The 253,745-nt window shown below is 52.0% G+C and overlaps 1 protein-coding gene across 3 annotated transcripts; it reads right to left on the reverse strand.

Annotated features, from left to right (window-relative positions):
- Positions 1-37,517: 37,517 nt before the first annotated feature.
- On the reverse strand, positions 37,518-219,418 carry tbrg1 (transforming growth factor beta regulator 1). 3 transcript variants are annotated; one of them, XM_072491873.1, is made up of 18 exons: positions 219,241-219,374; positions 218,069-218,206; positions 213,226-213,392; positions 200,367-200,424; positions 188,592-188,674; positions 155,457-155,493; positions 126,682-126,744; positions 113,277-113,516; positions 111,083-111,153; positions 109,228-109,466; positions 95,160-95,299; positions 81,776-81,922; positions 54,305-54,402; positions 52,248-52,358; positions 50,465-50,607; positions 46,378-46,506; positions 40,074-40,178; positions 37,518-37,785 (listed from the first exon to the last, which is right to left on the reverse strand). In XM_072491873.1, exons 3-18 carry the CDS (start codon positions 213,342-213,344, stop codon positions 37,634-37,636), a joined length of 1,935 nt encoding a protein of 644 aa, XP_072347974.1. In that variant the 5' UTR covers positions 213,345-213,392; positions 218,069-218,206; positions 219,241-219,374; the 3' UTR covers positions 37,518-37,633. The 3 variants fall into 3 exon arrangements, with proteins under 3 accessions (XP_072347974.1, XP_072347973.1, XP_072347975.1); XM_072491872.1 differs by lacking the exon at positions 218,069-218,206 and having other exon boundaries at positions 219,241-219,418; XM_072491874.1 differs by lacking the exons at positions 113,277-113,516; positions 218,069-218,206 and having other exon boundaries at positions 219,241-219,418.
- Between the last annotated feature and the right edge of the window lie 34,327 nt (positions 219,419-253,745).

Below are 253,745 nucleotides of genomic sequence, written 5' to 3' on the forward strand. Positions count from 1 at the left end.
GGCCTTTATTGGTAGAGGGATTGAGTTCCGGAGTCAGGAGGTCATGTTGCAGCTGTACAGAACTCTGGTACGGCCGCATTTGGAGTATTGCGTACAGTTCTGGTCACCGCATTATAGGAAGGACGTGGAGGCTTTGGAACGGGTGCAGAGGAGATTTACCAGGATGTTGCCTGGTATGGAGGGAAAATCTTATGAGGAAAGGCTGATGGACTTGAGGTTGTTTTCGTTAGAGAGAAGAAGGTTAAGAGGAGACTAAATAGAGGCATACAAAATGATCAGAGGGTTAGATAGGGTGGACAGTGAGAGCCTTCTCCCGCGGATGGAAATGGCTAGCACGAGGGGACACAGCCTTAAACTGAGGGGTAATAGATATAGGACAGAGGTCAGGGGGAGGTTCTTTACGCAATGAGTAGTGAGGCCGTGGAATGCCCTACCTGCTACAGTAGTGAACTCGCCAACATTAAGGGCATTTAAAAGTTTATTGGATAAACATATGGATGATAATGGTATAGTGTAGGTTAGATGGCTTTTGTTTCGGTGCAACATCGTGGGCCGAAGGGCCTGTACTGCGCTGTATTGTTCTATGTTCTATGTTCTATGTGCAGTGGGTGCTATCGGGAATCTCTCTCTGTGCGCTGGGTGCTATCGGGAATCTCTCTCTGTGCAGTGGGTGCTATCGGGAATCTCTCTCTCTGTGCAGTCGGTGCCATCCGGAATCTCTCTCTGTGCAGTGGCTGCTATCGGGAATCTCTCTCTCTGTGCAGTGGGTGCTATCAGGAATCTCTCTCGGTGCAGTGGGTGCTATCGGGAATCTCTCTCTCTGTGCAGTGGGTGCTATCAGGAATCTCTCTCTGTGCAGTGGGTGCTATCGGGAATCTCTCTCTGTGCAGTGGGTGCTATCGGGAATCTCTCTCTGTGCAGTGGGTGCTATCGGGAATCTCTCTCTGTGCAGTGGGTGCAGTCGGGAATCTCTCTCTGTGCAGTGGGTGCTATCGGGAATCACTCTCTGTGCGGTGGGTGCTATCGGGAATCTCTCTCTGTGCAGTGGGTGCTATCGGGATTCTCTCTCTCGGTGCAGTGGGTGCTATCGGAATCTCTCTCTGTGCAGTGGGTGCTATCGGAATCTCTCTCTCTGTGCAGTGGGTGCTATCGGGAATCTCTCTCTCCGTGCAGTGGGTGCGATCGGAATATCTCTCTGTGCAGTGGGTGCTATCGGGAATCTCTCTCTCTCTGTGCAGTGGGAGCTATCGGGAATCTCTCTCTCTGTGCAGTGGGTGCTGTCGGGAATCTCTCTCTCTGTTCAATGGGAGCTATCGGGAATCTGCCTCTCTGTGCAGTGGGTGCTGTCGGGAATCTCTCTATCTGTGCAGTGGGTGCTATCGGGAATCTCTCTCTGTGCAGTGGGTGCTATCGGGAATCTCTCCCTGTGCAGTTGGTGCTGTCGGGAATCACTCTCTGTGTGCAGTGGTTGCTATCGGGAATCTCTCTCTCTGTGCAATGGGTGCTGTCGGGAATCTATCTGTGCAGTGGGTGCTATCGGGAATCTCTCTCTGTTCAGTGGGTACTGTCGGGAATCTCTCTCTGTGCAGTGGGTGCTATCGTGAATCTCTCTATCTGTGCAGTGGGTGCTATCGGGAATCTCTCTCTCTGTGCAGTGGGTGCTGTCCGGAATCTCTCTCTCTGTGCAGTGGGTGCTATCGGGAATCTCTCTTTCTGTGCAGTGGGTGCTGTCCGGAATCTCTCTCTGTGCAGTGGGTGCTATCGGGAATCTCTCTCTCTGTGCAGTGGGTGCTATCGGAATCTCTCTCTGTGCAGTGGGTGCTATCGTGAATCTTTCTCTCTGTGCAGTGGGTTCTATCGGGAATCTCTCTCTCTGTGCAGTGGGTGCTATCGGAAATTTCTCTCACTGTGCAGTGAGTGCTATCGGGAATCTCTCTCTGTGCAGTGGGTGCTATCGGGAATCTCTCTCTGTGCAGTGGGTGCTATCGGGAATCTCTCTCTCTGTGCAGTGGGTGCTATCAGGAATCTCTCTCTCTGTGCAGTGGGTGCTATCGGGAATCTCTCTCTGTGCAGTGGGTGCTATCGGAATCTCTCTCTCCGTGCAGTGGGTGCTATCGGAATCTCTCTCTGTGCAGTGGGTGCTCTCGGGAATCTCTCTCTCTGTGCAGTGGGTGCTATCGGAATCTCTCTCTCCGTGCAGTGGGTGCTATCGGAATCTCTCTCTGTGCAGTGGGTGCTATCGGGAATCTCTCTCTTTGTGCAGTGGGTGCTATCGTGAATCTCTCTCTGTGCAGTGGGTGCTATCGGGAATCTCTCTCACTGTGCAGTGGGTGCTATCGGGAATCTCTCTCTGTGTAGTGGGTGCTATCGGCGTCTCTCTCCGTGCAGTGGGTGCTATCGGAATCTCTCTCTGTGCAGTGGGTGCTATCGGGAATCTCTCTCTCTGTGCAGTGGGTGCTAACGGGAATCTCTCTCTCTGTGCAGTGGGTGCTATCGGGAATCTCTCTCTGTGCAGTGGGTGCTGTCGGGAATCTCTCTCTGTGCGGTGGGTGCTATCGGGAATCTCTCTCTGTGCAGTGGGTGCTATCGGTAATCTCTCTCTGTGCAGTGGGTGCAGTCGGGAATCTCTCTCTGTGCAGTGGGGGCTATCGGGAATCACTCTCTGTGCGGTGGGTGCTATCGGGAATCTCTCTCTGTGCAGTGGGTGCTATCGTGAATCTCTCTATCTGTGCAGTGGGTGCTATTGGGAATCTCTCTCTCTGTGCAGTGGGTGCTATCGGGAATCTCTCTCTCTGTGCAGTGGGTGCTGTCCGGAATCTCTCTCTGTGCAGTGGGTGCTATCGGGAATCTCTCTCTCTGTGCAGTGGGTGCTATCGGAATCTCTCTCTGTGCAGTGGGTGCTATCGTGAATCTTTCTCTCTGTGCAGTGGGTTCTATCGGGAATCTCTCTCTCTGTGCAGTGGGTGCTATCGGAAATTTCTCTCACTGTGCAGTGAGTGCTATCGGGAATCTCTCTCTGTGCAGTGGGTGCTATCGGGAATCTCTCTCTGTGCAGTGGGTGCTATCGGGAATCTCTCTCTCTGTGCAGTGGGTGCTATCAGGAATCTCTCTCTCTGTGCAGTGGGTGCTATAGGGAATCTCTCTCTGTGCAGTGGGTGCTATCGGAATCTCTCTCTCCGTGCAGTGGGTGCTATCGGAATCTCTCTCTGTGCAGTGGGTGCTCTCGGGAATCTCTCTCTCTGTGCAGTGGGTGCTATCGGAATCTCTCTCTCCGTGCAGTGGGTGCTATCGGAATCTCTCTCTGTGCAGTGGGTGCTATCGGGAATCTCTCTCTTTGTGCAGTAGGTGCTATCGTGAATCTCTCTCTGTGCAGTGGGTGCTATCGGGAATCTCTCTCACTGTGCAGTGGGTGCTATCGGGAATCTCTCTCTGTGTAGTGGGTGCTATCGGCGTCTCTCTCCGTGCAGTGGGTGCTATCGGAATCTCTCTCTGTGCAGTGGGTGCTATCGGGAATCTCTCTCTCTGTGCAGTGGGTGCTAACGGGAATCTCTCTCTCTGTGCAGTGGGTGCTATCGGGAATCTCTCTCTGTGCAGTGGGTGCTGTCGGGAATCTCTCTCTGTGCAGTGGGTGCTATCGGGAATCTCTACCTGTGCAGTGGGTGCTATCGGGAATCTCTCTCTGTGCGGTGGGTGCTATCGGGAATCTCTCTCTGTGCAGTGGGTGCTCTCGGTAATCTCTCTCTGTGCAGTGGGTGCAGTCGGGAATCTCTCTCTGTGCAGTGGGGGCTATCGGGAATCACTCTCTGTGCGGTGGGTGCTATCGGGAATCTCTCTCTGTGCAGTGGGTGCTATCGGGAATCTCTCTCTCGGTGCAGTGGGTACTATCGGAATCTCTCTCTGTGCAGTGGGTGCTATCGGAATCTCTCTCCCTGTGCAGTTGGTGCTATCGGGAATCTCTCTCTCCGTGCAGTGGGTGCTATCGGAATCTCTCCCTGTGCAGTGGGTGCTATCAGGAATCTCTCTCTCTGTGCAGTGGGTGCTATCGGGAATCTCTCTCTCTGTGCAGTGGGTGCTGTCGGGAATCTCTCTCTCTGTTCAATGGGAGCTATCGGGAATCTCCCTCTCTGTGCAGTGGGTGCTGTCGGGAATCTCTCTATCTGTGCAGTGGGTGCTATCGGGAATCTCTCTCTCTGTGCAGTGGGTGCTATCGGGAATCTCTCTCTGTGCAGTGGGTGCTGTCGGGAATCACTCTCTGTGTGCAGTGGGTGCTATTGGGAATCTCTCTCTCTGTGCAGTGGGTGCTATCGGAAATTTCTCTCACTGTGCAGTGAGTGCTATCGGGAATCTCTCTCTGTGCAGTGGGTGCTATCGGGAATCTCTCTCTGTGCAGTGGGTGCTATCGGGAATCTCTCTCTCTGTGCAGTGGGTGCTATCAGTAATCTCTCTCTCTGTGCAGTGGGTGCTATAGGGAATCTCTCTCTGTGCAGTGGGTGCTATCGGAATCTCTCTCTCCGTGCAGTGGGTGCTATCGGAATCTCTCTCTGTGCAGTGGGTGCTCTCGGGAATCTCTCTCTCTGTGCAGTGGGTGCTATCGGAATCTCTCTCTCCGTGCAGTGGGTGCTATCGGAATCTCTCTCTGTGCAGTGGGTGCTATCGGGAATCTCTCTCTTTGTGCAGTGGGTGCTATCGTGAATCTCTCTCTGTGCAGTGGGTGCGATCGGGAATCTCTCTCACTATGCAGTGGGTGCTATCGGGAATCTCTCTCTGTGTAGTGGGTGCTATCGGCGTCTCTCTCCGTGCAGTGGGTGCTATCGGAATCTCTCTCTGTGCAGTGGGTGCTATCGGGAATCTCTCTCTCTGTGCAGTGGGTGCTAACGGGAATCTCTCTCTCTGTGCAGTGGGTGCTATCGGGAATCTCTCTCTGTGCAGTGGGTGCTGTCGGGAATCTCTCTCTGTGCAGTGGGTGCTATCGGGAATCTCTACCTGTGCAGTGGGTGCTATCGGGAATCTCTCTCTGTGCGGTGGGTGCTATCGGGAATCTCTCTCTGTGCAGTGGGTGCTATCGGTAATCTCTCTCTGTGCAGTGGGTGCAGTCGGGAATCTCTCTCTGTGCAGTGGGGGCTATCGGGAATCACTCTCTGTGCGGTGGGTGCTATCGGGAATCTCTCTCTGTGCAGTGGGTGCTATCGGGAATCTCTCTCTCGGTGCAGTGGGTACTATCGGAATCTCTCTCTGTGCAGTGGGTGCTATCGGAATCTCTCTCCCTGTGCAGTTGGTGCTATCGGGAATCTCTCTCTCCGTGCAGTGGGTGCTATCGGAATCTCTCCCTGTGCAGTGGGTGCTATCAGGAATCTCTCTCTCTGTGCAGTGGGTGCTATCGGGAATCTCTCTCTCTGTGCAGTGGGTGCTGTCGGGAATCTCTCTCTCTGTTCAATGGGAGCTATCGGGAATATCCCTCTCTGTGCAGTGGGTGCTGTCGGGAATCTCTCTATCTGTGCAGTGGGTGCTATCGGGAATCTCTCTCTCTGTGCAGTGGGTGCTATCGGGAATCTCTCTCTGTGCAGTGGGTGCTGTCGGGAATCACTCTCTGTGTGCAGTGGGTGCTATTGGGAATCTCTCTCTCTGTGCAGTGGGTGCTATCGGGAATCTCTCTCTGTGCAGTGGGTGCAGTCGGAAATCTCTCTCTGGGCAGTGGGTGCTATCGGGAATCACTCTCTGTGCGGTGGGTGCTATCGGGAATCTCTCTCTGTGCAGTGGGTGCTATCGGGATTCTCTCTCTCGGTGCAGTGGGTGCTATCGGAATCTCTCTCTGTGCAGTGGGTGCTATCGGAATCTCTCTCTCTGTGCAGTGGGTGCTATCGGGAATCTCTCTCTCCGTGCAGTGGGTGCGATCGGAATATCTCTCTGTGCAGTGGGTGCTATCGGGAATCTCTCTCTCTCTGTGCAGTGGGAGCTATCGGGAATCTCTCTCTCTGTGCAGTGGGTGCTGTCGGGAATCTCTCTCTCTGTTCAATGGGAGCTATCGGGAATCTGCCTCTCTGTGCAGTGGGTACTGTCGGGAATCTCTCTATCTGTGCAGTGGGTGCTATCGGGAATCTCTCTCTGTGCAGTGGGTGCTATCGGGAATCTCTCCCTGTGCAGTTGGTGCTGTCGGGAATCACTCTCTGTGTGCAGTGGTTGCTATCGGGAATCTCTCTCTCTGTGCAATGGGTGCTGTCGGGAATCTATCTGTGCAGTGGGTGCTATCGGGAATCTCTCTCTGTTCAGTGGGTACTGTCGGGAATCTCTCTCTGTGCAGTGGGTGCTATCGTGAATCTCTCTATCTGTGCAGTGGGTGCTATTGGGAATCTCTCTCTGTGCAGTGGGTGCTATCGGGAATCTCTCTCTCTGTGCAGTGGGTGCTGTCCGGAATCTCTCTCTGTGCAGTGGGTGCTATCGGGAATCACTCTCTCTGTGCAGTGGGTGCTATCGGAATCTCTCTCTGTGCAGTGGGTGCTATCGTGAATCTTTCTCTCTGTGCAGTGGGTTCTATCGGGAATCTCTCTCTCTGTGCAGTGGGTGCTATCGGAAATTTCTCTCACTGTGCAGTGAGTGCTATCGGGAATCTCTCTCTGTGCAGTGGGTGCTATCGGGAATCTCTCTCTGTGCAGTGGGTGCTATCGGGAATCTCTCTCTCTGTGCAGTGGGTGCTATCAGGAATCTCTCTCTCTGTGCAGTGGGTGCTATCGGGAATCTCTCTCTGTGCAGTGGGTGCTATCGGAATCTCTCTCTCCGTGCAGTGGGTGCTATCGGAATCTCTCTCTGTGCAGTGGGTGCTCTCGGGAATCTCTCTCTCTGTGCAGTGGGTGCTATCGGAATCTCTCTCTCCGTGCAGTGGGTGCTATCGGAATCTCTCTCTGTGCAGTGGGTGCTATCGGGAATCTCTCTTTGTGCAGTGGGTGCTATCGTGAATCTCTCTCTGTGCAGTGGGTGCTATCGGGAATCTCTCTCACTGTGCAGTGGGTGCTATCGGGAATCTCTCTCTGTGTAGTGGGTGCTATCGGCATCTCTCTCCGTGCAGTGGGTGCTATCGGAATCTCTCTCTGTGCAGTGGGTGCTATCGGGAATCTCTCTCTCTGTGCAGTGGGTGCTAACGGGAATCTCTCTCTCTGTGCAGTGGGTGCTATCGGGAATCTCTCTCTGTGCAGTGGGTGCTGTCGGGAATCTCTCTCTGTGCGGTGGGTGCTATCGGGAATCTCTCTCTGTGCAGTGGGTGCTATCGGTAATCTCTCTCTGTGCAGTGGGTGCAGTCGGGAATCTCTCTCTGTGCAGTGGGGGCTATCGGGAATCACTCTCTGTGCGGTGGGTGCTATCGGGAATCTCTCTCTGTGCAGTGGGTGCTATCGTGAATCTCTCTATCTGTGCAGTGGGTGCTATTGGGAATCTCTCTCTCTGTGCAGTGGGTGCTATCGGGAATCTCTCTCTCTGTGCAGTGGGTGCTGTCCGGAATCTCTCTCTGTGCAGTGGGTGCTATCGGGAATCTCTCTCTGTGCAGTGGGTGCTATCGGAATCTCTCTCTGTGCAGTGGGTGCTATCGTGAATCTTTCTCTCTGTGCAGTGGGTTCTATCGGGAATCTCTCTCTCTGTGCAGTGGGTGCTATCGGAAATTTCTCTCACTGTGCAGTGAGTGCTATCGGGAATCTCTCTCTGTGCAGTGGGTGCTATCGGGAATCTCTCTCTGTGCAGTGGGTGCTATCGGGAATCTCTCTCTCTGTGCAGTGGGTGCTATCAGGAATCTCTCTCTCTGTGCAGTGGGTGCTATAGGGAATCTCTCTCTGTGCAGTGGGTGCTATCGGAATCTCTCTCTCCGTGCAGTGGGTGCTATCGGAATCTCTCTCTGTGCAGTGGGTGCTCTCGGGAATCTCTCTCTCTGTGCAGTGGGTGCTATCGGAATCTCTCTCTCCGTGCAGTGGGTGCTATCGGAATCTCTCTCTGTGCAGTGGGTGCTATCGGGAATCTCTCTCTTTGTGCAGTGGGTGCTATCGTGAATCTCTCTCTGTGCAGTGGGTGCTATCGGGAATCTCTCTCACTGTGCAGTGGGTGCTATCGGGAATCTCTCTCTGTGTAGTGGGTGCTATCGGCGTCTCTCTCCGTGCAGTGGGTGCTATCGGAATCTCTCTCTGTGCAGTGGGTGCTATCGGGAATCTCTCTCTCTGTGCAGTGGGTGCTAACGGGAATCTCTCTCTCTGTGCAGTGGGTGCTATCGGGAATCTCTCTCTGTGCAGTGGGTGCTGTCGGGAATCTCTCTCTGTGCAGTGGGTGCTATCGGGAATCTCTACCTGTGCAGTGGGTGCTATCGGGAATCTCTCTCTGTGCGGTGGGTGCTATCGGGAATCTCTCTCTGTGCAGTGGGTGCTATCGGTAATCTCTCTCTGTGCAGTGGGTGCAGTCGGGAATCTCTCTCTGTGCAGTGGGGGCTATCGGGAATCACTCTCTGTGCGGTGGGTGCTATCGGGAATCTCTCTCTGTGCAGTGGGTGCTATCGGGAATCTCTCTCTCGGTGCAGTGGGTACTATCGGAATCTCTCTCTGTGCAGTGGGTGCTATCGGAATCTCTCTCCCTGTGCAGTTGGTGCTATCGGGAATCTCTCTCTCCGTGCAGTGGGTGCTATCGGAATCTCTCCCTGTGCAGTGGGTGCTATCAGGAATCTCTCTCTCTGTGCAGTGGGTGCTATCGGGAATCTCTCTCTCTGTGCAGTGGGTGCTGTCGGGAATCTCTCTCTCTGTTCAATGGGAGCTATCGGGAATCTCCCTCTCTGTGCAGTGGGTGCTGTCGGGAATCTCTCTATCTGTGCAGTGGGTGCTATCGGGAATCTCTCTCTCTGTGCAGTGGGTGCTATCGGGAATCTCTCTCTGTGCAGTGGGTGCTGTCGGGAATCACTCTCTGTGTGCAGTTGTTGCTATCGGGAATCTCTCTCTCTGTGCAATGGGTGCTGTCGGGAAACTATCTGTGCAGTGGGTGCTATCGGGAATCTCACTCTGTGCAGTGGGTGCTATTGGGAATCTCTCTCTCTGTGCAGTGTGTGCTATCGGGAATCTCTCTCTCTGTGCAGTGGGTGCTGTCCGGAATCTCTCTCTGTGCACTGGGTGCTATCGGGAATCTCTCTCTCTGTGCAGTGGGTGCTATCGGAAACTCTCTCTGTGCAGTGTGTGCTATCGTGAATCTTTCTCTCTGTGCAGTGGGTGCTATCGGGAATCTCTCTCTGTGCAGTGGGTGCTATCGGGAATCTCTCTCTCCGTGCAGTGGGTGCTATCGGAATCTCTCTCTGTGCAGTGGGTGCTATCGGGAATCTCTCTCTGTGCAGTGGGTGCTATCGTGAATCTCTCTCTGTGCAGTGGGTGCTATCGGGAATCTCTCTCACTATGCAGTGGGTGCTATCGGGAATCTCTCTCTGTGTAGTGGGTGCTATCGGAGACTCTCTCTCCATCCAGTGGGTGCTATCGGAATCTCTCTCTGTGCAGTGGGTGCTATCGGGAATCTCTCTCTCTGCAGTGGGTGCTATCGGGAATCTCTATCTCTGTGCAGTGGGTGCTATCGGGAATCTCTCTCTGTGCAGTGGGTGCTGTCGGGAATCTCTCTCTGTGCAGTGGGTGCTATCGGGAATCTCTCCCTGTGCAGTGGGTGCTATCGGGAATCTCTCTCTGTGCGGTGGGTGCTATCGGGAATCTCTCTCTGTGCAGTGGGTGCTATCGGGAATCTCTCTCTCTGTGCAGTGTGTGCCATCCGGAATCTCTCTCTGTGCAGTGGGTGCTATCGGGAATCTTTCTCTCTGTGCAGTGGGTGCTATCAGGAATCTCTCTCGGTGCAGTGGGTGCTATCGGGAATCTCTCTCTCTGTGCAGTAGGTGCTATCAGGAATCTCTCTCTGTGCAGTGGGTGCTATCGGGAATCTCTCTCTGTGCAGTGAGTGCTATCGGGAATCTCTCTCTGTGCAGTGGGTGCTGTCCGGAATCTCTCTCTGTGCAGTGGGTGCAGTCGGGAATCTCTCTCTGTGCAGTGGGTGCTATCGGGAATCACTCTCTGTGCGGTGGGTGCTATCGGGAATCTCTCTCTGTGCAGTGGGTGCTATCGGGAATCTCTCTCTCTGTGCAGTAGGTGCCATCTGGAATCTCTCTCTGTGCAGTGGGTGCTATCGGGAATCTCTCTCTCTGTGCAGTGGGTGCAATCCGGAATCTCTCTCTGTGCAGTGGGTGCTATCGGGAATATCTCTCTCTGTGCAGTGGGTGCTATCAGGAATCTCTCTCGGTGCAGTGGGTGCTATCGGGAATCTCTCTCTCTGTGCAGTGGGTGCTATCAGGAATCTCTCTCTGTGCAGTGGGTGCTATCGGGAATCTCTCTCTCTGTGCAGTGGGTGCTATCGGGAATTTCTCTCACTGTGCAGTGGGTGCTGTCGGGAATCTCTCTATGTGCAGTGGGTGCTATCGGGAATCTCTCTCTCTGTGCAGTGGGTGCTATCGGGAATTTCTCTCACTGTGCAGTGGGTGCTGTCGGGAATCTCTCTATGTGCAGTGGGTGCTATCGGAATCTCTCTCTCCGTGCAGTGGGTGCTATCGGAATCTCTCTGTGCAGTGGGTGCTGTCGGGAATCTCTCACTGTGCAGTGGGTGCTATCGTGAATCTCTCTCTGTGCAGTGGGTGCTATCGGGAATCTCTCTCACTGTGCAGTGGGTTCTATCGGGAATCTCTCTCTGTGTAGTGGGTGCTATCGGAGTCTCTCTCTCCGTGCAGTGGGTGCTATCGGAATCTCTCCCTGTGCAGTGGGTGCTATCGGGAATCTCTCTCTCTCTGCAGTGGGTGCTATCGGGAATCTCTATCTCTGTGCAGTGGGTGCTATCGGGAATGTCTCTCTGTGCAGTGGGTGCTGTCGGGAATCTCTCTCTGTGCAGTGGGTGCTATCGGGAATCTCTCCCTGTGCAGTGGGTGCTATCGGGAATCTCTCTCTGTGCGGTGGGTGCTATCGGGAATCTCTCTCTGTGCAGTGGGTGCTATCGGGAATCTCTCTCTGTGCAGTGGGTGCCATCCGGAATCTCTCTCTGTGCAGTGGGTGCTATCGGGAATCTTTCTCTCTGTGCAGTGGGTGCTATCAGGAATCTCTCTCGGTGCAGTGGGTGCTATCGGGAATCTCTCTCTCTGTGCAGTGGGTGCTATCAGGAATCTCTCTCTGTGCAGTGGGTGCTATCGGGAATCTCTCTCTGTGCAGTGGGTGCTATCGGGAATCTCTCTCTGTGCAGTGGGTGCTATCCGGAATCTCTCTCTGTGCAGTGGGTGCAGTCGGGAATCTCTCTCTGTGCAGTGGGTGCTATCGGGAATCACTCTCTGTGCGGTGGGTGCTATCGGGAATCTCTCTCTGTGCAGTGGGTGCTATCGGGAATCTCTCTCTCTGTGCAGTAGGTGCCATCTGGAATCTCTCTCTGTGCAGTGGGTGCTATCGGGAATCTCTCTCTCTGTGCAGTGGGTGCCATCCGGAATCTCTCTCTGTGCAGTGGGTGCTATCGGGAATATCTCTCTCTGTGCAGTGGGTGCTATCAGGAATCTCTCTCGGTGCAGTGGGTGCTATCGGGAATCTCTCTCTCTGTGCAGTGGGTGCTATCAGGAATCTCTCTCTGTGCAGTGGGTGCTATCGGGAATCTCTCGCTCTGTGCAGTGGGTGCTATCGGGAATTTCTCTCACTGTGCAGTGGGTTCTGTCGGGAATCTCTCTATGTGCAGTGGGTGCTATCGGAATCTCTCTCTCCGTGCAGTGGGTGCTATCGGAATCTCTCTGTGCAGTGGGTGCTGTCGGGAATCTCTCTCTGTGCAGTGGGTGCGAACGGGAATCTCTCTCTGTGCAGTGGTGCTATCGGGAATCTCTCTGTGCCGTGGGTGCTATCGGGAATCTCTCTCTCTGTGCAGTGGGTGCTGTCCGGAATCTCTCTCTCTGTGCAGTGGGTGCTATCGTGAATCTCGCTCTGTGCAGTGGGTGCGATCGGGAATCGCTCTCTCTGTGCTGTGGGTGCTATCCGGAATCTCTCTCTCCGTGCAGTGGGTGCTGTCCGGGATCTCTCTGTGCAGTGGGTGCTATAGGGAATCTCTCTCAGTGCATTGGGCGCTATCGGGAATCACTCTCTCTGTGCAGTGGGTGCTATCGGGAATCACACTCTCTGTGCAGTGGGTGCTATCGGGAATCTCTCTCTCTGTGCAGTGGGTGCTATCGGAATCTCTCTCTGTGCAGTGGGTGCTATCGGGAATCTCTCTCTCTGTGCAGTGGGTGCTATCGGGAATCTCTCTCTGTGCAGCGGGTGCTATCGTCAATCTTTCTCTCTGTGCAGTGGGTGCTGTCGGGAATCTCTCTCCTTACAGTGGGTGCTTTCGGGAATCTCTCTCTCTGTGTAGTGGGTGCTATCGGGAATCACTCTGTGCACTGGGTGCTATCGTGAATCTTTCTCTCTGTGCAGTGGATGCTATCGGGAATCACTCTGTGCACTGGGTGCTATCGTGAATCTTTCTCTCTGTGCAGTGGGTGCTGTCGGGAATCTGTCTCTGTGCAGTGGGTGCTAACGGGAATCTCTCTCTCTGTGCAGTGGGTGCTATCGGGAATCTCTCTCTGTGCAGTGGGTGCTATCGGGAATCTCTCTCTGTGCAGTGGGTGCTATCGGGAATCTCTACCTGTGCAGTGGGTGCTATCGGGAATCTCTCTCTGTGCGGTGGGTGCTATCGGGAATCTCTCTCTGTGCAGTGGGTGCTATCGGGAATCTCTCTCTCTGTGCAGTGGGTGCCATCCGGAATCTCTCTCTGTGCAGTGGGTGCTATCAGGAATCTCTCTCTGTGCAGTGGGTGCTATCGGGAATCTCTCTCTGTGCATGGGGGTGCTATCGGGAATCTCTCTCTGTGCAGTGGGTGCTATCGGGAATCTCTCTCTGTGCAGTGTGTGCAGTCGGGAATCTCTCCCTGTGCAGTGGGTGCTATCGAGAATCACTCTCTGTGCGGTGGGTGCTATCGGGAATGTCTCTCTGTGCAGTGGGTGCTATCGGGAATCTCTCTCTCGGTGCAGTGGGTGCTATCGGAATCTCTCTCTGTGCAGTGGGTGCTATCGGAATCTCTCTCTCTTTGCAGTGGGTGCTATCGGGAATCTCTCTCTCCGTGCAGTGGGTGCTATCGGAATCTCTCTCTGTGCAGTGGGTGCTATCGGGAATCTCTCTCTCTGTGCAGTGGGTGCTATCGGGAATCTCTCTCTCTGTGCAGTGGGTGCTATCGGGAATCTCTCTCTCTGTGCAGTGGGTGCTGTCGGGAATCTCTCTCTCTGTTGAATGGGAGCTATCGGGAATCTCCCTCTCTGTGCAATGGGTGCTGTCGGGAATCTCTCTACCTGTGCAGTGGGTGCTATCGGAATCTCTCTCTCTGTGCAGTGGGTGCTATCGGGAATCTCTCTCTGTGCAGTGGGTGCTATCGGGAATCTCTCCCTGTGCAGTGGGTGCTGTCGGGAATCACTCTCTGTGTGCAGTGGTTGCTATCGGGAATCTCTCTCTCTGTGCAATGGGTGCTGTCGGGAATCTATCTGTGCAGTGGGTGCTATCGGGAATCTCTCTCTGTTCAGTGGGTACTGTCGGGAATCTCTCTCTGTGCAGTGGGTGCTATCGTGAATCTCTCTATCTGTGCAGTGGGTGCTATTGGGAATCTCTCTCTCTGTGCAGTGGGTGCTATCGGGAATCTCTCTCTCTGTGCAGTGGGTGCTGTCCGGAATCTCTCTCTGTGCAGTGGGTGCTATCGGGAATCTCTCTCTCTGTGCAGTGGGTGCGATCGGAAACTCTCTCTGTGCAGTGGGTGCTATCGTGAATCTTTCTCTCTGTGCAGTGGGTGCTATCGTGAATCTCGCTCTGTGCAGTGGGTGCGATCGGGAATCGCTCTCTCTGTGCTGTGGGTGCTATCGGGAATCTCTCTCTCCGTGCAGTGGGTGCTGTCCGGGATCTCTCTGTGCAGTGGGTGCTATAGGGAATCTCTCTCAGTGCATTGGGCGCTATCGGGAATCACTCTCTCTGTGCAGTGGGTGCTATCGGGAATCACACTCTCTGTGCAGTGGGTGCTATCGGGAATCTCTCTCTCTGTGCAGTTGGTGCTATCGGGAATCTCTCACTGTGCAGTGGGTGCTATCGGGAATCTCTCTCTCTGTGCAGTGGGTGCTATCGGGAATCTCTCTCTGTGCAGCGGGTGCTATCGTCAATCTTTCTCTCTGTGCAGTGGGTGCTGTCGGAAATCTCTCTCTGTGTAGTGGGTGCTGGCCGGAATCTCTCTCTGTGCAGTGGGTGCTATCGGGAATCTCTCTCTCTGTGCAGTGGATGCTATCGGGAATCACTCTGTGCACTGGGTGCTATCGTGAATCTTTCTCTCTGTGCAGTGGGTGCTGTCGGGAATCTGTCTCTGTGCAGTGGGTGCTAACGGGAATCTCTCTCTCTGTGCAGTGGGTGCTATCGGGAATCTCTCTCTGTGCGGTGGGTGCTATCGGGAATCTCTCTCTGTGCAGTGGGTGCTATCGGGAATCTCTCTCTCTGTGCAGTGGGTGCCATCCGGAATCTCTCTCTGTGCAGTGGGTGCTATCAGGAATCTCTCTCTGTGCAGTGGGTGCTATCGGGAATCTCTCTCTGTGCAGTGGGTGCTATCGGGAATCTCTCTCTGTGCAGTGGGTGCTATCGGGAATCTCTCTCTGTGCAGTGGGTGCTATCGGGAATCTCTCACTGTGCAGTGGGTGCAGTCGGGAATCTCTCTCTGTGCAGTGGGTGCTATCGGGAATCACTCTCTGTGCGGTGGGTGCTATCGGGAATCTCTCTCTGTGCAGTGGGTGCTATCGGGAATCTCTCTCTCAGTGCAGTGGGTGCTATCGGGAATCTCTCTCTCCGTGCAGTGGGTGCTATCGGAATCTCTCTCTGTGCAGTGGGTGCTATCGGGAATCTCTCTCTCTGTGCAGTGGGTGCTATCGGGAATCTCTCTCTCTGTGCAGTGGGTGCTATCGGGAATCTCTCTCTCTGTGCAGTGGGTGCTGTCGGGAATCTCTCTCACTGTTGAATGGGAGCTATCGGGAATCTCCCTCTCTGTGCAGTGGGTGCTGTCGGGTATCTCTCTATCTGTGCAGTGGGTGCTATCGGGAATCTCTCTCTCTGTGCAGTGGGTGCTATCGGGAATCTCTCTCTGTGCAGTGGGTGCTATCGGGAATCTCTCCCTGTGCAGTGGGTGCTGTCGGGAATCACTCTCTGTGTGCAGTGGTTGCTATCGGGAATCTCTCTCTCTGTGCAATGGGTGCTGTCGGGAATCTATCTGTGCAATGGGTGCTATCGGGAATCTCTCTCTGTTCAGTGGGTACTGTCGGGAATCTCTCTCTGTGCAGTGGGTGCTATCGTGAATCTCTCTATCTGTGCAGTGGGTGCTATTGGGAATCTCTCTCTCTGTGCAGTGGGGGCTATCGGGAATCTCTCTCTCTGTGCAGTGGGTGCTGTCCGGAATCTCTCTCTGTGCAGTGGGTGCTATCGGGAATCTCTCTCTCTGTGCAGTGGGTGCGATCGGAAACTCTCTCTGTGCAGTGGGTGCTATCGTGAATCTTTCTCTCTGTGCAGTGGGTGCTATCGGGAATCTCTCTCTCTGTGCAGTGGGTGCTATCGGGAATCTCTCTCTGTGCAGTGGGTGCTATCGGGAATCTCTCTCTGTGCAGTGGGTGCTATCGGGAATCTCTACCTGTGCAGTGGGTGCTATCGGGAATCTCTCTCTGTGCGGTGGGTGCTATCGGGAATCTCTCTCTGTGCAGTGGGTGCTATCGGGAATCTCTCTCTCTGTGCAGTGGGTGCCATCCGGAATCTCTCTCTGTGCAGTGGGTGCTATCAGGAATCTCTCTCTGTGCAGTGGGTGCTATCGGGAATCTCTCTCTGTGCATGGGGGTGCTATCGGGAATCTCTCTCTGTGCAGTGGGTGCTATCGGGAATCTCTCTCTGTGCAGTGGGTGCAGTCGGGAATCTCTCCCTGTGCAGTGGGTGCTATCGAGAATCACTCTCTGTGCGGTGGGTGCTATCGGGAATGTCTCTCTGTGCAGTGGGTGCTATCGGGAATCTCTCTCTCGGTGCAGTGGGTGCTATCGGAATCTCTCTCTGTGCAGTGGGTGCTATCGGAATCTCTCTCTCTTTGCAGTGGGTGCTATCGGGAATCTCTCTCTCCGTGCAGTGGGTGCTATCGGAATCTCTCTCTGTGCAGTGGGTGCTATCGGGAATCTCTCTCTCTGTGCAGTGGGTGCTATCGGGAATCTCTCTCTCTGTGCAGTGGGTGCTATCGGGAATCTCTCTCTCTGTGCAGTGGGTGCTGTCGGGAATCTCTCTCTCTGTTGAATGGGAGCTATCGGGAATCTCCCTCTCTGTGCAATGGGTGCTGTCGGGAATCTCTCTACCTGTGCAGTGGGTGCTATCGGAATCTCTCTCTCTGTGCAGTGGGTGCTATCGGGAATCTCTCTCTGTGCAGTGGGTGCTATCGGGAATCTCTCCCTGTGCAGTGGGTGCTGTCGGGAATCACTCTCTGTGTGCAGTGGTTGCTATCGGGAATCTCTCTCTCTGTGCAATGGGTGCTGTCGGGAATCTATCTGTGCAGTGGGTGCTATCGGGAATCTCTCTCTGTTCAGTGGGTACTGTCGGGAATCTCTCTCTGTGCAGTGGGTGCTATCGTGAATCTCTCTATCAGTGCAGTGGGTGCTATTGGGAATCTCTCTCTCTGTGCAGTGGGTGCTATCGGGAATCTCTCTCTCTGTGCAGTGGGTGCTGTCCGGAATCTCTCTCTGTGCAGTGGGTGCTATCGGGAATCTCTCTCTCTGTGCAGTGGGTGCGATCGGAAACTCTCTCTGTGCAGTGGGTGCTATCGTGAATCTTTCTCTCTGTGCAGTGGGTGCTATCGTGAATCTCGCTCTGTGCAGTGGGTGCGATCGGGAATCGCTCTCTCTGTGCTGTGGGTGCTATCGGGAATCTCTCTCTCCGTGCAGTGGGTGCTGTCCGGGATCTCTCTGTGCAGTGGGTGCTATAGGGAATCTCTCTCAGTGCATTGGGCGCTATCGGGAATCACTCTCTCTGTGCAGTGGGTGCTATCGGGAATCACACTCTCTGTGCAGTGGGTGCTATCGGGAATCTCTCTCTCTGTGCAGTTGGTGCTATCGGGAATCTCTCACTGTGCAGTGGGTGCTATCGGGAATCTCTCTCTCTGTGCAGTGGGTGCTATCGGGAATCTCTCTCTGTGCAGCGGGTGCTATCGTCAATCTTTCTCTCTGTGCAGTGGGTGCTGTCGGAAATCTCTCTCTGTGTAGTGGGTGCTGGCCGGAATCTCTCTCTGTGCAGTGGGTGCTATCGGGAATCTCTCTCTCTGTGCAGTGGATGCTATCGGGAATCACTCTGTGCACTGGGTGCTATCGTGAATCTTTCTCTCTGTGCAGTGGGTGCTGTCGGGAATCTGTCTCTGTGCAGTGGGTGCTAACGGGAATCTCTCTCTCTGTGCAGTGGGTGCTATCGGGAATCTCTCTCTGTGCCGTGGGTGCTATCGGGAATCTCTCTCTGTGCAGTGGGTGCTATCGGGAATCTCTCTCTCTGTGCAGTGGGTGCCATCCGGAATCTCTCTCTGTGCAGTGGGTGCTATCAGGAATCTCTCTCTGTGCAGTGGGTGCTATCGGGAATCTCTCTCTGTGCAGTGGGTGCTATCGGGAATCTCTCTCTGTGCAGTGGGTGCTATCGGGAATCTCTCTCTGTGCAGTGGGTGCTATCGGGAATCTCTCACTGTGCAGTGGGTGCAGTCGGGAATCTCTCTCTGTGCAGTGGGTGCTATCGGGAATCACTCTCTGTGCGGTGGGTGCTATCGGGAATCTCTCTCTGTGCAGTGGGTGCTATCGGGAATCTCTCTCTCGGTGCAGTGGGTGCTATCGGGAATCTCTCTCTCCGTGCAGTGGGTGCTATCGGAATCTCTCTCTGTGCAGTGGGTGCTATCGGGAATCTCTCTCTCTGTGCAGTGGGTGCTATCGGGAATCTCTCTCTCTGTGCAGTGGGTGCTATCGGGAATCTCTCTCTCTGTGCAGTGGGTGCTGTCGGGAATCTCTCTCACTGTTGAATGGGAGCTATCGGGAATCTCCCTCTCTGTGCAGTGGGTGCTGTCGGGTATCTCTCTATCTGTGCAGTGGGTGCTATCGGGAATCTCTCTCTCTGTGCAGTGGGTGCTATCGGGAATCTCTCTCTGTGCAGTGGGTGCTATCGGGAATCTCTCCCTGTGCAGTGGGTGCTGTCGGGAATCACTCTCTGTGTGCAGTGGTTGCTATCGGGAATCTCTCTCTCTGTGCAATGGGTGCTGTCGGGAATCTATCTGTGCAATGGGTGCTATCGGGAATCTCTCTCTGTTCAGTGGGTACTGTCGGGAATCTCTCTCTGTGCATTGGGTGCTATCGTGAATCTCTCTATCTGTGCAGTGGGTGCTATTGGGAATCTCTCTCTCTGTGCAGTGGGGGCTATCGGGAATCTCTCTCTCTGTGCAGTGGGTGCTGTCCGGAATCTCTCTCTGTGCAGTGGGTGCTATCGGGAATCTCTCTCTCTGTGCAGTGGGTGCTATCGGGAATTTCTCTCACTGTGCAGTGAGTGCTATCGGGAATCTTTCTCTGTGCAATGGGTGCTATCGGGAATCTCTCTCTGTGCAGTGGGTGCTATCGGGAATCTCTCTCTCTGTGCAGTGGGTGCTATCGGGAATCACTCTGTGCACTGGGTGCTATCGTGAATCTTTCTCTCTGTGCAGTGGATGCTATCGGGAATCACTCTGTGCACTGGGTGCTATCGTGAATCTTTCTCTCTGTGCAGTGGGTGCTGTCGGGAATCTGTCTCTGTGCAGTGGGTGCTAACGGGAATCTCTCTCTCTGTGCAGTGGGTGCTATCGGGAATCTCTCTCTGTGCAGTGGGTGCTATCGGGAATCTCTGTGCAGTGGGTGCTATCGGGAATCTCTACCTGTGCAGTGGGTGCTATCGGGAATCTCTCTCTGTGCGGTGGGTGCTATCGGGAATCTCTCTCTGTGCAGTGGGTGCTATCGGGAATCTCTCTCTCTGTGCAGTGGGTGCCATCCGGAATCTCTCTCTGTGCAGTGGGTGCTATCAGGAATCTCTCTCTGTGCAGTGGGTGCTATCGGGAATCTCTCTCTGTGCAGTGGGTGCTATCGGGAATCTCTCTCTGTGCAGTGGGTGCTATCGGGAATCTCTCTCTGTGCAGTGGGTGCAGTCGGGAATCTCTCTCTGTGCAGTGGGTGCTATCGAGAATCACTCTCTGTGCGGTGGGTGCTATCGGGAATGTCTCTCTGTGCAGTGGGTGCTATCGGGAATCTCTCTCTCGGTGCAGTGGGTGCTATCGGAATCTCTCTCTGTGCAGTGGGTGCTATCGGAATCTCTCTCTCTGTGCAGTGGGTGCTATCGGGAATCTCTCTCTCCGTGCAGTGGGTGCTATCGGAATCTCTCTCTGTGCAGTGGGTGCTATCGGGAATCTCTCTCTCTGTGCAGTGGGTGCTATCGGGAATCTCTCTCTCTGTGCAGTGGGTGCTATCGGGAATCTCTCTCTCTGTGCAGTGGGTGCTGTCGGGAATCTCTCTCTCTGTTGAATGGGAGCTATCGGGAATCTCCCTCTCTGTGCAGTGGGTGCTGTCGGGAATCTCTCTACCTGTGCAGTGGGTGCTATCGGGAATCTCTCTCTCTGTGCAGTGGGTGCTATCGGGAATCTCTCCCTGTGCAGTGGGTGCTGTCGGGAATCACTCTCTGTGTGCAGTGGTTGCTATCGGGAATCTCTCTCTCTGTGCAATGGGTGCTGTCGGGAATCTATCTGTGCAGTGGGTGCTATCGGGAATCTCTCTCTGTTCAGTGGGTACTGTCGGGAATCTCTCTCTGTGCAGTGGGTGCTATCGTGAATCTCTCTATCTGTGCAGTGGGTGCTATTGGGAATCTCTCTCTCTGTGCAGTGGGTGCTATCGGGAATCTCTCTCTCTGTGCAGTGGGTGCTGTCCGGAATCTCTCTCTGTGCAGTGGGTGCTATCGGGAATCTCTCTCTCTGTGCAGTGGGTGCGATCGGAAACTCTCTCTGTGCAGTGGGTGCTATCGTGAATCTTTCTCTCTGTGCAGTGGGTGCTATCGTGAATCTCGCTCTGTGCAGTGGGTGCGATCGGGAATCGCTCTCTCTGTGCTGTGGGTGCTATTGGGAATCTCTCTCTCCGTGCAGTGGGTGCTGTCCGGGATCTCTCTGTGCAGTGGGTGCTATTGGGAATCTCTCTCAGTGCATTGGGCGCTATCGGGAATCACTCTCTCTGTGCAGTGGGTGCTATCGGGAATCACACTCTCTGTGCTGTGGGTGCTATCGGGAATCTCTCTCTCTGTGCAGTTGGTGCTATCGGGAATCTCTCACTGTGCAGTGGGTGCTATCGGGAATCTCTCTCTCTGTGCAGTGGGTGCTATCGGGAATCTCTCTCTGTGCAGCGGGTGCTATCGTCAATCTTTCTCTCTGTGCAGTGGGTGCTGTCGGAAATCTCTCTCTGTGTAGTGGGTGCTGGCCGGAATCTCTCTCTGTGCAGTGGGTGCTATCGGGAATCTCTCTCTGTGCAGTGGATGCTATCGGGAATCACTCTGTGCACTGGGTGCTATCGTGAATCTTTCTCTCTGTGCAGTGGGTGCTGTCGGGAATCTGTCTCTGTGCAGTGGGTGCTAACGGGAATCTCTCTCTCTGTGCAGTGGGTGCTATCGGGAATCACTCTCTGTGCGGTGGGTGCTATCGGGAATCTCTCTCTGTGCAGTGGGTGCTATCGGGAATCTCTCTCTCTGTGCAGTGGGTGCCATCCGGAATCTCTCTCTGTGCAGTGGGTGCTATCAGGAATCTCTCTCTGTGCAGTGGGTGCTATCGGGAATCTCTCTCTGTGCAGTGGGTGCTATCGGGAATCTCTCTCTGTGCAGTGGGTGCTATCGGGAATCTCTCTCTGTGCAGTGGGTGCTATCGGGAATCTCTCTCTGTGCAGTGGGTGCAGTCGGGAATCTCTCTCTGTGCAGTGGGTGCTATCGGGAATCACTCTCTGTGCGGTGGGTGCTATCGGGAATCTCTCTCTGTGCAGTGGGTGCTATCGGGAATCTCTCTCTCGGTGCAGTGGGTGCTATCGGAATCTCTCTCTGTGCAGTGGGTGCTATCGGAATCTCTCTCTCTGTGCAGTGGGTGCTATCGGGAATCTCTCTCTCCGTGCAGTGGGTGCTATCGGAATCTCTCTCTGTGCAGTGGGTGCTATCGGGAATCTCTCTCTCTGTGCAGTGGGTGCTATCGGGAATCTCTCTCTCTGTGCAGTGGGTGCTATCGGGAATCTCTCTCTCTGTGCAGTGGGTGCTGTCGGGAATCTCTCTCACTGTTGAATGGGAGCTATCGGGAATCTCCCTCTCTGTGCAGTGGGTGCTGTCGGGTATCTCTCTATCTGTGCAGTGGGTGCTATCGGGAATCTCTCTCTCTGTGCAGTGGGTGCTATCGGGAATCTCTCTCTGTGCAGTGGGTGCTATAGGGAATCTCTCCCTGTGCAGTGGGTGCTGTCGGGAATCACTCTCTGTGTGCAGTGGTTGCTATCGGGAATCTCTCTCTCTGTGCAATGGGTGCTGTCGGGAATCTATCTGTGCAATGGGTGCTATCGGGAATCTCTCTCTGTTCAGTGGGTACTGTCGGGAATCTCTCTCTGTGCAGTGGGTGCTATCGTGAATCTCTCTATCTGTGCAGTGGGTGCTATTGGGAATCTCTCTCTCTGTGCAGTGGGTGCTATCGGGAATCTCTCTCTCTGTGCAGTGGGTGCTGTCCGGAATCTCTCTCTGTGCAGTGGGTGCTATCGGGAATCTCTCTCTCTGTGCAGTGGGTGCGATCGGAAACTCTCTCTGTGCAGTGGGTGCTATCGTGAATCTTTCTCTCTGTGCAGTGGGTGCTATCGGGAATCTCTCTCTCTGTGCAGTGGGTGCTATCGGGAATTTCTCTCACTGTGCAGTGAGTGCTATCGGGAATCTTTCTCTGTGCAATGGGTGCTATCGGGAATCTCTCTCTGTGCAGTGGGTGCTATCGGGAATCTCTCTCTCTGTGCAGTGGGTGCTATCAGGAATCTCTCTCTCTGTGCAGTGGGTGCTATCGGGAATCTCTCTCTGTGCAGTGGGTGCTATTGGAATCTCTCTCTCCGTGCAGTGGGTGCTATCGGAATCTCACTCTGTGCAGTGGGTGCTATCGGGAAACTCTCTCTCTGTGCAGTGGGTGCTATCGGAATCTCACTCTGTGCAGTGGGTGCTATCGGGAATCTCTCTCTCTGTGCAGTGGGTGCTATCGTGAATCTCTCTCTGTGCAGTGGGTGCTATCGGGAATCTCTCTCACTGTGCAGTGGGTGCTGTCGGGAATCTCTCTCTGTGTAGTGGGTGCTATCGGAGTCTCTCTCTCCGTGCAGTGGGTGCTATCGGAATCTCTCTCTGTGCAGTGGGTGCTATCGGGAATCTCTCTCTCTCTGCAGTGGGTGCTATCGGGAATCTCTCTCTCTGTGCAGTGGGTGCTATCGGGAATCTCTCTCTGTGCAGTGGGTGCTGTCGGGAATCTCTCTCTGTGCAGTGGGTGCTATCGGGAATCTCTCCCTGTGCAGTGGGTGCTATCGGGAATCTCTCTCTGTGCGGTGGGTGCTATCGGGAATCTCTCTCTGTGCAGTGGGTGCTATCGGGAATCTCTCTCTCTGTGCAGTGGGTGCCATCCGGAATCTCTCTCTGTGCAGTGGGTGCTATCGGGAATCTTTCTCTCTGTGCAGTGGGTGCTATCAGGAATCTCTCTCGGTGCAGTGGGTGCTATCGGGAATCTCTCTCTCTGTGCAGTGGGTGCTATCAGGAATCTCTCTCTGTGCAGTGGGTGCTATTGGGAATCTCTCTCTGTGCAGTGGGTGCTATCGGGAATCTCTCTCTGTGCAGTGGGTGCTATCCGGAATCTCTCTCTGTGCAGTGGGTGCAGTCGGGATTCTCTCTCTGTGCAGTGGGTGCTATCGGGAATCACTCTCTGTGCGGTGGGTGCTATCGGGAATCTCTCTCTGTGCAGTGGGTGCTATCGGGAATCTCTCTCTCTGTGCAGTAGGTGCCATCTGGAATCTCTCTCTGTGCAGTGGGTGCTATCGGGAATCTCTCTCTCTGTGCAGTGGGTGCCATCCGGAATCTCTCTCTGTGCAGTGAGTGCTATCGGGAATATCTCTCTCTGTGCAGTGGGTGCTATCAGGAATCTCTCTCGGTGCAGTGGGTGCTATCGGGAATCTCTCTCTCTGTGCAGTGGGTGCTATCAGGAATCTCTCTCTGTGCAGTGGGTGCTATCGGGAATCTCTCTCTCTGTGCAGTGGGTGCTATCGGGAATCTCTCTCTCTGTGCAGTGGGTGCTGTCCGGAATCTCTCTCTGTGCAGTGGGTGCTATCGGGAATCTCTCTCTCTGTGCAGTGGGTGCTATCGGAAACTCTCTCTGTGCAGTGGGTGCTATCGTGAATCTTTCTCTCTGTGCAGTGGGTGCTATCGGGAATCTCTCTCTCTGTGCAGTGGGTGCTATCGGGAATTTCTCTCACTGTGCAGTGAGTGCTATCGGGAATCTTTCTCTGTGCAATGGGTGCTATCGGGAATCTCTCTCTGTGCAGTGGGTGCTATCGGGAATCTCTATCTCTGTGCAGTGGGTGCTATCAGGAATCTCTCTCTCTGTGCAGTGGGTGCTATCGGGAATCTCTCTCTGTGCAGTGGGTGCTATCGGAATCTCTCTCTCCATGCAGTGGGTGCTATCGGAATCTCACTCTGTGCAGTGGGTGCTATCGGGAATCTCTCTCTCTGTGCACTGGGTGCTATCGTGAATCTCTCTCTGTGCAGTGGGTGCTATCGGGAATCTCTCTCACTGTGCAGTGGGTGCTATCGGGAATCTCTCTCTGTGTAGTGGGTGCTATCGGAGTCTCTCTCTCCGTGCAGTGGGTGCTATCGGAATCTCTCTCTGTGCAGTGGGTGCTATCGGGAATCTCTCTCTCTCTGCAGTGGGTGCTATCGGGAATCTCTCTCTCTGTGCAGTGGGTGCTATCGGGAATCTCTCTCTGTGCAGTGGGTGCTGTCGGGAATCTCTCTCTGTGCAGTGGGTGCTATCGGGAATCTCTCCCTGTGCAGTGGGTGCTATCGGGAATCTCTCTCTGTGCGGTGGGTGCTATCGGGAATCTCTCTCTGTGCAGTGGGTGCTATCGGGAATCTCTCTCTCTGTGCAGTGGGTGCCATCCGGAATCTCTCTCTGTGCAGTGGGTGCTATCGGGAATCTTTCTCTCTGTGCAGTGGGTGCTATCAGGAATCTCTCTCGGTGCAGTGGGTGCTATCGGGAATCTCTCTCTCTGTGCAGTGGGTGCTATCAGGAATCTCTCTCTGTGCAGTGGGTGCTATCGGGAATCTCTGTGCAGTGGGTGCTATCGGGAATCTCTCTCTGTGCAGTGGGTGCTATCCGGAATCTCTCTCTGTGCAGTGGGTGCAGTCGGGATTCTTTCTCTGTGCAGTGGGTGCTATCGGGAATCTCTCTCTCAGTGCAGTGGGTGCTGTCCGGAATCTCTCTCCTTACAGTGGGTGCTATCGGGAATCTCTCTCTCTGTGCAGTGAGTGCTATCGTGAATCTCGCTCTGTGCAGTGGGTGCGATCGGGAATCGCTCTCTCTGTGCAGTGGGTGCTATCGGGAATCTCTCTCTCCGTGCAGTGGGTGCTGTCCGGGATCTCTCTGTGCAGTGGGTGCTATAGGGAATCTCTCTCTGTGCAGTGCGTGCTATCGGGAATCTCTCTCTCTGTGCAGTGGGTGCTGTCCGGAATCTCTCTCCTTACAGTGGGTGCTATCGGGAATCTCTCTCTCTGTGCAGTGGGTGCTATCGTGAATCTCGCTCTGTGCAGTGGGTGCGATCGGGAATCGCTCTCTCTGTGCAGTGGGTGCTATCGGGAATCTCTCTCTCCGTGCAGTGGGTGCTGTCCGGGATCTCTCTGTGCAGTGGGTGCTATAGGGAATCTCTCTCTGTGCAGTGGGTGCTATCGGGAATCACTCTCTCTGTGCAGTGGGTGCTATCGGGAATCACACTCTCTGTGCAGTGGGTGCTATCGGGAATCTCTCTCTGTGCAGTTGGTGCTATCGGGAATCTCTCTCTGTGCAGTGGGTGCTATCGGGAATCTCTCTCTCTGTGCAGTGGGTGCTATCGGGAATCTTTCTCTCTGTGCAGTGGGTGCTGTCGGGAATCTCTCTCTGTGCAGTCGGTGCTATCGGGAATCTCTCTCTCTGTGCAGTGGGTGCTGTCCGGAAACTCTCTCTGTGCAGTGGGTGCTATCGGGAATCTCTCTCTCTGTGCACTGGGTGTCATCCGGAATCTCGCTCTGTGCAGTGGGTGCTATTGGGAATCTCTCTCTGTGCAGTGGGTGCTATCGGGAATCTCTCTCTCTGTGCAGTGGGTGCTATCGGGAATCTCTCTCTGTGCAGTGGGTGCTATCGGGAATCTCTCTCTCTGTGCAGTGGGTGCCATCCGGAATCTCTCTCTGTGCAGTGGGTGCTATCGGGAATCTTTCTCTCTGTGCAGTGGGTGCTATCAGGAATCTCTCTCGGTGCAGTGGGTGCTATCGGGAATCTCTCTCTCAGTGCAGTGGGTGCTGTCCGGAATCTCTCTCTGTGCAGTGGGTGCTATCGGGAATCTCTCTCTGTGCAGTGGGTGCTATCGGGAATCTCTCTCTGTGCAGTGGGTGCTATCCGGAATCTCTCTCTGTGCAGTGGGTGCAGTCGGGATTCTTTCTCTGTGCAGTGGGTGCTATCGGGAATCTCTCTCTCAGTGCAGTGGGTGCTGTCCGGAATCTCTCTCCTTACAGTGGGTGCTATCGGGAATCTCTCTCTCTGTGCAGTGGGTGCTATCGTGAATCTCGCTCTGTGCAGTGGGTGCGATCGGGAATCGCTCTCTCTGTGCAGTGGGTGCTATCGGGAATCTCTCTCTCCGTGCAGTGGGTGCTGTCCGGGATCTCTCTGTGCAGTGGGTGCTATAGGGAATCTCTCTCTGTGCAGTGCGTGCTATCGGGAATCTCTCTCTCTGTGCAGTGGGTGCTGTCCGGAATCTCTCTCCTTACAGTGGGTGCTATCGGGAATCTCTCTCTCTGTGCAGTGGGTGCTATCGTGAATCTCGCTCTGTGCAGTGGGTGCGATCGGGAATCGCTCTCTCTGTGCAGTGGGTGCTATCGGGAATCTCTCTCTCCGTGCAGTGGGTGCTGTCCGGGATCTCTCTGTGCAGTGGGTGCTATAGGGAATCTCTCTCTGTGCAGTGGGTGCTATCGGGAATCACTCTCTCTGTGCAGTGGGTGCTATCGGGAATCACACTCTCTGTGCAGTGGGTGCTATCGGGAATCTCTCTCTCTGTGCAGTTGGTGCTATCGGGAATCTCTCTCTGTGCAGTGGGTGCTATCGGGAATCTCTCTCTCTGTGCAGTGGGTGCTATCGGGAATCTTTCTCTCTGTGCAGTGGGTGCTGTCGGGAATCTCTCTCTGTGCAGTCGGTGCTATCGGGAATCTCTCTCTCTGTGCAGTGGGTGCTGTCCGGAAACTCTCTCTGTGCAGTGGGTGCTATCGGGAATCTCTCTCTCTGTGCACTGGGTGTCATCCGGAATCTCGCTCTGTGCAGTGGGTGCTATCGGGAATCTCTCTCTGTGCAGTGGGTGCTATCGGGAATCTCTCTCTGTAAGGTAAGAGGGGATGGAGGCTAGGCCAGTTACATGCTCCTCCTGTAGGATGTGGGTGGTGAGGGATACCACCGGTGTCCCCACTGACTATACCTGTGGGAAGTGCACCCAACTCCAGCTCCTCAAAGACCGTGTTAGGGAACTGGAGCTGAAGCTGGATGAACTTCGGATCATCCGGGAGGCAGAGGGGGTGATTGAGAAGAGTTACAGGGAGGTAACCACACCCAAGGTACAGGACAAGAATAGCTGGGTTACAGTCAGGGGGAAAAAAACAAACAGGCAGACAGTGCAGGGATCCCTCGTGGCCGTTCCCCTTCAAAACAAGTATACCGTTTTGGATGCTGTTGGGGGGGATGACCTACCGGGGGAAGGCCCTAGCGGCCAGGTCTCTGGCACTGAGTCTGGCTCTGGGGCTCAGAAGGGAAGGGGGGAGAATAGAAAAGCAATAGTAATAGGAGATTCAATGGTTAGGGGAATAGATAGGAGATTCTGTGGTCGCGAGCGAGACTCCCGGAAGGTATGTTGCCTCCCGGGTGCCAGGGCCAGGGATGTCTCGGATCGTGTCTTCAGGATCCTTAAGGGGGAGGGGGAGCAGCCAGAAGTCGTGGTGCACATTGGTACCAACGACATAGGTAGGAAAAGGGGTGTGGAGGTAATAAACAAGTTTAGGGAGTTAGGCTGGAAGTTGAAAGCCAGGACAGACAGAGTTGTCATCTCTGGTTTGTTGCCGGTGCCACGTGATAGCGAGGCTAGGAATAGGGAGAGAGTGCAGTTGAACACGTGGCTGCAGGAATGGTGTAGGAGGGAGGGCTTCAGGTATTTGGATAATTGGAGCGCATTCTGGGGAAGGTGGGACCTGTACAAGCAGGACGGGTTGCATCTGAACCAGAGGGGCACCAATATCCTGGGAGGGAGGTTTGCTAGTACTCTTCGGGAGGGTTTAAACTAATTTGGCTGGGGAATGGGAACCGGATTTGTAGTCCAGCAACTAAGGTAGCCGATATTCAGGACGCCAAAGCATGTAATGAGGCAGTGGGGAAGGGAACACTGACAAAGGAGAGTATTTGCAGGCACGGAGATGGGTTGAAGTGTGTATACTTCAACGCAAGAAGCATCAGGAATAAGGTGGGTGAACTTAAGGCATGGATCGGTACTTGGGACTACGATGTGGTGGCCATCACGGAAACTTGGATAGAAGAGGGGCAGAAATGGTTGTTGGAGGTCCCTGGTTATAAATGTTTCAATAAGATTAGGGAGGGTGGTAAAAGAGGTGGGGGGGTGGCATTATTAATTAGAGATAGTATAACAGCTGCAGAAAGGCAGTTCGAGGAGTATCAGCCTATTGAGGTAGTATGGGTTGAAGTCAGAAATAGGAAAGGAGCAGTCACCTTGTTAGGAGTTTTCTATAGGCCCCCCAATAGTAGCAGAGATGTGGAGGAACAGATTGGGAAACAGATTTTGGAAAGGTGCAGAAGTCATAGGGTAGTAGTCATGGGCGACTTTAACTTCCCAAATATTGAGTGGAAACTCTTTAGATCAAATAGTTTGGATGGGGTGGTGTTTGTGCAGTGTGTCCAGGAAGCTTTTCTAACACAGTATGTAGATTGTCCAACCAGAGGAGGGGCAATATTGGATTTAGTACTGGGTAATGAACCAGGGCAAGTGATAGATTTGTTAGTGGGGGAGCATTTTGGAGATAGTGACCACAATTCTGTGACTTTCACTTTAGTAATGGAGAGGGATAGGTACGTGCAACAGGGCAAGGTTTACAATTGGGGGAAGGGTAAATACGATGTTGTCAGACAAGAATTGAAGTGCATAAGTTGGGAACATAGGCTGGCAGGGAAGGACACAAGTGAAATGTGGAACTTGTTCAAGGAACAGGTGCTACGTGTCCTTGATATGTATGTCCCTGTCAGGCAGGGAAGAGATGGTCGAGTGAGGGAACCATGGTTGACAAGAGAGGTTGAATGTCTTGTTAAGAGGAAAAAGGTGACTTATGTAAGGCTGAGGAAACAAGGTTCAGACAGGGCATTGGAGGGATACAAGATAGCCAGGAGGGAACTGAAGAAAGGGATTAGGAGAGCTAAGAGAGGGCATGAACAATCTTTGGCGGGTAGGATCAAGGAAAACCCCAAGGCCTTTTACACATATGTGAGAAATATGAGAATGACTAGAGCGAGGGTAGGTCCGATCAAGGACAGTAGCGGGAGATTGTGTATTGAGTCTGAAGAGATAGGCGAGGTCTTGAATGAGTACTTTTCTTCTGTATTTACAAATGAGAGGGGCGATATTGTTGGAGAGGACAGTGTGAAACAGATTGGTAAGCTCGAGGAAATACTTGTTAGGAAGGAAGATGTGTTGGGCATTTTGAAAAACTTGAGGATAGACAAGTCCCCCGGGCCTGACGGGATATATCCAAGGATTCTATGGGAAGCAAGAGATGAAATTGCAGAGCCGTTGGCAATTATCTTTTCGTCCTCACTGTCAACAGGGGTGGTACCAGGGGATTGGAGAGTGGCGAATGTCGTGCCCCTGTTCAAAAAAGGAACTAGGGATAACCCTGGGAATTACAGGCCAGTTAGTCTTACTTCGGTGGTAGGCAAAGTAATGGAAAGGGTACTGAAGGATAGGATTTCTGAGCATCTGGAAAGACACTGCTTGATTAGGGATAGTCAGCACGGATTTGTGAGGGGTAGGTCTTGCCTTACAAATCTTATTGAATTCTTTGAGGAGGTGACCAAGCATGTGGATGAAGGTAAAGCAGTGGATGTAGTGTACATGGATTTTAGTAAGGCATTTGATAAAGTTCCCCATGGTAGGCTTCTGCACAAAGTAAGGAGGCATGGGATAGTGGGAAATTTGGCCAGTTGGATAACGAACTGGCTAACCGATAGAAGTCAGAGAGTGGTGGTGGATGGCAAATATTCAGCCTGGATCCCAGTTACCAGTGGTGTACCACAGGGATCAGTTCTGGGTCCTCTGCTGTTGGTGATTTTCATTAATGACTTGGATGAGGGAGTTGAAGGGTGGGTCAGTAAATTTGCAGACGATACGAAGATTGGTGGAGTTGTGGATAGTAAGGAGGGCTGTTGTCGGCTGCAAAGAGACATAGATAGGATGCAGAGCTGGGCTGAGAAGTGGCAGATGGAGTTTAACCCTGAAAAGTGTGAGGTTGTCCATTTTGGAAGGACAAATATGAATGCGGAATACAGGGTTAACGGTAGAGTTCTTGGCATTGTGGAGGAGCAGAGAGACCTTGGGGTCTATGTTCATACATCTTTGAAAGTTGCCACTCAAGTGGATAGAGCTGTGAAGAAGGCCTATGGTGTGCTCGCGTTCATTAACAGAGGGATTGAATTTAAGAGCCGTGAGGTGATGATGCAGCTGTACAAAACTTTGGTAAGGCCACATTTGGAGTACTGTGTACAGTTCTGGTCGCCTCATTTTAGGAAGGATGTGGAAGCTCTGGAAAAGGTGCAAAGAAGATTTACCAGGATGTTGCCTGGAATGGAGAGTAGGTCTTACGAGGAAAGGTTGAGGGTGCTAGGCCTTTTCTCATTAGAGCGGAGAAGGATGAGGGGCGACTTGATAGAGGTTTATAAGATGATCAGGGGAATAGATAGAGTAGACAGTCAGAGACTTTTTCCCCAGGTGGAACACACCATTACAAGGGGACATAAATTTAAGGTGAAAGGTGGAAGATATAGGAGGGATATGAGGTAGGTTCTTTACCCAGAGAGTAGTGGGGGCATGGAATGCACTGCCTGTGGAAGTAGTTGAGTCGGAAACATTAGTGACCTTCAAGCAGCTGTTGGATAGGTACATGGATTACGGGAAAATGATATAGTGTAGATTTATTTGTTCTTAAGGGCAGCACGGTAGCATTGTGGATAGCACAATTGCTTCACAGATCCATGGTCCCAGGTTCGATTTCGGCCTGGGTCATTGTCTGTGCGGAGTCTGCACGTTCTCCCCGTGTCTGCGTGGGTTTCCTCCGGGTGCTCCGGTTTCCTCCCACAGTCCAAAGATGTGCGGGTTAGGTGAATTGGCCAATGATAAATTGCCCTTAATGTCCAAATTGCCCTTGGTGTTGGGTGGAGGTGTTGAGTTTGGGTAGGGTGCTCTTTCCAAGAGCTGGTGCAGACTCAGGGGGCCGAATGGCCTCCTTCTGCACTGTAGATTCAATGATAATCTATGATTAATCTAGGACAAAGGTTCGGCACAACATCGTGGGCCGAAGGGCCTGTTCTGTGCTGTATTTTCTATGTTCTATGTTCTCTCTCTGTGCAGTGGGTGCTATCGGGAATCTCTCTCTGTGCAGTGGGTGCTATCGGGAATCTCTCTCTCTGTGCAGTGGGTGCTGTCCGGAATCTCTCTCTGTGCAGTGGGTGCTATCGGGAATCTCTCTCTGTGCAGTGGGTGCCATCCGGAATCTCTCTCTGTGCAGTGGGTGCTATCGGGAATCTCTCTCTCTGTGCAGTGGGTGCCATCCGGAATCTCTCTCTGTGCAGTGGGTGCTATCGGGAATCTCTCTCGGTGCAGTGGGTGCTATCGGGAATCTCTCTCTCTGTGCAGTGGGTGCTATCAGGAATCTCTCTCTGTGCAGTGGGTGCTATCGGGAATCTCTCTCTCTGTGCAGTGGGTGCTATCGGGAATTTCTCTCACTGTGCAGTGGGTGCTGTCGGGAATCTCTCTATGTGCAGTGGGTGCTATCGGAATCTCTCTCTCCGTGCAGTGGGTGCTATCGGAATCTCTCTGTGCAGTGGGTGCTGTCGGGAATCTCTCTCTGTGCAGTGGGTGCTATCGAGAATCTCTCTGTGCAGTAGGTGCTATCGGGAATCTCTCTCTCTGTGCAGTGGGTGCTGTCCGGAATCTCTCTCCTTACAGTGGGTGCTGTCGGGAATCTCTCTCTCTGTGCAGTGGGTGCTATCGTGAATCTCGCTCTGTGCAGTGGGTGCGATCGGGAATCGCTCTCTCTCTGTGCAGTGGGTGCTATCGGGAATCTCTCTCTCCGTGCAGTGGGTGCTGTCCGGGATCTCTCTGTGCAGTGGGTGCTATAGGGAATCTCTCTCTGTGCAGTGGGCGCTATCGGGAATCACTCTCTCTGTGCAGTGGGTGCTATCGGGAATCACACTCTCGGTGCAGTGGGTGCTATCGGGAATCACTCTGTGCAGTGGGTGCTATCGGGAATCTCTCTCTCTGTGCAGTGGATGCTATCGGGAATCCCTCTGTGCAGTGGGTGCTATCGTGAATCTTTCTCTCTGTGCAGTGGGTGCTGTCGGGAATCTGTCTCTGTGCAGTGGGTGCTATCGGGAATCTCTCTCTCTGTGCAGTGGGTGCTGTCCGGAATCTCTCTCTGTGCAGTGGGTGCTATCGGGAATCTCTCTCTCTGTGCACTGGGTGTCATCCGGAATCTCGCTCTGTGCAGTGGGTGCTATCGGGAATCTCTCTCTCTGTGCAGTGGGTGCTATCCGGAATCTCGCTCTGTGCAGTGGGTGCTGTCGGGAATCTCTCTATGTGCAGTGGGTACTATCGGAATCTCTCTCTCCGTGCAGTGGGTGCTATCGGAATCTCTCTGTGCAGTGGGTGCTGTCGAGAATCTCTCTCTGTGCAGTGGGTGCGAGCGGGAATCTCTCTCTGTGCAGTGGGTGCTATCGGGAATCGCTCTGTGCAGTGGGTGCTATCGGGAATCTCTCTCTCAGTGCAGTGGGTGCTGTCCGGAATCTCTCTCCTTACAGTGGGTGCTATCGGGAATCTCTCTCTCTGTGCAGTGGGTGCTATCGTGAATCTCGCTCTGTGCAGTGGGTGCGATCGGGAATCGCTCTCTCTGTGCAGTGGGTGCTATCGGGAATCTCTCTCTCCGTGCAGTGGGTGCTGTCCGGGATCTCTCTGTGCAGTGGGTGCTATAGGGAATCTCTCTCTGTGCAGTGGGTGCTATCGGGAATCTCTCTCTCTCTGTGCAGTGGGTGCTGTCCGGAATCTCTCTCCTTACAGTGGGTGCTATCGGGAATCTCTCTCTCTGTGCAGTGGGTGCTATCGTGAATCTCGCTCTGTGCAGTGGGTGCGATCGGGAATCGCTCTCTCTGTGCAGTGGGTGCTATCGGGAATCTCTCTCTCCGTGCAGTGGGTGCTGTCCGGGATCTCTCTGTGCAGTGGGTGCTATCGGGAATCTCTCTCTCTGTGCAGTGGGTGCTGTCCGGAATCTCTCTCTGTGCAGTGGGTGCTATCGGGAATCTCTCTCTGTGCAGTGGGTGCCATCCGGAATCTCTCTCTGTGCAGTGGGTGCTATCGGGAATCTCTCTCTCTGTGCAGTGGGTGCCATCCGGAATCTCTCTCTGTGCAGTGGGTGCTATCGGGAATCTCTCTCGGTGCAGTGGGTGCTATCGGGAATCTCTCTCTCTGTGCAGTGGGTGCTATCAGGAATCTCTCTCTGTGCAGTGGGTGCTATCGGGAATCTCTCTCTCTGTGCAGTGGGTGCTATCGGGAATTTCTCTCACTGTGCAGTGGGTGCTGTCGGGAATCTCTCTATGTGCAGTGGGTGCTATCGGAATCTCTCTCTCCGTGCAGTGGGTGCTATCGGAATCTCTCTGTGCAGTGGGTGCTGTCGGGAATCTCTCTCTGTGCAGTGGGTGCTATCGAGAATCTCTCTGTGCAGTAGGTGCTATCGGGAATCTCTCTCTCTGTGCAGTGGGTGCTGTCCGGAATCTCTCTCCTTACAGTGGGTGCTGTCGGGAATCTCTCTCTCTGTGCAGTGGGTGCTATCGTGAATCTCGCTCTGTGCAGTGGGTGCGATCGGGAATCGCTCTCTCTCTGTGCAGTGGGTGCTATCGGGAATCTCTCTCTCCGTGCAGTGGGTGCTGTCCGGGATCTCTCTGTGCAGTGGGTGCTATAGGGAATCTCTCTCTGTGCAGTGGGCGCTATCGGGAATCACTCTCTCTGTGCAGTGGGTGCTATCGGGAATCACACTCTCGGTGCAGTGGGTGCTATCGGGAATCACTCTGTGCAGTGGGTGCTATCGGGAATCTCTCTCTCTGTGCAGTGGATGCTATCGGGAATCCCTCTGTGCAGTGGGTGCTATCGTGAATCTTTCTCTCTGTGCAGTGGGTGCTGTCGGGAATCTGTCTCTGTGCAGTGGGTGCTATCGGGAATCTCTCTCTCTGTGCAGTGGGTGCTGTCCGGAATCTCTCTCTGTGCAGTGGGTGCTATCGGGAATCTCTCTCTCTGTGCACTGGGTGTCATCCGGAATCTCGCTCTGTGCAGTGGGTGCTATCGGGAATCTCTCTCTCTGTGCAGTGGGTGCTATCCGGAATCTCGCTCTGTGCAGTGGGTACTATCGGAATCTCTCTCTCCGTGCAGTGGGTGCTATCGGAATCTCTCTGTGCAGTGGGTGCTGTCGAGAATCTCTCTCTGTGCAGTGGGTGCGAGCGGGAATCTCTCTCTGTGCAGTGGGTGCTATCGGGAATCGCTCTGTGCAGTGGGTGCTATCGGGAATCTCTCTCTCAGTGCAGTGGGTGCTGTCCGGAATCTCTCTCCTTACAGTGGGTGCTATCGGGAATCTCTCTCTCTGTGCAGTGGGTGCTATCGTGAATCTCGCTCTGTGCAGTGGGTGCGATCGGGAATCGCTCTCTCTGTGCAGTGGGTGCTATCGGGAATCTCTCTCTCCGTGCAGTGGGTGCTGTCCGGGATCTCTCTGTGCAGTGGGTGCTATAGGGAATCTCTCTCTGTGCAGTGGGTGCTATCGGGAATCTCTCTCTCTCTGTGCAGTGGGTGCTGTCCGGAATCTCTCTCCTTACAGTGGGTGCTATCGGGAATCTCTCTCTCTGTGCAGTGGGTGCTATCGTGAATCTCGCTCTGTGCAGTGGGTGCGATCGGGAATCGCTCTCTCTGTGCAGTGGGTGCTATCGGGAATCTCTCTCTCCGTGCAGTGGGTGCTGTCCGGGATCTCTCTGTGCAGTGGGTGCTATAGGGAATCTCTCTCTGTGCAGTGGGTGCTATCGGGAATCACTCTCTCTGTGCAGTGGGTGCTATCGGGAATCACACTCTCTGTGCAGTGGGTGCTATCGGGAATCTCTCTGTGCAGTTGGTGCTATCGGGAACCTCTCTCTGTGCAGTGGGTGCTATCGGGAATCTCTCTCTCTGTGCAGTGGGTGCTATCGGGAATCTTTCTCTCTGTGCAGTGGGTGCTGTCGGGAATCTCTCTCTGTGCAGTGGGTGCTATCGGGAATCTCTCTCTCTGTGCAGTGGGTGCTGTCCGGAAACTCTCTCTGTGCAGTGGGTGCTATCGGGAATCTCTCTCTCTGTGCACTGGGTGTCATCCGGAATCTCGCTCTGTGCAGTGGGTGCTATCGGGAATCTCTCTCTGTGCAGTGGGTGCTATCGGGAATCTCTCTCTCTGTGCAGTGGGTGCTATCGGGAATCTCTCTGTGCAGTGGGTGCTATCGGGAATCTCTCTGTGCAGTGGGTGCTGTCCGGAATCTCTCTCTGTGCAGTGGGTGCTATCGGGAATCTCTCTCTGTGCAGTGGGTGCCATCCGGAATCTCTCTCTGTGCAGTGGGTGCTATCGGAATCCTTCTCTGTGCAGTGGGTGCTGTCGGGAATCTCTCTCTGTGCAGTGGGTGCTATCGTGAATCTTTCTCTCTGTGCAGTGGGTGCTTTCAGGAATCTCTCTCTGTGCAGTGGGTGCTATCGTGAATCTTTCTCTCTGTGCAGTGGGTGCTTTCAGGAATCTCTCTCTGTGCAGTGGGTGCTATCGGGAATCTCTGTGCAGTGGGTGCTATCGGAATCCTTCGCTGTGCAGTGGGTGCTGTCGGGAATCTCTCTCTGTGCAGTGGGTGCTGTCCGGAATCTCTCTCCTTACAGTGGGTGCTATCGGGAATCTCTCTCTGTGCAGTGGGTGCTGTCGGGAATCTCTCGCTGTGCAGTGGGTGCTATCGGGAATCACTCTCTCTGTGCAGTGGGTGCTATAGGGAATCTCTCTCTGTGCAGTGGGTGCTATCGGGAATCACTCTCTCGGTGCAGTGGGTCCTATCGAGAATCACTCTCTCTGTGCAGCGTGTGCTATCGGGAATCTCTCTCTCTGTGCAGTGGGTGCTGTCGGGAATCTCTCTCTGTGCAGTGGGTGCTATCGGGAATCACTCTCTCTGTGCAGTGGGTGCTATCGGGAATCACTCTCTCTGTGCAGTAGGTGCTATCGGGAATCTCTCTCTCTGTGCAGTGGGTGCTATCGGAATCTCTCTCTCCGTGCAGTGGGTGCTATCGGGAATCTCTCTCTGTGCAGTGGGTGCTATCGGGAATCTCTCTCTCTGTGCAGTGGGTGCTATCGGGAATCTCTCTCTCTGTGCAGTGGGTGCTGTCCGGAATCTCTCTCCTTACAGTGGGTGCTATCGGGAATCTCTCTTTCTGTGCAGTGGGTGCTATCGGGAATCTCTCTCTCTGTGCAGTGGGTTCTATCGGGAATCTCTCTCTCTGTGCAGGGGGTGCTATCGGAATCTCTCTCTGTGCAGTGGGTGTTATCGGAATCTCTCTCTGTGCAGTGGGTGCAATTGCAATCTCTCTCTGTGCGGTGGGTGCTATTGGGAATCTCTGTCTCAGTGCAGTGGGTGCTATCCGGAATCTCTCTCTGTGCAGCGGGTGCCATCCGGAATCTCTCTCTGTGCAGTGGGTGCTATCGGGAATCTCTCTCTCTGTGTTGTGGGTGCTGTCCGGAATCTCTCTCTCTGTGCTGTGGGTGCAATTGCAATCTATCTCTGTGCGGTGGGTGCTATCCGGAATCTCTCTCTGTGCAGTGGGTGCCATCCGGAATCTCTCTCTGTGCAGTGGGTGCTATCGGGAATCTCTCTCTGTGCAGTGGGTGCTATCGGGAATCTCTCTCAGTGCAGTGGGTGCTATAGGAATCTCACTGTGCAGTGGGTGCTATCGGGAATCTCTCTCTCTGTGCAGTGGGTGCTATCGGGTATCACTCTCTCTGTGCAGTAGGTGCTATCGGGAATCTCTCTCTCTGTGCAGTGGGTGCTGTCCGGGATCTCTCTCCTTACAGTGGGTGCTATCGGGAATCTCTCTCTCTCTGCAGTGGGTGCTGTCCGGGATCTCTCTCACTGTGCAGTGGGTGCTATCGAGAATCACTCTCTCTGTGCAGTGGGTGCTGTCGGTAATCTCTCTCTGTGCAGTGGGTGCTATCGGGAATCTCTCTCTCTGTCCTGTGGGTGCTGTCCGGAATCTCTCTCCTTCCAGTGGGTGCTATCGGGAATCTCTCTCTCTGTGCAATGGGTGCTATCGGAATCTCTCTCTCTGTGCAGTGGGTGCTATCGGGAATCTCTCTCTGTGCAGTGGGTGCTATCGGGAATCTCTCTCTCTGTCCTGTGGGTGCTGTCCGGAATCTCTCTCCTTCCAGTGGGTGCTATCGGAATCTCTCTCTCTGTGCAGTGGGTGCTGTTGGGAATCTCTCTCTGTTCAGTGGGTGCTGTCTGGAATCTCTGTGTGCAGTGGGTGCTATCGGGATTCTCTCTCTGTGCAGTGGGTGCTATCGGAACATCTCTCTCTCTCTGCAGTGAGTGCTATCGGAACATCTCTCTCTCTCTGCAGTGAGTGCTATCGGAATCCTTCTCTGTGCAGTAGGTGCTATCAGGAATCTCTCTCTCTGTGCAGTAGGTGCTATCGGGAATCTCTCTGTCCGGAATTAAGACCCTGCTTTGTTCAGCAACAAGAAGGAACAAATTTGAAATGAGAGGAGAAATGAAACGAGGAGTCCGGAGGGTTTGACAAACTGTAAAATTTTATCACAATTTAAATCAGTTCCTGTGTGAACATCAATATCACATTTGTTCAGCGGCAGCTGTCTGTCCGCAGCAAGCACAGCCCCTTCCCGCTGGCTCAGGGCCCCTCCTCACTCAGCTGCTTTGAGGAGCTGAATGAAGCAGGCGGTGCCCGGTGCTGTTGTGGTGAGGTATTGCGTGTGTGTGCCGAGGGACTCGGTGTAAAGCCAGGTTGCTGAGAAGCCAGACTCCGCGTCAGGTCCAGTGCGGCTGAAAGAAAATCAGAGAAACATCAGCCTGAGAAATGGCCGTTCGGCCCCTCTGCCGTGTTACTGTCCCCTTCCCCATCAGTCCAATTCTGTCGGGGCCCAACTCCATCAGACACTCACCCTTCCCACCACCCGCTCCCCCCCCCCTCCCCCCCCACTACTCTCCCCCCCTCCCCCCCCCCCCTCCACTCTTCTCCCCCCCCTCCACTCTACCTCCCCCCCCTCCACTCTCTCCCCCCCCCCCTCCACCCCTCTTCACCCCCCCCTCCACTCTCCTCTCTCCCCCCCCTCTACTCTCCCCCCCCCTCCACTCTCCCCCCCCTCCACTCTTTCCCCCCCCCCTCCACTCTTTCCCCCCCCCTCCACTCTTTCCCCCCCCCTCCACTCTTTCCCCCCCTCCTCCACTCTTCCCCCCCCTCCTCCACTCTTCCCCCCCTCCTCCACTCTCCCCCCCCTCCTCCACTCTCCCCCCCCTCCTCCACTCTCCCCCCCCTCCACTCTTTCCCCCCTCCACTCTCCCCCCCCCTCCACTCTCTCCCCCCCACTACTCTCCCCCCCCCCACTCTCCCCCCCCCCACTACTCTTCCCCCCCCCCACTACTCTTCCCCCCCCTCCACTCTCCTCTCTCCCCCCCCCTCTACTCTCCTCTCCCCCCCCCCTCCACTCTCCTCTTCCCCCCCCCCCTCCACTCTCCCCCCCCTCCACTCTCCCCCCCTCCACTCTTTCCCCCCCCCCTCCACTCTCCCCCCCCCTCCACTCTCCCCCCCCCCTCCACTCTCCCCCCCCCCTCCACTCTCCCCCCCCCCTCCACTCTCCCCCCCCTCCACTCTTTCCCCCCCCCCCTCCACTCTCCCCCCCCTCCACTCTCCCCCCCCCTCCACTCCCCCCCCCTCCACTCTCCCCCCCTCCACTCTTCCCCCCCCCTCCACTCTTCCCCCCCTCCACTCTTCCCCCCCTCCACTCTTCCCCCCCTCCACTCTTTCCCCCCTCCACTCTCCCCCCCTCCACTCTCCCCCCCCCCCCCACTACTCTTCCCCCCACCCTCCCCCTCCCCACCCCCACTACTCTCCCCCCCTCCCCCCCACTACTCTTCCCCCACTACTCTTCCCCCCCTCTCCCTCCCCCCCCACCCCTCCCCCCCCACTACTCTCTTTCTCCCCCCCCCCACTACTCTTCCCCCCCACTACTCTTCCCCCCCCACTACTCTTCCCCCCCCCACTACTCTTTTCCCCCCCCCACTCTCTCCCCCCCTCCACTCTTCTCCCCCCCTCCACTCTCTCCCCCCCCCCCCCTCCACCCCTCTCCCCCCCCCCTCCACCCCCTTACCACTCTCCTCTCCCCCCCCCTCCACTCTCCCCCTCCCCCACTCTCCTCTCCCCCCCTCCACTCTCCCCCCCCCTCCCCCCCCACTCTCCTCTCTCTCCCCCCCCCTCCACTCTCCCCCCCCCCCTCCACTCTTCCCCCCCCTCTCCCTCCCCCCCCACTACTCTTCCCCCCCCACTACTCTCTTCCCCCCCCACTACTCTCCCCCCCCCACTCTCTCCCCCCCTCCACTCTCCCCCCCTCCACTCTCCCCCCCCTCCACTCTCCTCTCCCCCCCCCACTCTCCCCCCCCACTCTCCCCCCCCCTCCACTCTCCCCCCCCCTCCACTCTCTTCCCCCCCCTCCACTCTCTCCCCCCTCCCCTCCACTCTCTCCCCCCTCCCCTCCACTCTCTCCCCCCTCCCCTCCACTCTCCCCCCCCCCTCCACTCTCTCCCCCCCCCCTCCACTCTCTCCCCCCCCCCCTCCACTCTCTCCCCCCCCCCTCCACTCTCTCCCCCCCCCTCCACTTTCTCCCCCCCCCCTCCACTCTCTCCCCCCCCCCTCCACTCTCTCCCCCCCCTCCACTCTCTCCCCCCCCTCCACTCTCTCCCCCCCCTCCACTCTCTCCCCCCCCCTCCCCCTCCCACTCTCCCGCTCCCCCACTCCCTTCCCCCCTCCCTCCCTCCCCCCCCCCACTCCTCCTCCCCCTCCCTCCCTCCACCCCCTCCCTCCCCCCCCTCCCCCCTCCCTCACCCACTCTCCCCCCCTCCCTCCCTCACCCACTCTCCCCCCACCCCTCTCCCACTCCCCTCCCTCCCCTCCCCTCTCCCTCTCCCCCCCCTCCCTCACCCACTCTCCCCCCCCTCCCTCACCCACTCTCCCCGTTCCATCACACCTGTCCACCACAATATACCAGTTCAGTCCCCACTGCAGCCAATTTATCTCCTTGGCTTTGTAATGGTGAATTTGAGTTGTTTACAATTACCTCGGACTATAGGCGCTGATCCGTGTGAGGAGAGGTACGAGTGATGGCTGCCCGCAGGCCGAGAGGGCGAGGGCAGCACTGGTGTAAATTGAAGACTAGAACGACCTGATTGGACAGAGAAAAGGGAAAATGAGCAACACTGACACGTCCACATCACAGGCGGGATTAAATATCCAACACGGAGAGAATAGTACGCACACATCTGTCAAATCCAGTCCCATTTATTAACATCTTTTACATTCCAAATGTGTTGTGTTTCTCTCTCTCTCTGCCCCCTTCCTTTGGGAAGGAATTGGCCAGTGCTGGAGTAAGATTCCAGAGACCTGGTACCTGTTCAGTATCTCTGCCAACACCGTTCTACCCCTGACAGCTGAACGCCTTGGTAAAGGATCATTCCTCTGAAAATATTTTCCGAATGGTTCATTCCATACTGACCTTGACTGAACTTAAAAACAGTCCAATAAGAGGGGCAGCACGGTGGCACAGTGGTTAGCACTGCTGCCTCACGGCGCCGAGGTCCCAGGTTCGATCCCGGCCCTGGGTCACTGTCCGTGTGGAGTTTGCACATTCTCCCCGTGTCTGTGTGGGTTTCATCCCCACAACACAAAGATGTGCAGGGTAGGTGGATTGGCCACGCTAAATTGCCCCTTAATTGGAAAAAAGGAATTGCGTTTGCTAAATGTAAAAAAAAAAAAATCCGATAAGAAACAAATAAAACAATCACAAGGGCGCGATTGGGGCGCACCAGTTACACAGTGGGAAAGGCCTGAATTGAGATTTGCTCCGGGCGTGACTCAGTTTGCTATCTAACCACTCCCGATAGCGAGTTCCATATCACGCGAGCACATCATGAACGTTAATTTGCATGAATTTCCATCTCATTAGCGAGATCGATGTCGAACGCAACTGCATCCCGAGAAGTAACCAATTCCCCAGTGAGAAATCATACGGGTGTCCATTAGTACGCACCATAGGGTGTGTGTGTGGATCAGGAAGGACACCTGGGCGCGGTCTCCCTAATGTTCCCAGCAAGGGTCTGGGGTCTCGCGGCTCCTGCTGTGGCCAGAGGTCAGTGTGCAAAGCGAGGTTTTCCAGCACGACCAGCTCGCTGGGTGGCACTCTGGGAGAAGGCACAGGGGAGGCTGGGGGATTTGAGACTCCCGGTGTGGGAGCACGAACTGATTGACGCTCTCTCTCCTTCTCCAATTCCTTACATATCACAATAACTGGCTAGGTCATAGAAGGCAGAGAGTAGCAATGGAGGGATGCTTTTCTAATTGGAGGGCTGTGACCAGTGGTGTTCCGCAGGGATCAGTGCTGGGACCTTTGCTCTTTGTAGTATATATAAATGATTTGGAGGAAAATGTAACTGGTCTGATTAGTAAGTTTGCAGACGACACAAAGGTTGGTGGAATTGCGGATAGCGATGAGGACTGTCAGAGGATACAGCAGGATTTAGATTGTTTGGAGACTTGGGCGGAGAGATGGCAGATGGAGTTTAATCCGGACAAATGTGAGGTAATGCATTTTGGAAGGTCTAATGCAGGTAGGGAATATACAGTGAATGGTAGAACCCTCAAGAGTATTGAAAGTCAAAGAGATCTAGGAGTACAGGTCCACAGGTCATTGAAAGGGGCAACACAGGTGGAGAAGGTAGTCAAGAAGGCATACGGCATGCTTGCCTTCATTGGCCGGGGCATTGAGTATAAGAATTGGCAAGTCATGTTGCAGCTGTATAGAACCTTAGTTAGGCCACACTTGGAGTATAGTGTTCAATTCCGGTCGCCACACTACCAGAAGGATGTGGAGGCTTTAGAGAGGGTGCAGAAGAGATTTACCAGAAGGGGCAAAGACAGAGTGGATAGTCAGAGGCTTTTCCCCAGGGTAGAGGGGTCAATTACTAGGGGGCATAGGTTTAAGGTGAGAGGGGCAAGGTTTAGAGTAGATGTACGAGGCAAGTTTTTTTACACAGAGGGTAGTGGGTGCCTGGAACTCGCGACCGGAGGAGGTAGTGGAAGCAGGGACGATAGTGACATTTAAGGGGCATCTTGACAAATACATGAATAGGATGGGAATAGAGGGATACGGACCCAGGAAGTGTAGAAGATTGTAGTTTAGTCGGGCAGCATGGTCGGCACGGGCTTGGAGGGCCGAAGGGCCTGTTCCTGTGCTGTACATTTCTTTGTTGGTGGTTGAAGAAAAGCACTGGGAAGGCTGATGTGGTGAAACAGGATAAGACAGTGGGGTTTGTTAGAGTGGTAAAGGAAAGCCCAAGGGAAGCCAAGGAGGTGCAAATGATTGTACAGCCTGATCAAGAGGTGATTGATAAGAAGGTGCCAGATCTCTTTAAATAATTTTCCTGTGTGGGTAAAGTTTACTCATGTGTACCAGGAGGAGCAGGTAAAGAAGTTACAATTTTAAGAGATATGGGAGTAAGTCAATCTTTAATGGTAAGAGATGAGGAGTTATGTAGTTTGGGAAGAATGTTGCCAGAAAAGGTGGTGATATGTGGAATTCAGGGTGAGAGGAGTAGTGTTCCATTATATAAGGTAAGGTTGGAAACTCCAGTGAAGAGTGGTGAATAGGAGTAATAGATAAACTATCTTGTCTAGGAATACAGTTTATCTTGGGTAATGATATAGCTGGATCGCTGGTGGGAGTGATGCCTACTGTGGTTGATAAGCCAGTGGAAAATCAGACAACTGAAGTTTTGAAGGACGAATATCCTGGGATTTTTCCGGATTGTGTAGTAGCAAGGTCGGAAAGTCACAGGTTAAGACAAGCGTTGGGTGGGGTTACTGGGTTATGGGGATAGGGTGGAGGTGTTGTCCTTGGGTCGGGTGCTCTTTCCAAGAGCTGGTGCAGACTCGACGGGCCGAATGGCCTCCTTCTGCACTGTAAATTCTATGAAGAGGAGAAATCAGAGAGTGAAGATGAAGTTGAAGTTCAATTGTCAGAAACGGTTTTTGATCAAATCGTTGAAAAAGAACAAGAACGGGTGGAGGATGAGGCGGATATTTTTAGTTCAGGAAAATTGGCAGAGTTACAACAGAAAAATATAGAAATCAAACGGATGTATCAGAAAGCATACACGGAGGAGGAATCTGAGTGTATACCAGAGTGTTATTACAGTAAAAGTGATGTCTTGATGAGAAAATGGAGACCTTTACATATGCAGGCGGATGAAAAATGGGCAGAAGTTCATCAAGTAGTATTGCTGGTAGGGTATAGAAAGGAGGTGTTGCGAGTTGCACATGAGGTACCAGTGGGAGGTCATTTGGGAATAAGGAAAACTCAAGCTAAAATCCAGAAACATTTTTATTGGCCTGGACTACATAAAGATGTCGTTAAATTTTGTCGATCATGTCACACATGTCAAGTGATAGGGAAACCTCAAGCAGTGATAAAACCAGCGCCCTTAATACCCATTCCAGCATTTGAGGAACCTTTTACAAGGGTCTTAATCGATTGTGTAGGACCGCTTCCTAAAACAAAAAGTGGGAATCAATATCTTTTGACGATAATGGATGTGTTTACTAGGTTTAATATGTAATATTACAGCTAAAAAGATTGTGGAGGAGTTACTTAAATTCTTTACTAGATATGGACTACCCACAGAAATACAATCGGATCAAGGAACAAATTTTACCTCAAATTTATTAAAAGAAATTATGGATAGCTTAGGAATAAAACTATTTAAATCAACTGCGTACCATCCAGAATCGCAGGGAGCGTTAGAAATGTGGCATCAGACATTAAAGACAATGTCAAGATTATTCAGAGGAAAAACGGAATGACCTGAAAGAGTTCTGGATATCACATGGGCAAATTTGTAGAGATAAATTGGGAAGTACTAAAATGGCCACACATGATATAAATGTGGGAAATGCTGTTCCAATTAAACAACATCCATATAGACTTAACCCTTAAAAATTGGCACAGTCTAACAAAGAGATTGAATGTATGCTTAAAAATGGCATAATTGAAGTGGATTGCAGCCAATGGAGCTCACCCATTGTGATGGTATCTAAACCAGACGGTACCCAACGGTTGTGTGTGGACTATAGAAAGGTTAATGCAGTTACAAGAACGGACTCTTATCCTATCCCACGCTTGGAGGATTGCATTGAGAAAGTGGGACAATCAGCTTTTATTTCCAAACTGGATTTACTTAAAGGTTACTGGCTGGTACCTTTATCTGAAAGTGCGAAGGAGATTTCAGCTTTTGTGACTCCAGATGGTATATACCAATTCAAAGTTATGCCATTTGGCATGAAAAACGCCCCAGCCACATTTCAACGGTTAACTAACAAAGTTGTTTCAGGATTACCCAATTGTGCGGTATACATCGACGATCTAGTAATTTTCAGCCAGACATGGACAGAATATTTGAAACATCTGATGGGGTTATTCGATCGACTTCAGGAGGCGGGTTTGGTGATAAACCTATCCAAAAGTGAATTTGGAAAAGCCCAGGTCACTTTCCTTGGCCATACAATCGGACAGGGTCACACGGGATGTGAAACCAACAGTTATTGAGCAGTTTCCCTCGACACAACGGGAAATAATGCGATTTCTTGGCATGAGTGGATTTGATCAAACATTTGTGCAAAATTTTAGTAGTGTGGTTGCTCCACTGATGGACTTGCTGAAGAAACATCGAAAATGTCAGTGGACAGCGGACTTTCAACAGGCATTTGACTGCCTGAAAGCTGTTGTAACCAATGTTCATGTGTTGGAGAATTACAAGGGACTCTGTGATCAGATTGTACTAAAGTATCTGACTTGAAAGAGAAATGCCGAGGCGTAGAGAAATGGACGGATCGTGCAGAGACCTTCTTGTTCAAAGAGACTGTCAATCGAGAAGGATTCCTGTTGGAGGAAGAAGAACTAAAATGGACTATATTATACCTATTTGATTGTCTTCTTCTTTGAAATGAAAAAGTATATTTACTGTGTGCATGTCTTAAAGGATAGTGAAAGCGGTGAACAATGAAACCATCTTAAAGTTGATGGTTTGTTTTTTTTTCTTGGGGGGAGGTGTCATGTGAGAGTACCTTTAAGAAATGGGTGTTTAAGAAATGTACCTTTAAGAAATGGGTGTTTATCAGTGATGTCAGAGTGTGGGTGGAGCTGGGCTGTCTGTCAGCTTTTAGTTTCGTTTTGAGAAAAGTTTGGGTGTGTCGGTGTTTTTTGGTTTCGTTTTCGTGTTGGAGCTGAAACCAGCCAAAGGTGGTGTAATTTCGATCACTGCAATCTAAAGACTACCTCTTGATCATTTGGTCAATTCAGAGGAATAACTGTTCTCAGTAGTGAACAGTTTTACTTTTGTTTTAGGCTGTTTGCTGCAGGGTGTGTTTTAGTTTCGTTTCCAGAGCCGGATAGCTGCAGTCACAGCCAGAAGGTGTATGAATCTCTCTCTGTAATCTAAAGACTGTAAATCGATCCTAGTGATTTAAAACTAATAACAGTAGTGACTTTAACCTGATGTGCTTCTGGTAAAAGGTGTTTTAAGTCTTATGGATGTTAAAAGGAAATCTTAAAGGATTACTTAGTGTTGTATTCTTTGGGGGTTGTATTTGAATTAATGGTCGCTAAGATGTTCACTGTTTGTTTTAAAAAGGTTAACTTGAGTTCATAGAATAAACATTGTTTTGCTTTAAAAATTACTTTTCCGTTTCTCTCTACCACACCTGTAGAGTGGGCCGTGTGCTCCCCATTCCACAATCTAGTAAAAGTTGTGGGTCAGGTGAATTCCATGATACACTTTGGGGTTCTCTAAACCCTGGCCCATAACAGAAGGAAATCAGCCGTTTTTACCCTGTCTGACCAACACGTGACTCCAGACCCACAGCAATGTGGCTGACTCTTCACTGCCCGTCTGAAATGGATCAGCAAAGAGACGGCAGGGTAATTAGGGATGGGCAGTAAATGCTGGCCCACAACCCCTGAATGAATAAAGACAGAACATCGAGCATAGATTGTGTAAATACTAATCAGAATCAGAAAGATTCCAGTAAAAAGGGCAGCACGGCAGCGCAGAGGTTAGCACAGCTGCCTCACGGCGACAAGGACCAGGGTTCGATCCCGGCTCCGGGCCACTTTCCGTGTGGAGTTTGCACATTCTCCCCGTGTCTGCGTGGGTCTCACCCCCACAACCCAAAGATGTGCAGGGTAGGTGGATTGGCCGCACTAAATTGCCCCTTCATTGGAAATTTAAAAAAAGAATCAGGAAGATTCCACCGTGGATTACCCGGCACTCTGGAATATAAACAGACATTATGGTGACGGCTACGGAACCAACCTGAGGTGTGAAATCCAGTGACGGGCGTGTCTCCAGCTTTCTGATCATGTGCGGATATCAATGTCGGCAGACTGGATTTGCATCTGGATTCAATCGCGATTCCATCTTCCGGATCGGAGGAGGTTTCCTCTGGTGGGAAGATCACTAACACTTTGAGAAACTGGATGTGGTCTGACTACACAGACACACTGAGGGGCAGCCCGTTCAGTGATACTGAGCCACAGCTCCCAGCACAGCCCACCCTGTAACCCACCCACCGCCCGTAACCCACCCGACTCCCCGTAACCCACCCACCGCCCGTAACCCACCCCCCGCCCGTAACCCACCCCCCGCCCGTAACCCACCCACCGCCCGGAACCCACCCACCGCCCGTAACCCACCCGACTCCCCGTAACCCACCCGACTCCCCGTAACCCACCCACCGCCCGTAACCCACCCACCGCCCGTAACCCACCCAACTCCCCGTAACCCACCCACCGCCCGTAACCCACCCACCGCCCGTAACCCACCCCCCGCCCGTAACCCACCCCCCGCCCGAAACCCACCCCCCCGCCCGTAACCCACCCACCGCCCGGAACCCACCCACCGCCCGTAACCCACCTGACTCCCCGTAACCCACCCACCGCCCGTAACCCACCCACCGCCCGTAACCCACCCAACTCCCCGTAACCCACCCACCGCCCGTAACCCACCCACCGCCCGTAACCCACCCACCGCCCGTAACCCACCCACCGCCCGTAACCCACCCGACTCCCCGTAACCCACCCACCGCCCGTAACCCACCCACCGCCCGAAACCCACCCACCGCCCGTAACCCACCCACCGCCCGTAACCCACCCGACTCCCCGTAACCCACCCAACTCCCCGTAACCCACCCACCGCCCGTAACCCACCCGACTCCCCGTAACCCACCCACCGCCCGAAACCCACCCACCGCCCGTAACCCACCCGACTCCCCGTAACCCACCCGACTCCCCGTAACCCACCCACCGCCCGTAACCCACCCACCGCCCGTAACCCACCCACCGCCCGTAACCCACCCAACTCCCCGTAACCCACCCACCGCCCGTAACCCACCCACCGCCCGTAACCCACCCACCGCCCGTAACCCACCCACCGCCCGTAACCCACCCAACTCCCCGTAACCCACCCAACTCCCCGTAACCCACCCACCGCCCGTAACCCACCCGACTCCCCGTAACCCACCCACCGCCCGAAACCCACCCACCGCCCGTAACCCACCCACCGCCCGTAACCCACCCGACTCCCCGTAACCCACCCGACTCCCTGTAACCCACCCACCGCCCGTAACCCACCCACCGCCCGTAACCCACCCACCGCCCGTAACCCACCCAACTCCCCGTAACCCACCCACCGCCCGTAACCCACCCGACTCCCCGTAACCCACCCACCGCCCGAAACCCACCCACCGCCCGTAACCCACCCACCGCCCGTAACCCACCCGACTCCCCGTAACCCACCCGACTCCCCGTAACCCACCCACCGCCCGTAACCCACCCACCGCCCGTAACCCACCCGACTCCCCGTAACCCACCCACCGCCCGTAACCCACCCACCGCCCGTAACCCACCCACCGCCTGTAACCCACCCGACTCCCCGTAACCCACCCACCGCCCGTAACCCACCCGACTCCCCGTAACCCACCCACCGCCCGTAACCCACCCGACTCCCCGTAACCCACCCGACTCCCCGTAACCCACCCACCGCCCGTAACCCACCCGACTCCCCGTAACCCACCCACCGCCCGAAACCCACCCACCGCCCGTAACCCACCCACCGCCCGAAACCCACCCACCGCCCGTAACCCACCCACCGCCCGTAACCCACCCGACTCCCCGTAACCCACCCACCGCCCGTCACCCACCCACAACCCACCCACCGCCCGTAACCCACCCACCGCCCGTAACCCACCCGACTCCCCGTAATCCACCCACCGCCCGAAACCCACCCACCGCCCGTAACCCACCCACCGCCCGAAACCCACCCAACTCCCCGTAACCCACCCAACTCCCCGTAACCCACCCACCGCCCGTAACCCACCCACCGCCCGTAACCCACCCAACTCCCCGTAACCCACCCAACTCCCCGTAACCCACCCACCGCCCGTAACCCACCCAACTCCCCGTAACCCACCCACCGCCCGAAACCCACCCACCGCCCGTAACCCACCCAACTCCCCGTAACCCACCCAACTCCCCGTAACCCACCCAACTCCCCGTAACCCACCCACCGCCCGTAACCCACCCAACTCCCCGAAACCCACCCACCGCCCGTAACCCACCCGACTTCCCGTAACCCACCCGACTCCCCGAAACCCACCCACCGCCCGTAACCCACCCACCGCCCGTAACCCACCCACCGCCCGAAACCCACCCACCGCCCGTAACCCACCCACCGCCCGTAACCCACCCACCGCCCGTAACCCACCCACCGCCCGTAACCCACCCACCGCCCGTAACCCACCCACCGCCCGTAACCCACCCGACTACCCGTAACCCACCCGACTACCCGTAACCCACCCACCGCCCGTAACCCACCCGACTACCCGTAACCCACCCACCGCCCGCAACCCACCCACCGCCCGCAACCCACCCACCGCCCGTAACCCACCCGACTACCCGTAACCCACCCACCGCCCGTAACCCACCCGACTACCCGTAACCCACCCACCGCCCGCAACCCACCCACCACGCCCCCCTCAATCGAGGGTCAGCGTGAGTTAGGATGCTCTCCCCCTCTCCCCTCTCCCCCCCCCCCCGGGGAGGGTCGTGTGCGCGGGGTCACTGACCCCCCCCCCCCCCCCCCCCCCCCCCCGGGGGGAGGGGAGTGTGTGCGAGGTCACTTCCCCACCTTCTCCCCCCAACCTGTGGCTTTATCGCGGGGACAGACTCTCTGAAGATCCTGTCACGTTTTCTATTCCAAAACGTGGATGGTGTTGGGTGAGAATACGATCAGGTTCAACAAGGTGCGTACCTGGGTGAACAGGACCTGGGTCACTTTTTCTCACAGTTGTGTGGAGTACCTTTGGGCTTTGAACATTTGTGAAAGTGTTGGTGTCCACACTGGAAGAGGAAATGGCGAACCGTGTGTCTCCTTCTCGCTGGGTCAGATAAACTCCATTTGTTAATTTAACCAGGGTGAGGAACCGATCAGAAACCACTGCTCTCACCAGGCTCAGTGGAAAGAATTAAATTAATACTTCAAACAAACATTTCAACTTTGATTTGTCCCAAATTTCATAATGCTGCAAAAAATCATGAAATATTCCTGTTAGAACATAGAACATAGAAAATACAGCACAGAACAGGCCCTTCGGCCCACGATGTTGTGCCGAACCTTTGTCCTAGATTAATCATAGATTATCATTGAATTTACACTGCAGAAGGAGGCCATTCGGCCCCCTGAGTCTGCACCGGCTCTTGGAAAGAGCACCCTACCCAAACTCAACACCTTCACCCAACACCAAGGGCAATTTGGACATTAAGGGCAATTTATCATGGCCAATCCACCTACCCTGCACATCTTTGGACCGTGGGAGGAAACCGGAGCACCCGGAGGAAACCCACACAGACACGGGGAGAATGTGCATACTCCACACAGACAGTGACCCAAGCCGGAATCGAACCTGGGACCCTGGAGCTGTGAAGCAATTGTGCTATCCACAATGCTACCGTGCTGCCCTTGAGAACAAATAAATCTACACTATATCATTTTCCCGTAATCCATGTACCTATCCAATAGCTGCTTGAAGGTCCCTAATGTTTCCGACTCAACTACTTCCACAGGCAGTGCATTCCATGCCCCCACTACTCTCTGGGTAAATAACCTACCTCTGATATCCCTCCTATATCTTCCACCTTTCACCTTAAATTTATGTCCCCTTGTAATGGTTTGTTCCACCCGGGGAAAAAGTCTCTGACTGTCTACTCTATCTATTCCCCTGATCATCTTATAAACCTCTATCAAGTCGCCCCTCATCCTTCTCCGTTCTCCTGTCTCAAATTATTTTTCCCACGTTGCTCCAGTTGGAATGTTGTGCAATGGTTGGGTTGAAAGGTGAGATTACCTGATGTCCGCTGGCTGTTCAGCCCTTCCTCAAAGATGTGCTGTCTCAGGGCTTCAAAATTCATTGAAGCATCATCTTCTGGTAGCCCGTGTGGAACCTGCCCATCTCCAGGTCGGCACACTTCAAACCTCACCCAGCGATAGCTGCAAATAAAGGGCACAGGTCAGGGACCTGCAACTTCGACACTTCTTCAATACAAGTTTATACGTAAGACAGCACAGTCTGCAGTACACACAGATTGTAACAGGCCTGTAACTGGGCTGCAGCAAGGCTGCAACATCTATATAACTGGATTGTAACAAGTCTACAAAATGTCAGTAACTGGACTGTAACAGGTCTGTGACTGAACTGTAATATGGGTAAAGGACTGTAACATGTGTAACTGGACTGCAGCAAGGCTGTAACATGCATCTAACTGGGCTGTAACAAGTCTGTAAGTGGACTGTAACTGGACTGAAACACGTCTGTGCGGAGTTTGCACTTTCGCCGCGTGTCTGCGTGGGTTTCGTCTCAAGAAGGGATTATTATACCAACCCAGAGGAAACCACGCAAATACAGGGAGAAGGTGCAAACTCCACACAGACAGCCGAGGCGCTGGGAAACAGCGGTGCTAACCACTGTGCCACCCTCAGCACGCAGGTACAGCAAGGAATTGGGAAGGCAAATGGCATGTTGACCTTTACCCTGAGGCGGCGAGAGTACAAGAATCAAGAAATCTTGCTACAATTGTTGGGATCACAGCTGGATTGTGGGTTAGTTTTTCTACTCACAATGGAGGCGGGAAAGTGAATGTTCACTGGGCTGGTTCCCGGGATGAGGGTGCTGTCCCGCCCGGGACGAGGGTGCGGTCCCGGGACGAGGGTGCGGTCCCGGGACGAGGGTGCGGTCCCGGGACGAGGGTGCGGTCCCGGGACGAGGGTGCTGTCCCTCCCGGGACGAGGGTGCGGTCCCGGGATGAGGGTGCGGTCCCGGGACGAGGGTGCGGTCCCGGGACGAGGGTGCGGTCCCGGGACGAGGGTGCGGTCCCGGGACGAGGGTGCGGTCCCGGGATGAGGGTGCGGTCCCGGGATGAGGGTGCGGTCCCGGGATGAGGGTGCTGTCCCGGGATGAGGGTGCGGTCCCGGGATGAGGGTGCTGTCCCGGGATGACGGTGCTGTCCCGGGATGAGGGTGCTGTCCCGGGCCGAGGGTGCTGTCCCGGGATTAGGGTGCTGTCCCGGGATGAGGGTGCTGTCCCGGGATGAGGGTGCTGTCCCGGGATGAGGGTGCGGTCCCGGGATGAGGGTGCTGTCCCGGGATGAGGGTGCTGTCCCGGGCCGAGGGTGCGGTCCCGGGATGAGGGTGCGGTCCCGGGATGAGGGTGCGGTCCCGGGATGAGGGTGCTGTCCCGGGATGAGGGTGCTGTCCCGGGCCGAGGGTGCGGTCCCGGGATGAGGGTGCTGTCCCGGGATGAGGGTGCTGTCCCGGGATGAGGGTGCTGTCCCGGGCCGAGGGTGCGGTCCCAGGATGAGGGTGCGGTCCCGGGATGAGGGTGCGGTCCCGGGATGAGGGTGCGGTCCCGGGATGAGGGTGCGGTCCCGGGATGAGGGTGCTGTCCCGGGATACAAGGCAGGAATCCACTTGCTAAATCTTTCCCTTTAAGACGCTACTTAAAACCTCCAATCTCCTCATTTCTGTCAGTGTCAATGTGCGGCGGTAACTCTCCTGTGAAAGATCCCGGGTTGGTGTTACCATTGTTGAAGGTATTTTGGGATTGGGGATTGTTGGTGTTTTTGTTACTTTACCAGACACACTTCCTGGCACCTGGACAGCTCTGAATCAGGTTCTGGATGGTGGGGTGAGAGAAGCCAAAGAAATCTGCCCCAAACGGCACCACGTTGACAAGTGGCTTTCCCCTGGGTGGAGACAGAAGAGCAGAAACACATTTACAACATTACACAAAACTGATGACCGGCAGAGTTTTGTATCCCTCACTGAAAGATAGCTCGCTCCGTTTCCCTGCTAATCCTTCACACTCAGCCCAGTTCAGTCACCCGAGACCAGCGAAGGTTGACCAGACTAATTCCCGGGATGGCAGGACTGACAGATGAAGAAAGACTGAATCGACTGGGCTTGTACTCACTGGAGTTTAGAAGAATGAGAGAGGATCTCATAGAAACATATAAAATCCTGATGGGACTGGACAGGCTGGATGCGGGAAGAATGTTCCTGATGTTGGGGATGTCCAGAACTAGGGGACACAGCCATTCAGAACTGAGATGTGGTATATTTGGACTTTCAGAAGGCGTTTGACAAAGTCCTGCATAAGAGATTATTGTGCAAGATTAAAGCGCGTGGGATTGGGAGAAGCGTATTGAGGTGGGTAGAAAACTGGTTGGCAGACAGGGAACAAAACGTAGGAATTAATGGGTCCTTTTCAAATTGGCAGGCAGTAACCAGTGGGGTGCCACAGGGATCGGTGCTGGGACCCCGGCTATTCACAATATATATTAATGATTTGGATGAGGGAGCGAAATGTACCATCTCAAAGTTTGCAGATGATACCAAATTAGGTGGGAGGGTGAATTGTGACGAGGATGCAGGGATCCTACAGCAGGATCTGGACAGGTTGGGCGAGTGGGCAAACCAATGGCAGATGCAGTATAATTTGGATAAGTGTGAGGTTATTCACTTTGGAAGCAAAAACAGGAAGGCAGATTAGTACCTGAATGGTTGTAAATTGGGAGAGGGGAGCGTGCAGTGGGCCCTGGGTGTCCTTGTGCACCATTCGCTGAAGGTAAGCATGCAGGCGGTAAAGAAGGCTAATGGTATGTTGGCCTTCATTGCGAGAAGTTTCGAGTATAGAAGCAGGGATGTGTTGCTGCAATTGTACAGGGCCTTGGTGAGGCCACACCTGGAGTATTGTGGGCAGTTTTGGTCTCCTTCTCTGAGGAAGGATGTTCTTGCTCTCGAGGGAGTGCAGCGAAGGTTTACCAGACTGCTTCCAGGGATGGCGGGACTGTCATATGAGGAGAGCTTGACTAGATTGGGATTGTTCTCGCTGGAGTTCAGAAGAATGAGAGGGGGATCTCATAGAGATTTATAAAATTCTAACAGGACTGGACAGGGTAGATGCAGGGACGATGTTCCCAATGATGGGTGTGTCCAGAACCAGGGGTCACAGCCTGAGGATTCAGGGTAGGCCATTTCGGACAGAGATAAGGAGACATTTCTTCACACAAAGAGTGGTGAGCCTGTGGAATTCATTACCACAGGAAGTAGTTGATGCTAAAACATTGAATATATTCAAAAGGCGGCTGGATACAGCACTTGGGGAGAATGGGATCAAAGGCTATGGGGAGAAAGCAGGATTAGGCTATTGAGTTGGATGATCAGCCATGATGGTGATGAATGGCGGTGCAGGCTCGAAGGGCCAAAACGCCTCCTCCTGCTCCTATCTTCTATGTATCTTTGTATGAGGAAGAACTTCTTCTCTCAGAGAGTTGGGAACTTGTGGAATTCTCTCCCACAGAAAGCTGTTGGGGCCGGTTCATTGGATATGTTCAAGAGGGAGCTGGATGTGGCCCGGGCAGCTAAAGGGATCAAGGGGTATGGAGAGAAAGCGGGAGTGGGATACTGAATTTGCACGATCAGCCATGATCATATTGAATGGTAGTGCAGGCTCGAAGGGCCGAATGGCCCACTCCGGCACCTATTTCCTGTGTTTTTATCCCGGTAGTCTAGTCCCAAGCATCAGGCCCACCGTCTCTGACCTTCCCAATCTGCGCGCCTCACGGTCAACACGATTTGGTGCCATTGCCACTGCACCAGCCAGACCCCAGGAAGAGTAACCCACACTCACCGTGCCATGGCAATCGCTTTCAATAGGCTGGCGTGACAGGCTGATGCAGAGGTGGCAATGAGTGCATTCTGAGGGTCAACTTCAGGGGCAATCTCAAACTGTTAAAGACAAACATTCAGTCAGTACCTTTCCTCTTGCTGCACTGACGATTCTCACTCTATATACACATGGGGAGGAGGGGGCTCCACATGGGGAGGGGGCTCCACATGCCCACTCTATATACACACTGGAGAATAGCCAATGTTGTTCCTCTGTTTAAGAAGGGTAGCAAGGATAATCCCGGGAACTACAGGCCGGTGAGCCTTACTTCAGTGGTAGGGAAATTACTGGAGAGAATTCTTCGAGACAGGATCTACTCCCATTTGGAAGCAAATGGACGTATTAGTGAGAGGCAGCACGGTTTTGTGAAGGGGAGGTCGTGTCTCACTAACTTGATAGAGTTTTTCGAGGAGGTCACTAAGATGATTGATGCAGGTAGGGCAGTAGATGTTGTCTATATGGACTTCAGTAAGGCCTTTGACAAGGTCCCTCATGGTAGACTAGTACAAAAGGTGAAGTCACACGGGATCAGGGGTGAACTGGCAAGGTGGATACAGAACTGGCTAGGTCATAGAAGGCAGAGGGTAGCAATGGAGGGATGCTTTTCTAATTGGAGAGCTGTGACCAGTGGTGTTCCACAGGGATCAGTGCTGGGACCTTTGCTCTTTGTAGTATATATAAATGATTTGGAGGAAAATGTAACTGGTCTGATTAGTAAGTTTGCAGACGACACAAAGGTTGGTGGAATTGCGGATAGTGATGAGGACTGTCTGAGGATACAGCAGGATTTAGATTGTTTGGAGACTTGGGCGGAGAGATGGCAGATGGAGTTTAACCTGGACAAATGTGAGGTAATGCATTTTGGAAGGGCTAATGCAGGTAGGGAATATACAGTGAATGGTAGAACCCTCAAGAGTATTGAAAGTCAAAGAGATCTAGGAGTACAGGTCCACAGATCACTGAAAGGGGCTACACAGGTGGAGAAGGTAGTCAAGAAGGCATACGGCATGCTTGCCTTCATTGGCCGGGGCATTGAGTATAAGAATTGGCAAGTCATGTTGAAGCTGTATAGAACCTTAGTTAGGCCACACTTGGAGTATAGTGTTCAATTCTGGTCGCCACACTACCAGAAGGATGTGGAGGCTTTAGAGAGGGTGCAGAAGAGATTTACCAGAATGTTGCCTGGTATGGAGGGCATAAGCTATGAGGAGCGGTTGAATAAACTCGGTTTGTTCTCACTGGAACGAAGGAGGTTGAGGGGCGACCTGATAGAGGTATACAAAATTATGAGGGGCATAGACAGAGTGGATAGTCAGAGGCTTTTCCCCAGGGTAGAGGGGTCAATTACTAGGGGGCATAGGTTTAAGGTGAGAGGGGCAAAGTTTAGAGTAGATGTACGAGGCAAGTTTTTTACGCAGAGGGTAGTGGGTGCCTGGAACTCACTACCGGAGGAGGTAGTGGAGGCAGGGACGATAGGGACATTTAAGGGGCATCTTGACAAATATATGAATAGGATGGGAATAGAAGGATACGGACCCAGGAAGTGTAGAAGATTGTAGTTTAGTCGGGCAGTATGGTCGGCACGGGCTTGGAGGGCCGAAGGGCCTGTTCCTGTGCTGTACATTTCTTTGTTCTTTGTTCTTTGTTTATGGGGAGGAGGGGGCTCCACATGCCCACTCTATATACACATGGGGAGGAGGGGGCTCCACATGGGGAGGGGGCTCCACATGGGGAGGAGGGGGCTCCACATGGGGAGGAGGGGGCTCCACATGGGGAGGGGGCTCCACATGGGGAGGAGGGGGCTCCACATGGGGAGGAGGGGGCTCCACATGGGGAGGAGGGGGCTCCACATGCCACTGACACCAGCTCGCCGCTCGTCCCGGTGTAGGAGTAAACCCAACGCACAGCGTTCCACACCGTGGCCGGGATCTTCCGCTCCCGTCCCGCTGACAGCGCACCCCCACCCCGGGTTTCCCGGCAGCGAGGGGTTCATTCAACGGGGAACCCCGTTACCAACGGTGGGACCAGAAAATCCCACTGCCAGCCAATGGCGGCCAGAGCGGAAAGTCCCGTCCTGTGAGTGTGACACACGTCCTGTGAGTGTGACACACGTCCTGTGAGTGTGACACACGTCCTGTGTGAACATGTAACCACAGCATGACAAGGCATTTGCACCACCATTCCAGCTCACTCATGCCACCAATACAGGACACACTCACCACCATTACAGCACATTCATGCCACAATTCTCTGGGAGTTCTCCCAGTGAGCCAGAGAAGACACAGCCAGAGTGAGAAACAGCCAGAGTGAGTTTGGGAATTTGAAGCTAGGTGGGAATTCGAAGCTTGGGGGGAGGAGGTGCTTTTTATCCCTGGTAAGTGACTGATAAGTAGTTTTTCTTTTCATTGTCTAGTTTATTTATTTTTTCTTTCATTTTTTGAATTGCAGTTGTAAACGTTTACCAAAAGTTTAAGACATGGCAGGAGATCTCATACCCGTGTCATGCTGCTCGTGTGCGATGTGGGAGCTCAGGGACACGTCCACTGTCCCTGGCTCCTTCACGTGCAAGAAGTGTGTCCAGTTGCAGCTCCTGTTAGACCGCTTGATGGCTCTGGAGCTGCGGACGGACTCACTTTGGAGCGTCCGCGATGCTGAGGACGTTGTGGATAGCACGTTTAGCGAGTTGGTCACACCGCAGGTGAAAGGTACTGAGGGAGATAGTAAATGGGTGACCAAAAGACAGAGCAAGAGTAGGAAGGCAGTGCAGGTGTCCCCTGCGGTCATCTCCCTGCAAAACAGATATACCGCTTTGGATACTGTTGAGGGAGATGGCTCACCAGGGGAAGGCAGCAGCAGCCAGGTTCATGGCACCATGGCTGGCTCTGCTACGCAGCTGGGCAGGAAGAAGAATGGTAGGGCTATAGTGATAGGGGAATTGCAAGGGGAATAGACAGGCGGTTCTGCGGACACAATCGAGACTCCAGGATGGTATGTTGCCTCCCTGGTGCAAGGGTCAAGGATGTCTCGGAGCGGCTGCAGGACATTCTGCGGGGGGGAGGGTGAACAGCCAGCTGTCATGGTGCACATAGGCACCAACGATATAGGTAAAAAACGGGACGAGGTCCTACAAGCTGAATTCAGGGAGTTAGGGGTTAAACTAAAAAGTAGGACCTCAAAGGTAGTAATCTCAGGATTGCTACCAGTGCCACGAGCTAGTCAGAGTAGGAATGTCAGGATAGATAGTGCGTGGCTCGAGAGATGGTGCAAGAGGGAGGGATTCAAATTCCTGGGGCATTGGAATCTGGGGGAGGTGGGACCAGTACAAACCGGACGGTCTGCACCTGGGCAGGACTGGAACCGATGTCCTGGGGGGGAGCTGTTGGGGAGAGTTTAAACTAATGTGGCAGGGGGATGGGAACCAATGCAGGAAGTTGGAAGGTAGTAAAACAGAGACAGAAACAAAAGGCAGTAAGGGGAAAAGTTAAGGTAGAGAAGCCATAGTCAAAAATCAAAAAGGGCGACAGTACAAGGTACAGTGACTGAGGGGAGCTCTGTGAATAGGACCAGGAATACGAAAAGGAATAAAACGGGAAGTAAAAACATTAATGGTAAGCGACGCGGCAGGTTGTTACAGTAAGATATGGGTTCGACGACAAGGAAAATTAGGAGAAAGGTTAAGAGGAAATATAACTTAGGAGAGGTTACTGATCGAGGTGTTAAGATTCAAAACAGAGGTAAAAAAGCCAACATAAGTGTGCTTCACCTGAATGCTCGTAGTATTCGGAATAAGGTAAATGAGTTGATGGCGCAAATCATCGTGAAAGACTATGATTTAGTGGCCATTACTGAAACATGGTTAAAGGATGGTCACGACTGGGAGTTAAATATCCGAGGGTATCAAACTATTCGGAAGGACAGAATGGATGGTAAGGGAGGTGGTGTAGCTCTGTTATTTAAGGATGACATCCGGGCAATAGTAAGGGACGACATCAGTGCTATGGAGGATAAGGTTGAATCCATTTGGGTGGAAATCAGGAATAGTAAGGCGAAAAAGTCACTGATAGGAGTAGTCTATAGGCCACCAAATAGTAACATTATGGTGGGACAGGCAATAAACAAAGAAATAACTGATGCATGTAGAAATGGTACAGCAGTTATCATGGGGGATTTTAATCTACATGTCGATTGGTTTAACCAGGTCGGTCAAGGCAGCCTTGAGGAGGAGTTTATAGAATGTATCCGCGATAGTTTCCTAGAACGGTATGTAATGGAACCTACGAGGGAACAAGCGGTCCTAGATCTGGTCCTGTGTAATGAGACAGGATTGATTCAGGATCTCATAGTTAGGGATCCTCTCGGAAGGAGCGATCACAATATGGTGGAATTTAAAATACAGATGGAGGGTGAGAAGGTAAAATCAAGCACTAGTGTTTTGTGCTTAAACAAAGGAGATTACAATGGGATGAGAGAAGAACTAGCTACGGTAGACTGGGAGCAAAGACTTTATAGTGAAACAGTTGAGGAACAATGGAGAACCTTCCAAGCGATTTTTCACAGTGCTCAGCAAAGGTTTATACCAACAAAAAGGAAGGACAGTAGAAGGAGGGAAAATCGACCATGGATATCTAAGGAAATAAGGGAGAGTATCAAATTGAAGGAAAAAGCATACAAAGTAGCAAAGATCAGTGGGAGACTAGAGGACTGGGAAATCTTTAGGGGGCAACAGAAAGCTACTAAAAAAGCTATAAAGAAGAGTAAGATAGATTATGAGAGTAAACTTGCTCAGAATATAAAAAGAGACAGTAAAAGTTTCTATAAATATATAAAACAAAAAAGAGTGGCTAAGGTAAATATTGGTCCTTTAGAGGATGAGAAGGGAGATTTAATAATGGGAGATGAGGAAATGGCTGAGGAACTGAACAGGTGTTTTGGGTCGGTCTTCACAGTGGAAGACACAAATAACATGCCAGTGACTGATGGAAATGAGACTATGACAGGTGAGGACCTTGAGAGGATTGTTATCACTAAGGAGGTAGTGATGGGCAAGCTAATGGGGCTAAAGGTAGACAAGTCTCCTGGACCTGATGGAATGCATCCCAGAGTGCTAAAAGAGATGGCTAGGGAAATTGCAAATGCACTAGTGATAATTTACCAAAATTCACTAGACTCTGGGGTGGTCCCGGCGGATTGGAAATTAGCAAACGTGACACCACTGTTTAAAAAAGGAGGTAGACAGAAAGCGGGTAATTGTAGTCCAGTGAGCTTAACTTCGGTAGTAGGGAAGATGCTGGAATCTATCATCAAGGAAGAAATAGCGAGGCATCTGGATGGAAATTGTCCCATTGGACAGACGCAGCATGGGTTCATAAAGGGCAGGTCGTGCCTAACTAATTTAGTGGAATTTTTTGAGGACTTTACCAGTGCGGTAGATAACGGGGAGCCAATGGATGTGGTATATCTGGATTTCCAGAAAGCCTTTGACAAGGTGCCACACAAAAGGTTGATGCATAAGAGAAAGCTGCATGGCATTAAGGGGAAAATAGTAGCATGGATAGAGGATTGGTTAATTAATAGAAAGCAAATAGTGGGGATTAATGGGTGTTTCTCTGGTTGGCAATCATTAGCTAGTGGTGTCCCTCAGGGATCAGTGTTGGGCCCACAATTGTTCACAATTTACATAGATGATTTGGAGTTGGGGACCAAGAGCAATGTGTCCAAGTTTGCAGACGACACTAAGATAAGTGGTAAAGCAAAAAGTGCAGAGGATACCGGAAGTCTGCAGAGGGATTTGGATAGGCTAAGTGAATGGGCTGGGGTCTGGCAGATGGAATACAATGTTGACAAATGTGAGGTTATCCATTTTGGTAGGAATAACAGCAAAAGGGATTATTATTTAAATGATAAAATATTAAAACATGCTGCTGTGCAGAGAGACCTGGGTGTGCTAGTGCATGAGTCGCAAAAAGTTGGTTTACAGGTGCAACAGGTGATTAAGAAGGCAAATGGAATTTTGTCATACATTGCTAGAGGGATGGAGTTTAAGACTAGGGAGATTACGCTGCAATTGTATACCGTGTTAGTGAGGCCACACCTGGAGTATTGTGTTCAGTTTTGGTCTCCTTACTTGAGAAAGGATGTACTGGCGCTGGAGGGTGTGCAGAGGAGATTCACTAGGTTAATCCCAGAGCTGAAGGGGTTGGATTACGAGGAGAGGTTGAGTAGACTGGGACTGTACTCGTTGGAATTTAAAAGGATGAGGGGAGATCTTATAGAAACATATAAAATTATGAAGAGAATAGATAGGATAGATGCGGGCAGGTTATTTCCACTGGCGGGTGAAAGCAGAACTAGGGGGCATAACCTCAAAATAAGGGAAGTAGATATAGGACTGAGTTCAGGAGGGAACTTCTTCACCCAAAGGGTTGTGAATCTCTGGAATTCCTTGCCCAGTGAAGCAGTTGAGGCTCCTTCTTTAAACGTTTTTAAGAAAAAGATAGATGCCTTTCTAAAGAATAAAGGGATTCGGGGATATGGTGTACGGGCCGGAGAGTGGAGCTGAGTCCACAAAGATCAGCCATGATCTCAGTGAATGGCGGAGCAGGATCGAGGGGCCAGGTGGCCTACTCCTGCTCCTAGTTCTTATGTTCTTAATTACAGCTCACTCGCGCTACCATTACAAGACATCCACACCATCATTACAGCTCAATTGCACCATCATTACAGCCCACTCACACCATTACAGGACACATAACCATCATAAGACCATAAGACATAGGAGCAGAATTAGGCCACTCGGCCCATCGAGTCTGCTCCGCCATTCAATCATGGCTGATATTTTCTCATCCCCATTCTCCTGCCTTCTCCCCATAATTCCTGATCCCCTTATTAATCAAAAACCTATCTATCTCTGTCTTAAAGACACTCAGTGATTTGGCCTCCACAGCCTTCTGCGGCAAAGAGTTCCACAGATTCACCACCCTCTGGCTGACAAAAGTCCTCCTCAGCTGTACAAAACCTTGGTACGGCCACATTTGGAGTACTGTGTACAGTTCTGGGCGCCTCATTTTAGGAAGGATGTGGAAGCTCTGGAAAAGGTGCAAAGGAGATTTGCCAGGATGTTGCCTGGAATGGAGAGTAGGTCTTACGAGGAAAGGTTGAGGGTGCTAGGCCTTTTCTCATTAGAACGGAGAAGGATGAGGGGCGACTTGATAGAGGTTTATAAGATGATCAGGGGAATAGATAGAGTAGACAGTCAGAGACTTTTTCCCCGGGTGGAACAAACCATTACAAGGGGACATAAATTTAAGGTGAAAGGTGGAAGATATAGGAGGGATATCAGAGGTAGATTCTTTACCCTGAGAGTAGTGGGGGCATGGAATGCACTGCCTGTGGAAGTAGTTGAGTCAGAAACATTAGGGAGTTTCAAGCGACTATTGGATAGGTACATGGATTACGGTAGAATGCTGGGGTGTAGATTAATTTGTTCTTAATCGAGGACAAAAGTTCGGCACAACATCATGGGCCGGAGGGCCTGTTCTGTGCTGTATTTTCTATGTTCTCATCTCTGTTTTAAAGGATCGTCCCTTTAGTCTGAGATGGTGTCCTCGCGTTCTAGTTTTTCCTACAAGTGGAAACATCCTCTCCACGTCCACTCTATCCAGGCCTCGCAGTATCCTGTAACTTTCAATAAGATCCCTTCTTATCCTTCTAAACTCAAACGAGTACAGACCCAGAGCCTTCAACCATTCCTCATACAACAAGCTCTTCATTCCAGGGATCATTCCTGTAAACCTCCTCTGGATCCTTTCCAAGGCCAGCACACCCTTCCTTAGATATGGGGCCCAAAACTGTTCACAATACTCCAAATGGGGTCTGACCAGAGCCTGATACAGCCTCAGAAGTACATCCCTGCTCTTGTATTCTAGCCCTCTCGACATGAATGCTAACATTGCATTTGCCTTCCTAACTGCCGACTGAACCTGCACTTTAACCTTCAGAGTGAACCAGGACCCCCAAGTCCCTTTGTGCTTCTGATTTCCGAAGCATTTTCCCATTTAGAAAATAGTCTCTGCCTAAATTTCTCCTTCCAAAGTGCATAACCTCACACTTTTCCACATTGTATTCCATTTGCCACTTCATTGCCCACTCTCCCAGCCTGTCCAAATCCTTCCGCAGCCCCCCTGCTTCCTCAATACTACCTGTCCCTCTACAGATCTTTGTATCATCTGCAAACTTAGCAACAGTGCCTTCAGTACCTTCTTCCAGATCATTGATGTATATTGTGAAAAGTTGTGGTCCCAGCACCGACCCCTGAGGCACACCACTAGTCACCGGCTGCCATCCTGAAAAAGACCCCTTTATCCCCACTCTCTGCCTTCTGCCAGTCAGCCAATCCTCTATCCATGCCAGGATCGTACCCTGAACACAATGGGCTTTTAACTTGTTTAACAGTCTCCTATGCGGCACCTTGTCAAAGGCATTCTGGATATCTAAATAAATCACGTCCACTGGTTCTCCTTTATCTAACTTCCTCGTTACCTACACAAAGAACTCGAACAGATTTGTCAGACACAACCTCCCTTTGACAAAGCTGTGCTGACTCAGACCTATTTTACCATGCACTTCCAAGTGCTTCGCGATCTCATCTTTAATAACAGACTCTAAAATCTTACCAATGACCAAAGTCAGGCTAACTGGCCTATAATTTCCCGTCTTCTGCCTCCCTTCTTAAACAGTAGTGTTACAGTCCACTGGGATCCTTTCTGCCTCCAGTGATTCCTGAAAGATCAACACCAATGCTTCACAATTTCTTCAGCTATCTCTTTCAGGCGAGACTTCAATAAAGAGCAGTGAGAGAGAGAGCGAGACTTCAGTAAAGAGCACGGAGAGAGAGAGAGAGAGGGAGACTTCATTAAAGAGCACGGAGAGAGAGACAGGTCGAGACTTCAGTAAAGAGCACGGAGAGAGAGAGCGAGACTTCGGTAAAGAGCACGGAGAGAGAGAGAGCGAGACTTCAGTAAAGAGCGCGGAGAGAGGGCGAGACTTCAATAAAGAGCACGGAGAGAGAGAGGGCGAGACTTCAGTAAAGAGCGCGGAGAGAGAGAGGGCGAGACATCAGTAAAGAGCGCGGAGAGAGAGAGAGGGCGAGACTTCAGTAAAGAGCGCAGAGAGAGAGAGGGCAAGACTTCAATAAAGAGCACAGAGAGAGAGAGAGGGCGAGACTTCAGTAAAGAGCGCGGAGAGAGAGAGGGTGAGACTTCAGTATAGAGCACGGAGAGAGAGCGGGCGAGACTTCAATAAAGAGCGCGGAGAGAGAGAAGGTGAGACTTCAGTAAAGAGCGCGGAGAGAGAGAGGGCGAGACTTCAGTAAAGAGCGCGGAGAGAGAGAGCGAGACTTCAGAAAAAGCGCGGAGAGAGAGAGAGAGAGAGCGAGACTTCAGTAAAGAGCGCGGAGAAAGAGAGGGCGAGACTTCAGTAAAGAGCACGGAGAGAGAGGGCGAGACTTCAGTAAAGAGCGCGGAGAGAGAGAGCGAGACTTCAGAAAAAGCGCGGAGAGAGAGAGAGAGAGAGAGCGAGACTTCAGTAAAGAGCGCGGAGAGAGAGAGGGCGAGACTTCAATAACGAGCGCAGAGAGAGAGAGAGAGAGAGAGACTACAGTAAAGTGCACGGAGAGAGAGAGGGTGAGACTTCAGTAAAGAGCGCGGAGAGCGAGAGGGCGAGACTTCAGTAAAGAGCACGGAGAGAGAGAGGGTGAGACTTCAGTAAAGAGCGCGGAGAGAGAGAGCGAGACTTCAGTAAAGAGCACCGAGAGAGAGAGGGCGAGACTTCAGTAAAGAGCGCGGAGAGAGAGCGGGCGAGACTTCAGTAAAGAGCGCGGAGAGCGAGAGGGCGAGACTTCAGTAAAGAGCGCGGAGAGAGAGAGAGGGCGAGACTTCAGTAAAGAGCACCGAGAGAGAGAGGGCGAGACTTCAGTAAAGAGCGCGGAGAGAGAGAGGGCGAGACTTCAGTAAAGAGCACGGAGAGAGAGGGCGAGACTTCAGTAAAGAGCGCGGAGAGAGAGAGCGAGACTTCAGAAAAGAGCGCGGAGAGAGAGAGAGAGAGCGAGACTTCAGTAAAGAGCGCGGAGAGAGAGAGGGCGAGACTTCAGTAAAGAGCGCGGAGGGAGAGAGAGGGCGAGACTTCAGTAAAGAGCGCGGAGAGCGAGAGGGCGAGACTTCAGTAAAGAGCGCGGAGAAAGAGAGGGCGAGACTTCAGTAAAGAGCGCGGAGAGAGAGAGGGCGAGACTTCAGTAAAGAGCGGAGAGAGAGAGGGCGAGACTTCAGTAAAGAGCGCAGAGAGAGAGAGAGAGCGAGACTTCAGTAAAGAGCGCAGAGAGAGAGAGGGCGAGACTTCAGTAAAGAGCGCGGAGAAAGAGAGGGCGAGACTTCAGTAAAGAGCGCGGAGAGAGAGAGGGCGAGACTTCAGTAAAGAGCGGGGAGAGAGAGAGAGAGAGAGACTTCAGTAAAGAGCACCGAGAGAGAGAGAGGGCGAGACTTCAGTAAAGAGCGGGGAGAGAGAGAGAGAGAGAGACTTCAGTAAAGAGCACCGAGAGAGAGAGAGGGCGAGACTTCAGTAAACAGCACGGAGAGAGAGAGGGCGAGACTTCAGTGAACAGCGCGGAGAGAGAGGGGGCGAGACCGCGGAGAGAGAGAGGGCGAGACTTCAATAAAGAGCGCGGAGTGAGAGACGGTAAGACTTCAGTAAAGAGCGCGGAGAGAGAGAGGGCGAGACTTCAGTAAAGAGCACGGAGAGAGAGAGGGCGAGACTTCAGTAAAGAGCGCAGAGAGAGGGTGAGACTTCAGTAAAGAGCGCGGAGAAAGAGAGGGCAAGACTTCAGTAAAGAGCATGGAGAGAGAGAGGGTGAGACTTCAGTAAAGTGCGCGGGGAGAGAGAGGGCGAGACTTCAGTAAAGAGCGCGGAGAGAGAGAGGGCGAGGCTTCAGTAAAGAGCACGGAGAGAGAGTGGGCGAGACTTCAGTAAAGAGCGCGGAGAGAGAGCGGGCGAGACTTCAGTAAAGAGCGCGGAGAGAGAGGGCGAGACTTCAGTAAACAGCGCGGAGAGAGGGCGAGTCTTCAGTAAAGAGCGCGGAGAGAGAGAGAGCGAGACTTCAGTAAAGAGGACGGAGAGAGAGAGAGTGAGACTTCAGTAAAGTGGGGTTCAGTTACAAGTGGAGTACCACAGTTCAGTTACAAGTGGAGTACCACAAGGATCTGTTCTGGGGCCGTTGCTGTTTGTCATTTTTATCAATGACCTAGAGGAAGGCGCAGAAGGGTGGGTGAGTAAATTTGCAGACGATACTAAAGTCGGTTGTGTTGTCGATAGTGTGGAAGGATGTAGCAGGTTACAGAGGGATATAGATAAGCTGCAGAGCTGGGCTGAGAGGTGGAAAATGGAGTTTAATGTAGAGAAGTGTGAGGTGATTCACTTTGGAAGGAATAACAGGAATGCGGAATATTTGGCTAATGGTAAAGTTCTTGGAAGTGTGGATGAGCAGAGGGATCTAGGTGTCCATGTACATAGATCCCTGAAAGTTGCCACCCAGGTTGATAGGGTTGTGAAGAAGGCCTATGGAGTGTTGGCCTTTATTGGTAGAGGGATTGAGTTCCGGAGTCAGGAGGTCATGTTGCAGCTGTACAGAACTCTGGTACGGCCGCATTTGGAGTATTGCGTACAGTTCTGGTCACCGCATTATAGGAAGGACGTGGAGGCTTTGGAGCAGGTGCAGAGGAGATTTACCAAGATGTTGCCTGGTATGGAGGGAAAATCTTATGAGGAAAGGCTGATGGACTTGAGGTTGTTTTCGTTGGAGAGAAGAAGGTTAAGAGGAGACTTAATAGAGGCATACAAAATGATCAGGGGGTTAGATAGGGTGGACAGCGAGAGCCTTCCCCCGCGGATGGAAATGGCTGGCACGAGGGGACATAGCTTTAAACTGAGGGGTAATAGATATAGGACAGAGGTCAGAGGTAGGTTCTTTACGCAGAGTAGTGAGGCCGTGGAATGCCTACCTGCTACAGTAGTGAACTCGCCAACATTGAGGGCATTTAAAAGTTTATTGGATAAACATATGGATGATAATGGCATAGTGTAGGTTAGATGGCTTTTGTTTCGGTGCAACATCTTGGGCCGAAGGGCCTGTACTGCGCTGTATCGTTCTATGTTCTAAAGTCTGAGTGCTGAATTTGGTGCATTTGAGTGCTGTAGTAAGAGTTTGGTGACCGAGGGAGTATAAGGCTTCATTTTTATCTAAAGTTTAGTCTTTCTTTTATTTAGTTAATTAACTTAAAAGTTGCTGTTTGGTTTAGAAGAAGGTGAATTTTCAATCAGCTTTAAACAAAGCTTCTACTTGTAGGCACTTGCAGCTGGAGCTGGTTAATTAGTTAATTGGATTAGGTCAGTTTTCAGAGACTAGATTCACAGTATAAAAGTGATCCCCTACAGTGCAGACTTTGTTTGCACTGAGTGCTGAATTTGGTGCATTTGAGTGCGATAGTGAGAGTTTGGTGACTGAGGGAGTGCTGAATTTGGTGCATTTGAGTGCTAAGTGAGAGTTTGGTGACTGAGGGAGTGCTGAATTTGGTGCATTTGAGTGCTATAGTGAGAGTTTGGTGACTGAGGGAGTGCTGAATTTGGTGCATTTGAGTGCTATAGTGAGAGTTTGGTGACTGAGGGAGTGCTGAATTTGGTGCATTTGAGTGCTATAGTGAGAGTTTGGTGACTGAGGGAGTGCTGAATTTGGTGCATTTGAGTGCTATAGTGAGAGTTTGGTGACTGAGGGAGTGCTGAATTTGGTGCATTTGAGTGCTATAGTGAGAGTTTGGTGACTAAGGGAGTTAGGTGAGGAGGGAGTAAGGAGCTCCTTTCATTTTGTTTCCTACATTTCCGCAAAGAGTGAGAAGAGAGCCAGGAGTTTACAGAGAGTGCAGCTGACTGGGAGCAGAGTCGGAGGGCGGAGATCCAGTTGGTCCACAGGGCAGCTATATTCTGTAAGGTAAGAGGGGATGGAGGCTAGGCCAGTTGCATGCTCCTCCTGTAGGATGTGGGTGGTGAGGGATACCACCGGTGTCCCCACTGACTATACCTGCGGGAAGTGCACCCAACTCCAGCTCCTCAAAGACCGTGTTAGGGAACTGGAGCTGGATGAACTTCGGATCATCCGGGAGGCAGAGTGGGTGAGAGAGAAGAGTTACAGACAGGTAACAACACCCAAGGTACAGGACAAGAGTAGCTGGGTTACAGTCAGGGGAAAGAAAACAGGCAGACAGTGCAGGGATCCCTCGTGGCCGTTCCCCTTCAAAACAAGTAGACCGTTTTGGATGCTGTTGGGGGGGATGACCTACCGGGGGAAGGCCCTAGTGGCCAGGTCTCTGGCACTGAGTCTGGCTCTGGGGCTCAGAAGGGAAGGGGGGAGAATAGAAAAGCAATAGTAATAGGAGATTCAATGGTTAGGGGAATAGAGAGGAGATTCTGTGGTCGCGAGCAAGACTCCCGGAAGGTATGTTGCCTCCCGGGTGCCAGGGCCAGGGATGTCTCGGATCGTGTCTTCAGGATCCTTAAGGGGGAGGGGGAGCAGCCAGAAGTCCTGGTGCACATTGGTACCAACGACATAGGTAGGAAAAGGGGTGTGGAGGTAATAAACAAGTTTAGGGAGTTAGGCTGGAAGTTGAAAGCCAGGACAGACAGAGTTGTCATCTCTGGTTTGTTGCCGGTGCCACGTGATAGCGAGGCCAGGAATAGGGAGAGAGTGCAGCTGAACACGTGGCTGCAGGAATGGTGTAGGAGGGAGGGCTTCAGGTATTTGGATAATTGGAGCACATTCTGGGGAAGGTGGGACCTGTACAAGCAGGACGGGTTGCATCTGAACCAGAGGGGCACCAATATCCTGGGAAGGAGATTTTCTAGTACTCTTCGGGAGGGTTTAAACTAATTTGGCAGGGGAATGGGAACCGGATTTGTAGTCCAGCAGCTAAGGTAGCCGATATTCAGGACGCCAAAGCGTGTAATGAGGCAGTGGGGAAGGGAACACTGACAAAGGAGAGTACTTGCAGGCACGGAGATGGGTTGAAGTGTGTATACTTCAACGCAAGAAGCATCAGGAATAAGGTGGGTGAACGTAAGGCATGGATCGGTACTTGGGACTACAATGTGGTGGCCATCACGGAAACTTGGACAGAAGAGGGGCAGAAATGGTTGTTGGAGGTCCCTGGTTATAGATGTTTCAATAAGATTAGGGAGGGTGGTAAAAGAGGTGGGGGCGTGGCATTGTTAATTAGAGATAGTGTAACAGCTGCAGAAAGGCAGTTCGAGGAGTATCAGCCTATTGAGGTAGTATGGGTTGAAGTCAGAAATAGGAAAGGAGCAGTTACCTTGTTGGGAGTTTTCTATAGGCCCCCCAATAGTAGCTGAGATGTGGAGGAACAGATTGGGAAACAGATTTTGGAAAGGTGCAGAAGTCACAGGGTAGTAGTCATGGGTGACTTTAACTTCCCAAATATTGAGTGGAAACTCTTTAGATCAAATAGTTTGGATGGGGTGGTGTTTGTGCAGTGTGTCCAGGAAGCTTTTCTAACACAGTATGTAGATTGTCCGACCAGAGGAGGGGCAATATTGGATTTAGTACTTGGTAATGAACCAGGGCAAGTGATAGATTTGTTAGTGGGGGATCATTTTGGAGATGGTGACCACAATTCTGTGACTTTCACTTTAGTAATGGAGAGGGATAGGTGCGTGCAACAGGGCAAGGTTTACAATTGGGGGAAGGGTAAATACGATGTTGTCAGACAAGAATTGAAGTGCATAAGTTGGGAACATAGGCTGTCAGGGAAGGACACAAGTGAAATGTGGAACTTGTTCAAGGAACAGGTACTACGTGTCCTTGATATGTATGTCCCTGTCAGGCAGGGAAGAGATGGTCGAGTGAGGGAACCATGGTTGACTAGAGAGGTTGAATGTCTTGTTAAGAGGAAAAAGGAGACGTATGTAAGGCTGAGGAAACAAGGTTCAGACAGGGCGATGAAGGGATACAAGATAGCCAGGAGGGAACTGAAGAAAGGGATTAGGAGAGCTAAGAGAGGGCATGAACAATCTTTGGTGGGTAGGATCAAGGAAAACCCCAAGGCCTTTTACACATGTGAGAAATATGAGAATGACTAGAGCGAGGGTAGGTCCGATCAAGGACAGTAGCAGGAGATTGTGTATTAGAACATAGAAAATACAGTACAGAACAGGCCATTCGGCCCACGATGTTGTGCCGAACCTTTGTCCTAGATTAATCATAGATTATCATTGAATTTACAGTGCAGAAGGAGGCCATTCAGCCCATTGAGTCTGCACCGGCTCTTGGAAAGAGCACCCTACCCAAACTCAACACATCCAACCAACACTAAGGGACAATGTTGGACACTAAGGGCAATTTAGCATGGCCAATCCACCTAACCTGCACATCTTTGGACTGTGGAAGGAAACCGAAGCACCCGGAGGAAACCCACGCAGACACGGGGAGGACGTGCAGACTCCGCACAGACAGTGACCCTGTCGGAGAGAGAGAGGGCGAGAGTTCAGTAAAGAGCGCAGAGAGAGAGGGGGCGAGACTTCTGTAAAGAGGGCGGCAAGAGAGAGGGCGAGACTTCAGTAAAGAGCGCGGAGAGAGAGAGGGCGAGACTTCAGTAAAGAGCGCGGAGAGAGAGAGGGCGAGACATCAGTAAAGAGCGCGGAGAGAGAGAGGGCGAGACTTCAGTAAAGAGCACGGAGAGAGAGAGGGCGAGACTTCAGTAAAGAGCGCGGAGAGAGAGGGCGAGACTTCAGTAAACAGCGCGGAGAGAGGGCGAGACTTCAGTAAAGAGCGCGGAGAGAGAGAGGGCGAGACTTCAGTAAAGAGCGCAGAGAGAGGGCGAGACTTCAGTAAAGAGCGCGGAGAGAGGGCGAGACTTCAGTAAAGAGCGAGGAGAGAGAGAGGGCGAGACTTCAGTAACAGTAAAGAGCACGGAGAGAGAGAGGGTGAGACTTCAGTAAAGAGCGCGGAGAGAGGGCGAGACTTCAGTAAAGAGCGAGGAGAGAGAGAGGGCGAGACTTCAGTAAAGAGCACGGAGAGAGAGAGGGTGAAACTTCAGTAAAGAGCGCAGAGAGAGAGAGAGGGCGAGACCTCAGTAAAGAGGGCGGAGAGGGGGAGACTTCAGTAAAGAGCGCGGAGAGAGAGAGGGTGAGACTTCAGTTAAGAGCGCAGAGAGAGAGAGAGGGCGAGACCTCAGTAAAGAGGGCGGAGAGGGAGAGGGGGAGACTTCAGTAAAGAGCACGGAGAGAGAGAGGGTGAGACTTCAGTAAGGAGCGCGGAGAGAGAGAGGGCAAGACTTCAGTAAAGAGCACGGAGAGAGAGAGGGCGTGACTTCAGGAAAGAGCGAGGAGAGAGAGAGGGCGTGACTTCAGGAAAGAGCGCGGAGAGAGAGAGGGCGAGACTTCAGTAAAGTCTGAGTGCTGAATTTGGTGCATTTGAGTGCTATAGTGAGAGTTTGGTGACTGAGGGAGTGCTGAATTTGGTGCGAGAGAGAGAGAGAGGGTGAGACTTCAGTAAACAGCGCTGAGAGAGAGAGAGGGCGAGACTTCAGTAAAGAGCACGGAGAGAGACAGAGTTAGGGTTAGGGGCACCGCAATCGGGTAAGGGACAGGGTTAGGGGTTCAGGGTTAAGGGTTAGGGTTTAGGGTTAGGGACACCGCTATCGGGTAAAACAGCTGTTGGTCGGTTGCAAAATTGAAAACAAAACTCTAAAGTGACGCCACACGAGACTGTGACCTGATTGGCTGAAAGGCAGACTGGGCTCAATTTGTATATCTGGAGTGACTGATTTAAATACTAGTTTTGATTTGACTTCGATTACCATTTTTAACTTGATTTGAATTACTATTTTAATTTGAGTTAAATAACTATTTTGGGTTGATTTAAATTACTATTTTTAAGTTGATTTAAATAACTTTTTAAATTTCAATTAAATAACTATTTTTAATTTGTTGTCAGATCAAGAGGGATAAATACACAATCTTTTAAAAAGAAATCTAATTAAATAGGATACGGGGATTGGATTTAATCTGACACGAAAACATCTTTCGAAAGTTTAATTTCAAAGATTTAATTCAAAGGAAGGAATAATTCATGGCAGTACAGCTCCAAGGTGTGGTCTGCTCCTCTTGCTCCATGTGGCAGGCTGGGGACAGTTCCGGTCCCCAGGGTCACCATGTGTGCAGGAAGTGTCTCCAGTTACAGCTCCTGGAAGCTTGAGTTGGGGACACTGTGGAGCATCCACGAGTCGGAGAGTATCGTGGATAGCACGTATAGAGAGGTGGTCACACCGCAGGCTCAGACTCCACAGGCAGGAAGGGAATGGGTGACCACTAGACTGAGCAAGAGGCAGGTAGTGACGAATGTGATATAAAATAGTTACTTTAGAGATATTAGTTAATGTAATGTAGAGGTAGGCCAGTTTAATTCTGGTGAGTTCACAGACAAAGGATTTCAGACCGCATGGAAAAGCAGGAAGAGGTGTGTCCACCAAAGCAGGAGAAAAGGATGCTGGGTAATAGGGGCCAGAGGAAGGGATTGGAAGTGAGCCAATCAGAATAGATCAACAGGTCAGGAGGGATATAGGATGACCTATGGGCATCGTGTATGTGAAACTTGATGCCATTTGAATGTATCAGTACAGATTCCTTTGTTCCATATCCTCACTTGATTCCAGAAGTCCATGGAGCAGAATGTGCTTCGTGCTCCTGAGAATTGAGGAACGCTTGCAAGCTAAATAAAATAACTAATGCTGTACCTGCAAATCCATCTTGACTTTTATTGAGGCCAGACTGACGGGTAAAGAAACCTGGGATTCCACAGTAGTGCAGGAATGTCCTGTGGCCATTCCCCTGAAAAATAGATATACCGCTTTGGATACTGTTGAGGGGAATGGCCTCTCGGGAAAACAGCAACAGCCACACCCGTGGCACCACGGTTGGTTCTGATGCAGAGGGGAGGGGTGATAAGTGTGACAGTGCAATAGTTAAAGAGAATTCAATTGAATCGGCGCAGGCTTGGAGGGCCGAAGGATCTGTTCCTGTGCTGTAATTTTTCTTTGTTCTTTGTAAGGGGAATAGACAGGCGTTTCTGTGGCCGCAAACGAGACTCCAGAATGGTATGTTGCCTCCCTGGTGCTAGGGTCAAGGATGTCTCGGAGCGGGTACAGAACATTCTGGAGGGGGAGAGTGAACAGCCAGTGGTCATGGTACACATCGGTACAAATGACATAGGTAAAAAAAGGATGAGGTCCTAAAGGCAGAATACAGGGAGCTAGGAAGGAAGTTAAGAAATCGGACCTCGAAGGCAGTGATCTCAGGATTACTACCGGTGCCACGTGCTAGTCAGAGTAGAAATGACAGGATATATCGGATGAATACGTGGCTGAAGAGATGGTGTCATGGGGAGGGTTTCAGATTCCTGGGGCATTGGGACTGGTTCTGGGGGAGGTGGGACCTGTGCAAACTGGACGGGTCACACCTGGACAGCACTGGGACTGATGTCCGAGGGGGGCTATTTGCTAGAGCGGTTGGGGAGGGTTTAAACTAAAATGCCAGGGGGATGGGAACCTACGCAAGGAGTCAGAGAAAGAGGGAGCAAGGACAAAAATAAAAGGTAGAAAAGTGAATAGGAAAAGTGATAGGTGGAGAAACCAGGGACAAAATTCAAACAGGGCCGGAGAGAAAAATATTGGGAGCAAGACCAGCACTGTGAAAAAGACAAACTTAAAGGCTCTGTGCCTTAATGCACGGAGCATTCGCAATAACGTGGATGAACTAATCGCGCAGGTAGATATAAATGGGTCTGATATAATTGGGATGATGGAGGCATTGCTGCAGGGTGAACAGGGATGGGAACTGAATGTTCCAGGGTTCTCAATATTTAGGAAGGACAGGCAAAAAGGAAAAGGTGGTGGCGTGACACTGCTGGTTAAAGAGGAAATTAATACAACAGTGAGAAAGGATATTCGCTCTGACAATGTGCAGTCTGTATGGGTAGAGTTGAGAAATACCAAGGGGCACAAAACATTAGTGGGTGTCATATGTAGACCCCCAAACTGCAGTGGTGAGGTTGGGAATAGCATTAAACATGTAATTAGAGATGCATGTAATAAGGGAATATCGGTGATCATGGGTGATTTTAATCTGCACCTAGATTGGGCAAATCAAATTATCCACAATGCCGTATAGGGAGAATTCCTGGAGTGTCGGGATGGTTTTCTTGACCAATATGTGGAGGAAACAACGAGAGGGCAGGCCATCTTAGACTGGGTACTGTGGAATGAGAAGGGAATCATTGCCAATCTGGCTGTACGAGACCCCTTGGGGATGAGCGACCATAACATGGTGGAATTTTCTATCAAGGTGGAGAATGAAGTAGTTGATTCGGAGACTAGGGTGCTGAATCTTAATAAAGGAAACTATGAAGATATGAGACATGAGTTGGCCTTGATAGATTGGGGAGGGTTACTTAAAGGGATGACAGTGGATAGACAATGGCAAACATTCAAGAAACGCATGGGGGAACTGCAGCAACTGTTCATTCCTGTCTGACACAAAGGCAAAATGGGTAAGAAGGCCAATCCATGGCTTACAAAGGAAATTAGAAATAATATCCGATCCAAGGAAGAAGCATACAGATTGGCCAAGAAAAATAATAGGTCTGAGGATTGGGAGCAGTTTAGAATTCAGCAAAGAAATGAAATGAAATGAAAATCGCTTATTGTCACAAGTAGCTTCAAATGAAGTTACTGTGAAAAGAAGGACGAAGGGATTGATTAAGAAGGGAAAATACAGTACGAAAGGAAGCTTGCAGGGAACATAAAGACTGACACTAAGAGTTTCTGCAGATATGTGAAGAGAAAGAGATTGGTAACGAGAAATGTAGGCCCACTGCAGACAGAAACAGGGGAATGCATAATAAGGGACAAAGAAATGGCTGAGCAATTAAATACATACTTTGGTTCTGTCTTCACAAATGAGGACACAAATCAGATCCCAGAAATGTTGGAGAATGAAAGGTTTAGTGAGAGGGAAGAACTGAAGAAGATCAATATTAGTAGAGAAATGGTGCTGGGAAAACTGATGGGATTGAAGGCGGATAAATCCCCAGGGCCTGAGAATCTGCATCCCAGAGAGCTTAAGGAGGTGGCTCTGGAAACAGTGGACACATTGGTGGTCATCTTCCGGGATTCTATAGACTCTGGAACAGTCCCTGCAGATTGGAGGGTAGCTCACGTCACTCCAATATTCAAAAAGGGAGGTAGAGAGAAAACAGGGAATTATAGACCAGTAAGCCTAACATTGGTACTGGGGAAAATTCTTGAATCCATTATAAAGGACTTCATAGTGGAACATTTAGAAAGCAGTGGCAGGATCAGTCAGAGTCAGCGTGGATTTATGAAGGGGAAATCATGCTTGACAAATCTGTTGGAATTCTTTGAAGAGGTAACCAGTGCAGTCGACAAGGGGGAGCCAGTCGATGTGGTATATTTGGACTTTCAGAAGCCGTTTGACAAAGTCCCGCATGAGAGATTATTGTACAAAATTAAAGCACATGGGACTGGGGGAAATGTATTGAAGTGGATAGAAACTGGTTGGCAGACAGGAAACAAAGAGTAGGGATTAACGGGTCCTTTTCAAATTGGCAGGCAGTAACCAGTGGGGTACCACAGGGATCGGTGCTGGGACCCCAGCTATTCACAATATATATTAATGATTTGGATGAGGGAACAAAATGTAATATCTCAAAGTTTGCAGATGATACCAAATTAGGTGGGAGGGTGAATTGTGATGAGGATGCAGGGATCCTGCAGCAAGATCTGGACAGGTTGGGCGAGTGGGCAAACCGATGGCAGATGCAGTATAATTTGGACAAGTGAGGTTATTCACTTTGGAAGCAAAAACAGGAAGGCAGATTACTACCTGAATGGTTGTAAATTGGGAGAGGGGAGTGTGCAGCGGGACCTGGGTGTCCTTGTGCACCAGTCGCTGAAGGTAAGCATGCGGGTGCAGCAGGCGGTAAAGAAGGCTAATGGTATGTTGGCCTTGATTGCGAGAGGTTTCGAGTATAGAAGCAGGGATGTGTTGCTGCAATTATACAGGGCCTTGGTGAGGCCACACCTGGAGTATTGTGGGCAGTTTTGGTCTCCTTCTCTGAGGAAGGATGTTCTTGCTCTCGAGGGAGTGCAGCGAAGGTTTACCAGACTGATTCCAGGGATGGTGGACTGTCATATGAGGAGAGATTGACTAGGTTGGGATTGTTCTCGCTGGAGTTCAGAAGAATGAGGGGGGATCTCATAGAGACTTATAAAATTCTAACAGGACTAGACAGGGTAGATGCAGGAAGATGTTCCCAATGATGGGTGTGTCCAGAACCAGGAGTCACAGTCTGAGGATTCAGGGTAAATTCTTATTTCTCTTCTGTTGAGTCGGAAACATTAGGGACCTTCAAGCAGCTATTGGATAGGTACATGGATTACGGTAAAATGATATAGTGTAGATTTATTTATTCTTAAGGGTAGCACGGTAGCATTGTGGATAGCACAATTGCTTCACAGCGCCAGGGTCCCAGGTTCGATTCCCGGCTTGGGTCACTGTCTGTGCGGAGTCTGCACGTCCTCCCCGTGTCTGCGTGGGTTTCCTCCGGGTGCTCCGGTTTCCTCCCACAGTCCAAAGATGTGCAGGTTAGGTGGATTGGCCATGATAAATTGTCCTTAGTGTCCAAAATTGCCCTTAGTGTTGGGTGGAGGTGTTGACTTTGGGTAGGGTGCTCCTTCCAAGAGCCGGTGCAGATTAATCTAGGACAAAGATTCGACACAACATCGTGGGCCGAAGGGCCTGTTCTGTGCTGTATTTTCTATGTTCTATGTTCTCCCTTAATAAGTATCTTTTTTAACCTGAGGCAAATATGTCCTTGTCCACTAAATCGGAAAGTTTTGTTTTAACCACCTGTTGCAAACCACCCAGGCCTCTTCAACACCCAGGAAACTCTTGGCCACTGAAAGAGCCAATTCACAAGTCGTTCTCTATTTAAACTGACAAGAGGTTGGTTATTAAGGTGTCAGATCTTTTTAAGATTTGTGAGGGTAAGGTTTACTCGTGTGTACAAGGGGGAGTAGGTAAGGAGGTTAAGATCTTAAAGGATACAGGAGCAAGTTAATCTTTAATGGTGAGAGATCAGGAGATATGTAGTTCAGAAGAAGAATTGCCTGAAAAGGTGGTAATATGTGGGATTACTGGTGAATTTAGTAGGGTTCCATTATGCAATGTAAGGTTAAAGAGTGGTGAAAAGTGGTGAAGTGGTGGTAGGGGTATTAGAGAATTTATCTTTTTAAGACATACACCTTATCCTGGGTGATGATATAGCGCAGGAAGCATTTCCTGGGGTGTTTCCAGATCATGTGGTAACAAGGTCACAAAGATTGGAGGGAGAGTAATCAAGGGGCAAAGATAGTGAGGCTGAAGTTCAGTTATAAGAAACAATATTTAACCAAATAGTTCATGAGGAACAAGAGCAGGTGGAGGATGAAGCTGATATCTTTAGATCAGGAAAATTGGTAGACTAACAACATAAGGATTCAGAGATAAAGCAGTTGTATCAGAAAGCATATACAAAAATAGAATCTGAGTGTATACCAGTGTTATAGCATTAGAAAGAATGCATTAATGAGGAAGTGCAGACCTTTGCATAGAATCGTAGAATCCCTACAGAGCAGAAGGAAGTCATTCGGCCCATCGAGTTTGCACAACGCTCTGAAAGAACACTCCACCCAAACCCACTCCCCCACCCTATCCCAATAACCCCTTAACCTAACCTGCACATCTTTGGACACTAAGGGGCAATTTAACATGGCCAATCCACCTAACCTGCTCATCTTGGGACTGTGGGAGGAAACCGGAGCACCCGGAGGAAACCCACGCAGACATGAGGAGAACAAGCAGACTCCACACAGTCACCCAAGGCTGGAATCGAACCCGGGTCCCTGGCGCTGTGAGGCAGCAGTGCTAACCACTGTGCCACCGTGCCTCATATTCAGGCAGATGAGAAATCAGCAGCAGTTTATCAAGTTGTATTACCGGTGGATTATAGAAAGGAGATTTTGTGGGTTACATGAGGGGCCAGATTCTCCACAGCCTCGCGCCGAAATCGTATTTGGCGTGGGGGCGGAGAATTAACTTTTACCCCCGAATGGGGCCTGGCGCCGCTCCCGCGATTCTCCAGTCCAAGGAGAATCGTTTGCCCGTGAATCGCGAAGTGCAGCTGGGGGGCTATTGCCCGAGGCCCTCCCAGCGATACTCTGGTCCCAAGTGGCCGAGTTCCTGACGCCGTCGTTCTATCCACGTCTGGCAGGTCGTGACACACGCGCTCCACGGCCGCCCTTGTGGGGGGCGGGAGGATCAAACACCGGGGGGGGGGGGGGGGGGGGCCTTATGGGCGGCCGGGGCAGCAATCAGGCGGGTCAGATGAAGCGACGCGGGGAAGATTGGCGGGACCTTGTTTCTCGGTCCTGGTCTGTGGTCCGTGTCCGCCATGGCGTTAAGCACAGCCGCTAAAGGACGCGCGCATGCGTGGACTCGGAATCCGTATGCGCAGCGAAAGCGGAGTGAATCACTCTGGGTCCCTGCTAGCCCCCTGCAGGTGAGTCAATTGCTCTATTTTTTTTCAGGAAAGGCTGGATTATCCAGAGGATTGGGATAAAGGAATTCCATTTGTACTGTTTGTAATTAGGGACGCACCTAATGAACTGCTTTGGTCATGAGATGAGGACCACTTAAATTGATTGCGGGGAAATTGGTGAGTCAGCATTCTGAGACTACTTTGTTGGACAGTGTGTGTCAAACATTAGGGGGAGACTAATTAGGCTGGTGAGTTGGCTGGAAAGCATTTACAATTGTCACAGCATGTGATTTAAAAAAAGAGGTGGCTAAGAAATTAAAAACTCGTAGCTTTGTTAGTGGGGACAAAGTATTAGTATTATTACCAGTGGTAGGTGGATCTAGTGGGCCTTATCCAATCAAAAGGAAATTGATTGAGGTGATTTATTTGTTAAGAACACTAGACAGAAGGATGGCTCACAGAGTGTGTCATCTTAATATGCTCAAAAGATGGTTTGATAGGGAAGGAAAGGAGGGTGTGTTAGTCATTATAACTCAGGGAGAAGAGATAAGTCCAGATGATTCTGAATTTGACAGTCCCCAAATTAGATTGCACAATGAGGAAGTGATAGGAAATTTGGATAAATTACTAAGTTACCTGCCGAAGGAAAATTAGAGTGACCTGAAAGAGTTATCACAGTCACATAGAGCTACATGTGGGAACAAATTAGGAAGTACAAAGGTGAGTATACACAAGGGGGCGGCACGGTGACACAGTGGTTAGCACTCACAGTGCCAGGGATCCGGGTTCAATTCCGGCCTTGGGTCACTGTCTGTGCGGAGTTTGCACTTTCTCCCCAGTGTCTGCGTGGGTTTCCTCCGGGTGCTCCGGTTTCCTCCCACAGTCCAAAGATGTGCAGGTTAGGTGGATTGGCCATGATAAATTGCTCCTTAGTGTCCAAAAATAAAGATGTGTAGGTTAGGTTAAGGGGTTATTGGGATAGGGCGAGGAAGTGAGCTTGGGTAGGGTGCAGACTCAATGAGCCGAATAGCCTCCTTCTGCACTGCAGAGATTCTATGATGTAAATGTAGGAAATTCTGCCCCAATTAAGCGACACCCATATAGGCTGAATCCACTTTGGTTGGCACAGGTTCACAAGAAAATTGAAAGCATGCTTAAGAATATCATTGAAGTGAGTTGCTGTAATTGGAGCTCACATACTGTGATGGTATCAAACCCAGATGAAACACAACGATTGTGTGTGGATTATAGGAAAATCAATGCCGTTACGAAGTCAGATTCGTATCCTATCCCTAGTCTGGCAACTTTGAATCTGTCTATATATGTGTTTCTGGAACATACCTCTTCATTCACCGGAGGAAGGAGCAGCGCTCCGAAAGCTAGTGACATCGAAACAAACCTGTTGGACTTTAACCTGGTGTTGTAAGACTTCTTACTGTGCTCACCCCAGTCCAACGCCGGCATCTCCACATTATCCCTAGTTCAGAAGACTGTTTTGAAAAGCAAGTTATATCTGCAAAATTGACTTACTTAAAGGATACTGGCAAGTGCCTTTATCGGAAAGGGTGAAGGAAGTTTCAGCTTTTATAATGCCAAATGGTCAGTATCAGTTTAAAGTTATGCCGTTTGGAATGAATAATGCGGCAGCAACATTCCAAAGACTAACCAACAAGGTCATTTCCGGACTAAACAATTGTGCTGTGCACATAGACGATCTGATGGTGGTTCAGTCAAATATGGAAGGAGTGTTTGAAATATTTAAAGGAATTGTTCCATCGACCTCAGGAGGCTGGCCAGGTGGTAAACTTGATTTGCGAAAGCCCAAGTCACATTCTTAGGCCATACTGTTGGACATGGTCAAGTGGTCCCACGGAACGTGAAACAAGGCTATTGGGGAGTTCCCAATATCACCGAGGAGAGAAACCCGGAGATTTCTGGGCATGAGTGGTTTCTGCAGAAGATTCGAGCCAAATTTCAGCTGTGTGGTTGCCCCACTGACTGAACTTATAAATAAGCTCAGGAAATTTCATTGGACGTCAGTATGTCAGGAGGCATTTAACAATCTGAAAACTGTTGACCCCTGCACAAGCTTAGGCGACACCAAATTATGACAAGCAATTTAAGGTGGCCATTGATGTGAGCAATGTGGGAAGTGGTGCTGTAATGGTACAAGAAGATGGAGAAATTTGCATGCATAAATATTACGAGACATGCATCATACAGTGCGATAGTGTTTAGTAATGAATAGTGTTTAAAGTTGAAGATGTTGGAAAATGAAGCCAGCTTTTCATATTGCTGGGGTTTTTAAAGGGTGATGATATTGATATACATTATATTTCATATTTGTGCAGTAATGTTATTAAAAAGCCTGGTTTAAAATACATATATGCCAGCGTTGGACTGGGGTGAGCTCAGTAAGAAGTCTCACAACACCAGGTTAAAGTCCAACAGGTTTGTTTCAAATCACTAGCCTTCAGAGCTCTGCTCCTTCCTCAGGTCACCTGAGGAGCAGCACGGTAGCACAAGTGGCTTCACAGTGCCAGGGTTTCAGGTTCAATTCCCCACTGGGTCACTGTCTGTGCGGAGTCTGCACGTTCTCCCCGTGTCTGCGTGGGTTTCCTCCGGGTGCTCCGGTTTCCTCCCACAGTCCAAAGATGTGCAGGTTAGGTGGATTGGCCATGCTAAATTGTCCCTAGTGTCCAAAAAGGTTTGGCGGGAGTATTGAGTTACGGGGATAGGGTGGGAGTGAGGGCTTAAGTGGATCGGTGCAGACTAGATGGGCCGAATGGCATGCTTCTGCACTGTATGTTCTATGTTCTGTCAGCAAGACACCTGTTTTGTCAACTTTATTTATAAGTGGCATTTGAACTGTATTGGGTTGCTTAATTGGAATTAGTGGCAGGTATAGATAGTAAGCTCAAGGTTTTCCTTTTATTTAAGATCAGTTTAACTGTTAACAGTAATGCTATTTGTGTGGTGTTAATGTGGTTAATTCTGTGTTTAAATTAAAGGTTTTTTAACATAAAAAAATACCTATTGGTCAGGGTTAGGTGGATGAAGTATCGTTTCCTCTCAGTTTTACAAATTTAAAATTGCTTGGGGTTCTTGTCCGGTATCCAAACAAAAGTAGGAGTCTAACAGGTGCACCACCATTACAGGACACCCGCACCACCATTACAGGACACCCGCACCACCATTACAGGACACCCGCACCACCATTACAGGACACCCGCACCACCATTACAGGACACCCGCACCACCATTACAGGACACCCGCACCACCATTACAGGACACCCGCACCACCATTACAGGACACCCGCACCACCATTACAGGACACCCGCACCACCATTACAGGACACCCGCGCCATCATTACAGGACACCCGCGCCACCATTACAGGACACCTGCACCATCATCACTGGACACACACATCACCATTACACTGCACTCACACCATCATTACAGGACAGCATTGCAGACATCAACTGCATTACTGCGCAATTGTGCCATTACAGGACATCTGGATCCATCACAGGGCATCCACAATTGGGTATTCACATTACAGGGCACTCACACTAACACAGGGTGTCGTATTGACACAGAATATCCGCACTATTACACCATAACCTGCAATAAAATTCAGATTCAAAAATATTGCTCTAACATGGTGACTAGGTTATTGCAAACCGAAGTTACTTTTGAAGAATTGTGTGTTTTGAAATACCTGTGGTCCAGTTCCACCATCTTTGATCTGACAGGTGTACAGGCACTTGTGGTTGGGATTCTTCATACTGGCATAAACCCGGGTGCTGCAAAACCCCACTGGATAGATCGCACTCTCATCACTGAAACCCAAGCGATCCGCAATTATCTAATAGCCAAAAGAATGAAGCTCAATGTAAGATTCCAAATTGCAGCTTGAGAGAGACAAGTGCACAGCACAGGAACGGGCTCTCTGATTGGCCAGCTGACCGTTAATGACCTGTGCTACGGAGTTAGCCAGTAGAAGATGACCGCTGTTCCTATTCCATCACCCGAGCAGTCACTATTGCCGCATTGCGCATTTCTTCAGCTGTGAAGTGTGTGAACTACTTCAAACTGGATTCAACATCCGATGCTCGATTCCCCAGCGCGGGTCGATCTCCTCCCCGGCAATCCCTGTGCACACACTAACTTCCAGTTCCACAGGTACCGTTAGTCCCAAGGGCGAGCGAGAAAGCTATCATCAGGTTCTGAGGGTTGGGAGGAGGGGGGATGCGGGGAGGTGGGAAGGGTGGATGCGGGGAGGTGGGAGGGGGGGGGATGCGGGGAGGTGGGAATGAGCTGTGGTTCAGTGGGTAACACATTTGCCTCCCAATCAGAGGTGGGTTCAAATCACTCGCCAGAGGCTTGGGCACAAAATGCATTATTGTCGGGGTGCCGCGCGGTTGGGGTGCTGTAAAGCTCCCTCGACACTGTCCCCATCAAACACTCCCAGGACAGGTACAGCACGGGGTTAGATACAGAGTAAAGCTCCCTCAACACTGTCCCCATCAAACACTCCCAGGACAGGTACAGCACAGGGTTAGATACAGAGTAAAGCTCCCTCTACACTGTCCCCATCAAACACTCCCAGACAGGTACAGCACGGGGTTAGATACAGAGTAAAGCTCCCTCTACACTGTCCCCATCAAAAACTCCCAGGACAGGTACTGCACGGGGTTAGATACAGAGTAAAACTCCCTCTACACTGTCCCCATCAAACACTCCCAGGACAGGTACAGCACGTGGTTAGATACAGAGTAAATCTCCCTCTACACTGTCCCCATCAAACACTCCCAGGTCAGGTACAGCACGGGGTTAGATACAGAGTAAAGCTCCCTCTACACTGTCCCCATCAAACACTCCCAGGACAGGTACAGCACGTGGTTAGATACAGAGTAAATCTCCCTCTACACTGCCCCCATCAAACACTCCCAGGACAGGTACAGCACGGGGTTAGATACAGAGTAAAGCTCCCTCAACACTGTCCCCATCAAACACTCCCAGGACAGGTACAGCACGGGGTTAGATACAGAGTAAAGCTCCCTCTACACTGTCCCCATCAAACACTCCCAGACAGGTACAGCACGGGGTTAGATACAGAGTAAAGCTCCCTCTACACTGTCCCCATCAAAAACTCCCAGGATAGGTACTGCACGGGGTTAGATACAGAGTAAAACTCCCTCTACACTGTCCCCATCAAACACTCCCAGGACAGGTACAGCACGTGGTTAGATACAGAGTATATCTCCCTCTACACTGTCCCCATCAAACACTCCCAGGACAGGTACAGCACGGGGTTAGATACAGAGTAAAGCTCCCTCTACACTGTCCCCATCAAACACTCCCAGGACAGGTACAGCACGGGGTTAGATACAGAGTAAAGCTCCCTCTACACTGTCCCCATCAAACACTCCCAGGTCAGGTACTGCACGGGGTTAGATACAGAGTAAAGCTCCCTCTACACTGTCCCCATCAAAAACTCCCAGGACAGGTACTGCACGGGGTTAGATACAGAGTAAAGCTCCCTCTACACTGTCCCCATCAAAAACTCCCAGGACAGGTACTGCACGGGGTTAGATACAGAGTAAAGCTCCCTCTACACTGTCCCCATCAAACACTCCCAGGACAGGTACAGCACGGGGTTAGATACAGAGTAAAGCTCCCTCTACACTGTCCCCATCAAACACTCCCAGGACAGGTACTGCACGGGGTTAGATACAGAGTAAAGCTCCCTCTACACTGTCCCCATCAAACACTCCCTGGACAGGTACTGCACGGGGTTAGATACAGAGTAAAGCTCCCTCTACACTGTCCCCATCAAACACTCCCTGGACAGGTACTGCACGGGGTTAGATACAGAGTAAAGCTCCCTCTACACTGTCCCCATCAAACTATCCCTGGACAGGTACTGCACGGGGTTAGATACAGAGTAAAGCTCCCTCTACACTGTCCCCATCAAACACTCCCTGGACAGGTACTGCACGGGGTTAGATAAAGAGTAAAGCTCCCTCTACACTGTCCCCATCAAACACTCCCAGGACAGGTGCAGCACGGGGTTAGATACAGAGTAAAGCTCCCTCTACACTGTCCCCATTAAACACTCCCAGGACAGGTACAGCACGGGATTAGATACAGAGTAAAGCTCCCTCTACACTGTCCCCATTAAACACTCCCAGGACAGGTACAGCACGGGGTTAGATACAGAGTAAAGCTCCCTCTACACTGTCCCCATCAAACACTCCCAGGACAGGTACAGCACGGGGTTAGATACAGAGTAAAGCTCCCTCTACACTGTCCCCATCAAACACTCCCAGGACAGGTACAGCCGGGGTTAGATACAGAGTAAAGCTCCCTCTACACTGTCCCCATCAAACACTCCCTGGACAGGTACAGCACGGGGTTAGATACAGAGTAAAGCTCCCTCTACACTGTCCCCATCAAACACTCGCAGGACAGGTACAGTACGGGGTTAGATACAGAGTAAAACTCCCTCTTCACTGTCCCCATCAAACACTCGCAGGACAGGTACAGCAGAGGGTCAGATACAGAGTAAAGCTCCCTCGACACTGTCCCCATCAAACACTCCCAGGACTGGTACAGCACGGGGTTAGATACAGAGTAAAGCTCCCTCTACACTATCCCCATCAAACACTCCCAGGACAGGTACAGCAGAGGGTCAGATACAGAGTAAAGCTCCCTCGACACTGTCCCCATCAAACACTCCCAGGACAGGTACAGCACGGGGTTAGATACAGAGTAAAGCTCCCTCGACACTGTCCCCATCAAACACTCCCAGGACAGATACAGCACGGGGTTAGATACAGAGTAAAGCTCCCTTTACACTATCCCCATCAAACACTCCCAGGACAGTCACAGCAGAGGGTCAGATACAGAGTAAAGCTCCCTCGACACTGTCCCCATCAAACACTCCCAGGACAGGTACAGCACGGGGTTAGATACAGAGTAAAGCTCCCTATACCCTGTCCCCATCAAACATTCCCAGGACAGGTACAGCACGGGGTTAGATACAGAGTAAAGCTCCCTCTACACTGTCCCCATCAAACACTCCCAGGACAGGTAAAGCACAGGGTTAGATACAGAGTAAAGCTCCCTCTACACTGTCCCCATCAAACACTCCCAGGACAGATACAGCACGGGGTTAGATACAGAGTAAAGCTCCCTCTACACTGTCCCCATCAAACACTCCCAGGGCAGGTACAGCACGGGGTTAGATACAGAGTAAAGCTCCCTCGAGACTGTCCCCATCAAACACTCCCAGGACAGGTACAGCACGGGGTTAAATACAGAGTAAAGCTCCCTCAAGACTGTCCCCATCAAACACTCCCAGGACAGGTACAGCACGGGGTTAGATACAGAGTAAAGCTCCCTCTACACTGTCCCCATCAAACACACCCAGGACAGGGACAGCACGGGGTTAGATACAGAGTAAAGCTCCCTCTACACTGTCCCCATCAAACACTCCCAGGACAGGTACAGCACAGGGTTAGATACAGAGTAAAGCTCCCTCTACACTGTCCCCATCAAACACTCCCAGACAGGTACAGCACGGGGTTAGATACAGAGTAAAGCTCCCTCTACACTGTCCCCATCAAAAACTCCCAGGACAGGTACTGCACGGGGTTAGATACAGAGTAAAACTCCCTCTACACTGTCCCCATCAAACACTCCCAGGACAGGTACAGCACGTGGTTAGATACAGAGTAAATCTCCCTCTACACTGTCCCCATCAAACACTCCCAGGTCAGGTACAGCACGGGGTTAGATACAGAGTAAAGCTCCCTCTACACTGTCCCCATCAAACACTCCCAGGACAGGTACAGCACGTGGTTAGATACAGAGTAAATCTCCCTCTACACTGCCCCCATCAAACACTCCCAGGACAGGTACAGCACGGGGTTAGATACAGAGTAAAGCTCCCTCTACACTGTCCCCATCAAACACTCCCAGGACAGGTACAGCACGGGGTTAGATACAGAGTAAAGCTCCCTCAACACTGTCCCCATCAAACACTCCCAGGACAGGTACAGCACGGGGTTAGATACAGAGTAAAGCTCCCTCTACACTGTCCCCATCAAACACTCCCAGACAGGTACAGCACGGGGTTAGATACAGAGTAAAGCTCCCTCTACACTGTCCCCATCAAAAACTCCCAGGATAGGTACTGCACGGGGTTAGATACAGAGTAAAACTCCCTCTACACTGTCCCCATCAAACACTCCCAGGACAGGTACAGCACGTGGTTAGATACAGAGTAAAGCTCCCTCTACACTGTCCCCATCAAACACTCCCAGGACAGGTACAGCACGTGGTTAGATACAGAGTAAATCTCCCTCTACACTGCCCCCATCAAACACTCCCAGGACAGGTACAGCACGGGGTTAGATACAGAGTAAAGCTCCCTCTACACTGTCCCCATCAAACACTCCCAGGACAGGTACAGCACGGGGTTAGATACAGAGTAAAGCTCCCTCAACACTGTCCCCATCAAACACTCCCAGGACAGGGACAGCACGGGGTTAGATACAGAGTAAAGCTCCCTCTACACTGTCCCCATCAAACACTCCCAGACAGGTACAGCACGGGGTAAGATACAGAGTAAAGCTCCCTCTACACTGTCCCCATCAAAAACTCCCAGGACAGGTACTGCACGGGGTTAGATACAGAGTAAAACTCCCTCTACACTGTCCCCATCAAACACTCCCAGGACAGGTACAGCACGTGGTTAGATACAGAGTATATCTCCCTCTACACTGTCCCCATCAAACACTCCCAGGACAGGTACAGCACGGGGTTAGATACAGAGTAAAGCTCCCTCTACACTGTCCCCATCAAACACTCCCAGGACAGGTACAGCACGTGGTTAGATACAGAGTAAATCTCCCTCTACACTGTCCCCATCAAACACTCCCAGGACAGGTACAGCACGGGGTTAGATACAGAGTAAAGCTCCCTCTACACTGTCCCCATCAAACACTCCCAGGACAGGTACTGCACGGGGTTAGATACAGAGTAAAGCTCCCTCTACACTGTCCCCATCAAAAACTCCCAGGACAGGTACTGCACGGGGTTAGATACAGAGTAAAGCTCCCTCTACACTGTCCCCATCAAAAACTCCCAGGACAGGTACTGCACGGGGTTAGATACAGAGTAAAGCTCCCTCTACACTGTCCCCATCAAACACTCCCAGGACAGGTACAGCACGGGGTTAGATACAGAGTAAAGCTCCCTCTACACTGTCCCCATCAAACACTCCCAGGACAGGTACTGCACGGGGTTAGATACAGAGTAAAGCTCCCTCTACACTGTCCCCATCAAACACTCCCTGGACAGGTACTGCACGGGGTTAGATACAGAGTAAAGCTCCCTCTACACTGTCCCCATCAAACACTCCCTGGACAGGTACTGCACGGGGTTAGATACAGAGTAAAGCTCCCTCTACACTGTCCCCATCAAACTATCCCTGGACAGGTACTGCACGGGGTTAGATACAGAGTAAAGCTCCCTCTACACTGTCCCCATCAAACACTCCCTGGACAGGTACTGCACGGGGTTAGATAAAGAGTAAAGCTCCCTCTACACTGTCCCCATCAAACACTCCCAGGACAGGTGCAGCACGGGGTTAGATACAGAGTAAAGCTCCCTCTACACTGTCCCCATTAAACACTCCCAGGACAGGTACAGCACGGGATTAGATACAGAGTAAAGCTCCCTCTACACTGTCCCCATTAAACACTCCCAGGACAGGTACAGCACGGGGTTAGATACAGAGTAAAGCTCCCTCTACACTGTCCCCATCAAACACTCCCAGGACAGGTACAGCACGGGGTTAGATACAGAGTAAAGCTCCCTCTACACTGTCCCCATCAAACACTCCCAGGACAGGTACAGCCGGGGTTAGATACAGAGTAAAGCTCCCTCTACACTGTCCCCATCCAACACTCCCTGGACAGGTACAGCACGGGGTTAGATACAGAGTAAAGCTCCCTCTACACTGTCCCCATCAAACACTCGCAGGACAGGTACAGTACGGGGTTAGATACAGAGTAAAACTCCCTCTTCACTGTCCCCATCAAACACTCGCAGGACAGGTACAGCAGAGGGTCAGATACAGAGTAAAGCTCCCTCGACACTGTCCCCATCAAACACTCCCAGGACTGGTACAGCACGGGGTTAGATACAGAGTAAAGCTCCCTCTACACTATCCCCATCAAACACTCCCAGGACAGGTACAGCAGAGGGTCAGATACAGAGTAAAGCTCCCTCGACACTGTCCCCATCAAACACTCCCAGGACAGGTACAGCAGAGGGTCAGATACAGAGTAAAGCTCCCTCGACACTGTCCCCATCAAACACTCCCAGGACAGTCACAGCAGAGGGTCAGATACAGAGTAAAGCTCCCTCGACACTGTCCCCATCAAACACTCCCAGGACAGGTACAGCACGGGGTTAGATACAGAGTAAAGCTCCCTATACCCTGTCCCCATCAAACATTCCCAGGACAGGTACAGCACGGGGTTAGATACAGAGTAAAGCTCCCTCTACACTGTCCCCATCAAACACTCCCAGGACAGGTACAGCACAGGGTTAGATACAGAGTAAAGCTCCCTCTACACTGTCCCCATCAAACACTCCCAGGACAGATACAGCACGGGGTTAGATACAGAGTAAAGCTCCCTCTACACTGTCCCCATCAAACACTCCCAGGGCAGGTACAGCACGGGGTTAGATACAGAGTAAAGCTCCCTCGAGACTGTCCCCATCAAACACTCCCAGGACAGGTACAGCACGGGGTTAAATACAGAGTAAAGCTCCCTCAAGACTGTCCCCATCAAACACTCCCAGGACAGGTACAGCACGGGGTTAGATACAGAGTAAAGCTCCCTCTACACTGTCCCCATCAAACACACCCAGGACAGGGACAGCACGGGGTTAGATACAGAGTAAAGCTCCCTCTACACTGTCCCCATCAAACACTCCCAGGACAGGTACAGCACAGGGTTAGATACAGAGTAAAGCTCCCTCTACACTGTCCCCATCAAACACTCCCAGACAGGTACAGCACGGGGTTAGATACAGAGTAAAGCTCCCTCTACACTGTCCCCATCAAAAACTCCCAGGACAGGTACTGCACGGGGTTAGATACAGAGTAAAACTCCCTCTACACTGTCCCCATCAAACACTCCCAGGACAGGTACAGCACGTGGTTAGATACAGAGTAAATCTCCCTCTACACTGTCCCCATCAAACACTCCCAGGTCAGGTACAGCACGGGGTTAGATACAGAGTAAAGCTCCCTCTACACTGTCCCCATCAAACACTCCCAGGACAGGTACAGCACGTGGTTAGATACAGAGTAAATCTCCCTCTACACTGCCCCCATCAAACACTCCCAGGACAGGTACAGCACGGGGTTAGATACAGAGTAAAGCTCCCTCTACACTGTCCCCATCAAACACTCCCAGGACAAGTACAGCACGGGGTTAGATACAGAGTAAAGCTCCCTCAACACTGTCCCCATCAAACACTCCCAGGACAGGTACAGCACGGGGTTAGATACAGAGTAAAGCTCCCTCTACACTGTCCCCATCAAACACTCCCAGACAGGTACAGCACGGGGTTAGATACAGAGTAAAGCTCCCTCTACACTGTCCCCATCAAAAACTCCCAGGATAGGTACTGCACGGGGTTAGATACAGAGTAAAACTCCCTCTACACTGTCCCCATCAAACACTCCCAGGACAGGTACAGCACGTGGTTAGATACAGAGTATATCTCCCTCTACACTGTCCCCATCAAACACTCCCAGGACAGGTACAGCACGGGGTTAGATACAGAGTAAAGCTCCCTCTACACTGTCCCCATCAAACACTCCCAGGACAGGTACAGCACGTGGTTAGATACAGAGTAAATCTCCCTCTACACTGTCCCCATCAAACACTCCCAGGACAGGTACAGCACGGGGTTAGATACAGAGTAAAGCTCCCTCTACATTGTCCCCATCAAACACTCCCAGGACAGGTACTGCACGGGGTTAGATACAGAGTAAAGCTCCCTCTACACTGTCCCCATCAAAAACTCCCAGGACAGGTACTGCACGGGGTTAGATACAGAGTAAAGCTCCCTCTACACTGTCCCCATCAAAAACTCCCAGGACAGGTACTGCACGGGGTTAGATACAGAGTAAAGCTCCCTCTACACTGTCCCCATCAAACACTCCCAGGACAGGTACAGCACGGGGTTAGATACAGAGTAAAGCTCCCTCTACACTGTCCCCATCAAACACTCCCAGGACAGGTACTGCACGGGGTTAGATACAGAGTAAAGCTCCCTCTACACTGTCCCCATCAAACACTCCCTGGACAGGTACTGCACGGGGTTAGATACAGAGTAAAGCTCCCTCTACACTGTCCCCATCAAACACTCCCTGGACAGGTACTGCACGGGGTTAGATACAGAGTAAAGCTCCCTCTACACTGTCCCCATCAAACTATCCCTGGACAGGTACTGCACGGGGTTAGATACAGAGTAAAGCTCCCTCTACACTGTCCCCATCAAACACTCCCTGGACAGGTACTGCACGGGGTTAGATAAAGAGTAAAGCTCCCTCTACACTGTCCCCATCAAACACTCCCAGGACAGGTGCAGCACGGGGTTAGATACAGAGTAAAGCTCCCTCTACACTGTCCCCATTAAACACTCCCAGGACAGGTACAGCACGGGATTAGATACAGAGTAAAGCTCCCTCTACACTGTCCCCATTAAACACTCCCAGGACAGGTACAGCACGGGGTTAGATACAGAGTAAAGCTCCCTCTACACTGTCCCCATCAAACACTCCCAGGACAGGTACAGCACGGGGTTAGATACAGAGTAAAGCTCCCTCTACACTGTCCCCATCAAACACTCCCAGGACAGGTACAGCCGGGGTTAGATACAGAGTAAAGCTCCCTCTACACTGTCCCCATCAAACACTCCCTGGACAGGTACAGCACGGGGTTAGATACAGAGTAAAGCTCCCTCTACACTGTCCCCATCAAACACTCGCAGGACAGGTACAGTACGGGGTTAGATACAGAGTAAAACTCCCTCTTCACTGTCCCCATCAAACACTCGCAGGACAGGTACAGCAGAGGGTCAGATACAGAGTAAAGCTCCCTCGACACTGTCCCCATCAAACACTCCCAGGACTGGTACAGCACGGGGTTAGATACAGAGTAAAGCTCCCTCTACACTATCCCCATCAAACACTCCCAGGACAGGTACAGCAGAGGGTCAGATACAGAGTAAAGCTCCCTCGACACTGTCCCCATCAAACACTCCCAGGACAGGTACAGCACGGGGTTAGATACAGAGTAAAGCTCCCTCGACACTGTCCCCATCAAACACTCCCAGGACAGATACAGCACGGGGTTAGATACAGAGTAAAGCTCCCTTTACACTATCCCCATCAAACACTCCCAGGACAGTCACAGCAGAGGGTCAGATACAGAGTAAAGCTCCCTCGACACTGTCCCCATCAAACACTCCCAGGACAGGTACAGCACGGGGTTAGATACAGAGTAAAGCTCCCTATACCCTGTCCCCATCAAACATTCCCAGGACAGGTACAGCACGGGGTTAGATACAGAGTAAAGCTCCCTCTACACTGTCCCCATCAAACACTCCCAGGACAGGTACAGCACAGGGTTAGATACAGAGTAAAGCTCCCTCTACACTGTCCCCATCAAACACTCCCAGGACAGATACAGCACGGGGTTAGATACAGAGTAAAGCTCCCTCTACACTGTCCCCATCAAACACTCCCAGGGCAGGTACAGCACGGGGTTAGATACAGAGTAAAGCTCCCTCGAGACTGTCCCCATCAAACACTCCCAGGACAGGTACAGCACGGGGTTAAATACAGAGTAAAGCTCCCTCAAGACTGTCCCCATCAAACACTCCCAGGACAGGTACAGCACGGGGTTAGATACAGAGTAAAGCTCCCTCTACACTGTCCCCATCAAACACACCCAGGACAGGGACAGCACGGGGTTAGATACAGAGTAAAGCTCCCTCTACACTGTCCCCATCAAACACTCCCAGGACAGGTACAGCACGGGGTTAGATACAGAGTAAAGCTCCCTCTACACTGTCCCCATCAAACACTCCCGGGACAGGTACAGTTCGGGGTTAGATACAGAGTAAAGCTCCCTCTACACTGTCCCCATCAAACACTCCCAGGACAGGTACAGCACGGTGTTAGATACAGAGTAAAGCTCCCTCTACACTGCCCCCATCAAACACTCCCAGGACAAGTACAGCACGGGGTTAGATACAGAGTAAAGCTCCCTCTACACTGTCCCCATCAAACACTCCCAGGACAGATACAGCACGGGGTTAGATACAGAGTAAAGCTCCCTCTACACTGTCCCCATCAAACACTCCCAGGACAAGTACAGCACGGGGTTAGATACAGAGTTAAGCTCCCTCTACACTGTCCCCATCAAACACTCCCAGGACAGATACAGCACGGGGTTAGATACAGAGTAAAGCTCCCTCTACACTGTCCCCATCAAACACTCCCAGGACAGGTACAGCACGGGGTTAGATACAGAGTAAAGCTCCCTCTACACTGTCCCCATCAAACACTCCCAGGACAGGTACAGCCGGGGTTAGATACAGAGTAAAGCTCCCTCTACACTGTCCCCATCAAACACTCCCTGGACAGGTACAGCACGGGGTTAGATACAGAGTAAAGCTCCCTCTACACTGTCCCCATCAAACACTCGCAGGACAGGTACAGTACGGGGTTAGATACAGAGTAAAACTCCCTCTTCACTGTCCCCATCAAACACTCGCAGGACAGGTACAGCAGAGGGTCAGATACAGAGTAAAGCTCCCTCGACACTGTCCCCATCAAACACTCCCAGGACTGGTACAGCACGGGGTTAGATACAGAGTAAAGCTCCCTCTACACTATCCCCATCAAACACTCCCAGGACAGGTACAGCAGAGGGTCAGATACAGAGTAAAGCTCCCTCGACACTGTCCCCATCAAACACTCCCAGGACAGGTACAGCACGGGGTTAGATACAGAGTAAAGCTCCCTCGACACTGTCCCCATCAAACACTCCCAGGACAGATACAGCACGGGGTTAGATACAGAGTAAAGCTCCCTTTACACTATCCCCATCAAACACTCCCAGGACAGTCACAGCAGAGGGTCAGATACAGAGTAAAGCTCCCTCGACACTGTCCCCATCAAACACTCCCAGGACAGGTACAGCACGGGGTTAGATACAGAGTAAAGCTCCCTATACCCTGTCCCCATCAAACATTCCCAGGACAGGTACAGCACGGGGTTAGATACAGAGTAAAGCTCCCTCTACACTGTCCCCATCAAACACTCCCAGGACAGGTACAGCACAGGGTTAGATACAGAGTAAAGCTCCCTCTACACTGTCCCCATCAAACACTCCCAGGACAGATACAGCACGGGGTTAGATACAGAGTAAAGCTCCCTCAAGACTGTCCCCATCAAACACTCCCAGGACAGGTACAGCACGGGGTTAGATACAGAGTAAAGCTCCCTCTACACTGTCCCCATCAAACACACCCAGGACAGGGACAGCACGGGGTTAGATACAGAGTAAAGCTCCCTCTACACTGTCCCCATCAAACACTCCCAGGACAGGTACAGCACGGGGTTAGATACAGAGTAAAGCTCCCTCTACACTGTCCCCATCAAACACTCCCGGGACAGGTACAGTTCGGGGTTAGATACAGAGTAAAGCTCCCTCTACACTGTCCCCATCAAACACTCCCAGGACAGGTACAGCACGGTGTTAGATACAGAGTAAAGCTCCCTCTACACTGCCCCCATCAAACACTCCCAGGACAAGTACAGCACGGGGTTAGATACAGAGTAAAGCTCCCTCTACACTGTCCCCATCAAACACTCCCAGGACAGATACAGCACGGGGTTAGATACAGAGTAAAGCTCCCTCTACACTGTCCCCATCAAACACTCCCAGGACAAGTACAGCACGGGGTTAGATACAGAGTTAAGCTCCCTCTACACTGTCCCCATCAAACACTCCCAGGACAGATACAGCACGGGGTTAGATACAGAGTAAAGCTCCCTCTACACTGTCCCCATCAAACACTCCCAGGGCAGGTACAGCACGGGGTTAGATACAGAGTAAAGCTCCCTCTACACTGTCCCCATCAAACACTCCCTGGACAGGTACAGCACGGGGTTAGATACAGAGTAAAGCTCCCTCTACACTGTCCCCATCAAACACTCCCAGACAGGTACAGCATGGGGTTAGATACAGAGTAAAGCTCCCTCTACACTGCCCCCATCAAACACTCCCAGGACAGGTACAGCACGGGGTTAGATACAGAGTAAAGCTCCCTCTACTCTGTCCCCATCAAACACTCCCAGGACAGGTACAGCACGGGGTTAGATACAGAGTAAATGTTTGGTGTAAAGTTCACTCTGCATGATTCCAGGACAGGTTTTTTAATCCGTTCATGGGAAGCATGTGTCTCTGGCAAGGCCCAACATTTCATACCCATCCCAAAATGCCCTTGAACTGACCAGTTCACTCAGCCGATTCGGAGGGTCGTTAAGAGTCAACCGTATTGCTGAGGGTCTGGAGTCACATGTAGGCCAGACCGGGTGAGGATGGCAGATTTCCTTGGTGAACTAGCGTTAATGGTTCCATGGTCATTAGACTTTTAATGCTGGATGTTATTGGATTCAGATTGTGCTACCTGCTGTGGTGGGATTCAAACCCAGGTCCCCTGCTTCTCTCTACTCCACTGACTGTACCATCGTGTCACCGCTGCCCCACCAGCACGAGGTTAGATACCGAATACTGCCGTCTCTACCTTGTCCCAAACATTTCCAGCTAAGGGACAGCATGGGGTTACCTACATTGCGCACAAACCAGCAATGTGACCTCCCAGAATAAGATGGGCAGCTGATTGTCGAGTGTTTAAAGTTGCTACCACAAAACCGAGGGCAATCCAACAATGGAGATGTTTCCCTTAGAATCAAAGCGAATAATAATGCAAACCTCTCCTAAACTGTAAACGGTCAGTCCTCCGAGGACAATCGGAAAGATGGGCCTCCCACAGGAGTCCAGGGGAATGGGTTGAACCAGTTTCCGGGAGCTCCTGTCTCGATTTCGCTTCTTCTTTGATACCTTTTTCAGACCTAGAATTAATTGCACGTTAGCATTTCAACCAAACTACAGACATAAAGCACAAAATGTGAAACCATCCCCTTTGATATTCAGAGCGGGATTTGAAGCTAACACAGAAAAGCTGCTCCCTGTCCAGATCTCTGTCCAGGGAACACTGCCCAGAGACAGCTTCTGCAGTGAGGCCCCTTGGGGTTATTGGCCATAAGCCGGTCAAAATGGCTATGAGCCATGGGTTTAATTCTACTCAAAAGTTTGTCAGTGGATGGGGAAGGATGCTGTGCGGTTGGGCAGTTGTGAGTACGATGCTGGAAAGAGGCCAGTTCCATTGAAGAAAGGCTCATAGTCCGAGATGTTTACAGCACGGAAACAGGCCCTTCGGCCCAGCTGGTCCATGCCGCCCAGTTTCTATCACTAAGCTAGTCCCACTTGCCCACATTTGGCCCATATCCCTCTATACCCACCCTGCCCATGTAACTGTCTAACTGCTTTTTAAAGGACAAAGTTGTACCCACCTCTACTACTACCTCTGGCAGCTCGTTCCAGACGCTCACCACCACCCTGTGTGTGAAGAAATTGCCCCTCTGGTCTCTTCTGAATCTCTCCCCTCTCACCTTAAACCTCTGCCCTCTAGTTCTAGACTCCTCTACCTTTGGGAAAAGATGTTGACTATCGACCTTATCTATGCCCCTCATTATTTTATAGACCTCTATAAGATCACCCCTAAGCCTCCTCCGCTCCAGGGAAAAAAGCCCCAGTCTATCCAGCCTCTCCTTCTAGCTCAGACTCAGACCATCAGGTCCTGGAAGCCCCTCGGCTGGCTTGAAGTGATATTGATGTTGAGGGAGCAGGAGATGTGCTCAACTTCCACGAAAGGGCCCGATTACCCAGTTCTCCTTCTGGAGACGGTCCATTCCAATTGGCATTTGCTCCACAGCTACTTTGTGCCATGGGAAGGGGCACCTTTTTTTTGTCGGGCAGTGGCACTTTGCCAGGGTGGATCATTCGCCAATAGTTGGCCCACGGGGGTGGGTGAGCTGATTAGGGAAACCAGCATGGATTGATTACGGGCAAGTCACGTCTAACAAACCTCGATTTGAGGCCACGAGCGTGGTGGATAAGGAAATGTCAATGCATATTCTTGATATGGACTTCCAGAAAACATTCGATAAGGTTCCACATGGGGGACTGTTAGCAAAGTGAGAGTCCATGGGAACGGAAGCAACCTTCTGACGTTGGGAGGTAATTGTGAGGAGGCAGGTCGAGAGAAGGGATTAATCTAGGACAAAGGTTCGGCACAACATCGTGGGCCGAAGGGCCTGTTCTGTGCTGTATTTTCTATGTTCTATGTTCTATAATGAGCACGTGCTCCAATTGCTCGGATGTGGCCAGGGGCCTCTGCTGCTCACTGTATTTAGCGATAACTTAGATAAAGGAAAAGAGAGCTGCTTGCTGATGACTCTAAGTTAGGAGGCAGAGTAAATAGTGTAGAGTGGAGCAGAAAGTTACAAAATAAACTGATGGATTTAGTGAGCGGGCAAAACTAAGACCAACGGAATTCAATGTGGGAAAATAAGAGATCATCCCCTGGGAACCTAAAATAGATCACCTTCCAAATGGTGAAAAACTAGGAACTGTGGAGGAGCAGGGAGGTTTCGATGTCAGTCTGCAAAAATCACTTCAAACTGGTGGACAGGTACAAAACAAAAACTTAAAACAGCTAATGGAACACTGACCTTCATCTGCAGGTAAAGAGGTGGATGTTAGATTAGAGCCGTACAGGACTCTGGTCCGGTCCCTCGTGGGATCCTGCAGTCAGTTCTGGGCACCACATTCTCTGGAAGGATATCGCAACCTCAGAGAGGTACGGCCACATTCACAGGAATGATAAGGGGGGAGGGGTTTAGCTCAGTGGGCTGGACAGCTAGCTTCTGATACAAAGCAAGGCCAACAGCGCGGGTTCAATTGCCGTACCGCCTGAAGTTATTGGGATTACCTCAACCGTGCCCTCGCCTGCGGTGTGGTGATCCTCAGGTTAAATCACCGCCCGTCACCTCTCCCCCTCAAAGGATCATCAGGGACTACGTAGACTTAAATTAGGCAATAGAGTTCAATCATGGTGGCAGGTTGCAGGCTTGTGTTTGCTTGATTATTACAACTGGGTTTTAAAGTAATGAAAGGATTTGATAGTGTCAGCAGAGAGAAATTATTTCTGCAGGTGGTAGAGTCCGGAACAAGGGGACAAAGCCTTGAAATTAGCGGCAGAGTGTTCAAGGATGATCTTTCCTCACACGAAGGGTATTGGAAACTGAACTCGCTCCTTTAAAAAGATGCTGAGGCTCGGAGGGGATGAAATGAAAATTTCAAAACGGGTTTCAGGAAGGGGTACTGAGTATTACAAAATATTAGCACTCCGTGCTAATGTTTCTGCTCCACATGAATCTCCACACAGCCTATCACCTCACCCCATCAACATGTTCCTATTCCGCTTTCTATTCATACCTCCCTCGGGGCAGCAAGACAGCACAGTGGTTAGCACAGTTGATTGACAGCTCCAGGGTCCCAGGTTCGATTCCCGGCTTGGGTCACTGTCTGCGCGGAGTCTGCACGGTCTCCCCGTGTGTGCGTGGGTTTCCTCCGGGTGCTCCGGTTTCCTCCCACAGTCCAAAGATGTGCAGGTTAGGTGGATTGGCCATGGTAAATTGCCCTTTAGTGTCCAAAAAAGGTTAGGAGGGGTTACGGGGCCAGGGTAGAGGTGAGGGCTAAGGTAGGGTGCTCCAAGGGCGGTATGTGGCGCAGTGGATAGCACTGGGACTGCGGCGCTGAGGACACGGGTTCGAACCCCGGCCCTGGATCACTGTCCGTGTGGAGTTTGCACGTTCTCTCCGTGTCTGCGTGGGTTTCACCCGCACAACCCAAAGATGTGCAGGCTAGGTGGATTGGCCATGATAAATTGGGGGAAAAAAATAATTGGGTACTCTAAATTTATAAACAAAAAGGCAGGGTGTTTTTGTTGGATGGGTTGAACACCCTTCGGGTGAGGTTACAGGGTGGGGGATACAACCTAGGTAGGGTTGTCTTTCCAAGAACTGGTGCAGACTCGATGGGCCGATTGGCCTCTTTCTGCACTAAGAGCCACATAGAAAATAGTCACTCATAAATCCAACCGGAAATTCACTCGAAGCGTCTTTGCCGGGGAATGTAAAAGTTCGATGATTCGAAGCGTTTGTGCAGCTTCCCTCGTGCCCATCGCTATAACCGCTGTGGTAGCATGTTTTACACCCTCGCCACTCTCCCGGCAAAGACGTTTCTAGTCAATTTCCTCTTGGATTTCTGAGTGACGATTTTCTATGTGGCTCTTAGTTTGGTCTTACCCTATTGTGGGAGCACCTTCTGTACGTCTAACGTACTCACTTTGGCAATCGTGACGGCTTCTATCTGGTCACCCCTCAAAACTTCTCTTTGCTAGGGAGGAACGCCAGCTTTCTTAACCTTTTATCGACACATGGAAAACAGGAACAGGAGGAGGCCATTCGGCCCTACGAGCCTACTCCCCCATTCATTATGATCATGGCTGATCATCCAACTCAATAGCCTAATCCTGCTTTCCCCCCCATATCCTGTGATCCCCTTCACCTTTAGGACTATATCTAACTGCTTCCTGAAACCATACAATGTTTTGGACTCAACTACCTCCTGTGGTAACAAATTCCACAGGCCGACCCCTCTCTGGGTGAAGAAATTCCTCCTCATCTCTGTCCTAAATGGTCAACCCCGTATCCTCAGACTGTGACCCCTGGTTCTGGACACACCCACCATCGGGAACATCCTTCCTGCATCCACCCTGTCCAGTCCTGGTAGAATTTTCTCAGTTTCTATGGGATCTCCCTCCTCATTCTTCTGAACTCCAGAAAATACAATCCTAACCGAGTCAATCTCTCCTCATACATCAGTCCCGCCATCCCAGGAATCATCCTGGTAAACGTCTGCTGCACTCCCTCCATCGCAAGAACATCCTCCCCCAGATAAGGAGACCAAAACTGCCCACAATATTCCAGGTGTGGCCTCACCAAGGCCCTGTGTAATTGCAGCAAGACACCCCCGCTCCTGTACTCCAATCCTCTCGCTATGAAGGCCAACAATCAGTTCAGGAATCATTCCAGTAAATATTTTTGCACCTTCTCCAGTATCTCTATATACTTTCTATAAAATGGAAAACAGAAATAATCACAGCATTCTAAGTGGGATCTAATCAAGCTTCTAGTCCTATTAGGATAACCTTTCCAGTTTAATTCTATCCCTCTAGAAATGTTAATTTAGCAATTACACATCAATTCTGTTTCTTCATTTTCTTCCTGGCACATTCTTCCTCTGTATTCACTAATTTCCAGTTTAGTGCAGTCAGCTGATACACTAATTTGATGTTATATTTGCAATTTCTGAGTCCAAATCATTTCTGTAAATTGTAAACACCGGGGACCTCAGCATCCTTTTCAACATAGCTTCCCACACGATGTAACCAAAGTGGATAGGGATCGGCCATGATCCCACCGGTCTCCTCCTCTTCATGATGAGCTGTAAACGGCTGGCGTCACAATGCAAGGTGCCAACAGGTGAATCTCTTTGCCAGCTGCTACCCTGCTTATACGTCGTAAGGTGTCACAATCGCGAGAGTCCACTTTCAGACATGTGCCCATTCCTCCATCTGTATCGGCAGCCTCTTACACCCACACAACCCACCCCACCCACCAGCCAATCAGATGTACAGTGCTCTTTTTCGATCTTCAACGGCAGGTAGCAGAGGGTGTATTTGTGGCGTCTATCGTAATGTGGAGTACTGCTTTAGGAAGCGAGCTCCAACAGAATCCAGCCACATCCTGGAAGAACAGGCTTAATCGTGTTGGCCACTGTTGAAAGACGTGACAGCCTTGGTGCCAGATTGAGAACGTAACCACCATGAGTATGTGTGAAAGGAGCGGCACATTGCAACCAGGAGGTGGCATTGTCAAGGGGACTTTTTTTAAAAATATTTTTTGCGGTATGTGGGCTTCGCTGGCTAGGCCAACATTTGTTGTCCATCCCGAATTGCCCTGGAGAAGGTGATGGTGAGCTGCCTTCTTGAGCTGCCGTCCATGGAGGTACACCCACTGTGCTGTGAGGGAGGGATTTCCAGGATGTTACCCCAGCGACAGTGAAGGAACGGCCGATATATTTCCCAGTCAGGATGGGGAGTGACTGGGAGAGGAACCTCCAGGTGGTGGGGTTCCCAGGTATCTGCTGCTCTTGTCCTTCTAGGTGGTCGTGGCTGTAGGTTTGGAAGGTGCTGTCTGAGGAACCTTGGTGAGTTACTGCAGTGCATCTTGTAGATGGTACACACGGCTGTCACCGTGCGTTCGGGGTGGAGAGAGTGAGTGTTTGTGGATGGGGTGTTAATCAAGCGGGGCAATTTATCACGGCCAATCCACCTAACCTGCACATGTTGGACTGTGGGAGGAAACCGGAGCACCCGGAGGAAACCCACGCAGACACGGGGAGAACGTGCAGACTCCGCACTGACAGTGACCCAGCGGGGAATCGAACCTGGGACCCTGGAGCCGTTGAAGCGACAGTGCTAACCACTGTGCTACCGTGCCGCCCCTATGGCTAGTCCAGTTCAGTGTCTGGTCAATGGTAACCCCCGGGATGTTGCTTTTATCCTTTCATGGAGTGTCTCTGGATTGTGGTTGATATCCACAGATGGAGGACAAAGGGCCGGCTGACGACACTTCAGAGTTCCAGCGCGGGTTGGATTCTCCAAGTTGGGCTGGCCATTAGTGATGGCTTGGCCAGAGGAAACCAGAACCTCCGTCATATGTGAGGAGCTGGAGGCGATCGAGACGTATCTGTGGTTTCTTGCTTCCCGTAATAACCTCAAGGTCTCTGAAATATTGCGTAAGACCCAGAAGACATTTCATCATCTGGGCATTTCAGCTCTCAGAGTTGCTCACACAGAGGAGTTGCAACTCAGTACAGCCTTGAAGATATCGCCACAAACTGAGAGCGTCAGGCAGGTTTTAAGGATGCGACGGGAATAACAGCCCTTTAGATTTCGTCAGCTACAGAACCTATCCAAGAATTGGCAGAATATCATCACACCAGACCTGGTTTGTGGCTTTAAATGCCAATTGAATTTATTGAACAATAGGTTAACACATGAATAAATAACAGCAATATAGAATGCATATATTTGAAGTAGATGTTAAACCAGGTTAATTCTTCGTTAGAAGGAGAATAATAAATGGTTTACAATCTATATATTAAATTGTGTATTTTTTAAATTATACTTTTGTATACAGTTATTTCTTTTCTCAGACGGATTGCCAGCTACAGGAGCTCACTGCCACAACCTGAGCTTTGTGAAAGTTAGACACCAACTCTCTGATTCCAACAGCAACTTCAGCACCATCCAAAGTCGTTGTGGATTTGAATAACTATCTGCTACATTCAAAAAGGAGCTGCCAATGACACAGTCACTCATAATGGCGGCAATCCCAGGCACTGACTGAGTAATAACTTGTGACCATGGGCAAGTCCAGATCGATTACCAATGATTGAGTGCGTGGGGGCACCAATGTCCGTGCCGAACGATTCTGGCTAAACTATGCGGCTATAAACCCCGAGTGCTAAAGCTATTTAATAAACCAATCATTCCCCACGCAAACCATTTACACAGCGTTGGTCAATAAACATTACTTTACCAACTTTTTTTCATGGAGTTTTGTGGTTGTGAAGGAGCAAAAAATGGGTTACTTTCCTATGCCAGCCACACAATTCCTCATCAAACACTCCCAGGATAGGTACAGCACGGGGTTAGATACAGAGTAAAGCTCCCTCCACACTGTCCCCATCAAACACTCACAGGACAGGTACAGCATGGGGTTAGATACAGAGTAAAGCTCACTCTACACTGTCCTCATCAAACACTCCCAGGACAGGTACAGCACGGGGTTAGATAGAGTAAAGCTCCCTCTACACTGTCCTCGTCAAACACTCCCAGGACAGGTACAGCACGGGGTGAGATACAGAGTAAAGCTCCCTCTACACTGTCGCCATCAATCACTCCCACGGCAGGTACAGCACGGGGTTAGATACAGAGCAAAGCTCCCTCGACACTGTCCCCATCAAACACTCCCAGGACAGGTACAGCGTGTGGTTAGATACAGAGTAAAGCTCCCTCTACACTGTCCTCATCAAACACTCCCAGGGAAGGTACAGCACGGGGTTAGATACAGAGTAAAGCTCTGTCTACACTGTCCTCATCAAACACTCCCAGCACAGGTACAGCACGGGGTTAGATACAGAGTAAAGCTCCCTCTACACTGTCCCCATCAAACACTCCCAGGACAGGTACAGCACGGGTTAGATTCAGAGTAAAGCTCACTCTACACTGTCCTCATCAAACACTCCCAGGACAGGTACAGCACGGGGTTAGATAGAGTAAAGCTCCCTCTACACTGTCCTCGTCAAACACTCCCAGGACAGGTACAGCACGGGGTGAGATACAGAGTAAAGCTCCCTCTACACTGTCTCCATCAATCACTCCCAGGGCAGGTACAGCACGGGGTTAGATACAGAGCAAAGCTCCCTCGACACTGTCCCCATCAAACACTCCAAGGACAGGTACAGCGTATGGTTAGATACAGAGTAAAGCTCCCTCTACACTGTCCTCATCAAACTCTCCCAGCACAGGTACAGCACGGGGTTAGATACAGAGTAAAGCTCCCTCTACGCTGTCCCCATCAAACAGTCCCAGGACAGATACAGCACGGGGTGATATACAGAGTAAAGCTCCCTCCACACTGTCCCCTTCAAACACTCCCAGGAGAGGTACACCATGGGGTTAGATACAGAGTAAAGCTCCCTCCACATTGTCCCCATCAAACACTCCCAGGAGAGGTACACCATGGGGTTAGATGCAGAGTAAAGCTCCCTCCACATTGTCCCCATCAAACACTACCAGGACAGGTACAGCACGGGGTTAGATACAGAGTAAAGCTCCCTCTACACTGGCTGGGAACAGACGGAGCCTGTGTGGAATATAAGGAAAGTAGGAAGGAACTTAAGCAAGGAGTCAGGAGGGCTAGAAGGGGTCACGAAAAGTCATTGGCAAATAGGGTTAAGGAAAATCCCAAGGTTTTTTACACGTACATAAAAAGCAAGAGGGTGACCAGGGAAAGGGTTGGCCCACTGAAGGATAGGCAAGGGAATCTATGTGTGGAGCCAGAGGAAATGGGCGAGGTACTAAATGAATACTTTGCATCAGTATTCACCAAAGAGAAGAAATTGGTAGATGTTGAGTCTGGAAAAGGGTGTGTACATAGCCTGGGTCACATTGTGATCCAAAAAGACGAGGTGTTGGGCGTCTTGAAAAATATTAAGGTAGATAAGTCCCCAGGGCCTGATGGGATCTACCCCAGAATACTGAAGGAGGCTGGAGAGGAAATTGCTGAGGCCTTGACAGAAATCTTTGGATCCTCACTGTCTTCAGGTGATGTCCCGGAGGACTGAAGAATAGCCAATGTTGTTCCTCTGTTTAAGAAGGGTAGCAAGGATAATCCAAGGAACTACAGGCCGGTGAGCCTTACGTCAGTGGTAGGTAAATTACTGGAGAGAATTCTTCAAGACAGGATCTACTCCCATTTGGAAGCAAATGGACGTATTAGTGAGAGGCAGCACGGTTTTGTGAAGGGGAGGTCGTGTCTCACTAACTTGATAGAGTTTTTCGAGGAGGTCACTAAGATGATTGATGCAGGTAGGGCAGTGGATGTTGTCTATATGGACTTCAGAAAGGCCTTTCACAAGGTCCCTCATGGTAGACTAGTACAAAAGGTGAAGTCACACGGAATCAGGGGTGAGCTGGCAAGGTGGATACAGAACTGGCTAGGTCATAGAAGGCAGAGAGTAGCAATGGAAGGATGCTTTTCTAATTGGAGGGCTGTGACTAGTGGTGTTCCGCAGGGATCAGTGCTGGGACCTTTGCTGTTTATAGTATATCTCAGTGATTTGTAGGAAAATGTAACTGGTCTGATGAATTGCGGATAGCGATGAGGACTGTCAGAGGATACAACATGATTTAGATCGTTTGGAGACCTGGGCGGAGAGGTGGCAGATGGAGTTTAATCCGGACAAATGTGAGGTAATGCATTTTGGAAGGTCTAATGCAGGTAGGGAATATACAGTGAATGGTAGAACCCTCAAGAGTATTGAAAGTCAGAGAGATCTAGGAGTACAGGTCCACAGGTCACTGAAAGGGGCAACACAGGTGGAGAAGGTAGTCAAGAAGGCATACGGCATGCTTGCCTTCATTGGCCGGGGCATTGAGTATAAGAATTGGCAAGTCATGTTGCAGCTGTATAGAACCTTAGTTAGGTCACACTTGGAGTATAGTGTTCAATTCTGGTCGCCACACTACCAAAAGGATGTGGAGGCTTTAGAGAGGGTGCAGAAGAGATTTACCAGGATGTTGCCTGGTATGGAGGGCATTAGCTATGAGGAGCGGTTGAATAAACTCGGTTTGTTCTCACTGGAACGACGGAGGTTGAGGGGTGACCTGATAGGTCTACAAAATTATGAGGGGCATAGACAGAGTGGATAGTCAGAGGCTTTTCCCCAGGTAGAGGGGTCAATTACTAGGGGGCATAGGTTTAAGGTGCGAGGGGCAAGGTTTAGAGTAGATGTACGAGGCAAGTTTTTTACGCAGAGGGTAGTGGGTGCCTGGAACTCGCTGCCGGAGGTGGTGGTGGAAGCAGGGACGATAGTGACATTTAAGGGGCATCTTGACAAATACATGAATAGGATGGTAATAGAGGGATACGGACCCAGGAAGTGTAGAAGATTGTATTTTAGTCGGGCAGCATGGTCGGCATGGGCTTGGAGGGCTGAAGGGCCTGTTCCTGTGCTGTACATTTCTTTGTTCTTTGTCTCTATTCCATTCCTCACACTCCATCCCTTTCCTGGAAGGACTCTATTCCATTCCTCACTCTCCATCCCTTTCCTGGAAGGACTCTATTCCATTCCTCTCTCTCCGCTCCTTTCCTAGAAGGACTCTATTCCATTCCTCACTCTCCATCCCTTTCCTGGAAGGACTCTATTCCATTCCTCTCTCTCCGCTCCTTTCCTAGAAGGACTCTATTCCATTCCTCACACTCCATCCCTTTCCTGGAAGGACTCTATTCCATTCCTCACTCTCTGCTCCTTTCCTGGAAGGACTCTATTCCATTCCTCACACTCCATCCCTTTCCTAGAAGGACTCTATTCCATTCCTCACTCTCTGCTCCTTTCCTGGAAGGACTCTATTCCATTCCTCACACTCCATCCCTTTCCTAGAAGGACTCTATTCCATTCCTCTCTCTCTGCTCCTTTCCTGGAAGGACTCTATTCCATTCCTCACACTCCATCCCTTTCCTGGAAGGACTCTATTCCATTCCTCACTCTCTGCTCCTTTCCTGGAAGGACTCTATTCCATTCCTCACTCTCCATCCCTTTCCTGGAAGGACTCTCCATTCCTCACTCTCTGCTCCTTTCCTGGAAGGACTCTATTCCATTCCTCACTCTCTGCTCCTTTCCTGGAAGGACTCTATTCCATTCCTCACTCTCCATCCCTTTCCTGGAAGGACTCTCCATTCCTCACTCTCTGCTCCTTTCCTGGAAGGACTCTATTCCATTCCTCACTCTCCATCCCTTTCCTGGAAGGACTCTCCATTCCTCACTCTCTGCTCCTTTCCTGGAAGGACTCTCCATTCCTCACTCTCCATCCCTTTCCTGGAAGGACTCTCCATTCCTCACTCTCTGCTCCTTTCCTGGAAGGACTCTATTCCATTCCTCACTCTCCATCCCTTTCCTGGAAGGACTCTCCATTCCTCACTCTCTGCTCCTTTCCTGGAAGGACTCTATTCCATTCCTCTCTCTCCGCTCCTTTCCTGGAAGGACTCTCCATTCCTCACTCTCTGCTACTTTCCTGGAAGGACTCTATTCCATTCCTCTCTCTCTGCTCCTTTCCTGGAAGGACTCTATTCCATTCCTCTCTCTCCGCTCCTTTCCTAGAAGGACTCTATTCCATTCCTCACACTCCATCCCTTTCCTGGAAGGACTCTATTCCATTCCTCACTCTCCATCCCTTTCCAGGAAGGACTCTATTCCATTCCTCACTCTCCGCTCCTTTCCTAGGACTCTATTCCATTCCTCACTCTCCATCCCTTTCCTGGAAGGACTCTATTCCATTCCTCTCTCTCCGCTCCTTTCCTAGAAGGACTCTATTCCATTCCTCACACTCCATCCCTTTCCTGGAAGGACTCTATTCCATTCCTCTCTCTCCGCTCCTTTCCTGGAAGGACTCTATTCCATTCCTCACACTCCATCCCTTTCCTAGAAGGACTCTATTCCATTCCTCTCTCTCCGCTCCTTTCCTGGAAAGAATCTATTCCATTCCTCACTCTCTGCTCCTTTCCTGGAAGGACTCTATTCCATTCCTCACTCTCCATCCCTTTCCTGGAAGGACTCTCCATTCCTCACTCTCTGCTCCTTTCCTGGAAGGACTCTATTCCATTCCTCTCTCTCCGCTCCTTTCCTGGAAGGACTCTCCATTCCTCACTCTCTGCTCCTTTCCTGGAAGGACTCTATTCCATTCCTCTCTCTCTGCTCCTTTCCTGGAAGGACTCTATTCCATTCCTCTCTCTCCGCTCCTTTCCTGGAAGGACTCTCCATTCCTCACTCTCTGCTCCTTTCCTGGAAGGACTCTCTTCCATTCCTCACACTCCATCCCTTTCCTGGAAGGACTCTATTTCATTACTCACTCTCCATCCCTTTCCTGGAAGGACTCTATTCCATTCCTCACTCTCTGCTCCTTTCCAGGAAGGACTCTATTCCATTCCTCTCTCTCCGCTCCTTTCCTGGAAGGACTCATTCCATTCCTCACTCTCTGCTCCTTTCCGGGAAGGACTCTATTCTATTCCAGACCGTCCGCCCCTTTCCTGGAAGGACTCTATTCCATTCTAGCCCCTCCGCCCCTTCCCTGGAAGGACTCTAATCCGTTCTTACAGCTTCTCCTTCGTTGATTTGTTCTGACGATGAAACCTTCCTCAACACGGCTTCCAACACGTTGCCTTTTTTCTTCAACGAAGGATTGTTCTCCTCCCCTTGTTTGATAGTGCTGTTGACCGTGTCAATCCCATTTCTCACATCCTATCCCATCTCTCCCAGAGTGGGTAAAGAGTTTGTCCGTCCTTGCCACCTCACCAGACTCTGCATTCAATCCCTCGGGCCCGACCCTTCCATCACCTCCTGTGGGAATGCACCAACAAAGGCTCCATCGCCCCCCCACTGCCAGCATTCCACACTGACTCTTCCTCCCACATCACCCTGGGCTCCTTCTCAACACCCTCCCCCCTACCCACAGCACCTTTACATCAAACACAGGAGATGCATTCACCTTCTATCTGCTCCCTTCCCAGGGCTCCAAACGAAGCTTCCAGATGAACTGATGATTTGATTTCACTGTTGACTTCTACACGGGGGAAAGGACAGACTGGCTCATCTCCTGCTGCACAACTCCCATCAGTCCACAAGCTTCTGGTCCGTTACTTTCCATTTTCATTCTCTGCCTCCCTTCTTGCTCTCAGTTTCCTTCACTGTTTCAATGACGTTCAACGAAAACGAGGACCATCTGATCAGGAACTTTGCAACTTTCCAGGCTCAGTACGGAGTTCAACAACTTCAGATTGTCACCACCACTGCCATTTTTCTGTTGGTGATGATCGCATCGTTCCCGTTTACGCCTCCTTCAGACACATCTTTGATTTCTTCACCATCTCCTTTTGTCTTGTACCAGCATCCATTTTGTCATCTAATCTCTCCTCCCTTCCAGTCTACCACACACCTCCCCTTTGCCCTTTTCTGACCCCCCCCCCCCCCACAATCCCATCCCCACTCCTTTCACCTGCTTCTGTACTTGATCAAAATATGTTTCCCACACAACCCATACAATCCCTGCAGTGCAGAAGGGGGCCAATCGGCCCATCGAGTCTGCACCGATCCTCTGAAAGAGCGTCCCGCCCGATCCCCGTAACCCCACCTAACCTGCACATTCCTGGACACTAAGGGCAATTTATCACGGCCAATCCGCCTAACCTGCACATCTTTGGACTGTGGGAGGAAATCGGAGCACCCGGAGGAAACCCACGCACACACTGGGAGAACGGGCAGACTCCGCACAGTCACCCGAGGCCGGAATTGAACCCGGGTCCCTGGCGCTGTGAGGCAGCAGTGCTAACCACTGTGCCGCCCCCATTTCTAACTCTGATGCGAGGCCACTGCAGAATTGCTTTCAAGAACGGAATCTCCATTATCCCCAATAGCAGGGCCCTGGCCTCTGGCACAGAGCAGAGACTGGGGAATGGTGGAAACCTCCAGAAGCAATCAGCAGCTGAGCGAATGCGTAGGGACTCTCTGAATCCATCAGGGGTTTATTGTACGGTTGATTTAAAGCCATCTCTCGCTGATCTTACCATCCTTCCCCTCCACAATTGCTGCCTTTGAAGCCCCACCCCCCCCAACCCCCGCCATTTACACCAACTGGGCACCTCTCACTTTGCAGTCTCGACATGCTGCCAGGGCCTACACCTGAACCAGCAACTCTCCTTCTGTGTCTGTTCCTCCTCTAGTATTAGCAGGGTGTGCAGATCAGCGGTTAGACAGGCAAAACAGTTGATTTGATTTTGTGAAAGAGCTGCTAAAAGGAACCTGTACTCCGGGCTCGATGAGGTTAAATGATCTGACTCCTGGGATGTTAACAATTGCACAGTCAGCAGCAGTTACAGTAAACACAAGGTCTGCTTTCTGACATCAGCTTATCGGGGCACCATTGTGCGTCACTCCCGCAGTGCGTACAGCAAACCCAAAAGCTTACCATCATCTATGCCATTATCCTTTCCTTTGTCTCTTTTGTCTTTCTTTGACTTTTTCCCCACCGCCTCCTCCCCAGATGTACTGGTGACAGGCGTTGTGGGGAGGTTCGAGGCTGCCGTCACTTGCTTGGTTCCTCCTGGGACACTGTACGCGGGAGGGGTAAGCGCAGTGCTGGTGGGTCCTGCAAGCTCAATCCCTTCAGTTACGTTCTGGTGCTGCAATAGCCTCTTTAATAGGAACCTAAGGTGCAATTAAAGAGAGATGGACAACATCATGGTGAGAAACATCCGTCTTATCCATCAGCAATTGAACGAGATTGTGCAACAGAGGAGGAAAAAAAATGGAAAATTACAAATCCGGCTCATTTGAAAAATCTATTTGTTTAATCAGAATTGCAGCTTCCGATATGAATATTCAAAATCAGATTTATAACTATTGAATATTTCAATATTCAGCTGTTTAATATTTTAATCAGATTTGCAGCTTCCTGTATGAATACTCTGATGAAGTCCAGCGGAGATTCACACGGATGATCCCAGGAATGGTAGGCCTAACATACGATGAACGTCTGAGGATCCTGGGATTATATTCATTGGAGTTTAGGAGGTTGAGGGGAGATCTAATAGAAACTTACAAGATAATGAATGGCTGAGATAGGGTGGATGTAGGGAAGTTGTTTCCATTAGCAGGGGAGACTAGGACCCGGGGGCACAGCCTTAGAATAAAAGGGAGTCACTTTAGAGATGAGGAGAAGTTTCTTCAGCCAGAGAGTTGTGGGTCTGTGGAATTCATTGCCACAGAGGGCGGTGGAGGCCGGGACGTTGTCTTCAAGACAGAAGTTGATAAATTCTTGATTTCTCGAGGAATTAAGGGCTATGGAGAGAGAGCGGGTAAATGGAGTTGAAATCAGCCATGATTGAATGGTGGAGTGGACTCGATGGGCCGAATGGCCTTACTTCCGCTCCTATGTCTTATGGTCTTATGAATTAATAAATGCAACTTTTAAGTACAATTTTGCAGTTTAAAGAAGGTAACGGTCGAGATTCTCTGCTCCCTGTCGGTGATTTCACCTTCGGCGATCGAGCGGAAAATCCCTTTTTACGGCAAAATCTGGGGCGGCGCCTGTTTGACGCAGGTTTCACATGTTCCGTCCCCTCCGACGCGGCGTCATCGTGTCGCGCGGCGCTCGCCATTGGGCGGCCTCAGGACGTCACCTGAAGGCCCTCCCCCAATGCTCTGCCCCCGATGGGCTGAGTTCACGGTGGCACGGTTGTCTTCTGGGTCCAGGCCGTGCGGGAGCCCGGCGCAACAGCTGCGAACTGTGTCCAGCGATGCCACAGTCGGGCGGGAACCGTGCTGCAGGCTGGGAGGGGGGGGGGGGGCTTCCGCGAGGGCTGGGGGGACTGGTGGGGGGTGGCCAGGAGGTGTCCTGGGGGGTCTCTATCCGCCAGAACGGGTCCGCACACGGCCGGTGCCATGTTTTACGGGGCGACCCCTGCAGGTTGTCGCCATGCGCGGCCACAGGCCCGGCCACAGGCCCGGCCACAGGCCCGGCCACAGGCCCGGCCACAGGCCCGGCCACAGGCCCGGCCACAGGCCCGGCCACAGGCCCGGCCACAGGCCCGGCCACAGGCCCGGCCATTACGTGGTGCGGCTGAATCCGAGAATCCGACCCAATGTACTTTAACATTTTAGACAAAAACATCCACAAGATTGCAGCTAATTGCAAACTGCAAATTGTTCGCATGTATTTTGGTTCAATACGGAGCTCGGCAGCTTCTACCTCAACGTGTCCACACACCAGAGAATGAGTCAGAGGCAGTTAAAACATAGAATCAGGCGGAAGTACCCCTTACCGTCTTTCCTCTTTAGTTCGGATGAATTTCTGCTCGATGTAAGCAATTTCATCACAGAGCGCCGCGTTCTCCTGAAACATACAGTTATCATAGTCACCCGGAGGCTGATCAAGGCAACTCAGCTCGTTCCTTACCCACCTCGATAACATTCTCTCACCGGATGTGCAACAACACAGTCTCCAGAAATCAGCAGCTAAAACGCTTGCCTGAATGTCAGTGACTGTCCCAATGTGGAGCTTTTGCAGTGAATCAGTTGTCAGGTTCAGCATCACCAGCCCATTTTATAACAAGCTCTGCCCTTCCCGAGGAGTTCAGAGGGCATAAATTTGGCACAATATCTCAGTAGATAGCAAGGGTCAAGAACAAAGAGCCACGCAGGACGGCACAGTAGTTAGCACGGCTGCCTCACAGTACCAGGGACCCGGGTTCAATTCCGGCTTGGGTCACTGTCTGGGCGGAGTCTCCATTTTTTTCATAGAATTTACAGTGCAGAAGGAGGCCATTCGGCCCATCGAGTCTGCACTGGCTCTTGGAAAGAGCACCCTATCCAAGGTCAAACACCTCCACCCTATCCCCATAACTCAGTAACCCCAGCCAACACTAAGGGCAATTTTGGACACTAAGGGCAATTTACCATGGCCAATCCACCTAACCTGCACATCTTTGGACTGTGGGAGGAAATCGGAGCACCCGGAGGAAACCCACGCACACACGGGGAGGATGTGCAGACTCCGCACAGATAGTGACCCAAGCCGGAATCGAACCTGGGACCCTGGAGCTGTGAAGCAATTGTGCTATCCACAATGGTACCGTGCTGCCCATGCCTGCGTGGGTTTCCTCCGGGTGCTCCGGTTTCCTCTCACAGTACAAAGATGTGCAGGTTAGGTGGATTGGCCATGATAAATTGCCCCTCAGTATCCAAAGATGTGAAGGTTAGATGTGGTTATGGCAATAGGGTGGGCGGCAGGATAGCACAGTGGTTAGCACTGTTGCTTCACAGCTCCAGGGTCCCAGGTTCGATTCCCGGCTTGGGTCACTGTCTGTGCGGAGTCTGCACGTCCTCCCCGTGTCTGCGTGGGTTTCCTCCGGGTGCTCCGGTTTCCTCCCACAAGTCCCGAAAGACGTGCTGTTAGGTGAATTGGACATTCTGAATGTCTGTGTACCCGAACAGACGCCGGAATGTGGCGACTAGGGGCTTTTCACAGTAACGTCATTGCAGTGTTAATGTAAGCCTACTTGTGACAATAAAGATTATTAAGTGGGTCTGGGTGGAGTGCTCTTTCAACGGGTCGGCGCAGACTCGATGGGCCAAATTGCCTCCTTCTGCACTGTAGGGATTCTATGATCGAGGACTCGAAACGTCAACTCCATTCTTTCTCCGCAGGTGCTGTCAGACCAATGAGATTGTTTGGCATTTTCTGTTTTTGTCCAAGAATCCTAACCTAACCCCGGTTCCTGAAATATGTCCCATACTGCCAACAAGCCTCCTTTTCGCACAAGGAGACTTGATGCACAGATAGCGGATCAAAGCTGAACAAAGAACAAAGAAATGTACAGCACAGGAACAGGCCCTTCGGCCCTCCAAGCCCGTGCCGACCATGCTGCCCGACTAAACTACAATCTTCTACACTTCCTGGGTCCGTATCCCTCTATTCCCATCCTATTCATGTATTTGTCAAGATGCCCCTTAAATGTCACTATCGTCCCTGCTTCCACCACCTCCTCCGGTAGCGAGTTCCAGGCACCCACTACCCTCTGCGTAAAAAACTTGCCTCGTACATCTACTCTAAACCTTGCCCCTTGCACCTTAAACCTATGCTCCCTAGTAATTGACCCCTCTATCCCGGGGAAAAGCCTCTGACTATTCACTCTGTCTATGCCCCTCATAATTTTGTATATCTCTATCAGGTCTCCCCTCAACTTCCTTCGTTCCTGTGAGAACAAACCGAATTTATTCAACCGCTCCTCATAGCTAATGCCCTCCATACCAGGCAACATTCTGGTAAATCTCTTCTGCACCCTCTCTGAGGCCCAATTCAAGTTGTTCATTTGGAGAAGCAGGCGGAATATGCAGTACAACGCAATGAAATGCGTCTTTACATAAAATAATGAATACAAGTAAGAAGAGCGTACTCCTGCTGCCAATAACCCGGCAACTCAAAATTACTGCTCGAAGATTAATGCAAATACTCACAAAAATCATGGCTTTGATGGTTTTGCGCAGTCTGAGGTACTTTATCCGATACTTCTCATTCAGGGTCTTCTTCAGAACCTTCTTTAATTTGGGTTTTGACTCCTGGAATATGGAGGGGGAGGGGAAGTTGGCGAGGTGGTCTATTAACTGAGGATTTGGATACTCGGGCGGGTGAGTCACAGGCACCAGGAAAGGCTGCGCCGGGTAGCTCTGCAGAAGCTGCTGTCGTTCCTTCTCTGTCTGCAAGGCAAAAATGGACCATTTTACAGGAAAGAGGTTTTCTGCCCCTCATCGCCTCGATCACTGCAAACAGGCAGCCTTTCTGTGACTGTGCCCCTGTAAAGTGCCTCGGGATGTTTTCCCACATTAAGAGCGCTGTACAAACTCAAGTCGTTGCTGTTCACAGACTTTACAGTGCAGGAGGCCATTCAGCCCATCGAGTCTGCACCGGCCCTTAGAAAAAGCACCCTAAGCCCACACCTCCGCCCTATCCCCGTAACCAAGTCACCCCACCGAACCTTTTTGGAAATTAAGAGGCAATTTATCATGGCCAATCCGCCGAACCTATAAGACCATAAGACATAGGAGCAGAATTAGGCCACTCGGCCCATCGAGTCTGCTCCGCCATTCAATCATGGCTGATATTTTTCTCACCCCCATTCTCCTGCCTTCTCCCCATAACCCCTGATCCCCTTATTAATCAAGAACCTGTCTATCTCTGTCTTAAAGACACTCAGTGATTCGGCCTCCACAGCCTTCTGCGGCAAAGAGTTCCACAGATTCACCACCCTCTGGCTGAAGAAATTCCTCCTCATCTCTGTTTTAAAGGATCGTCCCTTTAGTCTGAGATTGTGTCCTCGGGTTCTAGTTTTTCCTACAAGTGGAAACATCCTCTCCACGTCCACTCTATCCAGGCCTCGCAGTATCCTGTAAGTTTCAATAAGATCCCCCCTCATTCTTCTAAACTCCAACGAGTACAGCCCCAGAGTCTTCAATCGTTCCTCATACGACAAGTCCTTCATTCCAGGAATCATTCTTGTGAAACTTACAAGATAATGAATGGCTTAGATAGGGTGGATGTAGGGAACTTGTTTCCATTAACAGGGGAGACTAGGACCCGGGGGCACAGCCTTAGAATAAAAGGGAGTCACTTTAGAACAGAGGTGAGGAGAAATTTCTTCAGCCAGAGAGTGGTGGGTCTGTGGAATTCATTGCCACAGAGAGCGGTGGAGGCCGGGACGTTGAGTGTCTTTAACACAGAAATTGATAAATTCTTGATTTCTCGAGGAATTAAGGGCTATGGAGAGAGAGCGGGTAAATGGAGTTGAAATCAGCCATGATTGAATGGTGGAGTGGACTCGATGGGCCGAATGGCCTTACTTCCACTCCTATGTCTTATGGTCTTATGAACCTCCTCTAGAACATAGAACATTACAGCGCAGTACAGGCCCTTCGGCCCTCGATGTTGCGCCAACCTGTGAAACCACTCTAAAGTCCATTTACACTATTCCCTTATCGTCCATATGTCTATCCAATGACTATTTGAATGCCCTTAGTGTTGGCGAGTCCACTACTGTTGCAGGCAGGGCATTTCACGCCCTTACTACTCTCTGAGTAAAGAACCTACCTCTCACATCTGTCTTATATCTATCTCCCCTCAATTTAAAGCTATGTCCCCTCGTGCTAGACATCACCATCCGAGGAAAAAGGCTCTCACTGTCCACCCTATCCAATCCTCTGATCATCTTGTATGCCTCAATTATGTCACCTCTTAACCTTCTTCTCTCTAACGAAAACAGCCTCAAGTCCCTCAGCCTTTCCTCATAAGATCTTCCCTCCATACCAGGCAACATTCTGGTAAATCTCCTCTGCACCCTTTCCAATGCTTCCACATCCTTCCTATAATGCGGCGACCAGAATTGCACGCAATACTCCAAATGCAGCCACACCAGAGTTTTGTACAGCTGCAACATGACCTCATGGCTCCTAAACTCAATCCCTCTACCAATAAAAGCTAACACACCGTACGCTTTCTTAACAACCCTCTCAATCTGGGTGGCAACTTTCAGGGATCTATGTACATGGACACCGAGATATCTCTGCTCTTCCACACTGCCAAGAATCTTACCATTAGCCCAGTGCTCTGTCTTCCTGTTATTCCTTCCAAAATGAATCACCTCACACTTTTCTGCATTAAACTCCATTTGCCACCTCTCAGCCCAGCGCTGCAGCTTATCTATGTCCTTCTGTAACTTGTAACATCCTTCCGCACTGTCCACAACTTTAGTGTCATCTGCAAATTTACTCACCCATCCTTCTATGCCCTCCTCCAGGTCATTTATAAAAATGACAAACAGCCGTGGCCCCAAAACAGATCCTTGTGGTACACCACTAGTAACTGGACTCCAGTCTGAACATTTCCCATCAACCACCACCCTTTGCCTTCTTCCAGCTAGCCAATTTCTGATCCAAACTGCGAAATCACCCTGAATCCAATGCCTCCGTATTTTCTGCAGTAGCCTACCGTGGGGAACCTTATCAAATGCATTTCTGAAATCCATATACACCACATCAACTGCTTTACCCTCATCCACCTGTTTGGTCACCTTCTCAAAGAACTCAATAAGGTTTGTGAGGCACGACCTACCCTTCACAAAACCGTGTTGACTATCTCTAATCAAATTATTCCTTTCCAGATGATTATACATCCTATCTCTTAGAACATAGAACATAGAACGATACAGCGCAGTACAGGCCCTTCGGCCCACGATGTTGCACCGAAACAAAAGCCATCTAACCTACACTATGCCATTATCATCCATATGTTTATCCAATAACCTTTTAAATGCCCTCAATGTTGGCGAGTTCACTACTGTTGCAGGTAGGGCATTCCACGGCCTCACTACTCTTTGCGTAAAGAACCTACCTCTGACCTCTGTCCTATATCTATTACCCCTCAGTTTAAAGCTATGTCCCCTCGTGCCAGCCATTCCCATCCGCGGGAGAAGGCTCTCACTGTCCACCCTATCCAACCCCCTGATCATTTTGTATGCCTCTATCAAGTCTCCTCTTAACCGTCTTCTCTCCAATGAAAACAACCTCAAGTCCATCAGCCTTTCCTCATAAGATTTTCCCTCCATACCAGGCAACATCCTGGTAAATCTCCTCTGCACCCGCTCCAAAGCCTCCACGTCCTTCCTATAATGCGGTGACCAGAACTGTACGCAATACTCCAAATGCGGCCGTACCAGAGTTCTGTACAGCTGCAACATGACCACCTGACTCCGGAACTCAATCCCTCTACCAATAAAGGCCAACACTCCATAGGCCTTCTTCACAACCCTATCAACCTGGGTGGCAACTTTCAGGGATCTATGTACATGGACACCTAGATCCCTCTGCTCATCCACACTTCCAAGAGCTTTACCATTAGCCAAATATTCCGCATTCCTGTTATTCCTTCCAAAGTGAATCACCTCACACTTCTCTACATTAAACTCCATTTGCCACCTCTCAGCCCAGCTCTGCAGGTTATCTATATCCCTCTGTAACCTGCTACATCCTTCCACACTATCGACAACACCACCGACTTTAGTATCGTCTGCAAATTTACTCACCCACCCTTCTGCGCCTTCCTCTAGGTCATTGATAAAAATGACAAACAGCAACAGCCCCAGAACAGATCCTTGTGGTACTCCACTTGTAACTGAACTCCATTCTGAACATTTCCCATCAACCACCACCCTCTGTCTTCTTTCAGCTAGCCAATTTCTGATCCACGTCTCTAAATCACCCTCAATCCCCAGCCTCCGTATTTTCTGCAATAGCCTACCGTGGGGAACCTTATCAAACGCTTTGCTGAAATCCATATACACCACATCAACTGCTCTACCCTCGTCTACCTGTTCAGTCACCTTCTCAAAGAACTCGATAAGGTTTGTGAGGCATGGACCTACCCTTCACAAAGCCATGCTGACTATCCCTGATCATATTATTCCTATCTAGATGATTATAAATCTTGTCTCTTATCATCCCCTCCAAGACTTTACCCACTACAGACGTGAGGCTCACCGGTCTATAGTTGCCGGGGTTGTCTCTGCTCCCCTTTTTGAACAAAGGGACCACATTTGCTGTCCTCCAGTCCTCTGGCACTATTCCTGTAGCCAATGATGACATAAAAATCAAAGCCAAAGGTCCAGCAATCTCTTCCCTGGCCTCCCAGAGAATCCTAGGATAAATCCCATCAGGACCCGGGGACTTATCTATTTTCAGCCTGTCCAGAATTGCCAACACCTCTTCCCTACGTACCTCAATGCCATCTATTCTATTAGCCTGTGTCTCAGCAATCTCCTCCACAACATTATCTTTATCCTGAGTGAATACTGACGAAAAATATTCATTTAGTATCTCGCCTATCTCTTCAGACGCCACACACAATTTCCCATCCCTGTCCTTGACTGGTCCTACTCTTTCCCTAGTCATTCGCTTATTCCTGACATACCTATAAGAGTATGTCTTATAAACCTTTCCAAGATTTTGCCCACAACAGAAGTAAGGCTCACTGGTCTATAGTTACCGGGGTTGTCTCTACTCCCCTTCTTGAACAAGGGGACAACATTTGCTATCCTCCAGTCTTCTGGCACTATTCCTGTAGACAAAGATGACTTAAAGATCAAAGCCAAAGGCTCAGCAATCTCCTCCCTAGCTTCCCAGCCTCTGTGGATAGTGCAAAGGAAACCAGACTTGGCTGAAACTTGTATCCATTAAGAGTCGATCACCATTTCCCCCGGGACAATAGAGTTTGAATCAAGGAGTTACAACAGTAGCAGACTAACAGGCGCCATCCCCCCCTTATTTGGAAAGGCCTACGTGCCTGGAACAATGATAGCGAGGACCCGCCCAGCTATCGATGTATCTGCCCCCTAATTGGCTGAGTACGATGAGGGTGATCGAAAACCCTATCGATCCATTGGACCTGGAGTAAGGACCGCCCAAAAGGGCGCGAAAGAGACGAAGGATAAAAAGCCCTGCGCACTAGAGATCGGCCTCTTTTGGGACCGGCCGTTGTGCGACCAACTGCAGCAGAACAGCCAAGTTCAAGGACCCGGGACCATTCCTAAAGGACGAGCCCAGCTGAGACAACCCTGACGACTTCCAACCGACCACGGAGACCCAGATAAAGGCCTTATCTCGCACAGCGCCGGTCACTCGAAGTTAAGTAAAGGGCATCTGAGTCGTTAGGTGTAGTTTAGTACGGAGCCGCGTGTGTTATTGCACAGAGATACAAGTCTTGTGTTATTAATAAACTGTGTTTTTGAGCTGACATATTGGTTGTGTGGTCAGTTGGTCGATATAAGAAACAGCTTGTGGTTCACCCCATAGTAAAGTACCCTCTATCATCAGGACCGAAGCCAACACCAGGCACAGGTCTCTGATTGCAGCCCTGAAGAGTTTTGGTGGGCTGTTTAATTCATTGCCGTTAGTGAGTTGCAGCACGCTCAGACTTACCATGTACTAAACACCACACAGTTCATCTCTTATGACACAGGGACAGGGATTCTATCGATTCTCAGGGAGTCAAAGGTTATGGGGGTCAGATAGGAAAATGGAATTGAGGACACAATCAGATCAGGCATGATCTCATTCGGAGCAGCCTCAAGGAGCCGAATGGCTTACTCCTAGAATAGAATCCATCCAGTGCAGAAGGAGCCCATTCGGCCCATCGATGCGGCACCGGTCCTCTGAAAGAGCACCCTATCTAGGCCCATTCCCCTGCCCTATTCCGCACAACCCTGGTTAAGTAACGGGTTAAGAGTTAAGTAATGCATTAAGAGACATTGCAATTAGTTGTCTCATTTATGGTAAGTATCCAATGATTGACACTGATATGTAAAGGGGCTTCAGGTGGCCTCTGTCAGGTGGTGTGTTGTTGGAGTTTTGTGCAGAGACTGTAGAAGTGAAATAAATGGTGTTTGGTGAAAAGGAACAGGACTTCGGACTCTTCACACAACGGTAACTAAAACGTATAACAATGGTAGCAGAGGATGGTTGCTGTGTAAATGTGAAGGTTTGAAAGATACAACTTTTCCAGATCAAACCAAGGAGTGAGTGAGAAGGAAAAAAAAAGATACATGGCTGAACCCAGGATAAAGATGGCTGGATATGACTATCCCCCCTTATTTTCTGAAAGGGGATCGTACGACCAATGGAGAAGTGCAGTAGTTATGTGGACTAAGGTAACTGCTTTGGGAAAGAGAAAACAAGGTATGGTATTGGCTCTTTCTCTACCATATGGCAGTAAAATCCGAAACAAAGTGATTTCTGAGCTGGGTTTGGAAGAGTTAGACTCAGAAGAAGGTCTGGGGACTCTATTACATTATATGGATAAGATTTACAAGAAAGATGACTTGTTAAATGCGTATGAAGCATGGTCGGAATTTGATAAGTTCCGGAAAATGGAGGATATCTCCATGGAAGACTATATAATGGAATTTGGCAGACTATATAAACGGCTGCAGAAACACAACCTGGAATTTCCAGTCTGTGTTGGCCTTTAAATTACTTGACTGTGCTAGAGTGAGCAACATGGATAGGCTCCTGGTTTTGACAGGAGTTCAGTTTACGGATGAGGATACCTTATTCGATCAGATGACAAAAGTTTTTTAAAAGTTTCTGGGGAAACATTCGATTCCGATGGCTCTGATGACCCAAATAGGTCAGCCTGCAATAAAACAGAATATGGGAGATACACTACTAACAGGATGGCGAAATTGTACGGCTATGAACAGGGCCCAAGACTATAGAAGGAGATCAAGACAAGGAAATTATGAAGACAGAAACCCAGTTAGAACTTACAATAGGAAGATGAACCCCAGAAATGCACGGGGCATGATAAATCGATGTTTTCGATGCGACTCTCAACACCATTATGACTTCAACTGTCCAAAATATTATGATAGAGTGTTTGGAGCGACACATGACACGGAAGAGTCAGAAGAGGAAAAAGATAGTGACCAGAAAGAAGGCATTGTCCTATTAACAAGCACTTTTACGCCGGTAATGAGGGTGTTGGTTGCAGAATCCTTCAACTGTGCTGTATTGGACAGTGGCTGCACATCTACTGTGTGTGGAATTGACTGGTTAAAATGTTACCTGGACTCTTTGAATGCTGAAAATAGTAACAAGGTTTCGGAATTTGAAAGTTCCACAAGTTTCAGGTTTGGGGATGATAATACTCTGAAGTCGCTGAAAAGAGCGGTGATCCCTTGCAATATTGCCGGAGTGAATCATTTCATTAGCACGGATGTTGTATCAAGTGAGATACCTTTGCTTCTGAGCAGACCGTCGATGAAGAAAGCACACATGAAACTGGATATGGAACAGGATAAGGCAACAGCTTTTGGAAAGATGGTGGACTTACAATTTACACAGTCGGGACACTATTGTATTCCATTACTGACAAATAATATTTCAAGTAGAGTGTTTAAGGATGTGTTAATGGCAGTTGGAAATGGGACTTTCGCTGATAAAAAGCTTGTTGTATTAAAACTGCATCGGCAATTTACACATCCGTCTCCTTGGAGGCTGAAAAATGTATTCAAGGATGCAGGGGTAAGGGATGACGACTATACTAAACTAATAGAACAGGTTAGTGACCGCTGTGAAGTTTGTAGGAAGTACAGAAGGACACCAGCATGACCGATAGTAACCCTACCTTTGGCCAGGGATTTTAACAACTTTGTGGCCATGGACCTTAAAATCTGGGATCAGGCCAATTTTCCGAAAGGACAACTACCAAAAGTTGGTACAAAGGTGACATACTTGCCTGAAGGGTCTAGTCAATGGAAGGATGCAACTGTTATTAGAGCAGGGAAGGCCACTGGAAAGTATAAACATTGGTTGAATGTACAGCATTCAGGGGAGTTAAGAAAATGGATTGGGAACACAAAGTTCAAAAATGGAGGGCACAGAAACGCAGTGCCAGTCCAGATAGTACATCGGTTAGTGAACAGGTCCGCAGGAAAAGGTCGAGAATTCTGAAAGGACATCCCACAGCAGATAGGAAAGATCAAGCAGTAGCAGATAGAACAAGTTACCAGGCGGGAGAGGGGACGTAGTTTGTCAAGGTCTCGGAACATGAGTAAAGTTACGAATACTAATAGGAGTAGAAGCCCACATGCACGTGAGATTTTGGTGGCTTCCAAGAAATTATATGAAAAGTTATCAAAGATGCTAAACAGCAAGAACTGCATAGTTGGAGTGAATTTGGGGTATACACGGAAGTACCGGATAGGGGACAAAGAGCTCTATCCCACAGATGGATTTGCACGGAAAAGGTACTTCCGGATGGAACTTATAAGGCAAAGGCCAGGCTTGTGTCAAGGGGATTTGAAGAAAGCTTAGATCATCAGGATTTAAGGGTAGATTCACCTACAGCAGGAAAGGTTAATTTTAAAGATCTTCTTTTAGCCACAAAGGCATGGGAATGCAAATCTATAGATATGAAAGCTGTCTTCTTGCAGGGGCATCAGCTCCAGAGAGACATTTTTCTCCGTCCTCCTATAGAAGCAGCTAACACAGAAGGGGTATTCTGGAAGTTGAACAAATGTGTATGTGGTTTAAATGAAAATGAAATGAATGAAAATCTCTTATTGTCACAAGAGTCTGGTATTTTTCGGTAAGGTCAGTTTTGTTAAAGTTAGGCTGTTACCAGTTGAAAGTAGATCCGGTAATGTTTTACTGGCACTGTAAAGGGAACCTTTCTGGCATCTTTATGATGCATGTCAAATAATTTTTGTGAGGTGGGACTAGTGATGTTGAAGCTTTTGTAATCTCTGGTTTGAGGAAAGGATTCAGGGTCGGAAGTCAGGCTTCCGGTGCATTTAAATATATTGGATTGGAAATCGGACAGACTAAGTTAGGGGCAACTTTACGTCAGCAATCTTATTTGGAAAGCATCAGCCCAATAGCAATTAGTCATGGCCGAGTTTCACAAAAAGATGCAAGGTTTCAAAGATGGAAAAAGAGCAACTGCGAAGTTTAATTGGGCAACTGAACTGGTTAGGTAGACAGACTAGACCGGACGTGAGTTTTGATGTCTTAGAGTTGAGTACAAAAATGAATGATCCCAAAGTGGAAGACATAATAAGAGCAAATAAAGCGTTTGGCCAAACTAAAAATGCAGGAGTGTGTTTTGAGGTTCCAGGTTTTAGGTGACCGTAGGCACTTGAAACTCATAGTTTACAGTGATGCGTCCCATGCAAATCAAGCACAGGAGGTTTTATAATTTTCCTTTGGGGAACAATGGTAAATGTTGTCCTCTTGTGTGGGAAACAAGAAAATAAGGAAAGTGGGCGAAAGCACTTTGGCTGCTGAGACATTAAGCTTTGTAGAGGCGGTGGATATGGCCTTTTATATATCTCAGATATTGACAGAAATGTAACGTTTGGATATTGCTAATGAAGGGCGCCTGTTTCTGTGATTTTTTTTTCTTCCCCAAAAAAATTAATTAATTTTTTTTAAATTTGAAGAAAGAGATTGAAGAAATTGCATTTGTGTTTTTGAATTTCTTTAAATTTTGTTTTCACCTCATTATTTTTTTCTCCAAGGAAGGGGAGACTGTTAAGTAATGGGTTAAGAGTTAAGTAATGCATTAAGAGACATTGCAATTAGTTGTCTCATTTATGTTAAGTATCCAATGATTGACACTCATATGTAAAGGGGCTTCAGGTGGCCCTTGTGTCAGGTGGTGTGTTGTTGGAGTTTTGTGTCGAGGCTGTGGAAGTGAAATAAATGGTGTTTGGTGAAAAGGAACAGGACTTCTGACTCTTCATACAACGGTAACTAAAACGTATAACAACCCTACCTGGTCTACACATCCCTGGACACCAAGGGGCAATTTAGCATGGCCAATCCACCAAACCTGCACATCTTTGCACTGTGGGAGGAAAGCGGAGCACCTGGAAGAAACCCACGCAGACATGGGCAGCACGGTAGCATTGTGGATAGCACAATTGCTTCACAGCTCCAGGATCCCAGGTTCGATTCCGGCTTGGGTCACTGTCTGTGCGGAGTCTGCACATCCTCTCCGTGTGTGCGTGGGTTTCCTCCGGGTGCTCCGGTTTCCTCCCACAGTCCAAAGATGTGCAGGTTAGGAGGATTGGCCTTGATAAATTGCCCATAGTGTTCAAAATTGCCCTTAGTGTTGGGTGGGGTTACTGGGGTCTGGGGATAGGGTGGAGGTGTTGACCTTTGGTAGGGTGCTCTTTCCAAGAGCCGGTGCAGACTTGATGGGCTGAATGGCCTCCTGCACTGTAAATTCTATGATTCTATGGGGGGGGGGAAAGTGCAAACTCCACACAGACAGCCACCCGAGGCCGGAATTGAACCCAGGACCCTGGAGCTGTGAGGCAGCAGTGCTAACCACTGTGTCACCCTCCCGCACCTGTTCCTAATTGGTGTGTTCTTGTGGGACAAGCTATTTCCGCAATATTCGAGATTGATGTACCCGGGAACCAGCTTGAGGGGCCCCTGGAGAGGTGATGGGGACTTGTCCTCACTGGCAGCACACCTAATTCTGCCGAAGCCTGGAACAAAATATTCTATATTCATATTTGTACACCTGCCTTCACTCACTTACGATCCCAGACAATAAATACTCACGGAAGTCAACTGAGTCAGCATTTCACAATGTTTTCAGTGTCACCAGACAACTCACAACCTCCTGCCCCCGTCTTATTTCCAAAATAGTCCCAGCTGTTCCTGTTTCACTTCTGCACATTCCCTCTAACTTTTGCAAGAACATTTGCGTTTGTACAGCATCTTTCATCACCTCAGGACATTCCAAAGTGTTTTTTTATTACTAATTCAAGTACACGGGCGTCGCTGGCTAGGCCAGCGTTTATTGCCCATTCCTAATTGCCCCTCGAGAAGGTGGTGGTGAGCTGCCTTCTTGAATCGCTGCAGTCAGTGTGGTGTAGGTACACCCACAGTGCTGTTAGGGAGGGAGTTCCAGGATGTTACCCAAGCGACAGTGAAGGAACGGTGATATATTTCCAAGTCAGGGTGGTGAGTGACTGGGAGGGGAACCTCCAGGTGGTGGGGTTCCCAGGTATCTGCTGCTCTTGTCCTTCTAGATGGTAGTGGTCGTGGGTTTGGAAGGTGTTGTCTAAGGAACCTTGGTGAGTTACTGCAATGCATCTTGTAGAAAGTAAACATGGCTGCCATTGTGCGTCGGTGGTGGAGGGTTTGAATGTTTGTGGAGGGGGAGCAATCACGCGGGGCTGCTTTGTCCTGGATGGTGCCGAGCTTCTTGAGTGTTGTTGGAGCTGCGCTCACCCAGGCAAGTGGAGAGTATTCCAGCACACTCCTGACTTGTGCCTTGTAGATGATGGACAGGCTTTGGGGAGTCAGGATTCCTAGCCTCTGACTTGGTGTTGTCGCCACTTCAGTTTCTGATTAATGGTAACCTCCAGGATGTTGATTGTGGGGAATTCATCGATGGTAACGACATTGAATGTCAAGGGGGCGATGGTTAGATCCTCTCTTGTAGGAGATGGTCATTGCCGGGCATTTGTGTGGCACGAATGTAAGTTGCCCCTTGTCAGCCCCGAGCCTGGATATTGTCCGGGTCTTGCTGCATTTGGACACGGACTGCTTCATTATCTGAGTCGCCGCAAACGGTGCTGAACATTGTGCAGTCATCCGCAAACATCCCCACTTCTGACCTTATGATGTCATTGATGAAACCAATTAAGGGCAGTACGGTGGCGCAGTGGTTAGCACTGCTGCCTCACGGCGCTGAAGACCTGGGTTCGAATGCTCCAGGGTCCCAGGTTCGATTCCGGCTTGGGTCACTGTCTGTGCGGAGTCTGCACATCCTCCCCGTGTGTGCGTGGGTTTCCTCCGGGTGCTCCGGTTTCCTCCCACAGTCCAAAGATGTGCAGGTTAGGTGGATTGGCCGTGATAAATTGCCCCTTAATGTCCAAAATTGCCCTTTGTGTTGGGTGGGGTTACTGGGTTATGGGGATAGGGTGGAGGTGTTGACCTTGGGTGGGGTGCTCTTTCCAAGAGCCGCTGCAGAATCGATGGGCCGAATGGCCTCCTTCTGCACTGTAAATTCTATGAAAATCTATGCAGCTATGCCCTAATGATGTAGGTCCGAGATGTGAGGGTTTTTGACAGATTATCAGGGCGACGATCAGCACAGAAACAAGAACAGTGTCACCTTGCAGCTGAGGCCAGGACGGAGCGTGGAGCCCAAACCCCCTGGTTCGAGAAGAATTGCGTCACTAAATTGGAAAATTGTAAATGTCATAGGCAGTTCAGGTTGGAGAGGATGGTCCTGGGGTTGAGGACTTAGTTATACTGAGAGACTAGAAAACCTGAATTTATTCCTCTTTGATATAGAAGGTTAAGAGAAGATTTAGAGACGTCAAAAACCACGAAGCGGTTTCGATTCAGCCACTGAACAGAAACGGTTTCCATTGGCAGGTTGCTCGACATAATCACCACGAGAAACAGAAACTGGATGAGAAAACGTTTTGCCTTGTTCTATGCAGCAGGTTGCGATGCAGAATTGGTCAGAGTCACACAGCACTGAGGCCACTCAGCCCATTGAGTCCACACTGACAAAATGACAGTAAATCTACCCCATTCCCGCTTTCCGGCTCTTGGCCCGTCATTGGTGGAAGCAAACACAACAGCAATATTCAGAAGAGAATTGGCTAAACATATGAAGGGATAAAATATATATCGTACCACGGGGAAAGAGGAGAGTTGAATTGATTAGATAGCCCAGTCAAGGGGCTGGCACAGTCATGGTGAGTCAAATAGCTTCCTTCTGTGTTGTATCATTCTATGATTCTGTTTGCAGAAACCAGGGGCTGGATTTGGCACTGGGGGCTGGCTCCCAGTGTAAATTTCGGAGAGAGCCCCGCTCCGTTTAGCCGGAATGTTTTGGGGGATTAATGGATGGCAGTAATTCCCTGACTCCAAGGGGCCGGCCGGCCCCCGAGAGCTGCTGGCCCATCAGAGGCCGGGGGCTCCCGCTGGGCAGTGGTTCCAGTATCTGCAGGGGTTTTTTTTTTTGCTTTTACTTTGGAAGCTGATGGGAGGAACTTCCCAGTCTGGGGGCGGAACTTCCCAGTCTGGGGGCGGAACTTCCCAGTCTGGGGGCGGAACTTCCCAGTCTGGGGGCGGAACTTCCCAGTCTGGGGGCGGAACTTCCCAGTCTGGGGGCGGAACTTCCCAGTCTGGGGGCGGAACTTCCCAGTCTGGGGGCGGAACTTCCCAGTCTGGGGGCGGAACTTCCCAGTCTGGGGGCGGAACTTCCCAGTCTGGGGGCGGAGAGGAAAGAGGCCGAAAATTGGCTGCGCCGATTAAAGTAACCCGAGTTCATACTTACCAACAGAACAAAGACCCCATTCCTGTTCTCCAGTCTCTTGAATCGCCTGCTGCCTTTCTGAGTCTGTAACACAGTAACACACTCGACACTCAGCGAGTCACGTCCCACACAACATCGTATAAAACAGCTCTTTGATTCACACCCTAACCTCAGAACAAAATTATTCCATTTAAAACTGCGGCACTGCAACTAGCATCAGAAACCGTCATAAACCTGTCGAAAAGAATCTAATCACAGCAGCGTTTAAAAGAAATACCATTTATTTATACATCAGAAGCTCTGTTATAATAAGCTTGAGTCGTCTTCACTAACTCGGGAAAATTAATGTATTTAAAAGCCATTGGATGATTCAGGAAACAGAGCAGGAGGAAGCCATTCGGCCCATCGAGCCTGCTCCACCATTCATTATGATCATGGCTGACCATCCAACTCTATAGCCTAATCCTGCTTTCCCCCATATCCTTTAATCCCCTTCGCCCCAAGTGCTTTATCTTTTATTAAATGTTTCCAATTAAGGGGCAGTTTAGCGCGGCCAATCCACCTACCCTGCACATCTTTGGATTGTGGGGGTGAGACCCAGACACGGGGAGAATGTGCAAACTCCACATGGACAGTGACCCGGGGCCGGGATTGAACCTGGGACCTCGGCTCGTGAGGCAGCAGTGCTAACCACTGCGCCACCGTCTCGCCCACCAATAACCGTTTCTTGAAAGCATACAACTCCTCAACTGCTTCCTGTGGTAAGGAATTCCACAGGCTGACCACTCTCTGGTTAAGAAATCCCTCCTCATCTCTGCCCAAAATGGTTTACCCTGTAACCTCAGACTGTGACCCCTGATTCTGGACACCCCCACCATCGTGAACATCCTTCCTGAAACCACCCTGTCCAGACAGGTTAGGTTTACCCCTCATTTCTAGGAGATCCCCCCCCACATTGTAATGCAGATGTGGGACAGATCTGTTTGTAAACGGTAAGATTTTAGAAATGATTGTCTCAATTTAAAACCTGTTTATCTATAGGACTGGTTAGTGTTGACATGGCTGACATTCAAAGAGCAGAGGAGCAAACTCCTCATTGCGCTGGTCAAGGAGACACAGCCTGAGTGAGTGAGACACAGACAGAGTGAGAATTTGGTAATTTGGTGCAGTGACGTAACCAGGAAAGGTAAGTGGTAAATCTAATTCTACTGTTTTTCAGTTAAAGGTGCAGTGTAGATTAGTGTCTGATTGGTTGAAGCTGCCCACACCCTAATTGCTGAGAGGCAGTTATCGGGCAGTCACCTGAGGCCTGTTTAGGGGCACAAAGGTACACATTGTATTCTTCTCTTTGAAGTTTTAGTGTGAGTCATCCTGAAGTCTGCATAAAATACAGACAGAAAGCGCACTCAGTAAGCGTTGCGCTGGTCAAAGAGACACAGCCTGAGTGAGTGAGACACAGACAGAGTGAGAATTTGAAACTTGGTAATTTGGTGCAGTGAGGTAATTCGGTGCAGAGTGGGAGAAGGTGCTTTTTCCCTACTGTTTTGTTCTCTCTCTTTCTTCGGGCCTAATTTCGGGAGCCGTTCGTCGGAGGAGGAGCAGTCTCTGTGAGTATAAAAACCTAACGGTAACTTCGTTTTCCAGTTTTTTCCCCCAAAAGTGACGTCAGAGGGAAGCTGTGATCTGATTGGTTGATAGCAAATCTGCCCCAAATTTAAAAAAAAAACACAGCTAAACTCGTAAACTTAAATTAAACTAATTAATTAATTAGTGATGGCTGGTCAGGTGATGTGCTTGAGCTGCTTGATGTGGGAGCTGGCAGATCCCATTGCGAGCTGCAGTGACCACATCTGCAGTAAGTGTTGGCTGCTCGAAGAGCTCCGGCTCAGAGTTGATGAGCTGGAGTCTGAGCTTCAAACACTGAGGCACATCTGGGAGGGGGAGACTTACCTGGACACTGTGTTTCAGGAGGCAGTCACACATGTCAGAGTAAGTAGTTTAAATCCTGCCAGTGGCCAGGGACAGCAGGGTGTGACTGCAAGTCAGGCAGGTCAAGGGAACCAGCAGTCAGGAACTCAGGAGCCTCAGCCCTTGACCCTGTCCAACAGGTACGAGGCACTTGCTCAGTGTGGATGGCGAACAGGGCTGCAGGAAGGATGAGTCAGCTGACCAAGGCACCATGGTTCAGCAGGCCATTCAAGGGGAGGGAGTAAATAGGCAAGTTGTAGTTGTAGGGGATTCTATTATCGGGGGATAGATAGTATCCTTTGTGAGCAGGATAAAGAGTCCCGCATGGTATGTTGCCTGCCCGGTGCTAGGGTGCGGGACATCTCTGACCGGCTTGAAAGGATACTGGAGAGGGAGGGGGAGGATCCAGTTGTTGTGGTCCATGTCGGTACCAACAACATAGGGAAGTCTAGAAAAGAGGACCTGTTTAGAGATTATAAAGAGCTAGGATTCAAATTTAAAAAACGGTCCTCAAGGATCATAATCTCCGGATTACTGCCCGAGCCACGTGCAAATTGGCATAGGGAGGCAAGAATAAGGGAAGTTAACACGTGGCTGAAAGAGTGGTGTGGGAATGAGGGGTTCTTTTTCATGGGACACTGGCATCAGTTTTGGGACAGAGGGGACCTATACCGTCGGGATGGTCTCCACCTGAACCGAGCTGGGACCAGTGTTCTGGCGAAAAGAGTAAATAGGGTGGTCAATAGGACTTTAAACTAGAGATTGGGGGGGGGGGGGGAAGTCAGGGAACCAAGAGGTGAAGTAATCAGTGGGAAGCGTAGCTGCTTAGGAATACAAAAAAGCACGAAAAGACAAAACTCAGGAGAGGTTACGATAGTCCCAATCCCACAAAATATGACACCGTGTATGGAAAGGCTCAGTAAACCAAGGTCCACCACACTAAGAAAACAAAAAGGGACGGTCAATAGAGAATTAAAGGTGCTATATTTAAATGCGCGCAGTGTACGGAACAAGGTAGATGAGCATGTGGCCCAGATTGTGACTGGCAGGTATGATGTGGTAGGCATCACAGAGACATGGTTGCAGGGGGTTCAGGACTGGCATTTAAACATCCAGGGATTCACAACCTATCGAAAAGACAGAGAGGTAGGCAGAGGGGGCGGGGTTGCCTTGTTAATTAGAAATTAAATTAAATCAATGACACTAAACGACATAGGGTCAGATGATGTGGAGTCTGTGTGGGTAGAGTTGAGGAACCACAAAGGCAAAAAAACCATAATGGGAGTTATGTACAGGCCTCCTAACAGTGGTCAGGACCGGGGGCACAAAATGCACCATGAAATAGAAAGTGCATGTCAGAAAGGCAAGGTCACAGTGATCATGGGGGACTTCAATGTGCAGGTGGACTGGGTAAATAATGCTGCCAGTGGACCCAAGGAAAGGGAATTCATTGAATGTTTACAGGAGGGCTTTTTGGAACAGCTTGTGATGGAGCCCACGAGGGAACAGGCCATTCTGGACTTAGTGTTATGTAATGAGCCAGACTTGATTAAAGATCTTAAAGTAAGGGAGCACTTAGGAGGCAATGATCATAATATGGTAGAATTCAATCTCCAATTTGAAAGAAAGAAGGTAGAATCAGATGTAAAGGTGTTACAGTTAAATAAAGGTAACTACAGGGGCATGAGGGAGGAACTGACGAAAATCGACTGGGAGCAGAGCCTAGTGGGAAAGACAGTAGAACAGCAATGGAAGGAGTTTCTGGGAGTAATTGAGGACACAGTACAGAGGTTCATCCCAAAGAAAAGAAAGGTTATCAGAGGGGGGATTAGGCAGCCATGGCTGACAAAGGAAGTTAGGGAATGCATCAAAGCAAAAGAGAAAGCCTATGATGTGGCAAAGAGTAGTGGGAAGTCAGAAGATTGGGAAGGCTACAAAAACAAACAGAGGATAACAAAGAGAGAAATAAGGAAAGAGAGGATCAAATATGAAGGTAGGCTAGCCAGTAACATTAGGAATGATAGTAAAAGTTTCTTTAAATACATTAAAAACAAACGGGAGGCAAAAGTTGACATTGGGCCACTCCAAAATGACACTGGTAATCTAGTGATGGGAGACAAGGAAATAGCTGAGGAACTAAATAAGTACTTTGCGTCAGTCTTCACAGTAGAAGACATGAGTAATATCCCAACAATTCCGGAGAGTCAGGGGGCAGAGTTGAATATGGTAGCCATCACAAAGGAGAAAGTGCTAGAGAAACTAAGAGGTCTAAAAATTGATAAATCTCCGGGCCCAGATGGGCTACATCCTAGAGTTCTAAAGGAGATAGCTGAAGAAATAGTGGAGGCATTAGTTATGATCTTTCAAAAGTCACTGGAGTCAGGGAAAGTTCCAGAGGATTGGAAAATCGCTGTTGTAACCTCCCTGTTCAAGAAGGGAACAAGGAAAAAGATGGAAAATTATAGGCCAATTAGCCTAACCTCGGTTGTTGGCAAGATTCTAGAATCCATTGTTAAGGATGAGATTTCGAAATTCTTGGAAGTGCAGGGTCGGATTAGTATGGATTTAGTAAGGGGAGGTCGTGCCTGACAAACCTGTTAGAGTTCTTTGAAGAGATAACAAATAGGTTAGACCAAGAAGAGCCAATGGATGTTATCTATCTTGACTTCCAAAAGGCCTTTGGTAAGGTGCCTCACGGGAGACTGCTGAGTAAAATAAGGGCCCATGGTATTCGAGGCAAGGTACTAACATGGATTGACGATTGGCTGTCAGGCAGAAGGCAGAGAGTTGGGATAAAAGGTTCTTTTTCGGAATGGCAACCGGTGACGAGTGGTGTCCCGCAGGGTTCAGTGTTGGGGCCACAGCTGTTCTCTTTATATATTAACGATCTAGATGACGGGACTGGGGGCATTCTGGCTAAGTTTGCCGATGATACAAAGATAGGTGGAGGGGCAGGTAGTATGGAGGAGGTGGGGAGGCTGCAGAAAGATTTAGACAGTTTAGGGGAGTGGTCCAAGAAATGGCTGATGAAATTCAACGTGGGCAAGTGCGAGGTCTTGCACTTTGGAAAAAAGAATAGAGGCATGGAGTATTTTCTAAATGGTGACAAAATTCATAATGCTGAAGTGCAAAGGGACTTGGGAGTCCTCGTCCAGGATTCTCTGAAGGTAAACTTGCAGGTTGAGTCCGTAATTAAGAAAGCAAATGCAATGTTGTCATTCATCTCAAGAGGCTTGGAATATAAAAGCAGGGATGTACTTCTGAAGCTTTATAAAGCATTAGTTAGGCCCCATTTAGAATACTGTGAGCAATTTTGGGCCCCACACCTCAGGAAGGACATACTGGCGCTGGAGCGGGTCCAGCGGAGATTCACACGGATGATCCCAGGAATGGTAGGCCTAACATACGATTAACGTCTGAGGATCCTGGGATTATATTCATTGGAGTTTAGGAGGTTGAGGGGAGATCTAATAGAAACTTACAAGGTAATGAATGGCTTAGATAGGGTGGACGTAGGGAAGTTGTTTCCATTAGCAGGGGAGACTAGGACCCGGGGCCACAGCCTTAGAATAAAAGGGAGTCACTTTAGAACAGAGATGAGGAGAAATTTCTTCAGCCAGAGAGTGGTGGGTCTGTGGAATTCATTGCCACAGAGGGCGGTGGAGGCCGGGACGTTGAGTGTCTTTCAGACAGAAGTTGATAAATTCTTGATTTCTCGAGGAATTAAGGGCCATGGAGAGAGAGCGGGTAAATGGAGTTGAAATCAGCCACGATTGAATGGTGGAGTGGACTCGATGGGCCGAATGTCCTTACTTCCGCTCCTCTGTCTTATGGTCTTATGGTCCTCTGGGCAGGTAATTATAGAATCATCGAATTAAAGTGCAGAAGGAGGCCATTCGGCCCATCGAGTCTGCACTGGCTCTTGGAAAGAGCACCCTACCCAAGCCCACACCTCCCCATGATCCCTGCAATCCCACCTAACCTTTTTTTGGACACGAAGGGCAATTTATCATGGCCAATCCACCAAACCTGCACATCTTTGGACTGTGGGAGGAAACCCACTCAGGCACGGGGGGAAAGTGCAAACTCCACATAGTTTGATTAAAGATACTCAGCACGGACTTCCGGTTGCGGCGATGACCAGCTAAGCCGCACGTGGGAACCTGGATTGTAGTTTTAGGGTAAGGGAGAATGAGAGTATAGAGGTCAGGAGCACAGATTTGACGTCGCAGGAGGGGGCCAGTGTTCAGGTAGGTGGTTTGAAGTGTGTCTACTTCAATGCCAGGAGTACACGAAATAAGGTAGGGGAACTGGCAGCATGGGTTGGTACCTGGGACTTCGATGTTGTGGCCATTTCGGAGACGTGGATAGAGCAGGGACAGGAATGGATGTTGCAGGTTCCGGGGTTTAGGTGTTTTAGTAAGCTCAGAGAAGGAGGCAAAAGAGGGGGAGGTGTGGCGCTGCTAGTCAAGAGCAGTATTACGGTGGCGGAGAGGATGCTAGATGGGGACTCTTCTTCAGAGGTAGTATGGGCTGAAGTTAGAAACAGGAAAGGAGAGGTCACCCTGTTGGGAGTTTTTTATAGACCTCCTAATAGTTCTAGGGATGTAGAGGAAAGGATGGTGAAGATGATTCTGGATATGAGCGAAAGTAACAGGGTAGTTATTATGGGAGACTTTAACTTTCCAAATATTGACTGGAAAAGATATAGTTCGAGTACAATAGATGGGTCGTTTTTTGTACAGTGTGTGCAGGAGGGTTTCCTGACACAATATGTTGACAGGCCAACAAGAGGCGAGGCCACGTTGGATTTGGTTTTGGGTAATGAACCAGGCCAGGTGTTGGATTTGGAGGTAGGAAAGCACTTTGGGGACAGTGACCACAATTCGGTGACGTTTACGTTAATGATGGAAAGGGATAAGTATACACCGCAGGGCAAGAGTTATAGCTGGGGGAAGGGCAATTATGATGCCATTAGACGTGACTTGGGGGGGATAAGGTGGAGAAGTAGGCTGCAAGTGTTGGGCACACTGGATAAGTGGGGCTTGTTCAAGGATCAGCTACTGCGTGTTCTTGATAAGTATGTACCGGTCAGACAGGGAGGAAGGCGTCGAGCGAGGGAACCGTGGTTTACCAAGGAAGTGGAATCTCTTGTTAAGAGGAAGAAGGAGGCCTATGTGAAGATGAAGTGTGAAGTTTCGGTTGGGGCGATGGATAGTTACAAGGTAGCGAGGAAGGATCTAAAGAGAGAGCTAAGACGAGCAAGGAGGGGACACGAGAAGTATTTGGCAGGAAGGATCAAGGAAAACCCAAAAGCTTTCTATAGGTATGTCAGGAATAAGCGAATGACTAGGGAAAGAGTAGGACCAGTCAAGGACAGGGATGGGAAATTGTGTGTGGAGTCTGAAGAGATAGGCGAGATACTAAATGAATATTTTTCGTCAGTATTCACTCAGGAAAAAGATAATGTTGTGGAGGAGAATGCTGAGCCCCAGGCTAATAGAATAGATGGCATTGAGGTACGTAGGGAAGAGGTGTTGGCAATTCTGGACAGGCTGAAAATAGATAAGTCCCCGGGACCTGATGGGATTTATCCTAGGATTCTCTGGGAGGCCAGGGAAGAGATTGCTGGACCTTTGGCTTTGATTTTTATGTCATCATTGGCTACAGGAATAGTGCCAGAGGACTGGAGGACAGCAAATGTGGTCCCTTTGTTCAAAAAGGGGAGCAGAGACAACCCCGGCAACTATAGACCGGTGAGCCTCACGTCTGTAGTGGGTAAAGTCTTGGAGGGGATTATAAGAGACAAGATTTATAATCATCTAGATAGGAATAATATGATCAGGGATAGTCAGCATGGCTTTGTGAAGGGTAGGTCATGCCTCACAAACCTTAGAGTTCTTTGAGAAGGTGACTGAACAGGTAGATGAGGGTAGAGCAGTTGATGTGGTGTATATGGATTTCAGCAAAGCGTTTGATAAGGTTCCCCACGGTAGGCTATTGCAAAAAAATACGGAGGCTGAAGATTGAGGGTGATTTAGAGATGTGGATCAGAAATTGGCTAGCTGAAAGAAGACAGAGGGTAGTGGTTGATGGGAAATGTTCAGAATGGAGTACAGTCACAAGTGGAGTACCACAAGGATCTGTTCTGGGGCCGTTGCTGTTTGTCATTTTTATCAATGACCTAGAGGAAGGCGCAGAAGGGTGGGTGAGTAAATTTGCAGACGATACTAAAGTCGGTGGTGTTGTCGATAGTGTGGAAGGATGTAGCAGGTTACAGAGGGATATAGATAAGCTGCAGAGCTGGGCTGAGAGGTGGCAAATGGAGTTTAATGTAGAGAAGTGTGAGGTGATTCACTTTGGAAGGAATAACAGGAATGCGGAATATTTGGCTAATGGTAAAGTACTTGAAAGTGTGGATGAGCAGAGGGATCTAGGTGTCCATGTACATAGATCCCTGAAAGTTGCCACCCAGGTTGATAGGGTTGTGAAGAAGGCCTATGGAGTGTTGGCCTTTATTGGTAGAGGGATTGAGTTCCGGAGTCGGGAGGTCATGTTGCAGCTGTACAGAACTCTGGTACGGCCGCATTTGGAGTATTGCGTACAGTTCTGGTCACCGCATTATAGGAAGGACGTGGAGGCTTTGGAGCGGGTGCAGAGGAGATTTACCACCATGTTGCCTGGTATGGAGGGAAAATCTTATGAGGAAAGGCTGATGGACTTGCTTTACCTGCAGGAAGTGCTGCCATCTCCAGCTCCTCCAAGACCGAGTTAGGGAACTGGAGCTGGAGTTGGAAGAACTTCGGATCATTCGGGAGGCAGAGGGGGTCATAGATAGCAGCTTCAGGGAATTAGTTACACCAAAGATTGGAGATAGATGGGTAACTGTAAGAGGGACGGGGAAAAAACAGTCAGTGCAGGGATCCCCTGCGGTCGTTCCCCTGAGAAACAAGTATACCGCTTTGGATACTTGTGGGGGGGACGACTTACCAGGGGTAAGCCATGGGGTACAGACCTCTGGCACAGAGTCTGTCCCTGTTGCTCAGAAGGGAAGGGGGGAGAGGAGCAGAGCATTAGTAATTGGGGACTCTATAGTCAGGGGCACAGATAGGAGATTTTGTGGGAGCGTGAGAGACTCACGTTTGGTATGTTGCCTCCCAGGTGCAAGGGTACGTGATGTCTCGGATCGTGTTTTCCGGGTCCTTAAGGGGGAGGGGGAGCAGCCCCAAGTCGTGGTCCACATTGGCACTAACGACATAGGTAGGAAAGGGGATAAGGATGTCAGGCAGGCTTTCAGGGAGCTAGGATGGAAGCTCAGAACTAGAACAAACAGAGTTGTTATCTCTGGGTTGTTGCCCGTGCCACGTGATAGTGAGATGAGGAATAGGGAGAGAGAGCAATTAAACACGTGGCTACAGGGATGGTGCAGGCGGGAGGGATTCAGATTTCTGGATAACTGGGGCGCTTTCTGGGGAAGGTGGGACCTCTACAGACAGGATGGTCTACATCTGAACCTGCGGGGCACAAATATCCTGGGGGGGAGATTTGTTAGTGCTCTTTGGGGGGGTTTAAACTAATGCAGCAGGGGCATGGGAACCTGGATTGTAGTTTTAGGGTAAGGGAGAATGAGAGTATAGAGGTCAGGAGCTCAGATTTGACGTCGGAGGAGGGGGCCAGTGTTCAGGTAGGTGGTTTGAAGTGTGTCTACTTCAATGCCAGGAGTATACGAAATAAGGTAGGGGAACTGGCAGCATGGGTTGGTACCTGGGACTTCGATGTTGTGGCCATTTCGGAGACGTGGATAGAGCAGGGACAGGAATGGATGTTGCAGGTTCCGGGGTTTAGGTGTTTTAGTAAGCTCAGGGAAGGAGGCAAAAGAGGGGGAGGTGTGGCGCTGCTAGTCAAGAGCAGTATTACGGTGGCGGAGAGGATGCTAGATGGGGACTCATCTTCCGAGGTAGTATGGGCTGAGGTTAGAAACAGGAAAGGAGAGGTCACCCTGTTGGGAGTTTTCTATAGGCCTCCAAATAGTTCTAGGGATGTAGAGGAAAGGATGGCGAAGATGATCCTGGATATGAGCGAAAGTAACAGGGTAGTTATTATGGGAGACTTTAACTTTCCAAATATTGACTGGAAAAGATATAGTTCGAGTACATTAGATGGGTCGTTTTTTGTTCAGTGTGTGCAGGAGGGTTTCCTGACACAGTTTGTTGACAGGCCAACAAGAGGTGAGGCCACATTGGATTTGGTTTTGGGTAATGAACCAGGCCAGGTGTTGGATTTGGAGGTAGGTGAGCACTTTGGGGACAGTGACCACAATTCGGTGACGTTTACGTTAAGGATGGAAAGGGATAAGTATACACCGCAGGGCAAGAGTTATAGCTGGGGGAAGGGAAATTATGATGCCATTAGACGTGACTTGGGGGGGATAAGGTGGAGAAGTAGGCTGCAAGTTTTGGACACACTGGATAAGTGGAGCTTGTTCAAGGATCAGCTATTGCGTGTTCTTGATAAGTATGTACCGGTCAGGCAGGGAGGAAGGTGCCGAGCGAGGGAACCGTGGTTTACCAAAGAAGTGGAATCTCTTGTTAAGAGGAAGAAGGAGGCCTATGTGAAGATGAGGTGTGAAGTTTCAGTTGGGGCGATGGATAGTTACAAGGTAGCGAGGAAGGATCTAAAGAGAGAGCTAAGACGAGCAAGGAGGGGACATGAGAAGTATTTGGCAGGAAGGATCAAGGAAAACCCAAAAGCTTTCTATAGGTATGTCAGGAATAAGCGAATGACTAGGGACAGAGTAGGACCAGTCAAGGACAGGGATGGGAAGTTGTGTGTAGAGTCTGAAGAGATAGGCGAGATACTAAATGAATATTTTTCGTCAGTATTCACTCAGGAAAAAGATAATGTTGTGGAGGAGAATGCTGAGCTCCAGGTAAATAGATTAGATGGCATTGAGGTAAGTAGGGAAGAGGTGTTGGCAATTCTGGACAGGCTGAAAATAGATAAGTCCCCGGGGCCTGATGGGATTTATCCTAGGATTCTCTGGGAGGCCAGGGAAGAGATTGCTGGACCATTGGCTTTGATTTTTATGTCATCATTGGATACAGGAATAGTGCCAGAGGACTGGAGGATAGCAAATGTGGTCCCTTTGTTCAAAAAGGGGAGCAGAGACAACCCCGGCAACTATAGACCGGTGAGCCTCACGTCTGTAGTGGGTAAAGTCTTGGAGGGCATTATAAGAGACAAGATTTATAATCATCTAGATAGGAATAATATGATCAGGGATAGTCAGCATGGCTTTGTGAAGGGTAGGTCATGCCTCACAAACCTTATCGAGTTCTTTGAGAAGGTGACTGAACAGGTAGACGAGGGTAGAGCAGTTGATGTGGTGTATATGGATTTCAGCAAAGCGTTTGATAAGGTTCCCCACGGTAGGCTATTGCAGAAAATACGGAGGCTGGGGATTGAGGGTGATTTAGAGATGTGGATCAGAAATTGGCTAGCTGAAAGAAGACAGAGGGTGGTGGTTGATGGGAAATGTTCAGAATGGAGTTCTGTCACAAGTGGAGTACCACAAGGATCTGTTCTGGGGCCGTTGCTGTTTGTCATTTTTATCAATGACCTAGAGGAAGGCGCAGAAGGGTGGGTGAGTAAATTTGCAGACGATACTAAAGTCGGTGGTGTTGTCGATAGTGAGGAAGGAAGTAGCAGGTTACAGAGGGATATAGATAAGCTGCAGTGCTGGGCTGAGAGGTGGCAAATGGAGTTTAATGTAGAGAAGTGTGAGGTGATTCACTTTGGAAGGAAAAACAGGAATGTGGAATATGTGGCTAATGGAAAAGTTCTTGAAAGTGTGGATGAGCAGAGGGATCTAGGTGTCCATGTACATAGATCCCTGAAAGTTGCCACCCAGGTTGATAGGGTGGTGAAGAAGGCCTGTGGAGTGTTGGCCTTTATTGGTAGAGGGATTGAGTTCCGGAGTCAGGAGGTCATGTTGCAGCTGTACAGAACTCTGGTACGGCCGCATTTGGAGTATTGCGTACAGTTCAGGTCACCGCATTATAGGAAGGACGTGGAGGCTTTGGAACGGGTGCAGAGGAGATTTACCAGGATGTTGCCTGGTATGGAGGGAAAATCTTATGAGGAAAGGCTGATGGACTTGAGGTTGTTTTCGTTAGAGAGAAGAAGGTTAAGAGGAGACTTAATAGAGGCATACAAAATGATCAGAGGGTTAGATAGGGTGGACAGTGAGAGCCTTCTCCCGCGGATGGAAATGGCTAGCACGAGGGGACATAGCCTTAAACTGAGGGGTAATAGATATAGGACAGAGGTCAGGGGTAGGTTCTTTACGCAAAGAGTAGTGAGGCCGTGGAATGCCCTACCTGCTACAGTAGTGAACTCGCCAACATTAAGGGCATTTAAAAGTTTATTGGATAAACATATGGATGATAATGGTATAGTGTAGGTTAGATGGCTTTTGTTTCGGTGCAACATCGTGGGCCGAAGGGCCTGTACTGCGCTGTATTGTTCTATGTTTCTATGTTTCTATGACTTGAGGTTGTTTTCGTTGGAGAGAAGAAGGTTAAGGGGAGACTTAATAGAGGCATACAAAATGATCAGGGGGTTTGATAGGGTGGACAGTGAGAGCCTTCTCCCGCGGATGGATATGGCTGGCACGAGGGGACATAGCTTTAAACTGAGGGGTAATAGATATAGGACAGAGGTCAGAGGTAGGTTCTTTACGCAAAGAGTAGTGAGGCCGTGGAATGCCCTACCTGCTACAGTAGTGAACTCGCCAACATTGAGGGCATTTAAAAGTTTATTGGATAAACATATGGATGATAATGGCATAGTGTAGGTTAGATGGCTTTTGTTTCGGTGCAACATCGTGGGCCGAAGGGCCTGTACTGCGCTGTATTGTTCTATGTTCTACGTTTCGGCGGCTCCAGCTCGAACGGACCTTCGGGCTCTTTTAAGAGCCCCAACGGGAAATTCTTTTGTGACGAAACCCGGTGTGGGGTGAGGCAACAGGGAGTCCCCCCCCCCCCAGTGGGAAAGAAAAATATCTGCGGCGGCGGCCAGATCTCGGAGGATCCTCGAGGGCAGCGGCAGAGGAAAGAAAGGAGCAAGATGGCGTCGGAGGGAGCCCAGGCGACATGGGGACCGGACCAGGATGAATTTTTAAGACGGTGTGTGGAGCTGCTAAAAAAGGAGGTGCTGGCCCCGATGCTACAGGCAATCGAGGGGCTTAAAGAGACACAAAAGGCCCAGGCGATAGAGCTCCGTGTGGTGGAGCAGAAGGTAACTGACAACGAGGACGAGATCCTGGGCCTAGCGGTCAAAATGCAGACGCACGAGGCGCTCCATAAGAAGTGCATCGAAAGGATTGATTTAGAGATGTGGATCAGAAATTGGCTAGCTGAAAGAAGACAGAGGGTGGTGGTTGATGGGAAATGTTCAGAATGGAGTTCAGTTACAAGTGGCGTACCACAAGGATCTGTTCTGGGGCCGTTGCTGTTTGTCATTTTTATCAATGACCTAGAGGCCGCAGAAGGGTGGGTGCGTAAATTTGCAGACGACACTAAAGTCGGTGGTGTTGTCGACAGTGTGGAAGGATGTAGCAGGTTACAGAGGGATATAGATAAGCTGCAGAGCTGGGCTGAGAGGTGGCAAATGGAGTTTAATGTAGAGAAGTGTGAGGTGATTCACTTTGGAAGGAATAACAGGAATGCGGAATATTTGGCTAATGGTAAAGTTCTTGGAAGTGTGGATGAGCAGAGGGATCTAGGTGTCCATGTACATAGATCCCTGAAAGTTGCCACCCAAGTTGATAGGGTTGTGAAGAAGGCCTATGGAGTGTTGGCCTTTATTGGTAGAGGGATTGAGTTCCGGAGTCATGAGGTCATGTTGCAGCTGTACAAAACTCTGGTACGGCCGCATTTGGAGTACTGCGTGCAGTTCTGGTCACCGCATTATAGGAAGGACGTGGAAGCTTTGGAACGGGTGCAGAGGAGATTTACCAGGATGTTGCCTGGTATGGAGGGAAAATCTTATGAGGAAAGGTTGATGGACTTGAGGTTGTTTTCGTTAGAGAGAAGAAGGTTAAGAGGAGACTTAATAGAGGCATACAAAATGATCAGAGGGTTAGATAGGGTGGACAGTGAGAGCCTTCTCCCGCGGATGGAAATGGCTAGCACGAGGGGACATAGCTTTAAACTGAGGGGTAATAGATATAGGACAGAGGTCACAGGTAGGTTCTTTACGCAAAGAGTGGTGAGGCCGTGGAATGCCCTACCTGCAACAGTAGTGAACTCGCCAACATTGAGGGCATTTAAAAGTTTATTGGATAAGCATATGGATGATAATGGCATAGTGTAGGTTAGATGGCTTTTGTTTCGGTGCAACATCGTGGGCCGAAGGGCCTGTACTGCGCTGTATCGTTCTATGTTCTAAGTCCTGGAAAATAGATCAAGGCGAAAGAACCTCGGGATCCTGGGTCTCCCCGAGGGAGTGGAAGGAGCTGACGGCGGGGCTTATGCGAGCATGATGCTACCCATCGTGAGGACCTCTCGGGCCCCTTGGAAGTGGAAGGGGCCCACCGGGTCCCTGCGAGGAGACCAAAGGCTGGAGAACCATGGTCGTGCGATTTCACCGCTTCAACGACAGAGAGGTTGTTCTGAGATGGGCCAAGAAGGTACGAAGTAGCAGATGGGAGAATGCGGTGATACGAGTGTATCAGGATTGGAGTGCGGAGGTGGCGAGAAGGAGGGCGAGTTTCAATAGAGCCAAGGAGGTGCTGCATAAGAAGAAAGTGAAGTTCGGGATGTTGCAGCCGGCGCAATTGTGGGTCACGCACCAGGATAGACATTACTATTTTGAAACGTCGGAAGAAGCATGGACCTTCATTCAAAAAGAGAAACTGGACGAGAACTGAGGGACTGAATTTGGGGGGGGGAAACGAAAATGCTGATGTATAGAAATGTAAATTGGGGAAAGGGAGGTTCACTGTATCGGGACGGTCTTTGACGGGGGGGGACACTGAGAAATGTGGGCGCCGGTGGGGGGATGGGGAATGGGAACGGGGCGGTAGGGGGAGCTGCGCCATAGGGGGCGGGGTGGTTCTAGAAAGCGCGGGGTTTCTTTTTCTTTTCCTGCGCCAGAGACGTGATGGCGGGAAGATAGACGCAAGGAGGATGGGAGTTCCTCACACGGGGGGGGTCAAGGAGAGAGCGGGAGAAGCCGGGGTCAGTTGAAGTCAGCTGACTTTCGGAAGCAATATGGGGGGAGTAACCATGCTAGATGGGGATCTAGCTGGGGGGGGGGGGGGGAGACGACAACTGGGTTGCTGCTGCGGAGATCGAAAGGGAGCTGGTAAGAGAAAAGGTGGTCGGTGCGGGAATGCGCCGCCTGGGGGGGGCGGGTGGGTGCGCGGAACCGGGACGTGGGACTGGCCCAGAGAGGGTGATGGCTAGTCGACAGGGGAGGGGGGCGGGCAGCCCCCCATTCCGGCTGATCACGTGGAACGTGAGAGGCCTAAATGGGCCGATTAAGAGGGCCCGAGTATTCGCGCACTTAAAGGGGCTGAAGGCAGATGTGGCCATGGTTCAAGAGACACACCTGAAGGTGGCGGACCAGGTTAGGTTAAGGAAAGGATGGGTGGGACAGGTGTTCCACTCAGGGCTGGACGCAAAGAACAGAGGGGTGGCTATATTAGTGGGGAAACGGGTGTCATTCGAGGCTAGGAACATTGTCGCGGACAGCGGGGGCAGATATGTGATGGTGAGTGGCAGACTGCAGGGAATGGAGGTCGTGCTGGTCAACATATATGCCCCGAACTGGGATGATGCGGGATTTATGAAGCGGATGCTGGGACGCATCCCGGACCTGGAGGTAGGAAACCTGGTAATGGGGGGGGGACTTCAACACCGTGCTAGACCCAGGGTTAGATAGATCTAGATCCAGGACCGGAAGAAGGCCGGCAGCGGCCAAGGTGCTTAGGGGGTTTATGGACCAAATGGGGGGAGTAGATCCGTGGAGATTTGCTAGGCCGCTGGCCAAAGAGTTCTCCTTTTTCTCCCATGTCCATAAGGTATACTCCCGGATAGATTTCTTCATTTTGGGAAGGTCACTGATTTCGAGGGTGGAAGGAACGGAGTACTCGGCCATAGCCGTTTCAGACCATGCCCCGCACTGGGTGGATCTGGAACTAGGAGAGGAGAGTGAACAGCGTCCACTCTGGCGACTGGATGTGGGATTATTGGCGGATGAGGGAGTCTGCGGAAGAGTGCGGGGATGTATCGAAAGGTACCTGGAGGCCAACGATGATGGGGAGGTCCGAGTGGGGGTAGTATGGGAAGCGCTGAAGGCGGTGGTCAGGGGAGAGTTGATCTCCATCAGGGCTCACAAGGGGAAAACAGAGGCCAAAGAGAGGGAAAGATTACTGGGGAGATTTTGAGTGTGAATAAAAAATATGCGGAGGCCCTGGACGAAGGACTGTGTCGGGAGAGGCGAAGACTCCAGGCGGAGTTTGACCTGCTGACCACAGGGAGGGCAGAGGCACAGTGGAGGAAGGCACAGGGGATGAGATATGAATATGGGGGAAAGGCAAGTCGCCTGTTGGCCCACCAGCTTCGTAAGGGGACAGCGGCGAGGGAAATAGGGGGAGTTAGGGATGAAACGGGAGCCACGGTGCGGAGAGCAGGGAAGGTAAATGAGGTGTTCAAGACCTTTTATGAGAGGTTATATAGGTCCCAACCGCCGGAGGGAAAAGAGGGGATGCAGCAGTTTATGGACCAACTAAGGTTCCCGAGGGTGGAGGAGGAGGTGGCAGGCCTGGGGGCGCCAATTGGGGTGGACGAGGTGACCAAAGGGCTGGGGAACATGCAGGCAGGGAAGGCCCCGGGACCTGACGGGTTCCCGGTGGAATTTTACAGGAAATACGTGGACTTGTTGGCCCCGCTGCTGGTAAGAACCTTTAACGAGGCCAGAAAAGGGGGGACCCTACCCCCAACAATGTCGGAGGCGACAATATCACTAATCCTGAAGTGAGATAAGACCCGCTGCAATGCGGGTCCTGTAGGCCTATCTCGCTCCTGAATGTGGACGCCAAGTTGTTGGCAAAAGTGCTGACAATGAGGATAGAGGATTGTGTCCCGGGGGTGGTGCACGAAGATCAGACAGGGTTCGTAAAGGGGAGACAATTGAATGTCAACGTGCAACGGCTATTGGGGGTGATAATAATGCCCCCAGCAGAGGGGGAGGCAGAGATAGTGGCGGCAATGGATGCAGAGAAGGCATTTGATAGGGTAGAGTGGGAGTATCTATGGGAGGTGCTGAGGAGGTTTGGGTTCGGGGAGGGGTTTGTCAGCTGGGTTAAACTCCTCTATGGGGCCTCAACGGCAAGTGTAGTCACAAATCGGCAAAGGTCGGATATTTTCGACTACATAGGGGAACAAGACAGGGGTGCCCGCTGTCCCCATTACTGTTCACGCTGGCAATTGAACCACTGGCCATAGCGCTGAGAGACTCCAGGAAATGGAGAGGGGTGGTTAGAGGGGGAGAGGAACACCGAGTGTCACTCTACGCTGATGACCTACTGCTGTATGTGGCGGATCCAGTGGGGGGGATGACAGGTTATGCAGATATTGAGGGAGTTTGGAGATTTCTCGGGATATAGGCTTAACATGGGAAAGAGTGAGCTTTTCGTGATACACCCTGGGGACCAGAGTAGAGGGATAGATGGCCTGCCGCTAAGGAGAGTGGAAAGAAACTTCCGATACCTGGGGATTCAGATAGCCAGGAGCTGGGGAACCTTACACAGACTCAATCTGACTCGGCTGGTGGAGCAAATGGAAGAGGATTTCAAAAGGTGGGATATGCAGCCGCTGGCACTGGCGGGCAGAGTGCAGGCGATTAAGATGATGGTCCTCCCGAGGTTCTTATTTGTGATTCAATGTCTCCCTATATTGATCACTAGGCCTTTTTCAAGAAATAGATAGGAGCATCATGAGCTTTGTGTGGGCAGGGAAGGCCCCGAGGGTAAGGAGGGGGTTCCTGCAACGTAGCAGGGACAGAGGGGGACTGGCGTTGCCGAATTTGGGCGACTATTACTGGGCCGCCAATGTGGCGATGATCCGTAAGTGGATGATAGAGGGAGAGGGGGCGGCGTGGAAAAGGCTGGAGATGGCGTCCTGTAAAGGAACAAGCTTAAAAGCGACGGCGCCACTACCGCTCTCCCCGAAAAAGTTTACCACAAACCCAGTGGTGGCGGCAACACTAAGTATCTGGGGGCAATGGAGGCGACAGAGGGGTGTGTTGGGAGCCTCGGTGTGGTCCCCGATCAGGAACAACCATAGGTTTGCCCCAGGGAGGTTGGAGGTTCCAGAGCTGGCACCGGGTAGGAATTAGGAGAGTGGGAGACTTATTTATAGATGGGACATTTGCGAGCTTGGGAGCGCTGGAGGAAAAGTATGAGCTGCCTCCGGGGAACATCTTTAGGTATATGCAGGTGAGGGCGTTTACGAGACAGCAGGTGAGGGAATTTCCGCTGCTCCCGACACAAGGGATACAGGACAGGATGCTTTCGGGGGGGGTGGGTCGGGGAGGGCAAAGTGTCCGAGATATACCGAGAGATGTGAGAAGAGGGGAAGGAGCTGGTAGAAGAACTGAAGGGAAAATGGGAAGAAGAGCTCGGGGAGGAGATTGAGGAGGGTTTGTGGGCTGATGCCCTAAGTAGGGTAAATTCCTCCTCCTCGTGTGCCAGACTTAGCCTGGTCCAATTTAAGGTGCTACATAGAGCACACATAACGGGAGCGAGGTTGAGCAGGTTCTTCGGAGTGGAGGACAAATGCGGGTGCTGCGGGGGAAGCCCGGCGAACCACACACATATGTTTTGGTCGTGTCCGGCACTGGAGGGGGATTGGAGGGGAGTGGCGGGAGTGATCTCGAAGGTGGTGAAGGTCCGGGTCAAGCCAAGCTGGGGGTTAGTTATATTTGGAGTAGCGGACGAGCCGGGAGTGCAGGAGGCATAAGAGGCCGATATTGTGGCCTTTGCGACCCTAGTAGCCCGGCGAAGGATTTTACTCATAGAACATAGAACAATACAGCGCAGTACAGGCCCTTCGGCCCACGATGTTGCACCGAAACAAAAGCCATCTAACCTACACTATGCCATTATCATCCATATGTTTATCCAATAAACTTCTAAATGCCCTCAATGTTGGCGAGTTCACTACTGTAGCAGGTAGGGCATTCCACGGCCTCACTACTCTTTGCGTAAAGAACCTACCTCTGACCTCTGTCCTATATCTATTACCCCTCAGTTTAAAGTTATGTCCCCTCGTGCCAGCCATTTCCATCCGCGGGAGAAGGCTCTCACTGTCCACCCTATCTAACCCCCTGATCATTTTGTATGCCTCTATTAAGTCTCCTCTTAACCTTCTTCTCTCCAACGAAAACAACCTCAAGTCCATCAGCCTTTCCTCATAAGATTTTCCCTCCATACCAGGCAACATCCTGGTAAATCTCCTCTGCACCCGCTCCAAAGCCTCCACGTCCTTCCTATAATGCGGTGACCAGAACTGTGCGCAATACTCCAAATGCTGCCGAACCAGAGTTCTGTACAGCTGCAACATGACCTCCCGACTCCGGAACTCATTCCCTCTACCAATAAAGGCCAACTCTCCATAGGCCTTCTTCACAACCCTATCAACCTGGGTGGCAACTTTCAGGGATCTATGTACATGGACACCTAGATCCCTCTGCTCATCCACACTTTCAAGAACTTTACCATTAGCCAAATATTCCGCATTCCTGTTATTCCTTCCAAAGTGAATCACCTCACACTTCTCTACATTAAACTCCATTTGCCACCTCTCAGCCCAGCTCTGCAGCTTATCTATATCCCTCTGTAACCTGCTACATCCTTCCACACTATCGACAACACCACCGACTTTAGTATAGTCTGCAAATTTACTCACCCACCCTTCTGCGCCTTCCTCTAGGTCATTGATAAAAATGACAAACAGCAACGGCCCCAGAACAGATCCTTGCGGTACTCCACTTGTGACTGTACTCCATTCTGAACATTTCCCATCAACCACTACCCTCTGTCTTCTTTCAGCTAGCCAATTTCTGATCCACATCTCTAAATCACCCTCAATCCCCAGCCTCCGTATTTTCTGCAATAGCCTACCGTGGGGAACCTTATCAAACGCTTTACTGAAATCCATATACACCACATCAACTGCTCTACCCTCGTCTACCTGTTCAGTCACCTTCTCAAAGAACTCAATAAGGTTTGTGGGGCATGACCTACCCTTCACAAAGCCATGCTGACTATCCCTGATCATATTATTCCTATCTAGATGATTATAAATCTTGTCTCTTATAATCCCCTCCAAGACTTTACCCACTACAGACGTGAGGCTCACCGGTCTATAGTTGCCGGGGTTGTCTCTGCTCCCCTTTTTGAACAAAGGGACCACATTTGCTGTCCTCCAGTCCTCTGGCACTATTCCTGTAGCCAATGATGACATAAAAATCAAAGCCAAAGGTCCAGCAATCTCTTCCCTGGCCTCCCAGAGAATCCTAGGATAAATCCCATCGGGTCCCGGGGACTTATCTATTTTCAGCCTGTCCAGAATTGCCAACACCTCTTCCCCACGCACCTGAATGCCATCTATTCTATTAGCCTGCGGCTCAGCATTCTCCTCCACAACAATATCTTTTTCCTGAGTGAATACTGACGAAAAATATTCATTTAGTATCTCGCCTATCTCTTCAGACTCCACACACAACTTCCCATCCCTGTCCTTGACTGGTCCTACTCTTTCCCTAGTCATTCGCTTATTCCTGACATACCTATAGAAAGCTTTTGGGTTTTCCTTGATCCTTCCTGCCAAATACTTCTCATGTCCCCTCCTTGCTCGTCTTAGCTCTCTCTTTAGATCCTTCCTCGCTACCTTGTAACTATCCATCGCCCCAACTGAAACTTCACACCTCATCTTCACATAGGCCTCCTTCTTCCTCTTAACAAGAGATTCCACTTCCTTGGTAAACCACGGTTCCCTCGCTCGACGCCTTCCTCCCTGCCTGACCGGTACATACTTATCAAGAACACGCAGTAGCTGATCCTTGAACAAGCCCCACTTATCCAGTGTGCCCAACACTTGCAGCCTACTTCTCCACCTTATCCCCCCCAAGTCACGTCTAATGGCATCATAATTGCCCTTCCCCCAGCTATAACTCTTGCCCTGCGGTGTATACTTATCCCTTTCCATCATTAACGTAAACGGCACCGAATTGTGGTCACTGTCCCCAAAGTGCTCTCCTACCTCCAAATCCAACACCTGGCCTGGTTCATTACCCAAAACCAAATCCAACGTGGCCTCGCCTCTTGTTGGCCTGTCAACATATTGTTTCAGGAAACCCTCCTGCACACACTGTACAAAAAACGACCCATCTATTGTACTCGAACTATATCTTTTCCAGTCAATATTTGGAAAGTTAAAGTCTCCCATAATAACTACCCTGTTACTTTCGCTCTTATCCAGAATCATCTTCGCCATCCTTTCCTCGACATCCCTAGAACTATTAGGAGGCCTATAAAAAACTCCCAACAGGGTGACCTCTCATAGAACATAGAACATAGAAAATACAGCACAGAACAGGCCCTTCGGCCCACGATGTTGTGCCGAACCTTTGTCCTAGATTAATCATAGATTATCATTGAATTTACAGTGCAGAAGGAGGCCATTCGGCCCTTTGAGTCTGCACCGGCTCTTGGAAAGAGCACCCTACCCAAACTCAACACCTTCACCCAACACCAAGGGCAATTTGGACATTAAGGGCAATTTATCATTGACGAATTCACCTAACCTGCACATCTTTGGATTGTGGGAGGAAACCGGAGCACCCGGAGGAAACCCACGCAGACACGGGGAGGACGTGCAGACTCCGCACAGTCAGTGACCCAAGCCGGAATCGAACCTGGGACCCTGGAGCTGTGAAGCAATTGTGCTATCCACAATGCTACCGTGCTGCCCTTGAGAACAAATAAATCTACACTATATCATTTAACCGTAATCCATGTACCGATCCAATAGCTGCTTGAAGGTCCCTAATGTTTCCGACTCAACCTATTCCCCTGATCATCTTATCAACCTCTATCAAGTCGCCCCTCATCCTTCTCCGTTCTAATGAGAAAAGGCCTAGCACCCTCAACCTTTCCTCGTAAGACCTACTCTCCATTCCAGGCAACATCCTGGTAAATCTTCTTTGCACCTTTTCCAAAGCTTCCACATCCTTCCTAAAATGAGGCGACCAGAACTGTACACAGTACTCCAAATGTGGCCTTACCAAAGTTTTGTACAGCTGCATCATCACCTCACGGCTCTTAAATTCAATACCTCTGTTAATGAACGCGAGCACACCATAGGCCTTCTTCACAGCTCTATCCACTTGAGTGGCAACTTTCAAAGATGTATGAACATAGACCCCAAGATCTCTCTGCTCCTCCACATTGCCAAGAACTCTACCGTTAACCCTGTATTCCGCATTCATATTTGTCCTTCCAAAATGGACAACCTCACACTTTTCAGGGTTAAACTCCATCTGCCACTTCTCAGCCCAGCTCTGCATCCTATCTATGTCTCTTTGCAGCCGACAACAGCCCTCCTTACTATCCACAACTCCACCAATCTTCGTATCATCTGCAAATTTACTGACCCACCCTTCAACTCCCTCATCCAAGTCATTAATGAAAATCACAAACAGCAGAGGACCCAGAACTGATCCCTGCGGTACGCCACTGGTAACTGGGATCCAGGCTGAATATTTGCCATCCACCACCACTCTCTGACTTCTATCGGTTAGCCAGTTCGTTATCCAACTGGCCAAATTTCCCACTATCCCATGCCTCCTTACTTTCTGCATAAGCCTACCATGGGGAACTTTATCAAATGCCTTACTAAAATCCATGTACACTACATCCACTGCTTTACCTTCATCCACATGCTTGGTCACCTCCTCAAAGAATTCAATAAGATTTGTAAGGCAAGACCTACCCCTCACAAATCCGTGCTGACTATCCCTAATCAAGCAATGTCTTTCCAGATGCTCAGAAATCCTATCCTTCAGTACCCTTTCCATTACTTTGCCTACCACCGAAGTAAGACTAACTGGCCTGTAATTCCCAGGGTTATCCCTAGTTCCTTTTTTGAACAGGGGCACGACATTCGCCACTCTCCAATCCCCTGGTACCACCCCTGTTGACAGTGAGGACGAAAAGATCATTGCCAACGGCTCTGCAATTTCATCTCTTGCTTCCCATAGAATCCTTGGATATATCCCGTCAGGCCCGGGGGACTTGCCTCTCCTCAAGTTTTTCAAAATGCCCAACACATCTTCCTTCCGAACAAGTATTTCCTCGAGCTTACCAATCTGTTTCACACTGTCCTCTCCAACAATATCGCCCCTCTCATTTGTAAATACAGAAGAAAAGTACTCGTTCAAGACCTCTCCTATCTTTCAGATTCAATACACAATCTCCCGCTACTGTCCTTGATCGGACCTACCCTCGCTCTAGTCATTCTCATATTTCTCACATATGTGTAAAAGGCCTTGGGGTTTTCCTTGATCCTACCCGCCAAAGATTGTTCATGCCCTCTCTTAGCTCTCCTAATCCCTTTCTTCAGTTCCCTCCTGGCTATCTTGTATCCCTCCAATGCCCTGTCTGAACCTTGTTTCCTCAGCCTTACATAAGTCTCCTTTTTCCTCTTAACAAGACATTCAACCTCTCTTGTCAACCATGGTTCCCTCACTCGACCATCTCTTCCCTGCCTGACAGGGACATACATATCAAGGACACGTAGCACCTGTTCCTTGAACAAGTTCCACATTTCATTTGTGTCCTTCCCTGCCAGCCTATGTTCCCAACTTACGCACTTCAATTCTTGTCTGACAACATCGTATTTACCCTTCCCCCAATTGTAAACCTTGCCCTGTTGCACGTACCTATCCCTCTCCATTACTAAAGTGAAAGTCACAGAATTGTGGTCACTATCTCCAAAATACTCCCCCACTAACAAATCTATCACTTGCCCTGGCTCATTACCCAGTACTAAATCCAATATTGCCCCTCCTCTGGTCGGACAATCTACATACTGCGTTAGAAAAGCTTCCTGGACACACTGCACAAACACCACCCCATCCAAACTATTTGATCTAAAGAGTTTCCACTCAATATTTGGGAAGTTAAAGTCGCCCATGACTACTACCCTATGACTTCTGCACCTTTCCAAAATCTGTTTCCCAATCTGTTCCTCCACATCTCTGCTACTATTGGGGGGCCTATAGAAAACTCCTAACAAGTTGACTGCTCCTTTCCTATTTCTGACTTCAACCCATACTACCTCAGTAGGCTGATACTCCTCGAACTGCCTTTCTGCAGCTGTTATACTATCTCTAATTAATAATGCCACCCCCCCACCTCTTTTACCACCCTCCCTAATCTTATTGAAACATCTATAACCAGGGACCTCCAACAACCATTTCTGCCCCTCTTCTATCCAAGTTTCCGTGATGGCCACCACATCGTAGTCCCAAGTACCGATCCATGCCTTAAGTTCACCCACCTTATTCCTGATGCTTCTTGCGTTGAAGTATACACACTTCAACCCCTCTCCGTGCCTGCAAGTACTCTCCTTTGTCAGTGTTCCCTTCCCCACTGCCTCATTACATGCTTTGGCGTCCTGAATATCGGCTACCTTAGTTGCTGGACTACAAATCCGGTTCCCATTCCCCTGCCAAATTAGTTTAAACCCTCCCGAAGAGTACTAGAAAACCTCCCTCCCAGGATATTGGTGCCCCTCTGGTTCAGATGCAACCCGTCCTGCTTGTACAGGTCCCACCTTCCCCAGAATGCGCTCCAATTATCCAAATACCTGAAGCCCTCCCTCCTACACCATTCCTGCAGCCACGTGTTCAACTGCCCTCTCTCCCTATTCCTAGCCTCGCTATCACGTGGCACCGGCAACAAACCAGAGATGACAACTCTGTCTGTCCTGGCTTTTAACTTCCAGCCTAACTCCCTAAACTTGTTTATTACCTCCACACCCCTTTTCCTACCTATGTCGTTGGTACCAAAGTGCACCACGACTTCTGGCTGCTCACCCTCCCCCTTAAGGATCCTGAAGACACGATCCGAGACATCCCTGGCCCTGGCACCCGGGAGGCAACATACCTTCCGGGAGTCTCGCTCGCGACCACAGAATCTCCTATCTATTCCCCTAACCATTGAATCTCCTACAACTATTGCTTTACTATTCTCCCCCCTTCCCTTCTGAGCCCCAGAGCCAGACTCAGTGCCAGAGACCTGGCCGCTAGGGCCTTCCCCCGGTAGGTCATCCCCCCCAACAGCATCCAAAACGGTATACTTGTTTTGAAGGGGAACGGCCACGAGGGATCCCTGCACTTTCTGCCTGTTTGTTTTTTTCCCCCTGACTGTAACCCAGCTATTCTTGTCCTGTACCTTGGGTGTGGTTACCTCCTTGTAACTCTTCTCAATCACCCCCTCTGCCTCCCGGATGATCCAAAGTTTCCTGTTTCTAACTTCAGCCCATACTACCTCGGAAGAAGAGTCCCCATCTAGCATCCTCTCCGCCACCGTAATACTGCTCTTGACTAGCAGCGCCACACCTCCCCCTCTTTTGCCTCCTTCACTGAGCTTACTAAAACACCTAAACCCCGGAACCTGCAATATCCATTCCTGTCCCTGCTCTATCCATGTCTCCGAAATGGCCACAACATCGAAGTCCCAGGTACCAACCCATGCTGCCAGTTCCCCTACCTTATTTCGTATACTCCTGGCATTGAAGTAGACACACTTCAAACCACCTACCTGAACACTGGCCCCCTCCTGCGACGTCAAATCTGTGCTCCTGACCTCTATACTCTCATTCTCCCTTACCCTAAAACTACAATCCAGGTTCCCATGCCCCTGCTGCATTAGTTTAAACCCCCCCAAAGAGCACTAACAAATCTCCCCCCCAGGATATTTGTGCCCCTCAGGTTCAGATGTAGACCATCCTGTCTGTCGAGGTCCCACCTTCCCCAGAAAGAGCCCCAGTTATCCAGAAATCTGAATCCCTCCCGCCTGCACCATCCCTGTGCATGTGGAAGGAAGCAAAACCCCCCGGCGTGGAGGCCTGGATAAACGATATGGCAGGGTTCATAAAACTGGAGCGGATGAAGTTTGCGCTGAGGGGATCGGCTCAGGGGTTCTCCAGGCGGTGGCAACCGTTCCTCGACTATCTAGCGGAACGTTAGGGGGAAAATAGATAGCCAGCAGCAGCAGCCCAGAGGAAGGGGGGGGGTAAATTGTTTTTGTTCTAGATGGGGTGAAGGGGCGGGGGGGGGGGGGGAGCACTATTTTGTGTTATTTTGTTAGTTCACTATTTTATTTAAACAATGTTATCTATCAGTTATCATGTTACGGTTTTTGTTGATTTGTAAGGGGGAAAAATTGTGTTTGAAAACTTTAATAAAATATATATTTTTTTTTTTATAAGATACACAGCATGGCTTTGTGAGGGGCAGGTCATGCCTCACAAGCCTCACTGAATGTCTTACTGAAATCCATATACATCACATCCACTGTCCGACATTCATCAATGTTTCTCGTCACATCCTCAATTGATGAAGGTTAGGCAGAAGATGTGGTGTATATGGATTTCAATAAGACATTTGATAAGGTTCCCCATGGTAGGCTCATTCAGAAAGTTAGGGGGCATGGAAAATTTGGCTGTCTGGATACAGAATTGGCTGGCCGAAATAATACAGCGAGTGGTAGTGGATGGAAAGTATTCCGCCTGGCGGTCAGTGACCAGTTGGTGTCCCGGAGGGAACTGTTCTGGGACCTCTGTCCTTTGCGGTTTTTATAATGACTTGGATGAGGAAATGGAAGGGTGGGTTAGTAAGTTTGACAATGTCGCGAAGGTTGGTGGAGTTGCAGATAGTGTCGAGGGCTGTTGCAGGTTACAACAGGACATTGACAGGATGCAGAGCTGGGCTGAGAAGTGGCAGATGGAGTTCAACCTAGATAAATGTGAAGTGATTCATTTTTGAAGGTCGAATTTGAATGCTGAATACAGGGTTAAAGGCAGGATTCTTGGAAGTGTGGAGAAACAGAGGGATCTTGGGGTCCATGTACATAGATCCCTCAAAGTTGCCACCCAGGTTGATAGGACTGTTAAGAAGGTGTATGGTGTGTTGGTTTTCATTAACAGGGGGATTGAGTTTAAGAACCCGAGGTTTTGCTGCAGCTTTATAAAACCCTGGTTAGACCACACTTGGAATATTGTGTCCAGTTCTGGTCGCCTCATTATAGGAAGGATGTGGATGTTTTGGAGAGGGTGCAGAGGAGATTTACCAGGATGCTGCCTGGACTGGAGGGCACGTCTTATTAAGAAAGGTTGAGGGAGGCTTTTCTCACTGGAGTGAAGAAGGCAGAGAGGTGACTTGATGGAGGTGTACAAGGTGATGAGAGGCATGGAGAGTGTGGATAGCCAGAGACTTTTCCCCAGGGTGGAAGTGGCTGTCACAAGGGGACATAATTTGAAGGTGATTGGAGGAAGGTATAGGGGAGATGTCAGAGGTTCTTTACACAGAGTGGATAGTCAGAGGCTTTTCCCCGGGGTAGAGGGGTCAATTACTAGGGGGCATAGGTTTAAGGTGCGAGGGGCAAGGTTTAGAGTAGATGTACGAGGCAAGTTTTTTACGCAGAGGGTAGTGGGTGCCTGGAACTCACTACCGGAGGAGGTAGTGGAAGCAGGGACGATAGTGACATTTAAGGGGCATCTTGACAAATACATGAATAGGATGGGAATAGAGGGATACGGACCCAGGAAGTGTAGAAGATTGTAGTTTAGTCGGGCAGCATGGTCGGCACGGGCTTGGGGGGCCGAAGGGCCTGTTCCTGTGCTGTACTTTTAACACAGAACATACAGTGCAGAAGGAGGCCATCCGGCCCATCGAGTCTGCACTGACCCACTTAAGCCCTCACTGCCACCCTGTCCCCGTAACCCAACAACCCCTCCTAACCTTTTTGGACACTAAGGGCAATTTAGCATGGCCAATCCACCTAACCTGCACGTCTTTGGACAGAGGGGAAACCGGAGCACCCGGAGGAAACCCACACAGACACGGAGAGAACGTGCAGACTCCGCACAGATAGTGAGAATCGAACCTGGGACCCTGGCGCTGTGAAGCCACAGTGCTAACCATTGTGCTACCTGGCTGCCCGGTTCTGTGTTTATTCAGGGACCCTTCCTCGAAATGTGTGTGTCTGAACAACATGTGAAGAGCGATCTCTCATAGCTGCAATGTCAAATAGCTCAGACTGAGTCACGGTTCAGGAATGATTCAGGCAGGAAGCTGATGAGAGGGAAACATGAGGAGTTGTTTTCTGGCAAATCTCAGCTCTTCTGACCTTCGCCCCTAATCAATGAGAAAGAACTTGAGTCACATTGACAACATAACTGCTACACAAATACGCCGTTCTGTAATTAAACCGCAGCTCCAGGGAATTGGAGGGGAAAACAGGGATGGAATTTTAAATTTAATCTTTACATAGTGGAAATTTTGTGAGGGGAAGGTGAGCACAAGTTCATCTTTGGGAAGTTTGGAATGTGCCTCTTAGAAAATAGTGATCATTTGCTGATGCATTTTCTTTCCTTTGAAGAAACAAATAATTAGTTGAGGAACGATAAAGGTATCTTAGTAAAATGTCTGCTCCAAAAGAATGCAATAGGAGAGTAACGAGGGACACTTACCTCCCGATACAGGACTGCTTCCAGACTCGATTTGGAACTAGGACGAAGGAAAGCACGACAATCGGTGAGTAATATCAGACAGTTTGACACCAACATTGTCACAGGTTAGCTCCATAATGGACCCCGAGAGGTCGCAAAGCACTTCAGAGCCGACCAAGTAGTTCCCTCGGCACACAGGAAGCACAGCAGCCAGCCTCTGCACAGTTGGATCCCGCAAACAGCAATAAAATAATACAACCAATTCCTTGATGGATTCTTACTGAGCGAGTCACCAGAGAGAAAACGTCCCGCTCTCTTCTGAAATAGCGCCACAGCATCTTTAGGTTGTCCATTTTGGAAGGACAAATATGAATGCGGAATACAGGGTTAACGGTAGAGTTCTTGGCAATGTGGAGGAGCAGAGAGATCTTGGGGTCTATGTTCATACATCTTTGAAAGTTGCCACTCAAGTGGATAGAGCTGTGAAGAAGGCCTATGGTGTGCTCGCGTTCATTAACAGAGGGATTGAATTTAAGAGCCGTGAGGTGATGATGCAGCTGTACAAAACTTTGGTAAGGCCACATTTGGAGTACTGTGTACAGTTCTGGTCGCCTCATTTTAGGAAGGATGTGGAAGCTCTGGAAAAGGTGCAAAGAAGATTTACCAGGATGTTGCCTGGAATGGAGAGTAGGTCTTACGAGGAAAGGTTGAGGGTGCAAGGCCTTTTCTCATTCGAGCGGAGAAGGATGAGGGGCGACTTGATAGAGGTTTATAAGATGATCAGGGGAATAGATAGAGTAGACAGTCAGAGACTTTTTCCCCAGGTGGAACAAACCATTACAAGGGGACATAAATTTAAGGTGAAAGGTGGAAGATATAGGAGGGATATCAGAGGTAGGTTCTTTACCCAGAGAGTAGTGGGGGCATGGAATGCACTGCCTGTGGAAGTAGTTGAGTCGGAAACATTAGGGACCTTCAAGCAGCTATTGGATAGGTACATGGATTACGGTAAAATTATATAGTGTAGATTTATTTATTCTTAAGGGCAGCACGGTAGCATTGTGGATAGCACAATTGCTTCACAGCTCCAGGGTCCCAGGTTCGATTCCGACTTGAGTCACTGTCTGTGTGGAGTCTGCACATTCTCCCCGTGTGTGCGTGGGTTTCCTCCGGGTGCTCCGGTTTCCTCCCACAGTCCAAAGATGTGCAGGGTAGGTGGATTGGCCATGATAAATTGCCCTTAGTGTCCAAAATTGCCCTTGGTGTTGGGTGGAGGTGTTGAGTTTGGGTAGGGTGCTCTTTCCAAGAGCCGGTGCAGACTCAAAGGGCCGAATGGCCTCCTTCTGCACTGTAAATTCAATGATAATCTATGATTAATCTAGGACAAAGGTTCGGCACAACATCGTGGGCCGAAGGGCCTGTTCTGTGCTGTATTTTTTTTTTTTTTAATGTTTTTTTTTATGTTATGCTATGTTTTTGTCCAACGAGACAGTCTAACACCTCATCCAAAAGACAGAACCGCCAACTGTGCAGCACTCAATCGGTCCTGCAAGGATATACCAGCCTAGATTATCTGAGATGGAGTTTAACCCTGATAAGTGCGAGGTGATTCATTTTGGTAGAAAAAACTTGAATGCGGATTACAGGGTCAACGGCAGGGTTCTGAGGAATGTGGAGGAACAGAGAGATCTTGGGGTTCATGTCCACAGATCTCTGAAGGTTGCCACTCAAGTGGATAGAGCCGTGAAGAAGGTCTATAGTGTGTTAGCATTTATTAACAGGGGGCTTGAGTTTAAGAGCCGCGGGGTAATGCTGCAACTATACATGACCCTGGTGAGACCACATTTGGAGTATTGTGTGCAGTTCTGGTCACCTCATTGTAGGAAGGATGTGGAAGCATTGGAAAGGGTGCAAAGGAGATTTACCAGGATGCTGCCTGGATTGCAGGATAGGTCTTATGAGGAAAGGTTGAGGGAGCTAGGGCTTTTCTCTTTGGAGCGGAGGAGGATAAGAGGCGACTTAATAGAGGTTTATAAGATAATGAGGGGGATAGATAGAGTGGACGTTCAGAGACTATTTCCTCGGGTGGATGTAACTGTTACAAGGGGGCAGCACGGTAGCACAGTGGTTAGCACAATTGCTTCACAGCTCCAGGGTCCCAGGTTCGATTCCCGGCTTGGGTCACTATCTGTGCGGAGTCTGCACATCCTCCCCGTGTCTGTGTGGGTTTCCTCCGGGTGCTCCGGTTTCCTCCCACAGTCCAAAGATGTGCAGGTTAGGTGCATTGGCCGTGATAAATTGCCCTTAGTGTCCAAATTGCCCTTAGTGTTGGGTGGGGTTACTGGGTTATGGGGATAGGGTGGGGATGTAGGCTTGGGTAGGGTGCTCTTTCCAAGAGCCGGTGCAGACTCGATGTGCCGAATGGCCTCCTTCTGCACTGTAAATTCTATGATAACTATAAGGTTCGGGGTGGGAGATATAGGAGGGATGTCCGAGGTAGGTTCTTTACTCAGAGAGTGGTTAGGTGTGGAATGGACTGCCTGCTGTGATAGTGGAGTCGGACACTTTAGGAACTTTCAAGCGGTTATTGGATAGGCACATGGAGCACACCAGAATGACAGGGAGTGGGATAGCTTGATCTTGGTTTCGGACAATGCTCAGCACAACATCGAGGGCCGAAGGGCCTGTTCTGTGCTGTACCGTTCTATGTTCTATCTGTCCACGCTCTGGAATAGGGTCAAAACCATGACATCTGTCTCAGAACCAGCTCTCTCTGTTGTGAGGATAGAAAGGATCAGTTCACAGAATCCCTACAGAGCAGAAGGCCATTCGGCCCATCGAGTCAACACCGCCCCTCTGAAAGAGCGCCCTACAGAGTCACATTCCCCCGCCCTACACCAGTAACCCCATAACCCCACCTAACCTTTGGTCACTAAGGGCAATTTATCATGGCCAATCCACCCAACCTGCACGTCTTTGGACTGTGGGAGGAAACCGGAGCTCCCGGAGGAAACCCACGCAGACACGGGGAGAACGTGAAGACTCCGCACAGACAGTGACCCAAGCCGGAATCGAACCCAGATCCCTGGCGCGGTGAGGCAGCATCGCTAACCCGGATCCCTGGCGCGGTGAGGCAGCAGTGTTAACCCGGGTCTCTGGCACTGTGAGACAGCAGTGTTAACCCGGGTCCCTGGCACTGTGAGACAGCAGTGTTAACCCGGGTCCCTGGCACTGTGAGACAGCGGAGCTAACGACTGTGCCACCGTGCCATCCTTACTGAGCTTCATCTCACATTTGGATAAAATATTTGAGGATAGGAGTGTCCTGTGATCTTATTGGATCGATGGATTTATTAAAAGGTACGCACTGGGAATGGGATTTACATATACAAACCCTACCCCTTGCACTATTCCCAATTATCCTGGACATCTATCTACATTGGGAACATGGCATTGACCAGTTGCCATGCTGAAGGTCCTCAATGCAACGGCACTATTTAAACAAGCTGAGGTAAGCTGGGCACGAGTTTCAGGCAAGTCAAGTGTCAGTTAGCGGAGGTTTTACTCGGTAAAGATCAGTCATGTATTGAGTTGGAATTTCCCTCTGTAATAAAGTATCAGTAAACAGGAGGATAGAGTTTTCAGAAACGGGAGATTATTGGAAATAGGATATCTTTTGCCCGGCCCCATCATTGAAGCATATCTTCAGTGTTTCCCTCCCTCCCTCCTCCTCCAACCAAAAAAAAAGACAATCACTGTAAGGATCCCAGCCGAGTAAAGATCAAGAGGGAGACTCGAGGGCAGGTAGAAGTAGAAACAAGTTGAACCGTGATGTCACAGCCTGCAGTGAAAGAGCGCGAGGAGAGCGGCGGAGACACAGCGAAAGAGTGCGAGGAGAGCGGAGGGGACACAGTGAAAGAGAGCGGCGGGGACACAGTGAAAGAGCTCGAGGAGAGCGGCAGGGACACAGTGAAAGAGCGCGAGGAGAGCGGCAGGGACACAGTGAAAGAGCACGAGGAGAGCGGCAGGGACACAGTGAAAGAGCGCGAGGAAAGCGGCGGAGACACAGTGAAAGAGCGCGAGGAGAGCGGCGGAGACTCAGTGAAAGAGCGCGAGGGGAGCGGCAGGGACACAGTGAAAGAGCGCGAGGAGAGCGGCAGGGACACAGTGAAAGAGCGCGAGGAGAGCGGCGGGGACACAGTGAAAGAGCGCGAGGAGAGCGGCAGGGACACAGCGAAAGAGCGCGAGGAGAGCGGCGGGGACACAGCGAAAGAGCGCGAGGAGAGCGGCGGGGACACAGTGAAAGAGCGCGAGGATTGCGCCGGAGGCACAGAGTGAAAGAGCGCGAGGAGAGCGGCGGGGACACAGTGAAAGAGCGCGAGGAGAGCGGCGGGGGCACAGAGTAAAAGAGCGCGAGGATTGCGCCGGAGGCACAGAGTGAAAGAGCGCGAGGAGAGCGGCGGGGACACAGTGAAAGAGTGCGAGTAGAGCGATGGGAACACAGTGAAAGAGCGCGAGGAGAGCAGCGGGGACACAGTGAAAAAGCGCGAGGAAGGCGGCGGGGGCACAGAATAAAAGAGCGCGAGGAGAGCGGCGGGGGCACAGAGTAAACGAGCGCGAGGAGAGCGATGGGGACACAGTGAAAGAGCGCGAGGAGAGCGATGGGGACACAGTGAAAGAGCGCGAGGAGAGCGGCGGAGACACAGTGAAAGAGCGCGAGGAGAGCGGCGGAGTCTCAGTGAAAGAGCGCGAGGAGAGCGGCGGGGGCACAGAATGAAAGAACGCGAGGAGAGCGGCGGGGACACAGTGAAAGAGCGCGAGGAGAGCGGCGGGACACAGTGAAAGAGCGCGAGGAGAGCGGCGGAGACACAGTGAAAGAGCGCGAGGAGAGCGGCGGGGGCACAGAATGAAAGAACGCGAGGAGAGCGGTGGGGACACAGTGAAAGAGCGCGAGGAGAGCGGCGGGACACAGTGAAAGAGAGCGAGGAGAGCGGCGGAGACACAGTGAAAGAGCGCGAGGAGAGCGGCGGGACACAGTGAAAGAGCGCGAGGAGAGCGGCGGAGACACAGTGAAAGAGCGCGAGGAGAGCGGCGGAGACACAGTGAAAGAGCGCGAGGAGAGCGGCTGGGACACAGTGAAAGAGCGCGAGGAGAGCGGCGGGGGCACAGAATGAAAGAACGCGAGGAGAGCGGCGGGGACACAGTGAAAGAGCGCGAGGAGAGCGGCTGGGACACAGTGAAAGAGCGCGAGGAGAGCGGCGGGGGCACAGGATAAAAGAGCGCGAGGAGAGCGGCGGGGACACAGGATAAAAGAGCGCGAGGAGAGCGGCGGGGGCACAGAATAAAAGAGCGCGAGGAGAGCGGCGGAGACACAGTGAAAGAGCGCGAGGAGAGCGGCAGGGACACAGCGAAAGAGCGCGAGGGGAGCTGGCGGGGACACGGGATAAAAGAGCGCGAGGAGAGCGGCGGGCGCACAGTGAAAGAGCGCGAGGAGAGCGGCGGGGACACAGTGAAAGAGCGCGAGGGGAGCTGGCGGGGACACAGGATAAAAGAGCGCGAGGAGAGCGGCGGGGACACAGTGAAAGAGCGCGAGAAGAGCGGCGGAGACACTGTGAAAGAGCGCGAGGAGAGCGGAGGGGACACAGTGAAAGAGCGCGAGGAGAGCGGTGGGGACACAGTGAAAGTGCGCGAGGAGAGCGGAGGGGACACAGTGAAAGAGCGCGAGGAGAGCGGTGGGGACACAGTGAAAGAGCGCGAGGAGAGCGGCGGCGAAACAGTGAAAGAGCGCGAGGAGAGCGGCGGAGACACAGTGAAAGAGCGCGAGGAGAGCGGCGGAGACACAGTGAAAGAGCACGAGGAGAGCGGCGGAGACACAGTGAAAGAGCGCGAGGAGAGCGGCGGAGACACAGTGAAAGAGCGCGAGGAGAGCGGCAGGGACACAGTGAAAGAGCGCGAGGAGAGCGGCGGAGACAGTGAAAGAGCGTGAGGAGAGCGGCAGGGACACAGTGAAAGAGCGCGAGGAGAGCGGCGGAGACAGTGAAAGAGCGCGAGGAGAGCGGTGGGGACACAGTGAAAGAGCGCGAGGAGAGCGGCGGGACACAGTGAAAGAGCGCGAGGAGAGCGGCGGAGACACAGTGAAAGAGCGCGAGGAGAGCGGCGGAGACACAGTGAAAGAGCGCGAGGAGAGCGGCGGGACACAGTGAAAGAGCGCGAGGAGAGCGGCGGAGACACAGTGAAAGAGCGCGAGGAGAGCGGCGGAGACACAGTGAAAGAGCACGAGGAGAGCGATGGGGACACAGTGAAGAGCGCGAGGAGAGCGGCGGAGACACAGTGAAAGAGCGCGAGGAGAGCGGCGGAGACACAGTGAAAGAGCGCGAGGAGAGCGGCTGGGACACAGTGAAAGAGCGCGAGGAGAGCGGCGGGGGCACAGAATGAAAGAACGCGAGGAGAGCGGCGGGGACACAGTGAAAGAGCGCGAGGAGAGCGGCGGAGACACAGTGAAAGAGCGCGAGGAGAGCGGCGGGGGCACAGGATAAAAGAGCGCGAGGAGAGCGGCGGGGGCACAGAATAAAAGAGCGCGAGGAGAGCGGCGGGGGCACAGTGAAAGAGCGCGAGGGGAGCTGGCGGGGACACAGGATAAAAGAGCGCGAGGAGAGCGGCGGGGGCACAGTGAAAGAGCGCGAGGAGAGCGGCGGGGACACAGTGAAAGAGCGCGAGAAGAGCGGCGGAGACACTGTGAAAGAGCGCGAGGAGAGCGGAGGGGACACAGTGAAAGAGCGCAAGGAGAGCGGTGGGGACACAGTGAAAGAGCGCGAGGAGAGCGGAGGGGACACAGTGAAAGAGCGCGAGGAGAGCGGTGGGGACACAGTGAAAGAGCGCGAGGAGAGCGGCGGAGAAACAGTGAAAGAGCGCGAGGAGAGCGGCGGGGACACAGTGAAAGAGCGCGAGGAGAGCGGCGGGGACACAGTGAAAGAGCGCGACGAGAGCGGCGGGGACACAGTGAAAGAGCGCGACGAGAGCGGCGGGGACACAGTGAAAGAGTGCGAGAGCGGCGGGGACACAGCGAAAGAGCGCGAGGAGAGCGGCAGGGACACAGCGAAAGAGCGCGAGGAGAGCAGCGGGGACACAGTGAAAGAGCGCGAGGAGAGCGGCGGGGACACAGCGAAAGAGCGGGAGGAGAGCGGCGGGGACACAGTGAAAGAGCGCGACGAGAGCGGCGGGGGACACAGTGAAAGAGCGCGAGGAGAGCGGCGGAGAAACAGTGAAAGAGCGCGAGGAGAGCGGCGGGGACACAGTGAAAGAGCGCGAGGAGAGCGGCGGGGACACAGTGAAAGAGCGCGACGAGAGCGGCGGGGACACAGTGAAAGAGCGCGACGAGAGCGGCGGGGACACAGTGAAAGAGTGCGAGAGCGGCGGGGACACAGCGAAAGAGCGCGAGGAGAGCGGCAGGGACACAGCGAAAGAGCGCGAGGAGAGCAGCGGGGACACAGTGAAAGAGTGCGAGGAGAGCGGCGGGGACACAGCGAAAGAGCGGGAGGAGAGCGGCGGGGACACAGTGAAAGAGCGCGACGAGAGCGGCGGGGGACACAATGAAAGAGCGCGAGGAGAGCGGCGGGGACACAGTGAAAGAGCGCGAGGAGAGCGGTGGGGACACAGTGAAAGAGCGCGAGGAGAGCAGCAGGAACACAGTGAAAGAGCGCGAGGAGAGCAGCGGGAACACAGTGAAAGAGCGCGAGGAGAGCGGCGGGGGCACAGAGTAAAAGAGCGCGAGGAGAGCGGCGGGGACACAGTGAAAGAGCGCGAGGAGAGCGGCGGGGGCACAGAGTAAAAGAGCGCGAGGAGAGCGGCGGGGACACAGAGTAAAAGAGCGCGAGGAGAGCGGCGGGGACACAGTGAAAGAGCGCGAGGAGAGCGGCGGGGGCACAGAGTAAAAGAGCGCGAGGATAGCGGCAGGGGCACAGAGTAAAAGAGCGCGAGGATTGCGCCGGGGGCACAGAGTGAAAGAGCGCGAGGAGAGCGGCGGGGACACAGTGAAAGAGTGCGAGTAGAGCGATGGGGACACAGTGAAAGAGCGCGAGTAGAGCAGCAGGGACACAATGAAAGAGCGCGAGGAGAGCAGCGGGGACACAGTGAAAAAGCACGAGGAGAGCGGCGGGGACACAGAATAAAAGAGCGCGAGGAAGGCGGCGGGGGCACAGAATAAAAGAGCGCGAGGAGAGCGGCGGGGGCACAGAATAAAAGAGCGCGAGGAGAGCAGCGGAGACACAGTGAAAGAGCGCGAGGAGAGCGATGGGGACACAGTGAAAGAGCGCGAGGAGAGCGGCGGGGACACAGTGAAAGAGCGCGAGGAAAGCGGCGGGGACACAGTGAAAGAGCGCGAGGAGAGCGGCGGGGACACAGTGAAAGAGCGCGAGGAGAGCGGCGGGGACACAGTGAAAGAGCGCGAGGAGAGCGGCGGAGACACAGTGAAAGAGCGCGAGGAGAGTGGCGGGGACACAGTGAAAGAGCGCGAGGAGAGTGGCGGAGACACAGTGAAAGAGCGCGAGGAGAGCGGCGGGGGCACAGGATAAAAGAGCGCGAGGAGAGCGGCGGGGGCACAGAATAAAAGAGCGCGAGGAGAGCGGCGGAGACACAGTGAAAGAGCGCGAGGAGAGCGGTGGGGACACAGTGAAAGAGCGCGAGGGGAGCTGGCGGGGACACAGGATAAAAGAGCGCGAGGAGAGCGGCGGAGACACAGTGAAAGAGCGCGAGGAGAGCGGCGGGGACACAGTGAAAGAGCGCGAGGGGAGCTGGCGGGGACACAGGATAAAAGAGCGCGAGGAGAGCGGCGGGGACACAGTGAAAGAGCGCGAGGAGAGCGGCGGTGACACAGTGAAAGAGCGCGAGGAGAGCGGCGGGGGCACAGTGAAAGAGCGCGAGGAGAGCGGAGGGGACACAGTGAAAGAGCGCGAGGAGAGAGGCGGATACACAGTGAAAGAGCGCGAGGAGAGCGGCGGGGACACAGTGAAAGAGCGCGAGGAGAGCGGCGGGGACACAGTGAAAGAGCGCGAGGAGAAAGGCGGGGGCACAGAATGAAAGAGCGCAAGGAGAGCAGCAGGGACACAGTGAAAGAGCGCGAGGAGAGCGGCGGGGACACAGTGAAAGAGCGCGAGGAGAGCGGCGGAGACACAGTGAAAGAGCGCGAGGAGAGCGGCGGGGACACAGTGAAAGAGCGCGAGGAGAGCGGCGGAGACACAGTGAAAGAGCGCGAGGAGAGCGGAGGGGACACAGTGAAAGAGCGCGAGGAGAGCGGCGGGGGCACAGTGAAAGAGCGCGAGGAGAGCGGCGGGGGCACAGAATAAACGAGCGCGAGGAGAGCAGCGGAGACACAGTGAAAGAGCACGAGGAGAGCGGCGGGGACACAGTGAAAGGGCGCGAGGAGAGCGGCGGAGACACAGTGAAAGAGCGCGAGGAGAGCGGAGGGGACACAGAATAAAAGAGCGCGAGGAGAGCGGAGGGGACACAGAATAAAAGAGCGCGAGGAGAGCGGCGGGGACACAGTGAATGAGCGCGAGGAGAGCAGCGGAGACACAGTGAAAGAGCGCGAGGGGAGAAGCGGAGACACAGTGAAAGAGCGCGAGGGGAGCGGCGGGGACACAGTGAAAGAGCGCGAGGAGAGCGGCGGAGACACAGTGAAAGAGCGCGAGGAGAGCGGAGGGGACGCAGTGAAAGAGCGCGAGCAGAGCGGCGGGGACACAGTGAAAGAGCGCGAGGAGAGCGGCGGGGACACAGTGAAAGAGCGCGAGGGGAGCGGCAGGGACACAGTGAAAGAGCGCGAGCAGAGCGGCGAGGACACAGTGAAAGAACGCGAGGAGAGCGGCGGGGTCACAGTGAAAGAGCGCGAGGAGAGCGGCGGGGACACAGTGAAAGAGCGAGGAGAGCGGCGGGGACACAGTGAAAGAGCGCGAGGAGAGCGGCGGGGACACAGTGAAAGAGCGCGAGGAGAGCGGCGGGGACACAGTGAAAGAGCGAGGAGAGCGGCGGGGACACAGTGAAAGAGCGAGGAGAGCGGCGGGGACACAGTGAAAGAGCATGGACTTAATATACAAGGATATCATTCACCTGAGGAAGGAGCAGCGCTCCGAAAGCTAGTGACATCGAAACAAACCTGTTGGACTTTAACCTGGTGTTGTAAAACTTCGTACTATGTTTAAGGGTCGTCCTGTTTAAACACCTGTGGACACCCGATCCCCACCCACCCCAGCTGTCTCTGTCTACACCTCCTGTAAAATGGTGCAATATCATAGAGGGGGGGGGGGGCGAGAGAGGGTGTTAAGAGAGACAGGGGACGAGGGAGAGAGGGGGTGAGAGAGAGAGAGAGGGGGCGAGCGAGAGGGCGAGAGAAGAGGTGAGAGGGCGCGAGAGAGTGGGGGTGAGAGAGGGGGGTAAGAGAGAGGGGGGCGAGAGTGAGAGGGAGGGCGAGAGTGAGAGGGAGGGCGAGAGAGAGAGGAGGGGGGGAGAGAGAGAGAGGAGGCGAGAGAGAGGGGGGGCGAGAGTGAGAGGGAGGGCGAGAGTGAGAGGGAGGGCGAGAGTGAGAGGGAGGGCGAGAGTGAGAGGGAGGGCGAGAGTGAGAGGGATGGCGAGAGAGAGGGGGGTGAGAGAGAGGGGGGCGAGAGAGGAGAGAGAGAGTGGGGGGAGAGAGAGAGGGGAGAGTGGGGGGACAGAGAGAGAGAGAGGGAGGGCGAGAGAGAGGGGGGAGAGAGAGAGAGAGAGGGGGGGAGAGAGAGAGAGGGGGGCGAGAGAGAGAGGGGGGCGAGAGAGAGAGGGGGGCGAGAGAGAGAGGGGGGCGAGAGAGAGAGGGGGGAGTGAGAGGGGGAGAGAGAGGGGGGCGAGAGAGGGGGAGAGAGGGGGGGGGCGAGAGAGAGAGAGAGGGGGGAGAGAGAGAGGGGGGGGCGAGAGAGGGGGCGAGAGAGAGAGAGGGGGCGAGAGAGAGAGAGGGGGGCGAGAGAGAGAGAGGGGGCGAGAGAGAGAGAGGGGGCGAGAGAGAGAGGGGGCGAGAGAGAGAGGGGGCGAGAGAGAGAGAGGGGGCGAGAGAGAGAGAGGGGGCGAGAGAGAGAGGGAGTGAGAGAGGGGGAGTGAGAGAGAGGGAGTGAGAGAGGGGGAGTGAGAGAGGGGGAGTGAGAGAGGGGGAGTGAGAGAGGGGGCAAGAGAGAGAGGGGGGCAAGAGAGAGAGGGGGGCAAGAGAGAGAGGGGGGCAAGAGAGAGAGGGGGGCAAGAGAGAGAGGGGGGCAAGAGAGAGAGGGGGGCAAGAGAGAGAGGGGGGCAAGAGAGAGAGGGGGGCAAGAGAGAGAGGGGGGCAAGAGAGAGGGGGGGGCAAGAGAGAGAGGGGGGCAAGAGAGAGAGGGGGGCAAGAGAGAGAGGGGGGCAAGAGAGAGAGGGGGGCAAGAGAGAGAGGGGGGCAAGAGAGAGAGGGGGGCAAGAGAGAGAGGGGGCAAGAGAGAGAGGGGGCAAGAGAGAGAGGGGGGCAAGAGAGAGAGGGGGGCAAGAGAGAGAGGGGGGCAAGAGAGAGAGGGGGGCAAGAGAGAGAGGGGGGCAAGAGAGAGAGGGGGGCAAGAGAGAGAGGGGGGCAAGAGAGAGAGGGGGGCAAGAGAGAGAGGGGGGCAAGAGAGAGAGGGGGGCAAGAGAGAGAGGGGGGCAAGAGAGAGAGGGGGGCAAGAGAGAGAGGGGGGCAAGAGAGAGAGGGGGGCAAGAGAGAGAGGGGGGCAAGAGAGAGAGGGGGGCAAGAGAGAGAGGGGGGCAAGAGAGAGAGGGGGGGGCAAGAGAGAGAGGGGGGGGCAAGAGAGAGAGGGGGGGGCAAGAGAGAGAGGGGGGGCGAGAGAGAGGGGGGGCGAGAGAGAGGGGGGGCGAGAGAGAGGGGAGGCGAGAGAGAGGGGGGGCGAGAGAGAGGGGGGGCGAGAGAGAGGGGGGGCGAGAGAGAGGGGGGGCGAGAGAGAGGGGGGGCGAGAGAGAGGGGGGGCGAGAGAGAGGGGGGGCGAGAGTGAGGGGGGGCGAGAGAGAGAGGGGGCGAGAGAGAGAGAAGAGGGGGGCGAGAGAGAGAGAGAGGGGGGCGAGAGAGAGAGAGAGGGGGGCGAGGGGGGGGGGAGAGAGAGAGAGAGAGAGGGGCGAGAGAGAGAGGGGGGCGAGAGAGAGAGGGGGGCGAGAGAGAGAGGGGGGCGAGAGAGAGAGGGGGGCGAGAGAGAGAGGGGGGGCGAGAGAGAGAGGGGGGCGAGAGAGAGAGGGGGGCGAGAGAGAGAGAGGGGGGCGAGAGAGAGAGAGGGGGGCGAGAGAGAGAGGGGGGCGAGAGAGAGAGGGGGGCGAGAGAGAGAGGGGGGCGAGAGAGAGAGGGGGGCGAGAGAGAGAGGGGGGCGAGAGAGAGAGGGGGGCGAGAGAGAGAGGGGGGCGAGAGAGAGAGGGGGGCGAGAGAGAGAGGGGGGCGAGAGAGAGAGGGGGGCGAGAGAGAGAGGGGGGCGAGAGAGAGAGGGGGGCGAAAGAGAGAGGGGGGCGAGAGAGAGAGGGGGGCGAGAGAGAGAGGGGGGCGAGAGAGAGAGGGGGGCGAGAGAGAGAGGGGGGCGAGAGAGAGAGGGGGGCGAGAGAGAGAGGGGGGCGAGAGAGAGAGGGGGGGCGAGAGAGAGAGGGGGGCGAGAGAGAGAGGGGGGGCGAGAGAGAGAGGGGGGCGAGAGAGAGAGGGGGGGCGAGAGAGAGAGGGGGGCGAGAGAGAGAGGGGGGCGAGAGAGAGAGGGGGGCGAGAGAGAGAGGGGGGCGAGAGAGAGAGGGGGGCGAGAGAGAGAGGGGGGCGAGAGAGAGAGGGGGGCGAGAGAGAGAGGGGGGCGAGAGAGAGAGGGGGGGCGAGAGAGAGAGGGGGGCGAGAGAGAGAGGGGGGCGAGAGAGAGAGGGGGGCGAGAGAGAGAGGGGGGCGAGAGAGAGAGGGGGGCGAGAGAGAGAGGGGGGCGAGAGAGAGAGGGGGGCGAGAGAGAGAGGGGGGCGAGAGAGAGAGGGGGGCGAGAGAGAGAGGGGGGCGAGAGAGAGAGGGGGGCGAGAGAGAGAGGGGGGCGAGAGAGAGAGGGGGGCGAGAGAGAGAGGGGGGCGAGAGAGAGAGGGGGGCGAGAGAGAGAGGGGGGCGAGAGAGAGAGGGGGGGCGAGAGAGAGAGGGGGGGCGAGAGAGAGAGGGGGGGCGAGAGAGAGGGGGGGCGAGAGAGAGGGGGGGCGAGAGAGAGGGGGGCGAGAGAGAGGGGGGGCGAGAGAGAGGGGGGGCGAGAGAGAGGGGGGGCGAGAGAGAGGGGGGGCGAGAGAGAGGGGGGGCGAGAGAGAGGGGGGGCGAGAGAGAGGGGGGGCGAGAGAGAGGGGGGGCGAGAGAGAGGGGGGGCGAGAGAGAGGGGGGGCGAGAGAGAGGGGGGGCGAGAGAGAGGGGGGGCGAGAGAGAGGGGGGGCGAGAGAGAGGGGGGGCGAGAGAGAGGGGGGGCGAGAGAGAGGGGGGGCGAGAGAGAGGGGGGGCGAGAGAGAGGGGGGGCGAGAGAGAGGGGGGGCGAGAGAGAGGGGGGGCGAGAGAGAGGGGGGGCGAGAGAGAGGGGGGGCGAGAGAGAGGGGGGGCGAGAGAGAGGGGGGGCGAGAGAGAGGGGGGGCGAGAGAGAGGGGGGGCGAGAGAGAGGGGGGGCGAGAGAGAGGGGGGGCGAGAGAGAGGGGGGGCGAGAGAGAGGGGGGGCGAGAGAGAGGGGGGGCGAGAGAGAGGGGGGGCGAGAGAGAGGGGGGGCGAGAGAGAGGGGGGGCGAGAGAGAGGGGGGGCGAGAGAGAGGGGGGGCGAGAGAGAGGGGGGCGAGAGAGAGGGGGGGCGAGAGAGAGGGGGGGCGAGAGAGAGGGGGGCGAGAGAGAGGGGGGGCGAGAGAGAGGGGGGGCGAGAGAGAGGGGGGGCGAGAGAGAGGGGGGGCGAGAGAGAGGGGGGGCGAGAGAGAGGGGGGGCGAGAGAGAGGGGGGGCGAGAGAGAGGGGGGGCGAGAGAGAGAGGGGGCCGAGAGAGAGAGGGGGCCGAGAGAGAGGGGGCCGAGAGAGAGGGGGCCGAGAGAGAGGGGGGGCGAGAGAGAGAGGGAGTGAGAGAGGGGGAGTGAGAGAGGGGGAGTGAGAGAGAGGGAGTGAGAGAGAGGGAGTGAGAGAGGGGGAGTGAGAGAGGGGGAGTGAGAGAGGGGGAGTGAGAGAGGGGGAGTGAGAGAGAGGGAGTGAGAGAGAGGGAGTGAGAGAGGGAGTGAGTGAGGGAGTGAGAGAGGGGGAGTGAGAGAGGGGGCAAGAGAGAGGGGGCAAGAGAGAGGGGGCAAGAGAGAGGGGGCAAGAGAGAGGGGGCAAGAGAGAGGGGGCAAGAGAGAGGGGGCAAGAGAGAGGGGGGCAAGAGAGAGGGGGGCAAGAGAGAGGGGGGCAAGAGAGAGGGGGGCAAGAGAGAGAGGGGGGCAAGAGAGAGAGGGGGGCAAGAGAGAGAGGGGGGCAAGAGAGAGAGGGGGGCAAGAGAGAGAGGGGGGCAAGAGAGAGAGGGGGGCAAGAGAGAGAGGGGGGCAAGAGAGAGAGGGGGGCAAGAGAGAGAGGGGGGCAAGAGAGAGAGGGGGGCAAGAGAGAGAGGGGGGCAAGAGAGAGAGGGGGGCAAGAGAGAGAGGGGGGCAAGAGAGAGAGGGGGGCAAGAGAGAGAGGGGGGCAAGAGAGAGAGGGGGCAAGAGAGAGAGGGGGCAAGAGAGAGAGGGGGGCAAGAGAGAGAGGGGGGCAAGAGAGAGAGGGGGGCAAGAGAGAGAGGGGGGCAAGAGAGAGAGGGGGGCAAGAGAGAGAGGGGGCAAGAGAGAGAGGGGGGCAAGAGAGAGAGGGGGGCAAGAGAGAGAGGGGGGCAAGAGAGAGAGGGGGGCAAGAGAGAGAGGGGGCAAGAGAGAGAGGGGACAAGAGAGAGAGGGGGCAAGAGAGAGAGGGCGGCAAGAGAGAGAGGGGGGCAAGAGAGAGAGGGGGGCAAGAGAGAGAGGGGGGCAAGAGAGAGAGGGGGGCAAGAGAGAGAGGGGGGCAAGAGAGAGAGGGGGGCAAGAGAGAGAGGGGGCAAGAGAGAGAGGGGGGCAAGAGAGAGAGGGGGGCAAGAGAGAGAGGGGGGCAAGAGAGAGAGGGGGGCAAGAAAGAGAGGGGGGCAAGAAAGAGAGGGGGGCAAGAGAGAGAGGGGGGCAAGAGAGAGAGGGGGACAAGAGAGAGAGGGGGACAAGAGAGAGAGGGGGGCAAGAGAGAGAGGGGGGCAAGAGAGAGAGGGGGGCAAGAGAGAGAGGGGGCAAGAGAGAGAGGGGGGCAAGAGAGAGAGGGGGGCAAGAGAGAGAGGGGGGCAAGAGAGAGAGGGGGGCAAGAGAGAGAGGGGGGCAAGAGAGAGAGGGGGCAAGAGAGAGAGGGGGGCAAGAGAGAGAGGGGACAAGAGAGAGAGGGGACAAGAGAGAGAGGGGGCAAGAGAGAGGGGGGGGCAAGAGAGAGAGGGGGCAAGAGAGAGAGGGGGCAAGAAGGGGGCGAGAGAGTAAGGGGGCGAGAGAGAGAGGGGGAGAGAGAGAGAGTGAGAGAGAGGGAGTGAGAGAGAGGGAGTGAGAGGGAGTGAGAGAGAGGGAGTGAGAGAGAGAGGGAGTGAGAGAGAGAGGGAGTGAGAGAGAGGGAGTGAGAGAGAGGGAGTGAGAGAGAGGGAGTGAGAGAGAGGGAGTGAGAGAGGGGGAGTGAGAGAGGGAGTGGGAGAGAGAGGGAGTGAGAGAGAGGGGGAGTGAGAGAGAGGGAGTGGGAGAGAGGGGGGGGCAAGAGAGAGAGGGGGCAAGAGAGAGAGGGGGCAAGAAGGGGGCGAGAGAGTAAGGGGGCGAGAGAGAGAGGGGGAGAGAGAGAGAGTGAGAGAGAGGGAGTGAGAGAGAGGGAGTGAGAGAGAGGGAGTGAGAGAGAGGGAGTGAGAGAGATGGAGTGAGAGAGATGGAGTGAGAGAGAGGGAGTGAGAGAGAGAGGGAGTGAGAGAGAGAGGGAGTGAGAGAGAGGGAGTGAGAGAGAGGGAGTGAGAGAGAGGGAGTGAGAGAGGGGGAGTGAGAGAGGGGGAGTGAGAGAGGGAGTGGGAGAGAGAGGGAGTGAGAGAGAGGGGGAGTGAGAGAGAGTGGGAGAGAGGGAGTGGGAGAGAGGGAGTGGGAGAGAGGGAGTGGGAGAGAGGGAGTGGGAGAGAGGGAGTGGGAGAGAGGGAGCGGGAGAGAGGGAGCGGGAGAGAGGGAGCGGGAGAGAGGGAGCGAGAGAGGGGGAGCGAGAGAGGGGGAGCGAGAGAGGGGGAGCGAGAGAGGGGGAGCGAGAGAGGGGGAGCGAGAGAGGGGAGCGAGAGAGGGGGAGCGAGAGAGGGGGAGCGAGAGAGGGGGAGTGAGAGAGGGGGAGTGAGAGAGAGGGAGTGAGAGAGGGGGAGTGAGAGAGGGGGAGTGAGAGAGGGGGAGTGAGAGAGGGGGAGTGAGAGAGAGGGAGTGAGAGAGGGGGAGTGAGAGAGGGGGAGTGAGAGAGGGGGAGTGAGAGAGGGGGAGTGAGAGAGGGGGAGTGAGAGAGGGGGAGTGAGAGAGAGGGAGTGAGAGAGAGGGAGTGAGAGAGGGGGAGTGAGAGAGGGGGAGTGAGAGAGGGGGAGTGAGAGAGAGGGAGTGAGAGAGGGGGAGTGAGAGAGGGGGAGTGAGAGAGGGGGAGTGAGAGAGGGAGTGAGAGAGGGGGAGTGAGAGAGGGAGTGAGAGAGGGGGAGTGAGAGAGGGAGTGAGAGAGGGAGTGAGAGAGAGGGAGTGAGAGAGAGGGAGTGAGAGAGGGGGAGTGAGAGAGAGGGAGTGAGAGAGGGAGTGAGAGAGAGGGAGTGAGAGAGGGGGAGTGAGAGAGGGGGAGTGAGAGAGGGGGAGGATTCAGAGAAATGTTAATGGAATGGGGTGAAATTGGAGTTATTGGAGAGAAAGGGCGATTTGATCGATATACAGTAAACAAGAACTGTTCCAAATTGCCCGCAGAATGGGAAAGCAGAGATTACAGATCTAAAACAATTGCTGTCAGAGCTGGGCGGGGTGGGAGAGGAGGCGGCTGTTTTTAACACAGGGAGTTGTCCTGATGCGGAATTCACTATCGGAAAGGGTAGTGGAGTCAGAGTAAAGAGTAACTTGTTGTGGGACTGAGGGAAAAAGCTGGGGAATGGGATTACACAGATGGTTCAGGCAGATGCCGCCTGTGCCATGTCACGCTCGCATTCTATATAGAAGGATTCGATAGATAGAAGGCGTACATTTAGACACAGCAAGGAGTGAGTTTGAGGAGGAGTGAGCATTGACAGTGTGGGCTCAGTTGAATGGGCTGCTTCAGTCCCTGCGCTTCTCTTGTTTCCCAGCAGAGGGAGCTCTCGCTCTGCCTGGATCAATATATAGCAAACCGCAGGACCAGGCGATTGAAGCTCGGCCGGCACTGCTCTGCAACACACACGGGAATGCGCGGCCATTGCAGAGTAGTCCAGTCAGATTGCACTGTCACTAGTCTACTTTCCACCAACTTTGTCCCTCAAAGTGGCAGCTTCTCGACTTCTGGTGGCGGTACGCAGAGGGGAATTTGCATATTGGGTGGTTCCTGCTTGAGGCGTGTTTTTAGGAGTTTTATCTGCGAATGATTGTGTGTCGGAAGGTATAAAGTAGGCAAAGGATGTCAAACGGTTTGAGGAAAACAGCCGTGAAGAAGGGAGGGAGTGTTCACCGTCGAGTGAGAGGGCCAGCCCGGGAGCTGGCAAGGTGGCGGTGGCTGGGCTGCCGAGTGGGGCCTCACTGCTCACAGCAGAGAGGGAGACTGAGGTGACGTCTTTGCAGCTGGAGAAGCAGTTTGCGAAACAGACGGAGGTGTTGAGAAAGGAGGTGGCGGGTGGCGTTGAAGGTGTTGGTGGAGGAGGCAGTTGCCCCGGTGACGGTGTCTGTGGCGAAGACATCGGCCGAGGTGAGGGAGCAGAGTGAGAAGATGAAGGGAGTGGAGGAGGCCGTGTCGCAGCACAGCGACCAGATCACCTCGATGGGGGATGAGCTGCGGAGGGTGTTCGAGGCCAACAAGGGGCTGTGAGAAAAGCTGGAGGACCCACAAAGCCGCTCGAGGCGGCAAAATCTGAGGACTGTGGTCCTGCCTGAGGGGGTGGACGTTGGTGGAACCGATGGGGGGGGTGAGGAACCCTCTCGGTATGAACTGGACCAAGCTCATCGGTCGCTGAGACCTAAGCCAAAGTTGAATGAGCCGCCAAGGGCAGTGATCATCTGTTTGTACATGTACCACATGAAGGAGAAGGTTTTGAACTGGGCAAAGCAGAAGCGGGAGCTGCTGGTGTTCGCATTTACCAGGACTTGACGGTGGAACTGGCAAAGAGACAAGTGGCTTTCGGCTGAGTGAAGACGGCATTGTCCGACAGTGGGGTGCGATTTGGGGTATCCAGCGAAGCTGAGGGTGACATACAACAGCAGAGACTTTTATTTCGAGACAGTGGAGGCGACGGAGGCGTTTGTGAAGGCAGCGAGGCCTGGGACAGAAGTGAAGAATGGGACTGAAATGTGGTTGTGGACTGTGAAAGGGGAGTGGGGGAGAGTGTATAAATGTAGTTTTGACCTATATTGTTATTTTTACTTCACGCTGTTATGGAGGTTAGGTTTTTTTGATTGTTGCGATGGTTCTATTTTGCTGAGATGTTTGTGTTTGACTGTTTTCCTGGGCACTGGGCGGGAGGGGAGGGGGAGGGAAGGCCTGGGCGGGAACCCCCGCACTAACTAACTCAAGTCGGCTAGTGAACAAAGGTGCGGTGGGGAAAAGGGCTGCGGACATAAAATGTGGGGGGGGGGGGGGATACTTGGTGAGGCATTTTCAAGAGTAAGTGCAGGAGGGGATTCTGGGAAGGGGGTGGGGTCCGATGTTAACAATGGATGGGGGCGGGTCAGGCTCATGGGGCAAGGCCCGGAGTTATGATGGTGGATAGGAAGGGAGAGGGGGGTTGGGAAATCCCCGGTTGGGATAGTTATGCGGGGGTTGGGAGGCTGCTGTAGGAATATCGGGGACCATGCTTTTATATAAATATTTTATTCCCATGTCTATTCATATCCTGTCTAAATCTCACAAATAAAAGGCACACATGGACAAAAGCTAGTCAGTCCTCACTAGAAAACAGGGACGGGTTAACTAAGACATCAGGCAGCCAGCAATCAACCAAGGCCACACCAGCGGCCACAATGGCAACGGTCTGAGAAACCCGTTTTCATCAGCAACACCATCAGGGAGACCGCATAGACAGCCAGACTCCAAGATCATTATCCCCGGACATCCAGGCAGGGGAGGCCGTTAACACCCTCTCAGAACTGAAACTTCCTTTTGACATGTGGGGGCCAGAAACCATCCGGAGATGCGATGATCAGGACTGTTTCAAACAATGTCTGTACTGAACAAAATCATGCAAACCATCCGTCATTCAGTAAAACAAGTCAGTCTGTTAATATTACGTCTTTTCAAACTATCTGTATTCAGTAAATAATTATCATATCAATACAGAACCTTGCTACATCGCACAGTATAACTGACCATTGCAGCGTACAATCTGAGATAAATACGGACTGGGGGGAACCTGCATCATTCAGGGCGAGCTCTTTGTGTCTCGCTTTGTTGTGAAACAATAAAGATTTCCCTTGAAGCTCAATGCAGTCTCCAGAACTCAGCTTGAATTCTCTCCAACAATTGGCGTAGTCAGCAGGATACCACACAGGACGACCAGCGACTATGTGGCTCCAAGTCGGGTGAGTACATTTAATTTACCACCCATAGTTAGGGGAGGGCTTGCACATCAGCCGTTGGACGTCCATAAGTTGGGTTACCAAAGAACGTTACGGAGGAGGGGTCGGACTGCGAGCTTGAACCCAAACCGGGGAAGGCGGCCACGGCATAGAATCGATAAGAATCATAGTTGCGAAGTGTGCATAAAATCCACGCAGGGGTAAAACGTGGCGGAAGGCGGAAGGGTCCCATTGATAGAGAGGAGGAGTAGCCGCGTAGGAGTAACCTGCAAGAGGGTGAACCCGCGAGAGGGTGAACCGCGAGAGGGTACACGTGCGAGAGGGTACACGTGCGAGAGGGTACACGTGCGAGAGGGTACACGTGCGAGAGGGTACACGTGCGAGAGGGTACACGTGCGAGAGGGTACACGTGCGAGAGGGTACACGTGCGAGAGGGTACACGTGCGAGAGGGTACACGTGCGAGAGGGTACACGTGCATTGACTGGCTGAGATGGCCGGGAGTGATAAAGTGAGGGTCGGTACCAGGGAAATTTCAGTGGGGATCCGACATGTCTATGGTACAAACCATAGTTGAGCACAACATAAAATGAATTAAGAAGATGAGAGAAGGGATACAACCCGGACACATCCACGGCGATCCACCCGCAGGTGGGCGGGTCAAGCAAAATAAATAAGTATGAGAAAGGGGTATGATGTGCGCTTTTGGGGATCAAACAATGAATAAAGACAACGGAGGTCTTGATTGGGGAGATAAGTCTTTTGAGTTTAAAAAAGGGAGCTAAATTAAGTTGGAAAGGGTTTGAATTATATTCTGAATGCATATGTGAAAGAAATTAGGAACTTATTGGTTTTAAGGAATATGAGGTTAAAAGATAGTCTGCAGACTTTAATCAACTCATTCAGAGCTGCGGGCAGCTGGGACAAAAACACAACAACTTGTGTTTGTTACGTTGCTGTTTGTGTGTTGGTGTGTGTGATTTTTCCTTGTCTGTGAGTGTGTCTCGTGCCTGAGTCACTGAGGTCACCCTGTGACGTCCGGTTTTGTTACTCATTTCAAGGTTGCTTGTTGTATGTATGTCGTTGTATTTTGAATGTGGTTAAGGAGCAGGATGAGTTGTAATCATAGAATTTACAATGCTGAAGGAGGCCATTCGGCCCATCGAGTCTGCACCGGCCCCTGGAAAGAGCACCCTACCCAAGCCCACACCTCCACCCCATCCCCATAACCCAGTAACCCCACCCAACCTTTTTGGACACTGAACATGGCCAATCCACCTAACCTGCACATCTTTGAACTGTGGGAGGAAACCGGAGCACCCGGAGGAAACCCACGCACACACGGGGAGGATGTGCAGACTCCGCACAGACAGTGACCCAAACCCGAATCGAACCTGGGACCCTGGAGCTGTGAAACAATTGCGCTAACCACTGTGCTACCTTGCTGCCCCCCCAAGATAATGCAAGCGTTCCGAATGCGAGAGTGGTGATTCTGGGGGAATGGATAAGCCCCTGTTGCTGCAGAAGAATTTGAACTTACTATAGATATATTGACGAGAGAATTTACCTTTTCTTTGAGTTTTAATTACAGTTTTGAAGAAAGACGAATGAAGACGACTGTCTTAATCCGCTTCATTTGTTTTCTTTGCAAATTCTAATTGTTATTTCTCAGTTTGTTGAGATTGGATGAAAGCTTTGAATTCTTCGTTTGAGCGGAGCTCTCGGTGGACGAATCCGTGTGTTTATGTTTAATAAGATTTTGTGAATTTCCTTTGGTGCTTCTAGTTTTTTTTTTTAAGTTGTGTATTGCAAAACTGAGTTCTGCATCCACTGGGAGTTATAAACGGGATCTGAAGTGTGATTTAAAACGGGGTGAGTATTTGAAATTTCTTTAAAAATCACTAATAATGATCAACATTGTGGAAGTTACTTAGGACACAATTATCAGGAAATAGACGGGGAAATCAAAGTGTATCAATTGGGATTTGTAAATGATTAGTTTGAACTCGGGTGCTCTTAGCCAAAGGTGAAAAAAAGAACAAAGGAATGTAAATTGGAATGTGAAGGATTGTGTTTACTGAGCCCTGTGCAGCCTACATTGTACCTACATTGGAAAACTTTTGAACTGTTTGTTCAAAAATTGGTCGAGATTTCATTATTTTCTCTGTAAACTCATTACACATCAAATGTACTGATCGGGAATTTTCACAGAGTGAAGACGAGGGATTCTTCATTTTCTTTCAAATTGACGGATACACAACTTCCTCGGGGGGCATGTACAGCCTGAGAATGATGTGCGGAAATTAGTACAGGTAGCTAAGGCACCAGCGGGAGCTGCGGTAATCAAGAGAAGCAGAAAGATCCAGACCCCGCAGCAACAGGGCAATGCTTACGCGGATAGGGTGGCCAAAGCTTTCACCGGGCAGAGTGTACAGCGTGGAAGCAAGACCTGTCACTGTGTTAGGAGCAGGATCCAGACGGCAGAGCGAAGGTACAGCTTGCCACAACAAGGAATGAAGGAAAGAAATGGGAGGAAGACGGGGCCGTGAAAGATGGGGACAATGTCTGGAGGAAAGACGGGCGAATGAAGGCACCGCGATGTACAAGGCACACCTTATTGAAAGTTTATCAAGTGCCAGCACACATTGGGCGAGATAAAATGATACTGATGAGCAGATGCTGGTGGGGAGAGAGATAGCCGGACACTGCCAACAGTGTGTAGTCTGTGCCCAGTGTGAGCCAGGGAATAATAATCATCATTATTGCCACAAGTAGGCTTACATTAACACTGCAATGAAGTTACTGTGAAAAGCCCCTAGTCGCCACATCCCGGCCTTGAAGGACAGTACCGTCAGGAATACTGTACACGTGTGATAGACTCGGGTGTAGTGAGATTAGATGTTGTAACCCTACGTACTTGTGGATACCAAAAGCCAACCCGATGCCCTCAATTGGTTGACCTCCCCTCGGACGGGTTAGTTAGGATTGGGAAACCCCGAACCCTGGCGTTACGATGGTATCCCTGGAAATCACACACAACGTCTCCGGGGTGTTGAGGTTTTACATTCCAGATGCCACGATCACCACAGCCCCATTAAATGGGCAAAGGCCCGACTGCAGGAGACCAGACGACTGTAACTATGGAATAACCCCAGAATCTAGGGTGCGCAGGCGAGGGAAAAGGAGTATTTTAGGGGACATTGGAGGATTAGTCGGTAGTGCAAACTCGGTCCTGAACTCGGTGCAGCTAGAGGAGATAAATAGTTATGCCTCCTGGGTAGTCAGGGAAGTCAGAAAGGGGCTACGATATGGGGCATATGGGATTGATCTGACTGCCATAAATGTACCGGGAGAAGGACTTCTGCGAGTCCTGGACGAGGTATCAGCCGGGATAATTAACGCTACCCAAGAGCAAGCTAAAGGGCCTGCGGCACTCTTGCAAGAGATTCAATCGACAATATCTGGGCTGATATAGAGGGCTTGAGGTTCGGAACAATCCCACGACACTATTCACCTCCCAATACAGAATAAACCTTCACATCCACGGGGACAGGCACAAACCGGTGGTCACCAGCCCAGGCAAGTGGGTCCACTGAGGGAGGGATAACGTTTATTCTGGCAGTCCCCCAGGAGAACCCAGCCAAGGAAACCTTTAAGGACAGCTATAGGTTTGAGTCATTGGGAACAGTGCGGGAGGGCTGGGTTTACTGTACTGGATCTAGAGGATACATAGCCCATCATAATGACCTAGCACACATGACCACTGTGGAGTGCTGTTCCGAGTCAGCCCATTACAAAGTGTGTGCCTGTCGGACCCTCGAACCTTTGTCGAACCACAGCAAGGTAACCGTCAATGTTATCCCACTAAAAGAAGCTTTTACGGCCGTGTAGGTCGGTCCCGCACAGCGGTGTTTTGTCACACCGGAGGCAGGGATAATCACGGGAGGCCACCTATGTGGCAGCAGCCACAGCTTCGGTCTGCAGATAACGGACTCTTTAACAGGGGCGAATTTCACCTCCCCGGACGTACGTCAGGCGACCTATTTGGAGCCTGGTGGGTCGATTCACTTAACATCGACAAGACACCAGGCAGCATAATCCGACAGGCACAGAGCAACTGAGCTCGCTCAGACAGTCGACAAATCAGATAAGGAAAGGAAAGATCCAGGTGGACTTAGCTATCCAGACCTTCTCCACAACACAACATTGGCGGGACAGCATTCCCGGGTCAGCAGGCAGCCGACTTACATAGAACATACAGTGCAGAAGGAGGCCATTCGGCCCATCGAGTCTGCACCGACCCACGTAGGCCCTGACTTCCACCCTATTCCCATAACCCAATAATCCCTCCTATCCTTTTTGGACACTAAAGGGCAATTTAGCACGGCCAATCCACCGAACCTGCACATCTTTGGACTGTGGGAGGAAACTGGAGCACCCGGAGGAAACCCACGCAGACACGGGGAGAACGTGCAGACTCCGCACAGACAGTGACCCAAGCCGGAATCGAACCTGGGACCCTGGAGCTGTGAAGTCACAGATGGGTGGGAGGTACTCCGAATAGGAATGACTGTAGGCACAGGCGTAATGCTGGCATGGGCAGCGGTTATGTGCTGCCACAGCGTTAGGGGAGAGAACCTCAAACCATCCTCCAGCACATCCCACTGGGAGCCCTTGGGGAATGGGATGGGAAAAGGTTCATGGCTGTTACTCACCGCAGGGTGGTTTAGGACACTTTCCGTGATCTGGAGGGCAGGCTACCCGAAGGATCCGGTACCGTGTCCTCAACTGACATCGAGTTAAGGGAGCTTCCTTGAGGGAAGGCAAAAGGTATCCACACGGTGTAGTTTCAGTATACCAAGTGGGGTACACGACAACAGATATCCCTTAATAACTATCTTGGCTCCATTCTTGGCCAGATCGTCTTGACCAAAGGTTGGATAGGTCACGGCCGCGATCGCTTGTCCCGTCAGGGGGGGGCGAAGGCGTTGGCTGGACTAATGGTGGAAATGGGAGGGATAGACCCCTGGAGGTTTCTGCACCCGGGGGAGCATTCATTTTTCTCCTTGGTCCATAAGGTCTATTCGCAGATAGATTTGTTAGTGGTGGGGAAGGCGCTGTCGGCCGGGGTCAAGGGGTCGGAATATTCAGCAATTGCGGTATCAGATCATGCGCCACATTGGGTGGATATGGTGTTGGAGAGGGGACAGTGCAGAGGCCGTGGTGGAGATTAGATATGGGGCTGTTGAGGGATCGAGGGTTTTGTGATAAGTTTGGGAAAGTAATACGTGGGGTTTAATTGTACGGGGGAGGTTTCGCAGGCGGTGGTATGGGAAGCTCTGAAGGCGGTGGTGAGAGGGGAGGTGATCTTGTTTAAGCCAAAGGTGGATAAGGAGGAGAGGGTGGAGCGGCAAAGGGTAATAGGTGAGATGTTGGAAGTGGACAGGTAGTGTGCAGAGGATGTGGATCCAGAACTGTTGGAAAAGGGGAAAATCTTGCAGGCGAGCTTTGACTGGCAGTCCACAAGGAAGGCGATGCGCCAACTGAGGCAGGCAAGGAGAGCAGTTTACGAGTATGGAGAGAAGGCAGGGCACATGTTGGCGGGCCAACTGCGGAGGGAGGCAGCGGCGAGGGATACTGTTCAGTGCGGGATAGGGCAGGGAGGTTGGTGGTGGCTCCTGATCAGATTAATAGGGTGCTTGAGAAGTTTTACGAGAGATTGTATAGGTCGGAGCCACCGGTGGAGGATGTGGAGATGCAGGAATTCCTGGATGGTTTGGAATACCCGAGGTTGGGGAGGGGAGGATAAGGCCACATTGGAGGGGGCGATAGTGGAGCAGGAGATAAAAGATGCGATTGGGAGGATGCAGTCGGGGAAGGTAGCAGGACCAGATGCGTTTCCGGTGGAGTACTGCAAGAAATTTAAAGAGAATTTTAAGAGAATGCGGAATATTTGGCTAATGGTAAAGTTCTTGAAAGTGTGGCTGAGCAGAGGGATCTAGGTGTCCATGTACATAGATCCCTGAAAGTTGCCACCCAGGTTGATAGGGTTGTGAAGAAGGCCTATGGAGTGTTGGCCTTTATTGGTAGAGGGATTGAGTTCCGGAGTCGGGAGGTCATGTTGCAGCTGTACAGAACTCTGGTCCGGCCGCATTTGGAGTATTGCGTACAGTTCTGGTCACCGCATTATAGGAAGGACGTGGAGGCTTTGGAGCGGGTGCAGAGGAGATTTACCAGGATGTTGCCTGGTATGGAGGGAAAATCTTATGAGGAAAGGCTGACGGACTTGAGGTTGTTTTCGTTGGAGAGAAGAAGGTTAAGAGGAGACTTAATAGAGGCATACAAAATGATCAGGGGGTTGGATAGGGTGGACAGTGAGAGCCTTCTCCCGCGGATGGATATGGCTGGCACGAGGGGACATAACTTTAAACTGAGGGGTAATAGATATAGGACAGAGGTCAGAGGTAGGTTCTTTACGCAAAGAGTGGTGAGGCCGTGGAATGCCCTACCTGCTACAGTGGTGAACTCGCCAACATTGAGGGCATCTAAAAGTTTATTGGATAAACATATGGATGATAATGGCATAGTGTAGGTTAGATGGCTTTTGTTTCGGTGCAACATCGTGGGCCGAAGGGCCTGTACTGCGCTGTATCGTTCTATGTTCTATAAAGAGGTTGGCGCCGCTGATGGTGGGGATGTTTGAGGAGGTGATAGGGAAGGGGGTGGTGCCACAGACTTTGGGGCAGGCATCGATTTCCTTGTTGCTCGAGAAGGATAAAGATCCGACAGAATGTGGGCCGTATAGGCCCATATCTCTGTTGAATTTGGAAACAAGGGTTTGACGAAGGTGTTGGCAGGTAGGTTGGAGGAATGCCGCCCAAAGGTGTTAGGCGAAGATCAGATGGGGTTTGTGAAGGGGAGGCAGCTCTTTTCGAACATTAGGAGGGTATTGAATGTGGTTATGGCACCGGCAGAGGGGAGGCAGACAGAGGTGGCAGTGGCGTTGGATGCTGAGAAGGCGTTTGACAAAGTAGAGTGTTGGTATTTGATGGCGGGACTGGGGCGGTTTGGGGTTGGGCTACGATTTGAGATTGGGCCACGATTTGTGGATTGGGTAAGGCTGCTGTATCGGGAGCAGAGGGCGAGTGTCCGTACGAATGGTATGAATTCGGGATATTGTCCTATGGCCCCCCCGTTGTTCGCACTTGTGATCGAGCCTTTGGCCATCACGATGAGGAGTTCGGAGGTGTGGAAAGGGATAGTACGGGTACGGGGGAGGAGGGGGCGGTGGAGCATAGGGTTTCTTTGTACGCAGACGACTTGCTATTGTGTGTATCGGAACCGAGTGTATCAATGGGGGCATATTAGAGCTGCTTCGAATGTTTGGGTCTTTTTCGGGGTATAAGCTAAATTTAGATAAAAGTGAATATTTTGTGTTGTCCCGACCGGGTTGGGGGTGGGGGTGGTGGGGGGGGGGGGCAGCCATTCCGTAGGGCGGCGACCCACTTTAGATATCTGGGGGTGCAGATGGTACGGGATTGGGGGGGGGGGGCTCTGTAGATACATACATATATAGAAGGTAGGAACAGGAGGCGGCCTTTTGGCCCTTCGAGCCTGCTCCGCCATTCATCACCATCATGGCTGATCATATAACTCAATAGCCTAATCCTGCTTTCGCCCCATAACCTTTGATCCCATTCTCCCCAAGTGCTGCATCCAGCCGCCTCTTGTATATATTCAAGGTAGGTACAACATTACTAGTCTGATGGGAAGGGTGAAAGCAGATCTGACAAGGTGGGATGGTCGCCCCTCTGTCGCTGGCAGCTCGGGCGCAGGCAATTCAGATGAATGTGTTACCGCGAATTGTATTTATTTTTCAGTGCCTGCCGATCCTTTTGCCAAAGGCATTTTTTAAGGAAGTTGAAAAAATGATTACCTTGTTTATATGGGGGGGGGGGACAGGATTAGGAAGGTTCTGTTACAGAGAGGACGGTAGTCAGGGGGGTTTGGTTCTCCCGAATTTACTGTACTATAACTGGGGGGCGAATGCGGAGGTGGTGAGGAGTTGGGTTAGAATGGAGCGACCCCCAGTGGGTTAGAATGGAGCGACTCCCAGTGGGTTAGAATGGAGCGACGCCCAGTGGGTTAGAATGGAGCGACTCCCAGTGGGTTAGAATGGAGCGACCCCCAGTGGGTTAGAATGGAGACCCCCAGTGGGTTAGAATGGAGCGACTCCCAGTGGGTTAGAATGGAGCGACCCCCAGCGGGTTAGAATGGAGCGACTCCCAGTGGGTTAGAATGGAGCGACCCCCAGTGGGTTAGAATGGAGCGACCCCCAGTGGGTTAGAATGGAGCGACCCCCAGCGGGTTAGAATGGAGCGACTCCCAGTGGGTTAGAATGGAGCGACGCCCAGTGGGTTAGAATGGAGCGACCCCCAGTGGGTTAGAATGGAGCGACCCCCAGTGGGTTAGAATGGAGCGACCCCCAGTGGGTTAGAATGGAGCGACCCCCAGCGGGTTAGAATGGAGCGACCCCCAGTGGGTTAGAATGGAGCGACCCCCAGCGGGTTAGAATGGAGCGACTCCCAGTGGGTTAGAATGGAGCGACCCCCAGTGGGTTAGAATGGAGCGACCCCCAGTGGGTTAGAATGGAGCGACTCCCAGTGGGTTAGAATGGAGCGACTCCCAGTGGGTTAGAATGGAGCGACTCTCAGTGGGTTAGAATGGAGCGACTCTCAGTGGGTTAGAATGGAGCGACCCCCAGTGGGTTAGAATGGAGCGACGCCCAGTGGGTTAGAATGGAGCGACCCCCAGCGGGTTAGAATGGAGCGACTCTCAGTGGGTTAGAATGGAGCGACTCTCAGTGGGTTAGAATGGAGCGACCCCCAGTGGGTTAGAATGGAGCGACGCCCAGTGGGTTAGAATGGAGCGACGCCCAGTGGGTTAGAATGGAGCGACTCCCAGTGGGTTAGAATGGAGCGACGCCCAGTGGGTTAGAATGGAGCGACTCCCAGTGGGTTAGAATGGAGCGACTCTCAGTGGGTTAGAATGGAGCGAGTCCCAGTGGGTTAGAATGGAGCGACTCCCAGTGGGTTAGAATGGAGCGACGCCCAGTGGGTTAGAATGGAGCGAGTCCCAGTGGGTTAGAATGGAGCGACTCCCAGTGGGTTAGAATGGAGCGACTCCCAGTGGGTTAGAATGGAGCGACTCCCAGTGGGTTAGAATGGAGACCCCCAGTGGGTTAGAATGGAGCGACTCCCAGTGGGTTAGAATGGAGCGAGTCCCAGTGGGTTAGAATGGAGCGACCCCCAGTGGGTTAGAATGGAGCGATCCCCAGTGGGTTAGAATGGAGCGACTCCCAGTGGGTTAGAATGGAGACCCCCAGTGGGTTAGAATGGAGCGACTCCCAGTGGGTTAGAATGGAGCGACTCCCAGTGGGTTAGAATGGAGACCCCCAGTGGGTTAGAATGGAGCGACTCCCAGTGGGTTAGAATGGAGCGACCCCCAGTGGGTTAGAATGGAGCGACCCCCAGTGGGTTAGAATGGAGCGACGCCCAGTGGGTTAGAATGGTGGGACTCCCAGTGGGTTAGAATGGAGCGACGCCCAGTGGGTTAGAATGGAGCGACTCCCAGTGGGTTAGAATGGAGCGAGTCCCAGTGGGTTAGAATGGAGCGAGTCCCAGTGGGTTAGAATGGAGCGACCCCCAGTGGGTTAGAATGGAGCGACCCCCAGTGGGTTAGAATGGAGCGACTCCCAGTGGGTTAGAATGGAGCGACTCCCAGTGGGTTAGAATGGAGCGACGCCCAGTGGGTTAGAATGGAGCGAGTCCCAGTGGGTTAGAATGGAGCGACTCCCAGTGGGTTAGAATGGAGCGACTCCCAGTGGGTTAGAATGGAGCGACTCCCAGTGGGTTAGAATGGAGACCCCCAGTGGGTTAGAATGGAGCGACTCCCAGTGGGTTAGAATGGAGCGAGTCCCAGTGGGTTAGAATGGAGCGACCCCCAGTGGGTTAGAATGGAGCGACGCCCAGTGGGTTAGAATGGAGCGACTCCCAGTGGGTTAGAATGGAGCGACTCTCAGTGGGTTAGAATGGAGCGAGTCCCAGTGGGTTAGAATGGAGCGACCCCCAGTGGGTTAGAATGGAGCGATCCCCAGTGGGTTAGAATGGAGCGACTCCCAGTGGGTTAGAATGGAGACCCCCAGTGGGTTAGAATGGAGCGACTCCCAGTGGGTTAGAATGGAGCGACTCCCAGTGGGTTAGAATGGAGACCCCCAGTGGGTTAGAATGGAGCGACTCCCAGTGGGTTAGAATGGAGCGACCCCCAGTGGGTTAGAATGGAGCGACCCCCAGTGGGTTAGAATGGAGCGACGCCCAGTGGGTTAGAATGGTGGGACTCCCAGTGGGTTAGAATGGAGCGACGCCCAGTGGGTTAGAATGGAGCGACTCCCAGTGGGTTAGAATGGAGCGAGTCCCAGTGGGTTAGAATGGAGCGAGTCCCAGTGGGTTAGAATGGAGCGACCCCCAGTGGGTTAGAATGGAGCGACCCCCAGTGGGTTAGAATGGAGCGACTCCCAGTGGGTTAGAATGGAGCGACTCCCAGTGGGTTAGAATGGAGCGACGCCCAGTGGGTTAGAATGGAGCGAGTCCCAGTGGGTTAGAATGGAGCGAGTCCCAGTGGGTTAGAATGGAGCGACGCCCAGTGGGTTAGAATGGAGCGACGCCCAGTGGGTTAGAATGGTGGAGAGTCTGTGCAGGGGGTCCGGACAAAGGGCGCTGGCAACAGCGCCGCTCCCGATGCCCCCGAGGAAATATTCGGCGAGTGCGGTGGTAGTAGCGACATTGAAAATATGGAGGCCGTTGCCCCAGCACTTTAGGTTGTGGGCGGGGTCAAGGGAATTGCCGATTCGGGGAATCATAGAGCCAGGGAAGTGGGATGGATTTTTCAAAGATTGGAGGAGAGGGGAGTTAGGGCAGTAAAGGATTTGTTTCTAGGGGGCCTGTTTGCAGGACTGGAGGAGTTGGGGGCGAGATATGGGTTGGGTGGGGAGAGATGTTTCGGTATCTGCAGGTCCGAGATTTCGTTAACAAGGAGATGCGGAGCATTCCAGTGGCACCTCCACACTGTCGGAGGAGGTGCTAACAACGGGGAAATGTAGAAGGGGGGGTGTCGGCGATTTACGGGGTGATTCTGAGAGAAGAGAAGGCCCCGCTGGAAGGGATTAAGACAAAGTGGGAGGAAGAGTTGGGAGGGAGCATGGAGGAGGGGTTGTGGTGTGAGGTACTCCGGAGGGTGAATGCTTCAACTTCATGCGCCAGGTTGGGCCTATACAGCTGAAGGTGGTGTATAGGGCGCACCTCACAAAGGTGAGGATGAGCCGACTCTTTAAGGGGAAAGAGGATGTCTGTGAGCACTGTGGGGAAGGCACGGCAAATCCCGTTCATATGTTTTGGTTCTGTCCAAAACTGGAGGGGTATTGGAGGGAGGTGTTGAAGGTAATTTCGAAGGTGGTACATTTAAAACTTGAACCGGGTCCCCTGGAAACCATATTCGGGGTGTCGGATCGGCCAGGACTACCGCCTCACTGATCGCCCAAAGGCGGATTCTGTTGGGTGGAGATCTGCTGGCGGGGGGATCTCCGCCCTGTGCCTGGGCCTGGCGGGGGGATCTCCGCCCTGTGCCTGGGCCTGGCGGGGGGGATCTCCGCCCTGTGCCTGGGCCTGGCGGGGGGATCTCCGCCCTGTGCCTGGGCCTGGCGGGGGGATCTCCGCCCTGTGCCTGGGCCTGGCGGGGGGATCTCCGCCCTGTGCCTGGGCCTGGCGGGGGGATCTCCGCCCTGTGCCTGGGCCTGGCGGGGGGATCTCCGCCCTGTGCCTGGGCCTGGCGGGGGGATCTCCGCCCTGTGCCTGGGCCTGGCGGGGGGATCTCCACCCTGTGCCTGGGCCTGGCGGGGGGATCTCCGCCCTGTGCCTGGGCCTGGCGGGGGGATCTCCGCCCTGTGCCTGGGCCTGGCGGGGGGATCTCCGCCCTGTGCCTGGGCCTGGCGGGGGGATCTCCGCCCTGTGCCTGGGCCTGGCGGGGGGATCTCCGCCCTGTGCCTGGGCCTGGCGGGGGGGATCTCCGCCCTGTGCCTGGGCCTGGCGGGGGGATCTACTGGAATTCTTAATGCTTGACAAACTGAAGGTATAATAATGTTGAGTTGAGGGAAAGGGTTCTACAATTCCTGGGCTTTGTTTATTATGCACTTTCAAGAATTGGGTGACAATTAGGGGGGTGGGTGGGTGTGGGAGCGAGGGGGGGGTCGGTGTGTGGGGGAGCGAGGGTGGGTGGGGGAGCGAGGTGGTGGGTGGGTGGGGGGAGCGAGGGGGGTGGAGCGAGGGGGGGGTGGGGGTTGGGGGAGCGAGGGGGGGTGGGGGTTGGGGGAGCGAGGGGGGGTGGGGGATGGGGAGCGAGGGGGGTGGGTGGGGGAGCGAGGGGGGGTGGGTGGGGGGAGCGAGGGGGGGTGGGTGGGGGAGCGAGGGGGGGTGGGTGGGGGAGCGAGGGGGGGTGGGTGGGGGAGCGAGGGGGGGTGGGTGGGGGAGCGAGGGGGGGGTGGGTGGGGGAGCGAGGGGGGGTGGGTGGGGGAGCGAGGGGGGTGGAGCAAGGGGGGTGGGTGGGGAAGCGAGGGGGGTGGAACGAGGTGGGGTGGGGGAGCGATGGGGGGTGGGTGGGGGAGCGAGGGGGGGTGGGTGGGGGAGCGAGGGGGGGTGGGTGGGGGAGCGAGGGGGGGTGGGTGGGGGAGCGAGGGGGGGTGGGTGGGGGAGCGAGGGGGGGTGGGTGGGGGAGCGAGGGGGGGGGTGGGTGGGGGAGCGAGGGGGGGGGGTGGGGGAGCGAGGGGGGGGTGGGTGGGGGAGCGAGGTGGGGATGGGGGGTGGGGGAACGAGGGGGGGTGGGGGAGCGAGGGGGGGTTGGACTGTGTATGTTGTTGGCGACTATGTATGGGGGGGGGGGGGGGGGATGGTGGATCCTGCTTCTTTTTCTTTGATGTTTGTATTTAAAATGTTGTGGGTTGTTTGGGGGTTGGTGGGAGGGAGGAATTGTTGGCCGGGGATTGCCATTGTATTTGTTACCGTTGATTGTTTGTTGGTGGGTGTAAATTCTGATGAAAAAGGAGAATAAAAATATATTTTTTTTAAAGTGTCAGTTTCTCTGCGACAGCCGAGTGACGCTGCGAGGGCAGAGCAGGGACAACCGTGATCTGTAGCTCCCGGTGTACTACGATGGTGTTAATGACACTGACCAGCAGTGAGCACAGGGATATTCCTGCAGTCCGAATGTTGTGTCTCACACTGCACCGAGCTCAGCCTGGCCACTATGTGCCACACTAAATGCCAGCTTACTTCGACTGGACCAGTCCCCGGTCAAGGATCCTCTGCTTGATTTCCTTAATGTGCAACGGCCTCGCAGCCTCTTCCAGAACAATCTGTAAGAAAACAGGTCAACATTATTCAAGCAGCTGCAAGAGGCAACACTAATCACTCAGAAATGGAAACAACAAGAGTCATTTCGAGCAGAGATTCAAACTAAATCTCATCGGGGAAGAGAGTTTCGGGGGATCTTTTGTTAATGGCAGGTGGGAACTCTGAAATCCATTTCAGGCTCTCCTGACCGAGGGCCCGGACTGACCGAGGGCCCGGACTGAGCGAGAGCCCGGACTGAGCGAGAGCCCGGACTGAGCGAGAGCCCGGACTGAGCGAGAGCCCGGACTGAGCGAGAGCCCGGACTGAGCGAGAGCCCGGACTGAGCGAGAGCCCGGACTGAGCGAGAGCCCGGACTGAGCGAGAGCCCGGACTGAGCGAGAGCCCGGACTGAGCGAGAGCCCGGACTGAGCGAGAGCCCGGACTGAGCGAGAGCCCGGACTGAGCGAGAGCCCGGACTGAGCGAGAGCCCGGACTGAGCGAGAGCCCGGACTGAGCGAGAGCCCGGACTGAGCGAGAGCCCGGACTGAGCGAGAGCCCGGACTGAGCGAGAGCCCGGACTGAGCGAGAGCCCGGACTGAGCGAGAGCCCGGACTGAGCGAGAGCCCGGACTGAGCGAGAGCCCGGACTGAGCGAGAGCCCGGACTGAGCGAGAGCCCGGACTGATTGAACAAAGGGACCACATTTGCTGTCCTCCAGTCCTCTGGCACTATTCCTGTAGCCAATGATGACATAACATTCAAAGCCAAAGGTCCAGCAATCTCTTCCCTGGCCTCCCAGAGAATCCTAGGATAAATCCCATCAGGTCCCGGGGACTTATCTATTTTCAGCCTGTCCAGAATTGCCAACACCTCTTCCCTACGTACCTCAATGCCATCTATTCTATTAGCCTGGGGCTCAGCATTCTCCTCCACAACATTATCTTTTTCCTGAGTGAATACTGACGAAAAATATTCATTTAGTATCTCGCCTATCTCTTCAGACTCCACACACAATTTCCCATCCCTGTCCTTGACTGGTCCTACTCTTTCCCTAGTCATTCGCTTATTCCTGACATACCTATAGAAAGCTTTTGGGTTTTCCTTGATCCTTCCTGCCAAATACTTCTCATGTCCCCTCCTTGCTCGTCTTAGCTCTCTCTTTAGATCCTTCCTCGCTACCTTGTAACTATCCATCGCCCCAACCGAAACTTCACACCTCATCTTCACATAGGCCTCCTTCTTCCTCTTAACAAGAGATTCCACTTCCTTGGTAAACCACGGTTCCCTCGCTCGACGCCTTCCTCCCTGTCTGACCGGTACATACTTATCAAGAACACGCAGTAGCTGATCCTTGAACAAGCCCCATTTATCCAGTGTGCCCAACACTTGCAGCCTACTTCTCCACCTTATCCCCCCCAAGTCACGTCTAATGGCATCATAATTGCCCTTCCCCCAGCTATAACTCTTGCCCTGCGGTGTATACTTTTCCCTTTCCATCATTAACGTAAACGTCACCGAATTGTGGTCACTGTCCCCAAAGTGCTCTCCTACCTCCAAATCCAACACCTGGCCTGGTTCATTACCCAAAACCAAATCCAACGTGGCCTCGCCTCTTGTTGGCCTGTCAACATATTGTTTCAGGAAACCCTCCTGCACACACTGTACAAAAAACGACCCATCTATTGTACTCGAACTATATCTTTTCCAGTCAATATTTGGAAAGTTAAAGTCTCCCATAATAACTACCCTGTTACTTTCGCTCTTATCCAGAATCATCTTCGCCATCCTTTCCTCTACATCCCTAGAACTATTAGGAGGCCTATAAAAAACTCCCAACAGGGTGACCTCTCCTTTCCTGTTTCTAACTTCAGCCCATACTACCTCGGAAGAAGAGTCCCCATCTAGCATCCTCTCCGCCACCGTAATACTGCTCTTGACTAGCAGCGCCACACCTCCCCCTCTTTTGCCTCCTTCTCTGAGCTTACTAAAACACCTAAAAACCTGCAACATCCATTCCTGTCCCTGCTCTATCCATGTCTCCGAAATGGCCACAACATCGAAGTCCCAGGTACCAACCCATGCTGCCAGTTCCCCTACCTTGTTTCGTATACTCCTGGCATTGAAGTAGACACACTTCAAACCACCTACCTGAACACTGGCCCCCTCCTGCGACGTCAAATCTGTGCTCCTGACCTCTATACTCTCATTCTCCCTTACCCTAAAACTACAATCCAGGTTCCCATGCCCCTGCTGCGTTAGTTTAAACCCCACCAAAGAGCACTAACAAATCTCCCCCCCAGGATATTTGTGCCCCTCAGGTTCAGATGTAGACCATCCTGTCTGTAGAGGTCCCACCTTCCCCAGAAAGAGCCCCAGTTATCCAGAAATCTGAATCCCTCCCGCCTGCACCATCCCTGTAGCCACGTGTTTAAATGCTCTCTCTCCCTATTCCTCATCTCACTATCACGTGGCACGGGCAACAACCCAGAGATAACAACTCTGTTTGTTCTAGTTCTGAGCTTCCATCCTAGCTCCCTGAAAGCCTGCCTGACATCCTTGTCCCCTTTCCTACCTATGTCGTTGGTGCCAATGTGGACCACGACTTGGGGCTGCTCCCCCTCCCCCTAAGGACCCGGAAAACACGATCCGAGACATCACGTACCCTTGCACCTGGGAGGCAATATACCAAACGTGAGTCTCTCACGCTCCCACAAAATCTCCTATCTGTGCCCCTGACTATAGAGTCCCCAATTACTAATGCTCTGCTCCTCTCCCCCCTTCCCTTCTGAGCAACAGGGACAGACTCCGTGCCAGAGGCCCGTACCCCATGGCTTACCCCTGGTAAGTCGTCCCCCCCACAAGTATCCAAAGCGGTATACTTGTTTCTCAGGGGAACGACCGCAGGGGATCCCTGCACTGACTGCTTTTTCCCAGTCCCTCTTAGTTACCCACCTATCTCCAATCTTTGGTGTAACTAATTCCCTGAAGCTGCTATCTATGACCCCTTCTGCCTCCCGAATGATCCGAAGTTCTTCCAACTCCAGCTCCAGATCCCTAACTCAGTCTTGGAGGAGCCGGAGATGGCAGCACTTCCTGCAGGTAAAATCAGCAGGGACACTAACTGCACCCCTCACCTCAAACATCCTGCAGGAGGAACATTGCACTCCCTTCCCTGCCATTCCTCTAACTTTCTACCAAGATCTGGCTAACAACTAAATTAAATTTTTTATAAAAAATAATAATAATATAATAAAATATGGTACTTACCTTACACCAATGGGTCTTATTATTAGGTTAGAGGAGGAGGGCGGGTGGGAGACACTACACGTGTAGTGTCTCGGGTTTCCTCTCCACCAGAATTTATTGGTGAGGGTCTTCCCAGACGTCCGCGGGTCTACTTCCTGTTCCCGCCTAAAACACTAATTTAAAAAAAAAAAAAATTCTCAGCTCCTGCTGAAATTGACTAACCAGCCAGCTCCACTCCCGCCAAAATCGACTGGCCTGCCCCTGCAAAGATAAGTGCTTTTAAAGGACAGACGTACCTCCCAGCAACCACTTCCGCACTGCTCCCGCTGAAACTGACTCACCAGCTGATTCTCCCGCCGAAATCGACTGGCCTGCCCCTGCAAAGACAAGTGCTTTTAAAGGACAGACTTACCTCCCAGCAACCACTTCCGCACTGCTCCCGCTGAAACTGACTCACCAGCTGATTCTCCCGCCGAAATCGACTGGCCTGCCCCTGCAAAGACAAGTGCTTTTAAAGGACAGACTTACCTCCCAGCAACCACTTCCGCACTGCTCCCGCTGAAACTGACTCACCAGCTGTTCTCACGCCGAAATCGACTGGCCTGCCCCTGCAAAGACAAGTGCTTTTAAAGGACAGACTTACCTCCCAGCAACCACTTCCGCACTGATCAAGCTGAAACTGACTCACCAGCTGTTCTCACGCCGAAATCGACTGGCCTGCCCCTGCAAAGACAATTGCTTTTAAAGGACAGACTTGCCTCCCAGCAACCACTTCCGCACTGCTCCCGCTGAAACTGACTCACCAGCTATTCTCACGCCGAAATCGACTGGCCTGCCCCTGCAAAGACAAGTGCTTTTAAAGGACAGACTTGCCTCCCAGCAACCACTTCCGCACTGCTCCCGCTGAAACTGACTCACCAGCTGTTCTCACGCCGAAATCGACTGGCCTGCCCCTGCAAAGACAAGTGCTTTTAAAGGACAGACTTACCTCCCAGCAACCACTTCCGCACTGCTCCCGCTGAAACTGACTCACCAGCTGATTCTCCCGCCGAAATCGACTGGCCTGCCCCTGCAAAGACAAGTGCTTTTAAAGGACAGACTTACCTCCCAGCAACCACTTCCGCACTGCTCCCGCTGAAACTGACTCACCAGCTGATTCTCCCGCCGAAATCGACTGGCCTGCCCCTGCAAAGACAAGTGCTTTTTTCATGGACAATGGAAATATGGCAGTAAAATCCGGAGCAAAGTGTTTTCTGAACTGGAATTGGAAGAGTTAGACTCAGAAGGAGGTCTGGGGACTCTTACGTTTTATGGATAAGATTTATCAAAAGGATGATTTGTTAAGTGCGTATGAAGCACGGTCAGAATTCGATAGATTCCGGCAAACAGAGGAATTCTCCATGGAAGACTATATAATGGAATTTGGCAGACTATGTAAAAGGCTACACAAACACCGTCTGGAATTTCCACAGTCTGTGTTGGCATTTAAGTTACTGGACTGTGCTAGAGTGAGCAACATGGATAGGCTCCTGGTTTGGACAGCAGTTAAGTTTGCGGATAATGATACCTTATTCGATCAGATGACAGAGGCCTTAAAGAAGTTCCTGGGGAAACAGTCAATTCCTATGGCTCTTATGTCCCAAATGGGTCAGTCAGCAATAAAGCAGACGATGGAAGATACACTCCTGACAGGATGCTGAGATCGGACGGCTACAAACAGGTTACGAGAATATGGACGGAGATCGGGACCCGGAAATTATGAGGACAGAAACCCATTTAAATCTATAATAGGACGAAGGACATGGACAATGGAAATAGGAAAATGAACCCCAGAAATGCACGGGGCATGATAAATCGATGTTTCCGATGTGACTCTCAACACCATTATGCTTTCAACTGTCCAACACGTTATAATAGAGTGTTGGAAGCGACACATGACACGGAAGAGTCAGAAGAGGAAAAAGATAGTGATCAGAAAGAAGACATTGTCCTATTAACAAGCACTTTTACGCCGGTAATGAGGGTGTTGGTTGCAGAATCCTTCAACTGTGCTGTATTGGACAGTGGCTGCACATCTACTGTGTGTGGAATTGACTGGTTAAAATGTTACCTGGACTCTTTGAATGCTGAAAATCGTAACAACGTTAAGGAATTTGAAAGTTCCACAAGTTTCAGGTTTGGGGATGATAATACTCTGAAGTCGCTGAAAAGAGTGGTGATCCCTTGCAATATTGCCGGAGTGAATCATTTAATTGGCACGGACGTTGTATCAAGTGCTTTTATTGTTGTATTTTTATGTTGTATAAAAGTTGTATCTTTGCTTCTGAGCAGACCGTCGATGAAGAACATAGAACATTACAGCGCAGTACAGGCCCTTCGGCCCTCGATGTTGCGCCGAGCTGTGAAACCACTCTAAAGCCCATCAACACTATTCCCTTATCGCCCATATGTCTATCCAATGACCATTTGAATGCCCTTAGTGTTGACGAGTCCACTACTGTTGCAGGCAGGGCATTCCACGCCCTTACTACTCTCTGAGTAAAGAACCTACCTCTGACATCTGTCCTATATCTATCTCCCCTCAATTTAAAGCTATGTCCCCTCGTGCTAGAGATCATCTTGTATGCCTCAATTAAGTCACCTCTTAACCTTCTTCTCTCTAACAAAAACAGCCTCAAGTCCCTCAGCTTTTCCACATGAGATCTTCCCTCCATACCAGGCAACATTCTGGTAAATCTCCTCTGCACCCTTTCCAATGCTTCCACATCCTTCCTATAATGCGGCGACCAGAATTGCACGCAATACTCCAAATGCGGCCGCACCAGAGTTTTGTACAGCTGCAACATGACCTCATGGCTCCGAAACTCAATCCCTCTACCAATAAAAGCTAACACACCGTACGCCTTCTTAACAACTCTCTCAACCTGGGTGACAACTTTCAGGGATCTATGTACATGGACACCGAGATCTCTCTGCTCATCCACACTGCCAAGAATCTTACCATTAGCCCAGTACTCTGTCTTCCTGTTATTCCTTCCAAAATGAATCACCTCACACTTTCCTGCATTAAACTCCATTTGCCACCTCTCAGCCCAGCGCTGCAGCTTATTTATGTCCCTCTGTAACTTGTCATATCCTTCCGCAATGTCCACAACTCCACCGACTTTAGTGTCATCTGCAAATTTACTCACCCATCCTTCTACACCCTCCTCCAGGTCATTTATAAAAATGACAAACAGCAGTGGGCCCAAAACAGATCCTTGTGGTACACCACTAGTAACTGGACTCCAGTCTGAACATTTCCCATCAACTACCACCCTTTGTCTTCTTCCAGCGAGCCAATTTCTGATCCAAACTGCTAAATCACCCTGAATCCCATGCCTCCGTATTTTCTGCAGTAGCCTACCGTGGGGAACCTTATCAAACGCTTTACTGAAATCCATATACACCACATCAACTGCTTTACCCTCATCCACCTGTTTGGTCACCTTCTCAAAGAACTCAATAAGGTTTGTGAGGCACGACCTACCCTTCACAAAACCGTGTTGACTATCTCTAATCAAATTATTCCTTTCCAGATGATTATACATCCTATCTCTTATAAACCTTTCCAAGATTTTGCCCACAACAGAAGTAAGGCTCACTTGTCTATAGTTACCGGGGTTATCTCTACTCCCCTTCTTGAACAAGGGGACAACATTTGCTATCCTCCAGTCTTCTGGCACTATTCCTGTAGACAAAGATGACTTAAAGATCAAAGCTAAAGGCTCAGCAATCTCCTCCCTAGCTTCCCAGAGAATCCTAGGATAAATCCCATCTGGCCCAGGGGACTTATCTATTTTCACACTTTATAGAATTGTTAATACCTCCTCCTTCTGAACCTCAAGCCCTTCTAGTCTAGTAGCCTGAATCTCAGTATTCTCCTCGACAACATTGTCTTTTTCCTGTGTGAATACTGACGAAAAATATTCATTTAGCACCTCTGCTGTCTCCTCGGACTCCAAGCACAACTTCCCACGATTGTCCTTGACTGGCCCTACTCTTACCCTTGTCATTCTTTTATTCCTGACATATCTATAGAAAGCTTTAGGGTTATCCTTGATCCTACCTGCCAAAGACTTCTCATGTCCCCTCCTGGCTCTTCTTAGCTCTCTCTTTAGGTCCTTCCTAGCTAACTTGTAACTCTCGAGCGCCCTTACTGAACCTTCATGTCTCATCTTTACATAAGCCTCCTTCTTCCTCTTGACAAGTGTTTTGACTGCCTTAGTAAACCACGGTTCCCTTGCTCGACCACTTCCTTCCTGCCTGACAGGTACATACTTATCAAGGACACGCAGTCGCTGTTCCTTGAACAAGCTCCACATTTCCATTGTGCCCATCCCCTGCAGTTTTCCTCTCCATCCGATGCATCCTAAGTTTTGCCTCATCGCATCATAATTGCCTTTCCCCCAGATATACCTCTTGCCCTGCGGTATATACCTATCCCTTTCCATCACTAAAGCAAACGTAATCGAATTGTGGTCACTGTCACCAAAGTCACCTACCTCCAAATCTAACACCTGTCCTGGTTCATTACCCAGTACCAAATCCAATATGGCCTCGCCTCTCGTTGGCCTATCTACATACTGTGTCAGGAAACCCTCCTACACACATTGGACAAAAACGGACTGATCTAAAGTACTCGAACTATAGTGTTTCCCGTCAATATTTGGAAAGTTAAAGTCCCCCATAACAACTACCCTGTTGCTTTCGCTCCTATCCAGAATCATCTTTGCAATCCACTCCTCTACATCTCTGGAACTTTTCAGAGGCCTATAGAAAACCATTAACAGGGTGACCTCTCCTTTCCTGTTTCTAACCTCAGCCCATACTACCTCAGTAGACAAGACCTCATCAAACGTCCTTTCTGCCACCGTAATACTGTCCTTGACTAACAATGCCACCCCTCCCCCTCTTTTACCACCTTCCTTGAGCTTCCTGAAATATCAAGTGAAAGCACACATGAAACTGGATATGGAACAGGATACGGCAACAGTTTTTGGAAAGACGGTGGACTTACAATTTACAGTCAGGACACTATTGTATTCCATTACTGACAAATAATATTTCAGGTGCAGTTGCCATGGATGTGGTACTGGCTGCTGGAATTGGGACTCCAGCAACCTCACCCAGCCATTTTGGACACTAAGGGCAATTTACCATGGCCAATCCACCTAACCTGCACATCTTTGGACTGTGGGAGGAAACCGGAGCACCCGGAGGAAACCCACGCAGACACGGGGAGAACGTGCAGACTCCGCACAGACAGTGACCCAGCGGGGAATCGAACCCGGGACCCTGGAGCTGTGAAACAATTGTGCTAACCACTGTGCTACCGTGCCGCCCACTATGCCCATTGTGCGGTGTGGCTCCAAAATGCATTTCTACATTAAGGTGGTCGCTTTCAATTTCCTTTTAAAACCTTTTTGAAATGCTGGGACACGCAGAGAGAGCAGCCGGACCACACAGCGGCTGGGAAATTGGAACTCAATAAAGATAACAGTGGAATAGTGAGGGGTGGATGGGGGGCTGGAGGGCGGGGGCCGGGAGCACACGGTGGGGGGGGCCGGGAGCACACGGCGGGGGGGGGGGCCGGGAGCACACGGCGGGGGGGGGGGGCCGGGAGCACACGGCGGGGGGGGGGCCGGGAGCACACGGCGGGGGGGGCCGAGAGCACACGGCGGGGGGGGCCGAGAGCGCACGGCGGGGGGGGGGGGCCGAGAGCGCACGGCGGGGGGGGGGGGCCGAGAGCACATGGCGGGGGGGGGGGCCGGGAGCACACGGCGGGGGGGGGCCGGGGAGCACACGGCGGGGGGGGTCCGGGAGCACGCGGCGGGGGGGGGCCGGGAGCACCCGGCGGAGGGGGGGGGGGGGGGGGCCGGGAGCACACGGCGGGGGGGGGGGGGGGGGGGGGGGGGGGGGGGGCCGGGAGCACACGGCGGGCGGGGCCGGGAGCACACGGCAGGGGGGGGCCGAGAGCACACGGCGGGGGGGGGCCGAGAGCACACGGCGGGGGGGGGGCCGAGAGCACACGGCGGGGGGGGGGGCCAAGAGCACACGGCGGGGGGGGGCCAAGAGCACACGGCGGGGGGGGGGCCGGGAGCACACGGCGGGGGGTGCCGGGAGCACACGGCGGGGGGTGCCGGGAGCACACGGCGGGGGGTGCCGGGAGCACACGGCGGGGGGGGGGTGCCGGGAGCACACGGCGGGGGGTGCCGGGAGCACACGGCGGGGGGGGGGGCCGGGAGCACACGGCAGGGGGGGGGCCGGGAGCACACGGCAGGGGGGGGGGCGGGGGCACACGGCGGGGGGGGGGGAGCCGGGGGCACACGGCGGGGGGGGGGGGAGCCGGGAGCACACGGCGGGGGGGGGGGGTAGGGGCGGGAGCACACGGCGGGGGGGGGCCCGGGAGCACACGGCGGGGGGGGGGCCGGGAGCACACGGCGGGGGGGGGGGCCGGGAGCACACGGCGGGGGGGGGGGCCGGGAGCACACGGCGGCGGGGGGGGGGCCGGGAGCACACGGCGGGGAGGGGGGCCGGGAGCACACGGCGGGGAGGGGGGCCGGGAGCACACGGCGGGGAGGGGGCCGGGAGCACACGGCGGGGAGGGGGCCGGGAGCACACGGCGGGGAGGGGGCCGGGAGCACACGGCGGGGAGGGGGCCGGGAGCACACGGCGGGGAGGGGGCCGGGAGCACACGGCGGGGAGGGGGCCGGGAGCACACGGCGGGGGAGGGGGGGCCGGGGAGCACACGGCGGGGAGGGGGGCCGGGAGCACACGGCGGGGGAGGGGGCCGGGAGCACACGGCGGGGAGGGGGCCGGGAGCACACGGCGGGGAGGGGGCCGGGAGCACACGGCGGGGAGGGGGGCCGGGGAGCACACGGCGGGGAGGGGGCCGGGAGCACACGGCGGGGAGGGGGCCGGGAGCACACGGCGGGGAGGGGGCCGGGAGCACACGGCGGGGGAGGGGGCCGGGAGCACACGGCGGGGAGGGGGCCGGGAGCACACGGCGGGGAGGGGGCCGGGAGCACACGGCGGGGGAGGGGGCCGGGAGCACACGGCGGGGGAGGGGGCCGGGAGCACACGGCGGGGAGGGGGCCGGGAGCACACGGCGGGGAGGGGGCCGGGAGCACACGGCGGGGAGGGGGCCGGGAGCACACGGCGGGGAGGGGGCCGGGAGCACACGGCGGGGAGGGGGGCCGGGAGCACACGGCGGGGAGGGGGGCCGGGAGCACACGGCGGGGGAGGGGGGCCGGGAGCACACGGCGGGGAGGGGGCCGGGAGCACACGCGGGAGGGGGCCGGGAGCACACGGCGGGGAGGGGGGCCGGGAGCACACGGCGGGGAGGGGGCCGGGAGCACACGGCGGGGGAGGGGGCCGGGAGCACACGGCGGGGAGGGGGCCGGGAGCACACGGCGGGGAGGGGGCCGGGAGCACACGGCGGGGAGGGGGCCGGGAGCACACGGCGGGGAGGGGGCCGGGAGCACACGGCGGGGGAGGGGGCCGGGAGCACACGGCGGGGAGGGGGCCGGGAGCACACGGCGGGGAGGGGGCCGGAGCACACGGCGGGGAGGGGGGCCGGGAGCACACGGCGGGGAGGGGGCCGGGAGCACACGGCGGGGAGGGGGCCGGGAGCACACGGCGGGGAGGGGGGCCGGGAGCACACGGCGGGGAGGGGGCCGGGAGCACACGGCGGGGAGGGGGCCGGGAGCACACGGCGGGGAGGGGGCCGGGAGCACACGGCGGGGGGGGGGGGGCCGGGAGCACACAGGGGGGGGGGCCGGAGCACACAGGGCGTTCCCCCCCTTGTCTGCATGGGTTTCCTCTGGGTGCTCCGGTTTTCTCCCACAGTCCCGAGATGTGCAGGTTGAGTGGATTAGCCGTGATAAATTGCCCTTAGAGTCGAACGGTTAGGTGGGGTTACGGGGATAGGGGAGAAGGGGGGGGGGGGGGGGAAGTGGGCCTGGGTTGGGGGCTCTTACAGAGGGTCGGTACAGACTCAGTGGGCCAAATAGCCTCCTTATGCACTGTAGGGATGCCATTCTATTCTATGATGACACTTTACCGATCGAAACAAATAGAAAATAGGCGCAGGAGTCGGCCATTCGGCCCTTCGAGCCTGCTCCGCCATTCATTATGACCATGGCTGATCATCCAGCTCAATACGCGGATCTCACCTTACCCCCCATATCCCCCTGATGATATGGAGGAGGCAGCAAGGGAGATAATTGATCAGTTAGGCGTATCCTCTCTGCAGACAGGACAAAGCTTGGCCATCTTGCCCAGTATGAGGTAAAGGCCACTGTCACAACTGCGCTGGAAAAAATCTGCTCGGGGAAAACCTCAATCTGCAACAATTCAAGAAACCTCGCGAGCTGCAATAATTACCAGCATGGGGGCACGGTGATGAAGAATGAATAAGAGTGCGTACCTGTGCAGCATCCAACCACGTCATGTTTGGCTTGTCACTCACATCAGCTGTTGCTTCACTGATAGGGAGAAATAAAGAAGAGAGTGTTTGTGCTGATGTTTCCCTGAAACAATTGACAAGCTGAAAATGATGATCGACTTCCGGCTGCGGCGATGCGAAGCTAAGCCGCACATTCGGCGGCTCCCGCTAAAAAGGACTTTTGGGCTCTCCAGAGGAGCCCCAACGGCAATTTTTTCGACGACTTCCAGTGTGGGAAGGTGAGCAAGGTCCCCCCTCCATAGCATATGGATTGGACCAGGAGTGGAGCGGTCAGAAAAGCGTTTTTGGAGCAGCGAAAAGTGCGTGGGAGAAAAAACAAGATGGCGGCGGGCGGAGATCGGGCCCGGAGCAGCAGGAGTTTCGCAGGCGCTGCGTGGAGGAGCTGAAGAAAGAGGTGCTGGCGCCACTGCTGACGGCGATCGAGGGGTTAGTGGAGACCCAGAAGGCCCAAGGGGCGGCGATCCGGGAGGTGCGGGAAAAAGCCGCAGAGAACGAGGACGAGATCTTGGGCCTGGCGGTGAAGATGGAGGCACACGAGGCGCTGCACAAGAGGTGGGTGGAAAGATTTGAGGACCTGGAGAACAGGTCGAGGAGGAAGAATCTTCGGATTCTGAGTCTCCCTGAAGGAGTGGAGGGGGCCGATGCCGGGGCATATGTGAGCACGATGCTCAACTCGCTGATGGGGGCGGGGACCTCTCCGAGTCCCCTGGAGCTAGAAGGGGCTCATCGGGTCCTGGCGAGGAGACCCAAGGCCAACGAGCCGTCAAGGGCGGTAATGGTGAGGTTTCACCGTCTCGTGGACAGAGAGTGTCCCCTGATGTGGGCCAAGATAGAGCGGAGCAGCAGGTGGGAGAATACGGAGATCCGAATATATCAGGACTGGAGTGCGGAGGTGGCAAAGAAGAGAGCTGGTTTTAATCGGGCCAAGGCGGTGCTCCATCGGAAGGGGGTGAAGTTCGGTATGCTGCAGCCAGCGCGATTGTGGGTCACGTTCCAGGATCGACACCACTACTTCGAAACGCCTGAGGCTTGGACCTTTATACAAACTGAAAAGTTGGACTCAAACTGAGGACCTGTGGTTGTGGGGGGGCTGTCGGTTGTATACAGGGTTTTAACTATGCGTAGGGAATGTTCCACGGGTTGGGTGATGGATGGGGATGGAGGAAGGGATCTGATGGGGAGACTGAGAGAGAATGTGGGCGCCGGTGCTGGAGGGAGGGGAGGCCCGGGGATGGGGGAATTGGGATAAGGCCGCAACACGAGCGGCGCCAGAGGGGGGCGGGTCCGGCTCAGGAAAGCGCGGGCTTTTTCCCGCGCTAGGGAAGGACGGAGAGGGGAGGGAGGGGGGGGGGGGGGGTGGAGGAGCGCACACTGATTGCTGGGGGGGGGGGGGGGATTCCCACACGGGGGGGTGGGGGTCAATGGGACGGCGGGGGAGGCCGGGGTCAGCAGGAGTCAGCTGACTTACGGGAGTGTTATGGGGGGAGCAAAAGAGCTAGATACGGATCTAGCGGGGGGTGAGGGCGGGGGGGGAAATAGGGTTGCTGCTGCATTGGCCGATGGGGCACTGGAAACAGAAGAGGTGGTCGGGGCGGGGGTCCGCCGTCTGGGGGACTGGAGTGTGCGGGAGGGGCAGGCACGGGACTGGCCTAGAAAAGGAGATGGCTAGTCGAGAGGGGGATGGGTGGGACGCCCCCCAATCCGGCTGATAACTTGGAATGTGAGGGGCCTGAATGGGCCGGTGAAGAGGGCTCGAGTGTTCGCGCACTTAAAGGGACTGAAGGCGGACGTGGCCATACTTCAGGAGACACATTTGAAGGTGGCGGACCAGGTCAGGTTAAGAAAGGGATGGTTAGGACAGGTATTCCATTCGGGGCTGGATGCAAAGAACAGAGGGGTGGCAATACTGGTGGGGAAGCGGGTGTCGTTTGAGGCCAAGACTATTGTCGTGGACAATGGAGGTCGATACGTGATGGTGAGCGGTAGGTTGCAGGGGACGTGGGTGGTGTTGGTAAACGTGTACGCCCCGAACTGAGATGATGCTGGATTCATGAAGCGCATGTTGGGCGGATTCCGGACCTGGAGGCAGGAAGCTTGATAATGGGGGGGAATTTCAACACGGTGCTGGATCCAGCATTAGGTCGTTCCAGATCTAGGACGGAGAAGAGGCCGGCTGCGGCCAAGGTGCTTAGGGGGTTCATGGACCAGATGGGGGGAGTAGATCTGTGGAGATTTGCTAGGCCCTTGGCCAGAGAATTTTCTTTTTTTTCTCACGTACACAGAGCCTACTCCCGGATAGATTTTTTTGTTTTGAGTAGGGCGCTGATCCCGAAAGTGGAGGGAACGGAGTACTCGGCCATAGCCATCTCAGACCACGCCCTGCACTGGGTGGAGCTGGAGTTAGGAGAGGAGAGGGACCAACGCCCGCTGTGGCGTCTGGATGTGGGATTACTGGCGGATGAGGTGGTGTGCGGGAGGGTGCGGGGGTGCATTGAAAGGTATTTGGATGCCAACGACAACGGGGAGGTGCAGGTGGGAGTAGTATGGGAGGCGCTGAAGGCGGTGGTCAGGGGAGAGTTAATCTCCATCAGGGCTCACAGGGAGAAGAGAGAGGGCAGGGAAAGGGAGAGGTTAGTGGGGGAGATTTTAAGGGTAGACAGGAGATATGCAGAGGCCCCCAAGGAGGGACTACTTAGGAAGTGGCGAAGTCTCCAGACGGAATTCAACCTGTTGACCACAGGGAAGGCAGAGGCACAGTGGAGGAAAGCACAGGGGGGCGATGTACGAGTATGGGGAGAAGGCGAGCCGGATGTTGGCACATCAGCTCCGTAAGAGGATGGCAGAGAGGGAGATAGGTGGAGTCAAGGATAGCAGGGGAACTACAGTGCGGAGAAAGTAAAATGAGGCATTTAAGGGCTTTTATGAGGAGCTTTACAGATCTGAGCCCCCAGCGGGGGAAGAGGGGATGCGAGGATTTCTAGATCAACTGAGATTCCCGAGGGTGGAGGAGCAGGAGGTGGCTGGTTTGGGGGCGCCAATTGGGTTGGAGGAGCTGGTTAAAGGACTGGGGAGCATGCAGGCGGGGAAGGCCCCGGGGCCAGATGGGTTTCCGGTTGAGTTTTACAGGAAGTACGCGGACCTGTTAGCCCCGTTGCTAGTGAGGACTTTCAATGAGGCAAGGGAGGGGGGGACCCTGCCCCGACAATGTCCGGGGCAATGATTTCTCTGATCCTGAAGCGGGACAAGGACCCACTGCAATGTGGGTCGTATAGGCCGATCTCGCTCCTCAATGTGGATGCTAAGTTGCTGGCAAAAGTGCTGGCTACGAGAATTGAGGACTGCGTCCCGGGGGTGATACATGAGGACCAGACGGGATTTTTAAAGGGCGGGCAGCTAAACACCAATGTGCGGAGGCTCCTCAATGTGATTATGATGCCCTCGGTGGAGGGAGAGGCGGACATTGTGGCAGCTATGGACGCGGAGAAGGCCTTTGACCAGGTGGAGTGGGAGTATCTCTGGGAAGTGTTGCGGAGGTTTGGGGAGGGGTTTATCAGTTGGGTTAAGCTCCTTTATAGAGCCCCGGTGGCGAGTGTGGCTACGAATCGGCGGAGGTCGGTGTATTTTCGGCTGTATCGAGGGACGAGGCAGGGGTGCCCCCTGTCCCCCCTGTTGTTTGCATTAGCAATTGAGCCTTTGGCCATGGCATTAAGGGAGTCCAGGAAATGGAGGGGTGTGGTTCGAGGGGGAGAGGAGCATCGGGTGTCGCTGTATGCAGACGACCTGTTGCTGTATGTGGCGGATCCAGTGGAGGGGATGGTGGAGGTCATGCAGATCCTAAGGGAGTTTGGGGACTTCTCGGGCTATAAGCTCAATGTAGGGAAAAGTGAGCTCTTCGTGGTGCACCCAGGGGACCAGGGAAGGGGGATAGACGACCTACCGTTGAAGAGGGCGGAAAGGAGCTTTCGGTACTTGGGGATCCAGGTAGCTAGGAACTGGGGGGCCCTGCACAAACTCAATTTGACGCGGCTGGTGGAGCAGATGGAGGAGGACTTCAAAAGATGGGATGTGCTGCCACTCTCGCTAGCGGGCAGAGTGCAGTCGGTTAAAATGATGGTCCTCCCGAGGTTTCTTTTTGTGTTCCAGTGCCTTCCTATTATGATTACCAAGGCCTCTTTTAAGCGGGTAGGTAGGAGCATCATGGGTTTTGTTTGGGCAAACAAGACCCCGAGGGTGAGGAGGGGGTTTCTGGAGCGTAGTAGAGGAGGGCTGGCGTTGCCGAATCTGGGTGGCTATTATTGGGCAGCCAACGAGGTGATGATCCGTAAGTGGGTAATAGAGGGAGAGGGGGAGGCATGGAAGAGGCTGGAGATGGCGTCCTGCAAAGGAACGAGCCTGGGGGCGCTGGTGACGGCACCGCTGCCACTCTCGCCGACAAGGTACACCACGAGTCCGGTGGTGGCGGCAACGCTAAAGATCTGGGGGCAGTGGAGACGACATGGGGGAGCGATGGGAGCCTCGGTGTGGTCCCCGATCCGGGGGAACCATTGGTTCGTCCCAGGAAGGATGGATGGGGGGTTTCGGAGCTGGCATCGGGCAGGGATTAGAAGGATCGGCGACCTGTTTATAGACGGGACGTTTGCGAGCCTAGGGGCGCTGGAGGAGAAGTTTGGGTTACCCCTGGGAAATGCGTTCAGGTATATGCAAGTGAGGGCATTTGTGAGGCGGCAGGTGAGGGAATTCCCTCTGCTCCCGGCACAGGGGATTCAGGACAGGGTGATTTTGGGTGTATGGGTCGGAGAGGGCAAGGTTTCGGCGATATATCAGGAGATGAAAGAAGAGGAGGAGGCTTTGGTAGAGGAGCTGAAGGGCAAGTAGGAGGAGGAGTTGGGGGAGGAGATTAAAGAGGGTCTGTGGGCTGATGCCCCGAGTAGGGTTAATTCCTCTTCCTCGTGTGCCAGGCTCAGCCTGATACAATTTAAGGTTATTCACAGAGCGCATATGACAGGGGTGAGGCTGAGTAGGTTCTTTGGGATGGAGGACAGATGCGGGAGGTGCTCGGGAAGCCCGGCGAATCACGCCCACATGTTCTGGTCGTGCCCGGCACTGGATGGGTTCTGGAGGGGTTTCGCGAAGACTATGTCCAAGGTGGTGAAAGTCCGGGTCAAACCAAGTTGGGGGCTGGCATTATTTGGGGTGGCGGACGAGCCGGGAGTGCAGGAGGCGAAAGAGGCCGGTATTCTGGCCTTTGCGTCCCTGGTAGCCCGGCGGAAGATCTTGCTCATGTGGAAGGAGGTGAAGCCCCCCCAGCCTGGAGGCCTGTATAAATGACATGGCCGGGTTCATCAAGCTGGAGGGGATAAAGTTTGCCTTGCGAGGGTCTGTGCAGGGGTTCTTTGGTGGCAACCGTTCCTAGACTAGGAGCGTTAGAGGAAGGTCGGTCAGCAGCAGCAGCAACCCAGGGAGGGAGGGAGGGGGGTGTCTCTTTTGAGGGGGGGGTATTTGGGCGGGCGGGGGAGGGTTTTTTCCTAGGGGTACTTGTAAAAAAAAAAGCATATGGGAGAGTTAAAATGTGCGGGAGAAACTCATTGTATAACTTCTGTATTATGTTTGATTGATGTGCTTATGTTCTGTTCTTTTCTCTTTTTCTTTCCTGTTACACCCAAGGTACAGGACAAGGATAGCTGGGTTACATCCTGGGTTACAGTCAGGGGGAAAAAAACAAACAGGCAGACAGTGCAGGGATCCCTCGTGGCCGTTCCCCTTCAAAACAAGTATACCGTTTTGGATGCTGTTGGGGGGATGACCTACCGGGGGAAGGCCCTAGCGGCCAGGTCTCTGGCACTGAGTCTGGCTCTGGGGCTCAGAAGGGAAGGGGGGAGAATAGTAAAGCAATAGTTGTCGGAGATTCAATGGTTAGGGGAATAGATAGGAGATTCTGTGGTCGCGAGCGAGACTCCCGGAAGGTATGTTGCCTCCCGGGTGCCAGGGCCAGGGATGTCTCGGTTCGTGTCTTCAGGATCCTTAAGGGGGAGGGGGAGCTGCCAGAAGTCGTGGTGCACATTGGTACCAACGACATAGGTAGGAAAAGGGGTGTGGAGGTAATAAACAAGTTTAGGGAGTTAGGCTGGAAGTTAAAAGCCAGGACAGACAGAGTTGTCATCTCTGGTTTGTTGCCGGTGCCACGTGATAGCGAGGCTAGGAATATGGAGAGAGTGCAGTTGAACACGTGGCTGCAGGAATGGTGTAGGAGGGAGGGCTTCAGGTATTTGGATAATTGGAGCGCATTCTGGGGAAGGTGGGACCTGTACAAGCAGGACGGGTTGCATCTGAACCAGAGGGGCACCAATATCCTGGGAGGGAGGTTTTCTAGTACTCTTCGGGAGGGTTTAAACTAATTTGGCAGGGGAATGGGAACCGGATTTGTAGTCCAGCAACTAAGGTAGCCGATATTCAGGACGCCAAAGCGTGTAATGAGGCAGTGGGGAAGGGAACACTGACAAAGGAGAGTACTTGCAGGCACGGAGATGGGTTGAAGTGTGTATACTTCAATGCAAGAAGCATCAGGAATAAGGTGGGTGAACTTAAGGCATGGATCGGTACTTGGGACTACGATGTGGTGGCCATCACGGAAACTTGGATAGGAGAGGGGCAGAAATGGTTGTTGGAGGTCCCTGGTTATAGATGTTTCAATAAGATTAGGGAGGGTGGTAAAAGAGGTGGGGGGGTGGCATTGTTAATTCGAGATAGTATAACAGCTGCAGAAAGGCAGTTCGAGGAGTATCACCCTAATGAGGTAGTATGGGTTGAAGTCAGAAATAGGAAAGGAGCAGTCAACTTGTTAGGAGTTTTCTATAGGCCCCTCAATAGTAGCAGAGATGTGGAGGAACAGATTGGGAAACAGATTTTGGAAAGGTGCAGAAGTCACAGGGTAGTAGTCATGGGTGACTTTAACTTCCCAAATATTGAGTGGAAACTCTTTAGATCAAATCGTTTGGATGGGGTGGTGTTTGTGCAGTGTGTCCAGGAAGCTTTTCTAACACAGTATGTAGATTGTCCGACCAGAGGAGGGGCAATATTGGATTTAGTACTGGGTAATGAACCAGGGCAAGTGATAGATTTGTTAGTGGGGGAGCATTTTGGAGATAGTGACCACAATTCTGTGACTTTCACTTTAGTAATGGAGAGGGATATGTACGTGCAACAGGGCAAGGTTTACAATTGGGGGAAGGGTAAATACGATGTTGTCAGACAAGAATTGAAGTGCATAAGTTGGGAACATAGGCTGGCAGGGAAGGACACAAGTGAAATGTGGAACTTGTTCAAGGAACAGGTACTACATGTCCTTGATATGTATGTCCCTGTCAGGCAGGGAAGAGATGGTCGAGTGAGGGAACCATGGTTGACAAGAGAGGTTGAATGTCTTGTTAAGAGGAAAAAGGAGACTTATGTAAGGCTGAGGAAACAAGGTTCAGACAGGGCATTGGAGGGATACAAGATAGCCAGGAGGGAACTGAAGAAAGGGATTAGGAGAGCTAAGAGAGGGCATGAACAATCTTTGGCGGGTAGGATCAAGGAAAACCCCAAGGCCTTTTACACATGTGAGAAATATGAGAATGACTAGAGTGAGGGTAGGTCCGATCAAGGACAGTAGCGGAAGATTGTGTATTGAGTCTGAAGAGATAGGAGAGGTCTTGAACGAGTACCTTTCTTCTGTATTTACAAATGAGAGGGGCGATATTGTTGGAGAGGACAGTGTGAAACAGACTGGTAAGCTCGAGGAAATACTTGTTAGTAAGGAAGATGTGTTGGGCATTTTGAAAAACTTGAGGATAGACAAGTCCCCCGGGCCTGACGGGATATATCCAAGCATTCTATGGGAAGCAAGAGATGAAATTGCAGAGCCGTTGGCAATGATCTTTTCGTCCTCACTGTCAACAGGGGTGGTACCAGGGGATTGGAGAGTGGCGAATGTCGTGCCCCTGTTCAAAAAAGGGACTAGGGATAACCCTGGGAATTACAGGCCAGTTAGTCTTACTTCGGTGGTAGGCAAAGTAATGGAAAGGGTACTGAAGGATGGGATTTCTGAGCATCTGGAAAGACACTGCGTGATTAGGGATAGTCAGCACGGATTTGTGAGGGGTAGGTCTTGCCTTACAAATCTTATTGAATTCTTTGAGGAGGTGACCAAGCATGTGGATGAAGGTAAAGCAGTGGATGTAGTGTACATGGATTTTAGTAAGGCATTTGATAAGGTTCCCCATGGTAGGCTTCTGCACAAAGTAAGGAGGCATGGGATAGTGGGAAATTTGGCCAGTTGGATAGCGAACTGGCTAACCGATAGAAGTCAGAGAGTGGTGGTGGATAGCAAATATTCAGCCTGGATCCCAGTTACCAGTGGCGTACCGCAGGGATCAATTCTGGGTCCTCTGCTGTTTGTGATTTTCATTAATGACTTGGATGAGGGAGTTGAAGGGTGGGTCAGTAAATTTGCAGACGATACGAAGATTGGTGGAGTTGTGGATAATGAGGAAGGCTGTTGTCGGCTGCAAAGAGACATAGATAGGATGCAGAGCTGGGCTGAGAAGTGGCAGATGGAGTTTAACCCTGAAAAGTGTGAGGTTGTCCATTTTGGAAGGACAAATAGGAATGCGGAATACAGGGTTAACGGTAGAGTTCTTGCCAATGTGGAGGAGCAGAGAGATCTTGGGGTCTATGTTCATACATCTTTGAAAGTTGCCACTCAAGTGGATAGAGCTGTGAAGAAGGCCTATGGTGTGCTCGCGTTCATTAACAGAGGGATTGAATTTAAGAGCTGTGAGGTGATGATGCAGCTGTACAAAACTTTGGTAAGGCCACATTTGGAGTAGTGTGTACAGTTCTGGTCACCTCATTTTAGGAAGGATGTGGAAGCTTTGGAAAAGGTGCAAAGAAGATTTACCAGGATGTTACCTGGAATGGAGAGTAGGTCTTATGAGGAAAGGTTGAGAGTGCTAGGCCTCTTCTCATTAGAACGGAGAAGGATGAGGGGCGACTTGATAGAGGTTTATAAGATGATCAGGGGAATAGATGGAGTAGACAGTCAGAGACTTTTTCCCCGGGTGGAACAAACCATTACAAGGGGACATAAATTTAAGGTGAAAGGTGGAAGATATAGGAGGGAGATCAGAGGTAGGTTCTTTACCCAGAGAGTAGTGGGGGCATGGAATGCACTGCCTGTGGAAGTAGTTGAGTCGGAAACATTAGGGACCTTCAAGCAGCTATTGGATACATGGATTACAGTAAAATGATATCGTGTAGATTTATTTGTTCTTAAGGGCAGCATGGTAGCATTGTGGATAGCACAATTGCTTCACAGCTCCAGGGTCCCAGGTTCGATTCCGGCTTGGGTCACTGTCTGTGCGGAGTCTGCACGTCCTCCCCGTGTCTGCGTGGGTTTCCTCCGGGTGCTCCGGTTTCCTCCCACAGTCCAAAGATGTGCAGGGTAGGTGGATTGGCCATGATAAATTGCCCTTAAGTGTCCAAAATTGCCCTTGATGTTGGGTGGCGGCGTTGAGTTTGGGTAGGGTGCTCTTTCCAAGAGCCGGTGCAGACTCAGGGGGTCGAATGGCCTCCTTCTGCACTGTAAATTCAATGATAATCTATGATTAATCTAGGACAAAGGTTCGGCACAACATCGTGGGCCGAAGGGCCTGTTCTGTGCTGTATTATGGGGGGGGGGTTAATTGGTTGAAGATTTTTGTTGGAAAAACTTTGAATAAACATACCTATTAAAAAAAAGAAAATGATGATCAGGCCATCAAGGATCAAAACGAACAAGGAGTGAATCACGAGACAGGAGTTCAGTACGTCAGAAACTATTTCCCAACATGTTCCCATCAGACACGAGGATTCAGGCCCAGACTCTGCACATTTTCTTTTATAAATTTAGAGTACCCAATTATTTATTTTTTTCCAGTTAAGGGCCAATCCACCTCCCCTGCACATCTTTGGGTTGTGGGGGTGAAACCCACGCAGACACGGGGAGAATGTGCAAACTCCACACAGACAGTGACCCAGGGCCGGGATTCGAATCCGGGTCCTCAGCGCCGCAGTCCCAGTGCTAACCACTGCGCCACATGCCGCCCTCAGACAGTGCACATTTGATATCGTCGCTGAAGACTCATTGCTGAAGCGATGGGAGAATCCATTGCACGGCAGGGTAGCACAGTGGTTAGCACTGCTGCCTCACAGCACCAGGGTCCCGGGTTCAATTACGGCCTCGGGTGACTGTGCGGAGTCTGCATGTTTCGCCGGAGGAGGTGGTGGAAGCAGGGACGATAGTGACATTTAAGGGGCATTTTGACAAATACATGAATAGGATGGGAATAGAGGGATACGGACCCAGGAAGTGTAGAAGATTGTAGTTTAGTCGGGCAGCATGGTCGGCACGGGCTTGGAGGGCCGAAGGGCCTGTTCCTGTGCTGTATATTTCTTTGTTCTTTGTCTATAAAATAATGAAGGGCAAAGATAAGGTAGACAGTCAGCATCTTTTCCCAAAGGTTGGGGAGTCTCTAGAGGGCAGAGGTTTAAGGTGAGAGGGGAGATACAAAAAGGTCCAGAGGGGCAGTTTTTTCACACAGAGGGTGGTGAGTGTCTGGAACGAGCTGCCAGAGGCAGTAGTGCAGGCGGGTACAATTTTGTCTTTTAAAAAGTATTCAGACAGTTACATGGGAAAGATGGGTACAGAGGGATATGGGCCAAACGCAGGCAAGTGGGTAGGTTTAGTGGTAGCTTAGGGGCAGCACGGTAGCACAGTGATTAGCAGTATTGCTTCACAGCGCCAGGGTCCCAGGTTCGATTCCCGGTTTGGGTCACTGTCTGTGTGGAGTCTGCACGTTCTCCCCGTGTCTGCGTGGGTTTCCTCCGGGTGCTCCGGTTTCCTCCCACAGTCCTGAAAGACTATCAGAGTCACCATGCCTGGTTTGAATTTGTGCTATGAGGTAATTTGGACATTCTGAATTCTCCCTCTGTGTACCCGAACAGGCGCCGGAATGTGGTGACTCGGGGCTTTTCACAGTAACTTCATTGCGCTGTTAATGTAAGCCGTCTTGTGACAATAAGGATTATTATTTTTATCAAAACTGGGCAGCAGGGTCAAGTTGGGCCGAAGGGCCGGTTTTCATGCTGTAAACCTCTATGACTCTATGTTTGGAAGCACAATGCAAGACTAAAGTACACATTGAGTATTTTGTATTGGTGTTTACTAATGAAGAGGATAATGACAAAATAGAAGCAACAAGGTAGAGTAAATGTGTGGGGTGAAAACCACGATAGGATGTACTAGAAAGGCTGGCTCTGCCTAAGAGTGGATAGGTCAGCTGGTTCAGATGATTTACATCCCAGGTTGAAAAAGGGATTAGAGGCGGAATCAAGGACTGGCTTCACGCAATCTTCCAATCTTTCGTAGATATGGGAAAGGTGCCAGAGGATTGAAAAGTGGCGCATGTGACGCCCTTGTTGAACAAAGGGTGCAAGGGAGGTTCGCAGTAACTGCAGGCCCATCAGATTAACATCAATAATGAGTGACAATAATCAACTTGGAGAGGTTTCAGTTCATTAAGGAGAGCCAGCAAAGATTTGTAAAAGGCAGATTGTGCTCGACTAATTGAATTGAATGTTTTGATGAAGCAACAGAGGTCGATGAAGGGAAGGTGGTGGATGTTGTCTATCTGGAGTTTTAGAAAGTGTCTGACCAAGTGCCACATAAAAGACTGGTTAACAAAACCGAGAATATTGGAATAGGCGGGTCAGTGTCAGGCTGAATAAAACGTTGCGGACGAAAGGACAGAAAACAGCATGCACTGGTAAATGGTTGTTTTTCTGATGGAGGATGTTTCGATAGGGGAGTTCCCCAAGGAGCAGTGCCAGGACCACAGCTTTTTCCGATATGCATAAATGAGGTGGATATTGGAATACAGGGTAACATTTCAAAATGTGCTGGGGAAAAGTGTACCTACGCATTGCGGCTTTTTCAACTAAACAAAAGCTGAAGGGGGACAGCCATTCCCTGGTTCATTCCCCATGGCAGCAGTTCATTCAATACCTTGACCTATCAGAGTCACAGTGCCTGGTTTGAATTTGAACAATAGCTTGGCAGTTAACTGTTCCCTGCTGCATTCTCCATGGCAGCACCTCCACTTGCCAACCAGTCACAGCACTCTCTTCCTGTGCAGTATAAATTGTTGTTCCCATTGCTGTTGCCATTCTTACTCCTGGCCTGATCAGTGCAACATGAAAAGCTTGAACAGCCTGCCTCTTTTCTTTTATATAAATTTAGAGTACCCAATTCATTTTTTCCAATTAAGGGGCAATTTGGCGCGGCCAATCCACCTACCCTGCACATCTTTTGGGTTGTGAGGGCGAAACCCACGCAAACACGGGGAGAATGTGCAAACTCCACATGGACAGTGACCCTGAGCCGGGATCGAACCTGGGACCTCGGCGCCGTGAGGCAGCAGCGCTAACCACTGTGCCACCGTGCTGCTCTCTCGTTTCTCAGCAATACTCAGCTTGTGGATTGTAGTCTATGTTGCAATGTAGGTCAATATACGCACAGCAAAATCCCACAAATATTAGTGATAAACATGCAGAGACTCTGGTTTGGTGATGCTAATTAAAGGGGAAATGCCGACCAGGACACCAACATAAAATGAGAGAATAGTGTGTGACCCGGAAACATGGATAATTCCAACGGGAGCTCCTGTTAAAACAGTTCACGTATTTTGATGCGGTGTGTAGTCAGGCACTCTCCCCCTGTAATGACACTCACAGCCAGACTTACCTTTCCAAGGCTTCACTAGTTCCAGACAGAATGGTCACGTTATCGAGAGCTGGGAAAAGGGAATAATTGCCCTGTCCATCGTGGTCCATTTCAGATTCGAAATTGGAGAGCGAGTTCATGGTGTCAATCGGGGATAGTGATGTCTCTGGAGAATGGCTGCTTGCGGACTGTTGAAGGCAAAAACACACACGGCCACCATTAATTTACGAATGACTCTGCTTCATATCCAAGGCTTCACTGGGGTACTTTTGATTACCGTCTGGCACGACCACCGCGCTGTCACTCACAAAGGTGAATTAGCCAGCTAAACAAAATCAGCTTGGCTACAAATCAGGGCTTCCTGACTAAACTTTCCCATTACAACTAGTCAAAAGTAAGAGTTTGGCCAGAATTTTACATTGCTCCAGCAACCCGGAAGCATAAGTCCCAACGTCATTGCACACTGGAGCAATATTTTGGTCAGTGTGTGGGCGGGAGATTCGGAAACACAACCGCCGGCAATCAAGCGGGCAATCTAGGCCATTGAGGGCCAATTGAATGAAACTTTACGTGGCCTGTCTGCTTTTAAGGTTGGCCAGGTGGCTTTTATCTTTTCACTTCAACGTCAATCCAGGGCAGGATGGAATGTCACGGCTAAATGGAGTTTAATCCGGACAAATGTGAGGTAATGCATTTTGGAAGGTCTAATACAGGTAGAGAATATACAGTGAATGGTAGAACCCTCAAGAGTATTGACAGGCAAAGAGATCTTGGTGTACAGGTCCACAGGTCATTGAAAGGGGCAACACAGGTGGAGAAGGTAGTCAAGAAGGCATACGGCATGCTTGCCTTCATTGGCCGGGGCATTGAGTATAAGAATTGGCAAGTCATGTTGCAGCTGTATAGAACCTTAGTTAGGCCACACTTGGAGTATAGTGTTCAATTCTGGTCGCCACACTACCAGAAGGATGTGGAGGCTTTAGAGAGGGTGCAGAAGAGATTTACCAGAATGTTGCCTGGTATGGAGGGCATTAGCTATGAGGAGCGGTTAAATAAACTCGGTTTGTTCTCACTGGAACGAAGGAGGTTGAGGGGAGACCTGATAGAGGTATACAAAATTATGAGGGGCATAAACAGAGTGATAGTCAGAATCTTTTTCCCAGGGTAGAGGGGTCAATTACTAGGGGGCATAGGTTTAAGGTGAGAGGGGCAAGGTTTAGAAGAGATGTACGAGGCAAGTTTTTTACGCAGAGGGTAGTGGGTGCCTGGAACTCGCTACCGGAGGTGGTGGTGGAAGCAGGGACGATAGTGACATTTAAGGGGCATCTTGACAAATACATGAATAGGATGGGAATAGAGGGATACGGACCCAGGAAGTGTAGAAGATTGTAGTTTAGTCGGGCAGCATGGTCGGCACGGGCTTGGAGGGCCGAAGGGCCTGTTCCTGTGCTGTACATTTCTTTGTTCTTTGAAATAAAGTTACAAAAGGAGTCTGGGATTGAGGTTTGGGTGTGCTGCCGAGACACTGCATAGTTTTTCCATCGCTATTTATTTCCACAGGTCTGCCGCTCCGATGCAGCTCCACAGCGGCTGTCCCGCCACCCCCCCCCCCCCCAATCGAAGCGCCAGGCTGCACCACCCTCCCTTTTCTTGGTGCCCACCATCTTCCCGCCCTCTCCGGCACACGCAGCCCTTCCCACCGTGTTTCATGCTGGCTGCCTGTTAATTGGCCAGCCGGCCAGCGGGAAATCATCTTCCGGGGCCGATGACGGCCGGAAGTGCATTTCCCACCTGCCTCCGGACCGGCTGAGCGCATGCGGCCGACGGAAAATTCAGGCCTTTGACCTCCGGGTTTCAATGCAGCGGAATGTTGTGCCTGTGGGATTCCCACTCCATTTCCATTTGCACAAGTGCAGTATACATACGGCACTTTGTGAGTTCATATCCCTCGGGCCAAAGACGTGCAGGTTAGGTGAACTGGCCATGCTAAATTGCCCCTGAGGGTGGGGTTACGAGGATAGGGTGATGGAGTAGGCTGAGCTGAAGTGCTCTTTTGAAGGTTTGGTGCAGACACGATGGGCCGAATGGCCTCCTTCTGCGCTGTAAGGATTCATAGAACATAGAAAATACAGCACAGAACAGGCCCTTCGGCCCACGATGTTGTGCCGAACCTTTGTCCTAGATTAATCATAGATTATCATAGAATTTACAGTGCAGAAGGAGGCCATTCGGCCCTTTGAGTCTGCACCGGCTCTTGGAAAGAGCACCCTACCCAAACTCAACACCTTCACCCAACACCAAGGGCAATGTGGACATTAAGGGCAATTTATCATGCCCAATCCACCTAACCCGCACATCTTTGGACTGTGGGAGGAAACCGGAGCACCCGGAGGAAACCCACGCAGACACGAGGAGGACGTGCAGACTCCGCACAGACAGTGACCCAAGCCGGAATCGAACCTGGGACCCTGGAGCTGTGAAGCAATTGTGCTATCCACAATGCTACCGTGCTGCCCTTAAGAACAAATAAATCTACACTATATCATTTTATCTATGATTCTATGAAGGTAACTTTTACATGGAGTTAGGTCGAGTCGACAGGGCAGAAACAGGTCAAGTTGCCCCAGATGGTCTCCCCCCCACCCCATTCCGTCACAGCCTCTCGGTACATCCTTCTCGTCCTTTCCCCCTCAGCTGGAAACTGGTTTCCCGTCCCTCAACCATCCCATTTGGCAGGGGAAGTTACACATCTGTGCCACTCTCTGGATGGAGCTGCACCCAAGCTTGGGAACCAAGTCCTGGAGTGGGATTGAACCCGGAGCTTCTGCCTCTGAGGATGTGAGCCACTGCAGCAGAAAGCCCCCCGTTCTCCTTTGCAACATGGAAAGGCGATGCAAGATTATCAGCTATCAAAGTAGCTGCAACTGAGATTCGACCTCCTGGCAGTTCAAGGATTAGTAGGAATTGTGCCCCACTTGGTGATCGTTGTTGGAAACTGGTCTGCAACTCATTCAGACAACTACACCGCCTCTGCGGTGAGACTGTTCAGCCTGGGAAAGGACATCGTTCAGTAAAATGGTGCAATGATTCGATCACCCTCTGTTGGTGCAGCACCGTACCCACTTGTACAACACACTGAGGAAGGAGTGTCTAACACTAGTTCCAATACTCAGTGATAGTGTAGATTGAGCTGAAGGAAAATATCCAATCTGGTTCGACAAGGCAATCGACACTGCCCAATGTGCCCTGTCATGGTCCAGCGGCTTTAAGGGATTGGCTGAAATCGACCCTGAACGGTCTGACAGGACATGGCCGCTCCTGTAACAATGTTGACCCACATGAATCAGTTTGTGGTACCGGACTATAGATGACACATCTGCTGAGGTCCTCGAGCACAGTGTGAGCATTTTGCTTTGTGGATCATTGAGGATGCAGCAAAGTGCTCACTCGGTGCAGAGGTTTTCATATTTCTCAATGTCCGCAATGGGTTTGGGCACCAGTCTCGGAACAATCTTGTGTCCAACCACATTCCCCAGTGAGCGATATCGCCAGAAATGTGAACAGAAACACAAATTACTGCGGATGCTGGAATCTGAAACAGAAACCGATAATACTGGACAATCTCAGTCGGCCTGACAGCGTCTCGGTGTCAACTTTGACAAAAACTGACAAAAGCAGCACGGTCGCACAAGTAGCTAGCACGGTGGCGTCACAGCGCCAGGGTCCCAGGTTCGATTCCCGGCTTGGGTCACTGTCTGTGCGGAGTCTGCACGTTCTCCCCGTGTGTGCGTGGGTTTCCTCCGGGTGCTCCGGTTTCCTCCCACAGTCCAAAGATGTGCAGGTTAGGTGGATTGGCCACGATAAATTGCCCTTAGTGACCAAAAAAGTTTAGATGGGGTTATTGGGTTACAGGGGTAGGGTGGAAGTGAGGGCGTAAATGGGTCAGTGCAGACTCGATGGGCCGAATGGCCTCCTTCTGCAGTGTATGTTCTTTAAGAGTCATCCAGACTTAAAACCTTCGCTCCCTTCTCTCTCCACAGACGCTGTCAGACGTGCTGAGATTGCTCAGTATTTTCTGTTTTTGTTTCTCCAGAAACATGCGTCATTTGGGATCAGCTCAGAACCAGAAGACCTCCGACACAAAATGCAGGGATGAGAGGTCATTGCAGATGATTTGATAACAGTTGGGTATGGGGAGAGGAAGAAGCAACTCGAGTAGAGAACACCAGGAAACTTTTCTTTGTTAGTGTATCGATCAGAGTGTGATCTGAAACATAGACAAACGGAAAATTTACAGACAGGAATAGGGTGATCGAGACCCTCGAGCCTGTTGCACATTCACTGACATCACGGCTCACTACAGAATCTTGACAGTGCAGAAGGAGACTGCACCTCGTCTGCACCCACCATCCAAAAGAGCAGAGTATCTCGACCCACTCCCCCACAGCATCCCCGCAACCCCGCGCATTGACCCCGCAACCCCGCGCATTGACCCTGCAGCATCCCCGCAACCCCGCGCATTGACCCCGCAGCATCCCCGTAACCCGGCGCATTGACCCCGCAGCATCCCCGTAACCCGGCGCATTGACCCCTCAGCATCCCCGTAACCCCGCGCATTGACCCCACAGCATCCCCGTAACCCCGCGCATTGACCCCACAGCATCCCCGTAACCTGGCGCATTGACCCCTCAGCATCCCCGTAACCCCGCGCATTGACCCCACAGCATCCCCGTAACCCCGCGCATTGACCCCACAGCATCCCCGTAACCTGGCGCATTGACCCCTCAGCATCCCCGTAACCCCGCGCATTGACCCCGCAGCATCCCCGTAACCCCGCGCATTGATCATGGCCAAGCCACCTAACCTGTACATCACTGGACTGTGGGAGGAAACCGGAGCACCCGGAGGAAACCCACGCAGACACGGGGAGGACGTGCAGACTCCACACAGTCACCCGAGGTCCCTGGAGTGTGAGGCAGCAGTGCTAACCACTGTGCCACCCCTGCATTAAGAGCAAAGATGTGACAGATACAGATGGAGAAACGCTCCCACCATCAATATTCGACTGAGGAAGACACGGGTGAACTATTCACCGAGAAGCAACTTCAGCAACATCACTGTGACAGGAATTCAAAACCAAATCATCAATAACCCTCCAGGCAGAACAGATAAATCTTCGGGGGGCAGCTCAGTGCCCGGGGGGGGGGGGCTCAGTGCCGGGGGGGGGCTCAGTGCCGGGGGGGGGGGGGGCCCAGTGCCGGGGGGGGGGGGGGGGCCCAGTGCCGGGGGGGGGGGTCAGTGCCGGGGGGGGGCTCAGTGCCGGGGGGGGGGGGGTGGGGGGCTCAATGCCGGGGGGGGGGGGCTCAGTGCCGGGGTGGGGGGGGGGGCTCAGTGCCGGAGGGGGGGGGGCTCAGTGCCGGGGGGGGGGGGGGGGCTCAGTGCCGGGGGGGGGGGCTCAGTGCCGGGGGGGGGGGGGGCTCAGTGCCGGGGGGGGGGGGGGGGCTCAGTGCCGGGGGGGGGGGCTCAGTGCCGGGGGGGGGGGCTCAGTGCCGGGGGGGGGGGCTCAGTGCCGGGGGGGGGGGTGGGGGGCTCAGTGCCGGGGGGGGGGGGGCTCAGTGCCGGGGGGGGGGGGGGGGGGGCTCAGTGCCGGGGGGGGGGGGTGGGGGGCTCAATGCCGGGGGGGGGGGGGGGGCTCAGTGCCGGGGGGGGGGGTGGGGGGCTCAATGCCGGGGGGGGGGGGGGGGGCTCAGTGCCGGGGGGGGGGGGCTCAATGCCGGGGGGGGGGGGCTCAGTGCCAGGGGGGGGGGCTCAGTGCCGGGGGGGGGGTGGGGGGCTCAGTGCCGGGGGGGGGGTGGGGGGCTCAGTGCCGGGGGGGGGGGGTGGGGGGCTCAATGCCGGGGGGGGGGGGGGGGCTCAGTGCCGGGGGGGGGGGTGGGGGGCTCAGTGCCGGGGGTGGGGGGGGGCTCAGTGCCGGGGGTGGGGGGGGGCTCAGTGCCGGGGGGGGGGGGCTCAGTGCCAGGGGGGGGGGGGACTGACCACGGGCAGCAGGATGGGCGGTTTGTGCGCCAGGCGGAGCTGCTCCTTCCCGTGAATCATCGGCGACTTGTGCAGAATCTCCGTCTCCAAACTGTGAGGCTCCATCGCGGATAGAGCGCGGCGGGAGGCCCGGGCCCGGCAGAGGCAGCCGCACTCGGGCCGCTGGGGGCGGGGCCGGGACTCGGGGGCGGGGCTGGGGGCGGGGCCGGGACTCGGGGGCGGGGCCGTTCGGCCGGGATTCGGGGCGGGGCCGGGACTCGAGGGCGGGGCCGGGGGCTCGGGCCGCTCGGGCTGGGGGCGGGGCCGGGACCCGGGGGCGGGGCCGGGACTCGGGGCGGGGCCGTTCGGCCGGGACTCGGGGGCGGGGGCGGGGGCGGGGCCGGGACTCGGGGGCGGGGCTGGGGGCGGGGCCGGGACTCGGGGGCGGGGCTGTGGGCGGGGCCGGGACTCGGGGGCGGGGCCGGGGTGGTGTGGATGGGCAGAGCGGCCTCCTGTGCTCTCTCACAGATTATTGTCGGGGAATCTGGGAGGAAGTGTTTTTGTGACTGGTCAGTAATGTTTCTGTTCGTTGTTTATTTATTTATTTAATTTTGGGGGGGGGGATTGTAATTGTTGACGTTAACCGAAGGTTTAAGACATGGCAGGAGATCCCAGACCCGTGTCATGCTGCTCGTCTGCGATGTGGGAGCTCAGGGACACGTCCACTGTCCCTGGCTCCTTCACGTGCAAGAAGTGTGTCCAGTTGCAGCTCCTGTTAGACCGCTTGACGGCTCTGGAGCTGCGGACGGACTCACTTTGGAGCGTCCGCGATGCTGAGGACGTTGTGGATAGCACGTTTAGCGAGTTGGTCACACCGCAGGTGAAAGGTACGGAGGGAGATAGTAAATGGGTGACCAAAAGACAGAGCAAGAGTAGGAAGGCAGTGCAGGGATCCCCTGCGGTCATCTCCCTGCAAAACAGATATACCGCTTTGGATACTGTTGGGGGAGATGGCTCACCAGGGGAAGGCAGCAGCAGCCAGGTTCATGGCACCGTGGCTGGCTCTGCTGCGCAGCTGGGCAGGAAGAAGAATGGCAGGGCTCTCGTGATAGGGGATTCAATTGTAAGGGGAATAGACAGACGGTTCTGCGGACACAATCGAGACTCCAGGTTGGTATGTTGCCTCCCTGGTGCAAGGGTCAAGGATGTCTCGGAGCGGCTGCAGGACATTCTGGGGGGGGGGGGGGGGTGGTGAACAGCCAGCTGTCGTGGTGCACATAGGCACCAACGATAAAAAACGGGACGAGGTCCTACAAGCTGAATTTAGGGAGCTAGGAGTTAAACTAAAAATTAGGACCTCAAAGGTAGTAATCTCAGGATTGCTACCAGTGCCACGAGCTAGTCAGAGAAGGAATGTCAGGATAGAGAGGATGAATACGTGGCTCGAGAGATGGTGCAAGAGGAAGGGATTCAAACTCCTGGGACATTGGAACCGATTCTGGGGGAGGTGGGACCAGTATAAACCGGACGGTCTGCACCTGGGCAGGACTGGAACCGATGTCCTGGGGAGGGTGTTTGCTAGAGCTGTTGGGGAGAGTTTAAACTAATGTGGCAGGGGGATGGGAACCGATGCAGGAAGTTACAAGGTAGTAAAACAGGGACAGAAATAAAAGGCAGTAAGGGGGAAAGTGTAAGGCAGAGAACCATAGACAAAAATCAAAAAGGGCGACAGTACAAGGTACAGTGACTGAGGGGAGCTCAGTGAATAGGACCAGGAATACTAAAAGAAATAAAACGGGAAGTGAAAACATTAATGGTAAGCGACGCGGCAGGTTGTTACATGAAGATATGGGTTCGACGACAAGGAAAATTAGGAGAAAGGTTAAGAGGAAATATAACTTAGGAGAGGTTACTGATCGAGGTGTTAAGGTTAAGAACAGAGGTAAAAAAGCCAACATAAGTGTACTTTACCTGAATGCTCGTAGTATTCGGAATAAGGTAAATGAGTTGATGGCGCAAATCATCGTGAATGACTATGATTTAGTGGCCATTACTGAAACATGGTTAAAGGATGGTCACGACTGGGAGTTAAATATCCGAGGGTATCAAACTTTTCGGAAGGACAGAGTGGATGGTAAGGGAGGTGGTGTAGCTCTGTTATTTAAGGATGACATCCGGGCAACAGTAAGGGATGATATCGGTGCTATGGAGGATAAGGTTGAATCCATTTGGGTGGAAATCAGGAATAGTAAGGCGAAAAAGTCACTGATAGGAGTAATCTATAGGCCACCAAATAGTAACATTATGGTGGGGCAGGCAATAAACAAAGAAATAACAGATGCATGTAGAAATGGTACAGCAGTTATCATGGGGGATTTTAATCTACATGTTGATTGGTTTAACCAGGTCGGTCAAGGCAGCCTTGAGGAGGAGTTTATAGAATGTATCCGCGATAGTTTCCTCGAACAGTATGTAATGGAACCTACGAGCGAACAAGCGGTCCTAGATCTGGTCCTGTGTAATGAGACAGGATTGATTCAGGATCTCATAGTTAGGGATCCTCTCGGAAGGAGCGATCACAATATGGTGGAATTTAAAATACAGATGGAGGGTGAGAAGGTAAAATCAAGCACGAGTGTTTTGTGCTTAAACAAAGGAGATTACAATGGGATGAGAGAGGAACTAGCTAAGGTAGACTGGGAGCAAAGACTTTATGGTGAAACAGTTGAGGAACAGTGGAGAACCTTCCAAGTGATTTTTCACAGTGCCCAGCAAAGGTTTATACCAACAAAAAGGAAGGACGGTAAAAAGAGGGAAAATCGACCGTGGATATCTAAGGAAATAAGGGAGAGTATCAAATTGAAGGAAAAAACATACAAAGTAGCAAAGATTAGTGGGAGACTAGAGGACTGGGAAATCTTTAGGGGGCAACAGAAAGCTACTAAAAAAGCTATAAAGAAGAGTAAGATAGATTATGAGAGTAAACTTGCTCAGAATATAAAAACAGATAGTAAAAGTTTCTACAAATACATAAAACAAAAAAGAGTGGCTAAGGTAAATATTGGTCCTTTAGAGGATGAGAAGGGAGATTTAATAATGGGAGATGAGGAAATGGCTGAGCAACTGAACAGGTTTTTTGGGTCGGTCTTCACAGTGGAAGACACAAATAACATGCCAGTGACTGATGGAAATGAGGCTATGACAGGTGAGGACCTTGAGAGGATTGATATCACCAAGGAGGTAGTGATGGGCAAGCTAATGGGGCTAAAGGTAGACAAGTCTCCTGGCCCTGATGGAATGCATCCCAGAGTGCTAAAAGAGATGGCTAGGGAAATTGCAAATGCACTAGTGAAAATTTACCAAAATTCACTAGACTCTGGGGTTGTCCCGGCGGATTGGAAGTTAGCAAACGTGACACCACTGTTTAAAAAAGGAGGTAGGCAGAAAGCGGGTAATTATAGGCCAGTGAGCTTAACTTCGGTAGTAGGGAAGATGCTGGAATCTGTCATCAAGGATGAAATAGCGAGGCATCTGGATGGAAATTGTCCCATTGGACAGACGCAGCATGGGTTCATAAAGGGCAGGTCGTGCCTAACTAATTTAGTGGAATTTTTTGAGGACATTAACAGTGCGGTAGATAACGGGGAGCCAATGGATGTGGTATATCTGGATTTCCAGAAAGCCTTTGACAAGGTGCCACACAAAAGGTTGTTGCATAAGATAAAGATGCATGGCATTAAGGGGAAAGTAGTAGCATGGATCGAGGATTGGTTAATTAATAGAAAGCAAAGAGTGGGGATTAATGGGTGTTTCTCTGGTTGGCAATCAGTAGCTAGTGGTGTCCCTCAGGGATCAGTGTTGGGCCCACAACTGTTCACAATTTACATAGATGATTTGGAGTTGGGGACCAAGGGCAATGTGTCCAAGTTTGCAGACGACACTAAGATAAGTGGTAAAGCAAAAAGTGCAGAGGATACTGGAAGTCTGCAGAGGGATTTGGATAGGCTAAGTGAATGGGCTAGGGTCTGGCAGATGGAATACAATGTTGACAAATGTGAGGTTATCCATTTTGGTAGGAATAACAGCAAAAGGGATTATTATTTAAATGATAAAATATTAAAACATGCTGCTGTGCAGAGAGACCTTGGTGTGCTCGTGCATGAGTCGCAGAAAGTTGGTTTTCAGGTGCAACAGGTGATTAAGAAGGCAAATGGAATTTTGTCCTTCATTGCTAGAGGGATGGAGTTTAAGACTAGGGAGGTTATGCTGCAATTGTATAAGGTGTTAGTGAGGCCACACCTGGAGTATTGTGTTCAGTTTTGGTCTCCTTACTTGAGAAAGGACGTACTGGCACTGGAGGGTGTGCAGAGGAGATTCACTAGGTTAATCCCAGAGCTGAAGGGGTTGGATTACGAGGAGAGGTTGAATAGACTGGGACTGTACTCGTTGGAATTTAGAAGGATGAGGGGGGATCTTATAGAAACATATAAGATTATGAAGGGAATAGATAGGATAGATGCGGACAGGTTGCTTTCACTGGCGGGTGAAAGCAGAACTAGGGGGCATAGCCTCAAAATAAGGGGAAGTAGATTTAGGACTGAGTTTAGGAGGAACTTCTTCACCCAAAGGGTTGTGAATCTATGGAATTCCTTGCCCAGTGAAGCAGTAGAGGCTCCTTCATTAAATGTTTTTGAGAAAAAGATAGATAGTTTTTTGAAGAATAAAGGGATTAAGGGTTATGGTGTTCGGGCCGGAAAGTGGAGCTGAGTCCACAAAAGATCAGCCATGATCTCATTGGATGGTGGAGCAGGCTCGAGGGGCCAGGTGGCCGACTCCTGCTCCTAGTTCTTATGTTCTTATGTTCTAATCAGGAATAGGGTTAAGGAATATCCCAAGGCTTTTTACACGTACATAAAAAGCAAGAGGGTAGCCAGGAAAAGGGTTGGCCCACTGAAGGATAGGGGAGGGAATCTATGTGTGGAGCCAGAGGAAATGGGCGAGGTACTAAATGAATACTTTGCATCAGTATTCACCAAAGAGAAGGAATTGGTAGATGTTGAGTCTGGAGAAGGGGGTGTAGATAGCCTGGGTCACATTGAGATCCAAAAAGACGAGGTGTTGGGCGTCTTGAAAAATATTAAGGTAGATAAGTCCCCAGGGCCTGATGGGATCTACCCCAGAATACTGATGGAGGCTGGAGAGGAAATTGCTGAGGCCTTGACAGAAATCTTTGGATCCTCACTGTCTTCAGGTGATGTGCCGGAGGACTGGAGAATAGCCAATGTTGATCCTCTGTTTAAGAAGTGTAGCAAGGATAATCCCGGGAACTACAGGCCGGTGAGCCTTACTTCAGTGGTAGGGAAATTACTGGAGAGAATTCTTCGAGACAGGATCTACTCCCATTTGGAAGCAAATGGACGTATTAGTGAGAGGCAGCACGGTTTTGTGAAGGGGAGGTCGTGTCTCACTTACTTGATAGAGTTTTTCGAGGAGGTCACTAAGATGATTGATGCAGGTAGGGCAGTGGATGTTGTCTATATGGACTTCAGTAAGGCCTTTGACAAGGTCCCTCATGGTAGACTAGTACAAAAGGTGAAGTCACACGGGATCAGGGGTGAGCTGGCAAGGTGGATACAGAACTGGCTAGGTCATAGAAGGCAGAGAGTAGCAATGGAGGGATGCTTTTCTAATTGGAGGGCTGTGACCAGTGGTGTTCCACAGGGATCAGTGCTGGGACCTTTGCTCTTTGTAGTATATATAAATGATTTGGAGGAAAATGTAACTGGTCTGATTAGTAAGTTTGCAGACGACACAAAGGTTGGTGGAATTGCGGATAGCGATGAGGACTGTCAGAGGATACAGCAGGATTTAGATTGTTTGGAGACTTGGGCGGAGAGATGGCAGATGCAGTTTAATCCGGACAAATGTGAGGTAATGCATTTTGGAAGGTCTAATGCAGGTAGGGAATATACAGTGAATGGTAGAACCCTCAAGAATATTGGAAGTCAAAGAGATCTAGGAGTACAGGTCCACAGGTCATTGAAAGGGGCAACACAGGTGGAGAAGGTAGTCAAGAAGGCATACGGCATGCTTGCCTTCATTGACCGGGGCATTGAGTATAAGAATTGGCAAGTCATGTTGCAGCTGTATAGAACCTTAGTTAGGCCACACTTGGAGTATAGTGTTCAATTCTGGTCGCCACACTACCAGAAGGATGTGGAGGCTTTAGAGAGGGTGCAGAAGAGATTTACCAGAATGTTGCCTGGTATGGAGGGCATAAGCTATGAGGAGCGGTTGAATAAACTCGGTTTGTTCTCACTGGAATGAAGGAGGTTGAGGGGAGACCTGATAGAGGTCTACAAAATTATGAGGGGCATAGACAGAGTGGATAGTCAGAGGCTTTTTCCCAGGGTAGAGGGGTCAATTACTAGGGGGCATAGGTTTAAGGTGAGAGGGGCAAGGTTTAGAGTAGATGTACGAGGCAAGTTTTTTACACAGAGGGTAGTGGGTGACTGGAACTCGCTACCGGAGGAGGTGGTGGAAGCAGGGACGATAGTGACATTTAAGGGGCATCTTGACAAATACATGAATAGAATGGAATTAGAGGGATACGGACCCAGGAAGTGTAGAAGATTGTAGTTTAGTCGGGCAGCATGGTCGGCACGGGCTTGGAGGGCCGAAGGGCCTGTTCCTGTGCTGTACATTTCTTTGTTCTTTGTTTGTTCTCAGAACAAATGTGTGATTAATTAAACATCAACTTCAGTGCTTCAGAGAGCAATAACCAGACATGTGAGGCACTCAAATGTGCAGTGAGGACAAAGTGACTGAAATTAGTAAATAATCAGTATTAATAATCAGTAATAGTATTAATATTCAGTATTGATCATTAGTATTAATCAGTATTAATAATTATTAATCAGTAATAATCAGTATTAAATATTATTATTAATAATTGGTATTAATTACTGCTAATAATCAGTAATAGTCCGTATTAATATTCAGTATTAATTATTATTATTAATCAGTATTATAATCATGATGTGGAGATGCCGGTGTTGGACTGGGGTGAGCACAGAAAGAAGTCTTACAACACCAGGTTAAAGTCCAACAGGTTTGTTGCAAATCACTAGCGTTGTGAGGAAGCACTGCTCACCTGAGGAAGGAGCAGCACGCCGAAAGCTAGTGATTCGAAACAAGCCTGTTGGACTTTAACCTGGTGTTGTCAGCATTATAATCATTATTGATTATTATTATTAATCAGTATGCATCTGTATTAATAATCAATTATTAATAATCTGTAATATCATTATTAATAATTAGTATTAACAATAATTGAGCTGGAGAAATGATTGGGCGGTATTCCCGGGACTGGTGGTGAAGCGGGTGACGGTAGAAATCGCGGATGTTGGTCATCAGCTTCCAAACCTGTGTAGATTCTGGGGGTTTCCGGCAGTTTTGAGGGTGGAGAATGTAACCCCCATATTTAAAAAGAAAGAGGGGAAAAAAACGGGGATTACAGACCCATTAGTCTCACATCAGGCCTGGGAAAGTGCTCCAGTTTACTGTAAAGGATACATTCACAGGTCAGTTGGAAAATATCAACGGGATTAGACACCGTGAACGTGTATTTAGAACATAGAACATACAGTGCAGAAGGAGGCCATTCGGCCCATCGAGTCCGCACCGACCCACTTCCACCCTATCCCCGTAAACCCAATAGCCCCTTCTAACCTTTTTGGACACTAAGGGCAATTTATCACGGCCAATCCACCTAACCTGCACGTCTTTAGACTGTGGGAGGAAACCGGAGCACCCGGAGGAAACCCACACGCACACGGTGAGAACGTGCAGACTCCGCACAGGCAGTGACCCAGCGGGGAATCGAACCTGGGACCCTGGCGCGGTGAAGCCACAGTGCTAGTCACTTGTGCTACCGTGCTGCCCCATGATTCCCCAGGTTATTTTCATGTACATTGATGCAATCCATCCAGAGGTTGGAGAATAATTAATTTGAGTTTCTTTAGTTTATTCAAAACATCCTTTATTTTTAAATGCACTCATCTCATTTCTCAGCCTATCATTTAATGTCATGTTTATATATCCTATCACCCTGCTAAAAACCAAAGCGAAGGCACTATTCAATATTTCTGCCATCTATCATTACTTGTGGGATTATTAACCCTTCATGCTCCTGTTCCCATTCATCTCTAAAATAGTTCATTACTGTGTTTCATGTTCAAAGTTTCATCGTTCCTCTTTGCTCTTTTTTTCCGACTTCTCTCCAAATCTTTTTGTATGCCCTCCTATTTACAGTTTAGTGCTGTCTTTCTACGTACTGTTTGCCTCTTTCCTAACCCTCAACAGTTCTCTTACAGCTTCATTCACCCACGGAGACCCACTAGTTTGTATTTATTCTTTCCTTTCACTTTGCACTTTGAGAACTTGCCTCACAACGTAATCAAACAGTCTGACATGGTTCCCCATCATAAAGCGGGTGAAGCACAGACGCCCTTACGAAAAGGGAATTCATCTTTGACCACCCGACTGGAGTTTTTTTTTAATTTAGAGTACCCAATTCATTTTTTCCAATGAAGGGGCAATTTAGCGTGGCCAATCCACCCACTCTGCACATCTTTGGGTTGTGGGGATGAAACCCACACAAACACGGGGAGAATGTGCAAACTCCACACGGACAGTGACCCAGAGCCGGGATCGAACCTGGGACCTCGGCGCCGTGAGGCAGTAGGGCTAACCCACTGCGCCACCGTGCTGCCCCTCGACTGGAGTTTTTTGAGAATGCGATGAGCAGGATAGATAAGGGTGAACCGGTGGATGTGGTATATTAGGATTTTCAGAAAGATTTTGATGACGTCCCACATAAGCGGTCAGTGTGCAAAATTAAAGTACTTGGGATTGGGGATAAATATATTGCCAAAGGATGTAGGGCAGCACGGTATCACAAGTGGTTAGCACAGTTGGTCCAGAGCGCCAGGGTACCAGGTTCGATTCCCGGCTTGGGTCACTGTCTGTGCGGAGTCTGCACGTTCTCCCCGTGTCTGCGTGGGTTTCCTCCGGGTGCTCCGGTTTCCTCCCACAGTCCAAAGATGTGAAGGTTAGGTGGATTGGCCATGATAAATTGCCCTTAGTGTCCAAAAAAAGGTTAGGTTGGGTTATGGGGACCGGGTGGAAGTGAGGGCTTAAGTGGGTCGGTGCAGACTCGATGGGCCAATTGACCTCTTTCTGCACTGTATGTTCTATGTTCTCAGTGGTTGACAAACAGGAAACCGAGTGGGAATAAATGGGTGTTTTTCGGAGTGGCAGGCAGTATTGGTGGGGTACCGCAGGGATCAGTGTTTGGGAGTGGCAGGCAGTATTGGTGGGGTCACGGCAGGGATCAGTGTTTGGGAGTGGCAGGCAGTATTGGTGGGGTCACGGCAGGGATCAGTGTTTGGGAGTGGCAGGCAGTATTGGTGGGGTCACGGCAGGGATAAGTATTTGGGAGTGGCAGGCAGTATTGTGGGGTCACGGCAGGGATCAGTGTTTGGGAGTGGCAGGCAGTATTGGTGGGGTCACAGCAGGGATCAGTGTTTGGGAGTGGCAGGCAGTATTGGTGGGTTACAGCAGGGATCAGTGTTTGGAAGTGGCAGGCAGTATTGGTGGGGTACCGCAGGGATCAGTGTTTGGGAGTGGCAGGCAGTATTGGTGGGGTACCGCAGGGATCAGTGTTTGGGAGTGGCAGGCAGTATTGGTGGGGTACCGCAGGGATCAGTGTTTGGGAGTGGCAGGCAGTATTGGTGGGGTACCGCAGGGCTCAGTGTTTGGGAGTGGCAGGCAGTATTGGTGGGGTACCGCAGGGATCAGTGTTTGGGAGTGGCAGGCAGTATTGGTGGGATACCGCAGGGATCAGTGTTTGGGAGTGGCAGGCAGTATTGGTGGGGGACCACAGGGATCAGTGTTTGGGGGTGGCAGGCAGTATTGGTGGGGTACCGCAGGGATCAGTGTTTGGGAGTGGCAGGCAGTATTGGTGGGGGACCACAGGGATCAGTGTTTGGGAGTGGCAGGCAGTATTGGTGGGGTACCGCAGGAATCAGTGTTTGGGAGTGGCAGGCATTATTGGTGGGGTCACCGCAGGGATCAGTGATTGGGAGTGGCAGGCAGTATTGGTGGGGTACCGCAGGGATCAGTGATTGGGAGTGGCAGGCAGTATTGGTGGGGTACTGCAGGAATCAGTGTTTGAGAGTGGCAGGCAGTATTGGTGGGGTCACCGCTGGGATCAGTGATTGGCAGTGGCAGGCAGTATTGGTGGGGTACCGCAGGGATCAGTGTTTGGGAGTGGCAGGCAGTATTGGTGGGGTGCCTCAGGGATCAGTGTTTGGGAGTGGCAGGCAGTATTGCTGGGGTACCGCAGGGATCAGTGTTTGGGAGTGGCAGGCAGTATTGGTGGGGTACAGCAGGGATCAGTGTTTGGGAGTGGCAGGCAGTATTGGTGGGGTGCCTCAGGGATCAGTGTTTGGGAGTGGCAGGCAGTATTGGTGGGGTGCCTCAGGGATCAGTGTTTGTTGAGTGGCAGGCAGTATTGGTGGGGTACCGCAGGGATCAGTGTTTGGGAGTGGCAGGCAGTATTGGTGGGGTCACCGCAGGGATCAGTGTTTGGGAGTGGCAGGCAGTATTGGTGGGGTACCGCAGGGATCAGTGTTTGGGGGTGGCAGGCAGTATTGGTGGGGTACCGCAGGGATCAGTGTTTGGGAGTGTCAGGCAGTATTGGTGGGGTACCGCAGGGATCAGTGATTGGGAGTGGCAGGCAGTATTGGTGGTGTGCCTCAGGGATCAGTGTTTGGGAGTGGCAGGCAGTATTGGTGGGGTGCCTCAGGGATCAGTGTTTGGGAGTGGCAGGCAGTATTGGTGGGGTGCCTCAGGGATCAGTGTTTGGGAGTGGCAGGCAGTTTTGGTGGGGTCACCGCATGGATCAGTGTTTGGGAGTGGCAGGCAGTATTGGTGGGGTACCGCAGGGATCAGTGATTGGGAGTGGCAGGCAGTATTGGTGGTGTGCCGCAGGGATCAGTGTTTGGGAGTGGCAGGCAGTATTGGTGGGGTACCGCAGGGATCAGTGATTGGGAGTGGCAGGCAGTATTGGTGGGGTGCCTCAGGGATCAGTGTTTGGGAGTGGCAGGCAGTATTGGTGGGGTGCCGCAGGGATCAGTGATTGGGAGTGGCAGGCAGTATTAGTGGGGCACCGCAGGGATCAGTGATTGGGAGTGACAGGCAGTATTGGTGGGGTACCGCAGGGATCAGTGTTTGGGACTGGCAGGCAGTATTGGTGGGGTACCGCAGGGATCAGTGTTTGGGAGTGGCAGGCAGTATTGGTGGGGTACCACAGGGATCAGTGTTTGGGAGTGGCAGGCAGTATTGGTGGGGTACCGCAGGGATCAGTGTTTAGGAGTAGCAGGCAGTATTGGTGGGGTCACCGCAGGGATCAGTGATTGGGAGTGGCAGGCAGTATTGGTGGGGTACCGCAGGGATCAGTGTTTGGGACTGGCAGGCAGTATTGGTGGGGTACCGCAGGGATCAGTGTTTGGGAGTGGCAGGCAGTATTGGTGGGGTACCGCAGGGATCAGTGTTTGAGAGTGGCAGGCAGTATTGGTGGGGTACCGCAGGGATCAGTGTTTGGGAGTGGCAGGCAGTATTGGTGGGGTACCGCAGGGATCAGTGTTTGGGAGTGGCAGGCAGTATTGGTGGGGTACCGCAGGAATCAGTGTTTGGGAGTGGCAGGCAGTATTGGTGGGGTACCGCAGGGATCAGTGTTTGGGACTGGCAGGCAGTATTGGTGGGGTACCGCAGGGATCAGTGTTTGGGAGTGGCAGGCAGTATTGGTGGGGTACCGCAGGGATCAGTGTTTGGGACTGGCAGGCAGTATTGGTGGGGTACTGCACGGATCAGTGTTTGAGAGTGGCAGGCAGTATTGGTGGGGGACCACAGGGATCAGTGTTTGGGAGTGGCAGGCAGTATTGGTGGGGTACCGCAGGGATCAGTGTTTAGGAGTGGCAGGCAGTATTGGTGGGGTACCGCAGGGATCAGTGATTGGGAGTGGCAGGCAGTATTGCTGGGGAACCGCAGGGATCAGTGTTTGGGTGTGGCAGGCAGTATTGGTGGGGTACCACAGGGATCAGTGATTGGGAGTGGCAGGCAGTATTGGTGGGGTACCGCAGGAATCAGTGATTGGGAGTGGCAGGCAGTATTGGTGGGGTACCGCAGGAATCAGTGATTGGGAGTGGCAGGCAGTATTGGTGGGGTACCGCAGGGATCAGTGTTTGGGAGTGGCAGGCAGTATTGGTGGGGTCACCGCAGGGATCAGTGATTGGGAGTGACAGGCAGTATTGGTGAGGTACCGCAGGGATCAGTGATTGGGAGTGGCAGGCAGTATTGGTGGGGTCACCGCAGGGATCAGTGATTGGGAGTGACAGGCAGTATTGGTGGGGTACCGCAGGGATCAGTGATTGGGAGTGGCAGGCAGTATTGGTGGGGTACCGCAGGGATCAGTGTTTGGGAGTGGCAGGCAGTATTGGTGGGGTACCGCAGGGATCAGTGTTTGGGAGTGGCAGGCAGTATTGGTAGGTCACCGCAGGGATCAGTGATTGGGAGTGGCAGGCAGTATTGGTGGGGTCACCGCAGGGATCAGTGTTTGGGAGTGGCAGGCAGTATTGGTGGGGTACCGCAGGGATCAGTGTTTGGGAGTGGCAGGCAGTATTGGTGGGATACCGCAGGGATCAGTGATTGGGAGTGGCAGGCAGTATTGGTGGGGTACCACAGGGATCAGTGTTTGGGAGTGGCAGGCAGTATTGGTGAGATACCGCAGGGATCAGTGTTTGGGAGTGGCAGGCAGTATTGGTGGGGTACCGCAGGGATCAGTGTTTGGAAGTGACAGGCAGTATTGGTGGGGTACCGCAGGGATCAGTGATTGGGAGTGGCAGGCAGTATTGGTGGGGTACCGCAGGGATCAGTGTTTGGAAGTGACAGGCAGTATTGGTGGGGTACCGCAGGGATCAGTGATTGGGAGTGGCAGGCAGTATTGGTGGGGTCACCGCAGGGATCAGTGCTTCGGAGTGGCAGGCAGTATTGGTGGGGTACCGCAGGGATCAGTGTTTGGGAGTGGCAGGCAGTATTGGTGGGGTACCGCAGGGATCAGTGTTTGGGAGTGGCAGGCAGTATTGGTGGGGTCACCGCAGGGATCAGTGTTTGGGAGTGGCAGGCAGTATTGGTGGGATACCGCAGGGATCAGTGTTTGGGTGTGGTAGGCAGTATTGGTGGGGTACCGCAGGGATCAGTGTTTGGGAGTGGCAGGCAGTATTGGTGGGGTACCGCAGGGATCAGTGATTGGGAGTGGCAGGCAGTATTGGTGGTGTGCTGCAGGGATCAGTGTTTGGGAGTGGCAGGCAGTATTGGTGGGGTACCGCAGGGATCAGTGATTGGGAGTGACAGGCAGTATTGGTGGGGTACCGCAGGGATCAGTGATTGGGAGTGGCAGGCAGTATTGGTGGGGTACCGCAGGGATCAGTGATTGGGAGTAGCAGGCAGTATTGGTGGGGTACCGCAGGGATCAGTGTTTGGGAGTGGCAGGCAGTATTGGTGGGGTCACCGCAGGGATCAGTGTTTGGGACTCGCAGGCAGTATTGGTGGGGGACCACAGGGATCAGTGATTGGGAGTGGCAGGCAGTATTGGTGGGGTACCGCAGGGATCAGTGATTGGGAGTGGCAGGCAGTATTGGTGGGGGACCACAGGGATCAGTGATTGGGAGTGGCAGGCAGTATAGGTGGGGTACCGCAGGGATCAGTGTTTGGGAGTGGCAGGCAGTATTGGTGGGGTGCCGCAGGGATCAGTGATTGGGAGTGGCAGGCAGTATTGGTGGGGTACCGCAGGGATCAGTGTTTGGGAGTGGCAGGCAGTATTGGTGGGGTGCCGCAGGGATCAGTGTTTGGAAGTGGCAGGCAGTATTGGTGGGTTACCGCAGGGATCAGTGTTTGGGAGTGGCAGGCAGTATTGGTGGGCTACCGCAGGGATCAGTGTTTGGGAGTGGCAGGCAGTATTGGTGGGGTACCGCAGGGATCAGTGTTTGGGAGTGGCAGGCAGTATTGGTGGGGTACCGCAGGGATCAGTGATTGGGAGTGGCAGGCAGTATTGGTGAGGTACCTCAGGGATCAGTGTTTGGGAGTGGCAGGCAGTATTGGTGGGGTACCACAGGGATCAGTGATTGGGAGTGGCAGGCAGTATTGGTGAGGTACCGCAGGGATCAGTGATTGGGAGTGGCAGGCAGTATTGGTGGGTCACCGCAGGGATCAGTGCTTCGGAGTGGCAGGCAGTATTGGTGGGGTCACCGCAGGGATCAGTGTTTGGCAGTGGCAGGCAGTATTGGTGGGGTACCGCAGGGATCAGTGTTTGGGAGTGGCAGGCAGTATTGGTGGGATACCGCAGGGATCAGTGTTTGGGTGTGGCAGGCAGTATTGATGGGGTACCGCAGGGATCAATGTTTGGGAGTGGCAGGCAGTATTGGTGGGGTACCGCAGGGATCAGTGATTGGGAGTGGCAGGCAGTATTGGTGGGGTACCGCAGGGATCAGTGATTGGGAGTGGCAGGCAGTATTGGTGGTGTGCCGCAGGGATCAGTGTTTGGGAGTGGCAGGCAGTATTGGTGGGGTGCCGCAGGGATCAGTGATTGGGAGTGGCAGGCAGTATTGGTGGTGTACCGCAGGGATCAGTGATTGGGAGTGGCAGGCAGTATTGGTGGGGTACCGCAGGGATCAGTGTTTAGGAGTGGCAGGCAGTATAGGTGGGGTACCGCAGGGATCAGTGTTTGGGAGTGGCAGGCAGTATTGGTGGGGTACCGCAGGGATCAGTGTTTGGGAGTGGCAGGCAGTATTGGTGGGGTACCGCAGGGATCAGTGTTTGGGATTGGCAGGCAGTATTGGTGGGGTACAGCAGGGATCAGTGTTTGGGACTGGCAGGCAATATTGGTGGGGTACCACAGGGATCAGTGTTTGGGAGTGGCAGGCAGTATTGGTGGGGTACCGCAGGGATCAGTGTTTGGGAGTGGCAGGCAGTATTGGTGGGGTACCGCAGGGATCAGTGTTTGGGACTGGCAGGCAGTATTGGTGGGGTACCGCAGGGATCAGTGATTGGGAGTGGCAGGCAGTATTGGTGGGGTACCGCAGGGATCAGTGATTGGGAGTGGCAGGCAGTATTGGTGGGGTACCGCAGGGATCAGTGTTTGGGAGTGGCAGGCAGTATTGGTGGGGTACCGCAGGGATCAGTGATTGGGAGTGGCAGGCAGTATTGGTGGGGTACCGCAGGGATCAGTGTTTGGGAGTGGCAGGCAGTATTGGTGGGTCACCGCAGGGATCAGTGTTTGGGAGTGGCAGGCAGTATTGGTGGGGTACCGCAGGGATCAGTGATTGGGAGTGGCAGGCAGTATTGGTGGGGGACCACAGGGATCAGTGATTGGGAGTGGCAGGCAGTATTGGTGGGGTACCGCAGGGATCAGTGATTGGGAGTGGCAGGCAGTATTGGTGGGGTCACCGCAGGGATCAGTGATTGGGACTCGCAGGCAGTATTGGTGGGGTCACCGCAGGGATCAGTGTTTGGGACTCGCAGGCAGTATTGGTGGGGTACCGCAGGGATCAGTGATTGGGAGTGGCAGGCAGTATTGGTGGGGTGCCGCAGGGATCAGTGATTGGGAGATGCAGGCAGTATTGGTGGGGTACCGCAGGGATCAGTGATTGGGAGTGGCAGGCAGTATTGGTGGGGTACCGCAGGGATCAGTGATTGGGAGTGGCAGGCAGTATTGGTGGGGTGCCGCAGGGATCAGTGTTTGGGAGTGGCAGGCAGTATTGGTGGGGTACCGCAGGGATCAGTGTTTGGGAGTGGCAGGCAGTATTGGTGAGGTACCGCAGGGATCAGAGATTGGGAGTGGCAGGCAGTATTGGTGGGGTACCGCAGGGATCAGTGTTTGGGAGTGGCAGGCAGTATTGGTGAGGTACCGCAGGGGTCAGTGATTGGGAGTGGCAGGCAGTATTGGTGGGGTGCCGCAGGGATCAGTGATTGGGAGTGGCAGGCAGTATTGGTGGGGTACGGCAGGGATGAGTGTTTGGGACTGGCAGGCAGTATTGGTGGGGTACCGCAGGGATCAGTGATTGGGAGTGGCAGGCAGTATAGGTGGGGTGCCGCAGGGATCAGTGATTGGGAGTGGCAGGCAGTATTGGTGGGGTACCGCAGGGATCAGTGATTGGGAGTGGCAGGCAGTATTGGTGGGGTGCCGCAGGGATCAGTGATTGGGAGTGGCAGGCAGTATTGGTGGGGTACCGCAGGGATCAGTGTTTGGGATTGGCAGGCAGTATTGGTGGGGTACAGCAGGGATCAGTGTTTGGGACTGGCAGGCAATATTGGTGGGGTACCACAGGGATCAGTGATTGGGAGTGGCAGGCAGTATTGGTGGGGTACCGCAGGGATGAGTGTTTGGGACTGGCAGGCAGTATTGGTGGGGTACCGCAGGGATCAGTGATTGGGAGTGGCAGGCAGTATTGGTGGGGTACCGCAGGGATGAGTGTTTGGGACTGGCAGGCAGTATTGGTGGGGTACCGCAGGGATCAGTGATTGGGAGTGGCAGGCAGTATAGGTGGGGTGCCGCAGGGATCAGTGATTGGGAGTGGCAGGCAGTATTGGTGGGGTACCGCAGGGATCAGTGATTGGGAGTGGCAGGCAGTATTGGTGGGGTGCCGCAGGGATCAGTGATTGGGAGTGGCAGGCAGTATTGGTGGGGTACCGCAGGGATCAGTGTTTGGGATTGGCAGGCAGTATTGGTGGGGTACAGCAGGGATCAGTGTTTGGGACTGGCAGGCAATATTGGTGGGGTACCACAGGGATCAGTGTTTGGGAGTGGCAGGCAGTATTGGTGGGGTACCGCAGGGATCAGTGTTTGGGAGTGGCAGGCAGTATTGGTGGGGTACCGCAGGGATCAGTGTTTGGGACTGGCAGGCAGTATTGGTGGGGTACCGCAGGGATCAGTGATTGGGAGTGGCAGGCAGTATTGGTGGGGTACCGCAGGGATCAGTGATTGGGAGTGGCAGGCAGTATTGGTGGGGTACCGCAGGGATCAGTGTTTGGGAGTGGCAGGCAGTATTGGTGGGGTACCGCAGGGATCAGTGATTGGGAGTGGCAGGCAGTATTGGTGGGGTACCGCAGGGATCAGTGTTTGGGAGTGGCAGGCAGTATTGGTGGGGTACCGCAGGGATCAGTGATTGGGAGTGGCAGGCAGTATTGGTGGGGTACCGCAGGGATCAGTGATTGGGAGTGGCAGGCAGTATTGGTGGGGTACCGCAGGGATCAGTGATTGGGAGTGGCAGGCAGTATTGGTGGGGTACCGCAGGGATCAGTGTTTGGGAGTGGCAGGCAGTATTGGTGGGGTACCGCAGGGATCAGTGTTTGGGAGTGGCAGGCAGTATTGATGGGGTACCGCAGGGATCAGTGTTTGGGAGTGGCAGGCAGTATTGGTGGGGTACTGCAGGGATCAGTGATTGGGCCCCAGCTGTTCACAATGTACACCAATAATTTGGATGAGGGAACCAAAAGTAATATTTCCATGTTTGCCGATAAAAAGAGGCTTTGAGGTGATTTAGACAAGTGGAGTGTGTGGGCAAAGACAAGGCAGATGCAATGCAACATGGATACGTACGAAGTTGTCCACTTCAGATGGAGAATCAAAGTGGCAGAGTAATATTTAAATGCTACTAGATTGGGAAATGTTGATGGATAAAAGGGGACTTGATGTTTGATTGATGGGGACAGTGTAGAACAAAGAACAAAGAAAATGACAGCCCAGGAACAGGCCCTTCGGCCCTCCCAGCCTGCGCCGATCCAGATCCTTTATCTAAACCTGTCGCCTATTTTCCAAGGATCTACTTCCCTCTGTTCCCCACCCGTTCATATATCTGTCAAGATGCATCTTAAATGATGCTATCTTGCCCGCCTCTACCACCTTCGCTGGCAAAGCGTTCCAGGCACCCACCACCCTCTGCGTAAAAAACTTTCCACGCACATCTCCCTTCAACTTTCCCCCTCTCATCTTGAAATCGTGACCCCCCTTGTAATTGACACCCCCACTCTTGGAAAAAGCTTGTTGCTATCCACCCTGTCCATACCTCTCATAATTTTGTAGACCTCAATCAGGTCCCGCCTCAACCTCCGTCTTTCCAACAAAAACAATCCTAATCTACTCAATCTTTCTTCATAGCTAGCACCCTCCATACCAGGCAACATCCTGGTGAACCTCCTCTGCACCCTCTCTAAAGCAGCTACATCCTTCTGGTAATGTGGCGACCAGAACTGCACGCAGTATTCCAAATGTGGCCTAACCAAAGTCCTATACAACTGTAACATGACCTGCCGACTCTTGTACTCAATACCCCGTCCGATGAAGGCAAGCTTGCCGTATGCCTTCTTGACCACTCTATCGACCTGCGTTGCCACCTTCAGGGTAAAATGGACCTGAACTCCCAGATCTCTCTGTACATCAATTTTCCTCAGGACTCTTCCATTGACCGTATAGTCCGCTCTTGAATTAGATCTTCCAAAATGCATCACCTCGCATTTGCCTGAATTGAACTCCATCTGCCATTTCTCTACCCAACTCTCCAATCTATCTATATTTTCCTTGGACACCAGTCACTGAAAGCGAGCAGGCAGGTACAGCAAGCAGTTAGGATGGAAAATGGGATGTCGGCCTTAATTGTAAGAGGATTTGAGTTCAGGAGCAAGGATGTCTCACTGCAGCTGCACAGCATCTTGGTATAAGCTTATAGCCAAGTTCCACAGACATGAGTACGACCTCAACCGGGACCTTGGATTCATGTCGCATTACATTCGCCCCCCCACCATCTGGCCTGCAAAATGCTACCAACTGTCCTGGCTTGAGACAGTTCACACTCTTTAACCTGTGATTATCCCTCTCTCCAGTCGCACTGTCTGGACCTGTAAAGACTTAATTACCTGCAAAGACTCACATTCAAAGTATCGTCTTGCATCATTGACTTTGTCTATATATGTGTTTGTGCAACCTACTCTTCACTCACCTGGGGAAGGAGCAGTGCTCCGAAAGCTAGTGATTCGAAACAAACCTGTTGGACTTTAATCTGGAACTACATTTAAGAAGGAAATTGATGTATAATAATCTTTATTAGTCTCACAAGTAGGTTTCCATGAACATTGCAATGAAGTTACTGTGAAAAGCCCCTAGTCGCCACACTCCGGCGCCTGTTCGGGTACACAGAGGGAGAATTCAGAATGTCCAATTCACCTAACATGCACGTTTTCTGGGACATGTGGGAGGAAACCGGAGCACCCGGAGGAAACCCACACCAAAGGGGTTGAGGAATAAGTGGAGGGAGGGGGCAGTATGATGTTGATCATCTACTGGCCTTCAGGGAAGGAAATCTGCCATTCCTACCTGGTCTGGCCTACATGTGACTTCAGAACAGCGAGACCCACATCCCATGAACGAATAAAAAAACAATGGAATGGCAGCGCAGGCTGGAAGGGCCGAATGGACTTCGCCTATGTTTCCCAGTTTCAGTGTGAATGGTGAGAAACTGCTCCTGGTCAAGTATCAAGAACTGGAGGGCCCAGATTCAGGGTAATGAACAAAAGGAGTAAAAGTGATTGATGTGGGGAAACAGCCACTGGAATCTGGAACAAAGTTCCTGAGGGTGGTGGAGGCAGGTTCGATCGGGATATTCAAAACTGGGAATTGCTATCTGAAAAGAACAAATTTGCAAGGTTACATGGATAGGGCATGGGAATGGGATTGGGTAGAATGCTCTTTCAGAGAGGCAGCGCAGACTTGATCGACTGTCATGAATGTACAAAATTGCTTATATATATATATATATGTGTTTCAGGAATATGATCATCAAAGAATCTAGATATCTAGGTTAAGGTATCCAGACTCTGTGTTTGCAAAAGGTGGAATTAAGATGTCATAAAAGTGAAATTATCACCTCGGGTGGATGTAGCTGTTACAAGGGGGCATATCTATAAGGTTCAGGGTGGGAGATATAGGAGGGATGTCCGAGGTAGGTTCTTTACTCAGAGAGTGGTTAGGGTGTGGAATGGACTGCCTGCTGTGATAGTGGAGTCGGACACTTTAGGAACTTTCAAGCGGTTATTGGATAGGCACATGGAGCACACCAGAATGACAGGGAGTGGGATAGCTTGATCTTGGTTTCGGACAAGGCTCGGCACAACATCGAGGGCCGAAGGGCCTGTTCTGTGCTGTACTGTTCTATGTTCTATGTTCTATCAGTCATTTCAACCATGTATGCGTTTACATAAATTAGGCCTGATGGAATTTTGTTATGATTTACATAGTGCAGTGCAGAAGGAGGTCATTTGGCCCATCGAGTCTGCACCGGCCCTTGGAAAGAGCATCCCATTAAAGCCCACATCTCCACCCTATCCCTGTAGCCCCATAACCCAGTAACCCCACCCAACCTTTTTCGACACAAAGGGCAATATATCACGGCCAATCCACCTAACCTGCACATCTTTGGACTGTGGGAGGAAACCGGAGCACCCGGAGGAAACCCACGCAGACACTGGGAGAACGTGCAGACTCCGCACAGACAGTGACCCAAGCCGGGAATTGAACCTGGAGCTGTGAAGCAACTGTGCTAACCACTGTGCTACCGTGCTCCCCTGATTGCAAGAGAGTAGATCATTTGAGTCATTGTGGGCGCGAATTAATGGAAACATGACTTTAGGGACACACACCATTACTAAATGGGCTTTCTGCAGCCGTATTCAGAACTGTGATAGTCACGTTTTCACACATATCCCTAAACTCATCATGAGCAAATTCTCCCCCATTGTCCATAAGGATTTTGGCCGGTGGGCCCATTCCTGTCCCTATCCATTTTTACACAATTTGATCCAGAATTACTCTCTTTTCTTTACTTCGTACAATCGTTGATTGACTAAATCTGGTTGCTAAATTTACAAAATGCAAAATAAATATATTATTGGCTTTATCCCAGATTTTAAAGTCCATGGCCACAATGGCGTTAAAATCCCTGGCCAAAGGTAGGATTACCATAGGTCGTGCTGGTGTCCTTCTGTACTTCCTACAAACTTCACGGTGATCACTAACCTGTTCTATTAGCTTAGAATAGTTTTCATCCCTTACCCCTGCATCCTTTAATAAATTTTTCAGCCTCCGAGGAGATGGATGTGTAAATTGCCTATGTATTTTTAATACAACAAGCTTTTTATCAGCTAAAGCTTCATTTTCATTTGCCAATAACACATCCTGAACAACTGTACCTGAAATATTATTTGTCAGTAATGGAATACAATAGTGTCCCGACTGTGTAAATTGTAAGTCCACCGTCTTTCCAAAAACTGTTGCCTTATCCTGTTCCATATCCAGTTTCATGTGTGCTTTCTTCATCGACGGTCTGCTCAGAAGCAAAGGTATCTCACTTGATACAACATCCGTGCTAATGAAATGATTCACTCCGGCAATATTGCAAGGGATCATCACTCTTTTCAGCGACTTCAGAGTATTATCATCCCCAAACCTGAAACTTGTGGAACTTTCAAATTCCTTAACCTTGTTACGATTTTCAGCATTCAAAGAGTCCAGGTAACATTTTAAACAGTCAATTCCACACACAGTAGATATGCAGCCACTGTCCAATACAGCACAGTTGAAGGATTCTGCAACCAACACCCTCATTACCGACGTAAAACTGCTTGTTAATAGAACAATGCCTTCTTTCTGGTCACTATCTTTTTCCTCTTCTGACTCTTCCGTGTCATGTGTCGCTTCAAACACTCTATCATAACGCTTTGGACAGTTGAAAGCATAATGGTATTGAGAGTCACAATGCATCAGGTAATGCATTTTGGAAGGTCTAATGCAGGTAGGGAATATACAGTGAATGGTAGAACCCTCAAGAGTATTGAAAGTCAAAGAGATCTAGGTGTACAGGTCCACAGGTCACTGAAAGGGGCAACACAGGTGGAGAAGGTAGTCAAGAAGGCATACGGCATGCTTGCCTTCATTGACCGGGGCATTGAGTATAAGAATTGGCAAGTCATGTTGCAGCTGTATAGAACCTGAGTTAGGCCACACTTGGAGTTCAATTCTGGTCGCCACACTACCAGAAGGATGTGGAGGCTTTAGAGAGGGTGCAGAAGAGATTTACCAGAATGTTGCCTGGTATGGAGGGCATTAGCTATGAGGAGCGGTTGAATAAACTCGGTTTGTTCTCACTGGAACGAATGAGGTTGAGGGGCGACCTGATAGAGGTCTACAAAATTACGAGAGGCATAGACAGAGTGGATAGTCAGAGGCTTTTCCCCGGGGTAGAGGGGTCAATTACTAGGGGGCATAGGTTTAAGGTGAGAGGGGCAAGGTTTAGAGGAGATGTACGAGGCAAGTTTTTTACGCAGAGGGTAGTGGGTGCCTGGAACTCGCTACCGGAGGAGGTGGTGGAAGCAGGGACGATAGTGACATTTAAGGGGCATCTTGACAAATACATGAATAGGATGGGAATAGAGGGATACGGACCCAGGAAGTGTAGAAGATTGTAGTTTAGTCGGGCAGCATGGTCGGCACAGGCTTGGAGGGCCGAAGGGCCTGTTCCTGTGCTGTACTTTCCTTTGTTCTTTGTTATTTGAAAACATCGATTTATCATTCCCCGGGCATTTCTGGGGTTCATTTTCCTATTGTAGGTTCTAACTGGGTTTCTGTCTTCAGAGTTTCTGGGTCCCGATCTCCTTCTATATTCTTGGAACCTGTTTGTAGCCATACAATTTCGCCATCCTGTTAGTAGTGTAGCTTCCATATTCTGTTTTATTGCAGGCTGATCTATTTGGGTCATCAGAGCCATCGGAATTGAATGTTTCCCCAGAAACCTTTTTCAAGTTTCTGTCATCTGTTCGAATAAGGTATCCTTATCAGTAAACTGAACTCCTGTCAAAACCAGGAGCCTATCCATGTTGCTCACTCTAGCACAGTCAAGTAATTTAAAGGCCAACACAGACTGTGGAAATTCCAGGTTGTGTTTCTGCAGCCTTTTATATAGTCTGCCAAATTCCATTATATAGTCTTCCATGGAGAATTCCTCTATTTTCTGGAACTTATCAAAATCCGACCATGCTTCATACGCATTTAACAAGTCATCTTTCTTATAAATCTTATCCATGTAACGTAATAGAGTCTCCAGACCTTCTTCTGAGCCTAACCTTTCCAATTCCAGCTCAGAAAGCACTTTGTTTCGGATTTTACTGTCATAAGGTAGAGAAAGAGTCAATGCCATACCTTGTTTTCTCTTTCCCAAGGCAGTTACTTTAGTCCACATAACTACTGCACTTCTCCATTGGTCGTACGATCCCCTTTCAGAATATAAGGGGGATAGTCATATCCAGCCATCTTTATCCTGGGTTCAGCCATGTATCTTTGGTTTTTGTTTTTTCTCCTCACTCACTCCTTGGTTTGATCTGGAAAAGTTGTATCTTTCAACTCTTCACATTAGCACAGCAACTGCCCTCTGCTACCATTTGTTAGACGCTTAGCTGCTGTTGTATAAAGAGTCAAAGGTTCTGCTCCTTTTCCACAAACACCTTTAATTTACTTCAACAGACTCTGCACAAAACTCTAACATCCCATCACCTGACACAAAGGCCACCTGAAGGCCCTTTACATATCAGTGTCAATTATTGGATACTTAACATAAATGAGACAACTAATTGGAATGTCTCTGAACCCATTACTTAACACTGGCTGCCTTGCCATTTGATTCGCCAGACTCGTCGCTAACATAGAACATAGAACATTACAGCGCAGTACAGGCCCTTCGGCCCTCGATGTTGCGCCGACCTGTGAAACCACTCTAAGAAGAGGGAGCTGTTTTTTTAAACGCTCCCTCACCACTCCCAGTCGACACACAAGCATGGCAGCACGCGGACCTGCTCCACACTTTGGGGATGCCAGCCTGGACAAGCTTCTCAACGTCGACAATGCGAGACGGGACATCCTGTTCCCCCATGAGCGTGGCAGGACCATCAGCAGGGTCACCAATACCAGCTGGGGGTCAGTGCGGGCAACATGACCAGGAGGACCAGCCATCCAATACCGGAAGGAGACCAATGACCTCCACTGATCTGCAAGGGTAAGTTACCACCTCTCTCCTGGCATCAGTTCCGTCTGCCACCCCTCAGATTCCCAACCCCCCCCAAACAAAAACACTGCTGACACCTGGCGCCATTACCACATCCAATCTTCATGCTTCCTCCTCAGTACCCCCTGGCATCCCCCAGCACAAACCCTTCATTCCCAGGTGCGGCGCCCACACAGGCCACCTCTATAGACACCCCTGACCCATCAAGCGTGTGGCGCACAAAGCCCCCTCTTGGTCCCCGCAGGAGGAGATGGACCATAATAAACGGGAGAGGGCCAAGACGGAGGGCGGAGTATCAGAGATCCGAGTTCTCACCCACTATGAGGAACGGACCCCGGAGACTGCGGGATTGACCGAGGAGAGAGCATTCACCGACAGCAAGGCTGGCTTGCACCACAGAGGTGATAATCTACTGCCCCTTCACCCAGATGACCTGTCTAATGAGTGGTTCATTTCGGACAAAATGATCCTTCCCTCTCACTGACCACATCTCCATTGTCCCGCAGGATCTCCACCTGATGGGGCTGGGCCACCTGGCATAGTTTCCCCTCCCCCAGCCACCAAGAGACACCTCGGAGGAGAGCTCCGAGGAGAATACCGTCGAGGCGTCACATCTATCACCCGCACCTTCCACCAGCTCAGAGACACACACACCGGTGGGCAGCATTAGTGGACGGGCTTCTGGGCACAGTCTGGAGAGCACCACACAGTTGCTGATGCACGGCGGGAGGAGGCAGGGACATCCAGGGGACTCAGCGGTCTGCTGGATCCCAGGACACAGCTGGGTCCCGGTTAGTCGGCGCGCCTCTGCACAAGGCTCTCCCAGAGCTGATGCAGATGATAGGACACAGCCATGACATTCAAGAAGGGATGTCAGCAACACTCCCGCAAGGCCGATTGGAGAAGGCCCAAAGGCCAGGGGCACAGGAGGTGGTGACAACAATGTGGCATCGAGACCAACACTGCGAGGATGGGCAATGTGTGGCCTCGAGGCCAACACTGCGAGGATGGGCAATGTGTGGCATCGAGGCCAACACTGCGAGGATGGCCAATGTGTGGCATCGAGACCAGCACTGCGAGGATGGGCAATGTGTGGCATCGAGGCCAACACTGCGAGGATGGCTAATGTGTGGCATCGAGACCAGCACTGCGAGGATGGCCAATGTGTGGCATCGAGGCCAACACTGCGAGGATGGGCAATGTGTGGCATCGAGACCAGCACTGCGAGGATGGGCAATGTGTGGCATCGAGGCCAACACTGCGAGGATGGCCAATGTGTGGCATCGAGACCAGCACTGCGAGGATGGCTAATGTGTGGCATCGAGGCCAACACTGCGAGGATGGCCAATGTGTGGCCTCGAGGCCAACACTGCGAGGATGGCCAATGTGTGGCATCGAGGCCAACACTGCGAGGATGGGCAATGTGTGGCATCGAGGCCAACACTGCGAGGATGGGCAATGTGTGGCATCGAGGCCAACACTGCGAGGATGGCTAATGTGTGGCATCGAGGCCAACACTGCGAGGATGGGCAATGTGTGGCATCGAGGCCAACACTGCGAGGATGGGCAATGTGTGGCATCGAGGCCAACACTGCGAGGATGGGCAACGTGTGGCATCGAGGCCAACACTGCGAGGATGGGCAATGTGTGGCATCGAGGCCAACACTGCGAGGATGGCCAATGTGTGGCATCGAGGCCAACACTGCGAGGATGGGCAACGTGTGGCATCGAGACCAACACTGCGAGGATGGGCAATGTGTGGCATCGAGACCAACACTGCGAGGATGGGCAATGTGTGGCATCGAGGCCAACACTGCGAGGATGGGCAACGTGTGGCATCGAGGCCAACACTGCGAGGATGGCCAATGTGTGGCATCGAGACCAACACTGCGAGGATGGGCAATGTGTGGCATCGAGGCCAACACTGCGAGGATGGGCAATGTGTGGCATCGAGGCCAACACTGCGAGGATGGCCAATGTGTGGCATCGAGGCCAACACTGCGAGGATGGGCAATGTGTGGCATCGAGGCCAACACTGCGAGGATGGGCAATGTGTGGCATCGAGGCCAACACTGCGAGGATGGGCAACGTGTGGCATCGAGGCCAACACTGCGAGGATGGCCAATGTGTGGCATCGAGGCCAACACTGCGAGGATGGGCAATGTGTGGCATCGAGGCCAACACTGCGAGGATGGGCAACGTGTGGCATCGAGGCCAACACTGCGAGGATGGCTAATGTGTGGCATCGAGGCCAACACTGCGAGGATGGGCAATGTGTGGCCTCGAGGCCAACACTGCGAGGATGGCCAATGTGTGGCATCGAGACCAACACTGCGAGGATGGGCAATGTGTGGCATCGAGGCCAACACTGCGAGGATGGGCAATGTGTGGCATCGAGGCCAACACTGCGAGGATGGGCAATGTGTGGCATCGAGACCAACACTGCGAGGATGGCCAATGTGTGGCATCGAGGCCAACACTGCGAGGATGGGCAATGTGTGGCCTCGAGACCAACACTGCGAGGATGGGCAATGTGTGGCCTCGAGGCCAACACTGCGAGGATGGCCAATGTGTGGCATCGAGACCAACACTGCGAGGATGGGCAATGTGTGGCATCGAGGCCAACACTGCGAGGATGGGCAATGTGTGGCATCGAGGCCAACACTGCGAGGATGGGCAACGTGTGGCATCGAGGCCAACACTGCGAGGATGGGCAACGTGTGGCATCGAGACCAACACTGCGAGGATGGGCAATGTGTGGCATCGAGGCCAACACTGCGAGGATGGGCAATGTGTGGCCTCGAGGCCAACACTGCGAGGATGGGCAACGTGTGGCATCGAGGCCAACACTGCGAGGATGGGCAATGTGTGGCCTCGAGGCCAACACTGCGAGGATGGGCAACGTGTGGCATCGAGGCCAACACTGCGAGGATGGGCAACGTGTGGCATCGAGACCAACACTGCGAGGATGGCGACCGCAATGAAAAGCCTGGAGCACGATGTCTGTGTCTTGAGTGCTGATGTCCAAGGCATGACTCAGTCTGTGACGACCATGACTGAGGGCCTTGACATCATGTCTCAGTCACTGTGGACGTGTCCCAGATGTAAGTGGGCACTGCCGAGGCACTGCACAGCATGGCCCTGTCACTGAGGACGTCGACACCACGGTGCAGACAAAGAACAAAGGAACAATGTACAGCACAGGAACAGGCCCTTCGGCCCTCCAAGCCCGTGCCGACCATGCTGCCCGACTAAACTACAATCTTCCACACTCCCTGGGTCCGTATCCCTCTATTCCCATCCTATCCATGTATTTGTCAAGATGTCTTTTTAACGTCATTAATGCACCTGCTTCCACCACCTCCTCCAGCAGCGTGTTCCAGACACCCACTACCCTCTGTGTAAAAAAACTTCTCCTCTAAACCTTGCCCCTCGCACCTTAAACCTATGCCCCCTAGTAATTGACCCCTCTACCCTGGGGAAAAGCCTCTGACTATCCACTCTGTCTATGCCCCTCATAATTTTGTAGACCTCTATCAGGTCGCCCCTCAACCTCCTTCGTTCCAGTGAGAACAAACCGAGTTTATCCAACCTCGCTGTAGTTATTTTTATTTTTTTAAATAAATTTTGAGTAGCCAATTCATTTTTTCCAATTAAGGGTCAATTTAGCGCGGCCAATCCGCCCCCCCCTGCACATCTTTGTGTTGTGGGGGTGAAACCCACGCAAACACGGGGAGAATGTGCAAACTCCACACGGACAGTGACCCAGGGCCGGGATCGAACCTGGGACCTCGGCGCTGTGAGGCAGCAGTGCTAACCACTGCGCCACCGTGCTGCCCACCTCTCTGTAGTTATATCATGGGCGGCACGGTAGCACAGTGGTTAGCACTGTTGCTTCACAGCACCAGGGTCCCAGGTTCGATTCCCAGCTTGGGTCAGTGTCTGTGCGGAGTCAGCACGTTCTCCCCGTGTCTGTGTGGGTTTCCAGAAAGACGTCCCCAAAAGACGTGCTGTTAGGTGAATTGGACATTCTGAATTCTCCCTCTGTGTACCTGAACAGGCGCCGGAATGTGGCGACTAGGGGCTTTTCACAGTAAGTTCATTGCAGTGTTAATGTAAGCCGACTTGTGACACTAATAAAGATTATTATTATTATTATTAACTCACTGACTGACCACTGGGAGTCTCACTCGTATATAATAATAATCTTTATTCGTCTTGTGAGTGACAACGGTCCTTGTTTCAGCTGTAAAGAGTGGTCACGTATGATTTCACGTATGACTTCAATCACGTCTCGTCGAGTCCGCTGTCCCTTCAAGTCAATGGAAAAGGTGTACATATTATTAAGCATACCACACTTCCAAATTTGGAAAAGGAGGAGAATGCAGTGGTACTGCAGGAAATGCAAAACATTAAAGCAAAACAAAAGCAGTTCTATGATCGAGTGTCGATAACTGTACCACCCCTGAGCAGTGATGACATTGTGAGAGTGGAAAATCCAGGCAAGTGGTCGGAAAAGGCCATTGTACTTGACGAAGTAGCACCTCGTTCCTCCAATATACAGACAGGGGAAAGGCTGGTTTTAAGAAGAAATTGTCGCACGCTCATGAAAACCAGAGGAGACTTTCACAACAGCGTGATGGATGATGAATCTACGTTAGAATCACCGCCAGCTGCAGTGACAGCTAGTTCAGCAGCTCCTGAACATGAGAATGGCACGGAGAACATTGAATCTACAAGTTCTGAGCAGCAAGGTCAAACTTTGAGATGATCAGCCAGAGTCAGGAGAAAATCTGATCGACTCAATTTATAGTAAGAAGTCTTACAACACCAGGTTAAAGTCCAACAGGTTTGTTTCGAATCATTCGCTTTCGGAGCGCTGGTATGTTCCAGAAACATATATTTACAAAGTCAAAGATGCCAAACAATGCTTTGAATGCGAGCATTGTAGGTAATTTAGTCTTTACAGATCCAGAGATGGGGTAACCCCAGGTTAAAGAGGTGCGAATTGTCTCAAGCCAGGACAGTTGGTAGGATTTCGCAGGCCAGATGGTGGGGGGGGGTGAATGTAATGCGACATGAATCCAAGGTCCCGGTTGAGGCCGCACTCATGTGTGCGGAACTTGGCTATAAGTTTCTGCTCGGCGATTCTGCGTTGTCGCGCGTCCTGAAGGCCGCCTTGGAGAACGCTTACCCGGAGATCAGAGGCTGAATGCCCTTGACTGCTGAAGTGTTCCCCGACTGGAAGGGAACATTCCTGCCTAGTGATTGTCGCGCGATGTCCGTTCATTCGTTGTTGCAGTGTCTGCATGGTCTCACCAATGTACCACGCTTCGGGACATCCTTTCCTGCAACGTATTCAATTTATAGATTTGGAATATTTGGCCAAACTATGTATTAATTTATTCCTTCAAAGGGGATGTAGTGATACCATAACTGTGTTTAATTCACCAACTGACCACGAGGAGTCTCACTAGGATACAAGTGAATGTAAAGTCAGCAGATCAGACACTGGCTGGAGGAAGTAAAAGAGGGAGCTTGCATGTTCATGATTTTGTTGTTCATCTGTCATCTTGTATATGGTTTACCCCCAGTTAATCTTAATAAATCATTTATAACTTTAACTACAAGTGTTCTTGTCATAAATCAGACCATCCAACAAGAACATTACACTCTCCTGATAGCTAATGCCCTCCATACCAGGCAACATTCTGGTAAATCTCTTCTGCACCCTCTCTAAAGCCTCCACATCCTTCTGGTAGTGTGGCGACCAGAATTGGACACTATACTCCAAGTGTGGCCTAACTAAGATTCTATACAGCTGCAACATGACTTGCCAATTCTTATACTCAATGCCCCGGTCAATGAAGGCAAGCATGCTGTATGCCTTCTTGACTACCTTGTCCACCTGTGTTGCCCCTTTCAGTGACCTGTTGACCTGTACTCCTAGATCTCTCTGACTGTCAATACTCTTGAAGGTTCTACCATTCACTGTATATTCCCTATCTGCATTAGACATTCCAAAATGCATTACCTCACATTTGTCCGGATTAAACTCCATCTGCCATCTCTCCGCCCAAGTCTCCAAACAATCTAAATCCTGCTGTATCCTCTGACAGTCCTCATCGCTATCCGCAATTCCACCAACCTTTGTGTCGTCTGCAAACTTACTAATCAGACCAGTTACATTTTCCTCCAAATCATTTATATATACTACAAAGAGCAAAGGTCCCAACACTGATCCCTGTGGAACACCACTGGTCACAGCCCTCCAATTAGAAAAGCATCCTTCCATTGCTACTCTCTGCCTTCTATGACCTAGCCAGTTCTGTATCCACCTTGCCAGCTCACCCCTGATCCCGTGTGACTTCACCTTTTGTACCAGGACTGCCAAAACCAAATGGCTCAGAAGCTTCTGGACTCACTCCAGGTGGCCCTCCGTCCCACGGAGACCCCCAGGGCCCTACGGGCACCATCAGGGAGGAGGAAGCGCCAGAGGCCAACCCGGGGCCTGCAGCCAAGGAGCCGTCAGCGGTCTCCAGTTCTTCTGAACCCCCTCCTCCCTCATAACACCAGTGCATCTCGAGGGCAGCGGACAGACAGGGTGGCACAGCAAAGCGGGTGACATGCTGCCTCCGGGTGTTCATCCTGAGGACACACCGAGATGTGGCAACAGACAACAAAAATCAAGAGAAGGCGGCACGGTGGTGCAGTGGTTAGCACTGCTGCCTCACGGCACCGAGGTCCCAGGGGCAGATAGGGGAGGCTTCCTGTGAAGATTTGTGTCTGAGGGTGTTCATTACAGCCCTTCCTCCGTTCTCTCCGACCAGGTTCTCCACAAGCCCAGTGGCGTCCCTCAGAATTTGGGGCCAATTCAGGCAGCATTTAAAATTGGGGGTGATGTCACGACTGTCACCAATTTGTGCCGTGCCCATTGGTGGTGATCCTCGGGGTGTCGGATACACCAGAGCTGCTGGAGGCGAAGGAGGCTGATGTCCTGGCCGGCGCCCCCCGATGGCCTGGTCCTGCTGGGATGGAGGCCGCCGTCTCCGCCAGCGGTCTCGGCACGGTTGGCGGACTAGTCAGAGTTTCTGAAATTGAAAAAGATGATCAGAGATGGGAGGAAGGATTCATTCCAGGTGGAAGCCATTCATCACTTTCTTTAAGGACTTGGCCGTGGCCAGTTATTGGGGGGGTATTGGGAGTATTGGGGGGTGTTAGGAGTATTGGTGGGGGGATTGGGAGTATTGGGGGGTATTGGGTGGGATTGGGGGGATTGGGAGTATTGGGGGGATTAGGAGTATTGGGGGGGATTGGGAGTATTAATGGGGTATTGGGGGGGATTGGGAGTATTGGGGGGGATTGGGGGGATTGGGAGTATTGGGGGGGATTGGGAGTATTGGGGGGATTGGGAGTATTGGGGGGTATTGGGAGTATTGGGGGGTATTGGGAGTAATGGGGGGTATTGGGGGGGTATTGGGAGTATTGGGGGGATTGGGAGTATTGGGGGGAGTATTGTGGGGGGATTGGGAGTATTGGGGGAGGGATTGGGGGATTGGGAGTGTTGGGGGGGATTAGGAGTATTGGGGGAGATTGGGAGAATTGGGGGGAGGATTGGGAGAATTGGGGGGGGATTGGGGGGGATTGGGAGTATTGGGGGGATTGGGAAGATTGGGAGTATTGGGGGGATAGGGAGTATTGGGTGGGTATTGGGAGTATTGGGGGGGATAGGGAGTATTGGGGGGATAGGGGGTATTGGGGGGGTTGGGAGTATTGGGGGAGGATTGGGAGTATCGGGGGGAGATTGGGAGTTTTGGGGATCTATTGGGGGGGATTGGGAGTATTGGGGGATTGGGAGTATTGGGGGGGATTGGGAGTATTGGGGGGGATTGGGAGTATTGGGGTAGGATTGGGAGTATTGGGGGAGATTGGGAGTTTTGGGGATCTATTGAGGGGGATTGGGAGTATTGGGGGATTGGGAGTATTGGGGGGATTGGGAATACTGGGGAGGGGTTGGGAGTATTGGGGGGGTTGGTAGTATTGGGGGGGATTGGGGAAGGGATTGGGGGTATTGGGGGGGATTGGGAGTATTAATGGGGTATTGGGAGTATTGGGTGGATTGGGAGTATTGGGGGGGATTGGGAGTATTGGGGGGGATTGGGAGTATTGGGGGGGATTGGGAGTATTGGGGGGGGATTGGGAGTATTGGAGGGTATTGGGAGTATTGGGGGGCATTGGGAGTAATGGGAGGTGGGTATTGGGAGTATTGGGGGGGATTGGGAGTATTGGGGGAGGGATTGGGGGGATTGGGAGTATTGGGGGATTGGGAGTATTGGGGGGGATTGGGAGTATTGGGGGGGGATTGGGAGTATTGGGAGTATTGGGGGTGGGTATTGGGAGTATTGTGGGGGGATTGGGAGTATTGGGGGGGATTGGGAGTATTGGGGGGGATTGGGAGTATTGGGGGGGATTGCGAGTATTGGGGGGGATTGGGAGTATTGGGAGGTGGGTATTGTGAGTATTGGGGGGGATTGGGAGTATTGGGGGAGGGATTGGGGGGGTATTGGGGGGATAGGGAGTGTTGGATGGTATTGGGGGGATTGGGAGTATTGGGGGGATTGGGAGTACTGGGGAGGGGTTGGGAGTATTGGGGGGGTTGGTAGTATTGTGGGGGATTGGGGAAGGGATTGGGGGTATTGGGGGGGGATTGGGAGTATTAATGGGGTATTGGGGGGGATTGGGAGTATTGGGGGTATTGGGAGTATTGGGGGGATTGGGAGTATTGGGGGGATTGGGAGTATTGGGGGGATTGGGAGTATTGGGGGGGATTGGGAGTATTTGGGGGGATTGGGAGTATTGGGGGGGAGTGGGAGTATTGGAGGGTATTGGAGGGTATTGGGAGTATTGGGGGGTATTGGGAGTAATGGGGGGAGTATTGTGGGGGGATTGGGAGTGTTGGGGGGGATTGGGAGTATTGGGGGGGATTGGGAGTATTGAGGGGGATTGGGAGTATTGGGGGAGGGATTGGGGGATTGGGAGAATTGGGGGGAGGATTGGGGGGTTGGGAGTATTGGGGGGATTGGGGAGATTGGGCGTATTGGGGGGGGATTGGGAGTATTGGGAGTATTGGGGGTTTTTGGGAGTATTGGGGGGATTGGGAGTATTGGGGAGTATTGGGGGGTATTGGGAGTATTGGGGGGATTGGGAGTATTGGGGGGGATTGGGAGTATTGGGGGTATTGGGAGTATTGGGGGGATTGGGAGTATTGGGGGGATTGGGAGTATTGGGGGGGGATTGGGAGTATTGGGGGGATTGGGAGTATTGGGGGGGATTGGGAGTATTGGGGGGGATTGGGAGTATTGGGGGGATTGGGAGTATTGGGGGGATTGGGAGTATTGGGGGGATTGGGAGTATTGGGGGGGATTGGGAGTATTGGGGGGGATTGGGAGTATTGGAGGGGATTGGGAGTATTGGGGAGATTGGGAGTATTGGGGGGATTGGGAGTATTGGGGGGATTGGGAGTATTGGGGGGGATTGGGAGTATTGGGGGGATTGGGAGTATTGGGGGGATTGGGGAGATTGGGAGTATTGGGGGGATTGGGGAGATTGGGAGTATTGGGGGGATAGGGAGTATTGGGGGGATTGGGAGTATTGGGGGGATTGGGGAGATTGGGAGTATTGGGGGGATTGGGAGTATTGGGGGGGATTGGGAGTATTGGGGGGATTGGGAGTATTGGGGGGGATTGGATGGTTGGGTCTTGGGAGTATTTTTTTTCAATAACAATTTGTATATATTCTGTTGGAGTGTTTTTGAATGTGTTAAACTGCACGTTTCTTGAATAAAAATATTTATTAAACAAAGAATAACGTTTGTTTTTGTATTCCTTGGGCGGTATTCTCCCCCCCCCCCCCCCCCCCCCCCCCCACGGCAGGGTGGGAGAATCGGCAGAGCGCCGCGCGATCCCGCCCTGCCACCCCAACGCGATTCTCCCACCTCCCCAAACCGGCGCGGCGAGAATCACGGCTGGCCGCCCAGAGAATCGGCGCTCACCGTTTGCAAAAGGCGAGCGGCGATTCTCCGGCCCGGATGGGCCGAGCGGCCTGCCCAACACGACAGGTTCCCGCCGGCGCCGGCCACACCTGGTCGCTGCCGGCAGGAACGGCGTGGGAACGCTGGGGGGGCGGCCTGTGGGGGGGAGGGGGGTGCCTGCACCGGGGAGGGCCTCCGATGGAGTCTGACCCGCGATCGGTGCCCACCGATCGGCGTGCCGACCTCTCTGAAGGAGGACCTTTCCTCCGCCG

The sequence above is a fragment of the Scyliorhinus torazame genome, chromosome 28, assembly GCF_047496885.1.
Source record: "Scyliorhinus torazame isolate Kashiwa2021f chromosome 28, sScyTor2.1, whole genome shotgun sequence".
Lineage (NCBI taxonomy): Eukaryota > Metazoa > Chordata > Chondrichthyes > Carcharhiniformes > Scyliorhinidae > Scyliorhinus > Scyliorhinus torazame.

Bases quoted from the DNA above. Each gene is read 5' to 3' on its own strand.
- tbrg1 (XM_072491872.1), bottom strand. From the start codon at position 219,345: ATGGAGCCTCACAGTTTGGAGACGGAGATTCTGCACAAGTCGCCGATG. The intron at 188,675-200,366 runs GTACGCACTCTT...GTTTTCTTACAG, and splicing joins CGTGGTTGGATGCTGCACAG to ATTGTTCTGGAAGAGGCTGC. The intron at 111,154-113,276 runs GTGAGTATTTGC...TGTATGTTTCAG, and splicing joins CCATCAAAGCCATGATTTTT to GAGAACGCGGCGCTCTGTGA.